Source organism: Saccoglossus kowalevskii, chromosome 1, assembly GCF_978046115.1.
Source record: "Saccoglossus kowalevskii chromosome 1, keSacKowa6.1, whole genome shotgun sequence".
In the NCBI taxonomy this organism is placed as follows: domain Eukaryota; kingdom Metazoa; phylum Hemichordata; class Enteropneusta; family Harrimaniidae; genus Saccoglossus; species Saccoglossus kowalevskii.
The window spans coordinates 36,645,487-36,870,599 of NC_140641.1; the positions used below are offsets into that span (position 1 = coordinate 36,645,487).

Sequence of the window (225,113 nt, forward strand, 5' to 3'; positions counted from 1 at the left end):
TTGCATGTACAATTATTAACTCAGTAGTGGTCAAAAGGTCACATCCTCATCGCCGGGTTCCGATTCTAAAAGAAAACGCATAAATAAGGCCAGTCTTAAAAAAAGGCGGTGTGATTGGTTGAAATTAAAGTGTTTTGATTGGCTGTTGGTACACTGTCAGCTGAAATCCGATGCGAGGGTATAAAACCAAGTTCAATAATTTCGTTCATAAATGACGATGTGATACCCCTATACTAGTATCTAAAACTAAACAAGCAACACAAACAATGAAAGCTAAACAAAGAAAGTGTGAACAGCTGTGATTAAACTAGAACAAAGATGTAAAAACAGCCGTGAAAACAAGAATTAAAACAACGACCTAAAATCGCTTCACTAAATTACCATCTGTACTATCAGACAACTGGTTTACTAAAGTATAAAGTGACATGGTAGGTAGTGCGTTTGCCTACTCTGGCCATGCAATTGCTATGACCATGCGTGTAAATACTGTGTTTCATGTTATGCTATAAGTGTGTTTGGAACAGTCATGTCATATTGTCACATGTGAGTGTTGAGTTTCGGTTTTAATATTTTTAATATCGTGAAAGTATTGGTAATTTTGTTGCGGATATTAATTTGTCAGTAGCACCACAGTGTTAAAGCAGCGTGGTTTGTTCATCGTTAGACTGCCCAAAAGAACAGGTTCTTTCGTTCACAATGTTCGTTGTACACCATGTTTATTATTGCTACAGGATAAAATAATTGTTTTGCCTGTCTATCGAAAATAATTACTTGAGTACATGCTGGTATCCTCTATGACCGCCAGCAATATTTTTCATAGCCCGAAGTGGTAATAAATTTAAAAAAATGGTGATGATAATATTGTATGATTAAAATATCGAGTGGCTGTTGGCTTACAGGGTAAACCAATTTGATTGGGTTAGAGTCTTGTAAACCGTACGAGCATGTTTATACCATGATGAAAATGGGAATGCGCATTCACTACACGCTATCACTACAAGTTGTATTTTGGGGGAGTGCTTTTGAATCTCGTGTTGTTATATGTTCGTAAATGTGCCTGTAATGTTTATTAATTACACACAGGTGTTCGTCACTGCATGGTGGACATATTTGTCCCCGAGTTCGTATCTGGGTAGGGGCTTAGTCTTTTCCACGAAACGAAACGAAACGAAACAAAACCCGAACCCTAACCCTAACTCGCATTTTTTTTTCATTGGCCCAATAATATCTGAGAAAATTTCACACTGTGAAATACGGACGTGACGATGTTTGAGGTCGTTCAAAATCTAAGGTTAGGGTTAGGGTTAGGGTTTCGTTTCGTTTCGTTTCGTTTTATTTTGTTTCATTTCGTTTCGTGGAAAAGACTAAGCCCCGGGTAGGTCGTTCTGACCATGACAATACTAGGCATTTTTTGTGTGTAGAATTAAATTCTACATTGGGCATTCCAACTAGCAAAAGAGCATTCACCACACACTATACCAAGCTGTCATATTTGGGGTAGTGCGATGTGTCGTAACGTGAATCACCTCTGCTTACAGTGACTAGGAATATTAGCCGAGTTGTTATTTCGAATCTTTTCTTTCGTGTTTATATGTTCGTATATGTGGTTGTAATTTCGATTACCTAAGACACACTAGTAACTATATATGGGTTAATCGTTGGGCCCTGTGATTTTTACATTTATGAAAACAAATTTGTTAAGGTAGAGATGCAGGTTCGTGGGCACTTGGGGGAGTGAGCCATTTTAATTATGAGCATTAGCAAACTTCTTACTGAGTGAATTGTTATGCAAATTAGCAATTATCTCAGCTTTTTTTAGTGCACATTCCAGAACTTTTAAAAAAAAATAGCTCCTAGACGCTTTGACCTTTTGTTTTTAAATTTTCACAAATGATTGACAATGTGTTTATCTTCGGGGCATTCTTTTTATTTGAATAGTGTTACAGCAATCGTACAGACAACTAGCCTGGGTGTTAATTTATGCATAAACTTGAAGTAGTGAAATTTGAGCTGCTGCCCTACACAATTGACAACTGGTAGACAGTTTTCTTCATAGTAAACAGATGTACCCATAAACCAATTTTGACAGGAAACAGAAGCATTGTTTAGAAGCTAATTTTTTTTAAATCACTTTTGACCAAAAAAGCACATTTTTGTGCATATTTCAAACTACAGTGTCCATACAAATAAAATACTAACAAAACTTTAAAAGTCATACAATAAGCTTTCCGAGAATATATAGTTTTGTGGACAAGGGAGGTCATCTTGGTTTCCTAATTAACTAATTATAATACCTGTCAGGTAAACTGTATCTCTACCTTAATTTACCTACTGTTAATTGTTAGTTTGTATTAAAATGAATTTTAATTAATTACGCATTACCTGAAATCCAAAATGCAAGTTTACATAATGTCACCTATATGCACAATACTGTGTTGGTTCCAATACCAATAGTCGGTTGGTTGCCTTTCTTGTATTAACACACCATGTCATCTACCGTTTCTCAGGTATACATGGCCTATTTCATCCTAACTTGGTACATTAGTTATACACACTTGGTTAATTGGCATTTATTCAAAGATTCCACTCAAAATGAATCGAAGTTGGTGATCATAACAAAAAACATATTATATGCGTGTTCCAATTATGATTATTCGAAAATATTATGTGCATATTTGCGGGCATTAATGAATCGGTACGCTATGAAACAATGATGGATGGAGTAGCTTATACTCAGTGAAGCCTGGTGGAGGTATATCATCGTATCAAACGCAAACGTTTTTGAATATATCTGTATATAGGTTATTATATTATTTAAAAATGGTAGTAATTTTTTTTAAACACAACCAAGGTTTATTCACTATAGAAGTATGTAACGGAGGTATTCCATTATGTGTTTACACCCCCTCTTCTCCGGCCGGGACACGTGTTTGAAGAAAACAGGGAAATTCTCATTACACAATGCTGTCGATGCTATATTGCTGGGCTTTATTGAAGCCTACTGCAATCTTAATCGAAATGCCTTCAGTTTATCTTGTCGTAAAAGGGCATGATCGGTATATAGTACGTGATATGGACTATGTTGCATGTCACCAGGAATTAAATTGGTCGGTTAATTTAGTGGAATGTAATTTGCCCTTGAACTGTGTATTGACTACTAATACGTGTACTGTGTGATTGTCAGTAGTCTCATCAGAACTATGATGTCTATTGTGTGTGTGTGTGTGTGTGTGTGTACATCGAATGTAATAATAATAAAACACGATAAAAATATTGAGTACATCTTGCGCGTGTGCGTCTGTCTGTCCGTGCGTCATTACATTCTTTGATCTGCCAAAAAAAAAACAAATGGTTTGCATTAAATTATAATTTGGTGAAAGATTCCATGCAGTCTATTTATTTTGTTTTTCTTGTATTTTGACTAAGAGCCTATACCTCAGAGACTTCCCATTTTAAATGCATTGTTTTCATATTTCGTATTCAACTTAAATAAACAAACCATACTTTAGTTAATTGACGCGTAAAAGAAAAACATTTTGCTAATTGTGAAAATGAGATTTTTTTCAATGCAAAGGCTGAGGATTACTGTGCTTTCTCCAAGAGTTGAAATATTGATTTCTAGTGAGAGGATTTGATAACTGCTGTTTGATCGTACCCACAATATATCAGAAAGACAATGATTCGTTAGTATTAAATTTAACTCGGGATATTTAAATCTATTTGTATGTCAACACATCAGTTATTTACAACACATGGCTGCACATGATTGGACTGTATACTTCTATGTATGTAATCGCTTTCAAATTGTACATTTATGAAAACTATTCACAGGTAATATGAACAGAAATTTTATTCAAATATGCATGAAAAACTCAAATTTCAAATTAGCTGATTTGTGTTACGTATTCAAAACATACATGCCAATATCAAAAGTATTACTGAACATGCCTTAAAACTAATGAATTGACAGCTTACGTGACGTTCTAGTAGTAAATTACGTTTTATTATTCACAGCTACTTGTCTGCAAAACAGGTTTATTTACGTTGTATGTCCATAAATTGCTATAATTTTTTCAGTTTTAATGACAACAGCGCATATACTCCAAAATGAAAAGACGCGATTACTGTTATTGTTTGTCCTGCTTGAGGTGACGTACCACACACAGTTTGTGAATCACTGTATTCTTGAAATATATGTATTCATATATATATAGTTCTTTGGTATATCGACATGGAGCTGGTTCTGAGCGTATTGCATTTTTCATTATAGAATGTTGTGTGAATAATGGATTTGTGGAAAAAAGTTGTCTAATAAGTATATTGTGTGTCTCTTCTATTTCTAAAGCCGATTGAGCAAATAGCTGACAATACATTGCTGCAATAAAGACACACACGTAATATCTGCTGAAATGTATTCAATATCTAATGGTTATGTTTACCATTAAGAGTAAGTGACTGAGAACAGAACAAATGTCGGTCACGATAGACATTCATTCATAATCTGAGATACTATTTTGTATTATTTGTTTTGAGATAGAGATAAATGGTTAACAAAATGTATTTTAAATTAACTTTAATGAATGATAATAAATTTTTAAAAAGTAATCTATACCGGAAGTGACAAAGCATTCAATTTTGTTCGCATATTTTCACGCAACAATCTCAGAAACTTACAGTGATATATCTATGGGAGTAGGAAGCTTAAAATATCGTTATTTGATTCACAATCATTAGTACAGTGTAGTAACACGTGTTTTCTTTCTGTCGCCTGTTATTGACATTACTGTGCTGTTACTTGGGTCACACTTTACATCATATAGAGACACTTCTGGAAAATCCACAGCAATGCTAAGTGGAATCGTGATCTGATATTTAATTAAATTCGGCATACCCTATATACACTAGATGTACGTTAAGGGTACAGTCACGCAAATTATTATTTTGGTACATGTGAGTGTCGAGTTTCCCATTTCATGATAATTAATATCACGTATGTATTAATAATTCTAGGCATTCTTTTGGGAAATATTTAATTGTCAACAGCACCAGAGTGTTAGAGGAGCGTGTTTTGTTCATCTTTAGAGAGCCTGGCGGCATTTACAATTTTGTTTGTATACTACGTGTATTATTGCCATGGGGTGGATTGATTGTTTTGCCTGTCTGTCGCAAAAAATAACACGATGCCACGCTGGTATCCACTGTGCCAGCCAGCAATATTTTTTATAACCAGAGGCGGTAATAAAACTATTTCCTTGAGGGTAGTATTGCAAGATAAAATATTGCAATACGAATCTCGTCCTATTCGAAATCAACTAATTATATCCAGTAGGGTTTTCTTGATTGCGTGGATGTATGAATAGGTTGGAATATACTAGTAGTGGGAATCGGTAACTGAAATTAATGGGTACCCTTGCATGCATAAATAGTAAAGAATGAAGCAATTCTCTCGCTTTTCATACGCGAAGACATTGTCAATCTAGGCAACCATTGACAAGTATTTCTTTTACGTCATGTTGGTTTCTTCCATTCATTTGTTTTACACAGAACAACATTAAACAATTTATGCTCAATGACCAATTTACAGTAATAGATATATGAGTATATTGTTGAATTCGGTTGTATTTGAGAGATAGAGCGTATATGATGAAGTGTTCAACTGATCTAGACCATTATTTAACAATCAAACCAATTTATTCCACACAACAGTTTTGCGGACCGTTCCACAACTAATGTTGCAAGACAAATTACTCCATATCCGGAATTTGATTGTTTCGTATTTCACCACGTCGAACACAAAGTCCCATAACACATTATGTCTATGTGTTCTGTGTACCAGGTAACAATGATTGCATTCCACTTGCACCATAATGTTTACAATGTGTATATGACTGTGATGGTATTATTCAGTCGTCGATCATTTGAGTTGGACAAGTTTTGTACCAGGTTCTGTGAGTAAATGTGGTTCCATTTGCTCCACTTGCTAAAAGTTATAATGTTGCAAATGTTTTGAGACCCTCAATCTGATTAAAGTCTGATGTATTGTACGGCGTGTATTTTTTTATTTCATATATTTTATTTTATTAGTGGTATATTGTGTAAATTGATGTATTATTTTAACATGCATCTTACTTTGTATTATAACTGCCGCGATGACCAAATCATTTGCCAGCAAATAAATCATAAAAAAGTACATGAATTCAATATTTAAAACAAATTAAAAAAATGGAATTTTGTTTTAATCAGATTGCTTTGGCCCTGTGAAATCCAAGAGTATAGCAATATACCTTCCCAAACTACAATATTGTGTCAATACAGGTGAGATGACAATTAGGTACAATGACTTGTATTGCTATTTAATTATGTATTCATTATTGTAAATTTATGAAATCCTCAATAAATAAAACAGTGTTTTGACACTTTATTATAGCCACTGTTTGGGTAGATATATTAGAATTTATAGATTATATAATACTATCCTTGGCGTCATCTTTGATTTCACAGACAATGCTGCTAACTAAAGCATTGCATATAATATTCGTAGATACATACACACGTGTACAAGTGTGCATTGCACTGGACATATGGAAACGAGAGGTATAAATATAACAGACATTGTTCACTCAGTGTTTCATGGAGACTGTAAAATACGTTTCCTTGGATACAAACACTTTCACTATAGGGGAATTACACAACACATACAGTGCGGTAAATTTGAAGTGCTCATTTTCAGAGCTTCCTGTTTTGCTAAAGAGAAGAAAAAAACGAACATGGAAGGGTGTATCAATGGTTAATATAAAGAGATGGGTCATTAGAGATAATGATTTTTGAAACATAGGAAAAACAGTGGAAAAAATATACTTAGTGAAAATATACCACCATTTGAAGAAAGCAAAAACAAAAATTACAACAACATGATCCTGACAACAATTATTTGTTCAAATCTAACTTAGAAACACAATAATATATAGTTTTATCATTGTACCATATCACCTCCAGTTTATAATGGTTGACCACCTACATTAAACATAATCATTCATTTTCTGTATGTATCTATTTATTTTGTGCTCCAACCTGTTATTGCTAATGTCGACTACTGTGTCTACTTCAAAATTGCCTTGTCCTTTCTATTCAGTCTTTTTCTTTGATGATTTAATTTGATATGATTAAGAACCATTGTCTAAACATGGAATAAACTTTTAGTGGCCAGAGATGCAAGTCAATTAAAATTAAGGATATATGTTTTGACTGGGCACTGGGAATCGTGTTTTTCATTATTTTCTATATTTGTAACAATTAGTTCATGTTCAAGGACTATGTTATTTTAATAGTGTTCCATTAGTGCTCTGCATGATCCAGCTGACTTTCAACAAATATGTGGGTAGGTCTTATCCAACCTCGACTTGACAGTATAATTGCTATACACGCTGTGTATTTTCATACCGTTTACGGAGAAATATGTTAGAACAACCTGTTTAGTAACGACGAGTGTCAGTTATACTTCACTTATATAAGGGTGCTGACAATATTTTATCATATAATATACATTGTACATTATATACGACCCATCTTGAACACGATGCGAAGCCTCAGTCAACGACTTTTACAAGCTACAATTTGAATTATAATTGAAATTTGTCACTAGAAATGTTTATTTTTATTCATGCATATATATAGTTTACATTGATCTATGTATGATTGAGCTAATGGATGATTTTGCAATGGTGGGATTAAGAAAAAGCTGCTACTTACAAATACTCTAGGCCAAGGTTACATGTATTACATTGCATGCGTTTATAACACAAATATAAAAAACACACAAATCTTGTGGCGTTCATTCCACTAATTTAGTAAACGAAACATAAACGACTCCTATAAAGACCAATTAAAAGATTATTTCTGGTTACCCAACGCGAAGAAGAACTATTATAGTAGGATAATATTTTTCATGGGCAAAAGTACACCCTGGCATTATGTCAATACTTCCAGACTCATTCCGATAGTTTATTTTTAGACTTATCTTAGATTGAAATAGTTGACCAATTTCCAGATTACGTGACTCAAAAACAGACTCTATTTGGAGGGAACATTTATATAAATATTTCCAATAGACGTCTTCAATTCCAGGATGTAGACAATGTAGCGAGCTGTGATTAGACAATTGTGATCGGTAATGCATGTACGTGAATAAACCTGAATGAGAAAGCCCTAACACGCGTGCTCATTTATGCGACCTATTAGATCATACGGTCAATAAAGATAAAAAGGGTTTTGTATTAGCTAAGATCTAAGTGTCGACTTTCGTTATCAGTTGGATATCTTGAGACCAATTTGAACAGACATCTAAGGAGACAAGTCTGATCTGAATTGTATGATTTGACAAAACTGAACTAAACTGGACTTGAAGAGATCTGGCAGTACTCTTGACTTTTGCCCAAAGGCTCATAATTACATAATTCAAAAATAATGTTTCCGCATCATTTTCATTTTTATTTCACGCAGGCTGTAGTGTTCAACATTAAACACATGTAGCGCCATTATTAGTAATGATGGCTGCCTCGTGCTGTTTTTTTTATTACATCTTTGTACTCAATTAACTATAATTAAGTTTATTCGCACTCATTATCAATTTGACAGATTTACAGCTTATGTGATTGTCTATTTTTTGTTTGTTAGTGCTTACTATATCCGTACAGCGGTATCTCCTCGATTTATTTAAGTATTCAGAACTTTCAAATAATTTCTAACAATCCACAAATAGACGAAAACAAAATCACCGAACCGTTAAATGTAATTCAATATGTTTCTGAAAATAATATGTATTTAATTAACCCGTATTTAAAATATGAATAATTTAGAACTTAAAGTGGTAATGACAATAATCGGCTGGTATACAGTTTCATAACTTGAAACTGTAGTAGCCAATCGCTGGTCATGGTACTGAATCACACATCCGAACAACCTAGCTTACTAGAAAGTCTCCAACAGATCTGAAAGTTGGTCTAAGGTAGGTAAGTGTTTCTTTTAGAGGGACGTGGGCAACATAAGTATAATCCAGCATTGTGTGTCTTTATCATCTCGACTTAATACAATGTTTCTTTTACTTACCTAAAAAGTCCTTGTGGTGTCTCTAGCGTTCAATGTGACAACTGATGTACACTTGGTTAAAATTCGGAAACATGGTAATGATGCCCTGGCAACGAATACCCAATGCAGTGATGATACGCACTAGCGGATTTACGTAGTGCTGAGTGTTACAAAGAATCATTCACACTGAGCATTGTCCACCGGGAATCCACCACACGCGGCAGATGTACCGACTGCGTTGTGAATAGACGTAACATCGTCATTAGGCGTCGAGTCATATACATCGTGCACTGTGAGATCCCGTTAAATATGATACACTCCGGGTTTTTAGTGATAGCCTGTGTAATACTGACATCATCTGTGACATTAAGCTCAAGGGGACACCATTTGCGAAATGCGCGTGATGTGATCAGCCAGGTAAGGAAAACTGTTCATAAAAATACCACACATACACACACAAGCATATGACGGTATGTTCTCGTAGTTACTAATTGTTGTGTTGCGTGTGACTTATCTCAGCACCCTGACTCTGGGATGTTCTAAAAGTGTCTAACGCCCAACACTTTACCCAAACATCGTACACTTATTAACTTATCCTAATTATCCTGAATACAATGTGATAGGGTGTGTGCAGATTGTATTACTTATTATCATGGATCGTCAACAGATGACTTTATTGCTTCTATTACTTCAGTACATTGAAACGACCATTTTTACATTGCGTGTATGTTACATACCAATAATACATCGAATGCAAACACTCTGAGTTACTTTTCAGTGGAAATATCCCTTCCCCCAAATTACAGGAACCGTAGTGACTTGCGCAAGTCATGGATGAGTAATCTTGACGTTAATCCCATCAATCACGTTTACTCATAGAGAATATTTATCGATATAAACGTGTTTGCTACAATTTCATTATAAAATCATCAATGACCTTTCAGATTAGAGATTTATTGATCAATTGATGTTATTTCAAACGTTTTAAAATGTCGTAGTAATGAAGTAATTAAATTTATATTAGATGGAACTATCCCGATTCGACCAGAGAAATTCAATTCCAACCACATGCTGTTTATAGAACACAACTAGCGGTTCACAATATTATTGTCAGTACTTATTGACGATATATGTGTAGTGGTACCATTGATAACACAATAATTCACTTTGAACTTTTCTTTAACCATACCCTGAGGTGAAATCAGCAACAGTTCACGCAAAGATCAACAATTAAGTCAATTTCGTTGACGTTTCTATGAGAGATTTCTATGAAACGCGATAAACAAGAACATATATATAACAGCAACATAGCATGTAGCTAGAGGCGTTGTCAATCAATTATCGCGGGGTGGATACTTCGTAAGTGATGTGTGTCATTATTCCACTATAATTTCGGAGAATTCCATTGTAACAGTATAATTTATTGTAATTACTAGTCATCAAGATTATACTACATGGTCAGTTTAACTAATCACCTGTCAGATCACACATTTTTCTTCACGCCGTAGCCTATTAACCAGCAAATGTTGACGATTTCATGAACCTTCACAAAATCGCGAACATGTCTATGAAATTGAGTCTGAATAGTTCGGTGAAACATAGCCCTAGAACTGGGTGGCATATACAAATTCGGTAACCTATTTTAAATGTAATAATGCAAAATCAAAAACGAGATTAACGAAAACCAGAAACGGCCAATCACACGGGGAACATTTTTCTTATGTTCACAGCAACTTCCGTAATTTAATCTTCTAAGCAAATATCAACAAAAAAGTACACTTCTCTCGACATAATAAATATTTTCTATAGTTTAGTAAATGGTTGAACATCGCAATTATTATTACTCGTGTTTCCCATGTCGCTACTTTAAGAAATATACTACGATATTGATTTTAACGGAAAATGTCAGTGATTGAAATTCCACAAGATTAGCAAGGACTGTTTGCTAGCGTGGTGTTACACTACTGTTATATCATGGCCCTGTTTATTATTCATTGAAATGCCGTGGTGATTAAATCAGTTTACAGATTTGCAGAATACGTTCAAATGTACCCATAATTATTTGAAACACGAGGACCAAATTTTAGTACCTAATTTAACTTCTTGAATAGAAATCTATGTTGCTCATTCAATTGCAGCTGCCTACTAATGTGTAAGAGGATTCTTCCAATCTGGATTAGTTAGTCTTTTGTATTCTGACGTATGTAATTCAAGATTGGGTGGCAGTGTACTTAAAGTATCTGCGCTGTTTGTATTCGTGTTTAATTATCAACACATTGCACATATTGTTATTTGTAAACATTTTACAAGAACGCAATATAATGTTACAATTACAAGAAAAAGGTGAAGTTGAGGCTCAAATTTGTATTAGTAATATCATATCACTCCGTTTACCTATTTGTCTCTAGAGACACGATTTCCATCACTGGCATTTATTTTTTATACATAATACACGCAAATGATTTTCAATCAATCGTAATTGGACGGCATCGCTACTTAAGGTGTAACGCTACCCCGATTTATGGTTAGTGGGCATGCTGGATGGTTTTACGTTGCATTAAATGCGATTGAGGTCACCTCGTAGCACTATTCGACTGATACACGTTATCACTAAGCAAGATACAATAGAAATAGTTAAAAGCCATATACAAATGAACTGAATATGGAATAGGGTTAATTTTACTGTGACTGCCTTGGCTGTGTTAAGTACTTACATACGTCATCACAACTTTAATGGCATCTAACTTATCCTAGGGTGAAATGGATTAATATGTAATTTATCAACGATATATCTCGATTAGAATATATACGCCTCGATGAAAACATCGTTGAACAGATACTGCTTCGCGTAACATGGTGCACAACGTTTGGCTATGTCACTATGTATACATCCGTTTTTCATTTGTATAACTTTAATTAATTTTATTGTAAACACTTAAGAGCGCTACCAAAATTCAATACCAATTCAATACCGAAGTTCCGTCACTAGAGTCATGCAGTGTATTTATCCTGCAATTGATTCAAGTTCAGAGGAATTGTGTGGAGTTAATACCTGCGTAACCACATTTGAATAGTGAGAATGGAAGCCGCGGCGTTCATTGTTAGAGGTTTTACGCGAACCCATAACTCAAGGCAATGTGTATTTAATTGCAGATTCATTCCCTGGTGTTATTAATTGGTAGCGTTTCACCTTCGCCGTGTATCGTTGCCGTAGTAACGCTTTTATGTCCGTTATAATCTCCAGGGTTTTAAGATTGTATTAATTTAGAAAAAAATATCAACGATAATCATAATTTTTGATTTGATCTATAAGCCTAGCGATAAATAGTACGAACACACCATACAATAATACCAGTCATGGATGAGTGTCGAAAGAAAAAATATAATCCACAACCTTTATGAAAGCCTTCTTATCTTACAAGAGAATTCTTGAATTGTGGGAAAAAAGAGATGTTCAAGAAATAGTTTGTAATTTGAGAGATGTACATAAGCCCTGCAAGTGAGTATATGTTTCAACGAGTTTGTTATGCTGTCTTTCAGACGCTTAAATTATTTAAATTTGATGGCGCACAAAATCTTTTCATATAAACATTCGTATGACGTCACACATGACTCGATTAGGAATCAAAACACGATTATAAAAAAAACATAGTGGGCTATGTGGAACTACGAATGGTATACCTTTATTGCTTCAATTATGTTCATTTCCTCCTCTTTTATTGCCCAATCTTCAAGGTTGAAATGAATCATCGACTAAGTGATAATGTATTCCCAGGTTACCAGTAGACCGTTTGCTTCCATGGATTGGAACATGTATGCTATTGGTGAATTGAGTTGTCGTGCGAATGTGTTTTCTCTTAAAATTCCGATCGGGTTTATGACAAATAAAATGATAATGAACAGACAATGTTTATTTCCATGATCGTGAACTACAGTGCAGGAAGTACGTAAGCGAGAAGCACATTAGATGTCATGGATTTGTATTTGTTTTAATGTACATGTATATTGAACTCTTTAAATGTGCACACTTATAAGTGCCACCAGAATGTCTCATACATATGCCAAGTTATCTTTAACATAATTCATGTACACATTATTCCAGTGATAGTACCCATATTAAAATATTTCGCATAATATGTATGTATGTACAACTGGTATTGAGATATTATTATTGTTGAAAATGTAATATATGATAGACAAATCATACAATGAATATAATTGCACTTATTAGAATGTTTATATTAAATATTACCTCATCTTTTATGGATAAACAATAATTATTTTATAGATGTATAACACTGTATGTAATATTGCAGTCTGAAGAACACCTGCTGTGTTATTGTATATTTTGACAAGCGAGTTTTTTTGGTCTGAATTTTAAAATATTATTATAACTGTTTTATTAGATTGTAAATCACCGTATCGAAAGAATTGTTTCGAATTTAGCGAAAACTTATTAGTGTTATTTTCAGTGGGGATAGTTTTCATAAGACAACAAGTGACATGACTGTAGTCATACTATCTAACACAGCACCGCACGTTTTTATCACATAATAGTAAAAAACGTGTCACGTGACGTGAATGGTGGGATATTGTTGTGGTGAATAAATAATATACACTTTGTCCTTGTATGCTGTAAATATAATTTTATAAACTATCGTGATTGTCTAGGAAGTATGTACTAAATTAAATAACACACCCAACCATGGATTGTTGAATACAAGTCGTATCGAGGAAAAAACACAAAATAAGTCACCTTTGTTAATATTTTGTACACTGTACGAATTGTAAATTTTAAATAATTTGTTAATTTGTTCTTTTGTGTGTATTAATTACGTTGTACGTTTTGTACATCAAAGTTGCTCATTTGACCACCTAATCACCTAATGTTTAACGACTTTGTCACTTCAATATTTTATTGCAGTTAATATGAGGCAAAGCACGTTACATGTTATCTCAGATTTGCATATGTTAACGCATCATATATATTATGACAGTGGCCGGTCAAGTGTTATTCCGGCTTTTCCAGAGGTGGCGGCACGATATTCTGCATGGGGGGGGGGGGCGAGATCTGCTCACTAACCTCGTGCCTAAGACGTGACCTGACTAGAGAGTCTGGGGGCATGCTCCCTTTTAAAAATTTTGAGGGGCAAATTTTGCTGACACAAAGGGTTTCAGCTTGAAACGTATTTCTGCCCGCCCCCGTGCTGCCGCCACTGTTTTAGCGTTTCCATAAATACATTTATTATGGTAGCGAAAGTGTGTGACCTAATATGTAAATACATACTAATAAAGCTTTATTTAAACGTGTGAGTAAATCATAACATCTGTTATCACTTCTTGGTCTTACTTAACCTTGAGGTCAATATTCCATTCTTTTGTAAATGAATTTATCTATGTTTGTGTGAGTATGTGTATGTGTGTGTGGGGGGGGGGTGCGCGGTGTGTTCTCTGTACACTGTTATTGTTATATATCCATTGTCTTTGTTGAAATCCCTATACGACTAGTGATTTAGGATTAATGGTGGGTATGTGCTTCTTATTGTTCATACTAATAATGCCACATAGCAATACATATGAATACATGAATTTTTAAAGAATTGTCTAAGTAAACTGCAAAACAATGTGAGTAAGTACAAATAATAAAGCTTCATACATTTCGTACATTTATACTAGGTGTGCGTATCAGCTGATCATGTAGATATATGCGATACCCAGCCTTGCAAACCACCCGCAACATGTCAACCGTCTTGCACTGAGCTAGGATACATATGTATGTGCCACACGGACGTATTTCTTGGTCTTCGTTGTAATGAGCTTGCTGTCAGCGTTGGTAAGATATGTGTATACTGTCACTTTAAATTCTATGGTCGCTTGAATATAACATTAGTTACTGTACATATCACAGTATCTGCATCCGAGCTGTATAATATGACAATAAAGGAAAAATATATTTTGTTAACCATTTGCAAAGTCAAACCAAAGTCAACTTTTAACATTTGAAACACAGAACTTATAACCACATTTTTCACAAAATGGCCTGTGGCTAATAGAATATTTTCTTAACAGTCATAAAACTTAAAGCGGAAGTTTCGTCACCTGCGCACGCGCGGGAATCCCAAGCGACGATAACAACACACGCTAAAAACAATGTAAACATGTTGTAAACAATGACACGCTATGGCCATCTGACACATGCGCAGGCGACGACTCCCCCGCTAATACTTAGAATAGGAATAATGTATTTCGGGGTAGAAACATGTGACGTTCAGACGGTGTTTAATTGCGTAAATTTCTCAAACCAACACTTTGCGTACACACTGATTGTAATTATTTGCAAAACTGGAAGATAATTATTTATATATTCTTGTCTTATATATTAAGGTCAGGTCGGTAGCGAATGTTACGTCGAAGCAGATGGCAGTGATTATCGAGGAACCGTCAGCATCACAGAACATGGTAAAACTTGTCAAAACTGGTTGTCCCAAACACCACACCCGCATAATAAGATACCGCGAAATTATCTCACTGCTGGTCTCGGTGATCACAACTATTGCAGAAATCCCGATGGTTCGTCTGCCGCTTGGTGTTACACCACCGACCCTGGTACCACCTATGAAGACTGTGATATTGGGTTACCATCGCCTAATGAGTGTTCACGGGGTTAGTTTGAATTAAACAATAATTACAGTTGCAAAAGATTGGGCGTTACACGTTCACTGGTTCGGTGACTTTATTTAAAACTAATTTCACATTCAAATTATATGGGCAAATATACTAATAAATACTGTACTATCTGTTGTAATGTACACCAGTCCCAATGCACATTACATGAATAAATATATACAACCAGTTAAATGTGCCCTTTCGTAACTTGCTTCGTTTCACACTAGTCTCCACACTACATTTTCCATACAAATCAGTCTTTTTTCTTATTTATTCCACCGTAAATGGTGTTGGTTATATACCAGTGCATTATTATTAATAATATTGCTTTAATGTATACAGACGTTAGCTGGTTAATACATCGGACGTATCAACAATAGATAAAAAACTAAAGGTTTTGAAAATAAAAAAACGCCAGTACATTACATACCCGTAAAACAATATTTGCTATATGACACCACCCAGGGAAATAAATCTCACAAAGACGATACGGTGAGATAGCTTTCATATTTCTACCCAACAACTATAACTTATTAACACATTGACAATCGTATTATTGTTTTTTGTTTTGTGTTGCAGACATCGCATACATCGGATGCTTTACAATTTTCGACAACAGCAATACGCTGAAAGGTGCATGGAATGCCTCGGAAGATGCGAATCTGACGCCCGCTATGTGTGTGAGATTATGCGCCAATTACGGCACTTTATATGCAACCCTGTTTGTCAACAACGAAGAACCAGGATGTTACTGTAGTAACATATACGATAAAAGCAGGCCATTGGATGATGCTGATTGTTCAGTTGCCTGCCCGGGTAACAGCGTTCTACACTGTGGTGGTTATGATGCAGAATCCGTGTACTACACAGGAATCCGTATGTATTTTAACTTGAGAAATGTGTTTGTGTACTGATTTCTTTTTTAAACAGGCGGCCAGCTAAGCCCTTATTTGCATAGGTTGGTTCATACAGAATTGAATCCGTTAAGATTTAAACGCTGTCATAACCCACACTTCGAGGCCGTTTTTCAGCAAACAAACTATAGGTTGAAGAACATTCACGGAGCTGTCAGACAGATATCTAATCTAGAATACTTTTGGATTGTATTTTTATATGATCCCATATTTGAACAGTGGCGGTATTGCGAGACAATTTTCACATAAATGGTTTGAGTACATAAAACATATTTGGTTTGCAAATAAACTTAACAAATATATATTTTGTAAATCATTTTCGGCATTGATGTACTGCATTTCAGCAAATTATTAGTTTTTATGCCGATGATGTTGCACGTTGACGCTAGAAAAAAGACTGTTTCGACGTGATTATATTTACTATATAGTTCATATCCAAGCTAAGCTAGCTTGAATAACGTGATTTATACAGCTAACATTGGAGTATTGACACGTATTTCCACATTGCAAATATGTGGCGAGGTCGGTGAACTTGATGTCTGAAAATATTTCTCATCATAGAGGAATTTAGCATATAATTTCAATTTCTCTTCGAAATAACTAAATCGATCAAATGTGCTAGAGAAACATTATTTAATTATCACAGATGTTATATTAGTCGGAGCACGAAAACATTAAATAAGCATATTTTGAAGACCTAGCCCGAACTGTGAAGTACCCTGGTTTTGTGTGGTTCAGAGTTAGTTTACGTTCCATGGACATGTCAGCTAGTCAGTGTACGGCTTAGTTTTAGTACAGATTAAACATTTGGGTGATTTATGGTCTTTATTATCCTCTTTCATTTTATATCAGTAATAGAAATATTAGTTAGTGCGTGCAAAATTTGCAAATAAATGTCAAATTCATAACAAAATCGCATGGAAACGGATTAGCCGATCATATTTTTAAAACACATAAATATTTAAATTTCATTATGATATGAGTTGATAAATCGCAATAGATCAGTAAAAACTAAGACCTATTTGCGAGGTTGCAATATGTCCTCTATCACACTGCGAAATGTTACACGCAATAGAATATGCAAATGAGAACTTGGACGCCTATGATGATGTAACTGTTTTCAGGTAAAAGCAATGCACTCAGAGTAGGTTTTTATAGTATTGCTCATTTCACGCAATCGAAAAAATCACTTTATCATTTGGTAAACATGGAATATTATCGCACAAAAAACGAAACATGATATTTATTTACTTCTAGTAGAAATTTCCCGAAGCGTGTCAATTATACTCAATATTTATTTTTGTATTGCACGTTATGTAGCATAGTTGTATACACATACCACATACATTTATACGGTGGCGAGTTACAGTGGTTCATGATAAATGCGACAATAATTGACTGTAATTGTACGAAACCTGCATCCTAATCTGTGTACCAAATAAAGTACGGATACTGGAAAATTATTTGTGTTGATTTAATTATACTACATATAATTCATGTTGTTTGGTATCGCCCTTTTGCAGCCACGCCAATAACTGGTACATGTGATCATGGTGGCGATGTTGGATTTTCTTACGGGGATCAGTGTTTTTCTCTCTATGTCGCCGAGTCTGATACCAGTTTAACATGGATGGATGCCGAGCGAAATTGTGTAATTAATGGCGGTCACCTGGCTAGTATATACGACAGACCCACCCTTGTGAGTATTTATAATTAATTTGTTCCTTCGAAGACGTCACTGGAAATCGCATTCACCTCTTCATCATTTAAATAAACTATTATATCCGTTAAGTTTGTCATAAACAGAAACAGAAACTTTGACTTCTTTCCATTTTTGAGACAACAAAGGGCTACGATGCCCAATGCAAAATTGAAGACAAAAATGTAGAGAAATACATGCTCCTTTCTCTCTATTGAGTCGGAAAGGCACACATAGCACTAAACACATAGTATTAAATATCGACAAATTGTAGCGCAAACTTATCATATTGAGTAACATCATATTATTATATTAATCACGACTTTCACAATGACAATATCCATACTTGGCAATGGTGTTTATTGAATCATTTTATCATACACAGGAAGCATTGGTGTATCATATATTTGACGCTTACGATGGCGGTGCAATAAAAGATGCCTTTATTGGCATCACACAGTTTGAAAAGAGACATGAATTGAAGTATATTGATGAAGATAAAACCATACTTAGTTATGACAGCAGGGATTTATTTTATTATGAAGAACCTAAGACCGATGAATCGCCCAGTCACAACTGTGTTGGTAAATATTGAATATTGCATTTCATCGCGTTACGTTGAACCATGCCTCTTTTATATGGGTATGAATGAAACACGAATTTGCAGTACGCTAAATTCAACAAAACTTGTTATTTTAATTAATAAAGTAAAACAATTAACTAAGTTAATAATTTAATAACACACGTGATCATTTTTCAAACATTTTTTTATTTCAGTATTGGAAAGTGGTTACAGATACAAGATGGCGGTCGGAAGTTGCTCTGACCTCAATGGGTACATATGTGAGAAAGATGCCAGTGGTAGGTATATAAGAACAACATCATTATACTTATTAAATCAGTATACTTACACTAGACCTGCATACAATATTTTTTGGATTTTTTTCCATAAAATAAAATATCATGGGAGTGTATAAACATTTCGCGGTAACCCGGCTTTCACTATTTATTCACTCCCCTATTTTATTTCATTGAAAAAAACACCAGCAAATAAACAAGAGACTGTATGCAAGTAAAGTTCTATCTTGAATCTAAATATGTATCACTAGCGTATTGTTTTTTCACAGTTACAGCGGATCCGGCAAATTGTGGTGTCGACGACCTTGGCGTAGAATATGGTGGCAATTGCTTTCATTTTGTATCGATGGCACTGCCGTGGTCGAATGCAAATTTCATCTGTTCGAAGTATGGAGGAAGGCTAGCTACAATACCGGACAGGGCTACACATGTGAGTTTTCATTTCCATATCATGATAAAGAGTCTTGGCAATGGACTCACAATACACATTTTCTATAAATCGCGCATTTAGGGAAGTGGGAAAAGGACATACCATAGGGAAATCATGAACACAAAAAAAAATGATTGACAAAAATTAAGAGAACAATTCTTAATATCAAAACAAAAAGTATACTACACTACATAGTCAAATCTGTAAGAGAATGATATATAAACTACATGGAATTAAGTAGGAACATCACATCAAACGGTTTTTGTTTGAAACCTGCAGCTGCAACGGTGACATTGATGTCACTTGGAATCATCTGTGTAACAGTTATTGTATTTAATCACGTGCCAAAATTATCTGACAAAACACCAATCTCAGTGTCAAGGCTAGTCTAACCCTTGGTTTAATAGTTTCTAACCCTTGGTTTAATAGTTTAGACAAAAAAAGACATAGTCTTTTTCAAAAGTCTGCATAATGTACTACCGGCTTGGACATATCGAATTGGTAGGAAAATATATACCCAGTAGGTTGGAGAGAGTGGGATATTGCTTTAACGTTGTGGAACATTCAGGATAGTAAAATTAAAAGTATCTCTCTTGTCATACAGTCTGGATTATTGTCTTAAAATCAAATACAAAGAGCCGATCTAAGTATGAATCAGAAGAAACAGATTCTGTAGTATTCTGAATATATCAGAATGGATATATCATTGGCATATTAATGAATTTAGAATGGTTGGTACATCATCAATAAATCTGAATTTGGCTTCATACGAATATTGGAATAATTTGCCATCAAAGAAGCACCATTTGTTTCCATCGGAATCTCGATACTTTGTTTAAACATATATCCTCCAAACTCGAAAAATATATATGTTGTCAATACAATAATGTTATCTTTCGTGTAGAAAGGTTTTGCGTCAGTCTTGTTCTGTGTAGCGATGTTCTTAATGCGTAATTTCAATTTAACAAATGAATCGCTTCTTGGTGAATGGATGACACAAAGGCCGTTCAAATAGTCTTCCTTCAATGAAAATTAAGTTTTTGAGAGACTTGTTCATATACTATTACTAGATTATAGCAAACGACTACACATCACTGGCACAAGCAATCGATGGTCGATTCCAGCGATGATTCCAGCGACATTGTCCCATTGATTGTGTCATGTTGACGTCATGTTGAAGCGTTCTATCACTAGAAGGTGCAATTTATTTGTTTCAGGAATTTCTTCGCCGGCCGTTTTTGTTATCTGGTAATACAGGCAATGTATGGATTGGATCACATTATGATACTGGAGTGGGTGCTTTGCTGTATGCAGATAACACGCCTGTAGGAACGTACACTCCTATCACCGATCTTGTTAACGAGAGCGGAGACTGTGTTGGTATGTACATTGCATTCTTAACATTGCTCATACCGCCATGCTTTGTGCGGCGCAGGTGGGTAATTAATTTATTAATAAAAGCTTTTCATTAATTGTGTTTTTCGAATTGAATGTCGTGAGATTATTTATTGTAAAAACGGTGAAAACAAACATCCTGCAAAAACAAAAACATATTCAATTTTTCTTTTCCGGTCTGCTTACAGTGGTGATGCGCATTTTCCGAGTTTAGGGTTCGAATCTCGTGGTTCGTATGTGCCCGTAATTTTGAGGTTTCACTATCTATTCCCACAGTATCGATGGAATTTAAAAGTAGGATATGATATGGGAATATAATATATGTTGACAGATATTGTATGCATTATATGGGTTTCAAAACTAAATTTAATGTGATAATATCTAAGTTAAATGTATTGTTTGATATCTTCTATTCTAGAAACCATTATTATCTGTAATCTTGACGTATGTCTTTCGGAAAGTGATCTCCCAGGATTACCGTTGATAAAATAATTTAATAACATGTTCATTTATCATCGCAGTACGACAAATTTGGTTATGGCATCATGTGTTATTAGTAATGTCAGGGAAGTGTTAATACATGATTTTAATGGTGGCAAGATTTCCAAATGTATCACATTCTATACTGTTGCGAATTACGAACGTCCTAATAACCTTAATCAATCGTTTAAAAATGTATCGCTTAATTTAAAATTTTGTAAAAATCTTTTATGTAAGTCACTACGTACCTCAAATATAATGTCAGCAAATTCAGTTTCATTACCTTACTATATATATAATTTTCTGGTTTCAGAGATGCATTACGAATACTATTATGTTTGGACTCGCCAGAGCTGCACATCAAACAACTTATTCATCTGTCAGGAAGGTAAGTAATGGAAGTGAAATAATTTAACTAGCAGAATGAGTATAAGTGGTAACAAAAATCAAGGAATATAAACGTCTGCTCCAGTGTACAAATTGAGGATTTGCAATCTTAGATCGAATTTTCCCCAGTGACGAATGAATCAAAATAGTTTTCTGCAAACGTAAGTGATCTGACAAAAATACAATGTGTGTGTTTAATGTATATTGCTCACTTTATGATAATATAAATTATATTATTTAATCGTCGTCGTAAGTGTGTTTTCCCTAAAGTTATTTTCACATATATGTCTGCCATCGTGAAAATTAACACAGTCAGTCTCCTTGAATAATTATTCATGTTTATGCAAATACGAAGGGAATAATAGATCAGCTTTGGCGAGTAAGGTCTACCCATTTGTTCAAACAACGCCCCCCTTTTTAGAGTGATTCGTGATTGTAGGAAATATATAACAGGTCCACTTTCATACATTAAAGCGCACCAGACTTATTGATAGGCACTATAACAATGCTCGCTTGCAATAATCGCAATATGATTGTGCTCATGACTAGGTTCATGTGAGGAATGTCGGAGTGATTGCCCGCCATGATTGAACTGTTGTTTGGAATGTATATTATCATATATAATCCTGCCATTGACCGAGTGTAACCGAGTGTAATAATGGCTGGTCAGACTCAGCTTAACATATCCCTAGTATATATTATCCCTGCTACAACACAGATGTGTCTCGGAAATTATGCTTAAAGTTCAGGTGTCTGTGTTCAAATTGACTTCGCCTTACCAAATACAACAAACGTTTTGAAGTTTTAACATATTATTATAAAGGTTATTGATGAAGCTAATCATAACTTGTTCGAATCCTGCTCCACACACCACTACATTACACATGCTTCAAGCACCGGACCTTCCAGTTTACTTTATATTTTACTGTTGATTATGTACTATACTATGAGAATTAATTCAACATATGCCCCGGTTATCAAGGCTACTGATTAATTTTTTTTACAAACACATTATAAGTGGAAGAGCACACATAAAGTAAACAATGATTTCGGTATATATAATAGGTAATCGTTAATTAATTGAGACTAGCTTCGGAGGTCAGCCATTCATACTAATGTTATTTTTTGTTATATGCCACAAATGCGTGATAAATGTGTTTAACACTTTTTTATTTTAGATTTGGATATAGCGACTGGATGTCCATACGGTAAGCAATGTTGTATATTTTTGTTGTGTCGTATTACTATATACATTCTTCAAAGCATACAGTGATGCTCCCTGAGCAACCAATTTTCTTTTGAGGTTTGATTGGAGTTCTCTGCATTGGTAATCCATATTACATAATTTTTAACTGTCTTTCGTTGTAGGCTGGACGTATGACAGTGGTAGCTGTTATTCGTACAAAGAAGGTACGGATTTTGAGACTATTTATATGATGTCACTGGCCATGAGCAATATGTGAGTATTTCTTTTTTTGCGAGACATTATTCATATACTTACATAGTAGTGTATGTGGCTTAAATGTGAATATTTGTCTGTATTTTCAGGGCTGGTGCTGATTTGGTAACTATAATCGACGCCGCGGAAAATCAGTTTGTTAAAGATTTTGCCCTGAGTTCTTGTACATCGTGTCAATACGCATGGATTGGTAAGCCTATTTAACGTGTGATTGGTTGTTAGACAGAGGTTACCATAAGTAATTGTATTTCTGTCGTAGCAAGGCTCCTCACTAATGATTGGTAAAGGTATTGCGGGACATCCGTCGTGTTATCGACATAATTATTCTCAAATATGTGGTCCTTTGTTCACATCGCTCGTTCTTTTTACAGTCAGATGTAATAAAAATTATCTCACGATAATATTTAAATCGTTGACTATAACGAGACGTGTGCTCAGTTATGTCATTTTTCGTTTCATCACAGGATATACGGACATGTACGAGGAAAACCTATTTGAGTGGATACGATACGAGGGATCATCATACACAAACTGGTCTCCATCAAATCCAGTTAACAGTGCGTTAAACAATTGCGTGGTCATCGATTTGAGCGACGGAACATGGATTAATAACCTGTGTCTAGAATCCCTCCCGTATGTGTGTGAGATTACGCCGTTTACAGTGTAGATCGACGTATTTTTTTGTCTTGGAACCCAACTACGTGAGGTACTTGGTTCTGTGATGACGCGCATAAACGCCACCAAGTGGCTATAGCGTCAGTTGTTATGAACCGTGACCAGCCGTATGCAAATCAGTTACAAATAGTACATTAGGATGATATGTAAATCGTTATGATCACTCTAAACCATTTGTTTCAAGGGATAAAGAGATGTACTTTCACTCAATTATTATTTTTCTAATTCTTTTTAGAGAATAATCTAACATGGTTGCGTTTGACTGCCAGTTGTAATGTCAATAAAGTACACTTCTATGCAATTTGACATCAATATATTATAAAATATTATTAATCTTGAGCAATGTTTTTCATGTAGCATCTTGATAAAACTGAAACCTTTGCTTTACTAGCAAACCTAGTTTGATGAAATATTCCAATGCACATGCGTTCTGAATTTATCTATACGTACTGCTAAGTACAAACTCATGAATTTCATGAATCATGAATAATGTAAAGTTATTATTATTATTTTATGATATCATACGCCACTGATTTTATCAAGATGTAATATCAAATAAAACGACTTGAACATTCTTAAAATATCAAAAAGTATTCACATTGTCCCTTGAGTGAGTTCTATGTCTTCAGTCTATATTGTGAACTACACCCCGAAACTCAGATTGCAAGGAAAGAAATCATTATCTGAATTTAAATACCACACCAAATAATATAACCACACACAACGTTGCTTAAATACTATATTTATCTATATTATAGATGTGTATAACTAATACAAGTATATATTGAATGACACTTAAGTCATTGAAACTTGCACACTGTACATCTAATTTATAATTCCACTAGAACTGTTTGTTGATAATATCGTTAGAAAGTTAAGACTGATTTCGTATATTCATGTTCAGACTACTTTCTATGGAGTAATGAATTCGTAAGTTGCATTGAAACTATAGTCCATTTTCCCTTTGATGCGGATAAACTGCAAGACTACCGAGTTGCTCTCTGACGTCCACAGCAAATCTGTGTGCTGACCGCAAAGTGTTTGCATAGACGAGTCGCCATTGTCTTTGAATTCCTTGATCTAGAGCACATTAAAAATGAAATTAATAGCAGAGTATAATGAGTTAAAAATGAGTGGATGTAAGTTTGACTCGTGATAGGATGCGATGTAATCTACTGGTGCCTTATTCTATTTTCTTTGGACTGTACTAAAAACCACAATGAGTGTGTCTGCATCTCCGGTGCGATATGTAAATTTTAAAACATTTAGCACACTTTCAAATGTCCATTCAAGGGTAATGGTCCGTTAATACCGAATTTCGACACATTATATGAGTGATATAAACGAAAAAAATATAGTGTAACTACGTCACTTTCTTAAATAATTCACGTAAAATTCCGAGTCGGCACATTAATTACTATTCTAATGTTTAAAGGTTTACACAAACACTTCATATGTAAATATAAGATTATTTTCTATAATAAATTCATTTTTTTCATGAAATATTACAGACATCGAGATAAGTTGTTCTTCATTTGTAATTCTTTGTTATGTAATATATTTTATGACGTGCGGTATATAATATACATTATACACAGTATGTAATAATATGTTGTAATTATACACCTCATATTCCTAGTAGTCAAACACTGAATTGAACATTTCGATATTTGTTGTACTAGTTTTCTTCGCGACAGAAGCAATCATGTAGTACAGGGGTAATATATCACAATTGTTATTATTATGAACATGAGTGTGAATCACGAAAAATGATATTTATTTTTAATTTTTAAAATGATAAAGAAAGAATGTCGAAATTTGTTAAAAAGGCAATTATCCATATTAAATTTCATATTCCATTCAAACCAATGCAATCTGAATAAATTACAATGTTACTTTTTTTTAGCCGACTTTATTTTCACACACATTGTGTTTTGTTCATACTGGGACAGCATTATCTATACAAATATTGAACATCCAATTTGAAATTTGTTATCTTCAGGTCGACTATTTAAGAAGCATAACCATAAATAACATAGTGGCAAATAACATACGATTCATAAATTATATATTGATTTTGGTAATTGGGTTTTGGTAATTGGGTTGGTTCAAGCAAACCAGTAACTTCAATCGTAATATGGCAATTAGAATATGATTGAGATATGTAAAAATACACAAACATGATATGAACATGTGCGATTTTTGAGGTAAATTATCCACCCAATCAAGTTATATCTATAGCTTTGAATATGGAAGTATCAATTTGATTTCCAAATTAAATATGTATTTGTTAACAATTGGCTGAGTTAGACTAGTTACTCTTGTTTATTTCGGTGGTTAGTGACCTTTAACCCTAACCATGATAACTATTGCATGGACAATTGATATTTTGGTATGTATAATAAAGTGTCAATTTCACTTAAAATATACTCACGTTCAAACGGGTATTGTCACAAGAACTGTCAGGCATGAGGTCCATCATGTCGAAATGGATTTTAATAATCTGACCAATTGAAGCAATAAGTTCGTAAATGCACATTAAACTCCTCCTAATTGCATGTGAGGAAATTGTTCCTGAAGAGTCAGTGCTTAGGTAGTTGCAACCTAATAAATCAAACAGGGTAATTAAAGTTATTTTAAGTATTTAAAAAATGCAATTAAATAGTTATGTGGTAGAAATGCATATGAATAAATACTATATCTCTGTAAACTCACTAATACGATTAAAGTGCTGTTTCAATATTATGATTCCTATGAATATTCTGCCCATGAAACAATACTATTACTTTTCTGAAGACATCGAATAATCTTGTTTCATTTTTAAAAGTGTTCGTATTATAATTTCCCGAGCCAATGATAATGGAAGTATGAAGAAAGCAGTCCATAAGCAGTTATTTCATTTTGAGAGCAAGTGAGATTCTTATAACTTAGACACACATACCTACAATGAAAGTACCACTCTAGGAAAGACAAATTCCCTTAACTCACTGAGTGTATATTGTTTACAAATTTTACTTAATTTAGGTTCGCTTAAATTTATAATTATAATTGTCCATCCATAATTTCAATTTTGTTATCGTTAATTTTTTGGGGATGCTACCTCACAAATCGCATTTTATACATATATTTCAATTGCACAAACACATTTTAGAAATGTGTGAATATCGTGATGCATGTTGTCTTTTATGAAAGTCAATGCTATACCTCCTGTCTTTTCCCATGGGTTTACTTGTTAGTGTCACTTCCTTTAGTATGATTTCCTTTATATCATAGTGGTAGCTATAGCAACCATAATTGGATGTACGTATGTAATGCACATCTCACTCACCTCGGATGCGTCTTGTTCTAGTTTTGAAGCGTCCATGGTAACCATTCCCGCTGATTCCGGCATTGCTATGGAAATGCAAAGCGACTCTGCTTCCATATGCCCTATATACTATGACAGGACCTTGTCCACAGAATCGTCTAATTTTATCAGTATACAAGTCGTGCATCTGTGAATCAAATTTATAATATTGTGTATATGGTTATACAAACAATATTTACATTTGGCAAATATAAATTGGTTCTTGGACACAATTATAAATTGAAACTGACATATATGGGTATAAATAAAATATATAAATATATATTATATTCATAACCAACATAATTTCAGATTCATTATAACATTAGTATTATGAAAGCAATAATAATAATTGTTATTAAATTGATTTATTAATCTATGAATAAATGCAAAAAGGGACAACCAGTGTCTATGTTGTATTATACTTGTTACCTCTACGTAATCGTCAACACAGTCATTCGATTCTTGCAAATCGAAATCTTTGAGTGTTAATATTATTTGTCTGCCAGCAGAAGCGTGGATTTCGAATTCACAGTCTAAGTTGTTGGGGTATTGGTCTGGATAGTTTGGGCTTTGTACATTCCCACGCAGTCCTGATAATATGTGGTTGGTTACACCACAGCCTGTGACACGAATGAAACAAATATAATGTTATTCCAAACAGGGATAGGAATTATATATCTTTTGTAAAACACATTAATTGAAAAGAATTATAGTATTTTTTATCTGCCACCAGCAGTGCTCTTATAATAATATAGTGATTAAATCATAGTGGATGCCATACATGATAAACAGCCAAATAAGGACTTATAACTCAAATATACTCATAATTCATTCTATTTACTTTTTGGAGTAAAGCATGTATTGATTGCAAAGAGAATCAAAATGACGTAATTGCAGAAAACAGTGGCACGTTTCATTTAAACGACCTTATTTGCTCACCTTCTGAATCAAGAGTGTCATATGCGATACGGAACCCTGTCTTCTTCGCCCTATCGTCACTCATAAAAACTACTTTGACTTGGTTACTCGAAGACAACCATGTAAAAGGATTTAGTACACCACAATATGTGTCCGTTTTTCCAGAAATCACGTCAGTCACCTAAAGGGGAGACACGTGTCTAGCGTAAATAACATTCTTTGATAAATCGGTGGTATTTTGTCCTTTGAATGTACATTCAGTTAGGAATTTGCATTGTTGTAGATTTATTGTTGATTGAAATTCTCATTGCGGATAGAGTCTGACAAGAAAGTATTAAGGGCGATTGTACCCGGATGAATGTTGGCCCACAACAGACTTAGCCATGTGGGATATGGATATAGAGTTGCTTCATAAAACGTTGTCTAATACTTAGTAAATGTAATTGAGTGCTGTGAATAGCATGACCTGAATAAAGTGTCTATTGAATTTCTAGAGCAGTTCGGCATGCTTCCTTCTATTCTCCAGAATAAGAACCTAGAAATCTGTTGACTGCAACGTACACGCAGATTACATGCAACGTACATATTGTTTCGTCCTCGTTTGTAATATCGAGAAAAGACAACATTTCCGGATCCCATACCTTGACGTAGTCATGGTTACATGTGGTTTGAAATCAGTAAACGACAATTTAATGATTTTCGCTGTGTCCACAGTAATCATCGTGACACAGTGTGCATTGTTTGGGTACTGGTCAGGATAGTTGGGCGAGATTACGACGCCATAATTCGAGGTCATTGTCTTGTTACAGTCTGTAAAAAAGTGAATGTGTTAATATATAGAAATAGCTGGGTAACACAATTTATGTCCACTATTTTTTCTTCAACCCCAAAAAAGAAAAGGCTCATTTAAGAATGGAAGAATAGGTTATACGAAGAAGTATAAATAAGTGTACGTCGTGGGAGTTTGGCTTTTTTATTATTATTAACAAGTATTCATCGTGACATTAGAAGTTGATAGATCGATTTGTGTTGACAGCCGTCTACTGAGTGACGTGATTATATGTATAAATGAAAGCATCTGTCATGTTGCCAATCAGCACCAAGAGCGACTCACTGTTGCGTGTCAATTAGTAAGATATGTCTACATTAAATGCAATGTGAAAATAATAGTGACAGATTGATAATTCATTGACAATCATTATTCTTGTTGGGGTTCAGTATCGGAAGTCATATTTGACGTATTGAACTTATGCTTGTTTTGTTACTAGACGTCATTGTAAGTGATCTATATAACATCGTTTCTTTTTTTTGTAAAATAGTGAAAGTGATAATTTAGATTACTTTGAGAATAAATGATATTGAAACAATATGATTCATTTGTTTTCCTCCGTGATATGAGACAAAGCTAAGGCTGCTATAATAATTTCATGGCTATACGTGGGTATATTGAGTCGTTATATATGTTGTATTTGATGACGGGGTTTAGTCCCCCACTTTATTTATGACATAGTTGCTTATTCCACGAATTATTATACTAGTGTAGTTATAGTATATAAATATAATATTTCCACTGTTGATAAAACCTGCCCCTAGTAGTGTTAGTACTTTTCCTATAGTGAATAATCAAGTGTTTATGGACGTATTAGTTGCTATATACATGTATACACACCTACGGGCGGCGGAGGACATGTGTCCATCACACAGCTCTCGCCTTCAAGTGGCTTCGTTGATTGGTCACACTGGATGTCCGATACAATCGCATTATCAACAGTTTGACAAGTCACTTCTCTGGTCTTAGTGCCAAGTCCACACGTGGTAGAACACTAAAGCAAATGATGGTTTGTGAACATTTATCAAAAATCGAATGAGAATATATAATTATACAAAAGAGTAGTTTTTAACAAACAAAAAAACATGCTACCTTTGAAAAGGTTCCAGTCACCCAAAGTGGCGGACAATCATTGTCATTGCAACCCTCCGAGTCTGTCGGCTTATTTCCGTCACAGTTGTCAACGGTGACGACCTCGAATACTTGAGGTTCGTTCTCGATAACACACGTAATAACACGCGACCTCGTTCCACCGCCACAAGTCACGTCGCAGTACGACCAATCACCGACTGTCCACCTAATGGCGAAAGTTTGTGTCAGATATCAGTATACTATAAATGTAAAATGAGAACATAAACATATGCAATGTTCACACAGAAAATTATACATCACCCTCCAAATGAAGATCAGAGTAATTCGAGCTATTGAATAACACAGAACGTAGATTTAAATAAACATTTCCAATAAGTCGCGCCCTCCAGCGGTGAAGTAGACCTTGTCTGGTTATATAGTTGTAGTCGCCATTTAAAATACAGCAATCTGGAAATATTACTTGTTAATGACAGACATTCTCAAATCAAAATAATAGAAAAGTTGTTTCAGCCACTCACGCCAGAGAAGCGTTCGTCACAAGAGGGCGCGACTTGTTGGATCGATGTAAAATACAGATGGTATACAGTACTTACGATGCTGGACAGTTGTGCACATTACAAGTGACAGGTTGGGAATTATCCGGTTTACTGTTTTCGTCACAAAATGCGAAATCGACCTCTGTGTCATCGTCATCACGAGTACATCGCAAAATGTATTGTTTATATCCTATACAGAACAGATAGACATAAGTAAGTTCTAGCATTTAGAAAGGGAATTGAGATAATAATATTTAGGTAGTCTGAATAGTATACCCCGAATGTTTTTCAAAGGATATTTTGGTATACATATTTAATTATATCAACATAAGATATTTAAAGAATGACTTAACAGCATCTACTTCATTGACGCACAGTAGCCTTACCTGTTCCACATGATTTACTGCAAACACCAAGCGCAACGTCCCAACTGAAGGTGACTGTATTGACCTCATTCTGGTCATTCAATGGAACGTAATACTCATAGCTGACATCCGGGGCAACACCGGCGTATTGCTCATCACTAAATCGTCGATAAACCTACAAACAATGGACGCAAGCAAGAGTTAGTAGGTATTTCAAATCAATAAATGATATTATAATTGAATGGTTTAATAAATAAACATGTTACTAAAATGTTACACCGGAGTGTAATATACGCATAAGTTATTATTATCTTTTTATTCAGTATTTTGATGATTGTTTTACCATAACTTCAGAAGTTAGCATATTCAGTTAAGAGTTTTGATGCGATTGCTTTTAAACTGTGAAATTAAATATGTCTCCTAACCTGCATATTAATATCAACATTCGTGGGACCTGCAATAGTCAATGTTTCCAACGTAGAGGAGCTCTCCAAGTGAAACGCTGTCGTACCATAGTTGTATATGCCACTTGATGCCAGTCGTCCATTTCCACTGAATACGTAAGTACCTTCGATCTTTGCGGCTATAAACATCAAATATGTTTTGAATTTTATTAAATATTATAATAAATTTTATTGTGGTAGATATAGTATAGTATGTCAATGGCAATCGAATACACGAAGTTATCCAAATATGCTACATAATTTCACATGATTGTAAATACGCACAATGTAACGAAAATTATATCATTTTCATATAATATTTGACATATGAGCTACACAACAATATTTTTATATTGTAATACGTAATTAAGTATTACTCAACTCACCGATATGACAGTATCGGTTAGTATCCATAACTGTAATCGATGTGGCACCAGCTGGTATTGTAACAAACGTTACATATACTGAAAATACATGTACATATATGTCATTCATAGTGTATGTATTGTTTTAGTTCTAGATATATGACGTAATGCTCTACTTATATAATGCAAGAAGAATTGCGTCTTAATTAGTTAGTCAATAATACCATTTAGAAACACACATTCCATTACGTCCAATGCCGGAACGTCGAACGATTCCTATCCTTAAAACGTCTGAAAAATCGTCATAATATAAAGTACAACTTCCTTCTCTTCAAACGAAAGGTTTCCGTTTTTAATATACAGTACCTGCTTTTTGCCCGTCTCTGTATTCACCCGACTCGACTTTGCATGACGTCCCATTTCCGTCACAGACGCCGCACCGATCAAAGATTCCTTCTGAATCCAGTATACCATTGCATCCAAATGTCTAAATTAGTTAAAGAATTGACCATTAGAAACTCGTAGGGGTGACAAGGATTCAAAACAAATTGCACAGAAAACAATTATAGGAAAAAGTCATGCAGGGATTAATATCAAGCACGTCTAAATCTTAGGGGGGGGGTATTTGACACAGTAGAAAAAATACAGCAAATTAATCATGGAAACAAAAACATTGCACAAAATAAAGTGAAGGACAAAACTATTTTGCACAGTTTCCCCTCCATCAACCCTCCAAGCGTTATCTCAGTAGTGGCAAACAAAACAAGTATGGACAGGGGCATGTATAAATCAAGTATATCTGTCAACAGCAGAATGTATGAACAATTATTATAATGCATGCATTCGAAACTAATTGTTTCAACAAGTAGTTTGTAAGCTGATAAAGCTCTCCTGTACTACTGTGTTGGCGAGCAGTACAGTAGAAAAGTACAGAGAAAATATTACGTATATTACAATCAAAGGAAACTGTGTAGAGCTTTCGTTTAAATACGGAACATACACAATTATTGGTGTTTTATAAAAACAAATATCTCAAAAATCCGCTCAGAAGTTTTTATGAGATATTGCTTACGCAGGATAATGAGTATTGCTTATACAAGGCGAGATGAAAAATAGTATGCAAATTTACTTCTTAATATGCACGCGCATTATCAATATTTCTCTTAGGTGCTTCGTACGCACAAGGGAACTAATATTGTACACATTTGATTGCATTTTACCTGAAGAAACCCAATAGCATTTCGTACCGAATGTTAATCACAAACATTGAATAATCTCACTGAGTTGTTATATATGTACATACCACACACTCTCCACTCAGGCACAACTTGTTCTGCATTGAGTTGCCATATGAACAGCGTGTTCCGTCAATAAATTGCCCGAAATTCATATAGAAAGCAGAAGAGGCAAGGCAGCTATGACGACAAAAGTCTCCGGTCTCTAAAACAATTGCAATATGATATATACTTAAAAGTTTAGACAGTGGGACAGTGGAAAAACGTGGTGAAAATTGATCTGTGGTTCACACATGCTCTATAAGTTACTAAGCATACCACAATAACAATCACCAGGAAGATTAGCTGTAAGCGAATATAAGACAAGGCAATGTTCGTCTACGGGGTTGCCCTTGCGTCAATTTTCCTATTATGCTTTTTTTTTTAACTCTTTCGACTATTGAAAACACCGTTTTTTTAGACTTTTAGTCACGCGAACGCCCTGTGAATTGCACAGGGCGTTCGTAACGCTGTAATAAGCTAGACTATTGCGTCCCGGTTTTTATTCACATGCCTTTGTATTCCATCTACGAATAATTATAACCACAGAAACGGTTTCGGTAACAAACTATATAGGCCGTTGTATACATATGATTTATTAGTAACTTTCATAGAATGTCTTTATGGTGTTCGAATTATCCTGCAATCACTCACAACTTGTCAATTGTGTCATGAAAAAGTTCGACTACCAATCCCTATTTTATCCATGGTTCCCAGGAGTCATTGGCAGACCATCTGGAGCGATGTATGGGTTGGAATATGTACTGATCTCAAAGTATACAGTTAAGATAATGGTTTTGTTTTCTCACTATCAACCCTCAGCGGTTCAGATAGTGTAACACAGCTGGTCTGAACATATCTAGTTTATATTTACCTATTGCAGGATAATACGATTCCCAATTGTACAGGTTCCCATATATCGGAACACTGTCATATTCCGAACATTGTTCGGAAGCAAACTGGCTTTGTGGAGTGGAGCATTCCTGAAATGAAAATAAGTATATTGTCAGAGTAGGTGGTTTCGTAGAACGTTACGAGAAAAGTAAATAAAAATCAAGAAGAGCAGAATGGGAGTGGATGAGGAAGTACTAACCTGCATATTGCACATTTGATACATAACATCAATACCTTGGCAAGGCAAGCCGCCGTAAGCTGGTCTAAAAAGTAAATAGAACATTGTTATGGAAAGATTCAGCATTTGACATATATCCAACCGTTGATTTGTTACTAATATTGTAACCCAGTCTAGCTCATTCAGTTGTTATTATAACTCAGTTTCACTCATTCAGTTGTCATTGTAACTCAGTTTCACTCATTCAGTTGTCAATGTAATTCCGTCTCACTATGCTGTCATTGTAACTCAGTCTAACTCATTCAGTTGTCATTGTAACTCAGTCTCACTCATTCAGTTGTCATTGTAACTCAGTCTCACTAATTCAGTTGTCATTGAAACTCAGTCTCAGTCATTCAGTTGTCATGTAACTCAGTCTCACTCATTCAGTTGGCATTGTAACTCAGTCTCACTCATATAGTTGTTCTTGTATCTTAGTAGTCTCACTTATTATGTTGTCATTGTACCTCAGACTAACTCATTCAGTTGTCATTGCAACTTAGTCTCACTCATTCAGTTGTTTCACCGAAACCTGTGTCATTGTAACTTAGTCCCACCAAACCACGTGTCACTGAAACTTACACAGGGTTGTCGCAGTATCTTCTTCTAGACTGAACACCGCCACCACAGGTCCTCGAACATTCAGAGAACGCCTCCTCCCAATCCGAAAATCCACCATCAACGGCATCGGGGCCATCGTCTCCGTATTCAACACACGTGGCGTGCATACACCACTATGGTGGTAGAATAAATGAAATTAGGAAACAACTGATTTATTATTTTCAAATAAATGTGTACAGGATTACATTCTGAAGAAAACATAAACTTATCTATATTTATATAGTTACGTTTTAGAAAGTATGTTGTATACGTATGTTGTAACAAATGCAACCCCACAAAATATAGCTTTATGTTGCTTATTTTGATCTAACCAGGAGAAACGATGTAGTGAAGTTGTGTTTGTTGTATTTGTACTTGCCATTCCATCTCCACAGTGCGTTCCGTCCATTTTAGGGGTGGATTTGGAGATGCAGGAGACGCTTCCCTCACTAAGGCGGCACCAGACAGAGTCACAATCACTCTATAAATTGGCAATACAGGCGATTTATAAGTTACATAGCAAAATACTAAAAAAAACGAATTATGAATTGAAATACAATAATTTGCTAATCTATTGCACGAATAGAGATATTACCCAACAGCCTAATTCAAAAAGATCAGTCGGCAAACTTGAAATCTAGTGATCTAGGGGAGATAATATCTAAATGGTCATTTGAAATATCAGATAGTATACTAATTGATAATAACAGTTCAACTTGCTTACCTGTTTTTGAATACAGGAAGATGCACCACTACCGTACATCAACTGGCATTGTTGATCAGCATTATATAGTTGACCCGGATACATATCTGATTGGAAATTGATCACATTGCCTTCAAAGGGATTGTCATCTAGACATGACGCTCCACTGAATAATATAAAATATTAAGAACTAAATTTCTACACTTAAAGGTTTAAAGTACTCTGATTTTCAATATGCAGAATATGAACGTGTCTGAACATGATCGAATTACTAAACTCGGAGTGTGTTCAATATATGGATCCCAAGCATTTGTTTACTTAAAAGCACGAAATTAATGCTTTATCTCTTTGAATATATATTATCGTGTTTGATTTGTTGATGACGAACAAACATAATATTATGGGGTATTTAATGATGTTAACTGGAAATGTTTGACATAATAAAAGCAAAATACAATCGTTTATTGAAAGGTTCATACGTATATAGTGATTGTAAGTACTGTACGATAGTGATAAAATCAACGTACCGTAGAAAATAATCGAAGTAGATAGCGCTACATGCAGACCATGCGAATATGCCATTTCCTGATGCCAACTGACTTGCCATAATGTTTTGGTTATTGGGACATTCATTGCTATGGCCATCGTGCGACATACCCAGGCTGCAGTGTTGGATTGACGGAAAGTTTATAAAATAATGTGATTGAAACAATAATTAACAACAAATCTGTTTTTCTATATTCGATTGTTTTGAAAATATACCGACGTGTTTGTTTTCGCATATGTTGTAGCCAAGAAAGACGCCCTCATCTATTTGTCTGATCCATAAATACGAAATACAAAATGGACACAGATGCAAAAACAAATAAAACTTACTTATGTCCAATTTCGTGGGTTATGGTGAATGCAGTGCCTAACCCTGTGTCTTCGTTGATATTACATTGTAAAAATGGTTCACAGCACCCACTCACAGCAGCCAGACCAAGTAAATTACTACCGGTTTCTGATTCAAAATCAGTTGTAAGGTCATGTCTAAAAGGGATATGAATATTACTAAGACGAGCAATAAGACATCTGTAGTTCGAGCCTCGACGTAAGTAAAGGCCGTCATTACAAAATATGAATACGTTACCATGACAAAACATTAAAACTAATTTCTACTACAAATAGCCTACAAACTTACGTCCTATATAAATTCAAGGTGAAAAATTGTCATTGCGTTTCTAGAGTCGAATGTTATTGTTGAAAAAAAATCACACTCCTTATCTATCCACGCAGCTTAAGGACCTGGGAATTTGTTTTTCTTACACGCTGCACACTGACTTCGTGCTCTGATAAATTTTAAATTTTGCGAAATTTATTTGACTAATTACACCTTATTCGGTTGAGTAACATGCATGTGACTACCATATGGTATATTTCACTGCCACGCCATCAAATACCTGTAAAGTCCAGTTATTGGATACATCTATATTCAACATGAACGCATCAGTGTCTTTCTTAATTTAAAGTTGGGTTAACCTCGAGAACATGTTGTGCAATCGCAGTACTATGTACTTAATGTGTAAAACGCGAAAATGAATATTAACCTGGTTAGAAGAACGGCGTCATCAAAATGCTGAGGATCGTTATCGTCCCCAGTGTTCATGGATTGTTGCCAAGTACAGAAAGAATTGAGAGTCATTCCAGCATCTTCGCTTACATCTAACTGGGTCTGTACAGATAAGAGCAAAAAGTATAATACAATGGGCTACTTTCAGTAAGGGCTATTCACAGTCGGTGCAACTTATTAAAGAAGCAATTTGAAAATGTAATATCGTTGTTTGATATGAATAAATACATTGGACTAAGATATAACATCACCTGAAAACTCTTCTATCACGTATCTGAGGTTTCGTTCGATGAAACGTTGGTATGTACAGTAACAATCAATGTACATGTGTATTTGAGTTTTGTATCTAACAAACACTGATGTGTGTCTTGCAAACGCAGTGTATTTATTGATGATAAATCTTAATGCGATTTGGTCTACAGTACGGAATGTCGAACTACAATATTAGAGCATACATCTATATAGTAGCTGCTGACAAACATAGAAATAAATAACATCGAATAGTTATCTCAATATTATGTATTTTTATTAGCATTTTCATAACGCATTTATTAATTCATAAACTCAGAATAGAAAATAGTTCTAAGCAATTAAATTAAACAATCAATGATGTGCATCAACTACGATACATATATAACGAGCTTACCTCAGAAGTCTCAAGAATTATCAATCTTGTCAGGTGGACGGGTAACTCTGTACCAAGAGAGCTATCTAAGAACAGACCAGCCACCTAAATCAATTAGAAGTGTGTTACCTTTAGCGTTCTCACTGCACGATAATCTCCATGCCAATGTGACTAATGTCCTAATATTGTTATCTATATCGTATCTAACATGATTCAAAACAATTTTTCAGTAAATATATTCGTTATATCCTCACGTGTCTATAACAATTGTTTCAGTCACATGACATTTACAATTTTATTAGGAGAACGGTACATAGTTTGCACTTACAATGTTCATTAAAGTCAATACGTATTGTTCTAATGCACTCCCATGGAAAGAGTACATTTCACTGTCTGCAACGACCAACAACTCCAAATGTTTTGGTGAATTACGAGAAACCTGTCTACGTTGGATGTCCATTACTATATTCTTCTCTGAGTAACAAAAACAATCAATAAGCGTTACATCTAATAGTTGTATATATCCCAAAGCTCCACAGCTATCCAGCGTCTCATTCGTACTGCATAGTATTATGATTCAATAATATGTTTACTATGATGATATGATGTAAATCCAATACCGAAAATCACTATACAACAGGTAGTATGTAATTATGTAATAAAAATATTAGTTGCTTTATGGCAATGTTTGGTAAACAAAAATTATTAGTAAAGTAGTTACAAGGTGAAATCCGGCAAAAGGAAAATTCGATAAAAGAGCAGGTAATGGATCTCAGCGCCGCCATTTTTTAAGGCATGAATGGAACAATATATGCGAAATGAGAATTACCATAAAGAGTAGAAACAATTTGAGAATCGAGAGTTGTAAACGGGATGAAAGCTGCATGTTATTGATGCCATGTGTAATGTACAGGTAATCTATTTCCGTTGTACGTGCGCTGAATCTTTAATACTTACCAACAGTACCCATAGTGCCACAGAAGTCACCATGACTATCTCGTTTAAATACGACATGTCTATTGCTGACGCCCCGGCGCATGCGTGAATGAACTTTCTGCCGCAATGGTTGGACGATCAAGTCGTGGGAACCGTGTTTTATAACACCGCTCTAAAACACAAAATACTTATAAGTTAACTAATTGCACATATGTTTGTTTGTTTTTTTCCTTTGGAGGGTGAGATTTTCCTGTGTGTGTGTTGTTTTCGAGATATGTTTTATGTGTGCTCGGAAAAATTGGAAATGGTCAGTGTAAACGTGTTAAAGTTTGAGTAATGTGTTGCGCCTTTTGTCTTTAGTTCATTATTTTATTTTTGACTCGCTAAATGATTTGACTTATTCAAGGCAGGAAAGGCCTAAATGCAATATTCGTATCAATATAATGCAACAGTTTAGGTGGATATATAGAGACGTCGTAACTATCAACATTGTTGACAGACCGCAACAGCGCAATATCCATCATCCAGTACAATGTGACGAAATTTGAGTGGTTCATATACAAATATGTAACCTGGGACTACACGTAATCACCTGTAAACACGTGGTTTGTCTACTACAAGACAAGTTTGAATAAAACCTTGTAACCTAGTTCTTTATTTCTCAATACTCAGAGCTGCTCTATAGTATAACCAAATATTCTTGATTAACTATGTTCCATTTTCTATAACTCTCTCAAACTAAGTTAGCATCTATCTGTGTATTCATGTGGTATGACTCAATGGTCAATGTGTATTTATGTAGAATTCGAACTGTCATACAGATTATAAGTACAATGGCACAAGTAATATATATTTCAATGCACAATTGTGCATGCTTATTGTGTTAAAACTTGTATGTATCTTTATGCTCACCATTCCATCAGACATGCAGAGAGCTACACTTGAAAGATTTGATCCATGGACATCACCATGGTAGCAAGAATGATCTGTAGGAAGGTTGTGTGATACAGATCCATCTCGTCCGAATCGCTGAACCAGAAATCCGGGAGCCAGAAGATCTACAACATGAAAAGATAAACACTATGGAATCAATCGACGTTAGTAATTCTTAAGAAAAGTAAACTACCCACTAGTACCACATACATATAACACTGAGCGATGACTTTAGTGAGGTTAGTGAGCATCAAGCATAAAATTTCGAATATTAATTCGAGGTGTTTGGTGACATCGTCTTACAATACACAGTACGCATAACTTACCTGTGTTCTTCTTCAGATGCAGTTGTAGGGATTCTCCAAATGCATCAAACGTCAAGTGCAGATGGTCGCCACGTTTACCGTCATGGAAGTTGTTGGTGATGTCTATCTCCGATGGTGTTGTTATTTCATAAGCAGGAGCTACAGAAAATACAGTATAAAATTCGTCAGATCGAAACTGAATGTTGTTTGGAAATACAGCAGTCATTCTTGGTAACTGACAACTGAACCTAGAATGGTATAGTATGAGGATAAAATACAAGCCGATATTATGTATTACCTTCATCTGGCGAGGACACTCCGAAATGATATTTGAGCTCGTCTTCAGTCATGGTCAAATGAATCTATCAATAAATGCATGCTCTCATTTATTATGTTGTTCATTTTGTAAATAAAAATATGTTTAACATGTGTTAACTTAGACCGTTTTGACGCAGTGTGTCCCAACTAAATAATTATGGTAATTTTATTTAGACCAAAAAATATGAATAGCAAAAAATTATATTTAATATCTTTTTGAATACGCATTGAATTCGTGGTTGTGTGGAGTATACAGAATTCGGATGTGAGACATTGTGATATATAAATGTATCGATGAACTTAATCATAAATCATAGCCCAATGAGGACGTGTTTTTGATCACACAATCATGACTCAAAGAAAGTGTACAGTTGTTATAGTCTATACCTTTTTGTGGGCAAATAAAGATTCTATTCTGTATTATGGATGTATTTTTAGATATGATATATCGTTCTCTATGGTTGGAAATGTGTAGATAGTATTGGAAGAGAATGAGGCCTTTTATTGTGAACCACTGTTTATCGCGTATATTTAATTTATTTTAATTTTCAAATATGAGATACGAGGAGAGTTCAGAAGCAGTGGTAGACAAGTCATTATGCGTAAAAATTACCATGGGAGAGATAAGTGTTGGGTGTAGCCCGATGTCCCGTGGTGTTAACTACTTATACACTATGTTTTTACTTAATTTGAAGTACTATGCAAGATTTTTTATTCAAGAAATCATTCTCTAACTAAATTCCACTATCTGATTGCTTCCTAGTGCTGCAAATCAATTGACCGGTGTACAAAACACGTTATAGCACTTTTTGGCCCCTCGACATTGTTCTAACCATGTCTTTATTAACCGGTTGGAAACTCAAACCAATGGAAGATTTTTTAGGCTGAACTTGTAAAGAGTGATTTACACCTTTTTTTAGACTGATGTAACCTTAGTTGAAAAAAAGACCATTCTGTGTAATGAACTGTTAAATGATGAATGTAATGCTGGGTTACATCTTGTTACTGGGATACTTCTGTTAGAGAATTAATATTAGGACCACAGATTGTTTCGCTCTGTCACTACACACAAAGCTGATTTAAGATCAACCGAAGCCGAGTTAGATGCATGCTCACTCATCTCTATGTTTCTAAAATTAGATAGTTTGCAATCAAAAACAGAAAAACAAAATCTTCCCAGTGTAATTATTTGAAATTCCAACAATATAACCATACAATTTAAATAACACAACAACGCATTGCTTGAAAACAGGTTACCGTCGGTGACTCCTTCGATACATTCCAATCACCTAAAAATAACCCATTAAAGCTTGGTAACGTCTCAGTTTGTACTCGTTGATCTGCGCAACAGCCAAAGTCGCCATCTTTGTTTATATGAGACCCATCTCGCGCATGCGTGGCGCGACGACTACCGCCCTTTAATGTTAGCACGGGCTGTATGAAAAAGATATGAATCCCCCCCCAAAAAAACGCCCTCTGTAGTTGAATTATATATCCCATAATCCTTTGCAAGTTCCACTATGTAGTTAACATGTTTCTTCCCTACAGTCGCCACGCCGCGTCTTGTTCGCTATGGCACTGTAGGTCATAACTATGATGTTATCCGACTGGTTCCAAGATATTATACGATTGTCAGAGATGATATACGGTTGGTTCAGCCATGTCACAAGATTGTCAGGAATGTTATACGGTTGATTTCGCAATGTTAATAACATTATCAGGGATATTATACGACTGTCGGTGACGCCAGTTTAGGATTGACTTATTAAAGTCTTATCACTCTCTCCCCTGTCCGCTTATCTTCGGCTCTTTGGGCGTATGGAGGGTATTGGTTAGTTAATTATATTTCACACTGTGGAGAAAAAATTCTGTTTTCTGTATTCACATTTAGCTCTGTCTCGGGTATGACTAGACAACTCAGATCTAGAGGGCCATAAAGTTAACATAGACAATAAAATTCAACCTAACAATACCTCTCTGTAGAAGAAACCGAAAAATGGTAAAAAATACAACCTATTCGGGTATTTTAATGGAGTAAAATGTTTAGTTTGTCGGAAACTAAAAACCTGGTCTCTAGAGGGTTTGCAGGGAGCCATAAGCCAGTGGGAAAGGACCAAATTGCCAGTTTACTGTAAATTTTGAACAAATGTATTTTCCAAGGAATGGTCAAGTTGATCTAAAGTAGGTTAGATGTAAGATAAGTATGCTGAACGTAGTAACATACTCATACATTCATATATAAGTGTCTGTATATTTACATGTATGTATTGAGGTTTAGTTGACGAAGACTAACATCCACTCATTTAGAAAAAAAACGGTGAAAAACATAAAACTGGTTGTACATTTGTGTTCACTGCAAATCGGCCATGTAAATGAATATTTAAAATATTGTACTTTCAGATTAAAATGTATAACTATATTCAATATAATCAGGAAATCATTGTTAGATGAACCTTATTTGATGCCTTATAATTTGGAATGGACTTTGCTATAATTCCTGACCTATGAATTCTGAAAATTTAAGTATACCATGGGACATAATTATTTTAAAGATAAAGTTTTCACTACTAGTAAACGGATGGTGTTGAGACAGAAACACGATTGTGGCATATATGATGACACGGTGTACACACCTGTACTAAAAAAGATATACTCATGGACAGCCTCAGTATCATGATGATTTCCTCCTTCCCATGTAATTGCTAAAGGTGTATTTGTTTCAAAAAAATCAGCATGTCAGATATAACTCCGCCTTTTGAAATGTATAAAGAATATCAAAGCAATTGGAATGGCAGTTTTCAAATACTAGTAGTTTAAAGTAGCATTTTGCACCCTAAAATGACAACAATACTCAGTAACATTTCAAATTTGAAGATACTGTCACAAAAACATGATAGAGATCTACTTAGAGTACGTACATACAAAATAGAAAATGCAATTATAGTTTAATGATTTTCAAGAAGAACAAGCAACCCGATAGCCTAAATAGCTATGGCACAGGACATACATGCCCACCTAACTTCCATTAATATTGTGCATATCCAATTGACAAATATGACGAAATACTAACCAAAAATATGTGTGCCAAGTGTGGTTTATTACAGTAAGCATTGAAACTGTTCTCGAACTTTTCGCATTTCAGTGATCGTTGACGTGACCTCATGTAAATGGGGGCAAGGGAGGTAGCTGGTACAGTTTTACGAGAAATAAAAAGGGCTTTTTACAATTTACAAGGAAAAATAGACGTTTTTTACAATTTACAGTGATAAAACATTGAATGGTCCGAAAAGCTCTCCAACTCAAATTCTCCGCCGTTGCTGCGCCGTGTGGCATATTACCCTCGTAATGCTCTTCATTTGGTTAGAGGGCCTTTTACGTCTTGACATTCAATTTTGCAGTGAATTATGTCATCTAGTCGTTTTACAGTTTCTAAAATGTAATTTCCCTGGATTATTCTTTATGATTTTTTTATTTGGATGTGAATTTTTGTACGTACCGAGAAAAATTACACATTTTTACAGTGTACGAAAAATATATTTAATTGATTACGTTCTACGTCTAGCCTGGATTACAGAATTACGGAATTTATTTTTTTTCAATTTACGTTATACAAACAAAAAAATATTGCAGTTACGTTGAACGAAAATAACCCTTGCCCCCTCCATGTACACGTGTGCAAAAACATTGTATAATGTTGGTGGATATAAGATTTCGCAATTATTTTCACTAGAGTACAATGTATACCAGATCAAGGATCTTTTTTACTAGTAAGGACACCCACACTCAACAATAAATAGAATGAATGGTCAAAGGTTTTTTGAGTCACGTGCAGCTATTGGCAAATGAGTATATGAACCATTGATGCTGAAGGATATATTGGGAGGGGTGAGGGTGAGTTTATAATAACTGGTAGTAACATGCTGTTTCTTTGTCTTCAGGGTGCAGCCTGACGTTTGTTGCCTTCTTGGTTATTCAATTATGGATACAATATTAACGGTGGGTTGAAGATGTGATGATTCGTTGTTGGGTCTTTATTTAGAATACTATTACAACTATACGGTGTCGTCTGAAACATTGCATCTACATGTTTTTGTGTATTTTTTTATTTTTGTAGATCCTGATAACAATAACTATTGAATATGATTTCAGAAAAACAAGGTATGCTGAACAAGATTTATTAATTATTGTTGGCAATATTTCATTTTTTTTTAAAAAGCAAACTGTGCCAAAACTAGTTGTTGTGTATGGATTTTGGTTGTAAAATATGAAGATAAAACAGTGTTTAACGAACTTGGTTTTAATATAAATACCTACTTGTACTTAGTAATTTGTTTATGGTAAGAGGCAGGTATTATTCACATTTACGGGATGGGTCTTTTAGAATAAAAGCAAGGGCTTTTGTGGTCATTTCTTTATTTTCAATTTTCAGAAGCAGAATTTAACAAGCATATTGTAATAATAACCAGGACGACTGTCAAATCTGTCATGTTTTGCAAATTATAAAAAATGCCTTATTTACAGGCTAAATATTATGTATTACCCTTTTGCTACCTTAATTGACAGTGGTTAACTTAAATAAATTTAATTGTACATTTAATTGATTACAATGGCATTACACAGCGTGTATGTAAAGTGTGTTTTGATTAGATATAATGCAGAAACACAGCTGTGTGAATGTATGTATTTAGGATTAATATAAGTAGCCATTTGATTTGATGGGAAACAAAAGTCAATAAACGAAATGATATTTAAATGCTCATTACTAAATCGCCAAATTTATCGTTTGCCGAATATGACTGATGCCCTTTACCCTTTGGCCGTTGTGAAGCATATTCATATCACTGCTTTATTATATGATTGGTTAATACATGGTCACGTGGGATCATTCCACACCCATACAATAAACTATTTATACCTACATGACAAACTAGTCACAAGATATCACCACCTAAGAAACAGTTAACAATATCGGCCTATACGACAACCTATTTTCAAGGTCCCTATTCCAACAATCTCTCCTACATGAAAAATCATTCCCCACAAAATCTCCCTGATGATAAACTATCCCCACAATCCCCCCCCCCACGTGATAAAATAGACAAAAGACCTCCACACGTGACAAACGTGACAAAGGTGACAATATGACAAACTGTTCCCACAATCTCCCTACGTGACAAACGTAAATGCATTAATTATTCACTGGATTTTAAATTTGCTGTTTTCGCTCATAAGTAAAATCCACTAAATTTGATCTATGTAAACATGTAACATAACAATACAACTCATCTTTCTATGAAATTAATAAACAGTGATTATGCTCAAAACATCGAAATAGTTAAATTAAATGTCAGTGAAAATATATGGTTTCACAGTATCCTCAAGATCTACCCATATGACAAACTATTTTCAAATTAACGTAATTTTGAGAGACATTGAGCAGAATATTTCAGTTGTTTCAAAAAATGCGTGTGTATACTTTGAATTCGTTGTTTACTTAATAGATTTGAACCTGATCTCTAACTTAATGGTTACGATAATGCCTACCTACCAGGCCAGTGGCATTTAGTTTGGGGATTATGGCGTCCTGTCAGGGGGAGTACAAACTGTCGGTCCAGTGTACTCCCAGTGCTCCGTAACAGAACACAACATCATTATTACACGGGGTTGTGGATCAACGACTGGACATAAATACCTGTGTATATTCATCATGAGATGGGTGTGCCAGCTTACGAGTTACAGTGATTGAATTCACTGAAGGATACCCTGGCCTAACTAATATCGGCTACTCATTAAGTCAATTAAATAAATAAGGAAAAAGTGAAAGTTGAAACTACTCTTAGTCAATTGGAATATATTCGCCACCATGTAGTGTACCTGGTAAATCAACATTCCTTTCTCTACGCAAATAAGTAAACCGCCAGCGTTGTTAAATGTATATATTAATAAAACACATACACATTGCATTGCACATTCTACATTGTGAATGTAAATTAACAAATCACACACATGTATTTATTTGTAGATTAGTTAGTGCTCAGGCATTTCAAAAAACGAACAGTATCAAGGTGTGGAATTTGGAAAAGTTATTACTACAATTATTGAAAAAAAAGTACCATGACTTAAATATGAAGATTACTGCAAAACGAAATCGATATGACGTCATGATATACTCGTTTATTGTGTTGACAACAGCGGCTTCTATGCAATAAATATTATATTCTAATATATAAAGTATTTTATTCTATGTTTTAATATTCCCTCGTAAGAGTATCGCGGAGATTAAAATAACAAAGTGAATGTAATCCCACAGTCAGGTACACTTTAAAGAAGGGGGTACATAAAACAAATATAACCTGAAATACACCATTTGATAAATTGCAAGCATTTGTAAGAATACAATTTCAGTGCTACATTGTACCTGTTTTGCACAGATCAGTGCTACAATTTACCCATGTTTTGACATGTTCCTGACTCAAATATTGGTCTATTCAACAAATAGTACATGGTTAAATTTGACATAAACAAACCATAAAATAAACATATATAATTGTTTTGTTTTTTCATACCTGTGATTTGATACCGTAGCAGTAACTTATCATCTGAATATTACATAATAAACTCAGCCATCGCGCCCATGCCATTTTTACGTTAATGCAACTGGCGTTAAATCGCGATAAGGCAGCTCCACGGTGTACAGTGTTAAAAATGTTTGAGTTGGAAAGGAATTAGTTATAGAGTTATCATAATCACGTGATCGCATAATTTATTATGAGGAGGCAAATACTGTTTTTAGACTTCCGGATGGGGTTACCAGCTTGCAACTTTGCCTCGCCAAGGATTATATTCTATGGGATAGTTAGGTTGAAGTAAACAGGTTAAAATCCCGAGTGACATCTGTTATTTGATGAGGAACCCGTGCTTTAAGTTCTCGACATACAGTGTGATGTAAACGGAGTATGAGCAAACATTTAGCGAAATCGGATGTCTAGTGATTATAATGCTTCACAATTGAAGGTACTATGTTGTTATAACGGGCGAGTGGAATAAATACATCTTTTCAATAATAACAATATTGTTTGGATTAACTGAGCACACATCCTGCTAATATTTCAAATTATTATGTTTGCCCATCGACATATTGCTGCAAAATCGGCAGTCAAATGTGGCAGTCAAATCAATAGTTGTTGTATTGTACATTTTACATGTGCTGGCAAAGATTTGATGTATTATTCAATATTAAATAAATAAATTCTGAATAAACAGTGAATAGTTATTTGAAGTATTTAATCTGCATTATAATGATTTATATCATATACATGTAACACTGATTAAAAGGTTACACTCATTAATGTATCAAATAAAAGTACAGTTCGGGTGGTCAGATTTCATCTAAAATAAAGTATTTGTTCGTTTCACCCAAATCTGCAACAATTATGCAATATTCTAGATTATAAAAACATATATATCATTAAACATGAATAAATAAATTTCCACGTACATATATTACAATATATGCATATGCAAACATATGCAAAATATGGCATAGAAAGTAAACATACATCGTTTTCTAATACACTACACAGACATGGTTCCAACAGCTGTCACCAACTTTACAAATGCTATAGGAAAGAGTGCGTTAATTACACGGAATATGCGACAAAACGATAAACGGGAGAGATTTAGATCTATATCTAATTCTTTAAGCTTGTCACTTCACAGTATGTGGTCAAATTAGAAAATACAAACATATAAATAAATAAATAAATAAATAAATAAATAAATAAATAAATAAATAAATACAAACTAATAACTTACACACCTGTGATCTTATCCCGTAGCATCGGCTTATTATGTAAATACCAACAACTATATGCAACCATTTCACCTCAGTCGTCATGTCGATATATTGTTTAAGTACTTGTCTTAGATAGGAATTATGACAGAAAGGGTTATGACAGAATGCTTACAATTTATATCGTTACACCATTTAGATGAGGGTGGGTTTTTAGACGAGGTTGCCAGCTTGCAAAATGGCCTCATAATAGTTTAAGGTGTATTTGAATTATTTAATGAGGTAGAAATTATTAGGGCCGATTAACCATATGGTATATATTCTGCGTAATGTGTATTGCACGTCATGCCCCGAACTGTGTCAACCCGCCACATATGCGCCATACCCATAAATCCGAGCAAAATAATGAGCTTACAACTGTGCAGATAGGTCAAAACAATCATAAAACAACACCCTACACAGATCTGTATTGTTCTCAATGCACGTATACATATATAGAAACTACAGATTTTCCAAAAACTTCTACACACGTTGTTATGTAATATTGTATTTAAAATCGTCAATCGTCCTTTGAGAAACACCGTCAAAGATGCATTTAATTCCATATATGGCACATCACTTCAATCCAAACATGTGTTACTTTAATCGGAATACATGCTATGCAAACAAAATACACTTTGTTATTTAACTAATATTTGTATTCCATGTTTACATATAACTAAATCTTGTTAAATAGGGATTACCTAATATCTAATTAGGCTAGTCTAGATAAATACCAAATATTTGCTTATCTGCCATTTTCAAATACAATTAGGTAGTTCTCCCATGTGCCGCAACACATTAGATCCGAGTTTCCTGGGTGCCAGTCAGGACAGTCAGTGTGGTACAGTAAAGACCTTGTAGTAGCGATAAACAATAGTCAATAGAGAATGTTGGATAAAATATTATTTACTGTCATCTGTCATCAACATTTTATGGTGAAGGGATATCAACGTTTCCGATATTTGTAAAACTGTTCATGTGCATTTATGTCTTGATCAGAGCTACACAGGGCCTGGGTTAAACCAAATCAAGTCGTCCTTGACCTACCAACCCTCCCACCACTTTTACAACTTTTAGTATCACCCTTCATACTTTGGGTAGCACCCTGCGCCGGTCCAACCAAACTAGGGGATACACACACATTATACTACCACAATATACCGTTCGTTAGCATGTACCAGGGCTTTTATGGTAACAATCCATTTATAGTTACAACATGCAAGTTGCCTGTGTTGTTTTGTACAATGATATACAATGTTTCTCATGGTGATGGAAGAAAAGAGATTATCAACAGATTTGCACAGTCTTTGAGAGGTGATGAACCATGCCCTCTTTCACCAACTCTGATTGGACGAATGTCTTCCCAATGCGTAACGCATTGGCCAAGAACTACATCCATAATACCATCGTACATTCTACATGGGTCCTGCTATTTTATTCCGTTCTCACTGCAGAACAAACATGGCATGACCATGTGCGTGTCACGCTTCATGAACCCATCCACTCAAAGCCATGCACCTTCTACAGCTCTGCCAAATCCTGGTTGTGGAGGGCCTCATCCATCACTTGTATTCAAGAAATGATCACCAGCAGCAGCAACTACTGATGCACTTGTATCATCATCAATGTGAGTGACCTGCTTAAAATGCAAAATTTAAATTCCATTTTCATGGCGTAACACTTCGACCATATCATTAGTGGCGTACTGTTCGTAGTGCACTAGTAGAGGTTGAAGCTTGGAGATCCATGGCACATAGGAATGTTTTTTTTTATCACTCTCATGTGCCCACAACCTAGGCCTGTTTGTCAGGATAGACAGACGAAGAAACCCTATTAGTAATAAAGTCAGCAAAAAATCAACACACTGTCCCAACTCATATGCCAGAAAAGCAATCCTACCTCATAATGTCCTCAGGGACTATGTGACTTGTGTGTCACACCACTGTCAATCATCCCCTGCAACACCTGCATAAGCTCTTTGTATTGAGCAGGCAGTACATGCCTATGATGTTCTCTTATTGACTCATCATTCATCGGTCCGTTTTCTTCAAATCACATGACCATTGTCATGCTTAAATAATACATCTGCATTGCATACACATTCACATTGGATGTCACTGGATCTGCACTTGGGACATGTTGAACTATGTCGATAACTACGTATCTCTGTCACTGATCTCTCAAACAAGCACTCTGGGAACTTATATTTTGTCCCAAGTGTTCTATCTTTACAATAGCACTTGCCTCACCAATGACTGCACCAGGTCTGACTATTACTTGTCTATCAGCGGTATTGCTGATTCTCATCAGGATTCACCACACCTCATGTTGTTTAGTCACTGGGATCCACATGTATTTGACCTGCAGGGTTCCTCAATGCAACATGTCACACTCCATGCAATCAGTATCATGTTGCACCGTGAGTGGCGTCTTGCACTTCATCTTCAATGAACTTATCTCAGGCTCTCAGTGCATGACAAGAGTCTCTGCCCAGTTGGGACATCTGCATCAACATTATCTTATTATACATACCAGATCACCTCCCACATATCAGTCAAGAAAGTGGTTCCAGTGGTGACTAGCACTCATTGGTGTACTCATTATCAACTGCTACCACTACCAATGTGTGATACTAACATTCATTATCAAACATTGAGAGAAAGACACAGGAACTTCAATGTATTCCAATCTCTCATCCCTAGCTCCTGTGACGACAAACAACTCATCAAGGGGCGTCACTTCCATGTCTGTGAACCCATGTCCCATGGCGTACTCTGTTATGTAGTTCTCAACTTAAAATAAATAGTGAAGATTATTTTGGAAAGCATGACATAAACATCATTGTTGGAGGAATGTGAATGTTGTTGGAAGAACTACAGAACAAAACACAAAACATACAGCTCGGCGAAGTGTATTTGTAATTCGTAATATCCTTCTATGGCAATGTTGAAAAATCTAATAACGTTGAGGCGTTGTAAACCCAGTGATCAAAGTACTGAAAAACTTCGACATTGAGATGTCTTGTGTGATGTTATTTGCAATCACATCTTACAATTCTGGATTTGTGTTACCATTACATATTCAGAACTATTTTTCTTCCTACTGTGGTGATAACAAGTACATTGGTTGTAATTTTGAAATTGGTAGAATACAGTTAAGTGACATCTCAACCTTATAACGCCTGAAACAGCCACTTTGCGGCTACCTTGTAGCATCTGTAGCGTTTAATTAATTTTGTTAAATTTGACTTCAACGCAAAGAAACTATGTGTCGATTTGCACATCTTCAAACTCTTTAAAAATATTATTTTTCTCATACATCATTTTGTCCAATCTATTTCCGCTAACCATTCATGGTGATTTGCAAAGGTGTGACAGCTGCGATAATAATCAAGGTATATAATCTGCAGATTAAAATTATCTACTTGTTTAATGTTGAATTATTGTAGAACTATTTAATTTGACCTGTATGTGAAGTGTATGAGTGTTATATGCCACCTGATTACCGCGTATCTACATACCGAATACAGTATGGTTGGAGAAGCTCGTGAAGGGTGAGTCTAATCTACAGCTGAACTGATATAACGCATTGATATTTTTTCCATCTACAGATATAATTTTTGTATTTATTTGATATGGGATGAGAGCTAGCACTTAATTCTATTGACATATGCATTTGTGATGATTCATCAATAATATTGTCTGTTACATTTCTAATTTCTATCTGTCCTTTGTCTTGGCAATATAATTGATAATTCAACATTCAGTAACAGAAAATCATGCGAGAGTGTGGCATAGTAGAATACAAATATAATTATCATTGCCCATTCTGATGCTTTGGCTGATATGAATAATGGTGATGACTGTAAACATAGAATCATGATGAAATATGATTTCGATACAAAATGCCATGTTTTCTTTAAAAATTAATTGATGACGCATGTTTTAAACAACATGTTATATCCAAACTGTTTTAATTTGGAAGCACCTCCTACGACAAACACACATGCAATGTTTCAACCTAAAAATCCTGACTATACAAGTCTTCATATACAGGACACTTTAGTATGCCGAATACGGTATGCATCTATAATACACACAATGTTTATTATTTATTAGAAAAAAGTGCCCACACACGTCACTGTTGTTAACAGACATATTTATTGATTTCAGTAACAACAATATTATTTATCTATATATTTTTCCAGTGTGCATACCATGTACCTGTCACAAGATGAATAACCGATGGAAACATGCACAGTGTTGTCATCAATGCTCGAGTTTCCAGTGTTCTAATCATTAAATTCATTTTCTTAGTAGATATTATTCTATTGGAGGGGACTGAATGTTGAATTCCATCCAAATTTGCGTTTCTCCAAGTCTCTAATAATACATAACCATGTAACTGTTTAACAATTTCATAAATATAATATGAAAACAAATATCGAAAAAAAATTAGTTTGCTACTTCTTCGAAAACTTTTTGAAATACCTTTCGTTACGATGGTGTTCATGGTGAACACTATTATATGTTGCGAATTCAAGCAACCAATCACTGGTGTCGTATGAAACGTACTAAACGTATGAAAAGTGCCATTGATAGAGCCAGCATCGGCAGTTCTATACTGCATTGTTATTTGCAGTGGCCGCCATTCATTTCAGGTTGATATGATACCAGATTTAACTCAAGCTTGTGAATTATGTGGGTTATTGTTGGTTCAGTATCCTTGTCCTATACGCCAGAAGAACTCTGGTTATGTAAATATAATTTAAAATACCACACTTTCCGATTTGGGGAGGTGATTTTGAAAGTGTTGAAAGTAGGCAATCAAACCGTTTGAAAACATATTAGATGAATGATCCATAGATCAATATGTCATCCACTATTGATTTAATGCCAGGCAGATTGCTTGGTCACTATTTCTTGGTCTTGTCTGTGCTGATACTCTTCCGGTGCTGTTGAAGTACCAAATGCCATACGTAGCCAACAGAAGCCACCAAAATGTATGTTAAAGATTGTGAGATAAGAGCCTTCTGTATACAGTTCAACATGCCAAAACCAATGTGTGTGCATCTAATACACTGTCTAGGTTTGCATTGCTTAATTCAGGCAACACAACTTGTTGGAAATGAATAGTGACTTATCTTTAAAGCTCTGTTGTGATCGCAGGGGTCAATGCATATTCTCATCTGTCCTGGCTTTATCTCCATTACCAGACTTGATACCCATGGTGTTGGTTCGGTTACAAATGCTATTATGTTTTCTTTTGTTAACCTGTCCAGTTCCTCTTTGAACTGTTCTTTTATAGCGACTGGAACTTTCCACAGTGTATGGACACATTATTTCACACTTGGACCTAACTCCAAGTGATATTTCTCAACTAGCACACCAGTGTCTTCAGTGTGTCAGCTTTGATTGGTTTCACCTCACTACCAGTAACTATAACTGGCACTGCTGGCTTTTTCCTTGGTGAAAGTTCCTTATTAACTATCATGATCTGCTGTGTCGCTCTGCTACCCAGTAGTGGAATGTCCATCTCATCCTTTACAGTGACACACACCGCTATGTATTGCTTACTATTCTTGGGATTCACCATCTTTACTTTAGTTTGTCCCACTGGCTCCACTGTTGTACATAATCAGTAATCATCCAGAGCCTGTGAATTTATATTGTTCCAAATCAGCTAGTTATCCAATGGGATTATGTTACATGTAGTCTTTAAGTCCAGTTGAAACTTCACAGGATTATTATCCAAGTACATAGCAGCATATACTTTTTTGAAAAATTCACTTTCTTAATTTGTTCTCTCACTATTGTAAGAGTTACAGTTGTTATGGCTTCATACCCACAGGCTTGTTCATCTTCAATGCTGTGGATACTTCTCTGTTTTGTTTTGTTTTGTTTTGCTTTATATTTATTTATTTATTTATTTATTTGTTGCTACCGTTTTACACCAGGAGCTCACTGGTAAGTAAATACGACCTGCAATAAAATTATTTATTGGAAAAAGCACATACTATATAAATGAAAAAAAACAGCAAATTTAAAACTTAACGGAAGTATAAAAATGAAATTTTTAAAACTTAAAAAAAATACAAAACAATGAAACTTTTAAACTTAAAGTGAATACAGGAAATAAATATAATCTGCACAATCTTTTCTATAATCCATGGTATCAATAAGAAATTGTTTCACAACTCTATCAATTTCTTCACATATTTCATGATTGTAATGCTGAGTGCTATTGTCTAAAAGGAAACATAATAATGCTTTACCCTTTGTAATATCTTCGTAAAGATTTGCTTCACCATTTTTATATAGGATATGACTAATATTTGTCATCATAATATCTCTAAGCTCATTGTAGGTTTCACAATCTAGAACAAAGTGTGTTATCACCTTTCTTGCAGCATGGACATGTACAATCACTATTGACATTTGCCCACTTTTTTTCTCATAAGCAAGACCTAGAGTGTATGACCTTGTTTTGAATTTAAGCTGGGCACCTTTATAATTTTAAATAACTGATTTTAAATATTTTTCTGATTTATTTGCCATGTTTTTACTCCACTTATCTCACCAAGGACAGCCTCATTTGCAGTATTTCTGCATGCACCCAGAATGAATTTTCCTGTCATATGCTGCTTTTTTCTAAACTCTCTTTGTCTCACTAAGTATCAGGATTTTCCCAGCATACTCTAAAGCTGGCCTTAATACCTGGTTCCATGGTGGCAAACCATATTCTACTCTATTAATATTTCCATGACCACAAAGTATTGCTTTCATAACTGGAAATAAGGCATTACATTTTTCTATTATTTTTGTACAGTGGGTGTGATCTCTTACAATGCCAGAAAATTGTATTGTTAAATTTGAGGTTCCTGATGAAGAATTTGGAGTGCTCCAGTTTCATTTTTCTTCGGGTTACACTGGCTGTCAAATATTTTGATGATATCTTCAGTTTTCTGTTAGCTTCTTGTCCATCGAACTGCATGGTTTCATACATTTCGCACCACCACCTGCCTATGAAGTAGAGAAACAACTTGTCAACATATAGTTGTAATTCTTCTTTCCATCTTTTCCCTCTTTTGCAAATTCTTTGGACTAACATCCAGCTTGTCAAGTGCTCGTATGTGCTCCGTGACCCACTTATTACCAAACGCTTCAGCGTGGTATTAAGAGTTTGTTTTCAGGGGTGGGTGATACCAAGGTGGGAAATGGATGCACATATGGGGTAATTCCTTGAATTGCAATATAGAGGGTTCAGGCTGAAATACAATATATAGTGTTTTCATGTTTCGTCTGATATTTCTGTGGTATTCTGCTGCTGTAAGTAATGCACGATTTGTTCCGAAATTCAGTATATTGTGTGTATTTCAGGGTTATTCGTTTTTTCCTGAAAACACCCCTATTTTTTAGTGGCAGAGTCAAATAGTCTCACTCCCATTGGGAAATCTGCATTGTTGCTTGAATGTGAGCTAATTAAACACATTTTCCAGACCGGCGAAAGAGTATGCAACAGCCAATTTTAATAGCCTGTCACATGATTTTACTCTGAATGTCAACATGAAAAGAGGCTAGTCCATTTTACGCAGGAGTAATTGGGAGTAGAATATGTGAGGGATAGTATCAACAGAGATGTGTATAGTGAAAAGTAATATCTATCCTTCATTTGCATCTCTGAGCATTTCTGTTTTAGTATATTGGTTTGCAAATGTTGAACTTGCATGATTTGCAATGTGTTTTATTTACTGGGACTCCCCTATTGATCGAATCCCGGGTTTGAACGAGAACGGCACACCACGGGATTCGTTTGAATACAATGCTGATGGCAAACATGCCGTGTTACTGCGGTACTCCACTGACGGGATGACTTACTAGTACTGCATGCTACAACTTCGCTTGTGATGTTGCTTGTTAGCCATGGATTACATGAATCTTGATTACCAGTCAAATGTTGCTCATTTGACGTTGGTAATCTTTATTTGGAACTGAGTAACTTCCTGGTACTTCGTACTATGATAAAAATCAGTCAACATACATCAAGTTCTCTCAATCGTAGTATTCCATGTGATGTACACCTAATATGCCAAAAATGTTGCTGAACAATTTGAACTGAATAAAAATAGAAGACGAAAATTTGTTTACAAAATAAAAATACTTCGGTTGCCAATGAAAACCGGTAAAAAACAAGCAATATGTTTTCGGCTGTTATCATGGAAGGACATGAACGTGAAGCTAACGTCTGTTTATAACTAAAACCGGGCACCTTATACGAGGTTCGCAAAATAACATGGCAGTCATTAGAAGTCACTTTATTTTATTGTTAGGACGTATTTCCGTGTTGTTCTCGGTATTAATGACTTATTAAATGGTAGCAGAGCATAAGCATGGCAAATAATTACAAGAATCCACCCGTGTTTGCTTCCGATGCGGTTTACGAAACATGGAAAAATGAAGTTAAAATATGGAGACTGATGACCGACATCGAGAAAAAGAAACAGGCGTTAGCGGTAACTCTATCACTCACTGGCCAAGCCAAAGCGAAGGCGCTTGATATAGAAGTAAGTGAGCTTAATAAGGAAGATGGTTTGGATATTTTGCTTAGAGAACTGGATTGTTTATTTATGAAAGAAACAGCCGATCTTGCGTACGATGCCTATTCAAAATTTGAGTCTTACGGAAGAAAGGAAAACATGCCGATGGCGGAATTTATCATTGAGTACGAACGACTGTATACCCAATGTCAAAAGTACCAAATGACCCTTTCCGATGCTGTTCTTGCCTTCAAGCTGTTGGATAAAGCCCAATTAGATAAGACCGAGAGGCAAATGGTGTTAACAGCAGCGTCTGATTTAAAGTTTGCATCAATGAAATCGGCCTTGAGAAAATTTTTCGGGGATCACGTGACTGGGGAAAGTGATTTGAGCGGGAATTGCGCCTCTGGCATCACGATAAAACAGGAATCAGCATATGTCACTGAAAGATTTAATAATTCCAAGTTCTCCGGTGGCAAAAAGGCCTTTCCATCATATAAGCAACCCAAAAAGTACAGAAATTCGGATAACTCGGAAACCCCTAGTGGTACAAATCCATTGGATAGATATGGGAAGAGAACCAGATGCATGGTCTGCCAGTCAGTATTCCACTGGGCTAAGAATTGCCCAGACAAAGATGAACAAAAGGCATGCATGGTTCAGGAGAATGATCCGATTAATGAGACATGTAATATAACTTTACTTACTAAAGAACAGCCTGATAATGAGATTTTAATGACTGAGTCATTTGGGTGTGCTATAATTGACACTGCATGTACACGCACTGTGTGTGGAAGGAAATGGCTGGAAAATTATGTGGATGATCTCGACACCATACAGAAAAAGGCGGTTATCAGGAAATGCAGTAATAAAGCCTTCAAATTTGGTGATGGTAAGAAGATAATTTCAAAGGAAAATGTCATACTACCGGCAAAGATAGGAAACAATATTTGCATGATTGATACAGAAGTGGTAGATGTAGATATACCTCTGTTGCTGAGTAAAACATCATTAAAGAGAGCTGAGACAAAATTAGATATTTGCAACGACAAAGCAGAAATGTTCAAAGAGCCTGTTAAACTAGAATTCACATCTAGAGGACATTGTGTTGACATCAGGAAATTCAAAGAGAACAAAATTACTGATCAACAAGCTGTGGCCTTGATGGCTGATGATACAGAGCCTGAGGTGACTGAAAGTGAAATGATACTGATTGGTGAGAATATAAACAGAATGGATCAAAAGAAAATCCTGGTAAAACTGCACCGCCAATTTGGGCATGCCTCGGCAGAACGATTAAGAAAATTATTGGAGAATGCTGGCACAAAAGAAAAAATGTCTTTCAGAATCTGGTGGAAGTGATTGACAACTGTGAAGTGTGCTTCAAATATAAAAAACAATCTTCCAAGCCTGCAGTTGGTTTTCCATTAGCATCTGATTTTAACGAGACAGTAGCTGTCAATTTGCATGAGTTGGAAAGTAACCTATGGTATTTACACATCATAGATGAGTTTTCTAGATTTAGTGCTGGATCCATAATTACCAGTAAGAAACCGTCTGGTTTTGTACAGAACTTTATCCAGCATTGGATTAGCATTCATGGGGCACCAAAGAGATTGTTCAGCGACAATGGTGGTGAGTTTAACAATAAGGAGGTAATGGACATGTGTGAGAATTTTAACATTGAGTTCAAAACTACTGCAGCTTACAGTGCATGGAGCAATGGGCTTCTGGAGAGACACAACCAATCGTTAACAAAAATTCTGAGAAAAGTTAAGTCAGAAAAAAGTTTGGACTGGGAGACGGCGCTTAGCTGGGCTTTGTCAGCAAAGAATAGTTTGTGTAATGTACACGGATATAGTTCATATCAACTTGTTTATGGAAAAAACCCAAATCTACCCTCTACACTAGTTGATGAACCGCCTGCTCTAGAAGGGATGACAACAAGTGAAGTTGTGGCTAAACACATTTCTGGTCTGTACAATGCGAGACGTATATTTACAGAATCTGAATGTTCAGAAAGAATTAGACGAGCACTAAGGAAGCAAGTAAGACCTGCTACAGAATCAGTGAGGATGAGGGACAAAGTCTATTACAAAAGTCCGGGTGCTGCTGAATGGAAAGGACCAGCAGTAGTAGGATGTGATGGTGTTGTGATATTTGTACGTCATGCTGGAATGATAGTTAGAGTTCATCAGTGCAGATTAAAAAAAGAAATTTGGTCAGAAGACAGTGGTAAACATGAAGGCATACAAACTGAAAGAAATGCATATATTCCTGCTGTGACAAAAACTCAAGATATGGAACCTGATGATGATATGGAAACTAGGAATGAAGAAGCTGATGAAAATCCTAGTCCTACAACTGCTGACACGACCAATACCTATCTGCAATTAAGCCTGGCAACGCCATAGCATATAAACACAAAGATACAGGTGAGCAACTTACTGCCAAGGTACTGAATCGTGGTGGCAAAGTCACTGGCAAATATTGTAACTGGTATAATCTAGAATACTTAAAACCTACACAGCTAGAAGGTGTCAAACAATCTGTAGATCTAACACAAGCTAATGAACTTCAAGTGATAAATCCTACCAGTAATAATGAGAGCAAGAATGACGAAGATGTGTTGGTTTGTGAGAACTTGTCATTTGAGGAGGTCAAATCAAAAGAATTGAACACCTGGAAATTAAATGCCGTCTATGAAGAAATTCCAGATGATGGTCAAAAGTGCATATCGACCAGATGGGTGTGCACTTTGAAAACTACAGAGCAAGGTGTACAAACCATGAAGGCTAGACTTGTAGCACGCGGATTTGAAGAAATGGAGAGTAATCAGATACTTAAAGATTCCCCCACCTGCGGAAAAGAGTCATTAAGACTGATTCTGGCGCTGTTAGCACAGAATAAATGGAAGCCATATTCAATGGATATAAAAACAGCATTCCTACAAGGACAAGAAATTGGACGAGAAGTATATATCCAGCCACCCAAAGAGGCAAATTGTACTAACGTTATATGACATCTTAAGAAATGTGTGTATGGGTTGGGTGATGCATCTTTACACTGGTACTAGAAAGTAAGGTCGGTGATGAGAAGATTAGGTGCAACAGTGTCAAAGATAGACCCTACAGTTTTCTACTGGATGGATAAGGATGGTTGTCTCATTGGCATATTAGCAAGCCACGTTGATGATTTTATATGGGGCGGTACTAAACAATTTGAATCCTCAATTGTTGATCAAGTGAGAACTGAATTTTCCATAGGTAAAGAAGATAGTTGTGCATTCCAATACATAGAAATCGGGCTAGTTAGTGAAGATTTTGGAATAGCTCTACATCAGACTGATTATGCAGATAACCTAAGACAGATTCATATTGACAAATCCAGAGCTAAGCAAAAGGACCACGCTCTTACAGACAAAGAGATAGATTTAATGAGGTCAAAAATTGGACAGATATTATGGATAGCGCACCAGAGTAGACCAGATGTGTTGTATGATGCATGTAGTTTAGCATCGCGAGTCAAGGACTGGACAGTAAGAGCACTTCTTGATGTTAACAAAGTGATCAGAAAAGTCAAATCAGAATCGGTGCCTCTGAAGTTTCAATATCTGGGAGAGAGTAAACTATCTCTCATTGTATTCAGTGATGCGTCCTTGGGAAACCTCCCAGATGGTGGCAGTCAAGAGGGGTATCTTATTTTCTTACAGGGACAATCAGGAAAGTTCTCACCAATATGTTGGAACTCTCGTAAAATCCGCTGGGTTGTCCGAAGCACATTAGCAGGAGAGACGTTGGCAATGGCTGATGCCATTGATGCAGGCGTATTCATTGCCACCCTGTATACTGAACTGACTACAGGAATACCTGATCCAGAAACTTTATCACTTACCTGCATAACAGATTGCAAATCTCTATATGAGGCAATTAGGTCTACCAAATTAGTCAGTGAGAAAAGACTAAGAATTGAGATAAGTGGTATAAAAGAATTGGTAGAAAGTAAACAGGTGAAAGAAGTGATCTGGTCAGACACTACTAAACAGTTGGCAGACTGTTTAACTAAGAAAGGAGCATCTCCTCTACAATTGATGAGGACGCTGGAAGAAGGAGTTTTGGACATTTAAGAAACTATAATTTCAACTATGTTCCTGTGTTGTGTTGTGTTACTGTTCAAGTTTCGGGTTAACGATTTTCTATTGAACACTTGAAGACTTTGTGTTATTCAATTTATAAACTGTTACCTCGCTTTATAAAAGAAACAGATAGAGTGGAGTTTGATAACTATGATTTACCTTTTCCCCCTGCGAACTTTATTTATGGGACGTCCCTTATTTCCGGAGCTTTCCGAAGACGTTCGGGTCGGACTCGAGTTGTTATGTTAGTGTGTGGCGCCATATTTGTTTTTGGTGAGTTGCGTTATATTTCCGTGTTGTTCTCGGTATTAATGACTTATTAATTGGGTTCCCCGATCTAAATTTCTATCCCGGTTTGTTGCACGTTCTTTTTTTAATATGAAATAATCAAATATGGGACATATGTATAATAACAGAACCCGCACCCTCCCCGTGGCTTCGCTCGTGAAAGTACGGCAGCAGGATACACCGCATCACTAGTGAAAATAACTTCAGAAATCACGGGGAGGGTATCATAATACTTCATTATCACTGAAAACATTTTTCCCCTGAAATAAATTCCAGTGAATATGCCATTTCCCTCATACTCTATTGAGACACAGCGCAGTGAAAATTGGATTCACATGTAATGCTTGAAAACATGTCAGCAAAAATAAATTAAGTGAAATTCTACGTGACTTCATAATAGTTGGAAATGAACACATTACACCCGACCCTACCACTCCATATACAATGTAAACTACACCCCAAAACATCCTTTCACCCACAGTTACTACCGTGTTTCACCAGAGTATTCTATTTGACGTCAGGAGAAATTGAAATAAACAAATTAATTATAATTTCAGCCTCTAGTTGACCACTGATTAAATAAACTACCTCGTCTTTATATCAACTTGCAGTTATTCGTTGCCTACATCAGTGACTTCAAAATATATGTTTCAATCCCAGGAATTTCACTCACTGTTAATTGCATGGGAGTGCCAGTCTTTAATGAATTTCTATTGTCATGTCAATTTCTTGCGATTACTCGGAACATTAAGCTGTAACCACATACCGCCTAGGTGCTGTAATTAAATCCTGGTGTAAGCACCATATGAACTATGAACAATGCATGAGAAGCCAGCTGTGGGGTATATTCAATCCTATAGATTTCTCATTGTTTGGTAACTATTTGCTGCAAATGCAACAAAAATCGATATAAAAAATATTACCCACACAGTATTCTACAGGTTACTTGTCTTAATAAGATATTGGTCTGAAGTTTGTTTGCAGTTGAATATTTTTGTGAAAGGAATTTGCACATTAGGGACACCGTACTTTCCCCATGTGTTCTCGCTATACGTATTGCGTATTGAAACAGCTATTTTTCCGCAATTTATGTTGGTTACGCAGTTTGTATTTTGGAAGGAGCTACCAATTCTGATTGGATTAGACTGTTTTGCGTACGTTTCGTTTTTCACTGTGCTTTCGCTCGGTGTGCATAGGTTAGACCAAGGTATATCAATTTTCCACCCAAGATTTCACTTTCCCAAAACTTATTCAAGTATGGTAAATTATACCAACACTTTGAAGCGATATACCATGGCTTAATAGAACATTTTAAACGCTAGGTTCAAAATACAAAGCAAAACTTACGGCATCAAGAACACGACTTCCGGTAAAAAAGCGCCCCCAGTGTCAGCTGCGGTTAATATTGTGTGCCGTTATTTCACTTCTGGCGATGCGTTCGTCCAAAACTTTTATTGTTTCCTTAGTTGACGATCACCATTTCTGACATCATGTTTCAAGCTTTACTCTAATTGGCTTGAGATAAATACAAACGCAATACTAGTAGAACTTCTGATTTACTGCGTACAGATTACAGGAGACTCAACTTAGTCATGCTGGATCGTAAGAACCGCCATAAAGCAACAACATACTAATTAGCCATAATATATTCAGGTCATAGTTCACTTAGCTCAAATAAAGAGTATAGTCTTGTTACAACATGTATTTTTGGGAACACTTCACATAATGTGTTATGTGCAAAAACATCCCTGAAATGTTAAAAAACAAACAAACACTTTTCGTAATTATGCAGATTATAAACACTTTACCACAAAATTGTTTTATTTTTAAAATAAGTATTGTAAAATAACTCATTTGCGATTTTAAGAAAAAAACACTTAATGTGTTAAATTATAAAACACTTAAAGTAATTTTAAAGTGGGAACAAATATGTGTCATATTCTAAAAATTATACTTAGATTTACAGTTTACAGCAGGCTTATTACCAACAAGTTTCTTTTTAGGGAGGATAAAATTAATTCAAACATTTGTAATATATTTATAATAGTTTAAGTAAATTGTCATGATCGTCAAACATCACACTACACCGTTGGGCAATGCTATTCCGACTTTATTCTTCTTTCTAGGCATTATTATGATTGGTGAGCTCACACGCTTCGGAGTAACTGTTTGTTCATTTGAAAGAAGTCCAACGTCAGTTTTTACCCAGTATCGTCTTAGATCCACAGCTAATGTTGCACACCAGCATAGCAAGAATATTGCCAAGACCCACTCTGATATGGCGGTAGTAAGATACGCTGCTGTTAACTGAAAGATGTGACACCCAGGGAGTTAAAACATACATGAATTATTCGTTTAAATTTAGATGTTACGAATACAATACGTTGGTGAGTTGAATACAAAGAACTGTCCAAGTTATCAATATATAATCATGTATGGCACAAGATGAAATAAACTACCAACCAAAACTTTAATTGTTGGTGTTAACTCGTGTAATTTATGAAGTAAAAAAAAGATTTCTATAGTCTGACAATATGTTAAAATTTCTAACTTCGTGATTAATATTGCCATTAGTTTTTATTTGAAAATAGGGAACGATCGCAGGAAAGGTTATGTAACGAAAAATTCATGCAAATATAATAGACCATTTTCCGTTCACTGCGAGAATCACGCGTTATGCGTGAAATCGAACGTAAAAACAGGACAAACAAAGGTCATAGCGTCGTAGTCGCGTCAAACATCGCGTGGAATTCGACAAACGCGAAAGTATTTCGGGGACATTTCCATGCTTAATAATGTGCTGTCCACATTTGATGATAGGCAATGTACATTAAGTTAGGGTATTCGGAAGCAATATTCCTCTGTCGAAGATCGGCCGGTCAATGTAAGCTGCGAAATAAAGAAATTCTAGTTCAAAATCAAATCGTTCGATTTTTGCGGCAGACGTTCGACGCGCGTCTTTCATGCATCTCGCGAGATCTCGCAATTGTACGGAAAATCACCTATTGGGGTGGGATGATGTTTTTATTGCTAAAGTAATACTAGTAAATAGATTTGTTATTTGTATGACCTGAACTTTTATACGAACATTCCCATGAATAATATAAGCTTATTCTATATCAATGTGGTGCCATCAAGATTAGTACTTTAAATTTACATTATATACAACAACGAATTATTTCACTAACCTCTTCCGTAGGTTCTTCAGTTCTTTCACTCGATGCCGTCGGTGCAGTTGTTGTATCCTCTGATATATTCTGCATTATTAAACCTAAAAAGACTGATTAAAAACACTCAGGAAATTAAATCTGTAAGTTAACTTATGTCTAAATCTTTTAGAGTTTTTAAGTAGCTCGTAACCTATTATTCAATTGAGTTCTTGTCACACTTGTCGCTGAAAACCATGTGGGGGCACGGTAAAGAAAAGAATTGACAACTAAAACCCATTCAGGTGATGCAGCTGGTATGTATAATGGTGGCAGACATTTTAAGATCATGATTAAAGGAGTGAAATGTTTTTTTGTAAACCAACATAAAACCACCACCCAGATTTGATGTGAAAAGGAGACAATAAACAAAATACGTCGTGAAACATGACATAACATGAATGTGTAATGTATGTATATCATTTATATATGCATTTGGTGTGAATACAGTCAGACAGTTAGTGGAATAATATAGGATAAGTAGTATCAATCGGTTAGATAAAGACACAAGAGCGTCTATAAAATTGACAAATTGAGTTACAGCTTTGTATCTAGATGTCTCGAATGCTCATGGGTAAGCATTATTTTGGTCACATGCATTGTTGTAAGGTGCTATATATGCTACTACTAGTTTTTTATCGATCATTCCGTGCTTTAGACCCAATACACAATAGAATTTTCGTGCGTACCTGTAGTTTCTGCCCAAATCACACGTTGTCATATTGAATAGCAAGCGACAATGCAATTACATGATTTTTTCATTTGGAATGGTGTCAACAATGCTTGGATAATCAATGACTGACTTGATGGTTAAACTCAATATGATGAAGTCTGCGGATGTGATGAACCAGTTGAGGAAAATTGTTATGAAATGCTACAAGACAAATAATTTATCCTGACAATGAACTACTGCAAAACATATAATAGCTACTGACAATGAAATGCTACAATACACAAGATTGATCTTTAGAATGAAATAATAAAGCCTATAGGATTGTTACAGAAAATATAATGATACTAAATACAGGGATAGCGCTGATAATGGAATGATAAAGTCTACATGATCGTGACTGACAAATGTGCTAAAACATATAGAAATGCAAGATTGTTTAATTAACTTACAAATTACAAACTGCATGACTGCAGAAAATAAAACCTACCTACTACATGAATGTAGTAGAGTGATTGTGGTGGCAAGTAATATAATTCGGTTCTACAGTAAATATACGCTAACTACAACAGAGGTACGTCTGTTATGCAATCTCTGACAGAAATCGCCAAATATTCAGTACATTTATTCAGTAAGTTATTGCTCGTTTCTCTGACGTTTATTCAAATTATAGGTATAGTGTCAATTAAAAAAAACATCAAACATTCAAAGGATACATGTGATGAGTGCTATAGTAATAATAACGGTCAATACAAATCTCAGTATAACTATCCATAAACCATTATACTTTGGGTATAACATGTATGTCATGATGGACTGCATCCAGCAGTATATTGTCCCAATGCCAAACGCCAGTGTAGCTCCAATGTAGTGGAACAAAGGCATGTTAGTGGACTAATGAAAAAAAAAGATATAAGTGTAAGTATAGCCACTATTCCTAATATTTGCAATTGCAAAATCGTTGTACCGTCTTTGTAAATCTGTCTTTCAAATACAAACCGTATATACAACATGTGAGGCACATATGGAAAGCCCATATTACATTTCACATGTATAGTCTTATTGCTGAATTCGACGAATAATTATTATGAACTCTAATAATGATTCAAGGTTATTTTGAGTAATTAGTCAAAAGTATAACAATTAAATCGCCTAGATTGAAATGTTCTTGAATATGAAAACATGATAGTTCATAATGCGATTTTTCCATTTTGAAAAGTGGCTGAACATGTTAGCATTTGGCTAAGAAAAAACAATGCTGCAATAAAGACCATGGCTAAAACTAAAAAGGTCGGCTATCATTAAAGACAATCATAAGATTCGATTTCACATAAAACAAATGTATAGTTTCAACATGCAAAAATGTTGGATAAGAAAATGATTATGTGTACATTTTGAAACCAACAGTGAATAGTAAACTGTACTGTGGAAGCTTACCTGAAAGTTTCCCACCATACTGACCCCAACTGCAGTCAATACACCAAGAACAAATGATATTAAATTCATACGAGAAAAAATGACATTAATGTTTATGTTCCTCAAACCTTTATACCTAATAAAGACGGCGACAATAGCTGAAATAAAAGAAAGTTATTATAGACAATATGTTGTGAAAAACAACGAATGTAAGCTATTTAAGGCTTCATGTAAATAGGATATTATATGACAGCGTCGATATGCTCTAACAACGACACGAAATGCTTCATGTCAGTGGCGGCGGCACGGGGGGGGGGGTCACGCCCTCCAAAAAATGCCTATCCAAAATCAAGCTGTGTAAAAAAAAAATGTCCTTCAAAATGAAGGAAAGAGCGTTTCAGATGGTCTAGATTTCAAATTTGTTAAGGGGAAGCCCCTTGGACGCCCTACTAAGGTCGCGCGGGGTTGGTGAGCAGATTTCGCCCCATGCAAAATTTCGTGCCGCCTGCCTCTGAATGTACCCCAAATGGCTATATATTTTGTATACTGACAATCGGTTCATCAACTTCGAATCCATAATAACACCCATATGTAAATGGTAATCGACCTAACATGGTTAAATTATGATACAAAAATATTAATATACCAAAGTTGTTCGATTCAAACCTTTATTCGTGTATAAAATATATGACACACCTTCTCGCACATTTGATGACACATCAATACACATAAAACCATTCGATTAAGATGGATTAGTTTTATACTTTTCTCAATTTGTTGCCGTTTATGGTTCTGTCTGAATATCATTCAATCATACAATCAATCATACATTTATTGAAATATATAATAAATTAATACATAATTACCAATAGCTGCTGCTAAATTTAAAAACTGTGAGAAGATACAGCTTTCCGGAGGATATGCCCCAGTGTCACTTAAATGTAAATGAAAAAAAAATTCAATTAATGTAGAGTTGCAAAACCAGTAACATATATGCCTACAAAATCTTGTTAACTATGACATATAGTTCAGTATTACGAATATTGTGTTCAATTTAATATGTGCCTACCTGACGTATGGTACAAATGCGATAATATGATCCAAACTGACTGCAATGATGTAACTAGAAGCAGAAATAAAATAGGGTGCATTGGGTAAGTGGTTGATATGCTAACACGTTCATCGTTGTTTCTTGATCTAACAATAACAATATAAACCAGTTAACATCTGAAATAAATAATGGGTTTATTAAAAATAGAGATATCCAGTGCAACCAGGAAAAAGTTGGAACATTGGTTGATGTGAATATTTAAATAGCCACATAAAGACGTCTAAATCTTACCGAAATATAGTTTTAGAAACAATTGCATGTGCGACATTTGTGTTGATAAACAGTGATTTTCCCACAATCCAATGCGCTCTTCAAATGAAAATCACAAGTATGTGGTTTGACCTGGGCGCGATTTGCACTGATTACCGCCGGCGGCTCCTTCGATACCTTCCAATGAATGCATGAATTTGCTTAATTAAAGCTTGGGAACGTCTCATTTCGTACTCGTTGATCTGCGCAACAGTCAAAATTGCCATCTTTGTTTATATGAGACCCATATATTTCGCACATGCGCAGCGCGACGACTACCGCGCTTTAAGTGACCATACACAAGGCTAATATCACATAAAATGTGATGTTGAAATAGGTCATGTGATGGGGACCATAGAAAATGAATCCTGTATCTATCTATATTGGCCCACAGTAAGTTGCCATCTTGTACCGTGATTTAAATGGACAATCAATATTAAACTCATACGAGAAAATTTGACATTTTTGTTAATGTTCCTCAAACCTTTATATCTAATATAGACGGCGACAATAGCTGAAATAAAAGTAAATTATTATAGACAATATGTTGTAAACGAATGTAAGCTTCATGTAACATTCATAGGACATTATATGACAGCATCGATATGCCCTAACAACGACACAAAATGCCGTCTTTATTCAGCTGTGCGCTTCATACAATCTCCGTGGCGGCGACACGGAGTGGGGAGGGCAGTCGCACCCTCGAAAAAATACTCCTCTAAAACTAAGCTGAAACCCTTTGTGTCAGCAAAATGTTTCCTTCAAAATGAAGGAAATAGCGTTTCAGGGAGTCTAGATTTCAAATTTCTTAAGGGCCCTCCTCCTATTTCAATAGATTGCGCCCTCTGGAAACCTAGTCACAGCCCATAAGGGCCATCTTTTTCACTTCCATGTGATTCAATGTACACTGTCGGTATATAGCGTATATGCTATGCATTCAATGTTCACATCTCATCAATTGCCGTTAAAAGTAATACTATTGGTTAAATGTTTTATTAAAAATACAAAACCGGAGGAAAAAGATTGATAGTTACAGTGTTGTAATATTAATTACTTGTCTTTTATAAGTACTAGTACTTTATTCAACTACATTTTTGGCGTCATACCTCGTAAGCGGACCACATTGGAGGATAATATGGTTACCGTCCAGCATGTGTCTTCCCTATCATTGATAAATCGGTTTCAGTTATGCAGCATATATGTATGAATCCCCTTAACAAAGTAAATATAGCAAACAATAGTCTATTTACCTGGTTGCTACGTTACTGGGCCCGCACATCTGCATCAGTAGTAATAGTTTGCGAGTCCGTTTACTGCTGTTTTTTCAAGCTAATTATATGGTGGCGCTATATATATGTTAAGTACAAACAGACACGAGCAAAGAATAGTGATCAAATGTCAAATATATTAAATGTTTGAAGAAATTTGCAAAAATATTCAAAAAAATCCAATAACTCAAGTCGCCTAATTAAATTGTATGTAGGTAAGCAGGTTTGGAACTCTTTGTAGTAGATGTGTGCAATTGACAGGGTTTCGCCTATATTGTCAACATCGTTCCTTCCCTGTTGCTCTGTCATTTCCATTAACCTCCAAGTCACTTTCTTTACAATCACTAATATAATAGTATCATTATATCTGGTCCCTGAGATTCATTCTCATTTGATTCGATGTTTGATGTGACCCTTGAAACTTTGTTTAACATCTACCACTGGTTTACTCAACATATCGAACTGCACAGGCAAGCCTTTCCTGGGCTTACCAGAGCATCTGTTAAAAAAACTAATTTTGACAGCAGCTGTGAAAAACATTCATATAGAACATAAGATCAATGTGAGCCATGTTTCCTGGCTGAACTCGTTTTTGCTAAATTGAATAATTAAGGATCCAGGTGTCATCCATGAAGGACAATTGCATGTTATTGAGGCATTTAACCTTGTTAGCATAAAAATGAAAAACTTGCTAAAGAGATGCGAGCAAGGACTAAGATGGCATGTGCAATTTCGGTGGCACTGTAGTACGCGTGCGAGCTAGCTCCTTGAGAAGTGCCCTAAGATAGTCATCCGCTGTTATGTTCCAGCCCATACTGATGGACAGCATGCTGTAGATTGCAGACATGATGTTCGTAAATTTGAATGATACTTTTTTGTCCATATTTCCTGCATAGTAGAACCTAGAAAGGTAGACAAGATGTGTTTGATGTTGTTTATTACAGCCAGTTAGGTGGTGTGATGAGAGGATTGAAGCATAGTGGTGGAAAAGTATGAGCATGTCGCTCTGAGCATGAGAACGTCAAGTAAGCACAAGAGAACTGGTGATGGTTGTAGAACCATAACTGCCTCAGCTCAAAGATTTTTATGTAATACAGGGGAATGTGAAGGGAAATGTATTATTGTGTTACCTCTGTGTAATTTACAATATATCTGCATTAACCTTTACTGTGAAAGACAATATGGGAGTTGACTCAAATGACTGGTAGAAGCAAGGCTGGTCAAATTTTGCGAAAAAGTAGTTAGAATTTCTAGATACGCAATCAACACATTGTGGGATATCAAAATATGGATGATAAACAGCAAGTGATATTTCCAGAGATGTAGTTGGAATTGAAGCAAAGGAGTGGCCTATTAATCCTTGAAACATACTCACACATATCCGTACATATCCTGTCTTATTGTGTGTGGACAAAGCTGTCATGCACACAATCGGAAAAATATGTTATTACTGTAAATAATTATGAACAATAAAAACTGAAATTTTGAAAAACTATGAACAATTAATAAGTAAAATATGTCATTTGCTGTGCAGTTTCCAGAAAATTATTACAAGTCCCAGAAGTGAATACGAGTCATCAAAACGTACAGTTTGGTGACAGTTGGGAATGATACCAAGATTTAACAATTCCATGAGAACATCGCAATGTTCTTTTAACACATGAAACGGATGTGCATTGGTCAAATTTTGTATAGTTTCAATAGGCATACAAGCACCTGTATATATTTTGACAACAAACCCCTCATTACATTGTGCAAATACAAACAAGACATTAAACCTTTTTGATAGTAACAAGTAAGTGTTGTATAAACCCGAATGAAAAGTCCGGAGTCACGGCGAATACTTCTAGCGAGTCACCCCTCTAAAAACGTCATTACTGTGCCAATGACATTGAACTTTGCTCTTCCATAAAGCAGCAGTTTCCATCTTCAAATAATCAAAATAACCTTGATACCCTGGCGAAGCATGTCTATTGTTTCACAACTACTGTCCCAAGGAATTTTCGTCTTCTCAATTTCTCAAGATAAACGTCCTAAGGTTGTTGAGTTTACTAGAAGGACATGTCTTTTGGCAGCATTTCTTGTATTAATTTCCATTGCACAAAAAAGTAGCAAATACTGTTACTGAAGCACAGAATTTGCATGATTTTTCTCTCCGGCCATTCACGCAAACTGCAAACAAAGTCTTTTACCTCATTCAAATGTTGCTTGCATTAATATAGATGGTTCTTCATTAAAACTAACCAATGGGACGTTCTTGTATGGATCTGCATGAATGGAAGATCTATTTTTCTTGCATTGCTGTTTTACCATGATGAAAGCTGGTAAAGTCATAGCAATCAGAATCATCGAAGTATGATGATAACTACCAACACCAATGAAAATCCCTTCTCATGATTGACATTATGGGCATAACGGCAAGCAAGAAATGGTGTGTTGAGACTTATTTCTGGCAGCCAATCTAGCTCTACATTGTCTATACATCAGAATCCCAATCAATGCAGAGATAACAATGAGAGAACCATTCACGATCACAACCACAAGAATGACATTTCTTTTGACAATTGTAGCAATATAAACGTAGCAATGTCACACTGAAAAGATACAAAGCACACAAAAAGCTTTCCTAGGTGTTTCTCGGGCTGGGGTGTTGGACTTCATGCCATGGGCTTCTCTGCCATATTCTTTTGAAAAAAATCAGGATACAAACAAATTACAGTAAATGAGTGAGATAATTAATAAAATCCTTAGTTAGTCACCAAACAGGCGTAACACGGTAAAAAAAGGCTACGTCAATACAAACTATTATAAATTATAATTTGTCCCACCTCATTGGGTGCGTATGAATGATAAACCTGGTTTACATAATTATACGAGAAAAAATGTCATGGATGCTTAGAATACAACTGATAAAATAAAATAGTAGTAGATAGTGAATTACCTGCCTAAAACTACATATTTCTACTGACCAGTGTCAGCATCCTTTATTTCATGTTTTGTCATATTACCTCAAACCCTGCAAATGGAAGTGTGCATGGAATCATGGGAAGAAACGGTGTGTATTGTGATAACTGTCATAAAGGTGATTGACAGGTCATACTTATTTTCAACTCTGGAAGGACAGTGGGTTCTATCAGGTGTGCTTGTAATTTACATAACAAAGGATGTTTACAACTTTGTAAAGAAAATTGGAATCTACCAGGTGTGCTGTTATTTAAATAACAAAGGATGTTTATGATCTACTGAGTTGCTTACGTGACACAGCTGCTAGCAAGATTACATTTTGATTGGCTCATGTGGAAACCCAGGTGGTGTCACTGCCTATAAATTGGACAGACTAAAGACAGTTTGGGTGGATCATTTCAACTTGGTGTCCGTCACTTCAAATTGCTTTCCTGTGTGTTCTGCTACGATACGATATTACAGGCTACAACCATCATTCTGTGAGACTTGTATGAACTGCTCTGCGATCTCCTGCTTTCAGCGGTGATCTCCAGAATACCAGCGTTCTTCTGCAAGCTCCTGTATTTCTCCGTTGTTGTGTTGCAGAAACCATTGACTGTCGTCCAATAATACATTCTGGAACTGTGAGTTATCACCAATGCACACTTCCCTAAGCAATCCCCCATTTTAGTGACTTTATTCATTGTATTTTTCTGTGCTTTATTTCTTGTAATTATTTTGAGAGGTATTAAAGCCTGGAGCTTTAACTCGACATTTTGGCGTATGTGTATTTCATTTCCAGTACTATTGTCTTGTCCTACCCCTTACTAGCAGTGAAAGAACCCCCTATCCAGTGTGAGTTCTCAATTGCGATAAGCAGGCCTTGCGCTGTTAACAACCAGATTGAATCAAAGTTGATTACCCCCCCCCCCCTTGTTAGAGCGCATGGTAACTAAGCAACTAGAAAACTCAACAATCCGCCATTAATATTTCTACAATGGTTGAATCAAACATTTATAAATCTTCATTGTTGGTGTATATATCTAACCCAGAATCCCGGCTTTGAAGTTCGGGGTTGGTAAATAACTGGCAAAATCTGTCGAGTACTTCCTGTACACTGGATACATATGCTATAAGCCGTCAATTACAACGTATATAAATTGCTGGTTAGTTATTCATCAAGCCAGTAAAAATTAACTCACCAAACCACGAAGGTTGCTATGGCAGTTGTAGCAAACAATACCGGCAAAATACCCCAACCAATGTTCCATTTGGGTTGTACCATTACATCAACTACTTTTCAAATAATCTGACAAGCGGAATGAAGCATATTCACGACTACCATTACATTGCACTCTAGAATAGCGCCCCCCATCATTGACTACATAGGATCACATGTTATCGATCGTCTGATATTATCAAGATAAAGGAAATATTATATAGTTTCTGTTTATATCCCCGCAATGAATTGCCAGCGTATGTCAGAATAGTTGTTCATTAACTGCATTCCATGTCTCCCGAGCAACCTATGTTATTTAACAACAGATTAAACACTGTCCTAATGACAATTTTCTCGTTTACACGACAGCATTTTATCAGAGCCCAAAGGCTCCTGTCGGCAAAACTCGCAGTGCTGTCGGTGTGAGCTGGCTAGAGTTTTGTTCTGCATCGATAAAGTCTCGGAGTTGAGCTTCGATAGGACCTGGGGGCCAGTTGATACATAGCTGGGTGGGGAGGTGCCCCTGATAGTGGCAAAATCTATACCAATATTCCAAATAAAACCTATTTTCTCTATCAGAAGAACATCTCCAATAGAAGCACATGTAAGCCAACAGTTGCAATGTATATAGATTTATTATATGTATTTTGACCATAGAAGTAAGTATACCAAATCGGAAAAATATTACCGATATTTCAAATTATACCTATCTTGACCAGAAATAAGACTGATACTTGTACCTAAAATCCAAAAAACTAGACCCATTTCAGGGGCACGTCCCAATTTGGCAAGTTCTATCTACCCCCCCCCCCCGGGCGATAGGACTAGGCCGCCCCCGATGGCACTTATAAAGTGTAAATGATTCAGGTCTAAATCACGCCCTCTATCGCCTTCTTCAAATTACGTTCCATTCAAAGCATTGAGTCAATATCGATTGTAATTTCTGTGCGGAAACAGTACATGACGACGATTGGCACAAATCGTTTGCTGCATTCTTATCTTCTCCAAGCGCACCTGTTTCTCTAGAACGTAGGTTCTGTCACGACAGAAAACTCAAGTTCTGAGATGGTCATCGGGAGACATCAATTAACCAGTCATCTTGAATACAGCATAAAACTAATGCTGCATTCAAGATGGCGGCCCCCATATAGTAAATATCGCATTTGTTTTATTATGACGTGTGCAACAGCTGACTGTGCAATTAACTGTCTGCTTTCACGACATAGATAATCTGGGGCATGCTATTTTATAATACGTGAAGGAGAGCCTTTTCTCAGAGAGCCTTGACGAATAGGTTTTATAACACACAAAAATAGCTTCTCCAATGTTGACTTCAAAAAGCCAGGCATGAAACAGTCAGCTGGCGCACACGTGATAATAAAATAAATACGATATTTACTATATGGGGGCCGCCATCTTGAATGACGCATAAAACTAAATAAGAGTCTCTTATAGTAAATATCGTATTTATTTATTATCACGTGTGCGCCAGCTGACTGTGGCATGAAAACTCACAATCACAAATACCTATTGTCCCCTAAAGTGCCATTCATTATCAGTCCAAAGCATTTCATATATTTGCTGAGCCCCTGGCTACCCCTCCCGTACTCCGTATTTTAAAAATTACTCTAATTGATTTGACTAACTTCAGGACCTTGTGTAACCTCATATTAAACATTTAGTTAGTGGTTCCCGAAATTCCCTGACACACTAAAATGTCAAAATATTATTATGCAATTTAGGGGTAACATCGATCGTTCGATACAAAAATCTTTTAGTTTGGAGATGGGGATTTTTACCCCTGAATATTGGCCTGAAAAGAGATTTCGATATTAGTTAAAAGTGGGTGAACCATACATTGACAATCTTAGGGATACATACATAAGGTGATTGTTATCTTCTTATACTACACAAAATTGAAATACTGTAAAAAAAAAAATTGAGTTAAGCATGATACGGTGTGGGGAGGGTGTAAAAACAGAGGATATTTATTTTTCCTCTAAATTGCATTGTTGATGTTGTCTCATGGAAAATTAATATTCACTAAAATGTAAATGGTTGACGCGGTCACGCCCAAGCTATAATTCTAGACTTGCAGAAATGTTATATTATTACGGAGTGTTACCATAAAAATTACCCCCCCCCCCCATTATCATCATTTGAATGGCAAAACAATGTGAAGTTAATTATGCCCGCACACATATGTAGACTACAGAATAAGACCAGAAAGTTCAGACTGATTTTATTAACAAACAAAAAACATTTCCAAAAACTATGTATGGCAGTAATGAGTATTTTGATTTCATCACATAAATTAACGTGATTCGTGTCGAAGTAAGCTGCACATAACTCATAAAAAAACATGATATTCAGTTAGGTAATGCTAGTAGACAAAATATTACTAAACAGTAAAACCTATTGAATGTATTCAATGTTATTATTGCATTACACTCCCTCCTAACTTGCTACATCATGTTGTCATGATATGATAATTTGGTATATTTGCATGTTAATATGGTCACATGACCATCAAAACATGTATATAGTATATACCCAACGTACCTACATAATAAAGATCAACGCAAAGTTACATGAAAAACATAGGGTGCAATCATTATTTAATTGCAGTTAAATTGTCAACAAAAACATTGGGTGTACATTAAAAGAGAAAGTTAGCATTGTGGGTAACAATGTGATATAACGCGCAATCACTATTGGGTAACTCGTCTATGTTATTATGTTATCATAAAAAAGATACAATTAGCAGCAATAAATAAATAAATCACAATATAGTAAGTACATTGCGACAGTGGGTCGAAAAATACAGTCAGTGTTGCTCTTATCAATTCTAAAATCAAACCAACATCTCTCAAATAATGTATTTAAAGATTTAAAGAGAAAATTACGATGTATTTCATAAAAATATTTGTTTTCGAACTAGGTAATTTTATAGTCTACACATCCACGAACTTTTTCACTACCCTATTCGACAAGTTGTCTGGTTCTTACACTATACTAGCCAATTGCTGTTTATACAGTTCTCATTGCCAAAGAACCACGTATAATTTTCCCGCTACTGCATATTTTCATTAGCAAGTACTGTCATTTCAGATTAACCATAAACTTTGGTAACTGTAAATAATTATATTTGTAGATTCAAATTCGAACGCTCTTTTGTATCGCCCTCTACGGGGAGGCCAGTTGCTGATGCCACAGTAAGGTCATTTCGAAATACTAGTGTTTATCTACGTGCACACCATTGGCGTCAAAATCACAGTTGTTGGGATTAATCGAACTGTTTTCAACTGCCATTTTAGGTCATAGTAGGTCAAAGTTCAAATAAGCATTATTTCTCTGTGAAGTCAGTTTGTCTTTCAATTTAAATTTCTCAGGATACAGGGTTTAAACTGTATTATATTCTGTGGGATTTGTTTATACCTCATCGTGGTCCCTAAAACGCAAAACACGCACACGCACGCACGGTTACTAAAAAAGATTAATCAGTTCTTAGAAAACCGTTTCCCAGTCGCCTCTAAGACTGGGACATGATTTTCTAAAAACTGATTAATGGCAAGAAAAACAAAAAATCGACATATTCAAACTAAAATACAAATAAATATTAAAAAACTTGGAGCCTCATACCTACATCGGATTTTAATGAATTGTCCAATATCCTTAGCACGTGGGAGTTCTTTCTAAGCTTCCTGATGTTATTGGTTGTTGTAGATATATTAGTTCTTGGTGGTTCGCGCCATAAAGGTATTCATGTTTATGTACATTTTGCTCTTTACGTTTTTGTTGACCAAGAATGCCTCGGGTAGGAGTGTGTTACTGGATTTGGCTATTCATATATTGCCTGCTTTTGAATGCAGCAATGAATTAGATATTATTACTAGGCAGGTTTGTAAAGCTATGTTTGACTTTTATAAAATTGACTTTGTTGTCAGCATACATTCCAACAATCATCTCAGAGTACAACTGTAACACTAATAATCCTATATACGATTTTAAGAATTTCCCTTGTGGTTAGTTTTCTATTCTGTTCTATTCTATTCTATTCTATTCTATTCTATTCTATTCTAATTACTAGTATGTGTTGCAAACGTGCCTTGTTCGTGGTCGCTCTAGGAGGTTCTCCGTGATTTGACATACTGGTCTAGCTTAGTGCATTAACCGAAACGCAGGTTGATACTAATAAATATGAAAAACGCTTTAAGACTCCTTTAACATTTTGTACTATGGACAGTTTTCTCAAAAAATGTAACTGTAACACATAAACAAATGCTATTACATTGTGCTATGGGACATTTTCTTCACGATTGTAATTAATAAACCAATGAACATTGTCATGCGATTTATGGCCAACTTTTGCGACAATTATGTGTAGGTTTCTTCCGTAACTATTAGGAACACTGGAGGAGTAATGTTATAAAAAATTAAATTTGCCTATTCTTTTTCTCTGTCAAATCACAGGGAGTCCAGGAACTATAATCAACTGTAGTACGCAGTCTCTATGAGCGCGCGGGGGGGGGGGGTATCGGCTGGTATCGAGTGTAAGAAATAGACAAGGGATGAAGGCTCCAGCCAGCTCACATTTTTTAAACTCGAAAAAACAGACGAAAAGAATGAAAAATAAAAAAAATACCAGGTTGAAGAATATTAGTTGCTCCTTCAAATTTCGCTAAAGCCTTGCCTACATTTTACCGATATCTGCAGAATAAATCAAGAAAACTACACAAATTGACTCCATTTAGGAATTCCTAACGGTTTGCCCGAACGCACGGCAAAGTTTGGAGGCGTGGCCTGTAAGCATTTGGCAACAACCAATCACATAACTGGTTACGAACCACATCGAGGTCACGACTCGGTTAGCCTTGCTCAACTGGTTCGTAACCAGTCTTGTGATTGATTGTTGACAAATGCTGAACAGCCCAAGCCTCCAACGGTGTCGTGCGTTCGGACTAACCGTTAGGAATTCCTAAATGGAGTCAATTTGTGTAGTTTTCTTGATTTATTCTGCAGATATCGGTAAAATGTAGGTAAGGCCTTGGCGAAATTCGAAGGAGCAACTAATATTCTTCAACCTGGTATTTTTTTAGATTTTATTTTTTATTTTTTTCGTCTGTTTTTTCGAGTTTAAAAAATGTGAGCTGGCTGGAGCCTTCATCCCTTGTCTATTTCTTACACTAGATACCAGCCGATACCCCCCCCCCCGCTCATAGAGACTGCGTACTACAGTTGATAGTTGATTATAGTTCCTGGGCTCCCTGTGGTCAAATGTTCAGGCGCCGCCAATGGAGCTGTTCATCGGAAAAGCTGTTCCGAGGGATTTTTGTTCAGGGCAGGGGATTTTTTCTATTTTTTGTTGGGGACGGGAAATATCAGTACCCCAAGTGGGCAGGGCAGATTACTACAAAAAATGGAAGAACAGGGAAACTTTTTTAGTGGGTAGGGTACTTACATACAAAAATATCGCAGGGTGGGCAAAACAGCCTTTAGGGCAGGGTATAATAAAAAAAAAAACGCAAAAAAAAAAAATTTGCATATGCAACTTAGCATATTGTTTTTACTAAATTGGGATTATCTCGTGAATACATAAATTGAGTTTAATCAAATTTGGTAGGCATATACATTGATGTAATCTGCATGACATATTACTATTGGGGGTAATTTGCATATTGTTAATACTAAATTGGGATTATCTTTCAAACAGTGTGCTGAAAGTGTTCATTGAACGATTTTAGGGCAGTGGAGAAAGGGCAGCATCCTCCCCAGGGGAAGGCAACACAACGAGCGAAGAGTAGGGGAAAGGCGTTTTTTAATGAGGGGGGGGGAAGATGAATTTGGTCAGCAAGACAATTTTTTTTTCAGGTGGAGGGTAGCTTATGAACGGTTTTTAATTTCCTCCTCTTTCCTTTATATTAATTAGCATACTTCATAAGGCCCATAAAATAAATTGTGTCCCAGAGAATTGACTATTTCAATTTATTGCTTGTTGGCTGCACCTGAATGTTTTTTGACAAATGTATTGTTTACTACAATTTATGATCCAGTATAATTTATTTTCTTGAAATTTTTTTCTGTGTAGATTTTTTTTTTTTTTTAAATCCCATAGTTTATAATATGTTCAATCTAAAAATATTCCCAAACATTTCGATAAATTTCAAAATTCAACTTCATGATATGAGACGAAAACACGGAAATTTAAATCGAAAGCAATATTTAAAATATAAAAATAGATCAACCTTTGACCCTAGATTTAGACCGCCTAACGTCACCATCATATTTATATAAATACAAATTGTCATAAAACAACATACTGCGGTAGAACTGTGGCCTATAAGTATGATCGTAGTCTGTTTTTATGTTCAGTTATTTGACATTTTAAAATTATCTAATTGTTTCCGGCACACATTTTGTGAGTGAGAGTAAAAAAGATTACCAAGTTAGAGAGTCATAAGAACGAGAACGGTGAAGTGTCATTAGTGTTCGTCATGTGATGCCTTGTTTCGTTTCGCTTTCCGATATATTGCGAATGAGTGTCCGTTGTTTGGTAAGTATATGAAAATAAAGATACTTGATCGATCTGCGTTACTCATAATACCCAGTTATAGTATTATCATATATGGAGGAAATTTATACCTTCTTCGAGAGTAAACTTCAGTTATTTGTTATCATCTGAACAGTGTACGTAAGACGCCTGGGATGTACGTCTGCTACTGTACTTATAATGTTGCGAACGACCACATAAGATTATCACATGAGTACCTTCTAGACTTACATGAAGTGTCTGAATACCGAGGTTCAAGCCCTTCACCTTGACATTGTGTGCATCGAAATCGATCTACAAAAAAAATATCATGTATTTTTTTTTTCTTTTGGAGGGGTGAGGGATATTCTGAAATCGCACTCTAGCACAAGTATTACTATTAACAAAATCAGGGTCATATGATGGTTGCTAAACTACAGAGAGAATTTATGTTAATAGGTCTGTAAGCATGTTGATGGCTTGTGTAAGATGTACACAATCAACATAAATATAATATACATATAGCCAATCAAACTAATAATTTTCGACTATTTCAGGGTAGTACATGTATAAGTTAATTAATGAAATGATTCCGATCATTTATTAATGAAATGAAATAAACGTCATTGTTCATACTCTCAGTGCAACAAAAGTATTACCTTCATTTTAAGAACTATTTCTTGATATCCTGAAGCACTGTTTTAATTGGCCGATTGAATAACATTGTAATAACATCATTGAATGTCTTTGTTCTGCTGAAAGTGACCAAATTAACAACATGGTTCCTATAGTTTATTAATGAAATATAATCAGCGTCAATGTTGATATAAGTGTTTATTTTTTAATTTGTTTATTAAACTTTTTGAATCAGGGGCGCACTGTTTAAATAAATAGAAGTTGCATATTTAACCAAAAATTGTGGCATTACATTAACAGTAACTGAATCAAATGTTACCAGTAGTTTTAATGAAAACATAAAAAAATTGATTGGATAACAGGTTTTCACAATGTATGTTTGCTTTGATATCGTATGGTCTTATTTCAGCATGTCAATGCGATTCTGTTCATTCACTAGTATAGTTGCCTTGCAGTATGTAGTCTTGATAATGATGTTGACATCACACATAATCATAAGACAGCTTTAATAATCTTGGTATCTGTAATTTACTTAGCATTTGCCACAGTGTATGTTCATTACAAGGATGTGATCAAGTAAAACCATAATGGTTACACTTACAAAAAAAAAAACGGAAAAATTACATAATATATATAAAGTTGTGATGAAAAACTAAAATTTTTATTTTATTTCATTTCAGGTATATGAATCCTTTGTAAATTAACTCAGTTTCTCAAACATTTGTGATGCTCAGAATAATTTTTTTAAATAAAATTGGCAATTTGTTGAATATTCTGAGTTTATTAAGCCAAATGAAACAATGATAGAAATTGTAACTGCATTTAATTTCACCCAGTCTAGAGTAAAAGTCTAAGTAGGAATAATTTGCCTGTGTCTTCTTTTTTTAAATTCCATCTTTTATTTATTTCTCTCAAGCAGACATACTGTGTTAAAGTGTAGCTGAATATCGTCATCATGTGTAATCCATGGTTCTGTGTTGGAATGGGATGGCTTCCCATGTCTGTTGGAGTCATGGTAATGGCTACCTTCACTATATCGTAAGTACTGGTGGGAGAAACCTGTCTAAACAATTAAACAAAGCAACTAAGTTGACACATTGGTTATGTTCCATATGGCTTTGCTTTGGTATCAGTATATGATATGATATACTGTGGAATACTTTATTTTCGCTGGATTTAATTTTCGCTGAAAAGGCTTTTTAGGCGTTTTGCTTGGAATTTATTTTCACTGATTTTTGATGAGTTTAATGTGAAATATAGGAAAAAAAGTATATTCGCTGGATTTTATTTTCACGGAATCATCCCTTCAGCGAAAATAGCGAAAATTAATTCCAAGCGAAAATAAAGTATTCTACAGTATATCATGTGAATACCTTCTTGTATGATCTGGTTTAAATTCTCTGCATAACGCAAAGACTGGATTGTAAGTTGACCTCATGAGGGCAGCATATAGCCTTAAATAAAATTGTCAGCTTTCTCTCTCTCTCTCTCTCCTTTATGATTGGGCTAGTAATGTTTAACCAAAGAAAAAGTTTTATGTTTCCTTTTTTTCATCTGTTTAATGTAAAATATATACATTGAAACAAAATTTGAGTGCATACAAAAACGTGTTAACATAATACCTGCTGACTGATTTTTGTGGATCTTTCAACATGTGTTAATGATTGATTCAAATGTGTCTCTTGACAGGTACAGTATATCTGTTAGTTTAGGACATGTACCAGCAGAATTTCCTTATATCAGGTATGCTCCAATCCAATTATCCTATTTGCTCTTTAAGTATTGCTTATACAAATGATAGAGGTGTGTCTAAAGGCAAAATAGGCATATTTTTAAGGGAGATGGTCGTCTCAAGGGATGATAACAACACACGCTAAAAATGCAAAGGCTCATGGGTAGACGCTTGTTTGTAAACTATGACACGCTATGGCCATCTGACGAATGTGCAGGTGACACCTCCCCCACTTTAATGAACCAGTATACCATAAATGCTTTATGGGCACTTTCATTTGCAAAATGCTTGATAGAGCAAATAAAATATAGCTTTCATATTATTTCAGAATTATATTCATCCAAAGAAAATAATTTAAATATGTTTCTAATTTTTACGTAATATGTTGTGTTATTATAATTGTATTATAAAATTAGTATATTTCAGAAAATATTCGAGGATTTGCTAGGAATTACTGTTGCACACAGTAATTTTAGATCAGAGGCAAACGATGATGACAGAAAGATACAGTGGCTTTCACTAAATTTTGCTGTCATGAATGCCATTGATAAAAAAAATAATGAAAATTCCTTGAAAATTCAGACAACTAATATTTCAATAATGAATGACCCTTATTGTCATATTAAACAAGGAGTTGATTTTTGCAGGATCAAACTTTGCACTGAAGTTTATTATGGCTATGATGATATACTATCAGCATGTTGGGTGATAAATCAGGGTGATATGACCAAAACTTGACTATTAACCATATATCTTCAGTTCAAGGATAATACAGGACTTCCAGGGTTAGACAGTCGTGAAAATTCATCACTATCCAATAGGTCTAGTGAACCTACAAAAATGCTATCCCATCTAAAATCTTACTGGTCCTGCTACTTTTTCGAAGAGTTGTCTCTTTTAATAGAAAATACTTACATAGCAATGCTCTCAAACAGTAATGGGATAGCTATTATATGTACCCTGCACAGAGATGTGTACCTGCACTCCTATGATAGTTGTAATTATCGTATTTTTCTTCAACTAGGCGCCACTTTGTTACACTTTCACTTCATGGTGCCGCTTATTTGTGGTTAAATTTTGGCAACTTTGGTACAAATGGCGTTTTTTTCAAGCACTTCAAGTTCTAGTAACCATGTTTCAAACCATTGTCCTTTCTCTATTCTGGTGATACATTATTGGCAATATTTTACGTTAGTCTGACACTCGCAGTCGCAGCAGCCTTTATTTTACTAAATAGTAAGTAAATATCTAGAAAGTTATACAAAAAGTATCATCCTTTAGAAAACATTCACAGTTTGCCGTACGATCAACAGAAAAATAAAACAAACACAAATGCATCGCTTAGTAGTAAACAATCATGGTAGAGAAATCTGGTGATGTTGCGTTCCACAGTTATGATTATTACTCAGTAGTAATTATAATAATGTACAAATAATAAAATGCAAGTAAAATTCATCGTAAGCGAATGATTCCGGTTGCATATATGTTTCGGTACGATATCCGCCATGCTTCCTGTCTAGGAGTTGACCTGAAACATGTTCTTTGACCTGATAAGTCAAGTCGTTAATTAACCAATCAAAATGCTGGATGATGCAAACGTGATCAAATTACCATAACTCATTTAAATAATGTATGTTAATGTATGAATGCAACATGGAGGAGATTTGCGGATGTTTGTGATCTTTTGGCTTTGATTTTGATGGGGAAAACAGCAGGATTTTTTTTTCAAATAAACTGAGCATTTAAAGAAAAATTTAACATTGTGGATTGCATTGAGTTCACATAAATTTTATGGGTGAAATATCGAAAAAAAAAAAAAAACACTAATCCTTCGGACTTCCACCTATGCACTTTTGCTAGTCCTGAATGAAATTTACTAGACTCAGGATAGAGGACCAGCGTGAGTGTCAGACCCTGACTTTACTCATATCAATCAGCACCTTGTACAAATGATATGAGGTGATTGGTTTGTGGGAATAATTGTTCCAAGTTCATACTGTAAATAAAGTATAATTTGATGATGTTTCATTCACTCTTACATGCCTCTCATATTTCAGTGATACTGGTACTTATGTTCCAGAAAGCTGTATTTTTGGACAACTTCTCAATATTGCTGCTGCCTTAGGTAAGTAAAAAATAAAATGCTCATCTTCTCTTTCAGTGCATTATTGACATAATTGAATAATCACTCTCAGATTCTTCTCTGCCATCATACCCCAACCCTAATCATGCGCAGATTTAGGAGGAGGCGCACAAGGTGTCCCTCATTTCAGCTCGCAAAACAAAAATTTGAAAATCAATTGACAAACCCAGCCCATATCAATAGGAGCGCCCCCTTATCGAATTTCTGAATGAGTATTCAGTTTCCCTGACACAAAGCATTTCAAACCCTTAAAAAATGTACTGTAGAGACTAGTTTTAGCAAGATTTCTGATGCAGATTTTGTGTTATCTCGATACAATACACCTTTGACTTTTTTGAAATATTATTCCAATTAAACTGTAATTTTGTCAGGTTTTCTTACAATAATCTTGGTATCTGTAACTTCTTTTAGCATTTGCTACAATGTATGTTCGGTACAAGAATGTGATCGAGTATAATCATAATGAAGATTCCAGAGTGCTACTGTGGAATAAGATAGGACTGGTCATGGGTTCACTAGCTGCTCTTGGTATGAGTATGGTGGCAAATTTTCAGGTAATACAGAGAATGGTGGCCTCATTCAGTTATTTCTCTCACAAGAAGAAAAAAAAATTATCACACATAGCACACTCTATAATGACCATATCAGTTAGTACGGTATTATGGCTCAGTCGGAAATGAAATTGGAATGTACAAGTATGTTGGGTTCACAAAATATGCAACATCCAATCAATCAAAAAAAGTAGTGACCATTATAATAAACTTTTCCGAATATTTGGTTTCTGAACAGCGTACCAGCTGAATTTGTTATTTTGCGAGTCTGATATTGACTGTATTTGGTTTGCTGACGTTTAAAAGAACTGACACTGTTTATAGAGAAGAGACATTTTTTGTTGGTCACCCTTTGGAAAGGGGTGGACGTGCTGTATGATTTATTGAGAACAAAATTTGTCATGATGAAGAACAAAAAAAAAATGTGTACAATACTCGTAGTTTTTCAATGTAAAATACAAATTACTCCCCTTACCATCACTCCTTCCCCTCATTTTCAAATTGGTGTATATAGTCTTACTTTGATTTATTGTAGGAAAGTAATGTTTTGGTGATGCACATGGTCGGAGCAAATATGTGTTTTGGAATTGGTATTCTTTACTGCTATGTGCATTCCTGGATTTCATATAAAATGATGCCATTTCATGCGAGCCATCATGAATATATGGCACGTATTATATGTTCAGTTGTTGGTTCCGTCAGTTTCATATTCAGTATCCTTTTCATTTTATCTCAATTTCACATTTGCCTACTTGGGTGACCTGGTACCCAGAAAGCCCTACTAAATGATGGATGAGGGATATAAAGTGGGGATGCAGCCACTGCCTTTAATATTTATATAGCTGCGTACATATAGACTGCTAAAGAAAAATTGCCAGTATGAAAATTATCTAACAACAGTAACAAATGCAAATCATAGAGCAGCATTAACAAAATTGAGAATTAGCGCCCATAATTTAGAAATAGAGAAAGGACGATACAAAAAAATCCCTTGCAGTGGTAGAAAGTGCACTGGTTGCGACCAAAATGAGAGTGAAGATGAAAATGCATTTCTTACTTGAATGCAATAACAACCAAAAAATAACAAAACTAGGAAGCTACATCTATAATTGTTTCAGTGCCAGAGAAAATCATTTCAAAAAACTACCAGCTGCTCCTAAATAAATAAACTATTTCTTTCTTTTTTTTTATTCTTTTCAGTTTTAGCGCTCCCATTTTGTTACTTTCTCAGTTTTTTTGTCTTTATTATAATTTTTTTTTTTCTGAGTCAATATCCAAATAAGGATATGATTATACAATAAAGATTATTAGTCCCCGTTCGGATGCAGTCCGAAAACGGGGACTTATGTTTTGACCTCCGTGTGTCCGTGCGTGCGTCTGTGCGTGCATCCGGACCTGTATCTTAGAAATGCCTGAATCAATCACAATCAAACTTCACACATACATCATACATGATATTATACATATGCACGTCAATTTGTTTCATGATCTGATTCAAGATGGCCGAATGGCGGCCATTTTTGTGCTAAAAATCATCAAAATCAAGCATTTCTCGGCTGTTTACAGATGGATTTTGTTCAAACTATATACATTAGACATTATAGGACCTTGATGCACATCATTTTGTTTTAAGATCTGATTCAAGATGGTCGAATGGCGGCCATTTTTGTGCTAACAAATCCTAAAAATCAAGCATTTCTCGGCTGTTTACAGATGGATTTTGTTCAAACTTGGTATATACATTAGACATTATAGGACCGTGATGCACATCATATTGTTTTACGATCTGATTCAAGATGGTCAAGGGCGGCCATTTTTGTGCTAAAAAATCCTAAAAATCAAGCATTTCTTGGCTGTTTACAGATAGATTTTGTTCAAACTTGGTATATACATTAGATATTATGGGACCTTGATGCAAATAATTTTGTTTTTCAGATAAGATTCAAAATGGCCGACTAGTGGCCATTTTGTATTAATGAATGTGGTTCTCGTGCCATAATTCTGACTTGCTTTCACTAATTATGTTCAAATTTTAAATATTCATTATACAAAAAATATACATCATTTCATAGATAGACAGATATATTGGTTTGATGATTCTATTCAAAATGGCCAAATGGTGGCCATTTTTGTGCTAAAGAACATCAAATATCAAGCATTTCTGGCATTTCTGGATGGATTTCGTTCAAACTTGGTACATATATTAGACATGACAGGTTCCTGATGCACATCATTTATTTTTCAGATCGGATTCAAAATGGCTGTCTGGCGGCCATTTTGTTTTAATGAATAGGCTTCTAGGGCCATATCTCTTAAATGCTTTGACTGATTATATTCAAATTTTATATATTCATTATACATCATGTTATATATATACATGTATTCAAAATGGCTGATTTTGAATGCTGTTCCAGAGCAATATCTCTCAATATGGACAAGTACTTGTTTGACGATCTGATACAAATGTCAATCATTATAATGTTAAAAAATCCTATTTCTGACATGGTTATATTCCAGCTATATTACTATAAACAAAACTATATATCTTAAATTTGATAACTAACTGGGACTGTGCCATGCATGGCTTGTTATTATTATTACATGCATGCAACATCACCTTTGAATATTGTAATTGATAACTCACAATTCCTTCTTTACCCTTACCTAAGTAATAGTGCAATATTTTGTGTATTTTTGACTCCCAAAATGAGTCTTTGCAGTTAGTGCATCTTTAGGGACCTTTATTGTGTTGTCAGATAAGATAAATGACCAAAATATTAAGTCATCATAAATGGTCATGATTTCATTAAACATTTATAATTAAACCATAGCTACTTGGAACCACCCTGATCATTGCTTGCAGTTGTATTTTCAAATGCCATATTTGCTATATTAGAAGCGCTAATGCTTCAATGTGCCGTAAATACAATGGCTAGTCTATAGTCAAAATACTGTAAAACATGTCTGTTTCGCGAGCATGTCTTTTTAGCGAGTTTAGTGAGAGAACTAATTTGCTAATTTAAGATGTCGCTAATTCAAAATGGCGGCCAAACAGCTTTTTCTCTACACACACACTTTGTTAACAACACGGAAAACGTAATTCTCTGGAGCGCTTCCTTATTACAGTTGACAGTTTTTCTTTGTTTTTATGGAGCTGATAACTGCGCATTTGTTTTGACATGCGACAGACAAGTGTTGTGAAAACAGGAAATCAACAATGACAAGAGATTTGCTAAATCATCATTTCGCTATTACGTCATTTTACTACAATTCGCTAAAATAGTATGTCGCTTTTTCAACATGTTTTACAGTAAATCATATTTCAATGATTTTTCTTTTAATAAATGCAACTTTTTTCTATTGGAGATGTACTTCTAATATAGAAAATACAGTTTTTCTTATTTGTACTTCATGCCTCCAAGCATTATTTGATTCTGTATTTTCATACATTAGTACATGATTTCACACTGGTTACAGGGAAACATTTGGCAGGTCTAATTTATGAGTTGAATAATTTTGCTTTTGGCGTAAATTCAGTTCAAAGGGCAAATACTGTAAAATCCAATTTAATTAATTGTCGCATGTGTGGACATTCCAAGCGAATTAATTTTACAAATATCACCGACTTTCTGTCTCTGCCATTCGCAAATAAAATTTATTTTGTTTTATACAAATCAAAAATTCTTTAAATGAGACTCTCATTCAACATCTGAATAATAATAATACATCTAACATGCATGTTTTGTGTATTAACCTTTATAATGCATATATTAAAGAATTAACCTACCTGTCTTACTTGACATACATAAATAAGCATGTTCAATAAACATTCCTCATTCTATCATATGTGCGCGCCATTCATGTCATGTGGTGGTTTCACACTGATGATCTGAACTGAGATGAGAAGTAAAAGTGATTTCATTTTTTTTTTATGCATGTAGAAATATTTGCATGTGAATTTTTTTATAATTTGTCTTTTGGTCTGTTTTAATACTTGTAGGAACATAACATATTGGATGTACATCTATTTGGGGCCTTTATGTGTTTTTTCCTTGGTACCGTTTATGCATACATTCATTCCTGGATATCCTATCAATTTTGTCCAATCTGGTCCAGTAAACAGGCATGTATGGCACGGCTTGTACTTGCATCTTTATGTCTGTTTAGTCTTCTGTTTAGTATCCTTTGGTTTAGTAATTGTGGTGAATATTTTATTTGTTTTATTAGAAGCACATTGCCAATAGACCAACGAACCAAAACTTGCATTTATTTATTTATTTATCAATTTAACATTGATACTTCTCTGTCATTTACATAATCACTTGTGATACTTTATAGAGACAAAAAGGTATGCTGTAAAATGTTTAACATTCATAATTTGATATTTAAGGGCAATAGAACAATAATGCTTTAGAAACACTTCTTTATGAGGAAAATATTTTCAAAAGTCTGACTCCCTAAGATCCATGTGAAGGTCACTGACTCTTTAGAATACCATTGAAAGTCTCTGACTCCCTAAGATCCCTGTAAAAGCCACTGACTCTTTAGAATACTATTGAAAATATCTGATTCCCCAAGACCATAGTAAAAGTCGCTGACTTCCCAAGACACCTGTAAAAGCCACTGACTCTCTAGAATACTATTGAAAGTCTCTGACTCCCTAAGACTCCTGTGAAAGCCACTGACTCCCTAAGACTCCTGTGAAAGCCACTGACTCCCTAGAATACCATTGAAAGTCTCTGACTTCCTATGACCCCTGTAAAAGCCACTGACTCTCTAGAATACTATTTAAAGTCTCTGACTCCCTAAGACTCCTGTGAAAGCCACTGACTCCCTAGAATACCATTGAAAGTCTCTGACTCCCTAAGATCCCTGTAAAAGCCACTGACTCTTTAGAATACTATTGAAAATATCTGATTCCCCAAGACCATAGTAAAAGTCGCTGACTCCCTAAGACTCCTGTGAAAGCCACTGACTCCCTAGAATACCATTGAAAGTCTCTGACTTCCTATGACCCCTGTAAAAGCCACTGACTCTCTAGAATACTATTGAAAGTCTCTGACTCCCTAAGACACCTGTGAAAGCCACTGACTCTCTAGAAAACCACTGAAAGTCTCTGACTCCCTAAGACTCCTGTGAAAGCCACTGACTCTCTAGAAAGCCACTGAAAGTCTCTGACTCCCTAAGACTCCTGTGAAAGTCACTGTATCACATTATCTTAAAAATCCTATGAAATTTTCACTGCTACGAAATTTCATGATTTTCACTGACTCGCAAAATTCAGAAAAAACTTGTCTCTCATAAATTTAAAGCAGTTTACAGTATTGCAGATGTCTGGCTATTTGATATATTCTCCTTAAATGAATTTATTAGCATCTATATTTGCTGCTGTTGCACAATCAAAATGGGAAGGAGAAAAACCAACAAAATGGAGTCCTGAAGATGGAGTAAGTATAAATATAAATCTGCAAAAAATAAAAAAAGCAATAAGAAAGATGTTTTAAACCCAAACTGTGTTACTTTGCTGTGACTTTTAAGAGATCTCTTGTGAATTACAAGAACATTTCCTGCATGAACAAAGCTTTTCACAAATTTATTTTATTGCCACATATGTAAGAAATATCCATTTTTTTTTCTAGTTTTCAGCTCACTTGTTTGAATAAATATTTTAATTCTTTCATTCATGTCGTTCATGAACTGTGCCATTGAAGATGTACTAACAGTGTGTTGTTTGGATTTCTCCAATCAGGGTTTTCCAGAACATATTGTCAGCACGGTGTCTGAATGGATTCTAGCAGTTTCATTTCTTCTCTATTTTTTCACCTACATAAGAGAGTTCCAAAAGATTCGAATGGAAGCAAACATAAGACTCTACACTGAGGACATGATGCCAATTAATGATCCAGAAGTTTGACTAAATTGATGTTGTACTTGCTATTATTTTATGCACCATGCTTTGTAATTATTGTGGTAAACTGCAAATGTCACAAACATGCTGTGCTTGAAAGTGACTGCTTCGTCAATGGTTCATTAACAGATTATTTTTATGATGTAAAAATTGGTGTAGTATGAAATATCAAAATTCAAATATATATTATCACTAATTGGAATTGTTTTAAAACATATATAAGACATATAAATGTATTATAAAACACAATAGTTAGTTTTTATACTCAATTGTACAACCTGGACTGGGTGTTTTATGAACTAGTGCTTTCTCGGATTATATTAGGGGCTCATGGTGAAAATTAAGCCATCAAAACTAATGACCAGAAACTTACCAGTAAAACCTGGTGTAAGTTCATACACTTGATGATTGAGCAGTCCATGACTGGTGGGGGATGCTGTTCAGAGAGACCAGAGGGTGGCTATCTAAGGAAGTACGTTAATTGAAACTCCCTGTACAATTTTGCCTCTTCTGTTTCCCATTTGTTAGTTTCCCAGTGGTGTTGTTGCAATGTGGTATTGATGCTTCAAGTTTGAGTGGCTGGTCAATCCTGGTGACATGTCCAAATACAGTGATTCACCCAGTTTATATACCGGTATTTGGTTTGGGTGATGCAAAGATGTCATTACATCATTGAAATGAATACTTAACTGTTGGGTACAGGTGTTGGGTATTAGTCATGTCAATAGTAGAACCTGATGCATTGAAAATCCTGCTCCAAAAAAGCAAACTGTAGACTTGAACCTGCAGATGACTGTGATGTCTGTGTCAAAAAAAAGCACTAGGCTGCTGACTACTGGTTGATGCTGTAAACAGGCTGGTAATCCAGGCAACAGAATCCCTTATGTGTGCATCTAATGCAAATTAACTGATCCTGAGAATTATCTAGCATTTTAATTGGTACATTCAAATGCTATAGAAACATCTATCCAGTGCATATAATTTGTGGTTTGAATTGTCCTTAAAATGGGTTGTTTGTTTCAGAATGCATAGCATGCGAGGGTTTGTTCCAAAAATATAGCAGTAAAAGTATATTTTTCCCCATGATGCATAGCAGTAGTTGGTTGGCATATCCCTTTATGCATAGCAGTAGATGGTTTGCTATCCCATGATGTATAGCAGTGGATGGTTTGCTATCCCATGATGCATAGCCAAAGATGGTTGGCTATCTCATGATGCATAGCCAAAGATGGTTGGCTATCCCATGATGTATAGCAGTAGATGGTTTGCTATCCCATGATGCATAGCATTAGATGGTTGGCTTATCCCATGATGCATAGCAGTAGATGGTTGGTGGTCCCATGATGCATAGCCAAAGATGGTTGGCTATCCCATGATGCATAGCCAAAGGTGCTGGCTATCCCATGATGCATAGCCAAATATGGTTGGCTATCCCATGATGTATAGCAGTAGATGGTTTGCTATCCCATGATGCATAGCAGTAGATGGTTTGCTATCCCATGATGTATAGCAGTAGATGGTTTGCTATCCCATGATGCATAGCCAAATATGGTTGGCTATCCCATGATGTATAACAGTAGATGGTTTGCTATCCCATGATGTATAGCAGTAGATGGTTTGCTATCCCATGATGCATATAGCAGTAGATGGTTTGCTATCCCATGATGCATAGCAGTAGATGGTTTGCTATCCCATGATGCATAGCAGTAGATGGTTTGCTATCCCATGATGCATAGCAGTAGATGGTTTGCTATCCCATGATGCATAGCAGTAAATAGTTGGTTTATCCCATGATGCATAGCAGTAGATGGTTTGCTATCCCACGATGCATAGCAGTAGATAGTTTGCTCTCCCATGATGTATAGCAGTAGATGGTTTGCTATCCCATGATGCATAGCCAAAGCTGGTTGGCTATCCCATGATGCATAGCCAAAGGTGCTGGCTATCCCATGATGCATAGCCAAAGGTGCTGGCTATCCCATGATACATAGCCAAATATGGTTGGCTCTCCCATGATGCATAGCAGTAGATAGTTTGCTATCCCATGATGTATAGCAGTAGATAGTTTGCTATCCCATGATGTATAGCAGTAGATAGTTTGCTATCCCATGATGTATAGCAGTAGATGGTTTGCTATCCCATGATGTATAGCAGTAGATGGTTTGCTATCCCATGATGCATAGCAGTAAATAGTTGGTTTATCCCATGATGTATATCAGTAGATGGTTTGCTATCCCATGATGCATAGCCAAAGATAGTTGGCTTTCCCATGATGCATAGCCAGAGGGTTGTCTATCTCATGATGTATAGCAGTAGATGGTTTGCTATCCCATGATGCATAGCCAAAGATGGTTTGCTATGCCATGATGTATATCAGTAGATGGTTTGCTATCCCATGATGCATAGCCAAAGATGGTTGGCTATCTCATGATGCATAGCAGTAGATGGTTTGCTATCCCATGATGCATAGCCAAAGATGGTTTGCTATCCCATGATGCATAGCAGTAGATGGTTGGCTTATCCCATGATGCATAGCAGTAGATGGTTGGCTATCCCATGATGCATAGCCAAAGATGGTTGGCTATCTCATGATGCATAGCAGTAGATGGTTTGCTATCCCATGATGCATAGCAGTAGATGGTTGGCTTATCCCATGATGCATAGCAGTAGATGGTTGGCTATCCCATAATGCATAGCAGTAGAACATCAGAAGAAGAATTGAGTAAAGGATTGAAATGAGTCATGCCCGTCACAGTACTGTGGTGTGGTGTAGAATTAAAATTAATGAAATAATGTAATCAATGTAAAATAAATATATTTCCAACTCTGGTGATTAATTATGTATTTAATTCTAATAACACTGGTGTTCAGTGTTAAGTTTGGGTTCCTATTTCTGAAGACCAGTCTTATTGAGCTCTATCCGGCGTAATATAAGTTGATGACCATTGTAAGAGCTGTGTTAATGGCTGTCAGAATCATGGTTATTGGCAGATGACGGCCATGTTTGCATGTCACCAATTCTGAAATTGTAGTGAATTTCACATTTTGTTTTGTTAGTATCAAGTTTATGTACATCTAATAATTTGATCAGTAGATCTGCCAAGCTGTGAATTAATGAATTTTGCCGAAATTCTGGTTTGTAAATATACTGTAATAAAATATTGCAATAAAATTTTATTTGTGTTACTAGTTGTGTAAAGTGGGTGGTGCTTGAATAAATTTCCTTTTGCAATAAGTTTTGCCCCACCACGCGAATATATGCAATCTGATTGGACAGCTATCTGGGTTCAAGTGTGATCGACTTCTAAATAACGCAATGTATTTAGCAGCAGTTACTGTATCTCCTATGAAGAACAAGGTAGTGAATTGGCCGTGATTGAGAGAACATTAAAGATACCTGGATTTAGTACTTTAGTTTTTCTACCAAATGGCTTCTATTGGCATTGAAAATTAAACCCTTCACATGTGTAGAGGAACCGTCTACAGCTTCTCAAGTATGATAGTGGTGGCATAAATTACATCAAAATTACAAACGCCTTCTTGGTGTTAGTATGTGTTGAAGAATTCATCCATGGTTATTTATTTTATCTAACTACCATTTGCTTAAAAGAAGATTAATAATCAATGGTAATGCGATATTTATGGTTAATTTATCCATTTATGCATGTTGTGAATTCTTTTTTGTTAATTTTTAAAACTGTTAAACTGTCATGGTTTGTGATAGATAAGACTGAGTTGTCAATAATCTGTCTCCAGGCTTCTTACTAATGTAAAATTCATCTGACTAAGTGTTCCATCATTACCTAATGCAATATGTATGAAATCTAGTTATTTTTAGTTGTGCATATTCATACATCAAGGGCTACCCTGAACTAGTTTTATTTGTACTTTGTTACTTTACTTTTATTAAACACATAAAATTCCCAAGGAGGAATTAAAATGGTTACATTAACACTAAACATAACTAGACTAATAATACAAAACACTAAGACTAAAGTAGTGATTAAAAAAAATAATAATAATCGAAATAAAAACTTTTGCTTGTGTAAAGTGTATGGTTAAGTTTTCTTTATACATTTAGTGACCACACTTTTGCTTGCCATGAACTGTTACAGTTCTCTTGTCTAATTTGGCTTACTATTTTCACACTAAAAGGAATTCAAATTTAAAAGTACATTGTATGGGTACATTATTGCAAACTCTCTTAGCAACAGCAAATCCATGGCAAGCTAGAGAATGTGACACAAACATTATCCCGGTATATATACGTAATGTACAACATCAAGTTATCGTTGTGATGGAATACCCGACAATATAACTTTTTATCCGAGGGCAATAAATGAGATGTGTAGCCAAATCCAGCACATAAACATTTAATACTGTCTGAAAAAATAAGAACAAATTATATCACAATAAACACTGCAATTACTACATCTCAATAACAAACTTACAAAGATTCAATTCTATATTCAAGCAGAAACAAAATTTTCCCCCTCCCCCACTGTAATTAATTCTTTTAAATACATTACGTTAATTATTCTAGTGTAAATATTGTGTCTTGACAAATATTGAGACAGACCTAAATTGGAAAGTGTTCCTCCATTTGTCACTGGTGTTGTATTTCGTGTCTGGCTTATAGAAAGAATAGCCTCAAACCTTTGCACAAAGTACACAAACTATAAAGTTGGAAAATCGATATCCAGTCTAGTTTTAAGTACCTCTAAACTGCATACAGTCTGGTAGTGCTGACATTTCAAGCTTGCTGTGTGTAGCATACATAACACATCTAACTGTTTTTACCACGATCAATGCTTATACTGCTGTGGACAATGTACAATCCCGTTTCTAGAAGTTTAGTTGTGTAGTTATTTTGTGCATTGAACATCTTGTTATTGCATGGGCACAGAACAGATACAAAATGTGACATGTAATTTCATTTCAGCAACATTTTATAAAGAGATATGACCAACTAATAATTTAAATCATCACAGTTAATTGTCACAGCGCGTTATTCAAGAACCAGCCTCCTATTTAATGTATTTTTTTTACAAACCAGTGAATTTAAAACCTCTTGAATATCCGTGACAACAACTTTGCAATAATTAAACCCAGTGAATAATTCTTTCACAGTATACACTGTAAAATTACTTCATTTTTTCAAGTATTTTGAATTTGATAATATGAAATAAACAAGACTGGATTGCCCCTGTAAATGATTTGTGATGTGTGCAATGAGTTGTCAAGATTTATGCTAATAATCTCATGAATATTAATTAGCTCATGAATATTAATGAACGACCGGCACTCAGGTTGGGCTGGGGAGAACCCTGGCTGCATCTAATATAAAATCTAGTGTAACTAAATAGCATAAAATGAATAAAAAATAACTACAACAGTTTATCATTAATTATACAAATATCACTACAATACCAAATAAACTTTTTGAGTTTGTTTGCTGCTAGACAAAGCTGTCCAGGTCAAAGATCATAGTCTGCAATTTATTGCTCAAAAGTACTACCATAATATACATGTACCATGCACATAAAATAAATGTCTATCACAACAATTTCAACTCCAATGGTGTTACTTCACGGTGGCTTTCAGTGATTTGTTCTGGTTACTGTATTTTTGCTTTGCCTGTAATGCAATGAAAAGTACCGGTAAAGATTTTGGTTTGTCAGTCTGGTGGCATTTTTAAAAATTTGTCCAATCTTTCCCAAACTTTTGTATATAGTTTTCAAAATATGCATTGGTAAGGTTGAACATAGAATGTACTTGGTATTTTAAAAACATTACTTAATCTATGTTGCACTTTGATGTAACATTGAATAACTATTTCAATATACTACTCTAGCCCTCCGAAATCTGTTACTTAAAGTTTAATTTTTTCTGCCAAACTTTGACAAATACAGATTTTAATCTGTATTAAATGTTGCCCCCAATAAATGTTGCATGATATACCAGCATTTTACTGTTTAGGGACATGTATTCAGTTCACGTTAAATTCTATGAGGGACTTGAGATTAACACAGTTTATGTAATTTTATTCTTGTATATGCTGGACTATACATATATATGTCTCACCTTTTTTCTTCTTATATTTCGGCCAGTAATTTTTACCACCTAAAAATTTTTATATTTATTGAGACTTCAGTATTAATTTTTCCAGAAAACACCCCCCCCCCCCATCCCATTATTTGTTGACAGAGAACACAAAAACTGGTTTTACAGCAAAATCTGTTTTTAATTCACAGATGTGAAACATATCTCTCCTCATAAATTTGAATTTATTGTACAGACAAAGCCTAAAATAGCCCTACAAATCTCCCCAAGCATAGTCTGCAATTCATTGCTTTTTATGTCATTTCTTACAAACTGTTTAAAAACAAGACTGACTTAAATACATAGCATTTCAGAAAACATGAATTCATTTTATGGAAATTTAAGCCCCTCCTGCTACATTGAAATTGAAGAAAAAAATGCCTCTGTCAAATATGGCTGATTTACATGGAGTATAGATCCCATCAATTTGATTCAAAATGCCTAAAATTAATCGTTCGCAGACGTATATTTAGGAGAGTACTTGTAGTATCATCAATAAAGTTCAGGACGAACCATAGTGTTAAACATACTCATTTTCAGCAGAGAATATGTTTGCAATGTTTTGAAAGCCACACATGAAAGCAGTATTCGTCTGCTAAGGTATTGTCATTGGTAAAATGGTTTACCACCATCATTTGAAATTTATAAAACGTTTTATATTTTATATAAAAGACATTCTTGGCTTCCTGAAATGCTTTGTAATATCTTTGATTTAAAGTCAAGTAATACCAGTGAAAAAAATGTGTTAAAGTGAAGTGACGAATTATTATAACCAACTCATTAACCCACAAATGTAGGAATATTCAAAAATTGTGAAAATTAAAAACTTTCTGAAATGCAACAGAATTTCAAAAGTAATCCGAACGCTGTTTAAAGTACTCGCAATTAGATTGTTGCATAGTATATCCTCTGTCTTCAAAAGGAAAAACATGGAGCATAGCAGTACCTAATGAAATCTACTACAAATGTATAGTCATTCTTTCAATAGGTTCAGAGGTTTCTTGTTTCTGCAGATGTGCGTCTAGCAGTAAATCCTAATATAACTGAATTTCAGCTGCATTTCAAAACAACCATGTAATTAAGCTGAGCTGAATGCTTCAATATCAATATACCAGCATATGGTGTTACCCGTAATATAAATATGAATAACAAGAATAAGTTAACCAACAAAAGAGTTCTTGAAGTTATTGGTAGTTGTCAAAATTATAAATACAGTATCTATTATTATTATTAATAAATATAAATATTTATAAATGGTTTAAAACTCAAGACTGAAAAATAGCACATTATATGATACCATCCTGTCACTTATCTAGTGATCATTGCACGTTTCATGTAAACAATGTATTTTACACACGTTGTATACGTTGCTATGGTTCCCATATCAATTGCGATGACCACCATGCTTTAAAAGCTTTTTGGTTGAGTAAACTGATAATGAAGATTCTCTAGTTCATTGTGCATAAGGGAATAAAATTGGTAAGTATGATAAAGTTGTCTAACTTTTCCCCTGACAGCAGAGCTCATTTAGCAGGCTTTTCCCCTTTACTCCATAATAACTCATTGGCTGTCTACTTTTTTGAATACTGTGTGGAAAAGTACAATTTAGCTTCCTACTTTCTAGATTTGGCCTTTAAAACTAACTTTTAGGGAAAGCCCTGAAGTTTCTAGTTTAGTATCTAAGTTGAAATTTGTTTTCATGAAATGGGAAAACAAAATTTTATGTAAATATGATGCTAACTTGGCACAAATTAAATAAATAATTTATAAATACAACCATGTGACTTCAAACACCCTGTAATTAATGCATGTAACCAAATTCAAACATGGCTACAATTTAAATACTGTAAAACTGGCATTTAATTTCACTATTTTAATGTTTGGTTCTTTTCACTTGGTTTTAATTTCACTAAAATTGGCAGCGAAACAGTGAGTTCTATTGTTATTTGACATGTTCACATGTATTAAATTTAATGGACTTCACTTATCAGCAAAATTAAAATCCAGTGAATAATTAGTGCCTTTACAGTACTTTACATATTTTCTGAACTTCACAGAGATTAAAATAGTGAAACTTTATACAAACATTAAATCTAGAGAATTTAAGTCAAAATTCAGAGATTGATAGTTGAATTATCAAGATTACATTTGGTCTCTATATTAATAGCTAAAAGTTCAAAAAAAGACAAAGTCTTCGCAGAGGACAGACAGAAAATTGATTTGCGAAAATCTGATAGCAGTGAAAAGAGGTTTTTTATCAATTGATTTACGGAAAATAGAATTCTGGGGAATGTTATCAATGTATTATATTATCAAAACTCGGAATTCATAAAAGTATTCACAACAATGTATGAAAACAAATAAATACTAGTCATTATCTCAAAAAAACAATACAGCACTGGTACACTGAATTTTTTGAAAGGTTCTAAAATATATTATCCCTTTACATACTATTAGCAAATAAATTTGAATTCCCTGGGGGATATACAGCATGTAACGTGGCTCGTAAAAAATAATAATACTTATGAATACTACACATGTATTAAATTTTCGTTACTAGAAAAACTAGTGGTTTTAGTGATTTCAGAATTCTATGCCATTTTGAAAAGACAAAATTTTATAAAATTTACGCTCGATGTCGTTTTAATTTTCTCTCAAAAAATTCACAAAAATTTGTCAACTCCATGAAAAAAATAAACTATTGTATTGTCATTTGTTCATGTAGTCTTATCCGTCATTGTTAACGCAGCCTTCTCCGTCATTGTGTATCGTAGTACCGCTTTTTCATTGCTCTATATTTTCTCAACATGTAGAGTGCTTCTAACTCTTTGATAATGTACTCCCCTCTGCCAATAAGTTCATTTATTTGTTCTGGATCAGTCAATTCTTTATTCTTCATAAATGCACGATGACATCTCTCACGAAAATAGTCTGCTCCTTTAGGATATTCTCTCCCAAGAAAAATAAGCTGAATAAGAAATTGAACAATGTTAATGTAACTTCTGTTTGTAACAACCAATGCCCTTAATCATATTGAGTGAGTGCATATCATGCACATGTACTGTATTTGCTCTAATAGAAGCACATCTTCAATAGAAGTGCATATAAACACAAATTACATTTGTTGTATATTTGACCATAGACACTGTAATTTATCATATGGTACATGTATTTCGTATAACTAATTACACTCCCATAGATTCCTTGGATAATCATGTTACACCATATACATACTATAACAAGTAATTACATTACACAATTCTAGTGAGTTCTTAAGTACAGTGGCTCCTTGCTAAGTCACAGGTGTCGTGATCCAAGCAAAAACCGTGTTGACACCTCGCATCTCCTTCATTGACAACTGGTAGGTGTCAAGTTGTCTCCTCCAGCCCTTTAACGCCAAATTATATACACGATGTGATGAAACATTAGTTCTTTTACTTTAAAACTGCCAGCAAAACACAGTAGAATTTCTGGGAACCTTCCAACTACCTGCGACTTAGTCGAAACCACGACTTATTTAGGCATGACTTAGCGAGGGGTCACTGTATAACAAATCATCGTGCAATAAATCTCTCAGATATACATCTTTACTTGTGTTTACAAAATGGTTCAGAATGTGGAAGCTACAAATGCCATAAATAATAACATTATCAAGTGAGGTAAACTTCTAAACAAACAGGGTTTGAAATCCCATAGTCATTTTTACTGAAGTTGAAACAGCGCCCTCTATCTAGTGAAAGAATGTTAGTTCATGTTGGCTGAGAGAAAGCCATGTTCGTTCTGACTTCAGATCTGATGTAGAGAATGTACAAAATTTGAAATATAAGCAACAAATTTTAAATATCGATAAACAGCATTTATTCAAATTAAAGTATTCAATAGTGATTGGCTCAAGAGCTCAACACTGTCTTATGCCCTTTACATAATGTGTACACATGCCTTTCTGTGACACAGCAACTGTGACCGCCCACTTATTCATAATGAAACGTTTGCAGATTTGATAATGTTGCACTAACTCATTAATATTACATGTTTATAATTATAACTAACGATGACATCACAATACCATTTCTGGATTGGTCAATTTGAATTCTAATAGCCAATTTTGATTTATAAAACGTTTATAATGACCTCAGCTTTTTGCTCTTCACTGCATCAATGGTTACAGTCTTAATGATCAGTACTTGAAGGAAGTTACACAACAAAAAGATTGCACTGGTGAAGTGTATAAATGTTTCTCCCGAAAATAGGCCGTTTTTTGAGTCCAGATTGTACAATACAAGCCTTGTTTTCTTGAAATGGGAGTCAAAAGTGAAAACTTTTCAATTTATGAATAAATTATCGTTTGTTTTTACTCTACTTAAGATTTCTGTCATTTTAATAAGTTCATCAAATAATATGTATTGTTATGGGTATGCTAGATGAGAATCTTCTGTGAAAAAATTGAACTGTTACATTATTATTCACAGTGGTAAAGGCATTGTACTGTACTATTGGAAGACCTGCTATAGATTTAGAGTATGACTTTGTCGTTTGCAACCCACAAAAGAGATATTTCTTCCTTTGCATGGTTCAATCATAATGGGCTAGGTTCTGTACCAATTAAAATGGAGTCATTGATAGAGTGAAGAAAACAGTTTGACTTAGTCAAAACTTACCGGTACTAATTCATAAATGGACAATATATAATAGTAAATCACTACATGTATTTAGTTCTCCTAAGCTTCAAGGTCATAAATCTACTGTTCAAACCAAGCTGTTATCAAGAGTGATAGAAAGTTGGAACAATTTGCCAGACAATATTATTCAAGCTAAAACTGTGGACACTTTCAGGAATCACATGATGGTTGTGCCATAAGAAGGATTTAGCAGCTAAACACCCAATAATTACGAATCATACAACCAAAGAAATGTGCTGATTCAGCTCTGATAATGGCGACTGCTGAAGTGGGTTTGAATATCTACCTTTGTCAAATTACCACAGTAGTGTCATACCACAGTACCTCTGTATAGTTTTGAGTTTAAGAATGTTAGTATGTATATTAGTAGACAAAAGCCAGTAAGTACATAGATAGATACTACCGGTATATAAGTGTAAGATTTGAGACCTCTTACTCTCACCAATAATTTTACATAGTAACTAATACTCACATTTTTATAAAGCTGCTTTACAGCGTATCTCAGTTCATTGTTTGCCATGCTGAAAATGATGAGAACAACAACATTAAAATGGTGACAGGAAGTTAGAAACGTGCCACTAGTCAGCGTTTCCATAGGTCAATGTCCGACGTATAATTCGGACAACCAACACGACACATTCATTGTGTTAAGATGTCAAATGCATCAAAGTACTATTGTTTATTATGTTTCGACCGAAATTTACAAATAAGTTTTTTTTTTTCAGTCGAAAACAAATATGTGACATTGAGACATAATTTGAATTATTATTAAATAGTTTCTCGTCCACTCCGTTTTGTTTATGGATTCTTGACCTAATGGGTAATAATATAACAACGGAGTATTCAAATATATTCACTGACCTGGCTTACACTCGTTCAAAATAATTAGATTCGTAGCCAACCAATACGAGTACCCTGACGAGTACGTCGTTAATGTAATACCGTTACATGAATCCAGCTTCGCTTTTCGCTATGGCAGCCATGTTTGTTTATATGTCGTAAAGTGGCCAAATTCATCATACAGTGTTCATTCTTATCCGAATATGAGTTTCTGCTTTAAAATTGGCTTAAACAATATGAATACCCGAATATATGTGAAGATTTTAGATATTTCACAAGATTTCATCTACTGGTTGTGACTGAATAAGCATTCAAATCACTTTGCAGCAATAATGTCGCAAATATATTTAATTGCCGTAAAACAATCACATATGCGCAAACAGAAAAGGGCTTGTTGCCATCCAAAGCTGAAGAAGAGAGAAGCTAAACACAAACATGGTAAGATATTACTGAATTTTCAATATTTTAAGATATTTTTTGCTGCAAACGTTAATGACAGGCAGCTACAGTAAGCAATCAACTGTCATAGTACAATTTTGAATGTTTGTTATATTGTTTTTCATATTGAATACGACCGGCCTGTTTTTAGAATGCATTTTCTGCAAGCGCAGCCTCTCTGCTACATACATATGTAGCTTTGTAGAGAATTTTGACAGGTGCATGAACAGTTTTCAACAAGAATTTCTACACGATTATCGAATTTCAGTCGCTCGCAGAATAAACGGTACCCATGGGACATTCGTCAGACTTTCGATATTTCAGAAAATCTGACCATCACGCACATTTAATGAATGTGCACTACAGAATGCGCGAGATTACTTGTCAGAGTCTTGTCTACTTTGCCACGGGTAGGCTTGATTAACATGCAAGTTTTCCCTTGTTGCTGCCGGCCAAGAAAAAGTGTCTGGGGAAGATTAAATTTTACTTGAGGGATAGAGAATGAAGTGTGATGTATTTGAGTGTAACTTATTTTTTAACTGCAATGTATGTACATGTATATAAAACTGCATATATAAATCAATGCCCAGCAATAATGTGCATATATTTACAGAAAAAAGTTGAAATTTGATATCCACTTTAAAAAATGGAAAATATAAATATTTGCATTCAGCAAAATTTTTTCATGTTTGCTCAAACTGTAATATTTTAATATAGCATAATTGACATTTTAGTGCGTTCAATGTGTGTTCAACTCGTAGTTTCAACTCACAATTAAATTTAATTTATGTTTGGGCTTGTAGAATTCTGTTATCCTCACCAATAAAATTCTTAGACTTCTAGTGGAAGCCAGTTTAGTATAGGGAATTTAATTCTACTACAAAGTGGTGAATAGGAACAATTAATTTACTTTATGCATATTAAATTACATTATTTTCCTCTCAGTTTAATTTTCAAGGAACATTTTTAGAATTAATCTTTGAATAAAACATGCTATTGAGTCACCTGTAAATTAAAAAAAAATTCTTTGATGAAAAGTATGAATAATGTAGCAATACAACATATAATTTGCTGATGACAGAGTTTAAATAATGAAACATTGATTCAATCTGATAACTATAAAAGAATATATAAATGGCTAGTACTAAGTACTTTCAGACAGTATTGTACAAAATACTCATATGATACTACCCGGTATAAGAAAATTGAAGAAAAGAAAAGATAAGATTTTTCTTTAAATGGTTCCGTGATGAAAAGACACCTATAGACAGTAGATGTGTTTTTTCTGTCAGCAAATTTTTTTTATAAATTTGAATTTATCAGCTTTAGTTCTTTAACAATTAAAAACAAATATTATTCTTATTATTAATTGATATTTATTGCAGTATTATTAATAATTTATAGCTGGCATGACCTCATTTTCATTTTTTTTTTTGATGGCCTCAAAGTGAAACGAAGAAAACCATCCATCCACATGCAATTGACTTATGTCATCATTTATTTCTTATCACTTTGGGACACCTGTTCAGGTTCAAATCTATTAAAATATGTGATGAAATCCACGGTTTAAGATCAAACCAAAGGTCACGGAATCAGACTGACAACAGGTGCACTTCTGACTTTCAATTCTTTCATTTACTCAAAATGGGGATGGGCTCAGTTGTATATTAGGTAGTCTAATTTCCACCTAAGAATGCTTATTCAGTTTGCTAATGTTCCAATTGAATTAAGTCATCTAGTTTGATTGCTCTGAAAGTAATCATTATTCAGGCTGATATTACCTGTAATTAGGGCGATGCGCAATAAGTACTCACACATGCCCTGCATTGTATCATTTACCACAACATGAAATACAAGCTGATCTTTGCTGCTGAATTTTATTGAAGTATAATAGCAGAGATTGTGCTCAGCTAGCATTTTTGAGAAGTGAGTCCTGGTTAAAAGCATATTTGTGAAATTGAAAATTCATTCTATGTGGTGAAAGTGGTGAACTTCCCAAAATGGAGTCCCCATTAATAATGCATGTCCTGGGAAAAGGAACTCGCAATTAACATGCATTACCCAGAAAAGAATATTCTAAATGAAATGTTAATGCTGTTGGTTAACCTAAGAATAATGAAACTGTCGAAGTTCATATGGTAATTTCATTTTCATTGGCTTTATTGTGTGATGCCAGCAAGTATGTATGCATGATCATCATGAACAATGTTCTATTTATTCTGCCTTGTAATTGCTTCCTTTAATTATAGAGGAAATTAGAATTAAAATTGGACATAAGATAGTCACTACAAAATGAATAACGCAGTTGAAATTATTTCTACATCCGGTGTATTACAATTATTTCCATAAAATCTCATCAGTCATCAAAATAAGAATTATGTACCTAGTATATTTTTTGTTAACATATGTTATGAATTTTTCTTGAAAGTGTTTTGTCTAGAAATTCTGTATTTCAAAAACTATATTGAATTATATATATTGCCATTGGTGGTTTCACCATTTGAATATTTGATGCGTTTTAAATTTTATCTTCCCAATAAAAATGAGTTGTAATGCATATTTTGATCCATAAATGACCATTTAATGAATGAAAACTACTTTCTAAAACTTTCACACTCATAAATGCATCCCTGTTGAATTTTTATCACATTTATGTTATGAATATGTTATTGTAAATTAGCAACATTCAACAAATATTGTCAGCCGAGCATTTGAAAAATTGACCACTACATTTGTATCTGCATTATTAATTGAATGAGGAATGTATTGTACATGTACTAGTATTTACTTCATTTATTAAAAATACTACTGTATTGACAGCTGTTTTTTTTTTCAAGTCTGCTTTTTTTGAATACTCACAAAAGATGTTCACTTTACCTTCATAATTGTTTATGCATCATTGATAGGCAAACATATTCAGACTGGTTGGAATTAATGTGATTGACAGCAAAGAATGGGTCACTTGGGTAATTACGTCTTGGTAGTTCACTGCATGTTTGCATATCTTGTCAGTTGTTTTCCCAGGATGATGATTGAACGATTGAGTGGAAATCCTTGCTACATAAGTTATAAAACTTATGGAATGATTCAAATATACTCTGAAGAATAATTATCATTCTTGCTTTATGATAGTCATATTGCCTTATCAGTAAACTTCAACTTTAGAATATTTTTTAAGTAATTTTATTTGATCAAAACAATAGGGTATGATTTATCGCAAAATAAAGATTAAGTTTTGGCAGCAAGCATAGCTATAATTGTTTGATGAATAATAAAGTTGCCAGCATGCATGCACTTGAAATTCCAAAACTTGCCATAATGTGGGTGTTATTAATTAGTAGATGAAAGTAAGATGTATTTAAAATTCAGAATATTAACTTCTTCCCTGGTAAATAGATATACTTTCATCACTCAATATATAAAGTAAGGCTATAGTAATTTTGCTACATGTATGATATATTTCAAACAAACTAGCACATGCATCATTACACCGATATGCAATAAACATTTTTAAAACTTGTTGGCTTGCCAATGAGAAATTATTTCCATTTAGTCCAAAATTAACAGATGTAAAATGTACAATGTAGGCACATGCATTTCAATTCCTGTAATGCCTGGCTTGTTTGATACCAGGATTATAATTTCCATAATTAGTAAGCAGATAGTCACACAAATCTGTCATGAGATGCAATCTCAAAAAGGGAATTTTGTTTTCTGTTGTTAAATGTTACTACATGTATTATGTTGTGTTTTCACTTGCATTTGACATATAAAAAAAATACACTGACTTTGGTATAGCTTACATGTAATTATCACAGTACCGGTAGTTAACAAATAAAGTAGGGGTATGGACTTAGCAGGTCATTTTGGTTCGCAGCATTAAGTTTAGTCAAAACAAATTCTGTCAGCAGGTTGATTTCTTTCATCTGCTTCGTTGAAAGTTTTTGACCCACTAAAATATTTGACCTATTAATATTAGAAAAGTACAGGCAGCGTCATAACTCCACTGTTGCCATATTTTGCCTAATAATATTCAGTATTATTACTGCAGTCTGACATATTCATAACTGTACTTTATGTTACAGATGTTGATGTAATAATATCATATAATATGTAATTGACAGTAAAATTCTTTCTGAAGGTTACATTTATGAAAATAAACTGTTCCTTCCTATTGCCATAATGTCTTACTTTTCTACATGGATTTGGCTTGCTTAGCATAGCAACCAATAATTAAATAAAGAAATATTATAGCTACAGGCTATTCTTTGTCTTCTGTGAGTTTCTGTTTTTAAATCTTTAAAATATTCCCCGGAAAACTATTTTTTTTTTATTTTCAAATCAACATTTTAAGCTCTGTAGTGTGATAATATTATTATTAATTTGATGCAGTGTAAAATAGATGTATAATATTTAGGGTTGTAATTGTCAAATTCCCCATTAAAGTTATAAAATGTAAAGATGTCTTCCCGTAGGATATTAATAAGGGCCTTCTTATAATATTGTCAAGGTAATCAAAATTATTTTCATAAATAAGCTTCACTGCTCTGCATGTAAATTTACATGTTGCCCTAGATTAATATTTTTGCTTTTACTGTAAAAGAAAAAAAATTCTCTGAAGGTCGGTTCATTTCCTGTGATGAATATTTTAAGATCTGTAATAAAAAAAAATGTATAAAATGTAATTTCTTCTAGTTGGAAATTTGATTTCTGTGTAGATTTTATTTATATGTCCCAGATGGATGTCTCAGTCTTGCAATATTGATGTCGTTGCTCATATACTTTGCCATCTTTGAAAAGTAAATCATCAATGCTTCCCACACCTATGTGACAGGTTTCATGATGTTCTATTTTATCATTTCAATGTTTAGTACTATTGTCCTTCTCTGAATGCTGTCAGTATTCCTTACCTGTAGAATATTTTTCCAAACGCAAAATTATTACACCCATGTTACTTAGAGTGACTTTGTTCATGAAGATGAACTTCTTATTTTCAAAAGACGAATTTAAATGGGTCTTTTGTGACAAAATATATTTGAATTGTTTTTCATCAAAATGCTTTTGATGGCTGCAAATGCAAAATGAGTTTTTCATTCGCATTTATTATATATTTGAAATATAGTGTAAAATATTTTTCTTTCAAATTATTTCTAAAACAGAACATCTTTTACCATATGTGCCCTATTGCATATTATGTATTGAAGTATGTTGTACAAATGTGACCTACCGGTACATAGCAGTACATGTTTGATTCCTGTTCTAAGCTTATCACAACAACCCCAGATGTTGGTCATGTAGAAACATTTGTTTCTTAACTGTAATGAGTGTCATTCAATGACATTCGGTTCTGTTTCTGTTTCTGTTTTTGTGTATGCAATAAAGATTTTTTTTTTTTATCAAGTTATCAAATGTTGTTACCACTCAACCGAATATTTTGCATGCATGTAACTTTTCTGCTATTTCCATTCAGAATCTGTTTCACTTTATTCAAGATCCTACATTGAGATACGATTTTGATTAAGAATATTATTATTATTTTTGACTAACTTTATCATGCTTGGCTCCATTGACTGGAACTTGTGATTGAAATCCCACATCTGCAATAAATGTACAGAATTTGTATGAGCAAATTCATATGCAAGTTATTTGAGTTCTGTATGTGCATCACTGCTCATACATCTGGATTATGTCTGTAAACATTTACTCTATTCAAGATTTTATCGGGTTACAATGAAAGCTACGTTCATGTTATGGGATCTCAGCACTTTCTGAAATTTGCAATCCCTCATGTTTGCAGAGGAATTACAGCAGATCACTTTAAATAGTCACTTAGCACGTGCCAAAATCGCATTCTAATTTGTCGATCTGTTGTTTGACCAAAACATGGCAGACTATATGCTCTTATGAAGTTTCTTATAAGTCATCTGTTCATGCAAAGAAGGATTCAAAGAACAGTTACTTTTTGACATCGATGCAGCATATTCCAAGAAGAAACCAGTTGCAGCTGCACATAATCAACGACAACGTTCTGCATTCATTTCATTCATTACTACAGCATCTTGACATCACCATGTCATATAAATTAGTACTTGTTCTCGCAAATTCATGCAGAGGATGGCGTAAGGCCAAGATCTCTAATGTGAATGCCACTAAAGATTATTATTATTATTATTATTTACTAACTTTATCATGTGTGGCTCCATTGACTGGATTTTGTGATTGAAATTACACCCCTGTGGTAAATGTATAGAATTTTTATGAGCAAATCTATGTGCAAGTTATTTGAAACCTGTATGTGCATCACTGCTTTTTGCATCTGTATTATGTCTATAATAAACATTTGCATTCAGAATCTGATTAATCTGCATTACCTGCCTGCCAATCTCTTCCTAATATTGTTGTGAATTTTTAAACTTTTAAGTATTTGCTATTTTGATAGTTATAAAATTTGACCAATTGTTACTAGGTTTCAGGAGCTGGATGTGTAAAAAAAAAAATGTGTCCAGTTTAGAGACTGATAATTCCCCCCATAGTGTTTTGTTTTGTTACCATTTGTGCAAAAACTGAGACAATTAGTATAAATTTACTTTCTCCCCTTGAGACAGACAAAAAACAAAATATTATCAAGTAAAAATTGAAATGGTTTGTTGATGTTGGCGTTATCTATTGTGAACATTATGCTTTAATATTCTGACCTCTGAACAAAATGAATTACTAATTCACAACTGCCTGTGATTGGATAATATATTTGCATTAATGCTATTCAATTCCATTGTGTATATATTCAGCTTTAGCTGCCCAAGGGGAAGTTTATTTCTAACACTGTTAAACAAAATTGGATTACTTGCATGCTTTGATTTGATGATCATTTCTTCGAGGGCCCAGAGGTAAAATGTGGAGAAGTAGAACATTACCGTGGTATGAGATCTATCTTTTTTTCCATTTTCAGGCATAATTGTGACTAGCCTTCATTGATATGATGCTTTTACATAAGTTATAATTTTATGGTTAGCTGGACTCATTGAACCTGTTTTTCTCAGATTAAAGAAGAAATATTAAACAACCCATATGCAATTGACGTGTACATGTACTTTTACTGGATCAACCGTTTGATCAAAAGCCTGTTTTTATTATTTTAGGATACTAAGATGGCTTGGAATTTTTATTTTTTTCAGTTTAATGATACAAAACTTTTACAATATTTACTTTGTATATCTTGAGAAATTAATTAAAAAGTAAGTTGAGTCAAAGTGGTTATTTTGTGTATCTAGTATTGTACACCATCACGCATACATGCTCTGCACTATGACCAATTGACCATCAGTATTCATATTACATGTGTAGCAAACCATTGACACTGGATAAGCTGTCTGCAAATGGTTAAGACTATCTGATGAGCCAAAACTAGTTTGCTCTGAAGACAGCAGAAATATGTTTGTGTATACATGTATGTGTGCATGAAATGGGGTGAGGTTGAGTGTTGTTTCTAATCCAATATTGGATTGACACATCTATGCAATATTCTCCACCTTTACATAGACTCGCAGCCTATTTGCATACAATTACGGTAGCATAACATTGAGAATATGTATTCTGTGAAAGGTATGTGGTCGACACAGCAGAGCTGTTCATATTACTGATTATCCGTCGTTGTTGTCGTCAACTTTACAATTTCAACTTCTTCAAAACCAGAATGTTTTTAAATTTGATATGAAAGTACCTTGGATGGTTCTTTTCTCAGATTTATTCATTTCATGTCAAAATCTTAAATTGCTTTGATATTATATATATAGGTACTACATGTGGATCTCTTTAAGATTTGTTCATTTTGTGATGATTTCTTTAATTCTCTAATTTTGGTGAATATTTTTGTAGTTTTTGGTAAAAAGTGATATTTTTGAATTCTTGTTAAAAACAGCAAGTCTGATTTCTATACATACTATATATATTGTTGATTTTCTAATGATATCTTCAGTTCTTTAATTGAAATGTGCCTTGCTAACAGCAAAGCTATCTCAGCCGACAGGCTGCTTGTTGTTTTATCAATGCACAAATTTCATTCCATAAGTGTTGAACCAACTGTATGGTTAGGATGATACTCTGTATATAGTTACTGTGGGAAAAGAGCAATATCTGATTAGTTTTCTGTGCCATCTGTACATAATAATTAGTTTAATTTGCATAGTTTAGTTTTGCTTTAATTTATTTTCATTTTGGTGTATTGTGATTGACAATTCCTGATATAGAAGATTCATATTAAAGTGAGAGAAACATACATTTTCACAGCTTCAACGAAAGTAGCGTACATAAATTCCAAGTGAAATAAAGCAATCAACACTATACTGGTCACATTTACCCAGATGTATTCCCTCTAGAGGGGGTTCTACTCTGTATCTTGAATTCAATCAAAAGTGCATATGCAAATCATGAGCATACTATAAGATTTATAACATATACTGTGGAATACTTTATTTTCGCTGGAATTAATTTTCGCTGAAAAGGCTTTTTGGGCGTTTTGTATGGAATTTTCACTGATTTTTGATGAATGTAATGTGAAATATAGGGAAAAAGTATATTCGCTGGATTTTATTTTCACGGAATCAGCGAAAATAAATTCCAAGCGAAAATAAAGTATTCTACAGTAACTTATGTTGATATTGATCTATCTACCTATCTTACTACATCTCTCTTACTAACCACATCTGTCCTGTTTGTTTTGTTATTTGTTATGTGATTGACTATATTTGCAAAAAATAATGCCACTGCTAAAGGAAAGATTTGTGTTTGTCATATTTTACAATTCTTCTAGAAAAAAAATGTAATCTGAAATAAAGGTTTCAAGGTCTTGAAGTTACAATACATAAAACCACAGATTGATGGTAATTGCTGTTTTAATTTACAATTATGTTCAATGAAGTGAAACTTCCTGTCCTTTAATCTTGTTCTCTGATAATACATTATTGTTTAGATAATTATGTGTTAGGCTATGTGCATGAATAACAGTAATGGATCATCTGCTGTGGCAGAAATAGATGCAAATATGCAGTGGGGCAGATAATAGACAAGGTAGCTCAGCATAACAGTGCTACAAATGGCAGAAATGAATCTGCCATTCGCTACAAATAGATCAGCAATTTGCACGACATTAACAGACATAGATCTGCCATTCACATCACGCAATCAACTTTAAACCTTGCAAAAACTCAATCAAAATCTCTGCAATATACAGACCCCTAAAACCATCCTCTAGCCTGGGGACTGCATATTTCTGCAATTATCATAACCTTGTCTTGTGCAGTTAAAAATGGTAACCTTTATGATAACTTGCACACATACTATTTCCATTTGATTGGGTTAACCAGTCGCAGAGCAGCTGTACAGAATTGAATTCACTATTCACACTGCTGTGGCCACTTAGAATATAAATACTAATTTGAAAAATTAATGCAAGATGGGCATTTTGTTACCATTATCTTCCTTACAGTTTACATTTTGGGAACTCCTTAGACTGTGACGTCATACTGAGACATATTGTAAACCTTGTCAGACATGTTTGTGAAACCAAATTGATATGTGTATTCATTAATATTTCTTATTTGTATCACCTTCACATATACTGGTGCATTAACAACATTTTAGATTATTAGCCAATGAGGAACTTGGCAGGAGTCCTATTTATTTAATAGGTAAAAAATGTGCATGCTGAAACTGACTGTGTATTCAGTCATGTTTTATATATGGTGTATCAGTGAAAGATTGATAGTCAACAGCTCTTTCAATCATGACTAGATTCAGCTTCCCTTTGTTGGTCTTTAAATTTATTCCTTATGTGGTAAACTTGCCGATTTAGAAGAATCAAAAATAGTTTTGTTTTTTTTTAATTATCAAAATAATTCAAAACCTATTTCCACCCGAGGGTTCAATTATTTTTATACTGGACAGAAGTGTATATATTTTATGATTTGTATAATTTATTTAGAGTTGTCAACACACACACACATCTTTACAGGCCTGATAGTTTAAAAATCTGAGTAAAGAAATGGGCTATACTAGATCTAAATATATATCAAAATTTAGAGCGGGCAAGTATACAAGGCTATTATTTGACGACTGCTGTATCTTAGGCAACCCCTCCCCCATTCCCATGATGAAACCTATCAGTTGCATTTCATTTCAAATACAATGTCATTTATAATGATAATTTACAAGTATGACCTGTGTGAGAGGTAACTATAAACTTCCACAGTGATTGACTGTATATAACTTTGACATTCCAGAACCAGCTATCAAGGAATTAAAGATCAATAGGGCAATGTAATGCTTGATAGCTGTAAAGTTGGCATGTAATGCTGCAACATCACAAATCTGAAAGCAGTACTTGCACTTAAATATATTTATGTATCCATTTCAGGTTTGGAGGACATTCACATTAGATTCTGTTAAGTAGGAAATACTTCTAATTGGAAATAATAACTACAGGAAAAAGTGTGTCTTAGTTCTAACCCACCTCCCCTATAAACCCCTTATCCCACCCTCGCCTACCCCACAGTCAATAATACCATAAAACCATGCACTTGCTTGTTCAGCGATTCAGAAATGTATGTATTCAAAGCGTTCTTTGAAATTGAACTATGTGATACATAATTTCTTCATCATGCATGCAAAATATATAGTGCTACTGAGCTTTGGATCTTAATGGCTTCCATCCCTGTCATTACTCATAATAAAGATCAAAGGAACAACATGTCTTGGTTCTTATTTGCACTGTACAAAGGACGACAATATATTCTCAGTTTTAATAGAGTTCATTTTTCAAATAATACCTAGTCTATTATTACCTGCCAAATAGCTGATGGGACAAAAGATAAAATATTTCAATATCTATCGAGTAATGTCCCAGGACAATTTATAGCTGTCTTCATGATCATGTGATGCATTAATGACTTTACTCTAGTTTAAATGATCTATAGATGCACTTCCATACAAAACAAACTAGGTTTCCCTGAATTAATTTTATTTTTCATCTTCCCAAGATCAATATGCGAGTACAGGTGTTTGTTCTCTATTGTTTTGTCTATCATGCTACTGGTATTTTTAACGATGCAATATGGACATTTTTTACCCATGGAGCGCTCAATATTTTTCCTGCTTAAATTTGGGTAAATTTGTTTATTAAACTGAATTTAATCTTAACTTTGGACAAAACAGAAAAAATGTGACATTGAATCTAGTTTTTGATCAAAAATTTTGAAATTTTTACATGATGTATCGTAAATTAAAAATGTTGTTATTGTAGCACTCAGATGTGTATATGAAACAATAAGAATTCTCTAATCACTGTACATGTGTATTAGTGTTATTCCTTTTCCCATCCAACAAATAAGTGCTACAAAAGAAGTTTGTAGTTTACATTATATTATAAACCAATTTGGTCTTGAACATGCTGTATTAAACAACAATATTACAAATGTATCCATAGTGCATCTTTAAATGTACCACTGGCATGTTGTTTTTTTATGAAATTAATTTCAACAAAACTACTCTTTCTAAAAGACCCCAAAAAAGTAATATTTTGTTTATAATCCTCATTCACATCAGGTAAAAGGTGTATGTCACATATTTTTATTTATTAATTTATTAAGTCTCAAGCTTAATTTTTATTTGAAAAAACTGTTAGGAGAACAAATTGAACAGAAAGGTTTTCGTGTTCTTTTTTCATAAATGAATGTCTTGTTTGAAGGTAAAATGTCTCCTTGCTAGAATCTATAACATGAGCTACATATACTATATATCTAAAGCTTGCTGATTGTTTATAAAGTTTATCACATATAAAGCTTGTCAACTTTAATGTGTCACATATTCTGTTAAATGCACTGTGAAGCATTTTATAACGTGTGATATAATTTCACTTCTTTATTTGGAATTGTACAATTTCTGTCATGTTTTATGCTTGACAAGTATGATAGTTCTACATGTTGTATGATATTATGAATTTGGTTTCACAGTTATGTCCATAAACCTAGTTTGGTAATAAATGTTCATCAGTGTGATATCATCACCCCACTTGTTATCAGATAATTTAATACTTTAGTGTACCTCCTGCTTACAGGCTCAGAACGAGTACTGCTGTAACACAACTTAGTAAATGCATTATCAAGTTTCAATGTTTCCAACTCACCAGTGGTTTCAAAGTCTGTGGTGCAGTGAATTCACTTGAACTGAAGTGCAGTGCCATTTTTACTTCTAATATGCACTATCAGTATCTACCTTTAATTTTTAGCTTCGCTGTCGACACAGTGGTACAGTACTAGTTTAATAACAGTGTTCCTTTTTTTTTTCTAATTCCTAATGAGAGTTTAATTTTTGTTCCCATTTTGGAACATCCAGTTAAGAGTGATTGCAACATTCAACCACAGAAATTCATGTTAGCTGATATAGTGCCTGTAGTACTTTATAGTAATTGACATGACTTCAATACATTACGTTGCAGTATTAACTCGTGTAATTGAATAAGCCACAGTCTGATATAGAAACCGAGTAAATACAAAATTATTCATGATTCATCCATGTTCCAAGGATTAAAGTGTACATGTGTAAGTATAGCATGTCACCTATTACTTTGTACCCAATACCTATGCACAAACCACAATGCTAGCAATATCTCATTAGCCATTCTGATTTATACAAACATCAAAATAAATTACTTTTTGTTGATTGGCCAGTTCAACATGTGTGGGCTCATTACAGTTACAGAGAAGGCTCAAATTAATGTCATTTTTAAGCAACAAGTAAATTTTAGTCATATAGTTGACCACAATTAATAATTACAAGCATATTGTACCTACATTGTAGGCCTTAGTAGAATGAGATGTAATGAGTGTAATATGGCATAGAATTCTGTCTAAGATATTGTACACACAATTTATAATTTTTGAACAGCATTCATGTGCAGGGATTGCATATCCTGCTTTCCATGACCCCCAATATTGAAGAATGTCCTTATTTTACTACAAGGGTCCAATTTATGATAAAGTTGTTTAGAATATATTGCCAATTACTTTGTTCCCCAAATATTAAAGAGAGACGCTCATTTTAGTACAAAAATGTCCCAAATGTGATACAGAGAATATTACTTCTGTACTTTCTCGCTGGGACTCACATTACATGAAAATACAATCCTTGGCCGCATACATGTATACATGTATACATGCAAATCCTTATTATACAAGTGCAGTACTTCAGAATTTCTTTCATATTTATTTGAATTTTTTCTCCATCACTCAAATACAACATTACAAGGTATATTGTAATTTGTACATGACAAGTATCCTTGGCTTTAATTGCGAATATAAACCAAACATGTATCTACCTATAATTCTGTGCTATATTTATTTTGTATTCAAGCGTTATTCAAGAAAATTCAAAAATGTACAATAAACTATTGATGTCAAGTAGACTATGTCATTTCTCTGCTGAATACTAAACAATATTTATAGACTTTGTGTCTCATCATTCACTAACAAATTCATTTCAGGTCAATTCAGATGCTTTTCGATGTCAATACATACTGTGGGAAAGATATATACTAAATTTAGTTTTTCACACTGTTTTTTTAAAACACATTTTTCATTCTTTAAATGTGAATGTGGCCCTCTACTACTATTTGCTTTAAATCAATATTCTCTGCTCGGAAAATTCAAAATTTATAATTTTTTTGTGACAATATTCCATTGGAAGGAGGGGGGTATAACAATTTATACCTCATATAATTAAAATATGTAAAGAAAATAACGATAGTTGTATAACAAATATTTTTAAAATTTATTACAAGCCATTTTGTTTTACCTCCACCTTTGGTAGCTCTAACTACTGACTGGACCATTAAATATCACAAGTTGTATTATGTTCTCTCACATAGGTCATCAGTGAAATTGTATACGCTTATTCATTTCAGCTGTTAATATGACAAATATTTAGTAGACATGAAAGTGTTCAAAATATGACAGAAGCGAATTATATCAGGTTCCACATTTCTTGACATAATTAACTCATAAATATTCATTCTGTATGAGTTAGCATCTTAATTCCGGTGTGTCAGGGAGAAAAATTACAAACATGAATTTGAAAAACCATGCCATAGCAGTTCAACTTGTAACTTGAACTTCATGGTATACCTATAAATTATATTTTGTTTACCTGTAACTCATCATTTCAGTTAGGGAGCCTTTTATTCTACCCCTAACTCTGCATTATATTACGGGTAAGTTAGGAAAGCTTTAATCCAACATCTTAACTCAGCAGTATTCACATAGCTAAGAAAGCCTTGATCCTTCCTCTTACTCATCATAGCTACAGAGCCATCTACAACCCTGCTGTATATTTAAGTAGTTAAGATGGCCTACTACTAACTCATCCTTACTGCTTAGAGGGTGGGGGCCTTTTATTTTTCAGCAATATACTAGGGAGTCTTCAGCTGAATCTCAACTCATCTTTATAGACGAGGCCTAATGTTTCTTGTGTCTTACTCCTTGTTCTCCCTTCCCTGCATCACTTTAGCTAAGGTGTTTATTATTCCCATGTACAGTGGTAAGATAGTGGTCCAAATTCAGACCTACCTGTCCCTAGACAGGCAGATTTTAACTGTTACACAGGTGGTTGTAGAAATATCAATGTATATAAATAAAGATTTAAAGTTTTTTCATACATGTGCTTATCATGTCTAGTGAAGCAAATGTTTTCACAGAAATTGATTGATTTTTAAAACCTTTTCTCAATTCTTGTTAACAAGTACATCTTGAGAGAGAGACAGGTACTTCACTGACTGGGACAGGCACTTTTAGACGCTGCTGTTGAGAGCAGAGCTATTCTTATTAATGATTTTCCATCTACATCAACTTTAAATTGCAGACTTTTTTTAAAAACCATTAGCTGAATGGGTTTCATACACACTATGAATTTCGCTTGGGTGGCTTTCTCAGATTTGTTTATTTTGTGATGATTACTTTAATTTTCTAGTTTTAGTTAATATTTTTGTAACTTTTTTGTAAAAAGTGCTATTTTAGACTTTTTATTAGAGATGGCTAGCCTGATTTATTTCATATTTTTTATGGAAGAACATCTACCTTGAATGAGCCTCTATCAGATGTGTTAATTTTTGTGACAGTAACTTCAATTTTCAAATTTAGTGAATATTTTTGTAATTTTTGGAAATAGCAGCGAGTCTTTGCTATGACCATTTGACAAACAATGTGCTGCTAGTTTTCGCCAACCGGTCCAATGGACTGACAACTTTAATTTTTAATTACAACCCCTATAAAATTTATAATGATGCCAAAATTTTAATTAGGAGGGCTTTTCCATTAATAAAGGTGTATATACTGTGATATAAGTGATAGCAAATAAAATTGAAATCAGTAGAAATTTATTCAATCCATAATGCATATGCATGTTGTGAAACGTATTTTCAAACTTTATGATTGACATAAATCTTATATGGTTATTGATCCAAGCTTTCATGAACCCCAGATAGTGATTGCCAATTTATGTCACTAAAACGCTTCTTTTTTCTAAATTGTCAGTCAATCAAACTCCCTTTCAATAGTGCTGAATAAACATTACCTTTAGTGGAGGTGAAGCCCAGGTCAGTTATCATACAACTCTCTGGGTCTTCAAAACTAAATATTGACTAACCAATGGAAAAAGTGTTTGTATTGTATTTATGTCAAAAGAATAATTATGCATTTAGGTGCTAGTGCGTAAGATTGCTATTAAACTTGCGTTTTGTGCACAGTGCTTAGTCACCTGGCTGTAAATTTATTTACATTATATTAATGATATCATAATTAATTTTGGGATATTTGGTGACATTAGTTAATTTTGCTTTTCATTACACTATTTTTTTATGTTTTCATGTGAAAATGTTAGTTTAATGCTTTATGTAATGTTTTTTCTCAGTTACTGTCATATTCTAACCTTTGTCAGTATAAAGTCATACTTGTGTACTGTCCCCCGAGATGATGCAAATATCGTACAGAGATCAATTGCTGTACCTTGTACTTTCTATTCATGTATTGAATAGAATACATTAAATTTGATGCCACGTGACACTGTATTAGTATAAGCCAATCAAATACAGTGTGTTGTTAATCTCTATAGCCTCATTCGATTTATGATGCTGGGTGCACCTTGAAAAGCGTTTGTCTTCTAACACATACACTGTACTTCTTTCTCGGCTGACAATGTTGTATCACATGATATAACCGAAGGTGTTTGACAAGTCTCATTTTTGTGCAGGTAAAGTAAACAGAATCTTGTTGCAATATTGTTTTTCAATGTCTTCACCTGTTACATGGCTGACAATGACAACTTTGAATTGCAAATGTAACCTTCCTACACTGAATATCTCTCTTCATTATCCACAAAATATTTATTGTCCAGGATTATGAAAACAAAAGTAGCCTTTAATTCACCTGTTGGTTTTTTTCAGTTTAGTTGTTATTGCTGTTGCTATGGGGATAAAACAAAACATCTACTCAAACAGCCGCCTCCCCCCTCCAATTTGATTTATCGTTTGCAACTTTGCATGACAATTCACTTTACTAGCATCGGTTTTGTCAGTTCATGTATAGACAGGACATGGTATGATACTTATTAACATTGACACTGCTCAGTGTGTGTGTGTGATGAAAAGGTTAAACTGAGATTAAAATTGATGAGTTTATGAAACTAACATAATGCTATAATTTCAATTTAAAAATGCATTTGCTTTTACTGGTCACATTTAATAGGTCATTTATTGCTTTAAAATGTTTTTTAAAATGTTTTTGTTTTTTATATTGATGGTTGAGATGCGCGTCAACTAAAAATACCCTTTTATTCAATGGGTTATAATCACATGAAGAGGATTGAGGGAGGATTCATTTCAGTTTTCAGTGATATTCTGTTTGATTTGGTCAGCAAAATTTGTAGGCTCATGAAAAGTTGATTCATGCAAAAAATATACAAAGTGAACTTTGTCTGGATTTTGTAGTGTTTCAAGTCAAACGTATACCTGCAAAGTAGGGGAGTGATAGATACAAAATGAGTTATTTTGGACATTAATTTAGGGATTATCATGTGACTTTTGTTGCAACATGTACAAACAAGACAGCAGAGTTTTCAACTGTATTACATATTTAGACAAAAATACCGCATAAAAACTGCAAATGTGCAATTTTGTAATTTCTATTGAATTTGCAAATTATGATAATCAATGTTTCCACTTTATTTGATTGATTCTTCTTCCTTTTAGCTAAAGAATATTCCCCAACCCCTAGTAGTTTGTTATGGATACCGGTACATGAAATTGAAAATGAACTGGAAAGAATTGTACAAAAGATCTGTATTGATTATTGGATCAATTTCATTCACTTGTTATCATACATGTACACCTTGATTTGAAGTGAGTACAGTATCCTAATATTCACACATGCATAATTAATCAGACTTAATTTTATAAAATGTTGAATTTCTGGAACTCCTGATAAGTCTAACAGTCATATTATAAGCTTGAGTATAATATATTGATTAGTTGTACATGTAGTTGTGAAGAAACATCATATGTTCACGTCTTTCTTTTGTGTGTATTGTATTTCTGATGTCGTTTCTCTGACCTGCCTTGGCAAATTCTTTGGTACAAAGGGATGGCTTAATAACCCAATATATGTTGATTTGTTTTTCATTTCATTGTTATAACCTCCGTGTGTCCGTGCATGCGTCTGTGCGTGCGTCTGGACCTGTATCTTAGAAATACCCGGGCCAATCACAATCAAACTTCACACATACATCATACATGATATTATACATATGCACGTCAATTTGTTTCACCATCTGATTCGACATGGCCGAATGGCGCCCATTTTTGTGCTAAAAATCATCAAAATCAAGCATTTCTCGGCTGTTTACAGATGGATTTTGTTCAAACTTGGTATATACATTAGACATTATAGGACCTTGATGCACATCATTTTGTTTTACAGTCTGAATCAGGATGGCCAAATGGCGGCCTTTTTTGTGCTAAAAAATCCTAAAAATCAAGCATTTCTCGGCTGTTTACAGACATTATGGGATCTTGATGCAAATAATTTTATTTTTCAGATAAGATTCAAAATGGCCAACTGGTGGCCATTTTGTATTAATGAATGTGGTTCTCATGCCATATCTCTGACTTGCTTTCACTGATTATGTTCAAATTTTATATATTCGTTATACATCATTTTATATATATACATGTATTCAAAATGGCTGATTTTGAATGCTGTTCCAGAGCAATATCTCTCAATATGGACAAGTACATGTTTGACGATCAGATACAAATGTCAATCATTTTAATGTTCAAAAATCATATTCCTGACATGGTTATATTCCAGCTATATCACTATAAACAAAACTATATATCTTAAATTTTATAACTAACGGAGACTGTGCCATGCATGGCTTGTTTTATTGTGTAGTGGCCATTTTTGTCCCACAAAACACCAAATATCAACATCTCAATACATCATACCATTTCTCAGGTATGCCTGGACTGATTTCTTTCAAACTTGGCATTGATATCATAGGTTACTGATGCAAATCATTATTATATTCTACTATTTGTATGGCATCCATTAGTTTTTCCTCTCATTTTCTACCCATTTTTCAGATACTCGATCTCTGATTTTGTTCAATAACCAGACATACATTGTAATAGTACACATATGCACTATAATATTTTTTTTGTTTCATTTGACTGACTGGTGACCGTTTTTGTTCCTAAAAACACCATTTCACATGTCATCAAGCGTTTGACAGGTGTACATTTTCCAATTTCATTAAAATAAAATGCATCCAAATACAGATAGTAACTATGTCATTAACAATGACTTGACACGTCAACAAATTTTGGTCATTACACATTTTATTTTAATTTGCTTATATACACTGCACAAGAATTATGTCGACCATTTCCCTTTAACACAACTATCTACAGGGCTAAACTGCATCTTGGTATAGTGATATCTTAAAACAACTATTTTGAATTAAGTATTTCTTATGGAACGTACTGACACCCATATTTTGATTAGCAAAGGCAGCTGCATAGGTCATACATGTATAATTAATGAGATGCATTAGTTAATAAATTGCAGAATTATATTCATGCATATGCAGCCCACTTTATACCAATCATGGCAATAAAACTGCTTCAATACACTGTTTCAGCTTGTAGGTAACTTTTACAAGGGCGAAACTTGAAGAAGTTGGCTTGAGCCAAAATGTTGCAAAGATTATTTTTGATATAACAGAAGAAATCATGTAGGTGACAAAATTGTACATGCAGTAAAACACCTAGACCTAACTAGGATACGCTGAGAATTTTATTTATGATATGTTACTAATGTCCTTCCTTAAGTAAAAATCAATAGTGTTCATGTAATATACATGTAGAACTCGTTCATGTAAAAAAGATATACCGGTACTACTATATTTCCAGTTGCATGTGGTGGTATACTTTGCATTCAGTATAGTTCCACATTCAGCAATCGGTTAGTTCTTTTCTAACTATAAAAATATTATATGTCTATCAATATACAATTCTGTTGGTGTCATCGCTGTTTGACATCAAGCTATGAAATAATATCATGGGATTGTATACAAATGGAATGATCATTAACACACAAAATAATATAGTGATCTGCCAAGACAAGTTAGATTGACACCTAATGGTTGTTTCCCCCTAAGGCTGTTTATGAAACAGTTGAACTGGGGGGGGGGGGGGTAATACGATAGTGGTATTTAGTATATACATATGTATACGTGTCACAATTTATTCTGCAATGCAAATGTGAATAATTCTTGTCATCCATGAAATTTATATTTATGTAATTAATATTCTCTATGCATTCCCAGCTCCAATACTAATATTGACCCAGTATTGGCTTTCCTAGAATCAGGAAGTACCAATCCTTTGTGTTCTTGAAATTGATATGTAGCAATAAGCATAGATTTTAATTTTGTTGACCTGTTTTTAAAAAAATTACAGTTGTTCATATTTGCACAGAGACCATGTACACTATTTTTCATCATAGTGATATTCTGTTTTTCTTTTTTTAATTACTTTGTGATATAGTTACTATTGTACGTAATGAAATGTGGGAACTTGATTGTTCTCATACATTCAGCATTTACAAAAGTATAATAAAAATTTGCAGATTATTTTTTACACTTTTCATTGTTTTTTGGATTAAAATTCATACATCATATTCATAGACATTCTTACAAATTGTCTGACAATAACAAAGTTTAGGCAAACAATTATAATTATTACTGGTACTAGTGTATCTCTAAAATGTAACTTAATTTTCTGTCTGTACATTATCATATCTTTGACGTTCATAGATTCATTTTGAAGAAATTACTTGCATGAACAATGTTTTAAAGCAAAAAGCAAAAAATTTTCATTTTTGGTCTGAAACAATTACATTTATAATGGATTACATACACTACATCGGCGCAAAACAGCTTAAACCTTGATTCATCTGACCATATCACTCGACTTCAATTCTCGTAGGTCCACTGTTCATTGTGCTTGTTTCAGCTGGTGTGTCAGTAAAGTTTTTTTTTTGCTACATACGCATTCATGTTTACTTCACATAAACATTGGTGCACAGTGAAAACACTAATATTTTTTCCATAATTAGTTTCCATTTCATTGCGTATTCTTGGTGCTGATCTTGCATCTTAATCCGCAAAATTGTCCAGTCTTCACGCACTTGTTCCTCTTGGTCAGTCAGATCTTGGTAAATTCGCCTTATTTCCATACATTTCCATTTTTGCCAGGTTGTCACAAACACAACGTTCAAAAATGCCCAAAGAATGAGCTATTGCACAATTATTCTTTCCCGAATTATGCTGTGCTAACATCTAACCCTACAGAAATCTGTAAGGCTCAGGGCAAAACTTGCACGATATTTACAAAATAGGTAGAGCTATCAATGCAAAGTTATGTAAAACAGAGTGACAGTTGCTAACAAAGAAATCCCGCCCTTTGATCCTGATCGAATCGCGCTAGAGTCTTGATCAGTGACTACAAATTCACCATATCATGAATGTTTATAAAATGGGCGGGAAAATTTGACATTGAACAAAAGAACACTATTACGCAAATTTTATGCTCATGAGATGATGCGCCATAGCAAAACAATGGTAAAAAAAACATTGTGTTAAAACGGATTTTCGTGTCTGTATGATCGGCTGATGGTGCAAAATAATGACAATGATTCGTTTGAAGTGTCAGATTTATCATATTGTGCATTTTGATAAGAAAATTGCAAGTTATTCAAATCGTGGGCATCTTGACAATACTTTTGACTTGTAGTGTATTTAGTCCCTGTGGGAATTATGGATAGACCTCTGAGTGCATCTATCCACCCATCCGTATCCAGCCATATCTCACACATTCTTAAGCTGATCAAGTTCATACCAATACATCAGACATTATATCAGGCATATGCACATGCATTTGTTTTGTGATCCAATTCAAGATGTCCAAATGGTAGCCATTTTAATGCAAAAATGCACCAAAATCACACATTTTAATAACTATTTTGAACTGGAGTGTTAAACTTGGTACATACAAATGTACATTGAACACAACAGGACCTTGATGCATGTTATTGACTCCTGTGTGCAAAGCAGTTAGTGTGCCTATGTGTATACGTCTGTGTGAGTATCTCCGTCTATATCTCAAGAACCATTCATCAGATTTTGATGAAATTTGATACCTAGTTGCTCTGGGATAATGCTCAGACCTGCTTTGGTTGGTTGATATCTATGCAAATTAATCACCTAATTTGCATATTAATTAGCTGATTTTATGCATTTTCATTTTTTTACCGTGTATTGTTCAATATATTTCAACGAAACTTGATACATAGATGCTCTTGGATAATGATGCATAGACCTGATTAGGTTTTTGATTAAAATCAACATAATATGACTAATGTGACCTCAATAATATGCATACATGTAAGTACTAGTTGCAGATAGGGACATGCAACTGGTGCTATAATTTTGTTGTCAGACAAGATATATGGCCAAAATATTAAGTCATCATATATAATCATTATTTCATTAAGTATTTATAATTGTTAAACCACAGGTGCTTGGAACCACCCTGATCATTGCTTGCAGTTGTATTTTTAAATGTTGTATTTGCTCTAATAGAAGCACATGTGCAGAATATAATATATAGAGTATTCTTTATTTGTACTTCATGTCTCCAATAGCACACAGAAGTTCTTTCTAAGCTTTCATTAATATCGTTATCTATTTATACATGTAGACATAGTATGGTCATTTTTGTTCCGACGTGGAGGTGACATGGACATGAATTTGGACATGAATGGAGCAATTTTGTTCAAACTGTACCCAAAAGCAAATTATAATAGAAAATATTTTATGGTGGTCCATGTACTTTTAGGAATTTTGGGAAAACCATGGTATTGGCAGGAAAACTTGCTCCAGTTACATTTTGTACTTTATAGACTGTGACTGTTATAGAATTCAGTTTGAGAATAAATGTCATCATAACTGATGACTTTAATAATGACCTGGAGTTATTCCAACAAAAATAGCCTTTAAACAGTCAGTTAATTAATCAACGTACTCATAATCTAGCAGAATGTATGACGTTATTTTCATAAATCATACCAAAAAATCATATTTTATTTTATACCCCTGTTAAACATGAGTCAACAATTTTTAAAATGCTTTTTCACTATTTCACTTATAGTACAGTCTAAGCATAAATTTAAGATTCAGCTAGCTTTAAGCTGACCTGAAACTAGCTTAGCTTGCCTTTAAAACTGCCACATATCTAATAAATTGTGTAGAATAATGAGCTTAAGTATGTCTGGCTTGGAGATGCCCTTTGTTCCAATAGAGCAAATACAGTATATGAACTCATTTGTATAATACATTGTGTGAAAAATGATTTTGTGTAGTAAACTGTGCAAAATTGTGCAAATCGGCTATTCAACCAAGATCTCAAGCAATGAGTACAGTGGATAGCTGATTTGCATAATGTTTAAGGTAGAGATGCAGTTTATTTGTGAATTTCAATCAAAAATAGTTTTTTTTGTTTTTTATATAGATTTTTATCTAAAGAACATTCTGTGAAAATTTGACCAATGAATTCTTATTGGAACACCATTAAAATTGCTGTTTATTTTCTGGTTAAAAATAAAAAACACTTACACGTGGCAATGTTTATGTCCAATTGCCTAATTTGCATGAGTAAGCAAATAACAGGACCTTTGATTGACAACATGCATATCGAGATTGAACAGGTCATAGTTCATTCAATTCACGCGCATGTGCAATTATTCTCGAATCAGTTATCGCTCGCTAGTAAACCAAACATTATATTTCCTCAGCGTTTTTTCCTAATTTTTATCATTACATTATGCGTGGTGTGAACAGAAAGAGAGGTAGAAAGAAAATTCAGATGATTTCTATGTCGGAAGAGGCAAAAGCTACACTGAAGGCATTGAGGGACTGTGGAGCGTCCAAACGTGACTTTCCCTGATGGCGTGAATCCGAGTTTCTGATTGACTGAGAGATTTTATTGTTAAATAATTATTCTCAAAAAATAAACTGAGCATGTGAAGAATAATTTAACATTGTTTACAGTGATAACAGCTCATTGTCGAAACGCAGCTTACTCATTCACGCTAGTCACAATAAACATCATACTCTTGAATAGGCGTCAATGACTACGGTAAAACTTAGACTCTATATTAGGCATCAGAAATGATTGAAATGTCCGAAAATGACGCCAAAATACACCTTAAAAGTCCTATTTTATTTTTTTCTAAATCCCATTCCGAATTTATGGCAGAATCTGGTCCCTCAAATAAGGGACACGTGAGCTTTGATTCTCACTGGATATATTGCACTGGGTCGGGGAAATACAAACTTTCGTGTATCTTTTGTCCAGTGCTAGGTGGTGCGAGACAGCTTTGTTTGCAACCGGACGAACTCTGTTTAATTCAATGAAGCAAACAACTGACAATGCTAAAATAAATTGCAGAGGTACGCTAAAATTAATTGAAAACAAGCAAATAATTTCAATGAAAAATATATCACAGAGAGAGGTAACTTGATACATTAACAACTCTTTTGACGTGCTGACCGCTTCTCCGCGTCTGATGTTTTGTTTTCCTTGTCATAATACTTACTGATTGATGATTTTGTTTTGATTTTTGAGTTTTTTTAGCCTGCAACTCGGCCACGACCTTTGCTTTTTCCGTGAAAAATGGGGAAGTTTACATCAATTTGACGGACATTCCATTTTTTTTAAACTAACGAGCACACTGTTTAGCACTCCTATTTTTTCATTTGCTGATTTATATTCAGAAAAAATTTGACCGCTCGAAAATGCACCTTAATTTTGCACTCATGTCATTTAAAACCGGTCGAAATTTTAAAACTTTTACGTTAGGAGCTGGAGCTCTCTTCTTGCAGCGACCGTCGCCGGTAGTGCAACAGCATGTTTTGTACTAGTACGTACATCCGTGCGCTGATTGTCTGCGACTGTCTTAGAAAATCCCTGAATAAGGCGTTACCAAAATCGGAAAAAATAAAAAATTGCCTCCTTAAAAAACGAACAGAATTCAAATATTTCTTTTAACAAATATGTTGCAGTGGGAAAATGGGATTGGAAACGCTGAACAAAACTTCTGTGCCTCGCGTTTCGAATCTAAGATTACGCGATTATTCATTATTGTGTGTTCGCTTCCTGGAGTTGGTTCTAAATACTACATAAAAATCATCAAGGATAATTAATTTAATATCCCACTTTGTACTCTTCACGGTAAGCCATAGGCTCTGAAATACTCGTAGATTTTTTATTGAAAATACATCGAAGAGAAGCCATGATGTTTTGATCATGATAAAAAGTCACCTTCCTCGGACCACCCCCTGTTTAATAATTCATGACATTGACACATGTTTTTACCGACCCCATCAAAACACTGGTATGAATGACGTGTTTCTGATTTATATATTCAAGAGCAGTTGTTCTGGTCCAACAATTTTACATAAAATGTCTATGTCTATACGTTAACTTTCAATTTCAATAGTCTAGAAAGTATGACAAAGTATGACAAAGCAGTAATTCCCAGTTTAACGCGCAAATATGCAAATTAGCCTTTTTCTCGTCTTCTATTTTTGGTGAATTCTTGGGTTTTAAATTAAAATAGCTGATAGACGCTTTGGCCATTTGCCTCGAAATTTTCACACTTTATTGACAAGGTGTTCCCCCTTCAAAATGCGTCCGGACAGTTTATTACTGCAAGTGGAACAAAAATAACAAGTCCGCAATTAACATGGATATATAAATTATGCAAAAATAGAAAAGAGTGAACTTTGAGGTCATGCTGTGTGACTTTGAAAGCCGTTAGAGAGATGAGTGGACGCAATATGAATTAGTAGTATACCAAGGTATCCAGTGATGTAATTTTACCCACAAACGGACTTGAAGTTTTTGAGCTAATTTTTTTTAAACCACTTTTGTCCAAAAAAGCATATTTTTGACCCAAAATCAAAAACGCATTCTGGATATTTAAAATAAAGACAAGTTTTACAAAGTTTGTATAATAAGCTTTCAGAAAATATATAACATGCTGGATATATAATACCATCTTCATTGTCTAATTACTTAATTAAAAAGCAAGCCAAATAAACTGCATCTCTACCTTAAGTGGTAATATTACATGTATTATGGAAGCTTTTGCACAAACCACAGTCTTTTTGAGGACAGTGCACATACTGAAGCAAGACATAAATTTTTGCATGATTTGTATTTGGATTAAGGGAACCATCAGTACATATAACTCATAAACTGTTAATCGTTTAAGGAATTAAGCTATAAATACCATATTCATATTTTCAAGGCTTTGTTAAAGTACTGTACTGGGTACTGTTTTTTTAAATCATATTGCCTATGTCTATTCTTTTTTTATTTATTTCCTTGAAATTTGAATGAAGGGTGACAACAATTGACTGACTTCACAAATTCCTCAGTTTTCTCTCAAAATTATTCATTCTGATCCTTATCACGTTCTGCTACATTTATTTGCAAGTTAATGACAAATCCTTATCTGTCACATATCTCATTTGACAATAAGGACCCAAAGCAACAAGATATCAATCATAGATGAAAGTAGTAATCAGTTTAGTTTACAGAAACATGCTATACCATAATCCAATAATATCTCTTATTCACAAATGGCTGCAGAAATCTTGTTGAAAGGGAGAGAGAGAGCAACACGACTTGTTTAACATGACCGCAGATGTCAGTGGAAGTAATTCATTTAAAATAGTGTTAGTGTTAAACATGAAAACAGAAAGTTTCAAAAGTATAATTAGTTTTATCAATAAGCATTGGATTGATAGCATTTGAATGTCGCAATTTCCTGCCATTTGGTTGAATTGTTGGAAGAAAATAAAATATTATTTAGCAAAAATCAGGAGGTCATACTGCAATATGTAGTAGAAAGGTCCAATTAATAGAAGGATTATGGTACTTGTGAATTTGTTATTACCCAGCTTCTGTTAATAACTTGACACTTGTAAGTGAACAGTCCCTGAAAGAAATTGCATGCTCAGTTGGATCCTAAACAGAAAATGACTTGGCCAATGAGTGGTAAAATCCATTATGGTTCAACACAGAAACAAATGCTATAACTTCTTAATTTGGTTCATGGCTGATACTTCATAATCTTTAAAAATAGGCAACGAAACTTTAAGTTTAAACTGTAACAACCTAATGACTCAAGTAAGTAGAATATATCGGCCCCAGGATTGAATTTTCTTATCATTTTTTCATAAGGTGAGAAATGGAAATGCAATTACGAGTTGCTTATAAACTTATTTGCCAAAAAAGTCTGTGTCATAAAGTAAAAAACAATTATGTACATGTATTGCCAGACACAAAGACATAACATTTTGATTTTAATATACAAGTTGAATAGTACATGAAGCTTGATAAAATTGACACAGTCAACACTTCTGCCATGCTACTTCCGATCATTTATAGCCTCTATGATATTATTCATGTTTAAATAATATGTGTATTCTTTCTACCATCTTATTGTCTTGTGATGCAATTACATAATATTAACTTGACCATTATGAATATATTTATAATCTATTCATAATCAAACTTGAGATGATGACCATACATATTAGGTTACATTCATTGAATGTGTTGACAACATTGCTCTGAGATGTTTGGACTAATTTCATTCAAACTTGAGATGATGACCATACATATTAGGTTACATTCATTGAATGTGTCAACAACATTGCTCTGAGATGTTTGGGCTAATTTCATTCAAACTTGAGGTGATGATCATACATATTAGGTTACCGGTATATTCATTGAATGTGTCAACAACATTGCTCTGAGATGTTTGGGCTAATTTCATTCAAACTTGAGGTGATGAGCATACATTTCGAGTTATATTCATTGAATGTGTCGACAACAGTGCTCTGAAATGATTGGGCTAAGTTTATTCAAACTTGAGGTGATGAGCATACATTTCGAGTTACATTCATTGAATGTGTCGACAACATTGCTTTTAGATGATTGGACTAATTTCATTCAAACTTGAGGTGATGATCATACATATTGGGTTACATTCATTGAATGTGTCGACAACATTGCTCTGAGATGATTGGACTAATTTTATTCAAACTTGAGGTGATGACCATACATATTGGGTTACATTCATTGAATGTGTCGACAACATTGCTCTGAGATGATTGGACTAATTTCATTCAAACTTGAGGTGATGACCATACATAATGGGTTACATTCATTGAATGTGTCGACAACATTGCTCTGAGATGATTGGGCTAATTTCATTCAAACTTGAGGTGATGAGCATACATTTCGAGTTACATTCATTGAATGTGTCAACAACATTGCTTTTGGATGATTGGACTAATTTCATTCAAACTTGAGGTGATGATCATACATATTGGGTTACATTCATTGAATGTGTCGACAACATTGCTCTGAGACGATTGGATTAATTTCATTCAAACTTGAGGTGATGATCATACATATTGGGTTACATTCATTGAATGTGTCGACAACATTGCTTTTAGATGATTGGACTAATTTCATTCAAACTTGAGGTGATGATCATACATATTGGGTTACATTCATTGAATGTGTCAACAACATTGCTTTTAGATGATTGGACTAATTTCATTCAAACTTGAGGTGATGATCATACATATTGGGTTATATTCATTGAATGTGTCCACAACATTGCTCTGAGATGATTGGACTAATTTCATTCAAACTTGAGGTGATGATCATACATATCGGGTTATATTCATTGAATGTGACAACAACATTGCTCTGAGATGATTGGACTAATTTCATTCAAACTTGAGGTGATGATCATACATATCGGGTTATATTCATTGAATGTGATGACAACATTGCTCTGAGATGATTGAGCTAATTTTATTCAACCTTGAGATGATAACCATACATATTGAGTTACATTCATTGAATGTGTCGACAACATTGCTCTGAGATGATTGAACTAATTTCAGGTTACAGGTTCATAATATTGTTTTCTGTTATTCCATATGACTAAGTGCAGGTGGGCATTTTTAAAGTTGTCAAAAAATTCTGATAAATGAATTGTTAATTTTTAACTTTATCTTGACGACTTCATAATCACATAATTTCAAATGTTAGATACATTTGCACACTATAGTGCTTTTGCATAATAATAATACAGCTATTCATGGAACAGTAAATTCTATTCTTTTCAGTGGTAGATGTATAATAATGATGTATACTATTCACAGTGAACAATTATTATACACCAGTTAAGACATGAAATATTATCGCTCACTCAACATGTGTCAACATGAAACCTATTTGTTTTTTGCACTTATAAGATTCAATTAATAAATTTAATTGTTGTTTTCAAAATTAGATGGAGGTACATATGTGTATCTACCGATATACTACTTTGTGCATTTGTTGTTGGATATTGTTATTGTTCAGCTTTAAGGGATTTTGATATGCCAAATTTTCAAAATGAGTGTACACTGTTATGCTGTTTAAATTCATCATAAAACCATTTCCTTTTATCAGCATAGTCATAAATTATTATACATTTGACTGGGTATTTGGAATGTCCATAAATCCACATTTGCTAGCACATTTTTGTTTGCTGCCTGTGAACAACAAGTTCAACTGACTTCTGGGAGTGGTCAACATAGATGTGCTGTAAACACTTTCTTATATTCTATACTTAAAAGATGTATTGTCTGCATTTTTTTGAAGCTTGCATGTGGAAGTAAATGTGTCATGAACACATATACTGGTAGTACCTGTTTGTACGGTATATTTGTGACCGTATGATCAGCATTTTTAGGAAGTCATCACAAGAACTCCCAATTGAAAATTTGAAGACAATTATATTATAAAATTTAAAGTTGATCAGTGTGAAGCATTATTTTTGTACTGGAATTAAGGCTCCTTATTTCTGAATTGTATTGGTCAACTCTTTTTAACTCATTGAATTACATACTTGATATAAGTTGTTATATTAGCAGTCAGCAGAACCAGATTTTGAAACAGCCATGATGCATGATATTTTGGTATGGCGAACAAAAATTACTGTGCAGCAAAATTTATCAGGAACTGGTACAGATATTCCAATTCAACTCTGACATCATTTTACTACATACCCTTCATTAAAATATAGAAGATATAATGCAACCCTAAAACTCTCCAATAAGATTGTGATTCCTCTATATATTCGTTACAATGAATCTAGACATTTTTAATAGAGTCTTCCTATATTATAAATTGCTTTTCTCAGTCTATTCTGGGATGACTTTCATCATATGCTTCAGTGAGTTATTTCGATTCACTTGGCTCTGGAGACAGTGCTTTCCCACTGGTACCTAATTATATTAGAATAATTATATTTGACCCAGGATTCTCAATTTTATAAATGATTATTCATTTTGACAGTTAGAATGATCCTAAATTAATTTTGTTTTTAGTCACTTTTTTTTGGATCTTCTGAAGCTGGTCTAATGGGTATAGAAATAGATAATTATATCAGGTCAATTCTATTTTTTTAGCCACCAAAAGCCAAAAGTGGTAAGAAGGGTAAACTTTCCAAAGCTGAGAAAGAAAAACAGAAAAAAGAGGAAGCGGAGAGAAAAGCAAAAGAAGAAGGTGAGTGTATTTATGGTAGTTGAATTTAACCTGTTGGAAACTCTTTTGTCTAAGACTTGTGTTTTGCCACAGAACAAATTACATATGTCATTAATTTCTTATTGCTTCAAAAAAATCTCAGTCTTAATTTTGAACCCCAAACTGTAAGAATTTACTGTATATTAATGCTAGTACATGTAGTAGGACAAATATGTCATAAAACAACTTTTAATGGACTCATTCGGTGACAAAGTTCATAAGTATTCTTATTGATGTATATCATTTTTTGATAGTATCTATCTCTTGATATTTATTACTAAGGTTATCGTTAATGTAGATTAGTTACCATGTCACGTAACATGCAAACAACTTATCAATTCATATGTATGCAGTATACACACTATGAAATTGTTTATTAGTTAATGTGTAAACTCTGCTAATGGTTCTGTGAATGACATATCCAGCTAATCAAGCAAGTATCATATGGGGCAATGTACAGTTAGGTAAATGACATGCCACTGCTACACAGACATCTGCTAATTCTCCTGTATGGCTGCATGTGAGTGATTATACGGCAACCACAATGTAATTCAGCATCAAAATTGCAACTCTTATTCACAAAATAGCAGACTGCTTGCTCAAAAGTATAGTATAGTGTATTATAATATTTGCATTTCAAATTCAAATAGAAGTGATAAATATAATTGTAAATGGTCTTTGATCCTACCCTTCTTTGGATCATTTTAAACCACATATCAGACATTTAATGTGTAACGTGGATGTTGAATTATTTCCTCTGCATACCAGTCTTTTCAACTTACTTATCTACATAACCTTATTATGAAATGTTATTATTAGCATTTTTTTCCCCTCTACATTTGTACTTTTGATAGCTATATATTTATTTGCATGCACATATGCCGCATAAAATTTATGATATCACTATGACGTGCTTAGTAAATTTATCTTTTATGTGAATTACATTTACTTTGTCCTACCAAATTTGTCTGTATGTAAGAAATATCATGATTTTAGATCACTTACCTGGTACAACATACACGTACAATCAATTGTACAAAAACAAATTGCTTAATTAGCTGCATATTTAATCAGTTTGAATAAAAATAGACGAAGATAACTAGTTGTTATTCCATTGAAAGGAGCGGTATGCTCATTCTCTCCAGAATTATTAAATTATAAAAATGTGCCAAATTTTGCACCAATATGTTTTACAGTTTTTGAAAAAAATTATGAATTGTTTTTATTGCTGACTTGGTATTAAGATAATGAATGAATATGTTATAGCAGCCAGGATTAAATCATGGGCTCCAGATTTTTAATACAGGCGGATTTCACCTAAGGCAAGTTGGTTTTATTTGCAAACGCCTACCCCTCAGTGGATGTGTAGAATAAATATATCAAGATGAAGTTTACTGAATTGTCTGAATAGGTGTTAGTCAGTCAAAAGTGATATTAAAGTGTAAAATATTTCCCTTTAAACAAGTAAATTGTAAAGTCTCCTTTCTGTAATTCTAGAAAGGCAAGAATATTGAATCGACTTCTAGACACCATATTATCTCAGTTTTATTGGTTTTAATATTAACAATATCATGGAGACAGCCAGTTAATTTCTCCAACTTGACAGGCTGCTACTATTTTTAATAATTTCATTTGTGGCCTTGTAAATATTGTTTTGTTCAGTATCCTATATAACATCTTATAATGTTGATTGATGTATGACAGGTATCTAATATAAATACATAATTATAATTTTGCATATTGCCCAGCTGCCATTGCTGTTTGACTGCAGTGACATTTCTGTCACAGGTGCTTTATATACTCATCATCACTGATTATTATACATTTGACCCTCAAAATTCATTTACATGCTGGTGACAGTAAAAATATACACATTTTATTTAAATATAACTTTGAATAGTGATGCAGCTGTCAAAATTGATGCAATATTGATGTTGAAATGAGTATTTTTGCATAACCCACTTATTTTGTTTGAATTGAAAATTTGTGGTGTTGGGTTGAATAGTTTCTTCAATAAATTTTTTAAGTGATTGTTTGCCATTAATACTTTATATTATACTAATCTGATTAAGATATCCTCAATTTTGTTAATTGTTTTACCTGGAGAAAACTAAATTGTAAAGATGCTGCTCGTCCTGAGTATAAAAACTATCAAGCACCTGTCTAATTGTTTAATGTAGATCTGTCATTACCATGGTACCAGCTCAGTCAATAACCTTGAAGGTGTGATGAACTTTGAAATATTCTGCCAGGTGTCATCATCTCATTGGAGCTGTTGATAACATTATCTATGTCAATTCTCTAGATCCTAGCCCACAAAAACCAAGATTAACAATATGCTGTGCTGAGAAATACACAACACAACAGCTGTATCTGTCAGTAATGATGGCTATAATATTCACACACTACAAGATTGAGTGTTCAGTTTTAAAAGTCAGAATTTAATTTTAATATATGAGGCAGGTCTAATTTGGTTTTTCTGTTTTTTGAATTTCCATAAAAATTTTCATCCTGTCAAATAAATAATGCCAACTCTGTGTTGAATACTAATGGTTACCCCGAAATTGCATTTCAATATAGAAGCATTTTCATCAGTAGCTTCTGTGTGGAGAATATGATAAATCTCTATCATCAATAGACATCTAATGAATTACCCATGTATAAAGGCAGGTTTGAAATTCCAGATCAAAAAAAAAGAAGAATGAATGCCACCTTGCATCCCTGCATCATTAAAAATGTGAAAGCCAACTTGAAGCCTGCATTGTGTTTTTGTTAATTTGCATGTTACATAACTATGATTGGGAGAAATCTGCATAGGAACAATAGAGGGTATATAATGCCATAGCTAGCACTGAGGTTTCATTTCACTACTTTCATTTCATAGAAGAAGCACGACTGAAGGCTGAGGAAGAAGAGAAAGAACGTCAGGAAAGGGAGAAACAAGAAAGAGAAGAGCGGGATAAAATTGATGCTGAGGTGAGGCTTTTTGCTTTTCAGTATTTCTTTTTTTTTTTTTTACCTGTGGAGGGAATATGTCTTTGTTTGATTTTATATCATCAGAAAGGCAAATGCTCTTGGGATGATTAATATCTATGAAATATTGAATATATCCAATTAGTTATCTTTTTACTAACCATCATGTGTCTGGTTTATAATGAGATTATTTTCATAGAATCTGCTAGCATTTTTTGTCTCATTTTTGGTTATTGTGCCTGCTGTTTTTTTGGTGTGGCTTCTTGTAATTTTGAAAACCTCTGACTTGCCTGTCATTGATTGTTTTTTTTTTTTTTTTTTTATCTTTGAGTTTCTGTTTTTCATGGTGAATGTTAGACTACATGTAGTGTCCATGAAATTACCCGGTAGTTGTTCACCCCATTCTGTCTTGTAGTCCTTGTGCATCTGACTTCTCGTCTATTTTTTACTTGCCGTTTCAGGAGAAGAAACAACATGCTGCCGAAGTAGGACAATTAAACTCAATCTTGGAAGGCAATTTGACAGCTTTGCAGAATCAACATGCAGAAAGGCGAGCTAAAGCAAAGGTTAGTAGAAAATCTCAGTACAACATGACATGTTTGCAAATTTTATTTCTGTGACCCTGTGTTTAAAGTGATTGCATTACATCTTGCCATCATGTGGATTGGCTGCTGTTCGACAATGCTCGATCTATATAAAATTGACAGCAAAATTGAATTTCATGGACGGTGAAATTATTTATCCATTCTTTTTTAAGTTTGATAGAATCCATTTTCACGCAACAAAAGAAACACTTGTTGCTGTGGTGACAATCAGGCTATGGTTAGGATATGATTAATGCATTTGCTGACTATCAATTGTTTAAAAATAGATTGTTTCATCTCTCCTAATGCAACTATAGCCTGTGTTATGTCATTGCATTGGTGTGTTGTAGTTTGTTTAATCTTCTTTAATGAAGACCGCTTGTAAGAGTTGCATAGAATTATCAAGCTACAAGAAAAATTTTTTTTTTTTTCCACTGTCAATTTCAAAGAAATCTAGCATTCAAGGATATACAATACTAAAAAAATCTTATAAATGGGTTATGTGCATTATATTTTGTATGCAGTTAGCATGCCTTTCATATTCTAAATTGACAAGTGAATATTAAAATAAGCATCTTCTATACAACAGTGATAAATGCCAGATAGGATGAGAGAGAATCGTCGATTGTGTATAAATGGCACTAATGGCTTGTATTCATTTTTAACTCCGCTGTTGACTTTGTCGAGCAGAGCTTATCATGTGAGTGATTGTCAGTGTCAATGTTTTACTTTTTCGACTTCTTCTTGAAAACTACAAGCCTGAATGATTTGATACTTGGTATATATGTACCTTGGGTAGACCTCTTAGATTTGTTCATTTCATGATCATATCTTCAATTCTCTAATTTTGGTGAATATTTTTGTCATTTTTGGTAAAAAGTGATATTTTAAACTTCTTGTTAAAAACCGCAATTGCTTTGATATTACATATATAGGTACTACATGTGGACCTCCCTTGGATTTGTTCATTTTGTGATGATATTCTCAATTCTCTAATTTTGGTGAATATTTTTGTCATTTTTGGTAAAAAATGATATTTTAGACTTTTTGTTTGTCTGATTACAATACATATTGTTCATTTTCTAATGATGTCTTCAGCTCTTTAATTGAAATGTGCATTGCTAACAGCAGAGCTATCTCAGCCGACAGGCTGCTTGTTGTGTTTTAACACTGTCGTGCTGAAAATGAAATATATCAACTTTTGTATTTTCTTTCTGCATCTATCCTTGCTTCCCTGCTGAGCGTCGTATTTTTAGTTTGTCATTTTTAATGTAGATAAATTAATCAATAATTTAGCCAGATATTCATAATATGGCAAACTCAATAATTGCAATTTTTTTTTAAAGTCTAATACTGCAAGGCATCTTTCTGTGCATATGTTTTATAAAGGAGTCTTGTGCATGGTATGAAAAGAATGAGTTAAATTTAAAATGCATGCCTGTTGCATCAATCCATTTCTGCATGTGAAGCCTGTGAAATTACTAGGTCCTGTAACATGTACTTGACCCCTCCCCTCGCCCTGCCCCCCATTTCCAATGTCCTGATCATTGAAAGGATACAAAATAACCAGTATTATCAAATTTTAATTATTTATCAAAAGAATGCAGAATCTAAAACTTGTTCTCTGCTAGCTTTGCCTTTTTTGATTTTAGTCCAATATTTACTTTACTTTGTAATATTTACCTCTGTTGCTAATTTATCTAGCAAGCAAAGCCGGATAAATGTTGTGCTCATTTGATTTTATTGCTGTTGCACAATACTATATTGCTTCTACTAGAGGCACTTGCATAAATGATCCATCTATGGTCGCGAGTATACAATAAATACTATATTTATGTGATTGTATTGGAGATGTGCTTCTTCTGGTGTAAATACGGTATTCCCAGAAAGTGTTGGGGGTCATCATGCCCTCGTATATTACAAATTTTGTACAATTTTTAACTGGTGTATAACTGTCACTTGACTATAGTGGGAGCGGTACATGCTGTGTGATGGTAGCCCAGATCCAACTAATCCAGGCGAGATTAACACCTATATGAACCTGTGGCGAGAAGATGACACAAAAAATACCATTGACTATGTACTGAAGGAGAGCAAATCGACCTTTCGGGTAAGTACATCACAGCACAGCAAATTTGAGGTTACAAACCCATAAGGTACATGTATGTGGTAAATAATGTAAATTTAGTACTGCACAATAAGTCCAACTAGAATAACTTTCTGTTGGGAATTTTTTTTTTTATTTCAATAAAATGTCGGGGGAAAATATTGTGCTACCAGGTACTGGATTAAAGTGTGTAATTATTGCAGATTTTAATATTTAAAAAAAAATGCATTGAAATCGATGTAATCAACAAAGTCCCTCTGATAGAGGAACTGTGAATCAACAAATGCTGCTCAATGCTGATAACGGAACCTCAATGTTATGTTAAAATCAATAATGTATCTTGCTTAATTTTAACAATAGCTCAAGGCGCAGACTAATTCTTGCTGATGGGGCTAAAATTTGTCAGCTTACTGAATTTTTGTATTTGTGTTTACACTTGTGCATAAACTAAATATTATCATGGCCCAGCTTTGAAATATGGTAGCCCAGCCAGCTGATTATTTTTAAGGTATATACATTTTGTACTGGCTGTATTTTGCTGCACACAGTTGTTGGTTATCGGTTTTGTTGAGGATTAACTATTAAAATGAATGCTATGTGTTTATTTACAAAATGAGTCGCGAAGTACATATTTCAATTTTTCTTGTAGACAATGCATTTTGTGCATTGTTTCAATATAATATTTAAATTTTCCTAATGGTGTTTATTTCCTAGTTGATTTTGTGATCGCCACAGATTGAAAGTAGTGAAGTATTTGAAAGACTAGTGTTAATTAAATATTCTGTAGCTGTTCTTTTCTAATTTTTCACCCATCCACTCCCTGATAATTTTTGACTCTTCCTGCTAAATTAAATTATTCATTCATTTTTTGGCCAAAATTCGAAAATCACTCCACAATATAAACTTGTCAGATTTTGATTCACTGATTCATAATGTTCACGTCTTTTATATCAACAAAATGTTTCCTTTCTTGTAATATTCTGCAGTCATTAAAGAACATTAAAATCAAGCAAATATTTGACAGTAATGTACTAATATTTACTGAAGCATGAATGCTTTTGATTTATTGCTATCAATTTAAATTGGTCCTATTTCCTGTGTATACAATTATTAATAGCTAGTCTAGGTCTAGATGAAACTCCTGCATATATCCTATTGAAAGTGGGGTGTGTGCTGTATCCCTTATCTCCTATAGTTGACATATGAACTTGAGGAAATAATCGGATATTGTATTGAGAATTTATTTTTCAGTGAAACTAGATTTAATAGTTATCGTGTTGGGGGGGGGTGGTAAGTACTCAAGGCAACTAGATATGCTAGCACTACATTTCTATACATACCACCAGCTTACAAGTCACTTGACATCAAAAACAAATCTTATACGGCACTTAATAAGTATTTCACTGTAAAAGTGCCAATTGACATCCTGTTAGAAGAATTTAATAAGAAATTGAACCATTTGGATGTATTTCTGTTGAAAGTGTGGAGGTGTCATTGACTTGCATATTTACTATTATACCACATAGTTAAATTGCGTGAATAGTTATTTTGCTAATATACAATAGCAACATTTGGTCTATTCTACCAATAGCTGATAGAAGAGTTGTGGTACCTTCTTGAAGACACCCCAGAAGAAGAGCTTAGTGATAAAGAGATATCACACTATAAAGACACCATTGTCGAGTTAGAAAATCTACTTTCATTGAAACTAGACACTGCAACTATGGAATTATTAAAGGTGAGTTTCTATGATTGGTGTGCCTTGGGCAAATAACACAGCAATTTATGGATAATATTGATGTACGTTGTAGGTCATGGGGTCTAAAAAGTCAGGATTTGATATGCACAAAGATCTATTCAAATGCATTCTTGTTTGAAACATTAGCCAGAAGAAATAGTGCAATTGTCAGAAATACTGTGTAGCATTAGATTATTAGTTGTCTTTTATTTTTGCAGAAGACCTACATAAAAAGTAATGTAGTCGATGAATATGCAGTAGTTTCCTTCACAAACTACCGTAATGAATTTATAATCTTTGAAATGTACATGCACTACGAGATTTCCTAAAACTAAACGCAGTGACATTTTTTTCTTCAGAATTCTAATGCTGTACATGCACATGACTGAAGGTGGCATGAAATTCCAAATTTTGCATCAGTTAGTGACCAGTGCATTAAGATTTTCATTGAATAAATGGAAATGTATTATCTATGAGAATAAATTAAGACAATTCTGACATTTGTAGCAATGCTCGGCTTCATAATTTGATGAATTTGTCATGGAATTGTGACAGTCAACTGCTAACTAAGGAGTGGTATTTTGTAGAGTTTTACAGCTGCTAAACTAGTGCATGATAGCATCATTGGCCCTTTAGCCTTCTGGCTGTACAGTATAATGATTGATTGTATGCCATGTGAGGAAGCTAGGCTTGCAACTGACTATATTAGATAAATCATGCTACAAAATGCATTCACTGGTCCCAATGACAAGTTGTATGCTAAGCTGGGTCATTCAGAGTTTGGCAACAGATGCTATTGCAGAATCAGTTTTCACTACATAATTTGTTTTCAGTTCATTAATTTTTTGCTCATTGCTCTGATATTTTATTTTTCTTCAGACAACTTTTTATGAAGCTGCCCTTGAAAGTCTCAAACCGGTATTTTTTTATTGCCCCCTTTTCGCCTCCTTAATATTGATATCCTTCAAAGTATTCATTGCATGGTATTTTTTAATGGTTTATAAAAATCACGAAAGGTTTGGATGCACCCGCATGTGAAAATTGTCCTTTTGTATTGAAAACTCATTGTGAATTTCCCAAATCTTTCCTTCCTTGTTGGTTGGTGTTCAAAAATCAGTTTTCAGATTTTAATCAGTGTGGTGCCATTTGGCAAATGATTTCATGATTTGTATAGTGTGCTGTCCCTTTATTGGATTTTACTCTAAATTTTGCTACTTGTTGAATTGCAAAATTGTTTGTAGCAAGTACCAGACGATGTAGTTTCAGAAACAAGTGAAGACGACATAATGGATATTCTTATGGTATATAAATGTTAAATCTTAACTTTTAAACCCATGCAGTGTTCCATTTGGTTTTAGTCTTGTTAAACCCTGGATTCAAGCATGTTGCATTCCTCTAGTGTATGTTCCCATCCCAGGATTATATCAAAGAGACTTGTGTGTGTGTATATATACCTATTTTACAATGTTCTAGTTTTGTTGCATTTAATTATACTATTTGGTTGCACTTTTTTTTTCCTCCACATTGATGATTGCTATTACATTTTTTTTTAATGTTGTGAACCTAATTAAATTCATCTAAACTGTTTGATTCCTTTCCCAGTGATTTACAGGGCTTCTGTTTTCCCAAGTTTTATACCCCATAAAACAATATACTTGCATTTCGCCATATAATCGCCAACCTACCTTGAGTGAAACATTTAGTTACTTTTACATATCACATACTAGGCAAGCATCTACCGGTAGTTGTATAATACCAGCTTTGCAACGCAACTTACGACAGGATGATCAGTGTTGCAGCTAAGCCAACCAATTGACAGCAAGTAGTCGGGCATATTACTTGGTAGTACTGGCATATGGACATTGGTGATTTAACTCAATGTTCATATTTCAGTATTTCCAAGTGAGATGCATTTTGCAGTCGAAGTCATCCACCACCAGTCACGCTTGACCACCAGTTGATTACTTTTCCTCTTCACTTTTTGTTCATTTTTATTTTCACTGATCAATTCCAACTGACATTTATATTGAATCGCATCTTTATTTAATACTTCACTATCTGTAAATTACACTATCCACATTTACAATTAACTTTCCCTTTCTGTATTCTAAAATGCTTCTTTCTGCTGCTGCTATCAACCTAAAAAAAAATTAAAAAGCAAACTTCTTGTGATGTAAGTCTGATCAACTAGGTTATTTTCTAAACCCCTATTTATTAGAATGCTTTAGATTTTTAATTTTTTGTGAGTGTTCATTATGAAAAAATGCTCATTTTAGTGTACACCAGTACTAAGCACAAGAAAATGTCATGATTCCTGGTAATAAATATTGTTTGTAGATAACGTTATTTGAACATACTAGACCCCCCTCAATAATTTCATGCCTTAATTGCCTTTTCTGTCAACTCGCTAGGATGCATCCACTGAGGCAGATCCAGAAACAAGCAACTTGCAGATTGTAAAAGAAAGCGATCAAATTATTATGATGCTGTGGGGAAATCTCAATAAAAACCCAAGGTAAATTAATCATTTCTACTGTAACAAGAGTAATTCAGAAATCTACATGAAGCGGTGAATTGCATCAAAACCAATCAAAGTTGCAATTTGCAGATGCCTCCTTCACTGTGCAACTGGTCCTCAGTTCAATGTCTACTGCATCTCGATTTGATCAACTTGGAGTGATATGCTTGTGTTGGGTTTGCTATAGATGAACTTATTGGAGTCAACCAAGACCAATCTTGTAGCTATAAAACACATTGAAATGACTACCAATCGTTTCAATAAATAAGCTCAAATCACAAACTAGCACACCTTTAAAACTGTTAATCTCTTAATGCACTTTACTTGTACATGCCTGTCTGCTGAATTAGAAACAACTTGAATTGGCAAATTCGGAAGAAAGATGTGTTTAACTATTTTCAGCAAGCTGGCATTTCACAGAAAATGTGATTGTTGGATGCATGTTTTTGAGGACATTAATTAAAGTTAATGAATTCCATCATTAAATTTTATAGAAAATTTTGTTACCACACATTTGATTGTTGTATGCATTTGTACTACCATATCGAGCTTTGCCATTCTAGTTTTAGCTAGTATTGTTACCATTGAATTTGTTGCAAATAGTTGTATCAACTGCAAGCATAAGTTGCCTTCAGTGTCATTGATGATCTGTACACTTTTTTTTTTTTTTTTCTCTTAAAATAGATTCAAAACTTTTGAATTTGAGGAACAGAAATTTGCATTTGAGCTTCCCAAACAACTAGCAACAGCTGATATAGCAATACGTATTATCCACACAAAATATGACCATCTGTCTCATCTATGTCGGACGTACTTTCCAAAGAAGAAAAAAAAGCCTTTACCGAAGCCACCGCCATCACCAGAACCTGAAAAAGAAGAAAATCCAGATGAAGAGAAGAAAGAAGGTGATGAGGAAGATGGAGAAAATGAAGAGGATGGCATTGCTGGCGATGAGCAGAAACAAGATTCTGAGGTAACCAATCTTGTACTCTCAAGTAACCTGAAATTATTGAAACTAGTCTTGTGTGGTAATTAATAAAACTTTCCTTTTGTGTAGGATGCAGCTGGAGATGAAGAAAAACAAGGTGAAAAAGATGAAGATGGTGAGAAAAAAGATGACGAGGCAAAAACTGGTGAAGATGCAAAGATAGAACCCGAGCCAGGTTTGCATAGTACTATACTTGTTACTAAATAGTTGGTGCATTTCATATTAAAACTGCATGGTGCAAAAACTTGTAGTAGTCTCGTAATTTGCTTGTGCCATAACCTGCATTAAGCTGCTGGGTTTAAGTGTACGCTGTTGTATCTCCGACAAACTCTTGTTCCTGTACATTGTGTTCTTCCACAAAGAAATATCTTTTCTGAACTTCTATACAAATTATACTACCGTATATAAAGATTGAACTGAGTATTCACCAATGTGCATGAATTTAGATATTTAAAAGCATTTCTTTTTTATAGTTGCTCCTGAAGAAGAGGAGGAAGAGGAAGAAATTGAGGAAGATGAGGATGTAGTAGATATGAGGCAATATCAAGCATTGGGTGGAGTCATTCATTATGATTTATTACAGTTGCCGCCACAACCGAAGACTGTCAAAACCTGGTTAATGACACAAGGTAAATTAACATTCTAATCCAAATACTTAATGAAATTCAGTCCTGTCATCATGATAAGTTTGTTTTTTTTACTTCGAACATATAAGTTTATTGAGACTTGGTACATAGGCAATATATTATTTCACAAAGATGCAACTTGATATTTTTATTGCACATTTCTGCTCATAATTTGTATTGTCCATTTTGGGCCAAACTAAATAAATGGGTTACTCGGTTGATTTGTCACAATGAATTCTTTAATTGTTAACTGGCAGCCAATTTGCCTATTTTGTTAGGTGTAGAACTGGTACATGCACTTGTACAAAAAAGCATAGGAATGCTGGTAAATACAAGAACAGGTGTACGACCCCAATGGCTCGTTTCTTGATAATTAATCATTATAATAAATTTCTACCAGTTGTATCAAATGAATTAAAGAGGATACCATATCCTGGCGGTGATGCAAAATTGGGTCAGACTTTATCAGGAACCTTGACAATGGGACAGACCTTGGACCCAAAAGCTGTTGCTACTGCTGCGGCTGTTGCAGAAACTTTAGGTGCTCCGCCTGTAGGACTTAGTTTCACGTAAGTTGTGAAGTTCATATTGCTATCTAAAGTAGTTAAGATTATTGCTCTTGGTGTTGATCATGGTATTTATAAAATGTGCAAATCCTCTCATCCCTGCAGCCTTCCAGCAAATGTACTATTCTGTGAAGAGCCACAGATGGCATACTGGTCACATGAGGGCAAGCACTGGAGATTGGATGGTTTTGCGGACATCAAATATGATGAAGGTAATATAGAATATAATCTTGAATAGTTGACTCGGTGTAGATGTGTATTGCGAGTTAGTTTTGTACCCTCTGTCTGTTAGTGATGGATATAAAATTGACCAATGCAATGTTTTGAATTTTTGCAGATAAACGTACATTGTCCTTCAAAACAATTAACTTTGGACCACTGGTTTGCATCCAGGACAAGCACATTAACATGCCATTCCAAAGCTGGGAGTTAAGACCACGCAAGATGAACAACGCCCTCCTTACCATAATTGCAGCAATAGTGGAAATAGAAATTGAGATTAAAGATGACTTGTGCTGTTTCAGACAACCAGCAGATGCAGAAGTGAAAACTGAATTGGAAGAGTACAAGGAGAAATGGGTAACTCCTAGAGAACTTATAAAAGTAAGTTTGATCATTGCCAAGATGAGCATTGGAATATTACTCCTCTGTTATGATTCTTAAAAAAATGAATTTTAATACATCAAATTCTAAGTATGTACTAGCGATGTCTCCAAAGATGTCTTGTATTCACCTATTTTGACACGTTCTTAATGCATAATATTATACATATGCATATCAATTTGTTTCATGACCTGATTCAAGATGGCCGAATGGCAGCCATTTTCTACAAAAATATCATCAAAATGCGAATTTCTGTATACGGTTGGATTTTTTTTTTTCAAACTTTCTACATACGTTGGACATTATAGATGAACGTCATTTTGTTTTTCAGATAAAATTTAAAATGGCTGACTGGTGGCCATTTTGTTTTAATGAATGTGGTTCTTGTGCCATATCTCTGCCATGCTTTGACTGATGTTCAAATTTTATATATTCATTATACATCATGTAATAGATGTATTGGTTTAATTTGATTTAAAATGGCCGAATGGTGGTCATTTTTGTGCTAAAAAATCATCAAAAACCAAGAATTTCAGATATTACTATAAACAAAACTATAACTTAGATTTGATAACTAACGATGACTGTGCCATGCATGGCTTGTATATTTGTCCTATAACAAGATATGATGTGTTGTGAATTTAATTCAAAAATAGAAAAAAATTGTCAGTAAAATTCCAACATGTTGCAATTACTGATACAAAGAACACTGCTAAAATCTGTTATTTCTCATTTCATTAGATGCTGCGTACAGCTGGAGTTGACCTCTTTCCAGATAACGATTCCAAGAAGTATGTCAGCATAAGTGAAAAGGTAGAATTTTTCAGATAAAATCAGATAGTCATAGATGTACTGTTAATTACAGGTCTCATTCCACACATGTACTATATACATGTAGTAACAACATTACTATATAGCTACCTTGTGATTTAAAATTGAAACAAAAACGTTGTCCTCTGCAGTAGTTGAAAACACTTGATACAGTTTGTAGCGATTATTTCAACAGTTCTTTTTCTGAAATCACAAGTTATTTTTGTAAGAGGTTGTGTACAAAATGTATGTACTACCCTACAATCTCCTGGCCATAAAATGAGGAAGAATAATTGAATTGTACAAATGCAAGAAGTGCATGTTGGGTTTATGCAATAAGGCCTACAAGTTTGTTTAGCAATTGTTTTACCAAGGTACATAGTGTTGACTTGTTTAAATCTTATTTAATTTGAGATTGTCAATGTTACTTGAGTGCTTTCTCATACAAGTTTCTCCTTCAGTGTCGGGGGGGGGGGGGGAGCTGGCTCAATGGAGGGAAATAGGATTGGTATCATCAGCAAATCACTGTCGTAGGTGTTATAATTTAGATAAGGAAATTCTATGAAAAATAGTATCAAACCTTGGTAAAGTCGAAATATTCAAAGAACACAATTTCCATAAATTTTGTCCAATAATTCATAAACAAGGTTGATTAGTGCAAAATTTGTGCTATATACCTGCTGAAGCCATACTGCCGTTTATTTTTTTGTCTTTAAAAATTTTGCTTAAGGCTGATAATATTGAAATTGATCTGTAGTTTGTATGTATGGAAGATTTTATAAAAAAGGGGGTAAATTCTGTAAATTGTCCCATAGAGGGAGGGCTGAACCTTAGTCTTGAGTAAATATTATCATGTAATGTCAACGTCTTTTATTTATAGAATGAGATTGCAGAGATGGATGCTTACCAACAGATGGCGCTCACTGCCTCACATTTTGCATATTCATGGAGCAAATGGAATGCTGAAGCAGGTGATGAGAAACTAGTGATCCAAGGGTGCGAAATGTTAGAAGATGAACATGTTGTGGAAGTGAGTATGGACCCTCCCTCCCTATCTCCCTCTCAAGCAGGAAAGAGTGACCAATTTGTTCTATATATCAGATGACTTGCTTTGAGACAGAAGCCCACAAATTTTATTTGGTATATGTAATATATTTACAACAAAATGAGCCTAATAAATTAAATGTAGTTATATATAATGTATCAATTTTACTACCCCTTAACAAAATTATAAAATATTTAACATATGGGAACTGTATGTGTTTCTTTATTCACATTTATTATTGTAAATAACTAACCTTCCTGTGTCATTGCTCATAATCATTGATTGCATTTGTTTCTTCTCTCCCTTGCTATCATACAAAGGGTGAAGAGGTACATGCGTTTTTGTGGTTTTTTGCTTAGAAATCAGCTTGTTTGTGTGGGCATGCATCGATCGGATTTGGATTGATTCTATTTTGACATGTTATTTTGTTCTATTCAGGATGAATGGTCGCTGATTATGATGACTGCCCAGAGAGCTATGAAGCTAAGAATGACTGAATTTGATGAAAGTTTCTCTGAAGACTTTGCTGAAGGCACGCAGGTGTGTATTCTCACAAGCTTATACTTTTATAACTGTGATTTTGCCCTCTGCAATTAAATGTACATTTCTACGATTGATTATACATTTTCAAATTGTTCATCTATGCACAAGTTTTACCTAATTTACTTATTACCCCACTAACATTAAATCCCTCAATTTATAATGATATAGATAGATATATATCTGTTCTATTTTTATAGAAGAACCTTCCCAAATAAAAAAAAATTCTAAAATTTAAAAATATAAGAGGTCGTCACTAAACCATGTACTTTCACACTCAAGCAAGAGAATAGACATGTTGGTGAACTAGCCTTGCACTGTGAGTGTTTTATTGTTTACACTAAAGTTTTTTTCACAAATAAAAAAAAATAAAAGAACTGCAGACCACACTTCTTTATATTTATTAGTGGGCAAGCCATGTTTCCACATACAAAAATACACATAATATATTTCTATTTTATTTATTTTATTTAAAAAAAAAAAAATATTTTAGAGGCATAACAATACGACTAGATTTGGTGTCAGTTTGCTCCCAATTCATACTGGAATATTGTCAGCAATAATTAATAAAGCTTGTTCAGAAAACCATTTATTCCCGACATCATATTCAATGGCTAGTTCTCGGGATCTACAACTGTAAATAAACAGAAATCATTTTGATGCGTGGTTTTAGACGACACTGCCATATCGAACAGATATTCAACACCACCATATCGAATTTGGATTTAGCCTTACCATTTCAAGCTGCAGGGTGTCTAAACAATGACTCAACAAACAAATTTTAGCCACAATTGAACAACCAAGAAAGCAACAAATATCAGGCTGCATCTTGAAAACGAGATACAACATTACAACCAGTCATTACAAACATGAAATCCTCCACCCCTCCCAGTACACCTTACAGCATTAATGGCTCCTATACTCATTTGCATCTATGTACAACAAGCTAAGCCAATAGATGCACCTGACTCATCAAACTTTTGACCAACCACTCATTCTAAATATTGTGGAGTGAGGGTGCTATTTACTAATGAGAGGAATCTTTTAAACGAATTAAACAGATATGGAGATGTAGGTAGATATATTAGTCATAGTTTCTATCTCCTTCCACAACACTATCTACCATAATAAATTACACCTGACAAACATTTTTCACTCGTCTCGTGTGCATAGCACAGAATGCGAGTCTGTGATTTTATGTGTATACATGTCTGTCTGCTCCATTGGTATCCCAAGAACCAATCACATTTCAATGATACTTAGTACATTGGTAATACACAGAAGTGATACAAGTTATAACAGTTCATTTTAGTTATCTAATATTTATAAATTAGCCAAGTTTCAGTTCTATATTTGATATCTCTATCACTCGTCAGGTTTTAATGCAACTTTGGTGTAATCCACACGTGATTATCCATGTGTATTAATTACCTGATTTATGCAAATTAGGTATTTTCCTGATGTATCAAAACACTATCAGATGTAAATTAAATTTGCCTTGGCACTGGAATTTTTCTAAGCTTTATTTGTTTTTCTTTCAGTTCCATGCAGATTTGTATCACATGGTATGTGATTTATCAACTGAACAAGGCATAGATAGAATGAAGAGTTCCAGTTATCAGTTTGTTGATGCTGTTCATCAGTTACTCTCGGCTACTCGGGTTATTACCTATTCTTAAAGTTTCATTACATCAATCATTTCATGCATTGGTCACTGATGCAATTGTATATATACATGGATTTCCCTCCAAATTAAATTTTACTTCTCGCCGTCCAACCCATTCCAGTTGACCTGCATTACATTATTAAATTATCCTGTAAACTTGATCTAAAATGTAAAATACCTTTTTGTGAATTTGTACAGTTTTTATCTCCAGATTTTGTATGTATATTTGATGATTTGTAAATCATGATTAACTAGATTGTGCATTTTGAGTGACATTTTCACAATTTCTTGTACTTGTGTAAGTAACAGTACTACTTTGCAATAAAATTGTATGCAAATGATATAATGGTGGTCAGTTTCATTTTTATGATGTAGTGTGGGATATTGGCCACTCAGTCGATTCTTTATGGCCTTGTACCTGAATTGAAGTGCATGTAAATAGCTAGAAATAAATGAAAAAAATTCAGACATATCGTATGCTTACGAATTTTGGTAGTTTTATTTCACTATAAGATCAGATAACAATGCTTGGGTGTTCATAAATGTCTTTTTTTTAACAAATTAATTGAAGCTAAAATAATGTATTTTACAGTATGAACATGTCAGAAATGAAAGTTCATATTGACTGCATCAAACAAGCTCTGCATGCAACCTTAATTACAGTTGTGACACATTTTTACAAGTGTGGTTCACTGAAGCAAGTTTGATATTTTAACTACCTGGTATGCAACAAATGATGCAAGTATAAAATAGAGATTCCTTTGACATACAATTTCCAACCAAGGAAGAGTTGAGACTACATGCATGTACAAGTTGAATTTGCTGCTATTCACTTGATGTATGGATTTTGAAAATGTGACAGGTGGACGATATCTGAGGTGTCCATATTGGCCATCTTTTTAGCTCAGTCATCAAAAATGACAGCAGAGCTATTCGTATAGGCGATTGTCAGTATGTCAACAATTCTATTTTCAACTTCTAGTTCAATTACTTTGATACTTGGTTGATATAGCAGTGTAGGTACTTAGAGTGGGCCTCTGTTCATTTCATGATATCTTAAATTGTCTATTTGGCAAATATTTGTCATTTTTGATAAAAATTCTCAAGACTGCTAATCAATGGAGCCATTTCAACCATCAGGTCTCTTATCTATGCTGCTGACCAACAATGAAATCCTTGTATCTCGGTGTAAGCTAACCCTCATTCTCAGTCGTTTGAAGTGCCTTTGGTTGTTTATAATTAGACCAGACTTTTTTTATTCCTCGTTTCTTGAGTTTTTATAAGGGAATTTTTTTGAGTAGAGCGAAAAAAGAATAAAATTCTTCCCCCCCCCCCCCATTAGATTTGTACGATTCTCAAATAATTGTGTGATCATTGATCGGAGAGAAGAAATGAAATAACATTTTATTCCATGTATAACCTTGTTTCTCATCTGCGTAAGACTTTGGTACTTTGATCATGATACTCCCACGAAAATGCAACTTGGGTTTGTTGTGCGGCGGGCGGAAAAAAAATGAAGATAAAAATAAGTTTTTTAGCATTTTTTTGCACTTACAAGTCGGCGGGCGCGAGAAATTACGCTGAAATAAAATTTTAGTTTTATTTCATTTTCGGCTCTTGTTCATTCGGTGGGTTTGCGAAACAAGGGATAATAAGTCTGGCCTTAGCAGGGCTCAGCTTAGTTGGTGTCTGTTCACTAGAGTCAAAACTTACATACTCAATTGGACCTTGTCCTCAACTGTGGTTGAGCAAATCCTGAAGAGTTTGTGTATTTGACAGACTAACAAGTGTTGATAGTAGAACTGTACTCTTGGAATACGGGAAATGAACATATAAAAGGGCAAAATTCAGCTTGACTTGTTGCCTCAGGTTGTAAGACTAGTGGGTATTGACATTTCGTTTGGTTATTATGTGAACTGGCAAGGATGTCCAGTAGTGATTTGTGTGTAGTATTTTGAATTAACATTTGAAATTGGATTATTTAAAAAAAAAGCCACAATTTCTTAACATTTTAGGCAGTCGTTGAACTAGTTGTGTTTTACATTCAGCCCCCCCCCCCCAATTTCTACACTTCCAATAGTAGTGAGATATCAATTTTAACAGCGCCCTCTGTGTCATTAATTTTGAACCTGTGATTAAAAGCAAAATATGATACTTGATTACAAGGAAATGTAGTTACAAACTTGTACCATAGTTCTCTCGACTAGCTCTGCTTTCGCTAGCGAAGATGTATGCTTTGTACATCTCTAAACTCTTCTAAATTCTTCTGAAAGTTAAATTATATATTTTGATACAAAAATATCTTCTAACATAAATTACTGTTCCTCTGATTTTATGTATTCAGAGTTTTGACAATATTATGATAAATTGTTTTTTTTAAAGAATGTATTGATATGAGAAATTGTCATTACTTTGGGCAAAGTATATTTTTTATGATCGGTAATGTTACCGCCGAGGGCGCTCGTCTATATCGCCTTGTATGGTATTGCAATAATAGCGAGGGCGGTTAGGTTTAAAAACTACAATCTCGCAGCTCATCACAACATTGTACAGAACAATAGAAGTTTTCTACGACATATATTCCTTTCATGTGAACTGTAAGTATCCTGTGTGCACGTGTTTATATACTCAGAATCAGGGGGAAATGGCCATTCCAATCGAATCCCGGTGGAGTGAGAATTCGCAACTTTATAAACAACTGAGCTGTTTTATCTTCAGTTCGATATCGACCATACACAGTCGGTAATCACTACGCTTTTCGTGTTCGATGTCAATGGGAAACGTGATTTTATCTAGAAATGCATAAGATCGAGAAGAAATTTCTCAAATTGTACAAGAAACTGAGGAAATTTCTTGAAAATGTTCGATATCGACCATACACAGTCGGTAATCACTACGCTTTTCGTGTTCGATGTCAATGGGAAACGTGATTTTATCTAGAAATGCATAAGATCGAGAAGAAATTTCTCAAATTGTACAAGAAACTGAGGAAATTTCTTGAAAATGTTTTTTTTTTAGATGCAACATTTCATGCGAGGGCATTGACCTTTGTAGTCGCCCAACATGACATAGAGCACAGTCCCTCTATAGAGGGACTGTGCATAGAGTAAATTGATTAATATTCGCTGATTTTCAATTTAGCAGTATTCGTAGATAAATAAAAGAAAACTTATTTTATTTTCCCTTGAAAATTTGTGAACTTAAAACCGAGTGAATATTGCCATAAGTAGTGAAAATACATGGTTTTACAGTATCTTTGTTACTGCATAGATTTGGTGTTGGTCAATCGACAGGGAGCCCAGGAACTATGATCAGTGTTCTCCACAAATAAAATTTAAAGAGGGGCGCTGATTTGCATATAATTAGCATATTTAATTTGCATATAATTAGCATACTAATCAAACATTTCAAAAGAAATTCTTAGCACTTTTATATTTACAAATACTGTGTACAAGTACTATATTAATGTTCTTGAATTATTTTTATGAATAAGTTAAACCACTTGATGTGAAAAAAATATATAAACTTTGACAAATGAAGAATATCACATTTATTCTCTGTAAAAGTGTAATGGAACAAGTTGTGAAACTCTAGCCTTTCATTTATTTCTTTTAAATTTCTTTCAAATATTTCCATTTTCATAGGTTTTATAAATGCACTGAGATATTGTAATAGTTGAAAACCCCAAGTAATAATAAAAAAAATATTTTCACATAACAAAATTACCATTTAAAAGAAAAAGAAAAAATCGAATCCGATGACTGTAAATAAATTAATTATTATTGTCGCATACGACTTATTTACCACTTCTGTGTCACTGAGAATGTTCTAGAACCGTACTGTGTCTGGGTGGAATATTCTAGATTTTTTTTTTAGAAAATGGTTGAATAGGTAATAGAACACTGTAGGAGGCAATAGAAGGTAATGGAACATTCTAGAAATTTATAGTAAATTCCAGACTTATTATGTATGCTGATGTAATGGTCTATTTATAGACAGTGTGGGTATATATAGGGGAGTTTTTCAGCACTGAGTTCAGATCGAAGATCTCGTTGAATTGTATTGGAGTTTAAGTATCTAGTTATTGGAGTAGTGGAGTTTTACTGCGTTATTGTACTTGATGTTTGCAGAGTATAATAATACCAGTACCAGTTGAAACCTCATCTGTTGGCTCCGTGTTCGTATTTTATCATCGCCGCCAGGGAAGTCTTTCTGTTACTGTTGCCATTTTGGTATTTGAACCATCACACCTGTACTATACCAATTACGGTAATATTACGTTGCGTGTGACAATTATGTTGATTGCATTGTGGGTACTGAAGACAAAGGTCAAATCAGATACCGTGACATCCATGTTGTTTCAGTGTTTACCGGACGTTTTGTTTTGGTGATTTATTTGATGATTCTTTTTTACTTTTCGCCAATAAAAGGCAAGTAAAAAGCAATTGGACCAATAAATTGTTGCTGGTTCTCCTGTTCTTAAGTATCTCAGCTAATTCAGGAATGATGAGAAAACTTGTTTTGACCACCCCATTGCGTGATTAACGCAATGCTTGTGACAATCACTTCACGCATCCATTCATTGTTTTTTGTTTATTTATTCAGCCAGTTTTTCCCCAGACATCCAATCCATTGTCCTAGTTGTCACCTATGCCACTATCTATCTCTTAGTTCTTTGTTTTATCGCCTGTCTCTCAATAACGTCGTCGGGACATCTTCCGGGACTGTGAAACAGCCTGTCACCAAAAACAAAGGAGGGTGCTGAAGATAATTAGAGGGGCGCTACAAATTGAAGAGGTACGCAAATAAATTAAAGAGAGGCGCTTCGCCCCTCTTAAACCCCTCGTGGAGAACACTGAATACTCAACTAACAATACAATGTATTTGATCGGGACGGGAAATGTGAATGCAGGGCGCTTGTTGACCGATGCAGGGCGCACGACTACCTATGCAGGGCGCACAACTTTCTATGCAGGGCGCACTCCCTATGAGCCGGGGGGTATCGGCTGGTAACTAGTGTAAGAAATAGACAAGGGATGAAGGCTCCAGCGAGCTCATATCTTTTAAAAACAGACCAACAGAATGAAAAATAAAATCTATAAAAAATACCTCTTTCAAATTTTGTCAAAACCTTACCTATATTTTACCTATATCTGCAGAATAAATCAAGAAAACTACAAAAATTGACTCCATTTATGAATAATTATCGGTTGGCCCGAACGCACAGCACAGTTGGAGGCGAAGAAGCAATCACAAGACTGGTTACGAACCAATTGAGCAAGGCTAACAGAGTCGTAACCTTGATGTAGTTCGTAACCAGTCTTGTGATTGGTTGTTGACAAATGCTGAACAGGTCACGCCTTCAACAGTGTGTATTGCAGTTCATGACATAAATGATAGAATGTTGTATGTAAATGTATGTTAATTAGGCCACCCACCAGCTATTTTGGATTGCCGAGAACACTGCATTATATTAGGTGTGAGTAAAGTATTAAACTCTAAATGTTGGTGTGAGAGGTAAAATTGGTAGAAACCTGATCGGGATAAAAGCACTAAGAGCATTTAAAGAAATAAGTTAAGTGAAATAAAGATAACAAATATTAATCAATTTTAAAAAATTATGAACCATAAGTTAACAAATGAGTATAAAAACTTCTGGAACGAATAATTAAATATTTGTTGAAATAATCAAAATGAACATACCAATTATTAAGAAAAATCAAAATCATTTATTGGTACATCAATATTATTATTTTTTATGTTAAGTACAAAATAAATTTTTAAAATTAAAAAAAATGGTTTTATTTCTACGTATTTTAAAACGAGACTCCTCATTAGCTTCTCATTTGCATACTCAAATATTCTTAATATAAAATTTTATTGTCTTTGACTAAATTGCCACTCATGTACTTGTTCCTTGAGGATGAGTGGACCTCAACGAACACATATTATCAAGTTTAAAATAGAGTTCGAAATATGTCCTTTCTGGCATAGCTGGTCATCACAATCAACGGCGTACTGCACAATCACAGTCACTTGTATGGTGGTTGATGAAATCGGTTGAAGTACCGGTACCAACATCTATTCCCACGAAACTCTCTACAATCTCTATGTCAATGTTTTCCATGTTTGTCAAAATCAAGTTTGATATCTGGCTTGTCTTCTAGTTATTTGTCAGGTTACCGGGTATGTTCACATACTGATGTATTCCATTGATCGTCTAAGTAAATAAAAAAAGATTCAAAATTAGAATAAAAAGAGAAAATGTTTTAACATTCTAAGCATAGTAAATCAATGAAATAGAGAAATAATAAAAATTGATATAATTTGACTCAAATTATATGAGTCGTTGATTCATAAATCAGTTACTAAATGATAGCTGCATGCGAGGAAATTAACATTCTGTGCATGAATTTGCGGCGTTTAATTGGATAACGAAATAATTTAAAGCGAAACACAGCAAAAACTTGTATTATTTGAGTTAGCATGATTGTCATAATCACATAAAAAATTGCTTGGTCGCAAAATTTTGACAGCCCCCTTATTCCGCGGATAGATAGATAGATAGATAGATAGTAGTCATCCAACACCAATCACCAAACAATTCAGAAACTTTTAGACAACAAAATTAAAAACAAATACCAATGTGTGAGTGCTGCATAATTTCCTGTTTGACCTATGCTTCAAGCGCGGTGGTCGCCGTGCAGCACGTGTTCAAATTTCATGTAAATAAACAATGTATTTTACACACATTGTATACGTCTCTCTGAGTCCCATATCGAAGAGGACGCGGCGTGACGACTGCCGCCCTTTCAGTTTTCATGTTACTGCTACATGTACCTCTTACATAACACAAACCATATGGTCTCTACAAAACATTAATCAGATTCCCAAAACATTTGAAACACTTACCCCAACGTATCTCTCTCTCTCTTGAAAGCCGAAGTGGTGAACATGGGCTGGTCCGGAATCTGGTTCTTTAAAAAGCATTAGTTCTGTGCTAGGTTTAATTTTTCGGCACTTGTCTTTAAATCCATGTTGTTCTTTCATAAATTAGGGTAGTTGTTCAGCGAATCTGTCGTATAATGGTATAGGGAGAATGTCTATTCCAACTTTTTCTCATTGATTTACGGCTTTCGTCTACTGATGTCACACATTTGTATCGTTTGAAAACACATAAATTCTCACTGCCAAGAATACAGTTTCAAAAAAAGCACCGACCGTAAAATATATATTGTTAATAGTATTGTATAGGTATAGCACAAGAGTATGGCTTCTTCTCATATTTTGTGGTGTACTTTTATTTTGAGCCGGAAAGCTAGAAACAGTCAACTGTTAGGGGGACGTGGCTACAACACAAGAAATATCTCAAATTTACTCAGATGCGAGTAATCATTTTCAATCAATAATTGTCTATTTCAGTGGAACACTAATCCAAAACAGGAAATGTAAACAAAGTCATGAGAACTTTTGTTATTTTCAACAAACTAATAAAAAAGTTAAAGTTTAGACAAAAATGTGCAGTTGAGTTGAGGCTTGTATACAAAGCATAATTTGAAATAAAATATGTTGAAAGGGCAAACAAGATGCTTGCTAATTGGGTGTTATGGTTGGATTACACAGCTTAGAGTGTTTTTGGTTAGCATCGGCATGGAATGCGTAGAAATGGTGGCGATCCCGGCTGCAACGTTTCAGTGGCAGCTTTGCCGTACATTTTTGCTTCATACATGTATAAAGAATACCCTAAACATCAAAACAGAGTATTTTACTTAATATCCATTCTGGCACGTTCGCTGTCTATTTTGGATGGCTAAAGTTCCTTCAAAACCTTGAAAGCACCAATGGCCGGGGCAGCACCAGTGCAGCGAACAGCAACGTCCTGGCCAGGGCGAACAGGGATCCCACCAACACAGCCTACGCCTCGAAATGACGTGCGTACACTAATTGGTGTAGTGAAAGGAAGATCCATGCCATCACTTTGTTGGCCAGACAGCTGACTTTTCGTCCATCGTTTGAACGAAATGGACTTGTCCTTTCAGCGATTGTTGGCCTTGTCCGCCTTGCCACTCACCATTGGAATTCTCTGGGGACAAAGCTAGCCGGTTGCCCTACCATTAGGAGACTATTTACTGTTTAATCAGAGGCCTAGACCTGAACGAGGGAACCAACCAATTGGAACTTATCGGTTGTGTTGGCCGCTCTAAGCAGACTGCGTTTGACGTGGAAAACACTTCCTACTTACCCTCGCCTCAGGTAGGCGCCAGGCTGAACTAGGAGCCCTGTCCTTCTCGGACGGGTGTGTCGCCTTTATGGACAATCAAGTCGTGACAAAGACACAAATCAGGTTTTTTCACCAGGAAGCAAATCCCAGGACGCAATCCACAACCGATCGTCATTCCTGTGATGACTGACAAGGAGGCAGCACCTGAATTTCTCTTGAGGATAGTGAGATGCAACTGCTCCACAGACTGTCGCAGTTTCAGATGTACCTGCAGAAAGCACAACTTTAAATGTTCTGCAGATTGTGGTCAATATTGAGGATCTGGATGCACAAATGTAGTTCAGATATCTGATGAAGATTAGCAATTACATTAATCAAACAATAAAGTTTTGGACAGAGTTATAACTATTTAATACAGTTTGTTAAATCAAAAATATAGTTTAAAGAGTTGAAAATTTACATTTAAATGGTCTATTATGTATAATAATCTGATAAAATGCTGCCATGTAAACCTTGTATATTGCACAGATTATTGTACACTTTGGAGTGTGCCTTCAATCCTAAACCTCATTGTTGTGGGTAGAGTTATGTAAACCATTTTAAAGCAGAGTAGCATTTTTCCCAAAAGTATTTACAAAATTATTTCCTGTTTTTTCTAGATTTGTTTAATTCATCATGTCAGCGCCTCAACAACAACCCAACAAAGACAGCAATGACAACTTCCAACAGCAATCGGATACACCAGCTGTTACGAAAAGACGTCAGCTTGGTCGAATATTCATGAGTCCCACTGACAACATGTCACCTTGGACTCTCAAATTGATGGAGGTCAAAGGTCATCCCAGTGCAAGGTATTTTATTTAATTTGATTAGAACCTGTAAATGAACACTATAGGTCTTGTACTCTCCATAGATGACATGAGACAATAAGTTGTACATGTATAACCAAGGTTTAATAGAATGATTTTCCTAGTTTTTATAATCAAATAGTAAACAGACATCTAAACATGTAGCAGATTCAACCACACTGGTAATTTTTGAAAAGTTGACTGAATGTGTTGGTTCAAGTTGTTTTTTTGTTGAGGAGCAAAATTACAGATATTTTACTTAAGATTCTAAACACAGTTGCCCTCACCCAATTAATGGAATCTCATCATTTTGGACTAACTACTTTGAACTCTCACTAAAATTCTCTTAATGGTGCTTACTTATAGGTTTGAAACACAACTATAAATAATTTGATATTTCATGTATTTCCAGTTTTTATTGTATGTTCAAGTTAAACTACATGTACTAGTCATTGTTATAGAAAAAAGCTACTATGTTTTGTTTAAACCTTTCAGTGTCAAATTATTTTCCCACTTAAATTTAGATAAATTTGTTCAAATTTTCTGTAATTTACACTGGATTCAATCTTAATTTTGGAACAAACAGACTAAATATGACATTGCTTCTAATTTTTGATAACAAATTTTGAAATTTGAAAACATTTCAAGGGGAAAAAAGCAGACTATATAAGGATCTATTTTATGAATGGTGTCTGAAGTTGACCACACTTTTACTATAATTCCACAATTAATTCCACAATTCTAAAGCTTAGTTATTCTGGTGTCATAATAAATAAAACACCAACCATACAATGTCTCATCTTATTTTACCAAAATAGAACCTTTATATGTATGGATACCAAAACATGAGGTCTAGTTATTTTTAACCCTCTGTTGAAAAAGACATCTCAACAGATTACCCTGGTGCTCAGTGCTGACCCAGGCACGTTAAGCTCATATGGTAGTCTCAACCAAAGCTCCATGCTAAACCCCAAGATAACATAAATGTATGTGTGAACAAAGACTAAAAACCCCATCAAACAACAGCAGTGATGCAAAAGCAGCTAGAGCAGCATTTTTTTGCAGAAAAAAACAAACAAGATTGTTAATTTCAATTTGAAGCAACTCAATGGCATAGAGAAGTTCAAAACACAATAGGTAGAGTTAGAGATTTGGCTCTTATTAAGACCACATTGACAACAATGAGGCTGATGGGCATAATGAGCACCTATTTAAACAATGTCAAACCATCAGAAATCACAAAATGTTGATGCTGTTTAGTAATGTTTAATAGTACTTTACTATAACTACATTTAACTCAGAACTGAATTAATCTGCACTGATGCAACATATGAACATACCTCAGGTTAGACCCATCAAGAGGAAATGTTCACAATTTGAGTCAGCCCTGTGTTTGTCAGTATGTATGAACAAGGCTTATGTGAAATCTTACTGTGAAATCTGTGATTTCATATTGTTTACCATTGTTGGTGCTGAATTATGGTTCTAATGTTAATATGAAAAATTCCCAGTGTAATAGCTTCATCTTAATGATGTGATTTGATATGCAAATATATTAGTGTATAAATTTAAATTTGATTTGTTTTACAGGAAGATGCCACACCTTTCACCAACAGAGAATAAACCACCAAAACTAGATCTGGGAAAAGAAAACTAAACTGAATTCTACTCGATGTACAGTGACAAGTGTTATCTGATGTTGGTAATTACTTTGATATGCAATGCCTGCAGTGCACATAGCCATGACATGATCAGGAGAGTTACCTATTGAAGTGTTCTGATTCTTGTTGGGTCAATTCTTTTCATATTGCAATGCAGTGGTGATGTTTTTCATACCATCCACTGTCCCATCCACTGTTCTACCTGCTAACTGAACTGAAATCAATAACTATATATCTGTAGATGTATATTTTGTAGCCGTGTACAGACTACAAATACTACGGTATATCAATGCTAACTGACATTGTCTGTGCATTGATTACCACTCACAATAATGATCCATGGTTTAGGCCATTAAATGCTTTACCAGATCAGTCACCATTTTTTGCCAAACATATGATATATCAAATAAATTTGCATGCCTAATTGTATTTTTTGTCTTCATTGGTTGAGAAAATTAAACTTGATCTCAGGAGACCCATGGATCATGTTGTGATGTAATGCTACATTTTTATGCTGTACAATACTTATTGCGACTCGCTTTAAAGTTACTCTCACATTTCAGATCCATGAGGTATCATTCCCTGATGTACATGCATGTGGATAGTTAAAAGTTAAATTAACTGCATAATATGAATTAAGTACTCATTTTAAATTGAGTTAGATTTGTAAACATTATGGACGCCCACTCATAGATGCAGTTACATTATAGGTGTGTTTGTCAAAGGGATAAGAACGTTCAGTACTAGACACGATATCTACTTTTAATATTACATTTTTTGTAGCAAAAACAATATGTGTTTTTATAGCTACTTCAGAAATGATATATTGTGTATTTCACAAATTATTTTAGTGTGAATGCAATGCACATTTGTTGTATACTGAATCATTGCAATATTATCGTAAAATCTGTATTAAAAGCCACATCCCTAATAGAAGTCGCACCCATTCTTTTTGAATAATTGAGAACCCAACATTCATCATTTCTCATATGTGTAGATGCTTTAATAGAAGCCGCATCTCCTCAATTGCATTGTACCATTTCAATACAAGCCGCGGTTTCTAATACAGATTTTACAGTATTATTATTAGCTGTCGTTACATTGGCTAATACAACATTGTTTTTTCTTTTCCACTTTGCAAATGGGGAGAAATCACTCTTGTTTAGTTTACTTTACTTCTTTTGTAAATTATAAGTGTTGGAAAAAAATAATTTGTTATATTATTATCTGTAAATGTATATTTATACCAGAGATTTATTTTATTGTAGTTATTTGTGTGTATCTAAATGTGATGTACCAAAGTTACCATATTTAGCTAAGTATTCACATCCTAAAGTGTTGCCGCAGTTTTTATTTAGATATAATGAAGGCATTATAGTACCAGAAACATTTATAGATAGAATGTCTTTAGTTGCACAGTGCCTCGAAAAATGTGGGGAAAGAAATACTTTTAATATTTTCTTCTAGTATCTAGTGTTTTTATATTGTTACATTGTATTTTTATACTGTCATTAGATTTATTGTGATATTCAGTGATAACTCAGTGAGCAGAATAAAGATTTGTGATAGAAATTGGTGTTTTTACTTGTTTAACCAGTCTACCTGGAAATAGTTGGTGTAGTTTAATACACACATCTAATTCAATATATATTTGATATATATCTTGTATGTCAGTATTTTATCATCAAAAAAGATTACACATAAAGAAGGCATGAGCTGTGTTTTTGTCAAATTATTCATATTTTTATAACACGAGCCAAAATGACCTTCATCAGGCTTCATGGCACCAAAGGACACACATGGGTAAAATGTTGGGATGTTCATGTTTAATATGAATAAGCAAAACAGCACCTAGACAGGTAGCCTGACCTGTATTGTGCTCTCACCAACAGATTCACTCAGACACAATGAATCCATCGGTAAGGACACAGCTGGAAAATGAATTTTGAGCCAATCAAAAATTTATTTCCAGCTATTTACATAAATATATACTATGTGATATGACATCACCATGTAATGTGCTGCCACAAAGGTATTGCATGGATTTGTAGAAATTAAAAATTTACTAGGGTTATAAAGACACTAGGTCAGAAAATTTCACATACATGTACATGTACTAGTAGTTTTTTTTCTAAGTTCAGTGTTCTTTATTTTGCCAAAGAGGGCGCTAGCACTGTAACTTTATCAACATTTTAGCTTGTGTATGTTGAAGGTTGAAACCGTTCTCAAAATAGTGCTACATATATCTTGTCTTTAGAAGTCATATTAGTTTGTATGTGCCTGTGCTAGGCAGTTAGTACCATAGTTTTCATCTATGTCCGTAAGTTCTCTATTCCGCCAAAGAGGGCGCTAGCACCATAACATGACATTTTAACACACTGTGACGTATATACAATATTGAAATGTTAAATACGTTGTGATTTTAGAAATTGTATTTTGTTAGTCAGTATATGCCCGTGTTGGGTATTTATAAAACTTTTACATCTATGCGTCATACACTCCACCAGACTAGGAGCTAGGCCCAGGACATCGTGTTTGATAATTAAATACGCCCGTAGGCTGTATATGTGTTGTACACGTCACCTAAGGCAATGAAATAATTTGCAAAACTTCGATTCGTGACTAAAAAAGCCGCACAACCACGACTATTTGGTCATGTATATCAGTTTATAAAGAACAACAATAACTGTCCTCTGTATTTGCACATTCTTTAATCGTTGGATAGCATGCCGGTAATGCCAGTTAAAAATACAACTTGAACTTAATAGAATTCAACAATAATTTCATATAAATTGTACTTTTCAAAATTTCATTTTCACAGCATTATGGGAACAATTTGTTCGCAAATTTTCCTTTTCTTCGCTGGTTTATTCATACACTTGTAAACACTACGATAAAACATTTATTGTGAAATTCTTTTGTTTTGGGGGGGGGGACCCTGAAAAAACTGATTTTGACAAGATAAGTCAAAAATTTATATTAAGAATAAGAATAATTAATAACTAAATGTATGTCAAAACCAGAAAGTTTTATCGCAGTGTTTTGTAACAGAGTATGGTTAAAACTAAATGTGATCACGAAGCGTTTTTAGATCCATGATGTGACTGCGATAATTTGTTTGCCTCAATTCATATATAATGTCTTTATAAAGAACCCAAATTACTAACGTGCATTATTTATAGCATAATGTGTACCTGTAATAGTATAATATATGACATCAATGTCTTTGTATACGGAATCGGCGAAGTAATACCACCTGCCCCCTCTTTGACACATTGACACAGACCACATAAACATTTTCGCTATCTAACACAGACCTATATGAGCCAATTTATTTCATTTTGGCAGACACAATTTATGTTGCTATGTTTTGAAAGTGGTTTTCATGCCGTACATGTTAATTTTCCGGAAAAACACGACACTAGTGCCCTCATCGGTAGAAATCAATACACATGAATGCAGAACGCAGGCCTATATGAAAGAACAAATTTTATTTTTGCAGACACAATTTATGTTGCTATGTTTTGAAAGTGGTTTTCATGCCGTACATGTTAATTTGCCGGAAAAACACGACACTAGTGCCCTCATCGGTAGAAATCAATACACATGAATGCAGAACGCAGGCCTATATGAAAGAACAAATTTTATTTTTGCAGACACAATTTCTGCATCTATTTTTTGGAAGCGATTTTAATGCCATACATGTGTTGGTTGATTTGTCGGGAAAATACATGAATGCTAGAGCCCTCACTGGTGAAAATCAATACGCGAGGGGCTGGTACCTTTAGCAATCAAACATTGGCCTATATGAACCAACCAATTTTATTTTTGCAGATATAATTTCTGCAAAGTAATCGAAGTAATTGGCCTGCTAGTTTTCAAGAAACAGTCAAATATAGAATTGTTAACAGCCTGGGAGTTTTAAAGTAGCCGAAAATAGAATTGTTGATCATGATGGACAGTGACCTATATGAAGTCAAATCAAAGAAAGCTTAGAAAGAACTCCCATGTGCTGAGAGTATTGGAGACACATTAAATATATAATTCAAAATTACTTGTCAGAGATTTTAATGGAAAACTAATGAGGTCTGCGCAATGTAACAGACCATCTATGTACCAAGTTTTATTGAAATGTGATTGGAACTAAAAAAAATTATTATGCTAATTAGGGAATTAATATAAACAGATTTTAACCCCAAACTAATCAGGTTTGTACATTGTCCTAGAGCATCTTTGCACTAAGTTCCATTGAAATGGAATAATTAGTACTTTAGATATCAGTGTGATAGCTTAAAAGTGGTTAATTATGTAAATTAGTAATTAATATGTACAGATTTTAACCCACAATTATCCAGGTCTGTCTATTGTCCTACAGCATCCATGTACAAAGTTTCATTGAAATGTGATGATTAGTACTTGAGAAATCAGTGTGAAAGCTGAACATTAATTAATTATGCAAATTAGGTAATTAATATACACAATTAATTACCCTAAAACTAATCAGGTCTCTGCATAGTCCTTGAGTATCTATGTATCAAGTTTTATTGAAATGTAATCCTTACTACTTGAAACATCAAAAGCTGAAAATTAATTATGCAAATTAGGTAATTAATATGCACTGACATTACCCTAAAAACTATCAGGTCTGTGCAGTGTCCTATGACATCTATGTACCAAGTTTCATTGAAATGTGATTAGTACTTGAGATATCAGTGGAAAAACCGAAAATTGACTAATCTTTATGCAAATTAGGTATTTAGTAATTAGGTAATTTTTACCAAAAACTAATCAAAACCAAGCATTAGTTCAGAGCATCCATGTACCAAGTTTCATCAAAATTCAATAACTGTTTTTTTAGATATCAATGGAACAATCATGGAACAGCTAAAAATTAGCTTATTATCATGCAAATTAGGTAATTAATATGCATGACATTTTACCAAAACCTAATAAATCTGTGCATTAGCCCAGAGCATCTATGCACCAAGTTTTATCAAAAACTGATGTATGGTTCATGAGATATCAGTGGAACTGACGGACACACATACACACACACACACACACACATACAGACACACTAACCGCAAAGACTCCCATTTTGTCAAGAAGCCAAAACTTGAATCTTATGTTAATCAAATTGACCGTATTATTGTCCATTTTTTTATGATGCAAAAGAAAAGGTCAGCTAAAATAGTGCTTTTACTTTCAGAAATAGTTTGCCACCAGGCTCGTTCAGTATTGCATTCCAAGTTTGCATTATCAAACGCCATGCATGACACTGACACAAATTCTGAGTGTTCGTCTCATACTCTATCAGACGATAAGAAAGGTTGTAACCATCTCGTAAAATATATTAAAACTGCTAAGAAATGTATTTGTGCAATCTTGTTTTAAATATCTTCCAAAAGTATTAGAACTCTGAAGATCAATGGCTGGGATACAAATACATATAATACCGCAATTTACATCCTTGCGCATTTTACGCTATGGTTTTGTCCATGACACTTTGCATCTCAAACAATACCTTCACTGTTCTCAGGCTTGGATGTAAATTCCAGTATTTTGAGAATAATTTTATAATATTCGACAAAACTACCTGTTACTAAATTAAGCATTACGTACAACATTTATTTAATTTCTGTGAGATAACAGACATATATATATATTGCTTGAACTGAAACATTCACAGTGAAATAATAACGTTATATCAACTTTACTAGTAACTTTACTAGTGGGTGTTTTGCAACGTGTCAGGGTTCTCCACAGAACATTATAGAGTAAAGCTATAACCAAATAGAGCTTCATTATGATGAACACAATAGAGACATATTTTACCATATTAGTGGATAGTAGTTGCTATTTTACTGGGGAGAACACTGGACACAAATTAATAATATAATGCACAGAATGACAAACCATTTTAATTATGTGAGAGACAAATTTATGTTAAAATTGCGAAATTGAGTAACAATGAAAATTTCACTGGGCATCCTGAAGACAGTGTGACAATCAAAGTCAGAGTAACATCAATTTTTGCAAACTTGCCTCATCACAAATGTCATCAAATCGTGAAAATTTCTAACAAAAGTTTCACAGTATTTAGTGATTGAGATTATTTTAGATTAGAGTTTATGTTGTGCAAGAGAGTTGGTTTCATATCTGGTGTACTACTATCTTACTCAAATGCCTACTCATTCAAAATGGTATCTTACACTAAAACAAAGCCTATTCTTGACAATGAGGATAACATCCAATCTGCCATACCTATACATGTCACTGAACAATAAAATATACAATTGTTAAGATCTTAAAAGTAGGGTATATGCCACATGGGTCATGCTGATGGCTCTACTCAGGTTTTGTCTCTTTCTTAAACTGACATGATATACCATAAAACCATTTATTTTCACACACAATTAATTTCATTATTTTGATAAATTGATCATATTCACTGGGTTTTTAAGTTCCTGAATTTGCCATGGAAACAAAGAATTCTGAAGTCTATGATTTAATTTAGCAGGATTTACTTATCAGCAAAAAAACAAAAACACTGAATAATTGATGCAATTACAGTATCTAGTCCAACTAAAACGTTAATAGCAAAAGAAGCAATTTAAAATAAAGTACTACACAGTAAATAGATACACACAGTTAATTAATGAATACCCAAAAGTAATCACAACTGCTGAACAAAGAAATTTACATAGCAACTTAAAAGAACAATTCAATTTACCAACCACTGGAACAAAAAATTAAATACATTAATAAAACTAAACTTAGGACCTACAAAAAATTTGAAAAGCAGCTGAAACTATAAAAAATTACACTGTAAAATCTGTATTAGAAGCTGCAGCTTCTATTGAAATGGTACAATACAACAATGAAGATGCTGCTTTTAGAGCATCTATGCGTGTAAGAAATGAAGAATTTTTGGTTTTCAATTTTTCAAAAGAATGGGTGCAGCTTCTATTAGGGATGTGGTTTTTACGGGATACATATTTTACAGTACTTAATTTCACCAAAAATTAATCACTTTGTCAATGGAGAAATCTTAATTCTAACATACCGGTAGATGTAGGAATAAGGCGATATTCAAAGACCCCCCCCCCCTCCACAAAAGCAATAAAAAAAAAACTTACAATTCTTGCATTAATGAACAAGTCTTAGATAAATAGGGCTTATTATCTGTTCATTTTACAATGACCAAAGAAAATTACTTTATGAAGAAAGTGAAATGTCAAATCCTTTTGACGAATGATAACAAAAATAACGAAAAAAATTAGTGTGCCCTTTGTACATGACAATAATGACATAAGACAGCAACTTAACACCTCAGTTTATAGGATGTATTTTATAGGATTTCCTTTTTTTTTTCTGTTATTTTCATACCGTACTATAACTTTTATAGTTTTCGTTTTTAATTCGAGAAAGATTTTTATGTATTTCAATAAAGCTAAAAGTGAAAACTGCTGTGAAATACGATCTGTACACACTAATATCTTTATTAATGCATGCCATATATTCTATAGCTATGAATCAAGTAGATACATTGGAACATAGTCAAAACATGCAGCTCAAAAAAAACACCTATAACATAAATATTTTTGATTCATTTTTCTAGCATGTCCTTGTACTTGAACTTGATTGCATCACTTAATAATTTCTTATATTCAACTTAAAAGCTAACATGCACTTGCTAAATGCCCTTCAACTGTCACTTCATCTAGTAATGCTAGTGAAATCCCTATTCTCAAAGACAAACCAGAAGAGGAAATCTTTTTGCGATAACGTTAGAAAAAGTTGGAAAAGGGGAAGGTATTAATTAATGCAAAAAAGCATTATTTGTCTTTAAAGAATGATTTAATTGATGTGGAAAAAAAAACTGAAAAAAAAACTGGTACATGTGTATGTATCAAACTATGACAGTTCACACACATACAAGTATTGCAGGTTTTATTTTTTAAATTAGGTCAAAAAAAAGTTTTGCTTCTCGTCATCACATGTCAGTTTTAAACTTTTTTGTACGTAATTTTGTGTACAAGCAGTTACATACGCCAAAAAGAGAAAATGTTTGTTTTCGTTTTCAGGATGTTTTAAAAAAATTGTTTTGGAGAGCATTATTTAACAAATGTTAAACATTAAACATATATCCTTTTGTTATGATATTGAATAATCTGAAAATAAAAAAACAAAACTGCGTTATTTTTTTCTGGGATGAGAAGCAAAAACCCTTTTTTTTGGCCTTACATGGGATCACATGGAACTTCAGAATTGAACCCAGCCACCACCATCACTTCTACCACCATCAGATGCCTGCTGAGTTCCTTGAGAACTGCTACTTCTTGCACTTGTGAAATCGCCCCAATCATCCGTGGTAGGTGCCGATGTCGAATGCTGTGGTTGCTGTGTAGGAACCGATGTCAAACCACCCAGCAGGTCATCACTGAATGTTGACGATTGTGTTGAACTGGATGAACCAATACCAGTATTACCTTGTGACGGTGTTCCACTGAACTGCTGCGATGCCAAAGGGGGAGGGGTGAGCGTAGGTATTTTAGACCCCGGCGGAGGAGGTAGAAAACCTGGTGCTGTACCAGAACTGGCTGCTTTTGGTCGAGACAATCCTGTTGATTTGTTTCCTATATTAATTTTTATTGTTTGTCCTTCTTTAAATCCTAGGTCTAATTTTGGAGTGGGGTCATTCTTGGCAGCTGCTTCCTCTTGTTCTAACTTCTTGCTTTGTTTAACCCATTTGAAGTGATCTTGTAAAGCTACGTTAAAATCGAATGAATCTGACCTATCTGCAAATCCCATACCAATAAACGCAGAACGACCATTGTCATCCAACAATCGAATAACAAAATATCGGCTTGAATCTAAAACAGACTCAACAGCAATCCCCGGAAATGAATCGACAGGACATTTGGCAAACAGTTCACCTGAAGCTTTGTCTTCAAGTTTTATGATACAGTCATTTCCCTTGGCAATTACTCGCAATCTTCCTTTCCAGTCTGGATTATCTAACTTCCAATCAGCCGCTCTGTATCCTCTGTTGGATGGACGAGGTGGAATTCTGAAGACGAACGTGTCGTTTTTAACACAGATGACACTTTCATACTCAGTCGCCATTTTGCTGAATGGCTAAATCAAGCCGTTGGTGGCGTACTACGTTCACGCCTCCCTGACCGATCGAGTGATCTCCCTGACCCAGTACCTGACCATGTCGTCATGATCAAGTCGTAAACTGGTCCGTCGTAAACAAGCATCTCTCGAGCCACACAAACTACGAAGCCTTTTGGGGGGACATTTTAGAATAAAATTATAATAAAAATTATATTTTATTACGACATCTCGTGATACTTTATTTATTTATTTATTTATTTATTTATTTATTTATTTATTTATTTATTTATTTATTTATTTATTTATTTATTTATTTATTTATTTGTTTGTTTGTTTATTTATTTATTTATTTATTTATTTATTTATTTATTTATTTATTTATTTATTTATTTGTTTACTTATTGACTCTTACACAATACCCGGGGGGAAAGAAAATGGTCACAAAGTACAAGGAGAAAAATATATATAAAAATAAAACAAAAACACAATAGACTAAATAACAAATACAATCACTAAATTACTAAATAATACAAAATCTCTAAAATACTAACTAATATGAAATTACTAAATTGGCAGCAGGCATTAAGATGTCAAGTAAGACCCTGCTTCCTGACTTCGAAGCTTTTACTTATGAACTGTGCTACTGGTATAATAACGTTTTCATTCTGTAACAATTCCATGAATTTTTTCTCTGTACGTTTTTTTTTCAAATGCTGGGATCATGTCCTTAGCTTTATTGATCAGTTTGGTACGCAACTCATTGCATTTGTTGCATTCCAGCAGAAAATGCATTTCATCCTCAATTAGACCTTTGTTACACATGTCACAAACCCTGTTGTTTAATTGGATTTTTTATGACGACCCATTTCAATTTTGAGACTATGGTCACTAAGACGAAATTTGGTAAGCACACTACGCAGTTCAAAGTTTTTTAGCTTGAATAAATATGGCTCAAGTTTTAAATCTGATTTGATTAGCCGATATGTTTTTAGTTTCTTTTTCTCATTTGCTTTAGTGCGGTTATCATTATGGACCTCACCTTTCCATCTTGTTAGAAATAAATCCTTGATGCCCAAATCAATTTGTTTCATTTGTGCCGAGGTTAATTTATCACAGTTGTTAACTGAATGATATTGTTGGATATTGTTTAATAATGATGTTACTTCTAGATACCATTTACTTTTAATGTTTTGGTTAACCACAAAAGCTTCCTTGAGTAACGCATTATTAGAATTCATCGCCCGACTGTAATATTTAATTATTTGTTTTTTTATAAATACGTCTAGGGGGTATCTGCCTAACTCGCTATACATGGCCATAATTGGTGTGTGTTGTGACACCCCTAGTAGATACCGACAATAACTCAGTTGAACGTCTTCACAAGGTGATTTCGTGGAGAACTCATCACCCCAAAATAAAGATCTCGTGTGGGCTTCTTAAGTTTCAAGGGTACTGGGTAACCCAGTTTTTCATAAAACCCATGTTTCCATGCAAACTCATCTGTCTATCTATTTTATCCATAATACAACCACATGTTTCATGGTGAACGTAATTTGTACAACATATAATATAATTTATGATACTGAGCTAAAATTACCTTAAGTTTGTTTTTTACATCTTTACCGTGCTGTATAAAATGACCACTGGGGTAAAATGTTTCAGTCGATTTCTTTTCTACGCACATACAAACAGTATCAGGCAGCTGGGAAATAAATGTTTGGTTGACCAATATAACGTCTTATGTGTTTACTTGGAGTAATGTCTCGAACTTCAGTTTAGGAAAACAATAATGACAATATAGAGTTTATTTTTGTTGTTCTCGTGACAATTTCTTCAATCCTCTATTTTTAGCGAAACGTGTTTGTCATTTTGGGTAAACAAAAATGCTATTTTCGACTTCTTGAAAACTACCATCTCAATTGCTTTGATATGTTGGTGAACCACTATCAGATTTGTTCATTTCTTGGCGATATCATTAATTCCGCAATTTGAGCAAATATTTTTGTCATTTTTTGAAAATGCCATTATTGACTACTCCAATTGCTTTTTGATACTTGATATATGTGTACCCTGGATGATTCCTTTTGTGACATTAGAGAACACTGTACTAATTCACAGACTTATCCTTCAATCGGAGTTGATGAATATGCTGGAAAAATAATGCATGGGTTTTATGGGTTAAAGTCCTTTCTACGGTTGTTCACTGAGAAGATTCTCGCGTTCAACCCCAGATATTTGTTATTCTATTATAATTTGCGAGTCTAAACATGTTTTTCGTTATTACATTTCTTACCCAAATCTACAAACTGTGTAAATATGATTTTTCAGCATTTTATTGGAATGATTGTCGCGGGACAAAGTATTGAGATGACTTGTGTTTGGCATTAAAACCACTTTAAAAATTCAACTACAAATATTGCCTCAGATGGCGAGAATGGAATCATCTTTGTTTTACATTCATATGTTTTGATTTCTACCAACAGGTACGAAATTAAAACCATTTCAAAACTTTACTACAGAAAATATATCAGAAAAACTAATAGTTCATAGGCTCACGTGGCAGCAGTAAATGTTCTGTATTCAGGTGTTTTGATTTCCACCGGTTGAGGCGCTAGCATCATTTTCCTGACAAATTAACCGATAAAAATATGGCATTTAAACCACTTAATATATAAATTGTGTCTGTAAAAATAAATTTGGTTGGTTCATATAGGCCTGTATTTGACTGCTAAAGATATCAGCCCCTCCCCTCTCGCCTACAGACATTGTTCATTTGTTTCAATGTTTCCAAATGAATGGTGGGAGATTGTACAAATCATTGTGCGCATGCGTGAGTCGTTCTCTTTCCTGTGGCCGCCATATTAGATATTGGCAGGTAATGTTGTTGTCATTTTCATCTGCAATTTTCTTTGCCATCTTCCGTTAATTACAAGTACTAATATAATAAAATGAATCTCATTGGTGTTTTTTATATGGATGTGTTATAATTTGTGTAAATTTAAAGTTAGTTATTTAGTAATTGACAGTTTATTTACGCATGGTACCCATGTCGTATGTCCTACTACTAGTATGAGAACCGGTATTGTATCGAAATAGATAGTCCCGATTTGTGTGTTAATAAGGGTCTTGCGAAAGCGGTGACACACGATTTAAATAGTTCTCTGGCGTCACTATTTTCCACAGTCCCGCCAGTGGTCCTGGCAAGTTCCGGTTTTGTGATTGTTGTAATCAATAATGTAATTGTTGTATGTACATTCAGGCCTCACTATTTACAAGAAAATGAAACTGCATCTCCAAGTTAATAACCGAACATTGTAGCGGATTAAACTATGTCTTCCCGAGTACAGTTATAGAATTTATGTTTGCTATAGAATTTACCTCCTCTCCAAACAAATGGTTTCCAGGTTTATTACCGTCATCATTTTGTCGAACACCAAAAACTGCAACATTGCCAGTTAAGTGTTGGACCGGTGAACTCGATGGTAGACTTCAAACTAATAGTAAGGGAATCATATAACTGGAAGATGCAATAACCATTCAATTCATCTTATCATATCATAATTATGTAGCCAGCAAAGCCTGGCGAGCTAGCACAGCAGAGAATTTTACGATTTATTAAAAATAGAACAGACGTAACCATAGAACGTCCCAACGTGTGAACAGAATTCAAGATGGCGCAATGCATAATTCGTGTGTTGTCGCTAATGAAAACGATCAAAAACACTTTTCAAATTTGAACTATTTTATGTTCGTTGCCAGAAAATAAGTACGTTTTATCGTGAAAAAGTTTTTGTGCCACGCATATACAACAAACAAAGTAGTGGCACCCATTGACTGAAAGTACACCATTTTTAACTCGTGAGGTATATAGAATTCTTCCATACTTTTCTATATATACCCGTTATCTCTAGAGCATGCCTCAGGAGTGGCCACTCTTGCTGCTCTCACTATAAATTTCTGTATCGCAAGTCATAAACTAGTCACTTGTGCCATAACACAAGTAAATGCGTGGATTAAGCTAAACTTGGCACCCTTGTAACAATGGTTCAATCTAACAGTCAGCAGCTTAGCTGGCAATGTTGCCAACTTTTGGCCGTAATACCATTTGCTGCTGTATTTATTACAAGCGAGATTTATAGTACCATTACTTTTCCTTGTTAATGATAATTTTGATTTTCATTTTAGGATGTTGATGCCAAAGAAGAACCGTATTGCCATTTATGAATACCTTTTTAAAGAAGGTGTCATGGTGGCAAAAAAAGATTTTCATCTTCCCAAACATCCTGAAGTTGATGTGCCTAATTTGCATGTTATCAAAGGAATGACGGTCAGTTGTGATATCTTCTACTTATTAGTTTTAATCCGTGATTATCTTTTTATGAATGTAGTCAGTTGATCTGTTCTGAGGTTTGAAAATCCTGTCTTGCATAGTTCTGAAAATAAAACAATGGTAGAAATAATTCTTTGTATACAAATAATGACAGAAAGTCACTTGGCTACCTCCTTGCCTAATAATGGGAGTACAACGTGCGTGTTCATTAGCTGCTCTGAGGAGTTCATAGGATTATGCAAAATCCTTCTTAAATTAATTTACCAAACGAAGTAATATACTCTATACAGACAGCTTTTTGGTGACGTGTATGCCCTTCTATCAAAAATAATTTTATGATAAATCTTCTTATTCAAAACAGTTTTTATAAATGTTTATATAAATACTTGTTCTCTCCCTGGTTTCAAATGTGTGATATTAAGATTTATATGATTAGAGTATGCAGCTTTCATAATCAAGAACTCTTGCTTATCCGTCCGTCCGTCCGGAGTCATATCTCAGAATCCCTTGGACCGATTCCGTTCATTCTTTGCATGTGCCTAGTACTTTATGTGGGACATATGCACATGCAGTGGTTTAGCGATTTGATTCAAAATGGCCGACTGGCAGCCATCTTGTTTTTTGAAAATGTTGTATTTTGGACATGCTTTGTCAGTTTTCATTCAAACTTGGTACATAGATTATACATGTTAGGATACATGTCCATGATGATTTATTTCACAATTGGATCAAAGATGGCCGACTGGCAGCCATCTTGTTTTTTGAAAATGTCGTATTTTGGACATGCTTTGTCAGTTTTCATTCAAATTTAGTACATAGATCATACATGTTAGGATACATGTCCCCAACCGTCCGTGAGTTCCTGAGGAAGTCCGTCCGTGTGTCCGTCTGTCCGTGCGTCAGTCTATCCAACGTCGTATTTCAGAATCCTGTGGACCGATTCCGTTCATTCTTTGCATGTGCCTAGTACTGTAAAATCTGTATTAGAAGCCGCGACTTCTATTGAAATGGTACAATGCAACAGAGGGGATGCGGCTTCTATTAGAGCATCTACACATATGAGAAATGATGAATTTTTGGTTCTCAATTGTTCAAAAAGAATGTGTGCGACTTCTATTAGAGATGCGGCTTCTAATACAGATTTTACGGTACCTTATGTGGGACATATGCACATGCAGTGATTTAGCGATTCGATTCAAAATGGCCGACTGGCAGCCATCTTGTTTTTTGAAAATGTTGTATTTTGGACATGCTTTGTCAGTTGTCATTCAAACTTGGTACATAGATTATACATGTTAGGATACATGTCCATGACGATATATTTCGCAATTGGATCAAAGATGGTCGACTGGCAGGCATCTTGTTTTTGTTTTTTTATGCGGTATCTTGGATGTGCTCTGTCAGTTTTCATTCAAATTTGGCACATACATGTACTTTATACATGTTAGAATGCATGTCCATGACAATTTGTTTCAAAATCTGGTCAAGGATGGTCGTTTGACAGCCATCTGACTTTTTGGCCTTACTACTATATTTCCACAATTTATGTACCATTTTCATTCGTATTTGGCACATACGTCATACATATCAGTGTGTTTCATAATCAGATCAAAGATGGCCGAATAACGGCTGTTTTTATTTTTGGCCATATTACTACTACATGGAACACGTGTTTTGATGTAAATAAACAATCTGTTGTATACGCCACTTGGAACTCAAGTTTCAAGGACACGCTTGCGACAACCCCTCCGCTTTAATATGTCAAGCACAAAGAGAACTTAACGGGGACTGTGTCATTTTCAATGACTTGTTAAATTTGAAAAGTGATTCCATTCTATGCACATCAGTCAAATGTAGTGCTAACCAATACCAGCACAGAAATGCAGTCTGTGTTTGCGTAAACAGAAAGGAACAAGATTGCTACCTTTTTAATTTTTAAAAAACAAAATGTACATATCACACATTTGGCGAATAACCAAAAACAGTGTAACAAGAGTATTAGTTTTTTAAGACTCGCTGAATTGCACAAGAGTTCTAACAAATTTAGGTTAGTGTTGTGATTTTGTGATAATCTCTCAGTGTGTGCAAGTTTTTCATTGCATATCGCACTTTCGGATACCCTCATTTTATAAATCTTTAGCAATACTAGTATGCAATTATGAGCTTAGACATGGTTGTGTATATACATTATACTTCGCCAGAGATCTCTTAAAATCATGTTACTATTTGCTTGCAGTCGTTAAAATCTAGAGGATATGTAAAAGAACAATTCGCATGGAGGCATTATTACTGGTATCTCACGAATGAAGGTATTCAATATCTCAGAGATTTCTTGCACCTACCCCCAGAAATTGTACCAGCCACATTACGTAGACAAACACGACCAGAAGCGTCAAGACCACCAAGACCCAAAGGTAAAAAAAAATTAAGTATTTGGTAAAACCAGTGATTTATTATTTTTTGAAATCAAGTAGGATCATACTTTCCGAGATTATCCGGGATCATTTATTTATTTATTTATGAATTATTACTAAAAGCATTTAATGATTGTGATATGTTGGTTGTGCTACAGATTGTTATATTTTCACTAAGGTAAACAATGAAAAACAAAATAGTCACTGCTCTACATACCTTGTATATTTGTGTAGGTTTTGAACCTAGAGGGCCATCAGATGGTGATAGAGACAGAGAACAGTACAGAAGGGGACCACGTAAGTCAATTCTTTTTTAGTGATTTATTTTATAATAGCAATTTAGAATAGGTTAACGTATAGAAGAACAGTCTCATGATAGTAGCGATTCATAATGCTATGTTGCTGTCTTTGCTATACTAGTGTCACCTGTTCATTCACATGTTGGATTAGGGTATCCTAATATCCAGTTAGGACTGATCATTAGGAATTCAGAGTCAAAATGGAATCCCCCAAAATCAAGATGAGTACAATGAGTACAAGTACAATTGTATGCGACTTGAGGCTCAAACAAAAATGTTGTGATCATTGATTTCCTTTGTTTTTACATTTATTCTGTATATAAAATGTGAATTTTATTTTACCACATTGCTGATAACTTTCAATTCTTTGTTTTCTGTAGCTGGTGGAGGCCCAGACAAAAAGGGTGAAGCTGGTGCTGGAGCAAGCCCACAATTTGAGTTTGTAAGTATTCGTGCAAACGCAGACATGCCCTACTTGGAAATGTCTTAGTATTCAGTAAAATTTCAATTGTAAACAGTGCTATGCTCTGAAAATACTAGTAGCGATGGTTATTTACATTTTCATGACAGATTCAAAAAGAATCTTGAAAATAATTGCGAGATGTGTAATTCTAAATCTGTTTTTATTTTTTTATTTTTTTTCAGAGAGGTGGTTTTGGTCGGGGCAGAGCAAGCAGCAATGCTCCACAGTAAAAATATCATGCTGGTGTTTCTGTTAATACAGTATTTCAATTCATAAAATAAATATAGCGTAACAATTACACCAGCTTATATCAAGATCTCTTGTCGTTTTTTCACTCAGCATGACAGGTTGCATTAATGGTCTTTTCAACTAACATTGTGTATAGGGTAAAGGGTAAAGGCAAGGTATGAGGACTCTTCTGGGACATATAAAGTCCAATGCAACATGTAAGTCTGCATGCAGAGATGTTGTGGAGGACTTTATAGCCTGGAAGGTTCAAGTACCGTAAAACCTGTATTAGAAGCCGCAACCCTAATAGAAGTCGCACATATTCTTTTTAAGCAATTGAGAACCAAAATTTTATAATTTCTCGTACATGTATGTGTAGATGCTTTATTAGAAGCCGCATCTGTTGCATTGTACCATTTTAATAGAAGTCGCAGCTTACAGATTTTACAGTATGAAGGTTTTATCTTACTTGAAATCCCACCCCAAAAAAATGGAAAAATGTCTTGCTAGTAGGAAGACGTTTGGCGAATCCTGTCAATCCTGCCTGAATTAACCCTCATTTTCAAGTAGAATATGCATTATATGTGCACATAAATGTTTCAAAATTTGTAGTTACTGTTAAAATTTGCTGCAGAATCCTAAGATGATGATGAATCCCAAAATTCAGTTGGTTTTCTGAAGTCTGATTTCAAACCCACATACACCTGTATGGTAATTTCCCTTGGTAAATAAGCAATTGTGTGCTTGGGAGTGAGTTTAGTGTAGGACATTTAGTGAGCAGTTATTGATTTACAGGATAAACTAAGTTTGGGTTAGAATTCAAATTTATTCAGTCGATGACCACAAGTTTGAATTTTTGACTTGTACCATGACTAATGCAATAAAATGCCAGAAGCTGCCTCAGTGCACGTGAATGAAGGTTAATTTACCCAAATACAAATCCCTGAATGCTTTATTTGTTTATGAACAATTCATATCATGTGACTTGAAATAGCTTGGTGGTTCTCTTTCCAACTAAAGCTGAGTGATATCCCTTGATACAAGGTCTGATTTACAATCGCAGTATACAACTTGTGTAGTTATTTGTAGTGAATTCATAGACCTGCTAAGTGGGGACTTCAAACCAGAGCCGAATCACTCCAGTGATTATGCTCGTTAAAAGTTGTTGACTAGCATTGACAACAAATCAGAGTGCAGCTGTATATGTTGTATCTTATCTATGTTAATGTATGTGACCGTTCACTTCTGAGGTCCCAGCGATTTTGAAAGATTATCGGTACTTGTATACATTGGACATTTAAATCAACTTTTTTCAGTAAACATGGATGAAAGTATCGCTTTTGCACTTAGAAAGTTAAAGTAGCCATCTCTGCGATTGAATCAAATCAACCTTTAAAAGGTCATGTTACTGATTTTCATAAATGCAAGTTCAATTTCACTTTGTGCGACATATTCATCAATAGACAAAATTGAAGGCAGAATCCCATACAACTTTCTGCCAATCTTGATTCGCAAATGTGCTGGTTACATGTATTGTATTTGAGTTAATAAAAATACCGGGCACAAATGTAGTTAATTTTGTTAGAAGCTGGTGGAATCACAGGTGCTCGTTAGACCTGGGATGGCCGGTTTTCTGCCAAAATATAAGAAAATCATTCCTATTTGCAAATTGATTGTACCGGTACTAAGAGAACCATTGAGATATTTAAGAGCCACTTTAATCATTATAAAATGAAAATCTATATTTTACCACTATTTACAGATCTAGAGTACTGAAGGTCGGACACTTCGCTGCCAATATCCCGAACATTGCTCAAAAGCTAACGCGTGACAGCTGCTGCGATAACAACGAACCACGAATATCACAAAATACTAGATGTAGTCCAAATCTCTTGAAAAATTAACTTGAGATGTAAAAAAAATTACGAGAGTACCGATATCTCTATACAAGCAGCTGTTTTTGATAGCGCCCTCACATGTTTAATATTTCTTGTTTTTTATAAAGTGATCTTTCAGATTTTGTCTCTATTACAGTTAACTTTCACAGTGCCCTTTGTTTACAAGTATAGTGTCCTCACATGTTCTTCAAAATGCCCATATCAAAATCTAGTGTTTCCATAGTCATGTTTCTCAGACATCTTGTTTCTTGTTCAATTTTATTGATATCTGGTAAAAGTATTGATCGACCTACATGCAATTAAATTCACTTATTATGCAAAGCCTATACCTTTATAATACTTGCTCTGATCACTGGGGAGCTATTTACAGTTTAACTTCGATTTACGTAGCAACACCCTAGATTTGAACCAATGATTTTTAGATCGATGAGCTGTGTGAATGCATGGGCATTTTAGTCAATCATGGTTTAGGCAAGTGGTTTGTGATTGAAATCAATATGTAGTCTACTATATGTACATAAATAAGGTGCATTTTCTATACAGGTCATTGACTCTCTATACAAAAGGAGTTTCATATAACGTGTTCATTGTGACAACACACAACCTGCAATGGAACTGCCAAGAAAATCCTAAAATTCGTAGTATTTTTTCGATAAAGAACGGCATCTCGTAGTATAGTTAATCGCACAAGTTTTGGGTGCATTTAAATGCCATAGTTTTTGGTCAGCATTTCTGGAAACTTGCACAATCGAATGAGCGGATGAAAAACAAAATTAAACGATTCAGAAAGCAGTTACCTTGTCCCGTGCATGGAGCTAAACAGTTTACACGTCGTTCACATTTATCAGGAAGGATACAATCGTATAGCGATTTACAATACTAATTTTTGGAATACAGATTTGTGTCTGTTTATTTTAATTGGCTGTGTGAAGCATATAAGTACCAATGACGCATGGCTGGTTAACCAACCCTAATGTTGAGTATGTAATGTTACTGAACATTGTATACATCACTGTTAACATGTGAACTGTCCTGCCAATATAACCGAGCAACATTCATACAAAACAAACAACGTGGCATGTCTATCGTAATCATAATTATTTCACATCGCTGGTGTGTTTTTGTACGAGTTACTGTGTGAACGATAATGCTGAAAGTATGTTTTCGCAACTCCAGTGTTCATCACGGGGCCTGAAAATGACGAGTATGGACAAAATGTTCTTTTCCGAATGCCTTTTTTTTTCTTTTTACGTAAATGTAATTTCAATAAAATTTGCCATAATTATTTTGTCAATTTAAGACTTGCACTGTAATGGACGGAAGTGGTTTATAGTTACCAATGCACATCTTCATTATTCGCACAACAAAAATAATTTTTGAGTTGAATGGATGAAAATGTAGGGTAAATCACAGTACCTCAATCAAGCTGTTTTATATACATTAAAATGTGTACAGAATAAATAGTTAAACGTCATATCATAAAGAACGGAGAACTTTCTAGATTTCCAGTTTGGAAATAAGTGACCTCGAACCCGGGTCCCATCCTTAAAGTAACATAAATACTTTTGATACGTAGCGCTACTAGACCATCATCATGTGCTTTACGGTATCGAAAACGCAATGGAACGTTTCATTTCAAGGCCATCTCACAATTTCTCGCGAGCTTTGGAAAATCCTTCCTTCCGTCGAATAATTTTCTAGTTCCAAGTAACTTTTTCGAACCGCGCAGGTCAAACGTTCTGTGAATGTTTTAGTGACTGGTTTACGGCGCAGTTTTGGATTGATGCATTGAGTGTAGAGCTTACTCTACTAAAGCAAGACAATACTACAAATATGACAGAGAATCGTCAGCCAGAGAAGTCATTTTGGGACATAAACCAGTACCGAAAGACCATCAAACGAATTGAAAACGGTCACAAGTGAGTACGCGTAACGTGTTTGTGTGGTTAGTAGACATTGGTAGCACCAAAGGTAGTCCACTTCTGGTAGTACTAATCTCTGTAATATTGAAAATTTACTTTTTCTATTCGAAGACAGCCTAGAGTGAATCTTATTGAAGGTATTTATAGAGATGAGATTAGTAGAGATGAGATGTGACTTTATGAAAGCGGGTTTATTTATACTAAAGATAATATTTGGTAATCGTAATATTTGGTAACTATTTTTAATAGTTATTTAGGACTACGATTACCAAATATTATCTTCAATATATCATACTTATCAGTCCGAGCAGCGTTTATTTATTTATAACCTTTATTATTTATACTAGTATCCTGTCCACATTTGCAGTGGTCGTTTAGTTATACATGAGTTCACGATTGGTACATTATTCTATGTATGTTTTACGTTAATATGTAGTTCTTCGATTTAAACATGAATTTGAACATAAATAGTAGAAACACTAATAACAGTAAAATGTTTATCTAAAGACAGTACATATTGTTCCTGGTTTTATTCGCTTTTCTTAAAAAACATATGTGTAAAAATAACGGTCGTGGCATCTAGCTAAACTAAATGATATTATCGGATTCATATTCTGAAATATATCATTGCATGTGACACCAAGTGGAAGAGCGTATATCGAATATAGGCATGAATATCCTCCGTTCTGTGACTGTGCAAATTAAAACCAACTTAACTGTAAACCAAAATACTAGTATACCGATTCACATCATACCCACGGTGCTCATTGTGACACAAAATACGAGTACTGCGTGTTCTTTCTGTGGCTTCTCATGTTTATGTTCGCGGTGAAACTGGAGTAGTTCTTTGATCCACGTAACATGTAACTGAACCTGGAATGGCCCCCTGTACTTATTCGATCGAGTTCTTGTACAGTTACGCGGGGAGTGACTTCCTTCCCTCTGGTGTTGTACGATAACAACTAGATCGATAGCATTAGTATAGAGTGACCTCACTAGTTTCCGTTGTAACACGTGATTCACCGGGTACATTGACCCGCAAAAAGGTTCACTGCTGACCACTAGGTGAGCTAGATTTCAATGTGAAGTAATTATCATACTAAATAAATTATTGTCGGATTCGATTAAATATATTTTCTTTTATAATCGACCTTGCAGATCATGTGATGACTTCGTTGCCATGATTCAAGAACGAGCCGATCTAGAAATGCGTTACACTAAGAGTCTCAGACGATGGGCGGAAAAGTGGGAGGAGGCAGTCACCAAAGGTATCCTCGTGGTCATACAGTCTTTTTAGCACCTCATCATTTGTGCAGAGAGTGGTCTTTTGCTCTAGGACTTTTTTGATATGGTGGCGTGGGGGGTCATTAAACTATTTGATGAAATACGAGCTACCACGACGTTTTGAGAGGGCGGTATGATGTTATCGTTATACAACACTTTGTGCTGAAGAGATTCAAAGTTTGAAATTGTCTATTCAAACTGTTACCACTAGCCCAGGATACACTAAAAACAATCGTATTGTATTTACAATGTGTGTACGATGATCACACCAACATTCAAACAATAGATACTGTATACTGTGATATATAGTAGATAATATTTGGTAATCGTAGTCCTAAATAACTATTAAAAATAGATAGACGTTTCGAGCAATGGCTCTTTATCGATAGCATAGAAGAAAATATACTAGTAAATAAGATCCAAATAACATACACTTAACGTAACCTGAACTTTTAATAAATTTTCGTAAAATAAAGTTTGCCCGAGCATAAATACTACTCAGCTGCCCCTCCATGTCAGCTTTATTCCATCGATCCCGATGTCATCTGATGACACAATATATACCAGGTGCTTTTTCAATATTTCAGAAAAAAAAAAACCACGAATGACTAGACTTTAATCGACGTATCTTATAGGTTCTTGAATTATCCTTTTTCAACTTCCAGGGCCGGAATATGGTACAACTTTGTTGGCATGGAAACACACTTTACAAGAAGCCGTACAGATAGCAAAAGTACACGAGGAATGTCGGTGCGTGTTAACCGCGCCTGACGGCCCGTTGCAAAATGTGCAAAGGTATTCACCCTATTTTGGTATATACAAGTTTAGACTGTGGCGTTTACTATGCTCGATAAATGTACGTGCATTTGTTATGTATGTATGTGTGTATTCCTTTCACGAGTGCAAAACCACCGATGGTATCACACTATGTATTAGCAATTATAAGTAGATCAACTGTTTTTGTTCAGTCATATTGCTGTAAGGCTAAATGTTTGTTATAATTGTTTCTTATAATTCTCCTCAGGTGGAAGAAGGAAAATTATCATAAATTAACATTTGGTGGTTACCAGGAGATACGCGATGCAGAAGAAGGGTTTGCCGTTGCACAGAAGGACTATTCAAAACAGCTGAATAAAACGAAAAAAGTAAAAAAGGTGAGATATATAGATCACATTTAATATTTTAGAACCCTGTGGCAAATGAAGACATATTTTAATTGAAATACTAATACCATAACAATAACCCAGTACAGTAGAAGAACAGTCGTAAATTCTGCAAATCAAGTTCTTATGGCACGCTTTCGTGACGTTACAAATAGAAACGTCGTCTAAATCTGCCTATGTGTTTTTCTGTAGTCGTTCGTCATTTAGTTTATAGAAAAAAATCTTCTAAAAACATAATCTTTGATGAACGACGACAGATTATCGACGATTCGATTTAATGCGTCATAGAAGCGCTTTGCCACTAGGGGCATGAGTTGAATGGGTTGAAAACAATCAATCAATAAGTGTTATTCGTTATTAAGAGTATTGACTATTAACTTATATTAGGCTAGATTAATACCTGTGGTTTTGATCACATGACTTTGCCCATCAGAATTACCACAGTGCATGCAGTGCTTCCTTTAAAGCCGACGAAGAACTCGCTAGTCAGACACACAGTACTACGATCCATCCAGACAATCTCAAAAAATTGCAACAACGAGCCGAGAAGATGTTGAACGTCAAGGAAAAATATAGAGAACTTTACCTTCGTCGACTACTGGAATGTCACGGAGAACTCAAACAGAGATATATAGAAGTAAGAAAATGAACATAGTGCTTTTCTTGTCTCAAAGAATATTGATTGCTTTGCACTATCAGTCGCTTCCTTAATGTTTGTGTTTCCATGACAGATCGTCTTACGTCAGACAAATTCAAGTTGCTGTGTTGCGCCCTCGCTTCGCCTAGATCATGTGTGTATGTGCGTATGGGGGAGAGGTAGCTTAATGATCTCTATAAACATGTGTTGAACCAATCTTTTTCTTGTTTTTGTATTAGGATATGACAGAACAGTTCGAAAAGTGTCAATCCTTCGAAAAGAAGAGATTGGACCATTTAAAGGAGCAGTTATTGTTATTTTTGAAGTCAGTTGATTTGTCGGAGGTTTCCGGGTACGTAATGCCCTACAAGCGCATTATACATCATTCTGTTTTTTGTTTCTTTTTATTACATTTTATCCGTCTTTATCCATCTCCATTCTCTACGGGGGAGTGTGATTGTCGTACCCGTATTTCCAATAACGTGCGGTGGTAATCCTGACATCTCTGGCTGACCCTTTTTTGATTGGGCGGTCAGAGACAGCACGAGTGCCGGTGCGGCGAACGACTCTTTAGTGACCATTAGAAGAACTCGGAAAGATTACGTGTTTTGACAACTCTCATCTGACAACTAGTCACACACACATAGCTTAATATTTGTCTTCTTCTACTTTAAATTCTTTAATTTTAGTTTCGCGAATATTTACAATCAAACGTTCAGAGACGTAGAAAAGGCGGATGCTATAACTGACCTTTCTGAATGGAGGGTGAAATACGGTACCGGAATGACTCAGAATTGGCCTGTATTTGAGGTAATTATGTAACAATCCCTGTTTAAAACACGTTGTCTGGGTGTGGTTACAAGACTCAAACTTACTCGTACTGTTGTTTTTAATTGTTCAGGACTTCGATGCCAACACAGACGCCAGGCGGTTTAGTGTCGCCCCTCGGAAGAATTGCACAGCTGATGATGGCAATGATAACGGGTAAGTGCAAGAGGACGGGTTTACAACCCGGACGAATTAACTTATTTTAGCAACTCTGAAGAGTGGCTCGTATCATTTTGAAATATGCTAATATCATGTGTGTACTTTTTTAAAGGGACGATTTCGATTCCGATGATTTTGAAAATGAAGAAGATGAGGGCGATATCATGGCGGATGATGATGTGACTGCTACTACTAGTTATGCGAACGACCATCCATACGATACCACGGGTAGGTTTTCAGTGTGTATGCCCATATTCCATTGTGACAATACAGGGGATTGGTAGTACGCTAGATTCGACAACCAATGACTATTAACGAAACAAATACGTTTCGATTACGCGCTGGCAGTTCCAGGAAAAAAACGTGAAAAAACTATAGTTTGTGGCGGATCCAGTAATTATCAACAAATTATATCGAGAATAATTTTCAGTGACGTCATATGATTTAACGGTTGTTTTGTTCACAGATTCTCACTCATTGTACGACAACGTTACCCCTAGAAGCAACATTGCGGAAGAACAGACAGAGACGACTCCGTACGACGAGACACAACCCACGCCCTCTACGACAGAAAACAAAGAATACACTGAATTGTCTGTACGAGCCCTGTATGACTTTGAGCCTGCGTCAGGGGATGAGCTCCAGCTACAAGCAGGTACAGATTATTTAATATCCCGATAGACAGGAAATAACCTTACCGTGATACCTTAGTGTATGTCCTTTTATGTCTACTGTTAAAGGGCGGTGGTCGTCGCGCAGCGCTTGATCGAATTTCATGTAAATAAAACAAAGTGTTTTACACGCGTTGTAAACGTCGCTATGAGTCCCATATTATACAGGACGCGGCGCGACGACCACAGCCCTTTAACATTACAGAGGGGAAATAATCTTAATTAAAATTTATTGGAAATGGGAACATGGGACTTTCGTTACATTTCTTTAAATAAATGTTTAGACGCCAGGCAAAAACGAAAAATGGAAAGCTCAGTAACTTCTAATCTTCTTTCACAGGTGATATTTTCAGCCAGATTGGTGCTGCACACGAGGACGGGTGGGCATACGGCAGACTGAGAGACGCATTTGGACTATTTCCAGCAAGCTATGTAGAACCACTCTGACGCACTTTTTATTGCATTCTTTTTAGCACATCGTTTATTTCAAATTTTCTCAGGAATTATCAAACTTCGCGATCGACCTAACAGCATGAGCCCCTACGTTTGTATCTGTCACCTATAATTTAGATGCGGTAATTCTGTCAAATTTTCAAAGGAGCTAGTCGTGGATAAACCATTTAGGAGCGTTATAAACTTTCCCCCAAATTTCAAAAAAATCTCAATTGATGTAACAATGTTCACGTGATTGTTACAACTCTGTCGTGTTTAAATATATTTTGAAAAAATGGGTCACATGGTATCATGGTCAAGGTGAAAGACTCTTCGCTCTTATCGTTCAGAACTCAACTAAAAATATTAGGTGGTAGAGTTCTTGTCCGTTTTGTAATGTATAGAGTACTCATTTAAGCACGTTAAATGGTGGTGGTCATCGCGCTGCGCACGTGCAACATTTGTGTTGATAAATATTGATTTTCCCATAATCCAATGCGCTCTTCAAGTCCTAATGGAAATCATAGGTAATAGGTTTGACCTAATCACCTAAAAATACCTAATTAAAGCTTGTTAACGTCTCAGTTTGTACTCGTTGACCTGCGCAACAGTCAAAGTCGCCATCTTTGTTTATATGAGACCCATATATCTCGCGCATGCGTGGCGCGACGACTACCGCCCTTTGAGTTCACTTTATTTCATCATGAGAAGAGATGTTGGCAAAAATTAATCGCTTTTGAGGTTTTCAATATGTCGCATTAAAAATAACTAAATAAACTATGAGCATTTCAAAATATTATAAGACTCGGAGTTGATAAACTATTATTTCCAGAAATCGTGTCTCTTGGTCATATGGAAATATCTATTTTTTCCAGATAAAATTGGTCAAAATTCGTTATTTTATATCCTTGTACGCTATTAATTAAAATAGAATACAGAAAAGAATCAATGTGGTGTCATTTTTATTATGATGTTGATGTAACTAGGGGTTGACCATTAGCAACTGGGGGGAAATGGACAATTCGAGTAACTTGAAAAAAAAATCTACAAACAAGAAGACAACAGCAATTTCCCCCTGTAAGAAATGAATTGCACAATTTGTCTACCATCACCCTCTCATGATTTTTACTCTGAATGTGTGTGTGTGTGGAAGTCGCCGCGTTGCCAACTTTTCAATAACGTAGATTTTGATTGGTCATCTTGCTCCCTGAACTTTATTAATCAGATTAGATGCTTGTCAGCTTTAGGATTCCGTTGAATAGACTACTAGTGTCGAAAGTGAAACATGTGTGAATGCATTTATTCCCAATGTGCAGTATAGCGAAGTATTTAAATAAACCACGGATACCACCTATGAAATATACAGCCAATGAGAGAGGGCGTTCTATAGCCATGAATGCTAATTTCACAAGGCCGCGACCCACCCTGAACTGCCGCCATATTGAATCCACTCAAGTTCCGGTATCAACACGACGCACGAAGACGCCAGAATTCAGTGAAAACTGTGAAATTACGCAAAGATTTGGTGAGTACTTAGAATAGATTCAATCGATATACTACGAACTACCCAATTTGAGAAGTGTGTTTAGTTATTTTTTTTCTGTGGAACAAATACCAGTAGAATGGTTATCGACCGTTCGTTCGTGAAATGTTCATAGAATATTACTCCTTTTGAAATCTTTGTCCCGAGTTCCCCCTTCCTCGTCGAGGAACTGGCGGATGTCTATATAGGGCGATCAATCATTTGCAGGAAGTAGCTGCGTTCCGAGTAATGTCGCTGTGTTCATGGTGATTTACGTTATTCCGATGGCACCGGCGTCATAAGTTCTAAGTGAAGGGGTGTTGCCCCATCCCGTCCGTTATCGCTGACAAGAACCCGTATTCATTGTCGCGAATGAGCAACTGTGACCCCAGCTGACCTCTGTTCAAAATACTGATTAGTACTAAAACATAACAACTAGGACAGTGTACTTTATTCATTTAAAAGTTTTTGTTTCACAAATTTACAATTTGTCTAAGTACAGTCTGAGCAATTCTTCAAAGTTTCCTTGGCTCTTCATATATTTTTTGTTTAGATGAATTCGATGTGTTGTTCATAATTAAAATTTTGATTATTTTGGACTTGATTGTCATTGTAAAATTTCTTGATTTAAATATTCAATATTTTGGATTTGATAATGATTATAAAGCATGCTAATATGTTTCTATGGTTACATGTACACTGTACGACTGAATGTGTGAATATTAATGTAATTAATTGATGAGGTTTAATTAATTTAAGTTGCTACTTGGGTTTCTTGTGTTCTTGCAGAACAACTTTGAATTCATGGTATGGCATAGGTGTGATATTACTGATAACTTGTGTTCATTATTGTTATTGCAAGTAGAATTTTATCTAATCTGTATTGAATCAATTCAAATGGTCATTTATATTTATAGCAGAGGTCACTATTTTATTGTCATAAAGTAACAGAATATATATAAAAATATATATTAATCATTAATGTTCACTTTGAACATGATTGGTGGTCTCAAAACTAGAAATTGATTACTGTAAATGCATTAAATATTCACACTCTTTTAATTTCACTATTTTCACTCATAAATAAAATCTGCTAAATTAAATTCATATGACCATGTGAAACAATAATAGAACTTTGTGAACTTAAAACCCAGTGAATATGTTCAAAACTTCAAAATAGTGAAATTATATGTCAATGAAAATAAATGGTTTTGCAATAGTTGTTGCTTGTATTAGTTAATTTGGGATGATGTACATATGGCAATTTTATATTTTTCTGCATTATTCAGCATTATAATTATGTCCACTATATATCATCTACTTTTTTTTTTTTAGTTCTGCAGTTAAATAACTTGGCCCAGTGGGTATGAAAATAGGTTGACCTATATTTTAAGACCCAAATACATATACATTTGCAATCGAAAGTCTGTGACCAAACCTCTCAGTAATGACTGACCTGACCTTATGTGTATTATTATGTATAGAAATATAAATACGTATATGTAAGATTGCTATTTTCATCATGTGCAGTAAATTAAAAAAAGCTACTCTTCCTACTTTCAGCCAGTACCGGTATAATTAATGTTCAGTTTGAATGGAAATTTATTCTTGATCAAAGGTTGTGGACATCTCCTTGAGAACATTTAAAGAATTATAACGATGATCAAATTAACGATAGAGTAGTACTTGAGTGGTTTGTCAATTTAGGAAAGCTTTTACCGGAATTGTTTTTCAACTCCATTTTAGGATTACATATATGACAAATTTGATCTGATTTGAGAAGAGACTATATTGTATGCTGATCTTTGTAATGTGTATTTATTTATTCATATGCCCAATTAATTAAAAAAAAGACTTCATAATTTCTAAAATTGGTGTTTGTGTGATGATGATAATAGTATTAAAACAGCAGGTCAAAGGATTCTACTTTTCCCATGAAAAGTCCATATGCAACTTACACTTGTTAATACACTGTCTTTCTGGATGACTAGAGATGCATAGCTCTCGAGAGAATGACAGGAAAAAGAACCACTCAATACCTTGTTTTGAATAACAATGGTAGAAACTTGCTAGGTATGTCATTATTTAACATAACCTTGTATCAGTGAGTCAACAACTCTGTGATCTGATTTAAACTTTACCCTGCCTTCCTCAAGGTCATTTCTGAATTGGAATCTCAGATAATAAAATAAAATCCCAAAACTTTTAGGGTTTCCTCCGTTTTGATACCTTATCTATGGTTTATCTGTGTGGGTCAAGTCAATCTACCTAGCACTGAATTCTTATTTGTCCTCCTCCTACTAGAGTAGTCTTTCTTTTGAATTTGTGGAATGCTGACTCTAGATGTGGGTCATTTACAGTACATTTAAGAATTAAAGAAACAATTCATATTTTTTCCATTCTTTTAGTGTTCATCATAAAAAAATATAATATTTTGGTCATCTTGTGACATTCAAATAAAAAAAAAACATTGCTGTTTGATTTACTGCATCACTGCTTTCAACACAGGTTTTAGTCATAAGTAAACAATTCATTACTTTCATGCATTATGATGCAATATTATGGCACATCATACTTGGTTTTGAATTTTAAATATGATTCATTATCAAAATAGAGCAGTACCTATAATCATATACCATAATATCATACCATTTGTGATATAATTTAGTTCTTTTCATTTGATTTGTTCTGGCTACGAAAAAAAATTAACCGGATCTTGCTAGTTTACATCTGCACAATTATTTGTTTGGTTTTATTATAATTAATTATATTGATATTATGATATTAGTTATTTTATCCCAACAAAATTAATGTATTAGTTGCATGAATTCTATCTGAACAGAATCAGGAAAACTGATCAATTTACATAGGTGTTCAGTTTCTAAGCTCATTGTCCATGGAAGGAACTTTGTTTGTTGTCATCAGTTTCATTAATAATTTTTCTTATGGGTGCTATAGCCCACGGTTTTTTAGATACATTGTATTATCAATCAAATGTGGCGTACAAATCTATATTGATTTGATATAGGAATAAGTATACATTTGATCATAACCTAGTAGGAACCCCTGTACTAGGAAGTTTGGTACTTTATATATGGCAGCAGACTGTATTAACTATCAGAGTCATCTGTTCATTTATATCAGTAAATAATGCTATTAAATGAATATATAAATAATATAGAACATGCTATTGACAAAATAATTCCCTGCAACTGTAGTATAGTTGTATAAATAATTGTACATGTAATTGTATATTTTAAATATAGTTTAGTTATAACTGTAGAATAATTTAACTGTGCAATTGTAAATGTTGTATAATTGTAACTGTAGTAATTAAACTATAATGTAATTGTACTATAACTATAAATATTCATAAACATTCAGTTCTATTTGTGAGTTGCACCTATGTTTATTAAAAGACTGAGATCATAAATTCCGACCACACCCATATGACCTTTGTTCTGCAGGTGTAAGATTATAACCATGATTAATGAATGATACTATGCGTATGGTATGTGTATTAAAAGGAGAGTTGTATTCTGTTTTTATGGATGCCGATCATTTTGTTTTTTTCATCTTTTTTTTTCATCTAGAGTCGTGTATGTTACTGTAGAATACTTTATTTTCGCTTGGAATTTATTTTCGCTATTTTTGCTGAAGGGATGATTCCGTGAAAATAAAATCCAGTGAATATACTTTTTTTCCTATATTTCACATTACACTCATCAAAAATCAGTGAAAATAAATTCCATACAAAACGCCCAAAAAACCTTTTCAGCGAAAATTGATTCCAGCGAAAATAAAGTATTTTACAGTACTTATTTTACTGTGTTGATATTTTAATAAGGGTCAGAGACCCAAATAACCATTTGTATTGTGCCACTTCATTTAATTTATAGGCCATTAATGATTATCTTAACTGTAGTCAGGTCAGAGCATGTGATCGGATTTTAAGTACTAAAGTTATGATGATTTAGTGGTTAACTAATGTGATGTAAGTGAGAATTACTGAATTGAAATCTACCTACATTTACATGTTGTATTTGTACTTCAGTGGCAAGATAATGAAATCTAAAAACCAACTGATGAATCTATTCTGTGTGACTATTGTAAAAAGTTAAGTTTTTGTCACTGGAAGCGTTCGTCATTTCATTATTTGAAAGCATATTATACAATGACAACATTTTGCAATGATCACTGCAGCTGTTTAATATTTAGATTCTTCCTGAGTTGTTAATTTTGTATTTGACTCTTGTAAAATTAAGGTGGTTTACAGTATTTGTAAGTTGTAAGATATCAAACTAAGATCCAAGTGCTTTAGATAAGACTGTTGTTAACAAAGATGCAGATTTACAAAGCAGGACTTTGTATTCAACAACCTCTCCAGTTTAATAGGGAGTACAACAAAATTATAACAGGAATACAGTGAACTCTGCCAACTATACTGCTAGATATGTTATTATTTTTCATGTCCTTAGCACTCAGGAACATGTTCCACGCCCTAAATAAAAGTTTGAATGGAAAATATAATAACGAAGCAGATGATAGTTTCCTTTCTGATAAATGTCATCTGCATATTAAGCAAATATGGTAGTTTCTGAATGGTTTAATCTGATAATTTATGAAATAGAACCTAGTTACATGCATTACGACACTGTTAAAAACTTAGTCCATGCCGCAGAGAGGGGGAAAGCAAGCAATACAAGTTTGTTTCTTTTTTTATCATTCTATTATTTCCCATTTTTGCTATTTTCAGGGATTTTTTGTAAGCAGATCCAGGGCGGTGTAACAAAAGATATTTGTTGTTTGTTCATTTTCTTGAGAATCCATGTAAAATAAATGTGTGTGGCACAAGAATTTGGTGGGTGTACCCACTGTTCCCAAACCCATTGTGGAGACATTTTGAATTGGAATTGTCAGAAATTTGGTAGAAAAAATCTACTACTGTGTGACCCATTTTTTTTGCTGAATTTGAAAATGAACTTGGTGTTGGCGAAAAAAAATACTGCGTAGGTAGATAAAGACTGATTGGTAGGTATGTAAGTACTAGGTCTTTATTTTATTTTTCCCTTGAGTTGTACTCTTAGTTTATTGAAGGAATTGAATAATGATTAAACTGCACATGTGAAAAATAATGTCAAAATTCATTTTCATGATATATTTTCTTCATACAACAAATTTTAGTTATTAATTACCACATTATTTTGTTTACCTTATTATCACTAATTAGTCCCTGTTCGAACAAAGTCCGAAAACGGGGACTTATAATTCGGTCTCCGTCCGTGCGTCCGTCCGGAGTCGTATCTCAGAATCCCTTGGACCGATTCTCTTCATTCTTTGCATGTGCCTAGTACTTTATGTGGGACATATGCACATGCAGTGGTTTAGCGATTCGATTCAAAATGGCCAACTGGTAGCCATCTTGTTTTTTGAAAATGTTGTATTTTGGACATGCTTTGTCAATTTTTATTCAAACTTGGTACATAGATTATACATGTTAGGATACATGTCCTTGATGATTTATTTCGCAATTGGATCAAAGATGGTCGACTGGCAGGCATCTTGTTTTTGTTTTTTTATGCGGTATCTTGGATGTGCTCTGTCAGTTTTCATTCAAATTTGGCGCATACATGTACTTCATACATGTTAGGATGCATGTCCATGACAATTTGTTTCAAAATTTATGTACCATTTTCATTCGTATTTGGCACATACGTCATACATGTCAGTGTGTTTCATAAACAGATCAAAGATGGCTGAATAACGACTGTTTTTATTTTTGGCCATATTACTACTACATGGAACACATGTTTTGATGTAAATAAACAATCTGTTGTATACGCCACTTGGAACTCAAGTTTCGAGGACACGCTCGCGACAACCCCTCCGCTTTAATATGACGAGCACAAAGAGAACTTAACGGGGACTGTGTCATTTTCAACGACTTGTTACTATATAACAAACTACTGTAAAATACTTTATTTTCGCTTGGAATTAATTTTTGTTATTTTCGCTGAAATAATGATTCAGTGAAAATAAAATCCAGCGAATATACCTTTTTTTCTATATTTACATTCAACTCGTCAAAAATCAGTCTTTTCAACGAAAATTAATTCCACCTGAAATAAACTATATCACGGTATGTGAAATAGTGTTTTTCTGGTACTAATATATACATAAATTGTATTTTATACTTCCTTGACTTGTACATAACTCTGAAAACATTTACAGTTGCGTTGTTAGTTTTATTGTTACCTTTCATTCCAACCAGAGCCAAAATCACATTTATGACCCAGTTTCATATATTACCACTTCAATAAGGAGTCTGACATACTAAGATTTTTCACTCCTTTGTTTGTTACTATGTATGTTCAGGACCAGTGCGTGCAAGACATTCTGTAATTTAAAAAAACCTACTTGAAATATTATCATTAAGCAGGCAATAATGATCATTGGCCCATATTTCTTTTGGTGATTTTATAGTTGGTTGAGTTTAACAATGTTAACTGCCTTTCACCTGGACCTTGCTTTACTTTTCTTTGAGTTTCATTGCACTGTCTACATCCAGATCCTTAATTCTGAAGTGTAACATGCACAATATATCTTGTTTCCTCGTTTCATGATTAAACCAAATTGCATACTTGTTATCATTTTATATAGTTTTTCTATAAGTTAATTATATGTAGTTAAGTAGTACGATAAATTTCTAGTGAGAATCCATCTCTTATGTATTGATTTCATATTTACTTATTTGATTATTTCCAGTTGTATAATTTGATAGTCGTGAATTTATCAAGTTTGTTAGATTGGTACATTGATATCATTATTTAGTACATGTATGTTGAAATGAAGGAAGCCTGCAATTTGTCAATTAATTGTTTTTTGAAATTAATGGTGTTATATATTCGTCCATTTAACTATAAAAGTACAAAGCCATCTTGTTTTGTATCTGGTTTGGTAATTATAGACATGACTTGAACTTTGCAATTGAGAGGGTACCCATTTTACAAGGCAAAAATTTATAAAATTTCTTTGGCGTTATATGAATAATATAGGGAATATCAAAAATTGCTTTGGGTTATATGAATAATATAGGGAATATAAAACATTTCTTTGGTGTTATAAAAAATATAGGAATATCAAAGGGCACAAATTTGTTTAGCATCTAGATCGTTTCCTTCAATGTCTTTGTGAAGTTCAAACATGGACTATACAAAATGAACTTACGATGTACATAATATTCAAATTTTGCTTGGACACTGTGGACCCGTGGGTTAAATAGTTGTCCTTTAATTTCAAAAGGAGGGGACATACAGGAGTCTGATGCTCATCACCATCAAATATTTTATATTATTATACCTTCCCGCATTTAGATTTCTCAGCAATCAAAGATGTAATATTATGCTTCTGCATTTGTGCAGACATTTTGAGCGATCATAGAAATGCTGATTCACTGTTGATGTTTGATGGCGTTTTCTCAGAAAGTCGTGTGTAATTTATTTATGAAGAGGTTGAACAACTATAACAATTTCAGCTAAACATTTTATCTGCTTATTAAAGTTAATCTCACATTCACATAGTTTTAAATTAATCTGCTGTAAGTACCAAATCATAGTATATGTATGAAGTGCTCTCATTGGAAAATATGACCTGGGAGGTAAAAAACCTAGGACAAAAATATTAATCACGAGGTGTCTGGTGAGAATATTAAGTGTGTTTATATAGTGAATGTAATCACTAATACTATCCATATGTTCTTATTATTAATAATTGATGTCTGTCATCCCAAGGGATTGTGCATTGATGACCTAGATTTTATAAATCTTCACACACTTTAATCCAGGAAATGTATAGCCGACTGAAATGAGCAAGTTTTATTTGTTACAGCTATTAAACCTAAACCTAATTTTCATTTACATCTTACCTTAAACATTCCACTTCCTACCCACCCACTCCCTAGATATATTTTAAATTTAAATTTGAGTGAAGTCTCCAGGTGCCATCTTTATATTAAAGCACTTAGCATGCCATGTTAACTGTGAACATACTTGCAATAAAAAACTAAAATAAAGTACTTTATGGTTTACATGTGGAAATACAATATTTACAATAGCAATGTCTCCTGACATTTTGATAACAAAAATTCTTTTGTAGGTGTCTAACTTGGCATTTTATAATGTTTCCATTGTAATTAGTTTATTGACCAGAAATGTTATGAGGAAATCCTCCAATTCTCTCAAGTTTTTTTTATTTGAGCATTGTCATATTGCCACCCCTTCCTCATGAAAAAATACCTGATAAAAAATAATGTAGTCATTCATAGTTCAATGGAGAATAAAGTTCCCCCTTCTTTTGAATTCAAAGTGTGTGGATGACTTAAACTTGACCTTTATAATCAAGACAATTTAAAGAAAGAATGCAAAAACAACATGCTTGAGTTGATTCTACCGAAAACAGACTACTCAGTGTTAAGACAGAATAATAAATATTGGAAATAAAAATAAATACAGCTGAATCTTGTCATGGAATGCGAGTGTGCTTTAAGTAGGATTTGCAAAATTTCTTCCCCTTGGGGCCTCATATAATTATTTAGGGTCAATAGAATTATCGGTAGTATGATTTACCTTGTATGATAAATCCTTGCAGATTTGCCGTTTGTATTTAATTCGTACTAGTATACACTGAAATCATGCCTCTGTTGAAGGATTTGTAGTGGCACCAAGGATTCTTATATCAACATAATCTTTATATTGAATCAAGATATTTTTACAGGTAAAATTATTCACACCTTTCAATGTGTTCGTTCAGTATTTTCCCCTCAAGGGTTACCTTGTTTGTATAAATACATGTGTTGTCTGTAGACTGTCTTTCAGGCAGGGGATTACTTTTTTAACTATAAATTACCTTGTTAATAAATATGCTTAATTTAATATGATATAGTGGTATACAATGTACACACGAAATCCTAAGACTGAAAGAATTCTTAGAAGAACCATTGGTATGAATATTCATAAAATGCTAATGAGGTGAGAGTGTACTAATGATGTAAACAGCAAATGGCGTTGTTGTACTTCATAGAAAATCATAGGATGCTGGTCTGTGGGACATCTTTTGGTGCACCCAGTACTATTATGGGTGTGTGCAAAGAGTGCAAAATCATGTCATATTTTTCTAGCAGTTTATGTAACCCCCTAAGCTGTTTTGTAAGGTGTTTTCGAAAACATGTTGTTCTAATTTGCTTAAATTCTACCAGTTTATATCATGTTGCTCATAAAGTGTTGCATAGACAAATTTTTGTTTCAAATTTGTTCCATCATGCAATGCAATGCGTCTTTGAATATTAGAACGTAATTTTACTCATTGAATGATCAAAATCACAATTGATTCACAAGAGACTTTCTATCAAAGAAATTATTGTACTTACTTGTTCCTGTACCACATTGTGTCTTTGAACATGATTGGCTATCAAGCTGGCTGTCATGAAACTTATTAACATATTTACCAGTCCAAAAATTGACTTTTTACTTGTACATGTATTTTCAATGTACATCGCCATTTTGCAATTTCATCACATATCTATTTTTCTCTTTAGTGTAATATGTAATTGTGAAAATCAGTTTTGCCATGAAGTATCTTTATCTTAACTTCAAAGATATCATAGGATGTTCCTGCAATGTGTTTGTCATATTGTACAAAAGGTTACCGATAATCTTTTGAATACCACATTCCCACAAAAATGTTGGTGCATGCTTTTTTGTATTTTTAATTTACTGTAAATTACTTTATTTTAGCTGGAATTAATTTTCGCTGAAAAGTCTTTTTGTGTGTTTTATTTTCACTGATTTGACATGAGTTTAACGTGAAATATAGGGAAAAAAGTATATTCGCTGTTTTTTTATTTTCACTGAAGCATCCCTTCAGTGAAAATAGCGCAAATAAAGTATTCTACAGTATTTTTAGATAAATTCGACATAATTTCCCATTAGGAACAGGTTTTGGTTGGTTTGTTGGTGAATTTTGTGAAGGTAACACGTTTTGGCATTCAAATAAGGTTAAGGAATATGATGCTGTTAGTATTACTTGTGGTTTATGTTTGCTGGTTGTCAATATCAAATCTGTCAATTAGATTCTCATCAAAGCTAGTACTGACAATTGATGAACTTTCTTGATGAGAATGCACCATGTTTTAGTGCTTGTAGTAGAATATTTTGTCACTCAACTACATAAAAAATATACATGTAGGTCTGAATAATTAAGACATTCAGCATCATGTATATAACAATATAAAAATATCAATATACAACTTCCTGTCATAGTTGAATACTACATGTATATTGCAATTTTATATGTTGTACAAATTGTAAATATAAGTGTAATACATTATTTTTGATGTTTTAAGTGTTCTATTTTCAGTCACTAATTTGAATGCATAAATACTTGTGAGAGTCGCGTGTTTGTGGTGAATTCAGACTCTACCCTAGTTAAAGTTTGGATTTTCTTATATTTAAAGTGCTTGATAGCATGCAATTTATTCTGCTTTCATCTGGATAGTTTCATTTGTTCACTGTGGCATGGATGCTGCTATTATGTTGAGTATTAAAGTAGTCATAACAGAGATTTGATGTATATCTATCATAAACTGGCTTGTTATGAATATTTGGGTTATGTTTAAAGGGCGACAGTTGTCATGCCGCGTCCTGTTTGATATGGGACTCATAGGGACGTATTCAACGCGTGTAAAATACATTGTTTATTTACATGAAATTTGAACACGTACTGCGCGACAACCACCACACTTTAATCACAAAGCAAACAGGGGCTTATTCTGGTATATTACCTTTTTTTTTCTTTTATGTACCTGGGGTGCAATTTATTAAGGAAAGTTACTAAACCAAAATTGTTTAGTTTTACCTACTGAGGTTCATTATAGGAGTGTATAGTGCAGGCCGAAAATAACCTAACATTTAGCTCAGTTTGCTTTCAAAGCCACCATTTGTAAATTATGCTTTGTAATCTGCCCAAATACATGTATGTTTTGTATCTGACTGTAGTACATGTACATGTCTATTGATATTAATTAAATGGACTGGAATAGTGTGGTGTTTAGACATGATTTATCATATGAGACACTCATACAAAATATGCACATGCACTGTGTGTACAGCCTTTTATCCTGGTACTAAATCACATCACACCATGATATGGATTATTGCTAATTGCTCATTCATTCATATAAACGAATTCAGACCAAATTTGAATAATTGCTAAATTCTGGTTGTCTTGGAGACTTAAATTTCAAGTTCAAATCTCACTACTCAGTTTCAATTTTGGCTCTAATGATAAAATCATTCTTCCAATTATTAATATTTATAAGGCCATTTGTCACATTTATTGTATATGTCCAATGTATTACAAACTCGTGTTTGTTAACTCATTACTTGAATGCCATGCTGTAATGATGTGCCATTTTGGACTGTTATTTTCTCTTCAAAATAAATGAAGTGAAGATTGTCACTATAGTGTACAAATGTATAATGATGTTCATCTTTAGCTGACAGAATACAATAATATTCCAAATACAGTCTCTAGCATCTTTACTTTCTAGTGTATAATTAGTCTCTGTTTGAACACAGTCTGAAAACAGGGATTGGCCCTCGTGTATGTGTGCACTTGCATCTCTCACATGCCTGGACCGATCACATTGAAACTCCACACATGCATCATACGTTTCGGAATACCTGTGTATGTTCATTCGTTCATGATCTAATTTAAAATTTTTGGTGACCATAATTGTGATAAAAATTCATCAAAATTTCAGTCTTGATAGTGTTTTGACAAATTTATTGAAGCTTTGTACATGGTATTTGTGATATTTGTGAGATATTGATGCAAGTCACCTTATTTTACAGACCAGATTAAAAATGGCCAATTGGCAGCCATTTTGTTTTAACAAATGTTGGTATATATCTCTGACTTGCATTAACATGCAGTTTCTGTTTAAACTTTATATATTTCTTGAACTAGATAACTCGTGGATTTCAAATAATATAATTAGGGTACTTATGGCTAAATGATTAGCAGGGTTTGATTGCGGGTTTGACTCCTATGGTTGCTGCCCACTCACCAGTGACATACAATACTGTTCACTTGCCTAGTTCACAGTATTTAGGATTTGGAATATGGCATCCAGTAAGAGGTGACTTAACCTGTCAGTCCAATGTGCTGTTTCTGTATTCAGTGAATGTAAAATATCACAGTATCCCTTGTCTCAATGTTTAGCTGATAAGTGTAGGAACTTGTCCTCATTCCAGATCTGTGATTGGGATTTAGTCTGTCTCGTTGGTATCCTTGAAATAAATAAATAAATAAATAAATTTAAATAAATTGCGTGTTGTTATTGAGTTTATTTATTGAAGGTGTGTAGTAAAATGCCTGTGTAACCATGTGTAGTGTTGTACAGCCCCTAAGGGTGAAACACAGACGCAAGCTCTATTTATTTTACCAATGGTATAATTGTTTACAATAACTTCCTTTATGTTAATTCATTTCAGACAGTTATTTGATGGGAAAGTAGCCAGTTACCATGTCAACCTACAGCGATGACAACGGTCCCAATATGAACGTCTCTGATTCATTCTGGGAATTGGGTAATTACAAGAGGACGGTGAAGCGAATTGACGATGGGCATAAGTTATGCGGTGATCTTATGCAGTTGATAAATGAAAGAAGTGAAATTGAAAAAAGCTATGCTAAACATCTTAAACAGTGGGCTAAGAAATGGAACGATCTTTTAGAAAAAGGTTTGTAGGCTACATTATGTATATGCATCAACCTCTTAGCATATCTTAAACATTGAGTGCCTTTTAAAAATAGAATTAATGTTTTTGTTAATTTTAATTTTAGTTGCCATGTTCAAAGTACAAACAGATAACTAATAAATTCGTTGGCTTCCTTTTAATGGAAACCAGGAAGCATATCTAACAATATACATGTTTTTGCCTCCCAAACATGGCAGCTTATCCTGATTTTTAGTCCCCGTTCGGACACAGTCCGAAAACGGGGACTTATGTTTTGCCCTGTGTGCGTCCGTGCGTCCGTCCGTGCGTCCGTCCGTCCGTGATCACCTGTATCTCGAACATGCATGGACTGATCAAACTTCACTCATACATCACACATTATATGGGACATATGCACATGCATTTTTTTCATGATCCGATTAACGATAGCCGAATAGCGGCCATTTTAAGGTCGAAAATGCATCAAAATCGCACATTTTCACCATTCCGGACCCGGATCTCAGTTATGCATGGACGGATTTTGTTCAAATTTGGTACATACATTAAACATAATAGGACCTTGATGCACGTCATTTTTTTTTTGGGATCAGGTTCGAAATGGCCGACTGGCGGCCATTTTGTTTTAAAGAATTCAGTTCTGGATCCGTATCTGAGACATGCTTGGATTGATCGAGTTCAAACTTCACACACACAAGGTACATCATGTCACAAATATGTATGTGCATTTGTTTCATGATCTCATTAACGATAGCCAAATGGCGGCCGCTTTAAGGCCGAAAATGCATTGAAATCGCACATTTTCACCATTCCGGACCCGGATCTCAGTTATGCATGGACGGATTTCATTCAAATTTGGTACATACATTAAACATAATAGGACCTTGATGCACGTCATTTTTTTTTTCGGATCAAGTTCGAAATAGCCGACTGGCGGCCATTTTGTTTTAAAGAATTCAGTTCTGGATCCGTATCCGAGACATGTCTGGATTGATCAAGTTCAAACTTCACACACACAAGGTACATCATGTCACAAATATGTATGTGCATTTGTTTCATGATCTCATTAACGATAGCCAAATGGGGTCCGCTTTAAGGCCGAAAATGCATTGAAATCGCACATTTTCACCATTCCAGACCCGTATCTCAGTTATGCATGGATGGATTTTGTTAAAATTTGGTACATACATTAAACATAATAGGACCTTGATGCACGTCTTTTTTTTTTTCGGATCAAGTTCGAAATGGCCGACTGGCGGCCATTTTGTTAAAGAATTCAGTTCTGGATCCATATCCAAGACATGTCTGGATTGATCAAGTTCAAACTTCACACACACATGGTACATCATGTCACAAATAGATATGTGCATTTGTTTCATGATCTGCTTAACAATAGCGGAATGATGGCCATTTTAAGGCCAAAAATGCATCAAAATCACGTATTTTCACAATTCCAGAACCGGATCTCAGTCATGCATGGATGGATTTTGTTCAGATTTAGCACAATGTGTTGTACATATGCAGGTGCATTTCGGTCATGATCTGCTTTGAATGTACATGTCACTCAAATATGAACGGAACGGGGACGTGTCATTGACAATGACTTGTTTTTTTTATTATTTTTTTTTTTCAATCACAAAATTTAAATCAAAACTACAGGGTAGTTACCTTGTTTTACTATATGTTGCTAATAAAATAGGATAAAGAACATATATTATAGAAAACAATTTGTGTTCAATATGGCTTCAGAGCCTGCAGTTATCAAATAAAACAAACAGACACCAAATTTTCATGAATATTTTATATTAGTGAATGGGTTTTTAAGAATAATTTACATACATTAAAATATCAATGTTGTAAAAGAAATAATATTCAATGATTTTTAACTGTTCTGATTAATTTAGGCCTTTGTCAAAGAACAAACAAGCTCTATGAATTATTTGACATATTCACATATTTTCAATTTGAACTTATTCAGCTGTAACGAATGACTAATTGAGCCTATATATTTTATGCTTGTTGGACATTGGCACAGAATGAAAACATTTGTAAATTTGTTGTTGGTAATTATTTCATTGAAAAATTCTGTAATTGGCCTACTTTGACAATATGGTAGTCATTGTGTTAAAATAGCAACCATGGGTAAAATATATTTGAACCAAAAATTATTGAGTCTTGCATTATTTTGTTAGTACAGCTGCTGTAATGCAAGTTTCAGTTATTCATGCCATGTTTCATATGATGAATATTCTTTGTCATCCACACAAGTGTTTTTTTTATTCACTATTAGTGATCAACCAGTTAAATGAATTGTGTTGTTTTAGCCCAAAAAATGGAAATATACTTAAAATATGTCATTATAAAAAAATAATGGGGTGGATTTTTCCTGCCAGTTCTATAAATAGGTAGATTGGTTGCTAATTAAATCAGGAAGAACTTATAAGCACATGAATTTGTTAACACTGTTTTTTAGCTCGACACAGCGGAGCTGTTCATATTACTGATTGTCCGTCGTCGTCAACTTTACAATGTCAACTTCTTCTTTGAAACCGCAAGTCAGAATGTTTTCAAATTTGATATGCAAGTACCTTGGATGGTTCTTTCTCAGATTTGTTCATTTCATGTCAAAATCTCAAATTCTCTATTTTGGATGAATATTTTTGGTAAAAAGTGATATTTTCGACTTGTAAAAAAAGGCAAGTCAGATTGCTTTGATATTACATATATAGGTACTACATGTGGACCTCTCTCAGATTTGTTCATTTTGTAATGATATCTTTAATTCTCTAATTTTTATGAATATTTTTGCCATTTTTGGTAAAAAGTGATATTTTCGACTTCTTGTAAAAAACAGCAAATACAATTGCTTTGATACTATACATATTGTTGATTTTCTAATGATATCTTCAGTTCTTAATTGAAATGTGCATTGCTGACAGCGGAGCTATCTCAGCCAACAGGCTGCTTGTTTCAACTAACATCTGTTGTATATTACAGGGCCTGAGTATGGCACAATGTCATCAGCATGGCAAGCAGTCCTGACAGAAGCTGAAAGAAAATTTGACCTTCATATTGAAATTAGAGACAAACTCGTGACAGATGTTTTACAAAAAGTTAAGCAGTGGCAAAAAGAAAATTATCACAAGAAAATGATTAGTTTTAAGGAAACCATTGAAGCTGAAGATGGCTTTAAAAAGGTGTGTGTGGAATTACATGTACCGTACTTCAAATATTATTAGTTCCTGTTCGAAAAAAGTCCAGAAACGGAGACCTATAATCTCACTTATGTGTGTCTGTGCATCAGTTTGTCTGTTTGTAACTTAGACATGCATTGACCAATCACATTCAAACTTCACTCTTACGTCATACATACATGCATTCATTCACTTCGTAAACTGATTCAAGATTATGGCTATTTTAGTGCTGAAATTTAACAAAATCAACCAATTCTGTCATCACATGTCAGTCATGTATGAAATGATTTCATTAAATTTGCTACATACATTGGACATTATGGGATGTTGTATTGCTGATATTTAAAATGCATGACTGGTTTCCATGGTTCAAACATGTTTCTATGTTTCAAACATACAAATTTTGTTCAGACTTCACACGCACATCATACTTTTTGGGATACATATGCATATGTATTTGTTTTAATTGTTAGAATTCAAGAATGATTGATTGGTGTCTATTTTGGCCATTCTGAAAACTGATCAAATCATACTTTACACAATACATTATACACCATGTCGAGTAAAAAATTACTGGTTTATCATGGGACATGCATGTATGTACATATATACACTTTATCATCAGATACAACAGGAGTTTCATACTTCTTTACTGTGAATATTGTTGTAGAATTCAAAATTAATAGGGACCATGAAGGGTTTAATGCTTTAGAAGCTGATCATGGAAAAATTTAAAACAGTCAGATAAAAAAATACATTTTCACTTTTTGTAAAGGTTCAATAAATTTCATAATCATTTTGAACCATACAGACAGTTTTAGATATTGCTTTTAGTTTAATGTCAGGGTTTGTCAACATATCATGTGAGAAGAAGAAAACTATACAAAATCAGTTGATAATGGCACTCAAACAGTTAATAACAAAAATGTTTTTTTTTTCAGGCTCAAAAGCCATGGGCTAAGTTATTATCTAAAGTCAATAGTTCACGGAAAGCTTACCATAGCTCATGTAAATTGGAAAAATCAGCCATCAATCAAGAAAATAATGCCAAAGAGGATCCAGGACTCTCTCCAGATCAGGTAATAACAATTAGTAATATTTCAGGGCTTAAACTTCATGGTGGCATCAAGGCCTTTACTGCCAACAAGTTTGGATTGGTGCCCTTGGAGAAATAGTGATATTCGTCCCTGAAATTGAGTGCCCCCTCTAGCACTGATTTTATTATTGTGTCTAGATTAATATGATGTAGATGCATGCAGTATCACTAATCCTCTAGTGTTCAACTATGAATACGAATTGCATCTGTCGACTGCTTGAGTATGTAATGCATTTTCTACATTTGTGTTGTTTGTTTTCAATAGATAAAGAAGTTGCATGACAAAGTTGAGAAAGCAAAACAAGATAAAGTCAAAACAAAAGAAAAATATGAGAGAGCTCTCCATGAAATAAACCAGTACAACCCCCGCTACATGGAAGACATGTCATTGCAGTTCGATAAGATGCAGAATTTTGAGGCAACTAGGTTAAAATTTTTTAAAGAGATATTGTCTGACATCCATAAATGTCTAGATCTTTCATCTCATGCCAAGTAAGTATTTTTATATGGAGGTTGGGTTCATTAATTGATTCATGAAGAAGAACAAATTTAATTTATGGGGGCCATTTCTTAACTTGTAATTGAAGATGAGAATAAATTAAAAAAATATGTTCATTTGTTTTATTTAAATTGAAACTGTGTTGAGGCTAGTGTAAAACACTAAACATGCACCCAGCATTCACATGTAACTTGATTTATGAAAAGATAATCACTATCATAGGTTTATTAGTCCCCGTTCGGACGAAGTCCGAAAACGGGGACTTATAATTCTGTCTCCATCCGTCCGTGTGTCCATGTGTCCGTGCGTCCGTGCGTCTGTGCGTCCGTTCGGAGTCATATCTCAGAATCCCTTGGACCGATTCCGTTCATTCTTTGCATGTGCCTAGTACTTTATGTGGGACATATGCACATGCAGTGGTTCAGCGATTCGATTCAAAATGGCTGACTGGCAGCCATCTTGTTTTTTGAAAATGTTGTATTTTGGACATGCTTTGTCAGTTTTCATTCAAACTTGGTACATAGATCATACATGTTAGGATACATGTCCATGATGATTTATTTTACAATTGCATCAAAGATGGCCGACTGGCAGCCATCTTGTTTTTTGAAAATGTCGTATTTTGGACATGCTTTGTCAGTTTTCATTCAAATTTAGTACATAGATCATACATGTTAGGATACATGTCCCCGACCGTCCGTGAGTTCCTGAGTCTGTCCGTCCGACCGTCCGTGTGTCAGTCTATCCGTGCATCAGTCTATCCAACGTCATATTTCAGAATCCTGTGGACCGATTCCGTTCATTCTTTGCATGTGCCTAGTACATTATGTGGGACATATGCACATGCAGTGGTTTGGCGATTCGATTCAAAATGGCTGACTGGCAGCCATCTTGTTTTTTGAAAATGTTGTATTTTGGACATGCTTTGTCAGTTTCCATTCAAACTTGGTACATAGATTATACATGTTAGAATACATGTCCATGATGATTTATTTCACAATTGGATCAAAGATGGCCGACTGGCAGCCATCTTGTTTTTTGAAAATGTCGTATTTTGGACATGCTTTGTCAGTTTTCATTCAAATTTAGTACATAGATCATACATGTTAGGATACATGTCCCCGACCGTCCGTGAGTTCCTGAGTCTGTCCGTCCGACCGTCCGTGTGTCAGTCTATCCGTGCATCAGTCTATCCAACGTCATATTTCAGAATCCTGTGGACCGATTCCGTTCATTCTTTGCATGTGCCTAGTACATTATGTGGGACATATGCACATGCAGTGGTTTGGCGATTCGATTCAAAATGGCTGACTGGCAGCCATCTTGTTTTTTGAAAATGTTGTATTTTGGACATGCTTTGTCAGTTTCCATTCAAACTTGGTACATAGATTATACATGTTAGAATACATGTCCATGATGATTTATTTCACAATTGGATCAAAGATGGCCGACTGGCAGCCATCTTGTTTTTTGAAAATGTCGTATTTTGGACATGCTTTGTCAGTTTTCATTCAAATTTAGTACATAGATCATACATGTTAGGATACATGTCCCCGACCGTCCGTGAGTTCCTGAGTCTGTCCGTCCGACCGTCCGTCCGTGTGTCAGTCTGTCCGTGCATCAGTCTATCCAACGTCATATTTCAGAATCCTATGGACCGATTCCGTTCATTCTTTGCATGTGCCTAGTACATTATGTGGGACATATGCACATGCAGTGGTTTAGCGAATCGATTCAAAATGGCTGACTGGCAGCCATCTTGTTTTTTGAAAATGTTGTATTTTGGACATGCTTTGTCAGTTTTCATTCAAACTTGGTACATATATTATACATGTTAGGATACATGTCTATGATGATTTATTTTACAATTGCATCAAAGATGGCCGACTGGCAGCCATCTTGTTTTTTGAAAATGTCGTATTTTGGACATGCTTTGTCAGTTTTCATTCAAATTTAGTACATAGATCATACATGTTAGGATACATGTCCCCGACCGTCCGTGAGTTCCTGAGTCTGTCCGTCCGACCGTCCGTGTGTCAGTCTGTCCGTGCATCAGTCTATCCAACGTCATATTTCAGAATCCTGTGGACCGATTCCATTCATTCTTTGCATGTGCCTAGTACATTATGTGGGACATATGCACATGCAGTGGTTTAGCGATTCGATTCAAAATGGCTGACTGGCAGCCATCTTGTTTTTTGAAAATGTTGTATTTTGGACATGCTTTGTCAGTTTCCATTCAAACTTGGTACATAGATTATACATGTTAGAATACATGACCATGATGATTTATTTCACAATTGGATCAAAGATGGCCGACTGGCAGCCATCTTGTTTTTTGAAAATGTCGTATTTTGGACATGCTTTGTCAGTTTTCATTCAAATTTAGTACATAGATCATACATGTTAGGATACATGTCCCCGACCGTCCGTGAGTTCCTGAGTCTGTCTGTCCGACCGTCCGTGCATCCGTCTATCAAACGTCATATTTCAGAATCCTGTGGACCGATTCCGTTCATTCTTTGCATGTGCCTAGTACCTTATGTGGGACATATGCACATGCAGTGGTTTAGCGATTCGATTCAAAATGGCCGACTGGCAGGCATCTTGTTTTTGTTTTTTTATGCGGTATCTTGGACCTGCTCTGTCAGTTTTCATTCAAATTTGGCACATACATGTACTTTATACATGTTAGGATGCATGTCCATGATAATTTGTTTCAAAACTCTGGTCAAGGATGGCCGATTGACAGTCATCTGACTTTTTGGCCTTACTACTATATTTCCGCAATTTATGTACCATTTTCATTCGTATTTGGCACATACATCATACATATCAGTGTGTTTCATAATCAGATCAAAGATGGCTGAATAACGGCTGTTTTTATTTTGGCCATATTACTATGACACGAAACACGTGTTTTGATGTAAATAAACAATCTGTTGTATACGCCACTTGGAACTCAAGTTTCAAGGACACGCTCGCGACAACCCCTCCGCTTTAATATGACGAGCACAAAACGAACTTAACGGGGACTGTGTCATTTTCAATGACTTGTTATAAAACATTCTCAATCTCCATTTTTCTTTTTGTCTATCTATAGTTTCTCTCGGGTATTTTCCAATTTTATTCAAACTGTGCAAAATGCTGATGCTGAAAAAGATCTAAGATGGTGGAAGAATACCCATGGAACAGGAATGTCTATGAATTGGCCAGCATTTGAGGTAATCGTGTAATCTGAGAGCATTCATAGTTTTGTTGGTTATTAACATTAGTCAATAGGAAGTTATGTCTATTTGGTTTCAAATTAACTTACAAACTATAGAAAAATACATTAAAATGTGCAAAATGGTGTTGAAATGGATTAATAGAGGCAATATAATGTTGGCATATACTCTAAATTATTATTATTCATTAGCTTATAGGTTCTGAGTCAACTTTTCACACCATGCTACAAAATGATGTGTTTATATCTTTTATTGTTTCCTCATGGCATTAGTATTTTCTGACGGTAATTCCAGCCTGATTTGAAATTTATATTTTTTGCAGGAATACTCTGAAGAACTGCATTCTATCAGCAGTAAAAGAAAGAATAGGGGTAACGTAGGTGGTGGAGAAGGTGTAATGTTGACCAGTGCGTCCTACAACCCAAGCGGCTCACAGGTGTCAAATAGCAGTGTTGGCAAGGAAGATTCAGGAATACACCCAGGAGAAAAGTAAGTTAACAGCTAGACCATTTTGTCATTCTGTATAGTATTGTATAACTGTCCATAGCCACTGTCGGTGTTTGTTAGCTGTGACTGTCAATGTGATATGTTTATAATATTTTCAACAATTTTTGCATTCAGGCTCAATTTTTTGGCCTGTTTCCTGCAGTACAAAATGCATTTTTAACCTACTAACTTTGGATCCTAAGCTAATACAACTAATGACTAATTAACAAAATAAAATAACACTATATTCTGTGATTATTAGTTGTCTAACAGCGCTCTTATTGTTACTTCATCATTGACCACTGTTATCATTGTTCTAGCAGCATTTGATCATTGCGTCCAGTTGTTATCTGAAATCATCCTATCATGACATATATGTAATCAAATCTGACTATATAAGAAGATAATATTCATAAGCAGTGTCTTTATCAGCTTGCATTATCAATAAAAAAATATTAAACACCGTATTTGCTCTTTTAGAAGTGTTCACTTCAAACAGAAATTACCTTTCAAAAAGTTAGCATAAATTGTTAGATGTGCTTTTCATGAACCTGAACGTGCACAACACAGTATGGTGGAGTGGTTGAACATACACGTACTTGCAGTGCGATGACTGGCATGATGTGGTAAAATAACATGACTATATTGCACGACATAGTATAGTGGAATGATTGAACATAAATGCAGTATGACGGGAAGACTCTCATGACATTTCACTGTACGGTAAAATGATTATGGCTCAACACAGTATACTGGAATGTCAGAATATGACATACCGGTAGTATGGAGCAGAATGGTTTAACATGACGCAATACAGTGGTATGGGTATGGGACAATACAATACAGTACTGTGTAACGACTAAGACATGACATGGTATGGTAAAACAACTATGATTCTCTACAAAACATAGCATAGCAAGCACTTCTACTGAGCAATTACGGTATCATTTTTTTTTATCTTAAATTCAATTCATTCCAGATATATACTTTTTTTACATATTGTTAGAATTCTTGGCTGAAATACAAAAGTAAATATAAACCAGTTTTCAAAATTCTCCTCTCAGACATTTCCTCTGCCAGTTTTTTCAGTGCTGTCTGTCTCACCGAATGTATATTTACACTGTTAACAAGTTTATTATTTTATTACAGTTCATTTTAAAATAATCATTTCACCTTTGCAAATATTATTTTATATTTGTAATTCATGTTCATCTTGTTCCATATTTGCATACATATAGCGAGTATTTCTCCTCGCAAAGCCAGAACCGGTTTAACGATTACAACACCTATACACAAAGTTACAGTCAACCATCACCTGAACCAGATAGTACTACAAGGTTAGTTGCAGTATCTACAAAAATCCTGCACCAATACCAACCACTTAAGTGTACTTTTCTATCTATCCACCTATTCTTTGCTTATTACTACCAAAAGGATTAAATTTGTTATATTTAACAGATATTAATGTCTCTTTTCAAACCTCCAAAATTTAGAGAATTTCTTATTTTGCATAATGTTTCTTTTCAAATCAAATGTGGACAAACATGAATATCAGATCGTACATCCCCGTAAAAGTTAATTCTTTACTATATTTTGAAAATTCAAGAGTCTTCATTAAATAGGCCAATTTTCATTTTTGCAGAACATCTGTGTGAACTCTGAAATCATTGGTGCTGGAATTGTTGTATATATTGTATTTCATCGGCCATATGCTTTCATGATTAACTTACATTAAATGTTTTGCTCTGGTGGTAATATCTTAGCATCGCATGTACCCATAGTTTTTAACTGTTTTCCTTCGTCACTTGCATTGCTTGTAATCATCTAAGTCAGGAGAAGTAGAAATGTATCTGACTGTCTTTTCTTGTCTTCACAGGTTTGTGTGATTTGTGTGTACATGTAGTTAATTTTTAATTCCTTTCTTCTTTCTGTTAGATGTAGGTACCGTAGTATCGTACTGCAGTCGTAACCAGTATACACATATACACAATAGGAGATTTTCAAACTTCTACGAGATCGTGTGTTATGCGAGAAAGATCCAGAAAAATTGAATGATTTTATTTTGAAAAAAAGAGAGAAACATGGCATTAAGATACCCTTACTTCATTAAAATTGACATCAAAGGTGTACATTACATGAAACTACCCATAACAAATGTGTATTTGTTGAATCCCATGCAATGTGTTTATCTGTTTTTACATTCAATTTCACGCATAACACATAATCTTGAGAAGTTAGGAAAATGGATTGTTATAGCCGCTCTATGCATACTTGATTAAGCTATCATCGTGGCTTAATTGTCACACCCTTCTTTTAAGGAAGCATTAAGGGAAAAATACTACTGTTTTGCGAAAATACATAAAAGTTTATCTCTCTTTTCTCAAATACATCTTTACAAGTGAACTGTTCGTCGCTTACTGTGTGTAGTGCAGTGGGTAATATATAGCCTATATAAATAATGATATATTAACTTGATAATGATAATAGTTTTCTATTATATACAATGTGTATTCAAACTGAAAATTAAATAAAACCCCAGATTGCTGAATTGAAAAATCATTAAAACTGAATATCAAATAGAAAGCCTGAATTAATGATTGCCAGTATTCAAACTGAAAATCAAATAGGAAACCAGAATGAATGCCTGCATTCAAACTGAAAATCATATAGGAAGCCAGAATGAATGCCTGCATTCAAACTGAAAATCAAATAGGAAGCCAGAATGAATGCCTGCATTCAAACTGAATATCAAATAGAAAGCCTAAATGAATGAATGCCAGTATTCAAACTGAAAATCAAATAGAAAGCCTGAATGAATGAATGAATGAATGAATGAATGAATGAATGATGAATGCCAACAATCAAACTAAAAATCAAATAGAAAGCCTGAATGAATGAATGAATGAATGAATGGCAGTATTCAAATTGAAATTCATATAGGAAGCCTGAATGAATGAATGTCAGTATTCAAACTGAAAATCATATAGAAAGCCTGAATGAATGAATGCCAGCAATCAAACTGAAAATCAAATAGGAAGCCTGAATGAATGAATGCATGCCAGCAATCAAACTGAAAATCAAATAGGAAGCCTGAATGAATGAATGAATGCCATTATTCAAACTGAAAATCAAATAGGAAGCCTGAATGAATGAATGAATGAATGAATGCCATTATTCAAACTAAAAATCATATAGGAAGCCTGAATGAATGAATGGCAGTATTCAAACTGAAAATCTTATAGGAAGCCTGAATGAATGAATGTCAGTATTCAAACTGAAAATCATATAGGAAGCCTGAATGAATGAATGCCAGCAATCAAACTGAAAATCAAATAGGAAGCCTGAATGAATGAATGCCATTATTCAAACTGAAAATCAAATAGGAAGCCTGAATGAATGAATGAATGCCATTATTCAAACTGAAAATCAAATAGGAAGCCTAAATGAATGAATGAATGAATGCCATTATTCAAACTAAAAATCATATAGGAAGCCTGAATGAATGAATGCCAGTATTCAAACTGAAAATCATATTGGTAGCCTGAATGAATGCCAGCAATCAAACTAAAAATCATATAGGAATGAATGCCATTATTCAAACTGAAAATCAAATAGGAAGCCTGAATGAATGAATGAATGAATGGCAGTATTCAAACTGAAAATCATATAGGAAGCCTGAATGAATGAATGAATGAATGAATGCATGCCAGTATTCAAACTGAAAATCATATAGGAAGCCTGAATGAGTGCCAGCATTCAAACTGAAAATCAAATAGGAAGCCTGAATGAATGAATGAATGAATGAATGAATGAATGAATGTCAGTATTCAAACTGAAAATCATATAGGAAGCCTGAATGAATGAATGTCAGTATTCAAACTGAAAATCAAATAGGAGGCCTGAATGAATGAATGTCAGTATTCAAACTGAAAATCAAATAGGAAGCCTGAATGAATGAATGTCAGCATTCAAACTGAAAATCAAATAGGAAGCCTGAATGAATGAATGAATGTCAGTATTCAAACTGAAAATCATATAGGAAGCCTGAATGAGTGCCAGCATTCAAACTGAAAATCAAATAGGAAGCCTGAATGAATGAATGAATGAATGAATGAATGGCAGTATTCAAACTGAAAATCATATAGGAAGTCTGAATGATTGAATGAATGAATGAATGAATGTCAGTATTCAAACTGAAAATCATATAGGAAGCCAGAATGAATGCCTGCATTCAAACTGAAAATCAAATAGGAAGCCAGAATGAATGCCTGCATTCAAACTGAATATCAAATAGAAAGCCTAAATGAATGAATGCCAGTATTCAAACTGAAAATCAAATAGAAAGCCTGAATGAATGAATGAATGATGAATGCCAACAATCAAACTAAAAATCAAATAGAAAGCCTGAATGAATGAATGAATGAATGGCAGTATTCAAACTGAAAATCATATAGGAAGCCTGAATGAATGAATGTCAGTATTCAAACTGAAAATCATATAGGAAGCCTGAATGAATGCCAGCAATCAAACTGAAAATCAAATAGGAAGCCTGAATGAATGAATGCCAGCAATCAAACTGAAAATCAAATAGGAAGCCTGAATGAATGAATGCCATTATTCAAACTGAAAATCAAATAGGAAGCCTGAATGAATGAATGGCAGTATTCAAACTAAAAATCATATAGGAAGCCTGAATGAGTGCCAGCATTCAAACTGAAAATCAAATAGGAAGCCTGAATGAATGAATGAATGGCAGTATTCAAACTGAAAATCATATAGGAAGCCTGAATGAATGAATGTCAGTATTCAAACTGAAAATCAAATAGGAAGCCTGAATGAATGAATGAATGGCAGTATTCAAACTGAAAATCATATAGGAAGTCTGAATGAATGAATGAATGAATGAATGTCAGTATTCAAACTGAAAATCATATAGGAAGCCTGAATGAGTGCCAGCATTAAAACTGAAAATCACTGCTGATCTGCACTGGCTCGGAAGATGAATTCTGATAAAAAAACAAAAAACTTGTGGCGTTGAATGCACGTTCATTCTCAGTAATGTTATGCAAATTAGAAATTCAAACTAGCTAATCATTTACAACCTTCCGAGCCAGTGCAGATTAGCCCGAAAATCAAATAGGAAGCCTGAATGAATGAATGCCAGCAATCAAACTGAAAATCAAATAGGAAGCCTGAATGAATGAATGCCATTATTCAAACTAAAAATCATATAGGAAGCCTGAATGAATGAATGTCAGTATTCAAACTGAAAATCATATAGGAAGCCTGAATGAGTGCCAGCATTCAAACTGAAAATCAAATAGGAAGCCTGAATGAATGAATGCCAGCAATCAAACTGAAAATCAAATAGGAAGCCTGAATGAATGAATGCCATTATTTAAACTAAAAATCATATAGGAAGCCTGAATGAATGAATGCCATTATTCAAACTGAAAATCAGATAGAAAGCCTGAATGAATGCCAGCAATCAAACAAAAAAGCAAATAGCCTGAATAGATGCCAGCAATCAAACTGAAAATCAAATAGGAAGCCTGAATGTGATTAATTTAACTGATATGTACTGTATGAGGTCACTATCTTGAACATTGAAGATTGTGGCTCACATGCAGTTAATAATATCAGTGAAATTAATCACATTTGCTTTAGAATAACTTGTGTGCCAGATGACTGTGATTTATACTTTTCAAACACATCACATATAATTGTCTCAAAATCCCAATATTTCCATGAGTTTTGTGTCAGATGACAGATGCATACCTTCAATACTTACAGCCACACTTGCAACATATTTGAAACGTTTTATTTGAACTATTAACAGTCATGATGTAGAGGAGCCTGACAGGAATCCATTTCAAGATGACTGGGACCAAGACGAGACTGGTGTACCGGTTAGAGCCATTTATGACTATGATGGTGCCGAAGCTGACGAACTGTCTTTCAAAGCTGGTAAGTTTAAATTGTTGCTGAAAGTCTCCATGGATAGTGGAAATGATTGGCGAAATAAACGTGTCGATTTTCTGACTGAATATTCACTAGTGACTGACAACAGCACTTTGAGTTTGGAGATAAGCTGCTGGGATAGGTTAATTCATGTCACATTCTAGTGGCTAACTCAACACACAGAATGGAACACATAACCCTTCTTGTGATTGGTCAATTATTGTTTCTCTGCATTTTCGGAAGCACTGACCTTTTCAAGCAAAACGTGAGATTTCATATTTGTATGTTTGACAATTCCGTAAGTTTAAATTCCATGTAATAATACCAAATATCACTACATATTCATTAGTGGAAGCATGCAGTTCACCCATCATATTCCATATTTGTTTTGCAGGGGATGTGTTCACCAAGCTAGAAGACGAGGATGAACAAGGCTGGTGTAAGGGAAGGATAGGCAACAATGTAGGACTGTATCCAGCCAATTATGTACAGAATATATAACGAGAATTATATCCTCGATGATATACCACAGTAAAATCTACTGCAACTATTCTATTTTTGTTTGTATACCTTATATAGTCATTATTTACCATAACTGTATATGCATTGTTTTTATTATAATTATTTGCATCATTTGCATGATGGTTCCATACTCGATGAAGCCATTATATTTGGTATACTGTATCTGTATCATATACAGTAATTATTACAATATTTGTTCAATTCAGTCATTGGCTGGTTAATACAGTTTATGATTTATTAACTGTTATTTACTAGCTTATCTTCATATGAGCAGGTCTGTATTTGTTGAACTAAATTTCTTGGCATACATGCATGTATAAACAGTTGGTGTAGTATAAGGGTACATAATAATCTCTTGATAATACAATTTTCGTGATACAAATTGTACATACCAAATACATTCTTGATGAATAAACTATACAATGACCTCAATGATTTATACTTACACAGATTGCCTAAATATCTCGAAAGTTCAAGTTAGCAAACTAGTACAAGTAAGCACAAGCTCAACATGGCCGCACATTTTGTTGTACCCACATAAACAAACTATGACATCATTGTATGCTGCTTCTTGATAATTCTTTATTGCACAAAACAAAGAAATCACACAATCTTAGTTAGTCAAAATCTTAGTTGTAAGAGGGCAGAAAATGTTTCAGCCGTTGTCGTTTTGCGCTCAATACAATCAATGATGATTGTTGAAAGTTGTTCAGTAATGTTACTTTATTGACAAATAGTTGATGTTGTATCATACTTGTGTCCCATTAAAAAATTATTTGGCATGAACTGATTTTATCGCTATGATTGTATTTTCAAGATAATACTAGACACCTCTATTCTACACCAATGCCAGAATTAATAAATTCCTAACATTATTAGGCTAGTTAGGTTCTGACAATTGTGAATGAAGATTTGGTCAGTATCATGAATACAGCTTTAATTAGCATACCGATAGTGACATTATTGTGATAAAAAACAATTGTTCATTAATATGATCATGTGTTTGTACATTATTAAAAGTCCTACTGATATTTGATCACATCTATCTTGAACTTTTTATGTTTTTCATTTTTATGTTTTCCTCTCAAAGATGCCACTAGAAAAACCATGGTTACTTGTATACCATTTGTGTCTATGTCTTAATCATCATGTGACTAATGATTTGTCTTTATATACATGTAATCTTACTCATCATTTGTCATTAACCTGAACAAAAACCCATTGTGCCTGCCTTAATACTAATACCTAATGCTCTGTAAACATGCTTTTTAGTTGAAAATGATTATGAAAACATAAGTTCTATTAAATTGGACAACATGTTATCAAATTGAAAGTTATTAAAGTTAATTCAAATTGCAGTACTTACCAAAAATTGCCATAGAGCTAGGGTGTACTTTAATTTTCCTCATTGTTTTCCCGATCACCTAAACAACAATGCTCATCATCTGTGATGCGATACCCATGTTTGAGTCACACTATCTGTTCATCTGTTAAATATTTTAAATGACTTATAGCAGAGACTGAAATAAATTGAGACATTGTAATATTCCTAGGAACATTATAGTCTTTAATGTTTGTTATGACTTTGCCTTCAACAACACTCATTTCCATTTACTAAAGTTCCACTGTATTGGATAGATTTGAAATAATTTGAAAATGATTGTGTCCAGGAGCAGTGGCTTGTTAAAAGTGCCCAAGCCAAAACAAACACTGCTGTTAGTGTTCCTAGGATTGTTGCAACGGAGATAGATGAAAAGGCGATTTTTCTCGATGCCCACTATAACTGGTCATAATGCATTGAAAATTAATGACATTTCCAAAGGTACCATATGCACATTGTTTTGGGAGTTTTGAGCATTTGGGATTGGAAAATTTCTTCACATGTGGATGGTAATCACATATTGCAGTATCTATTGTACTTGATATTACTAAGGTACGGACAACATCAAAAGTTCAATGTAGGATAAAAAACTTAATTCCTTTAGTTTTTTCCCAAACTCCTCCACCCCCCACTGAAACTTAATTAATAAATATTGATCATGCCGTCAGACTACATTCACCATTAAATACAAATTAATAATCGGACAGTAGTATGGCATAGCAGTTGGTTCTAGGTCAATGCCCTGAAATTTACCTCATTTGACGCATGTATTTACACTCGGACCAAACCATTTTCTTGTCTTGGATATTTTTTTTTTCATTTTCTGTTATTTTTGTCCATGAGTGGATAGAAACAAAACAAACTACAAATACTCCAAGATTTTTTTGACTTCATTAAAAAATAAAATCGTTTTGTAGGATGGAAACTTTTTGAGGTCAAAACTCCCCACCTCCAAACTAAAGGAAATAAGTTTTTTATCCAACATCAATCTTTTGACGTTGTCCCTGATAAAACTGCCAAAATATAAAATTCCTGGTGTCTTTTTCATTATAGGCTCTAATAGTGTAAGAATTCCACTTATTTCTGGTGGGATGCATATTTTGATTTGGTGGAAAATCTTTTACATAATTGTATATATTCTGTTACAATTAAGTGTTTTTTATCACGAGAAAACTGCAACGTGACCATCTATGCTTGGATATCCTTCAAACAAATTATTGGTTTCCTGTTTCTTTAGAATCAGACAAGGTCACATATTCTAAAATAAACAATGATCACATTAATAGTCAAAATAAGAATTTTATGTTGTGCCATTATATTTCGCACAGGAATATGTTTGTTTCTTTTATTCACAGTTAATTTTATATCACGTGTAATAATCCAGTACTTGGTTTGTTAGTTCGCTTTTACAAGCTGTATAAATGCTTTAGAGCTGGTCTCAATTCTCATCACATAATTCACCAAAATTTGGGTTCATGATTTTCCTTTGACATATGATATCAAAAGTAGACCTAAGTAACATCTACTGTGAACTGTTCATTTTCGAGAAAGCCAAATTTTCAAACACTGAAAAATTCCACTTTATTTAGCAAGAACTACTGAGTCTTGCTTGAATTTCAGTTGTTAAGAATACTTAGTTATCTATATTACCTCGTTAACTTATTTGCATAATCAGGGATAAATCCCAAACTATGAATCTGTGATGAATAAATTGGGAAAGGTTTCTAAGCAACCATCATGTATTTTTATTTAAATTATATATTTATGGCTAAAAAATTACCTTTTTTGTGAACAGATATTGGATTTTTTTTTACTTATTTTTTTGCCATGTGAAGGAATGTTTACTTAATGTTTTGGTAAGTGTGTGGTGCGAATGATGTCCCATACTTAATTCATTCATTGATCTGGAATCAAACTTTAAATCAAGTATCGTATCATATAATACATGTATTTCATTTATGTGGACTGGGTAGTACATGTGTTCCAACATTATACCCAAGTATTTTGGTACATTGTACAGTAGCTATTGTAAATAATCTTATCTTCGTGGTCATCATGTTTTACGTAATTAATGCTATTCTATATTTTGAACAGTTTATTTTATCAGTATTAGTTGAGAACCACTCAAGCAAAAATAAAAATTATGTATTCTCTGAGTGTTGTAAGATTATTTCATGGCTTGTACATACATTGAGAATTGAATATTATTTTTTTAATATTCATCTTGATTGTATGAAGTTATGCAATAATTGCTCAACCATGTGCCCTATATATTTTGATAGGTTTAGTCCCAGTAATTGAGGAATTGTGTATGATCACTCCATAGTAATGGAAGGATGTTAAAAAAATACTAACAAGATATGTATGTATATGTATGAAAATAGCGAGTATTTGTGTACTTGCAAGCTGTTGATAAAATAGAAAATATTTATAGCTAGATTTTGAAGAAAATTGGGGAAAAAATAGAAATAAATGTGTACTTGTGTTGTATACAATGAATTCAAGTGAGACTCTTGCCACACAGCAAAAAAAAGACATTGGATTTACTTTAGATTGGTATTAATAACAGTCTCAGTTACATTTAAAAACTTTGAGTGTGTTAAACATAAAATTGCCATTTGAAATATATTAACATGTATTGAATCATCAAGTACTAGAGGTCAAATTTCTGGTAATGTTTAGGGATATTGTTTATATTTGAACTACACATTGTCTGGCAATGCATTTTGTGATTTTTGTGGTGTTGTGATCTGACCACTCAACATTCTGTCCATTGTAATAAATTTTATATTTCATGGAATATAAAGTTCACTGTAATCATTGTAATTGTAATATAATTACTGCCTTGTAATCTTAATATCCTGGTTACTTGCGTGTGGTAATTGTGATATTCTGGTTTATTCTGGTATTTCTGATTGTAACTGATTACTGAATCACAGGAACTGTAATATTCCACTTACTGACTTGTAGGGATAAAAAATACTAGCATTATATGAAAAATCTGGTTGCTGACTTGCATTAAATGTAATATTCAAGTCTATGTGGTAATATTCATTACTTGCAATATTCAGTTTAATGACTCAGTAATAGTTATATTCAGGTTACTGATTCAGTAACTGTAAAACTAAGGTTACTGTAATCGTAAGGTTCTGGTTACAGAGTCAGTAATTGTAAAATTAAGGTTACGGTAATCGTAAGGTTCAGCTTACTGACTCAGTAATTGTAAAAGTAAGGTTAAGATAATCGTAAGGTTCAGCTTACTGAGTCAGTAATTGTAAAATTAAGGTTACGGTAATTGTATGGTTCAGCTTACTGAGTCAGTTATTGTATAAGTAAGGTTACGATAATTAGTAATCGTACTCAAGTTACATACTGTGGAATACTTTATTTTCGCTGGAATTAATTTTCGCTAAAAAGACTTTTTGGGCATTTTGTATGGAATTTATTTTCACTGATTTTTGATGAGTTTAATGTGAAATATGGGAAAAAAAGTATATTCGCTGGATTTTATTTTCATTGAATCGTCCCTTCCACGAAAATAGCGAAAATAAATTCTAAGCGAAAATAAAGTATTCTACAGTACTCACTATAATCATTCAGATTCCTGGTTGTGGACTGTTCTCATATCACATTATAGTCTTGTGGTACAAATTTATAAGAGTAATTAAAATAAGATACTTTAATAACAATGGTTTCTTGGTGTGTTTTGTTTGATTCATCTAGATGTAGGGAGAACTACTTTGTCTACTCTTTTAGCTCCATGGTCAAATAAAAGTAGAATGCAAGGCCCCCATCACAGATGCTACATGAGTAGTAACTGTTTCATTTATCATGAATGGTAACTATAATAACACAATCTGCTGCACCAAATGCATCTATTATGATAGGGGGCACTATGATGGCAATTACATATGTTTTCTTCAGACACGTGGTCTAATGCCATTGAAGATGCTGAATCTGACCACAGTCATTCTATAGTATAAACAAATTTTGACTTTTGAAATGCGCACAAGGGCATCTTGTGCAACAAACAGAACTAGGTATGCTTTGCGGAATGGCATATGGCACACTGTTTATCATTCACATCTTTAAACAATAGCTCTTTCCGGACCTGTCTATAGAGGGAGACATGCAGTTTATTGGTGGAACCTTGCTGTGTAGTTGATAGGTCCTTTGCTTTGCAAGGGGAAGATCCAAGTTCAATTTCCATGCTAGGAACTCATTTATTTTACTTTATTTCAATTTTTTTACTTTTGAATGGGGAACTTTATAATTTTCATGTGCTTTTTCTTTGAATCATTTTTTTTTTTGCCATTTTCTTTCTTTTTCTTATTATTTTGAATATTAATAATAATAACTTTATTACACATCCATCTGTGGGTTTAGTAAGGTAAAAAATGATTACAAAAGACAAATAAAACAAGACAAACTAAAACACTAAAAATAAAATACACTGAAATTCAACAAAAAAAAAGAAATAAAAATTAGAAAATCTCTGATGAAAAATTGATTAATATCAGCAGCAAGGTTCTCCCTCCGTTCCTGTAGCATAGACGGTTTTACGGGGCGGGGTTGCTAACCCCACGCCCAGCTCTCCTTTCTAATCCGGGCTTAGGACCTGCTATGGCAGAGTTATTTTCTCCCAGACCACAGCCCTTTAATTTTTTGTTCAGTACCTTAAAGTTTAACGTTTTCAATGAATTTAATAAAAAACATCTACTAGAACTGTTTACTGACCATGGTCAGTGGTGGTACCAATTAGGGCTAGACCATTCAGCAAAGCAGGGATGGATGTTCAGCCTGCCCTTAACTATACGGGACAAGTCATGTGTAATTTAACTATGTTCTAAAAAAAGAAGCGACGTAAACAAAACAAAAATCTGTTGCTCGTAAGGCCAGACATTGTGTTATCCCTTGTTTCGCCAACCCACCAAATGAGCAGGAGTCGTAAATGAAATAAAAATAAAATTTTATTTCAGCGTAATTTCTCGCGCCCGCCGACTTGTAAGTGCAAAAAATTGCTAAAAAAAACTTATTTTTATCTTCATTTTTTTCCGCCCGCCGCATTACAAACCCAAGTTGCATTTTCGTGGGAGTATCATGATCAAAGTTCGGTACTTTGTCTCGCTCAGATGAGAAACAAGGTTGTACCTGGAATAAAATTTCAATTCATTACTTCTCTCCGATCAATGATCTCACTTACAATTCTGTGAGAATCACACAAATCTAATGGAAAAAAGAATTAATTTTAATTTTTTTCCGCCCTCCTCAAAAAAATTGCCTTATAAAAATTCGAGAAACAGGGAATAAAAAAAAGTCTGGCCTAACTTGAAGTTCGGTTAACTGTTAAAGTTCGAGTTACTGATTATGGACGTTCAATAAAACAAAAATATATGTTGCCCGTAACTCGAAGTTCTGTTTAAACTAGTAATTGAACATCTTGTTACAATTTGGGCGTGGTTACGCAAAAGTGGTCGTTTCTAAAATACTGGCGTATCCTTTTTTAACTCTATGACAGTAACTCGAACAATTCAACGTCCCACTCCTGATAATGTGGTGATCCCTAACACAAGCGCCACCTACGGTGGGAATGAGATGCATATTCTTCTTTACAAAGAATATATAGCGTCAATCCAGTACATATGTAATTACAAACTATTGACCATAACTTTATGAGTATACGTTGGCGCTGAAATTAACTTTTATATATGTTCATCACACAACGAAAACCACGACTCTGAATATGAAAACGAGGCTGTAATTTACGTAAATACACGAAAGGGATTTCCCCTATTCGGCGGTCACCAATGATTTCCTGGAACTGCTATCAAAGGTGGATGTTGTGTTGTTCTCATGTATACGCGATGTCATTGTTCAGTTTGTCTATTGTTTTCAGCTTTTGACATCGGCACGAGGAACTGTATTTGTCTGTTTTCAACATGAATTGAGTGCACGCCGTGTACGCGGGCAAACTGTCGATTATTTCTTGTAACTATTCAGTATTGGTCTTCGGCGTTAATTTAAAAGGAGAGCTGCATATCTCAGAATTTTACCATGGAGACATAGGACATCAATGTCTATGTTATATGCATTATTAATATATATTTTTTTAATTTCAATCTAATTCGTCTGCTTCGAGATTGGGTTCACTGGAGTAGCCCCGTAAGTTGTTTATACTGTTTATTCGTATTTTGAGTCAACGGTAGGTAACGCCGTACTTATGTCATACTTACGTTAAGGTATGTACAATCATTCACCAACCAACCATTCACTTGCAGAAATGTATTGACACACGCTCATAAAATTTACAGACCGTCCCATGGATTAAACCATATTACTTATGTCATCATCCTCATACAGTATTGCGAAACAATAAAGATAAATAAAAGGTGTTCCACTCGGGGACAGTCCCTTTTTGTCCCCATTTGTGTACCTGCATCTGTAAAATCGTGAAAAAATACTGCTGTGGGTTTTAGTCAAGGTAATACCCAAACTCACAACAAAATAAACAATGATAACACATGCAAGATATGTGTCCGTGACGGAACACAGTTAAACAATTTTTAACACCTAACACCCCGCCCACCCGGCACCTACTATCACCGTCCACCCCGTCCACACCGACACCTACTATCACCGTCCATCCCGTCCACAGCGGCACCTACTATCACCGTCCACCCCGTCCACACCGACACCTACTATCACCGTCCATCCCGTCCACACCGGCACCTACTACCACCGTCCACCCGTCCACACCGACACCTACTATCACCGTCCACCTCGCCTGTCAAGTGGCTTCAATGACGTCAGCAATGTAGAATGTTTTTCAAGACCAAGGAAATGAAATGTTCATATATTGGTAGTCATGGCTACCGACATAGGTGTGCCTTGAATATTTATCTTATGCAATAAATAAATTTGGTTGACATTTTTGATACTCCTGCTACTATAATTGTGAAGTAAATCGTGCTGTTGTTCCCGCCATTATTTGGATTCTTGCAGCTACGGTATAATCACCGTGGTCACCGTGACACTTTAGGGGGTTCACACATGATTGACAATTCCCAACATGTTTTGAATCTGAACGGTGTACATTATGTTTCAACTTGGGATTCAAGCTTCATCTTTAAGTGCTGTAATTGATGCTGATTGACGGTTTCAACAAGGATCTTGAATGAATTCAAATTGCTTACCAAAGTATTTGTGTTGTATTGAGATCCTGGGTTGAGATCATTGGTTTGTGTTATTGCGCCCGCAACGTCTAATTTGATAGACCAGTGACGATGTCACAGTTTGTTTACATAATGTCGGTTCCATAAATAATTATTATTCATATCGTCCTTGGCGGGTTATATATACGCTATTATGCCAGGTTACAGCATATGATTATGGACACTCTAGAACGCCCATTTGCCATTTAAAAACAGCCATGGCACAACGCGCCTCAAACATCGGACCAAGGGACTAAGGGATGGAAAATTTGAAATCTGGGGGAGGGCATGCCGAGCAATGCATTTTTTCACCCTATCATTGCTTTACAAATTTGTTTTCCCACTTGCTGGAAGATAAAATTGTTTCTATACAGTTGCATATTAACATTTATAATTAAAAGTTTCTGTTGTCACGTGTTGCAGTGATAACAACCATACATTTGATGTTCAAGCCAAGGGAATACACTAATATACAAATGAACTTTCTTTTCAGAAGTTCCATACTTCTTTCAAAGTTTTCTACTTACCGTTGGAAGTCAGTGAGTACTCAAAGACGTTATCAACAACCAATCTTTTGAGTTTAATACCAAAGTTTCATCTCACGTACATTATACATTTTTTTTATAATTACTATAATTACTATTTTTTTGGCGTTACAATTATTTTGCTGCAAGAATGTGTTTTTTTCGGTGACTTTCACCTTTTCAACCTATACTTAGAGCACTGAAACTAGGTAAATTCAGGAGGAAGGTTCCCGGA

At 34.3% G+C, this 225,113-nt stretch overlaps 9 protein-coding genes, 1 long non-coding RNA gene and 1 other non-coding gene across 15 annotated transcripts; 7 read left to right on the forward strand and 4 right to left on the reverse strand.

Moving 5' to 3' along the window:
* Positions 1 to 24,959: 24,959 nt before the first annotated feature.
* On the reverse strand, positions 24,960 to 40,401 carry LOC144359851 (A disintegrin and metalloproteinase with thrombospondin motifs 6-like). The gene is made up of 28 exons (XM_085497762.1): positions 40,342 to 40,401; positions 40,065 to 40,202; positions 39,718 to 39,863; positions 38,827 to 38,977; positions 38,198 to 38,343; positions 37,891 to 37,974; positions 37,222 to 37,346; positions 36,509 to 36,664; positions 36,160 to 36,294; positions 35,654 to 35,798; positions 35,262 to 35,410; positions 34,912 to 35,063; positions 34,308 to 34,375; positions 34,093 to 34,201; positions 33,248 to 33,384; positions 32,311 to 32,431; positions 31,966 to 32,043; positions 31,562 to 31,719; positions 31,158 to 31,311; positions 30,829 to 30,961; positions 30,236 to 30,440; positions 29,984 to 30,137; positions 28,956 to 29,124; positions 28,336 to 28,421; positions 27,826 to 28,016; positions 27,376 to 27,541; positions 26,482 to 26,651; positions 24,960 to 25,127 (listed from the first exon to the last, which is right to left on the reverse strand). Exons 1-28 carry the CDS (start codon positions 40,391 to 40,393, stop codon positions 24,960 to 24,962), a joined length of 3,846 nt encoding a protein of 1,281 aa, XP_085353888.1. The 5' UTR covers positions 40,394 to 40,401.
* A 22,821-nt stretch (positions 40,402 to 63,222) lies between these two features.
* Positions 63,223 to 73,302, reverse strand: LOC144359858 (modulator of macroautophagy TMEM150B-B-like). Its single transcript, XM_078012807.1, has 7 exons — positions 73,220 to 73,302; positions 67,516 to 67,569; positions 67,313 to 67,380; positions 66,468 to 66,604; positions 65,747 to 65,924; positions 64,343 to 64,434; positions 63,223 to 63,461 (listed from the first exon to the last, which is right to left on the reverse strand). The coding sequence occupies exons 1-7, from the start codon at positions 73,300 to 73,302 to the stop codon at positions 63,231 to 63,233; spliced, it is 843 nt and encodes a 280-aa protein (XP_077868933.1). The 3' UTR covers positions 63,223 to 63,230.
* A 6,386-nt stretch (positions 73,303 to 79,688) lies between these two features.
* LOC102808027 (DNA damage-regulated autophagy modulator protein 2-like) lies at positions 79,689 to 93,921 on the forward strand. 3 transcript variants are annotated; one of them, XM_078012790.2, is made up of 8 exons: positions 79,689 to 79,789; positions 81,318 to 81,439; positions 82,091 to 82,144; positions 84,191 to 84,258; positions 84,688 to 84,830; positions 85,363 to 85,540; positions 90,201 to 90,274; positions 90,577 to 93,921. In XM_078012790.2, the coding sequence occupies exons 2-8, from the start codon at positions 81,357 to 81,359 to the stop codon at positions 90,739 to 90,741; spliced, it is 765 nt and encodes a 254-aa protein (XP_077868916.1). In that variant the 5' UTR covers positions 79,689 to 79,789; positions 81,318 to 81,356; the 3' UTR covers positions 90,742 to 93,921. The 3 variants fall into 3 exon arrangements, with proteins under 3 accessions (XP_077868916.1, XP_006821720.1, XP_077868915.1); XM_006821657.3 differs by having other exon boundaries at positions 81,321 to 81,439; XM_078012789.2 differs by lacking the exon at positions 85,363 to 85,540 and adding an exon at positions 88,828 to 89,005 and having other exon boundaries at positions 81,321 to 81,439.
* Positions 93,922 to 96,958: 3,037 nt separating this feature from the next.
* LOC100379029 (electron transfer flavoprotein regulatory factor 1-like) lies at positions 96,959 to 102,516 on the reverse strand. The gene is made up of 3 exons (XM_002738902.4): positions 102,378 to 102,516; positions 101,989 to 102,037; positions 96,959 to 99,805 (listed from the first exon to the last, which is right to left on the reverse strand). Exons 2-3 carry the CDS (start codon positions 102,034 to 102,036, stop codon positions 99,596 to 99,598), a joined length of 258 nt encoding a protein of 85 aa, XP_002738948.1. The 5' UTR covers position 102,037; positions 102,378 to 102,516; the 3' UTR covers positions 96,959 to 99,595.
* Positions 102,517 to 102,684: 168 nt separating this feature from the next.
* Positions 102,685 to 150,226, forward strand: LOC100377243 (dynein axonemal intermediate chain 7 homolog). The gene is made up of 17 exons (XM_002738892.4): positions 102,685 to 102,794; positions 133,002 to 133,098; positions 136,001 to 136,092; positions 136,551 to 136,655; positions 138,643 to 138,783; positions 140,372 to 140,518; positions 142,930 to 143,033; positions 143,721 to 144,009; positions 144,094 to 144,199; positions 144,498 to 144,653; positions 145,051 to 145,219; positions 145,322 to 145,428; positions 145,554 to 145,819; positions 146,561 to 146,632; positions 147,510 to 147,659; positions 148,113 to 148,214; positions 149,756 to 150,226. The coding sequence occupies exons 1-17, from the start codon at positions 102,792 to 102,794 to the stop codon at positions 149,891 to 149,893; spliced, it is 2,244 nt and encodes a 747-aa protein (XP_002738938.1). The 5' UTR covers positions 102,685 to 102,791; the 3' UTR covers positions 149,894 to 150,226.
* Positions 142,351 to 142,427, forward strand: Mir2012 (microRNA mir-2012). Its single transcript, NR_037562.1, has one exon. It is a non-coding gene; the product is annotated as a microRNA mir-2012 (primary transcript).
* A 2,150-nt stretch (positions 150,227 to 152,376) lies between the features above and the next one.
* On the forward strand, positions 152,377 to 160,976 carry LOC144359853 (uncharacterized). Its single transcript, XR_013422084.1, has 3 exons — positions 152,377 to 152,477; positions 158,761 to 158,952; positions 160,540 to 160,976. It is a non-coding gene; the product is annotated as an uncharacterized LOC144359853 (long non-coding RNA).
* Positions 160,977 to 166,209: 5,233 nt separating this feature from the next.
* On the reverse strand, positions 166,210 to 169,740 carry LOC100366374 (adaptin ear-binding coat-associated protein 2-like). Its single transcript, XM_002738903.3, has one exon. It carries the CDS (start codon positions 169,737 to 169,739, stop codon positions 168,876 to 168,878), a length of 864 nt encoding a protein of 287 aa, XP_002738949.1. The 5' UTR covers position 169,740; the 3' UTR covers positions 166,210 to 168,875.
* A 2,781-nt stretch (positions 169,741 to 172,521) lies between these two features.
* Positions 172,522 to 177,547, forward strand: LOC100377538 (small ribosomal subunit protein eS10-like). The gene is made up of 6 exons (XM_002738894.3): positions 172,522 to 172,608; positions 173,919 to 174,060; positions 176,300 to 176,477; positions 176,712 to 176,774; positions 177,157 to 177,218; positions 177,422 to 177,547. Exons 2-6 carry the CDS (start codon positions 173,920 to 173,922, stop codon positions 177,467 to 177,469), a joined length of 492 nt encoding a protein of 163 aa, XP_002738940.1. The 5' UTR covers positions 172,522 to 172,608; position 173,919; the 3' UTR covers positions 177,470 to 177,547.
* Positions 177,548 to 181,071: 3,524 nt separating this feature from the next.
* Positions 181,072 to 187,406, forward strand: LOC102800938 (protein kinase C and casein kinase substrate in neurons protein 2-like). Its single transcript, XM_006821673.3, has 11 exons — positions 181,072 to 181,284; positions 182,446 to 182,555; positions 183,237 to 183,366; positions 183,596 to 183,725; positions 184,168 to 184,371; positions 184,611 to 184,723; positions 185,061 to 185,181; positions 185,273 to 185,355; positions 185,471 to 185,586; positions 185,825 to 186,013; positions 186,370 to 187,406. The coding sequence occupies exons 1-11, from the start codon at positions 181,199 to 181,201 to the stop codon at positions 186,474 to 186,476; spliced, it is 1,389 nt and encodes a 462-aa protein (XP_006821736.2). The 5' UTR covers positions 181,072 to 181,198; the 3' UTR covers positions 186,477 to 187,406.
* Positions 187,407 to 187,876: 470 nt separating this feature from the next.
* On the forward strand, positions 187,877 to 220,832 carry LOC144359856 (protein kinase C and casein kinase substrate in neurons protein 2-like). 3 transcript variants are annotated; one of them, XM_085501478.1, is made up of 10 exons: positions 187,877 to 187,986; positions 200,535 to 200,783; positions 203,775 to 203,974; positions 204,913 to 205,050; positions 205,333 to 205,559; positions 208,670 to 208,790; positions 209,116 to 209,282; positions 210,518 to 210,616; positions 215,119 to 215,246; positions 215,635 to 220,832. In XM_085501478.1, exons 2-10 carry the CDS (start codon positions 200,567 to 200,569, stop codon positions 215,739 to 215,741), a joined length of 1,404 nt encoding a protein of 467 aa, XP_085357604.1. In that variant the 5' UTR covers positions 187,877 to 187,986; positions 200,535 to 200,566; the 3' UTR covers positions 215,742 to 220,832. The 3 variants fall into 3 exon arrangements, with proteins under 3 accessions (XP_085357604.1, XP_085357612.1, XP_085357617.1); XM_085501486.1 differs by having other exon boundaries at positions 200,539 to 200,783; XM_085501491.1 differs by lacking the exon at positions 210,518 to 210,616.
* The last annotated feature ends 4,281 nt before the right edge of the window (positions 220,833 to 225,113 follow it).

What these genes read in the sequence shown, in the direction of transcription:
- LOC100377243 (XM_002738892.4), top strand. An exon ending in GGGATAAAATTGATGCTGAG is followed by an intron (nt 136,093 to 136,550) that starts GTGAGGCTTTTT and finishes TTGCCGTTTCAG; the next exon opens with GAGAAGAAACAACATGCTGC. An exon ending in AGAGCAAATCGACCTTTCGG is followed by an intron (nt 138,784 to 140,371) that starts GTAAGTACATCA and finishes TTCTACCAATAG; the next exon opens with CTGATAGAAGAGTTGTGGTA.
- LOC100366374 (XM_002738903.3), bottom strand. Translation starts at nt 169,739, where the DNA reads ATGGCGACTGAGTATGAAAGTGTCATCTGTGTTAAAAACGACACGTTC.
- LOC144359856 (XM_085501478.1), top strand. Translation starts at nt 200,567, where the DNA reads ATGTCAACCTACAGCGATGACAACGGTCCCAATATGAACGTCTCTGAT. An exon ending in CTGAAGATGGCTTTAAAAAG is followed by an intron (nt 203,975 to 204,912) that starts GTGTGTGTGGAA and finishes TTTTTTTTTCAG; the next exon opens with GCTCAAAAGCCATGGGCTAA. An exon ending in CGAACTGTCTTTCAAAGCTG is followed by an intron (nt 215,247 to 215,634) that starts GTAAGTTTAAAT and finishes TTTGTTTTGCAG; the next exon opens with GGGATGTGTTCACCAAGCTA.
- LOC144359858 (XM_078012807.1), bottom strand. Translation starts at nt 73,302, where the DNA reads ATGGTACAACCCAAATGGAACATTGGTTGGGGTATTTTGCCGGTATTG. An exon ending in GCATTTGTACCATACGTCAG is followed by an intron (nt 67,381 to 67,515) that starts GTAGGCACATAT and finishes TTTACATTTAAG; the next exon opens with TGACACTGGGGCATATCCTC. An exon ending in TACTATAGCACTCATCACAT is followed by an intron (nt 64,435 to 65,746) that starts GTATCCTTTGAA and finishes GTTTTTAATCAG; the next exon opens with TCTTTTTAGGTTTAATAATG.
- LOC100379029 (XM_002738902.4), bottom strand. Translation starts at nt 102,036, where the DNA reads ATGGCAAACAATGAACTGAGATACGCTGTAAAGCAGCTTTATAAAAAT. An exon ending in TAAAGCAGCTTTATAAAAAT is followed by an intron (nt 99,806 to 101,988) that starts GTGAGTATTAGT and finishes TTTCTTATTCAG; the next exon opens with CTTATTTTTCTTGGGAGAGA.
- LOC100377538 (XM_002738894.3), top strand. Translation starts at nt 173,920, where the DNA reads ATGTTGATGCCAAAGAAGAACCGTATTGCCATTTATGAATACCTTTTT. An exon ending in AAGACCACCAAGACCCAAAG is followed by an intron (nt 176,478 to 176,711) that starts GTAAAAAAAAAT and finishes ATATTTGTGTAG; the next exon opens with GTTTTGAACCTAGAGGGCCA. An exon ending in ACAGTACAGAAGGGGACCAC is followed by an intron (nt 176,775 to 177,156) that starts GTAAGTCAATTC and finishes TGTTTTCTGTAG; the next exon opens with CTGGTGGAGGCCCAGACAAA.
- LOC144359851 (XM_085497762.1), bottom strand. Translation starts at nt 40,393, where the DNA reads ATGACTGAAGACGAGCTCAAATATCATTTCGGAGTGTCCTCGCCAGAT. An exon ending in TACTTCGATTATTTTCTACG is followed by an intron (nt 35,799 to 36,159) that starts GTACGTTGATTT and finishes TATATTATTCAG; the next exon opens with TGGAGCGTCATGTCTAGATG. An exon ending in GTAACCATGACTACGTCAAG is followed by an intron (nt 28,422 to 28,955) that starts GTATGGGATCCG and finishes GTTGTCTTCGAG; the next exon opens with TAACCAAGTCAAAGTAGTTT.
- LOC102800938 (XM_006821673.3), top strand. Translation starts at nt 181,199, where the DNA reads ATGACAGAGAATCGTCAGCCAGAGAAGTCATTTTGGGACATAAACCAG. An exon ending in GATGATGGCAATGATAACGG is followed by an intron (nt 185,356 to 185,470) that starts GTAAGTGCAAGA and finishes ACTTTTTTAAAG; the next exon opens with GGACGATTTCGATTCCGATG. An exon ending in CCATCCATACGATACCACGG is followed by an intron (nt 185,587 to 185,824) that starts GTAGGTTTTCAG and finishes TTTTGTTCACAG; the next exon opens with ATTCTCACTCATTGTACGAC.
- LOC102808027 (XM_078012790.2), top strand. Translation starts at nt 81,357, where the DNA reads ATGTGTAATCCATGGTTCTGTGTTGGAATGGGATGGCTTCCCATGTCT. An exon ending in GCAGAATTTCCTTATATCAG is followed by an intron (nt 82,145 to 84,190) that starts GTATGCTCCAAT and finishes CTCATATTTCAG; the next exon opens with TGATACTGGTACTTATGTTC. An exon ending in AATGGAGTCCTGAAGATGGA is followed by an intron (nt 90,275 to 90,576) that starts GTAAGTATAAAT and finishes TTCTCCAATCAG; the next exon opens with GGTTTTCCAGAACATATTGT.